This window comes from Gallinula chloropus (genome assembly GCF_964237585.1).
Source record: "Gallinula chloropus genome assembly, chromosome: Z".
NCBI lineage: Eukaryota > Metazoa > Chordata > Aves > Gruiformes > Rallidae > Gallinula > Gallinula chloropus.
Window position 1 is genome coordinate 64,125,179 of NC_140089.1, and position 256,294 is coordinate 64,381,472.

Consider the following 256,294-nt stretch of genomic DNA (forward strand, 5'->3'; position numbering starts at 1 on the left):
CGCGGCGACGGACACCCCGACGGCAACCGCGACCCCTCGGAGCTGCGAATGTGTGCGCGGGGTACCCCCTCCCCGGCGCTGGCTGCTCCGTGGCACCTCCGCCTTCAGGGGAAGGAGAGCGGGAAGGAGGCAGCCCAGCGGCTCCGGCCGTCCCGCCGCCCGCCGGGTCGCGCCCTAGTTCCACGCTGCTCCGGGGAGAAGGTGGGACCGGGTGCCCTCCCGCCTCGCCGTTTACCCAGCAGATACAGGGGGGCTCTCGCCGGCGCCACAGCCCCGTCCCCGCCGTTACCTCCGCGCCGTGCCCTGTCCCCCTGCGGCGGCTTCCCGGCCCGTCCTGCAGCTACAGCCCTGGCTAGAGGAGACGGCCAGCCCGGCTGTCGCACGGGCAATGAATGGAAACGCTCCCAGCGGTCCCGGGCCCGGTCCTCCCTCCCCCGCTCCCTCCCTCACATTCCCCTACAACTTCAGCGGCGCCGCCGCCTCACCTCTGCCGGGCAGTGAGCAGCTCCTCCGCGCCGGGTCCCCGCTCCGGCCCGTGCCCTACGGGGCTTGTCTTCCCCCGCTGGCGCCGCAACCATGCACCAAGGGAGCAAGAATGGGATCCCGACCCGGCCGCCCCCAGCCGGAGGGAGGGAGGGAGCGAAAGAGCCGCAGCAAGGGGCGGGGAGGGACGGAACGCAGCCGCCCTGCCCTGCCCAAGACCGGCCCCCTCACACTGACGTCCCCAGCTCGCACACCGCCAGCCGCGACAGGGTGCCCGTGCCCGGAGCGGGGCGCGCCCGGAGCAGGTCTGCGCGGGAGACGAGCGAGGGGAGGGAGGCCCCGTCCAGTCTGCCTGGGGCCCCGCCGGCAGCGGCGAGGCAGGCAGCCGGTACCTCGGGCACGGGCGGCCTGGTTTGCCCCCGCCCCGGTCGGTGTCACGGCTGTCCCAGTGGGCTGGCCGAAGGGGAGAGTCTCAGGAAACAGTCCAAATAAACGCTGACCCGCCGTCCTGGCGGTGTGAATAGCCAACGGTCCTTCCGCTGCCCCCAAGGGACCCGCTGGAGGCCGGCGCTGCCCTGCGCGCCGGGCTCGCTATTAACTGCGCGCTTCTCATCCCCCTGTCTGCCCCACCGAACCTCGCCCCGGAGACGCACCGAGCGCAAAGCGGGAATGGTAAACACCAGCTCTCCCCATTTCCAAGCATTCCTCTTAGTCTAGACCTGAAAAAATGCAGTTAATACTCGTGCAACTTACACTGCTAGGAAGTGTCTCAAAAATGGCCTGCAAAGCTTGTGTTTGCAAACGTTTCCAATGACTTCCCACCAGCCTCCTTGCACAATCCCCGATAACGCTCCCAGTTTCAAATCAGCACTCAGATGACCCAGGCTTTTCAAGAATTTTGTAATTTTTGAAGTGTCTTAAGAAGTCTAATGCTAAGCACGTTATGTCTCTACCAGCAGTGATACTCCTGCAAAGCATCTGCAGAGAAAATTATGGTTTAGGCTCAGACATGTCTCCACATGCCTCTGCTACTCCCTGCTGCTGTACCCTCATGTAATACGCTGATCGCTGCAATTGGATGACAGGTGTCTGACTTCATACAGCTCTTCTCAATGTCAGCTTCACTTGCTAGATTGGAACTGGCTGTTGCAATAGATAAAACCAGCCACTAAATGGGTAAATAGAATAAATCACTCTGGGTATCTCAGAGACATAAATGAACTGCTACACCAATGGAAAAACTGATTTGCTGCAGCTAAAGTTACCGTCCTCCTGGGAAAGGGTAAGGAGTTCTCTTTTCATGGCTATCGCAGCATTATCTTTCATGAGCACTGCATTTATTAAAGCTATGGTTTTGAGCTGAATTACTCTTTCACTCTGATGATACAGACTGATCAACAGGCTGGCCCTGCTACCTGCTTTGGACTCCAAAGTCTTCAATTGTGCAAGGGCAAACTCCATCTGCCTTGTTAACTTGTGTCTTCTGCCTTTCTCATTACAAACCTGAGCATCAGTTCATGTTTTCCTAAGTATATAGGTTAAGGAGGAAGAAACAAGCACACACACACACTCCCCAATAATTATGTTTCTGTGCTAGAAACATTAAATATGTCCAGAGATATCAACATTTACTGAAAACAAAGCATTTGATTTCATGCCTGATAGTTGTCCAAATTTAAATCCTTATATTACTTTTCCCCTTTCTTTCTGGACAAGTCAGCAAATGAAACATTCTAAAAAAATTATATTAGAGGCATTTCAGTTTATTCCCATTAAAACTCTGAAAACTCAGTTTCCTCAAAATAAGGGTGTCTTTGTAAAACTGAACTCTCCGTGACCTCTGAGAGCAGCTACTTTAACATACAATAGGAGACAACTCAATAGGCCTGTCCAAAAATAAACATCTCTTTAAAGAATATTTTAACCCTAGAGACTTCACACAAACAGAGCTGTTACATCACAGTGTTACTTGATAATACAAAATTAATGTAATAGACATTTTAATTTTCAAAAAACAGTAACATGTAAGTTTCTGAGGGCACATTGAGCCAGTCTCCATAATATATAGCTCTACTACTTTAGGATCAGAGTTTTCCTGAAACAGATATACTGTTTCAAAAGGGTGTGTTAGAACCATAATGTCCATCAATAACACGAAAGCAGAAAGTATAAAATATACATCACAAATATTCTTGTATCAAAGATCAGTTTTCTCATTGATCATCTATTAACTCCTAAAAAGATAAAGTGCCTTTTGATTCAATAAAGCTTACCCAGAAGGAAAGGAAATAATTATCACTAGCATCCCTGCTATATTAATTTAATTAATTAATTAATTTTTCTTTTCAAACACAGACACCTCTATGTGTCTATAATTGTGCATGTTGGGACTTACATGCAGGTTTAGCAACTGGATAAAATAATTACTAACAGAAATGATGACACTGGATGGTAGATAATTAACACAGAACACTATGATCAAGGTTTTAAGAAACTGATGACGGACTCACAGTATCACACATAAGCCAGCCATGGCTTAGAACATTTTAACTGGGGCTGTGGGGTAGCCCAACCCCATGGGGTGCTGCCTGGTCCTCAGCACAGGTTGTTGGTCACTTTTTAGCACTCTACCCCAGATGCAGAAAATGGTGTGGTGTGCTCAGTGCATCAGGTTGTGGGATGGAATGAGCCTGCAGGTTAGAAGAACAGACATGGGCATGCAGATTTGACTAGAAGGTAGGAAGCAGCATTCTGTAGTCCTCCAATTTGGCCCTGAAGACCAAGGATTGGGACCCAGACAAATCTAAGAATAGCATACAATTTTCTCAATTTGAAATGTTTATTTATTTGGAATTGGTGTGAGGGATTTGTTATTTCCATCTATTTAAGTAGCAAGGTTTTAATGCTAACCAATTACAATATTTGCTTTAATGTGCAACTCTAAACATTTGTATTTTGATTATCTGAAACACAACTGCACAAACAAGTAACTCATCATCAGAACTTAGCACATATGCACTATCCAAACAGGAAACAGAGACGTCAAACAAGCACACTTTGGATTAAGTAATATATGAGATGGAAAAGATTATTTTCCTCTTGCTCATAGATCTTCCCATGTATTAACTTCATAGGCATTCATTTGTTTAGACAGTTTTCCTCCCTAAACATTGGTTTACTTATAACCCCAGATAGTAATAACTGACATAATTTTGATTGATCTATTTAAATTCTCCATGGACTGTTAGAATGAAGGATTTTTTACCCTGAAATTTCCTGAAGTTCACCTGAACAAATACAGCCTTGGATGTGGCCCAAAAAGCATTCTCTGAAGATTAGAATAGAATATAGACAGGGCAGACAAAACAGGATAGCACAAAGTACAACCAAAGAGGCTACGACATCCAAATAACTAGCAAATAACATATAGGTTGGAAAGTGGAACAGACACTATTTGGCTCAAAACGAAGCTCTCAGTCTGTGAATAGTCACTGGAAACTATTAAAAATACTGGAGAAGATACAAAAATGTCTATATGGTGCCTACAAAAAGCTGCAAATGAACAAAGGGAGTATCATGTACACATACTGCAATTAGAAGAAGTAGTTAAAGAGTAAATCAATCATGACTTTGTTAGCTTCAGATATATTCAAATTAGATTTGTTCCCTGGTTGTTTGTTATGTTCTTGTTTTAGTTTTATTTATTTATGGGGGTTGCTGCTGTTCCAAACCCATCTCACTGTGAAACAAACAGGGAATAATTTTATTCGATAAAATAATGTTGAAAAAAAAATGTTAAAATCGGAACTTGTCCTAAGAACTCCAGTGAAAATGGAAAGAGAGGAGGTAAGGGGACACAAAATAGTGGGAAATACTCAAAAGAGAGCATGAGACTCTGGAAGAGTTGAGTGAGGGCATGGGTGTTACTTTCTTGTAGTTTGTTTGTTCTACCCCAAAGCAAAGCCAAGAGATAAAACATCAGCTGAGGTAGATCTCCAAGAAAATGTATCTTTCTCATGCTTGTTTTTGTTTACAGCCTTAGAAATGTCAGTTCCTGTAAGCATTTGGTTAGGGCATTTAGTTTTTCAGCAGTTCATTCTTCTAGTGTCATCCAGCACATGGTGTTACAGAGAAGAATCTGATCCCTTTACTCTATAACCAGTGACATTAGGGACAAGACACACATACACAAAAAAAGACATTTGAAGAATGGAGAAACTAATTTGCTACAATTTGTTTTACCATCACCTGTAGGAACCTTGATCATCGATCAGACTCACAGTGTGCTATAAACACAGAGTAAAATTAGGTCATCTTGGCCAGACACATCTTACACTGCAAGCAAATCAAAGACAAAACCCCCAGTGCCTAGATCCAAACAAGCAGGATGATGCTGAGAATGAAGTAACAGCTACCGATCAGCACTTTTGGCAAAAATATAATAAAAAAGACCCCAACTTGAACATAATGGTTTGTTTGATATACAACAGACATTTTGGTAGCAAATGAGAGATGAGAAAAGGCTGTGGTTGTGCTGAAAAGGACGTCCGCAGTTAGCACCTTAAGTTGTAGATAATAAAACAAGGGTGCAGGCGCATCCTGAGTGGCTAGGAGCAGTATCACACCGAACCCATCTAAAGCTCAGAGAAAAAGGACTTTATAGTTCAGACCCCAAATAAAGTTTATGTTAGAGTTTTAGCCATGGATAAGCAGAAAGTATACTTTTCCAAAATGATCACATCCAGAATGAATGTACAGTATCTAGACTATCTGCATATGAGGAGCTAGGAAGAGACCAGTGCTGAGTGGCAGAAAGCATGGAGGTGTTGCCTTGAGAGACAAAAGGAAATGGGAGGAAGGTTTTGAAGGAAAGGCTGGGAGCTGTCTTTAACCACACTGAATTGATGGTTTAATTCCAAAATACTCAGAGACATATCTTGAGATTTTCATCTTTACACTAGAAAGAAGTCTAGGGTGACTTAGGAAAGTTAGTTTAATAGCATACAAATTATTTTGATACTAGGAGCAAGTAAAGCAGACAAAGGCCAGAGCTGCTTAGAGCTTCCATGGGAAAGCGATGAAGAAAGCACTCTTCCAGACATTCAGACCAATGCAAGGCAGCAGTACACATTCATCAAAATAAAAAACAATTAAAAAAAAATAAGGTCAGCCAAAACAGTGTCTCATAGACTGAGACCTAAAAGAAGGCAACATGAGAAGAGATGAAGGTCATTGGTGGGTGTCAAGAGATCTCTATTGACCCTGGTTGAGTATCCTGAGGTCTCACATTCCAGCTCTGAACCAAGCTCAGTGTTTTGGGGACAGTAATTGTTAAACTAATTTGGGACTCAGCCAGTGTGGTGCAAGCAGAAATCCACCGCTGTATTTTAAGAAGATTGTAATTGAATGCAGACACTTAGACTCACTGAAGGGATCCAGATTTACCACTGTGTCTAATCTGTATTTTTAAAACACATATTATTGAAAGTAGTACAAAAAAGAGCTGTCTGGCCAAATAAATGTTGCCTGACACAACAGCAGTAACAGCTGTTTTATCTCCTTTCCCATAATTAGGGGCTCTAGGATAGAGATTATTTTTAAGTGCGTTTTGAGGCAGTAATTCATGGGAATTTAAACTAGCAGTATCCTTTCTACCGAACAAACTGAGACAACCATTAGGTATAAATAATTAAAGAGGCCGTGTTTAAATATGACATTCATCTACTGAAATTCCCATATTAATACCCAGTTATGCTAATCTATTTATCTCCTAATGTCTTGAAATCTCTTTTCATGTCCTAAGGACTGCTAAGAGAAAACATATACAGTCAAATGATTTAATGATCTTGAACGGGATACTATGCATATCATATTTGAAATTACTCTTATCAACTCATATATCCAGTCAAAAAAAAAAAAGCAACTCCTATACATTCTTAAACACTAGCTTATTTATCACAAATGAGGCATTTTCTTGGACCTTGTCCAAAATATCCTACAGTTCTACTGGCTGTGTTACAAATTGTAAAAGGAAATAGCCTAGTGCTATTTCCAGGAATTACATATCTCAAAGCTATTTAATATTTTTCATTCATCAGTGCTAAAATCATTAGATACAGGAAAAATCCCAAAGATTACAACACTGCCAAGTTTTTCAAAGCAATTTAAAACTTGAAGGAATTGCTTAAGAATTGGGAAGATTTCCCCAAAAATATTCAAAGAAATTAAGTGGAAGCAGGATTCTTAGTCCATAATCCCAGCTCTAAAATGACTGCTTTAAATTTCTTTCAGAATGAAAATGGTCATCCCAGCAAGCAATCCTGCCTAGGGAAGAGCTGCACTGTGATTACACTAAGCCTTTCTCAGCTCCACCTGAGTGCTAGTGAGACCCAGAGCAGCACAAGTGAGAGCAGTTAGACACCTACTGCTCCCACTGTCAGTTTGTGCTGCTTTTGAACTAATTTCCGCACTTTCCCCACAGTGGAGGATGGGAAGGGGATTCCAAGCATATGCCCATGGCATTGCCAGGATAGAAAAGAAGGGGAAAATAACGGTGTAGTTGGTTTTTGGTTGGATTCCCCTTCTTTGTTTTGTTTGTCATGTATACTCTCTCATTTCCATACCTTGCAGAATAAAACTGTTCTTGCAGAAGATACTATGATACCTTCCAGTCCAGAAGTCTGAATTTGCAGTCTATCCTCATTTTCTTTACCTGTCACACAGAATCACAGAACATTAGGAGTTGGAAGGAACCTTGAAAAATCATCATCTAGTCCAAACCCCCCTGCCAGAGCAGGATCTCCTAGATTAGGTCACACAGGAACACATCCAGGTAGGTTTTGAATGTCCCCAGAGAAGGAGACTCCAAAACCTCTCTGGGCAGCCTGTGCCAGTGCTCTGCCACCCTCACAGTGAAAAAGTTTCTCCTTACTTCCTGTCAGCCATCTGTAATACAGGGATTTAGGCTGTTTTTCAAATCTTTTCCCTTTCTTGTCTCATGGCTCCAGTTCCACTCTGTTTTCCTTTCTGGCTTCTGTCACAAATGTATTGGAATCCTCTCTACTTCTGAGTATGGGTATGAAATGATCACATCCGTCTTTAAAATGGAATCGCATAACGGGTTCAATCTATCTCCTTTTATTTCCAGACTATGCAAAAGAAGGATGGAATTCTCATTTACATGTATATGGTTAGCTACACTGTCTTGAATCACACTCGCACCTTGATCCTTGTTTTTCCCTCAGAAACATTTACTTTCTGTTTTGGAGCTTATTGACTGTACAGCCAAATTGGAAAGTACGCAGTCTAGTGCTTTTGCCAACACTATATATTTCAGTTAAACCAGAACTCTGAAAACAAAATGTATTTAAAAAAAAATGGCAGAAAGAGTTTTTCTGTGTTTAAATTTGAGTTTCCTGCAAATTGAATCTTTTTTCCATCTGCTTGGACCTTGCCACAAACTATTTCAATGTACTCGAGATTCAAAATGTTAACCTTTGGAGGACATATTGTACAAGCCATCTTTGTTAAGAGAATGTATTTCATTTTTCCAGGAGGCAGTTAGCACATAATACATAATTTTTAACCTTGAAACAGTTTCAGCTGTAAAATACCTTCAACACATCAGATATGATGGAAAATAAGAATATTACAGGTTAGAGCAACTCTGGCAGAAAAAAAGCCTGCAATGCCATTAATGCATTCTTCACATCCTGTGGGGCTACATCACGTTCATGTTTACAGCCTCACTAGAGCACTAATCTGACATGTGTCAGATTAAAGAGATTCAGATGTCCAAAACAGCCTGGGGGCACGCAACAGCATGTCTCTTCCAATGAACAAGAGATACACACAGTATATACTGACATTAATTTGAGGATGATCTTTTAACATGGAGGATCAAATACAGTGTATACTACTTGGAGGCACCTGTACCTTGCTAAAAGAAGAGATTTGTAAACTAATTGGGAAAAAGCCTTTTGAACTTGAATCCTTTGTTTTTGACATGGCCTGTTTACTGACTCCAGCACTCCAGTCACACCAGGAGGCTTTTTACTGTCAATCACTTTACCACAGTTAAATACTAATACTTTCAAGGATGTAGCAATTTCCTTGTAACTAGGCAAACTACAGAATACAACAGTATTAGCTACCTTGGGACACTGCCATGCCTTCTGAATATCAACAGAAAAAAGTCATGTAAGATGTACAAAGAGGTTTACACTCTATACCTTAAAAATACAAAAGCTTTCAAAATGACAAGATTTCAAAATACCACATACAATTTAAGCATACAACAATAAATTTAAGACAATTGGCTGAAACATTAGGCACTTTCAAGGAGCATGTACTGAATAAACTTCTAAGAGGAAGCAACCGTTAAACTAGCAAACAAATTTAATGTTATTTTGAAGAAAACATATAACCTCAGAAGTTGTTCAGAGACCTCAAACAGGAGTCTAGAAAAATAAAAAAAACCAACAAAATTTGTGTCAGTTTACAATTGTTCTAGTACCTGAAGCTATTGATGACAAAGTAATGGATTTTTTGTTGTTTGTGTGGTTTTTTGTTAATAACATAAAGCCAAGTGAACGCATTAAACTTGTATTTTTTTATAGAGCGTATTAAAGTGTTTATAATAGTTCTTTACATGGAACATAGTGCTGTATGATGGTCCCATGAAAATAATTGTGCCTTTTCATTTAAAAAATGGTATTTCTCTAAAGCAATACTCTAACTTTGTATTTCAACTTAATAATAGCTTGTCTTTATTATTAAGCCACGAAACATTCATAGAGTGTTTTGGTTTAAAATTCCATGTATTTAAGCTTACTATTTTTCATCAATAAAGTGTTGTGCTGACCAGAATGATGGCTAAAAGAAACTTCGAAAGCAAGTTTAGTGACAGAGAAAACCTTGCTGAAGGAGCCTGATAGTATTTATGGTATTTGCCCCTAGAGAGCATTGTCTTCTTCCAATTATTTAGTGGGAGCTGAATCCATCATTTTGTTTGATATAGTATCTCTTACATCAACTTTAAATGAATGTTAAAATTGCCCTCAATAAAAATAGGTGAGATCTAAAGAGGAGATTGTGCTGGTCTAGAGGTTGAGGATTCTGGACTACCGGCTGCTAAAACCTCTTAGGGATCTAGCCTTCTGTTAAAAAGTGCACTTCTCACCACCTTTGGCTTTCCTTTTAAAAAAAAAACCTGGCATTTTCATAACAGTTCCTTTCACCTTATTGCTTATTTATTAATCAGGTTTATATTTGTGTATTTCAGAATGGGAGATCTGTTACGATCTTTAGCTCAGACTTAACTGGTGAGGCTGCACCTCAAGTGCTGTGTCCAGTTTTGGCCCCCTCACCTTATTGCTCTCTACAACTACCTGTCAGGAGGTGGGAGTCAGGTGGGTGTTGGCCTCTTCTCTCCCAAGTAGCAAGTGATAGGACAAGAGGAAATGGCCTCAAGTTGTTCCAGGAGATGTTTGGACTGGGTATTATCAAAATTTAGGGTTATCAAGCACTGATTGGAGGCATTTAGAACATGTGTAGATGAGGTGTGGACTTCGTAGTGGTAGATTTATGATTGGAACTGATGATCTTAAAGGTCTTTTCCATCCTAAACGATTCTCTGATTCTATGACTATAAAAATTCAGTATTTTAATCCTTGTCTAAAAATAGGTTTATGGCTTTCATGCAAAAACATGGGGGTTTGTATAGCCCTTAAAATGATATACACTGTAAATACTGTGGTAGCACTGCACTAGAAAGGATTTAAATTTCTTTTCCAGACCATTCATTTGAATTTATGTTCAGTGGCACCCCTGACTTCTGAAGAGTCAATTGTGTTGTATCTGTGAAATAATCAAGTAATCTTATTCCCATTTTATGGTCCTTTCTGACTGCAGCGTGGAACTTATTTCCCCAACAATTATCTTGTTAAAGACAGTTAATTCAAGACCTTTCCTGTCACACACTTAAAGCACTAAGCCTTTTACTTCTCGAAGAGTCTCTCACATACTAAGTGAGTGTTGGCAAGTCACCCTGCATCTTTGACTATTTTGTGTGTGAGTAGAAAACTTTAAATAGCATTTTTATGTTTTTCATCTCTGTAAGAATTAAGTTAGCTGTTGAAGAAGTGATGAATGATTGTCATTAAAACATGAATGTAAATGCTTAGCTGGAGATAACATTAATGAAACACTACAGTGATTAGTCCTAGGAATTTGTGCCTTCATTATTTGAACAGACAAGATGGAATCAAAATAATGGCTTGGTATTTCCATTTAGCTGCAGATGGTACTGATATTGCGAGGACACTGAGAAAAAAAAAGTAAGGAAAAAAGAAGTAAGAAATGAGAATTAAAATACCACAACTGATTAAAAGTAAACGTTGTTAATGATGATAATTATGGGCTAATAAACTCAGGAGAAAAAGAAGAAACTAATTACAGAGAAAAATAAAGCATATAGTGACCAAGAGTTGGTTGTTGCATTGTCCTTAGTGCACACTTTTCCTGCAGTACCATAACGTTTGTAAAGAGCTGTAGTGAATAAAGAAAATTCTGACATGCACAGCTAAAGCAATAGAAATTGCAATTTCATTGTCTAGTGATCTTACTTAGCTATTACCTACACCTTAAGGCTTGTCATCATAGCCAAATTCAGTAACTTTGCTGAACATCAGCTGTAGTTCACAAAATAATACTGCTCTGGCCACCACACAGTAATAAACCTGGCTAACTATCCCACTGAAACCTCTAAAATACGTGGCTTTGTTAGGCCAGTTTTGGCAAAATAGCACATTTGAGCTAGCACTGTTTCTCTTAAAGGGGATTTTCCTAGCCTTTTCTTACTGGGGGACACAAGGAAGTGCCAGGCACATTTGAAAAGGGACTGGATGAAAAGTAATTCAGTTGATCTTTCCTGGGAGTCACATTTGGTTACGAAACCTCAAGGCAGCACTTGGAGAAATTTCTAAACAATAACATTTTAAGTATAATTTATTAAACTAAGAAGAATTGGCCCTCTTTGCTCTGATAAAGGGAAGCATGTTTTGTCTGGGTATTCACAGCATAGCAAGGACACGCTCATGGTCATTCTGAGCACTGAGGGAAGATAGCAGATGGTGGAAGGTCATTAAGAAATTATTCTACGCAGCAGTTTCAGACAAGTACTACATAGTGAAAATGACAATTAAAGGCACTGTTAATATACAGGATACATGTTCTGGCATTGGAACAGCAAAGAAAGAAAACCAGCCTCATATGGCAAAGTGCACATGCTTTCCCAGTGAAGTAACAGCAGCAAAATTAAGAAAACCCAAAACTAAGGGTACAGCAGAAGCTTCTATGAATATTCTCTACTTACTGTGTGTATGCCAGTCTTGTGGATTCCCATTTTTGGAACAGTCACGATTTCTAACAAGTTAGATTCTTGTGGTTTTGGCTATCTGATTTCAATTGAAACATCTGACTTGGAGCCAAATAATGGTCTTTCTGAAATTGATTGTAGGCCAAGTGGACTTCAGGGAGCTCAGATAGAATATATGCAGTAAAACAAATAGGGTTCCTTTTTTTCCCTCTCCTCTTTCATATTAATTAAAGAACTATAATTGCCCTGAACCACATATTAATGCTATTATAATAACAATAAATTAACTACTCCATCTTGGGGATAAAAAAGGGCCACAAAACAACTCCAAACAATCAATCAGCAAACAGGATTTATTTCTTCATGGCCTAGTCATAGAAAATAAAATCCAGTCAATATATATTTGCGATTCATAGGTCTACTAGATCATTTGAATGACACATATCTTTCATTTTTCATATGTCAACACTGAGAAAGAAGACCTGCAAAGTAACTCACAAGAACAAAAATCAAGATACAACCTGTACTTGGGGAAACCTTGTTAAGATTACCAGAGAAATGGATGGTCTGTGCTGGAGTTTGAACAAATTATAATCATGGCTTGAGGTGGAGATCCAAAAAATGAATAAGTAATAGAAGTTTACACATTTAGGCATTTAATGATTGCCTACAATATCCTTTGCCACAAAAAATACTTTACAAGGGAATTATTCTACACTTAGAAACTGTTAAAGAAAAAAAATAACATATTAAAGAATTCAGCTAAAATAATTTCAAAACAACTGGATAAGTAAATCAAAGACTTGGGGTAACACGATTATACAGTAAGTGGAACTACTATCATCCTTATATTGCTTTATTTCTCCTCTAATGTTCAAACTAATAAATATTTTTACTCCATTAAAATTCAGTTTCATTGATCATAATTAACCATCCAATTTTTTTCTCTAGTGATTTTATTTTATTTATATAATTAGGATTACTTCTTGCCTATCCTTTTAGGGTTGTTTATTATTATTATTATTTTTTATTGTTATTATTGTTACAGGGTTTTTTGTTTAAGATCAGCAAGCATTTGTATCTCTAACATCTTCCAGAACAGTACAAAAAAAACCCCCATACTAGAGACAGTGAAGAATGCATAAATGAGTGACCCTTAGACTCATGAATCAATAGAGCAAGTTGATATAATCTGCCCTCAACATCAACAGCACATTCTGTCAACTCAGCTGAAGTTGACAATATCATCACGTTTGTGATAGAGATACAATTATGGCTGGAAGATTCCCACAGCCCTGCCAGATTCCTCAAGGGGATTAGCACTTGTCTGATTGCAGTACACAACAAAGACATTGTTAAAATATCAGTGCATCAATCAGGAGGAATTTAGAGACTTTGAAGTTTAAAAAAATAAAACAACAGAGTGGAAAAAGCAGCGGTCACAACAGTTAAGTGCAGTGATCTTCATCTGATGCAGTTAAATGACATACTCTCTAACTAGAGTTTTATTGTTAATTTCCTAGGAACAAATTTAGAAATAACTTTACAAAATCACTAATTAGTATCAGTAGTTACTTGAATGTACTTCAACATGCGATCTTTTCCCACAGTGAAGAAAACAGCAAAACAAAAAGGCACATGAATGACTACTAATCATGAGAGCCAGGCTCCTAATTAGGAGAGTGCAGAGTCTAGGGCTGCACTTCCCTGTGCTATTGCCAGTGTTCCTTCCTCCTGGAAGCTGATTTCAGAATGTGGGGCATAAAGTCTCAGGTGGTAGACCTATTAAGAAATGGGTGTAGTGACTGCCAATGCCTTCTCTTCTAAATCCCTCTCTGCTATGTAGGCAATGCATGAATTTCAGTTGTATTTACATGAATAGTTTCTGTCACTGTTTGGGTAGGGATCCAAGCTAAATGTCATATACCAAATCAGCTATAGGGATGTACTCAAACAAAGGGTATAAGAATTCACCAAAACCTTGCTGTGATTTACCAGTAAGTTTGCACTAGCTGCAGGAATGGTCTTCTCAGACCTTCTTAGCCCTAAGTCCAGCAAGTGTCATAGGTCTAAGAAATGTTACAAAACAGTAACATTTAACAGTAACATTTAACATTAAAAGTTAAGTCAGTATCCTTTCAAAAGCAACTCTAATAGATTAGTCACAGAAGTGACCAAAGGTACATGAATTCAATATATGCAGAGAAAGTGTGGCACACACATTGAAAGCACAAAGAAGAGAAAGCAGGGATTTCCTTATGCTGCTTGCATTATTACAAGCAAGCCTTATGGAAGTGTACAGAGTTCCAACTGAGTCTGCAGCTCCTGTCATGCTTGGTAAGTCTTTCATCGCAGATAATCTGATTTTTTTTTTTTCCCCAAATAGCACGAAGGTCTTCCAATTAAGTCAGAGGGCATGCTGACACCAGCATGAACTCAAATCCTAAATGAGAACAAGCAGCCAAAGCAACTGGACAACTTCCTTGGTAAGGAGTCCACAGACTTTGCAACGACCCTTGTAAAATAAAAAAAATATACATGTCCATCATTTACAACATCACAGAAAGATGAATAAACAGAAATTACAGCAGCAAGCCAAACTGCATGGCAATGTGCTTGTTCTATTGAGTGTGTGACAATCGTGCTCTACAACTGATGCAGCCAGTGGTTGTCAGATGAGCAGGCTTATGTGCTGTTAGGGTAAAAGTGTGCTTGGATGGACATACAGTGCTCACACACACACACACACACACACACACACACAAATTGCCTGTTTTTAAATTGTATAGCTTGCCTTAACCATCACCATATTATCAGCAGAGAAATAACGAGCCTGTCAGAAAGAAATTACAGACTGACTAGAGTTGAGTTGCTCGCTTTGAGCATGAAAAGATCCAATTGTTACCACTACATAAATATGCAGAAGCATGCTGCTGCCACATGCTTGCTAGAGACCAGAAATTTTAAAAATACAAAAAAGGGACTATCATCTTTCTAATAACTGCATAGTACTTATTGGTATAAACTAACTTAGCTGGCCACAGTACAGCTGTATCAGCCTCATAACATGAAGATCATGGCTATTCTATGGCTGTGATTATTCCTCAAGAGTTTGGAACAATAGGGCTGAAATCAGAGAAATGCAAGAGCACGAATTCTCAGTGAGACGTGCATAAGTAGATGATGTGATGAGAGCAGGAGCTTACAAGGGAAAGGGCAGGTTGTGAAGCTTTCAGCTTGCACAAGCCAACAAATCATTAAAGGTGCATGAGGATTTGCAAATGCTACACGATTTTAAAATCTGTTCTGCCTTTAATTTTTTTGGTTTACTGCCTTTGAGAGGGGAGGAATGAAGGGTGTCAGATTACAAAGTGGAATTCCTACTGCTGACCAGAAAACATTGGATTTCCTTGTTCAGACCCTAAGGGAAAGAACAGTAGCCACTGTTACAGCTTTTGGAACTTGGTTTCTAAGCAGTAATGTTCAGCTAAATATGGGCCTATTTTAGAACTATAAAAGTGTACCAGATTTACTGGGCTGTCTATTTGGGCTTTATTATGGGTTCACCAAAAGAAAATTCTATCTTAGACACCCTTTTTTTCTTTCTAGGCTTTATAGCTATCATTCAGTCTTTTGAAAAAAAATTCTTTTGTTTCCAGATTTTTGAGCAGAAGGATGGGGAAATGGGGATTATAAAATTTTCAAGGTAACAACTTGTATTAATTATTGACACATCTGATCTGAAACTTAAGTTCTGCAAATAAATGTATGTTTGATATCTTCCTCTGGAGTCATACCTAGCTAAAATTTATTTTAAAGGTAAAGACACAATGCAAAAAATAAAACAACATTTAACAAGAATAGAAAGTTTGTAATAGTCATGGATTAAAAAAACCTGGGAGTTATTAACTGAGAGGGTCAGTTTCTCTTCTTCCAACAGACACAAAGGATAACAGTCAGCAGCCCATCATATCTTCAAATTACAGCTCAAAATAAGCCCATGATTACAGATCAAATACATTTTTATTAGTGAAGAATCAGCAGAGTTTTCTCTGAAACACAGTGATTCCAGTGTACATTATAAATGTGAACCTTTAATTCTGCTCTATAACTGGACCAGACTGGTTCATAAAACAAGCTGAAACAATGATTGCACTCAGGTTGAACAAGCAATATCCTGAAGAAATTTATTTTTCCTAAAGACACCATTTTTGGCACAGCCCTGTCTCTATTTTTCACAACAGCCTCTCCTCTCCCTCTTGCCATATAAGCAACTAAGACACAGAGATGCTAATTAATCAATAATTAATTCAGAATCTTCTGAGTGCAGCTCATGGGCAAAGACCTTTCATGAACATTTGAGTGGAATTACTTCAGCTTTCACTCTGACAATACAGAGAGACCTATGCAGTCATCAGCTCCTAAGACAGCAGTAGAAAGAAGCAACACTTTGAGGGTGCTGCCTTTCTGTGTGCAATTTGGAGTGAGAGTTATGGAGCTTAACAATGGCAGATCTCTGCTGTCTCTGGAGTTTTGATGATTACCATTGTATTACGTGGATAAGAGCAACTGATGTCATCTACCTGGACTCGTGTAAAGCATCTGACACTACCCTGCACAACCACCTTGTCTCTAAATTGGAGAGGCATGAATTTGATGGACAGACCACTTGATGGACAAGGAACTTGCTGGACAGTCATACACAGAGAGTTGTGGTCAACAGTTCAATGTCCAAATGGAGATCAGTGATGAGTGGTGTTTCTCAGGGGTAAGTACTGGGACGAGTTCTGTTTAATATCTCTGTCAGTGACATGGAGGGTGGGATTGAGTGCACCCTTAGCAAGTCTACTGAAGACACCAAGCTGTGTGGTGTGGAAGGCACACTGCATGGAATGGAGCCATCCAGAGGGACCTTGTCAGGCTTGAGGAGTGGGACCACGCAAACTGCATGAAGTTCAGCAAGGCCAAAGTCAGGGCAATCCCAAGCACAACTAAAGGCTTGGCAGAGAATGGATTGAGACCAGCCCTGAGGAGAAGAATTTGTGAATGTTGGTGGATATGAAGTTCAACAATGCACACTTGCAGCCCAGAAAGCCAACTGTGTCCTGGGCTGCATCAAAAACAGTATGACCAGCAGGTTGAGGGAGGGGATTCTGCCCCTCTACTTTGCTCTCCTGAGGTCTCATCCCTGAAGGTATTCAAACTCAGGCTTGATGGGGTTCTGGGCAACCTGATCTAGTGAAGATGTCCCTGCTTACTGCAGGGAACTTGGACTAGATGACCTTTAAAAGTCCCTTCCAGCCTAACACATTCTGTGAGTCTATGATTTTATGAAGATGTGAAATTTAGAAGTACAGCAAACATAGATAAAGTAGAAGCTTGCTTTGTTTGGATTTTGGTTTTGGATTGGTCTCATACATATTTTATGTCACAAGCTAAACACAAAATGCATAATTCATTGAAGAGTACAAAAATCCTCAACAGTATTTGTGGGCTAATTATTAGACTTGTCTTTTAACCCTACACTCAGTCTTGGCAGCCTGAAAGATTGCTTTTTGCAATTTTATTCATCACTATAGGCAGAATAAAAGTTTGCACAGAAAATCTTCCTTCTTGTATGGAAATGCTATCCATTTTATAAACACAGAATAATTAAAGGCAATTTTGCTTTTAGCCTTTTGAATATACCATGGCCTTTTCTTTATTGTAAAAGAAACACAGAAAAGGGTGATTTAAAAAAAAAAATCTCCACATAAAACAATGTGCACTAAATCCCTGAGTGCTGTGGGCAGAAATAATTACCAAAAAATCCCATTGTTAACAAGCAACTATAACTCAAAGGAACTTCAGACACCTTATACCTGCTGACTCTAAGAGACAATCTCTCAATCATTCACTTCTGTAAATGTTTCTTCAGAGTGGGCTATTTTGTAGGGTAAATATAAACAGAAATGCAATTGTTTCATTCTATTCCCTCCTACATTTTTCAAAATCCAACTGGGATAGTTTCATAAGTCATGTTTGATATTATAAAAGTGCCTATTTTCCACTCAGGCAAAGGCTGTGCCATTTCAGCTGTTCTGGATTTCTTTAGGCTGAATTTATGGCAAAAGAAAACTATCAGGAAATTCTTAGCCAGGCTTCTCTACTATATTTGTCTTGGAGCTTTTAGCTAGAAGCAGAATAATGGTAATGTATACGTTGCTCTTAACCAGTTGTTTAATATACCATGACCATGCTCTCTCATTATAGAGTAAAGCTAAAACATAACTGAAAAGGCAGGAGAATGACTTTGTTTCTACAACATGTCACTGGTGGGGCAGGGGGGTGTGACCAGACCAGACTAATAGCCACCTTGGGACTATTTCAGACAGTGCTTTATCAATCAGGTATGACTTGTAAAACAGGATATTTGAAAACAAAGCAAAGGGGACAAGAATTAAAGTGAAAATTCAGCACATCTATAAGGACCACCTACAGAGTAGCAGTGTTGTCATGGTTTTTGAGATGGCAGTTGTTATGATTTTCACAGCCTTTTAAAAAGGCTCCTCTTACCACCAAGACACAGGGCAGAGGGGAAGGAATTCATGATCCTCCAGAAATTGACTGTTTTCATGGGTAACCCTGCACTTGTGAAAAACACTGGGAGAAGAGTTTTGAGTCACAGAAGTGCCATGACTGTAATATATGGAGGAAAAAAAAAAAAGAAAAAAGAAAAAAAAAACTTGTTACAGCGAGTTAAGTAAGAGAAACTTGAACTAAGAGTATATCTGCTAGAAGCAAAGTCAAGACTCTGACTTAATGTTCTCAACATTCCTCTCATCATCCAGAGAGGTGTTAAACTTTTTTTCCCCAGAAAGGTAGGATAAATATAAGGGTAATTTAAAGGCTCAGATATCCTTGAGTAAGACATTTCTATCCAATAAAAATTGATGACTCCTACTTCGCAAGTGTACTGGGAAAATGTACAGTGAAGAAAGGCCCCAACACCCCTGTTAATAGGACCATCGAGAGATGCTCCCAGCAGAACAGTAGGTCCCATGAAATGATTTGGGCAGTCCATAGATGTCCAAATCAAAGTTTTCCATTCATTACTGTGGGCTTTATGCCCAAAACTACTTAATAAGCATTGCTGAATACCAAACACAGCTCACTTTGTTTGTACGTGTATTCACTGTGTTCTAACTCCCTGTTTGCTTGAAGAAATCATAAGAATGCATGGCACAAAGCAAGACAGAGCTCTTTTATTTTTATCACTGTTCTGAAGGCCAGAATCTGGAAGCCCAGAACTGTGGCTTTGGTGTAGTACCTTGTTGTGGCTTTTGAAGACTCGTCCAAATAAGCACTGCATTCCTTAGATCCAAATCTAGCGATTCTGACTGTACTATTTTCTAACTATAGTCCTGAAGACAAAATATAGCTGCCTTTGTTGCTATTGAGTTTAGCCAGAATTAGGGGATCAACATCCGGGAGCTGCTTTGATGATGGCAGCCGGTAGTGACTTTTTTGAAACTTGGCAACAGATACATCACAAACCTTTCCAGTGTATCTCCACTCCACCCTGCAAAAAAAAAACCAACCCAACAAACCACTCTCAGGAGGGAACACTAATGCACCAAGAACTTAATGCATCATCCTCTCTGCCTCTGCTAACCAAAGTATGCAATTATCACCAGAGACGTCACTGAACCCATCCATGGTTGGACAGTTGACTCTGCCTGCTCCGTGCCAAAATACTGTTACTGTTCCTTGCAGCAGTTCTGCTCAATGCAGATGAGCTCATACAAACATTGTACAGCACTGGAAAAAAACATGTGAGAGCACTGGAATCTGGCAAAGTGGGTTGGGACCCCAGGGAACTCACTATACTGTATATTTAACCAGGTTTTTCCCATATAGCAACCCAACCTGAAACCAAATCATGTCCACTGCCTGCAGCTGACAAGGAAAGTAAGCGGAGTTAAAACATTCAGCTGGAAACCTGCTGGCAAAAAGATGGCTTGAAAACCTTCTCAGACTTAGAGCTGGTGGGGTTTTTTTCCCATTCTCTTAGCAAAAGCACTACTTTCCCATTAGAAACCTCAGATTATTTATAGCTTGGGAGACATGAAACCTATGGGTACACTAAGGGTAGGTTTGCAAAGGCGCTGCTGAGAGAAGGGCGGGGCTGTAGAAAGGGTCTTCTGACCCCCTCCATCATGTCAGAGCTACGGTTAATGTTGTAAGAGATACACAGCCTCAGGGTCCAGCTGGAAGGGGGTGTGCAGTGGGCTGCTGAAGAAGCAGGTGGGCAGGAATTCTCCCTTGACAACTGCTATGTCTTGGACATGGTTTGGTGTTCCTATGCTAAACACAACCCATGCCTACAGTTAGAATGTGGATCACCATGTTTGGCTTGACATTATGTATCTGTTCTTTGTGAAGTTTTCTTTCATTTAGACTGACTTCTGTGTTTTGTGATTCACGTGCCTATTTCTCCTTTGGGTTTCCCTGGCCCTAGGATTACAAACATGGCTACACACAGACAGCATATCCTCGTGTCCCAGACTCCCTCACACATGCCATGTAAGACGCTTTGTCCCTATTGCCCCTTCCATCAGGACTCATCGGTAAGTCAGCAATAGACTAGCAGAGGTCTAATAGGGTTCTCTGTGCAACCTCAAGCTCATTTACTGCTTCTGAAACAGAACATGGGAGATCTTTGTGAACATCCTTAGTAGCACTACTACTATTAAACCATTCTGTCAGAAAGTAAGATAAGATGCAAATTCACAGGAGCCAACAGGGACTGCTAGTCAAGCTTCAAACCCACACAGAGCACAGGGGTTTAAACTATGGGTTCTTCTGTTCAGAGATTATTAAGAGGGTTAAACTTTCATCCAAGACCCATTGATCAATTTTAGGAAAGTTGGAAAAATTATTTTCAGACTGAGTATAGGGCTTTTGACTCAAGAACAGGTCCAGACCTTCCATTTTGCTTATAAAATAATCCCTTCCTTGTTTGTGTGCATCTTTTTGTGAATAAGCAAAATAATTAGCCAGCATAAGTGTTCTTCCTAAACTGGTTACTTTTCTGAAGCTTAAATAATTTCTACAATATAAAAGTAAAGATTTTTTAATTCAAAATTCTCAGATGTTTGCTAGATTAAGAATGAATCTTAACTTGGAAAGGGATGAAATGAAGTTTTATTTATAGAGTTCAAAATACTTGCATTTTTGAATCTTACTCAAGTAACCACAAAACATATAAAGAATTCTGTATTTCCCAATTTGAAACAACTGAACAGTATACAACTCTTTGTAACGTGTCAACCAGATGGGTTTTTTCCCTAATGCAGTTCAATTAAAATATTTTGTGAAGGACCACCCATGGGAAATAATTAGGAAATAAAATAATCGTGTATTTTGATTTAGGAAAATAATTAATTCTTGGATTTTAAAATACAGCAAGAGGAAATAGAGGCTGAATTTTACACTTAAAAAAGACAGAGACATCCAACAGTCTCTTCCTAGTAGATGACTTATGTGAACTATAATATCAACAAGATATTAAAATACAGATTGCAGGACACAGAGAAAATAGAACGTATTAAAGTTCTGCTTACCTCTGAAATTAAAATCAGATGTTCTTTAATCTTTTCTAACTTTAGCCAAGGAGCTGGATGATGGGAAACTCAAATACATTAATTACTTGAGCTTTTACAAGTTAGGTGATGTTTCCTTCTTCTCCATGAAATTGGGTATCAGCATAAAAAGAACAGTACCTGTAATAAAATTACCATTAACAGAAGTTCCCACTAGTGTGGGTAAGCCAACATCTTTCCTCATGTAACATGAGTGCCAAATGCTGAATGACACACAGGAATGCAGGGTAGAAACTCCCCCCACCCCAAGTCCAGCCCCTTGTTATTATGGTAACCACATCCTGTAATTGCCACTATAAACTAAAATGTTTTATGTGAGAGAGAACAGTTAGCTTGCTAGTCTTACACGTCTGCTTGTGTAGATAGAGTACAAAAAAAATACACACTAAGAAAAAAATGGCCCAACTCAAAATTCAAGGCTGAAAATAACGTAAATTCATGAGATCTACTTGCCTTATATAGCGGGGAATGGCTGTCAACTTCTCCATATGCATTTTGATTGCAAGAATAAATTAACCAACACATTCTGAATGAATGAGGAATGGAGTAGGAATTAGATGGAACCTCTGATATTTGGCTGACTTATTTCAACAAGGCATTTGAAAGCCAGCCAATACCCTTAATTTGTGATGTACAGAATTAGAACCTCTAAAAGTTGCACAAGGTGATCTGACACCCTATTCTGTCAGAATCCCGTATTCCAAACCATGTTACTAACTACATGCTACAGAAAATTAGGATATGAAAATTAAAGTTGCAGTACTAAACAGGTGATCTAAAAACTAGTATAAATCATTATACTGGTATAAAATAAATAAATTGCAATAGTTAGGAAAGGGAACTGCAACAAAGGTTTTCCAGAGCCACTGAAGGGAGATGCAAGCTTTGTCATAATGATGCAGTAACTTATAGAAAGGTTTTATTATGCTACATTTTCCATCCCCAAGATTGTCACAGTCCATCTAGATCTCTAAATGTACGGAACAATATACCCTGTAAATTACTTTATGAGCTCATTAGGATGAAAAATAAGCACGCACCTTAAACAAAGGCTCAATCCCCTCCACACAGACTAGACTAGCATGTGAACTCACTAATTGGTCCCTAAATTAATGAGGTTTCTAATTTACAACTAGTGACTCATGGACCTCTAAGGAAAATACTTACATAGCTGCTGATGAGAGTGCTCATCCTTCCTCCTCCATCACGGTTCAGGCCTTCCCTGTATCACACCAGGAAACACAAAAGCTTCAGCAGTCTGGCTGCTCTTGGATATGCTCCAAAAGCCTTTTAGATATGCTCACATATTTATATCTTCCAGCTCGGAAGTTTGATCTCTATTATTTCCATACGTTGGTGGATTCTGAAGACAATCAATAGCAAGCATTACAGCTGGAGACTGGAAGTGCCAGGTGACAGTGGCTGTAGAAAGACCCTCCTGTGGGCTAGCTCTCACTGTGGCTTAATAGTGTTGCTCCAAATACCTTTCAGACCTTTGCATGAGCTTTATGTCAGCTAAAATCTGAGCAGAAGTTGAGTGAACAGATACACATGATAGAAAGAAAAGCCTAAATGTGTTTTGTGAAATAGAAGGAGATATGATCAAGTAGCAGATTGTAGATTACCTTTATAGAACAAGAAATTTTTTATATGTATATTTTTGAAGGTATTGTTTAACATGAAAGTTGCTAAATGTGGAATAGTAAGATCTTCTGTCACAGCATATGTATTTTACTAGTGAAAATTCTAACTACTTCCCATAGTGTCTAGTTAAGACGTGGAAATGTGTAATTTTGTAAATACCAACAGTTTACAAGGCTGTGCACTATGTCCAAGGACCCCAATGGAAAGGCTGTGCAGCCTCACAGAGAAGAGAAAAAAATCTAAGTCAACTGAATACATAGAAGTTAAATCTCCAACATTTTGAGCAATCATTTAGAAGGGTGGGGGGACAATATGAATCACATACACTTGCCCTGATCATATCCTGCTGCATCCATCTGCTTTCAGCCACTGATAGATGACTGGAGAAGGATATTGAACTTTGGTCTGAAGCAGTGTTCCAAAACATAGCCAACCAAACCACAGAGAATGTACATTTGCCGACTACAGGAGAATTAGTTCCTCCAAATCTCTTTTTCTTCTTTACCTTTCTTCGAAACTGAAGAGAGGGAATGCAATAAAACAGAAAAAAAACCCTGAAATAAAGTACCAGAATTGATGAGAGAGAAAAATGTGAGCCTCTTTGGGGAAAAAGAAACAGCAGAACAGGCTTTTGGTGAGCTTTGGCTTCACTTCCACTTGTAGGGAAATACCAAAGGTGGAAAAGACGAGCTAGATTTAACAGCATAACTGAGAATCAGCTGTATTAGAAAGCAGGAATTTCTGATAATTTTTATAGGCATTTTCCATTTTCTTAAGTTTCACATTTTCCATGCTTTGTCTGCTTTAAAAGAAATGCACAAATTCTTTTAAGGCTGTTTTTTATGACTCTGTTTGCAGATTAGTGCAAGATTGCAGACTTAGTCCAAGTCTCCCAAAGGAAAATTGGGAAAAGGTGTGCAAAATTTTAGTGCAATTTATAGGAGTTGGTCCTGGAGCCAGAAAATAGGCAATTAGATCACTACTTTCTGCAGAGGATGACAGCTAGAGCTCTGCAGCCTGAGAACTTGGCCAAGGACACTGAGAAGCACTACCAGAACTCTGGCCAGACTCCAAAGGTTTGAGACATTAAGAGTTAGTGGGTTATCTTGCATCAGTTTGATGAGTAACTGAGAAATGTTGCTTGGCCTGGTTTCTTCATGGCTCAAAGCCCACTTCAGGATGAAAACAGTCTCTACTATGGTAATAAAGAAACAAAATCTGAGAAGAAAGGGTACGCATGAGGCAGGCAATAGCAGTAAGGTTTTGTTCATTGTAGAATCATCGAATAATTCATGCAGAAAGGGCCCTTTGAAGGACACCTGGTTGTTCCTCACTACTACCACCAAAACAGGGCCAACTTCAAATTTGATCGAACTTCAGGGGTAGATCACATTGCAACGGGTCTTCTCCAACCAAGGACCAAACATCTCCAAGGAGAAGGATGCCATAGCCTTGCAGTTCCCATATCTGACTGACCTCATGATATGATACTTATTTTTCGTATCTCACACTGAATTGGAACTCCAGTTGACCACCACTCTCTATGCCAGTTTGATATATTAACAGTGAACAAGAGTTAGGAATTGTGCAATATTGTTGGAGATAGGGTTTTTTTGTTGTTTATTTGTTTCTTTGTATTTTACTGGAAGAGATTTCTGACTGCTCCTAGTATAAGCTAAAGGCAAAAATTATTATTATTTGGGTTTTTTTTCCTATTCTTTACAGATCTTCTGGACAAACACAAACCCAAAAATCAGTTTATTTCACAAGATGGATGTGTACTGGATGTCCCTGCTGCCATGATTCACTGCAGCTATTTAAAAGAAGTAATCTCCTTCAAGGAGGGAAGGAGCATGTTGCCTTCTGCATTAAAAGCATATTCTGGACAAAGATTTTTCCCACAACAGGGTTATGATTTTGCCAACATTCATAGAAAATTTTTGAGAAGCAGAGAGTGGTAAAAGACTGATTTAGGACTTCAAACATATTTTAAGGGTAAGAAATACTGAATTACTCAAGGTATGAGCTCACACTTAGTAATAGTTTAATAAACAAATTAAGAAATGTGTGACTAGGACCCTGAGTCTACAAACCAGACTCTGTTACAGACTTGTTTTGTGGGATGCAGTGCTGTGCACTATGCCCAAGGACCCCAAGCCCCAGTTGCTTCTGGATCACAGTGGGGATCTTCATCAGGGTAGAACACAGGCACTGAACGCTTATAATAATATCGAAGCCGTGAGAGCAGTTTCTCCACCACGTGAGGGTATTTTTCAGACAAATCCTTTCTCTCTTCAGGATCATGAACAATATCAAATAGCCAAAGTCTCTTTGTTGGTGGATCAGTTGATTGAATCATTGATTCGTTGAACAAAGATGGTGGAGGAAACCAATGACTGCAGCCTGTAGAAACAAGAACATACCAAGTATTAATTCTCAGATATGGAGCAGCAGTGTGGAAATGCAGAGTTATACTGGAGTTGATGAATTCACTATGTTCATTGACAAGCCGCTGGCCAGAGACTGTATCTGCATTCCTTAACTCTAGCCCATCACCAGTGTCTCTCTAGCCCAATGCTACCTATACAGGAATCCTGTTTTTACAAAAAGGATGCACTATTGGGATCCAAATTTCCACGTCACTTAATTTCATATAAAATGCTTTCATGGACTTTCTGTTAATCATATCTTTATTAATAATATTGACAGTGGGATTGAGTGCACTCTCAGCAAGTTTGCTGATGACACCAAGCTGAGTGGTGAGGTTAACTGCCAGAGGGACAGGACGCCATCCTGAGGGACCTGGACAGGCTGGAGAAGTGGGCCCAGGGGAGCCTCACAAGGTTTAACAAAGCCAAGTGCAGGATCATGCACCTGGGTCAGGACAATCCCTATTATCCATACAGGTTATGAGAGGATGTGCTTGAAAGCAGCCCTGAGGAAAAGAACTTGGGGGTTGTCCTTCTTTCAGTCAGGATGGAGTTAACTTCTTTTGTAGCAGAGGATGGAATGCTGTGTTTGAGAGTTAAAATGAAAGCAGTGCTGATAACACCCTGATGTTTTGAGTTGTGGTCAAGCAGTCAAGGACTTTCTCAGTTCTTTGTATTTCTCTACTCATGAGAAAGGAGGGGACGAAGCCAGGACAGGTTACCCAAACAGGACAAAGAGGGTATTCCATGCCAATTATGTCATGCTCAGTATAAAGAGGGGCTGGTGGGAGGAGGAGAGGGACGGCTACAGGATGCGCAGTTTTTGAGGGACGGTCGGGTTCCGGGGTGGCTCTGGGCTGCACAGCCGGAGTTGTGGGTTCGGTGAGAAACTGCATTGTGTATCAACACTTTCATATATTTTTTGCTCTAAAGTCCTGTTAGCATTGTTATATTGTATCTTTCTGCTATTTTAGTAAACTATCCTTATCCCAACCCACTGGCTTTTGGTTTCTTGGTTTTAGGTTGTTATTTGCCCCTTCCTTTCCCCTTCCCTTCACCCTCCCCCCACACACACTTCTCCCCCTCCTCTTTTCCTTTAAAGAGCAGGCAGCTGCGTGGATCTCAGCTCTCAGCTGGGGTAAAACCATGACAGGGGTACTCATGGATGAGAAGCTGGACATGAGCCACCAATGTGCATCTGAATTAAATTGTGTTTGGGGTGGGTAGGAGATACAACACACTGTAAAAGACAAAAAAAAAAAAAAAAAGAAGAAAAGAGTTACTTTGTTACCTGGATATCCAGTTAGTAACTTCCATTTTCCATGTCGGATTGCTGCATGCAGGGATATATTGAAAAGCGTATCATCCCACGGAAGAGAATTGATCTGTGGTAAAGCCGTCCTGTTCTCAATGCCAAGACCTTAACGAAACAGGAAACTAACTGAGGAACATTGCATATGCATGAAGTATTTTTTAGAATTCTGTTGGAAAACAAAGCAGTACAATCCTTTTATGTATTGGATAGAGGATTTATTATATGTATGCGCAAAGATCTAGGCTATGATTCCCTGGATGTATTTAACTCGGAACTTCAAATGTACCCTGAAAAGTTACCAGTAGAAAATGTCACACCTGAGACCAGGTAACTGGGCTCATTTTATATACATATACGTGTATCTCATATACCTAAATTAAGAATGCTCGTGATTGGAATTACTAAATTTGCTCATACAAGTGCCTATATCATTTGCCTGTTAGAAATACAGGATTGAAAGATCTCCTGAATTGATGCTGCTATCGTTAGTTCTCTTAGATCACTCCGGGGACCAAGTCCCAGATCCTAACTTACATCTACAAGCAGAGAGCTGCCCCCCTGCACCAAGCTGGCTACATGCTGTCTTTGGTAGAGCTCATATGACCCATATCCATCTACTGCAGAAAACTCAAGTGTCAACTCTGCAAATTCCCTCACTAAAGGAAACCTGAAGACCCTATAGATGATTAAGAGACCACCTCTTTACTTAAATCAGGAGGGAATCAGACAGGCACTCCAGCAACACCCAAACCAGCTTGAATATCAGCTTTCATAAACAAGATAGGGGTTTAAGATATAAAATCTAAGAGTTTTACATTAACTCTATCAGTTGATGCCTGTTTACCAACAGACTACCAGAAGGCAAATGTAAAATTAGATAAGAAATAAGACATCAGGAAGTAGAGACAAACCAATGTTGATTTTCTAGCATATTTCAAGATATTATTTTCAATCAGTTTAGGTAATTTGAAGGACTCAGCTGATAGAGTTTTGCCACCGAAATGAAAAAGAGATGTATGATCATCATGTGATATCCAATATTAAAAACAGCACTAGAGGTTTCTATAAAGAGTAAATGACAGTGAGGCAAACATCTGATAAGTAAGTGCAACAGAAAAATTAGAAAATACTAGGCCACAATTTTTATAAAGGTCCTGGTAAGTTTCTATTTTATTACTGGGCTTCACACTTTGATTTAGTTTTTCCTACTAATAAGCTCTTTCTGCACAGTTCCCTGTTCACATCAGACTTCAATTACATTCCCAGATAAATAAGGCTATAAAAGGGGACTACTTGTTTAGACTATGGATACACAGATGAGGAGGACTCAGCTCATCTTAGATCATGAAGCACTGAAGCTGTGGTCAAAAACACCAAACCTCAGTAAAAACAAGAAAAACTTCATAAATACCCCCAGAAGAATCTCTCTGGAAGATAAATCCCCACATAGCCACATGATGTTCACAGCAGATACAAAGCAGTTTAAAGATTAATATTGCTTACTTTTCAACATCATTATGTTATGTATTATTCTGTCACACTATTTGCTACTGGGAATACTCATCTTTGCCATATACTTCCCTAAAGAGCACAATGACAGACATTCAGCAGACCTTAAGACACAACCACGTTTTTTAAACATTACATCGTAAAATTACAATATTAAGGCTTGGTCTAAAGGAAAAACTCAGTGAGTCTGCATTTCTGGTTTTAAGGTTTAGCATGGACAATATGCTTCTAATTGCTGAGATCCTAGTACATGAATGTACACAAAATAATTAAAATAATTCAAATGAAAGTATGAAAGGTTGTACTATTAGTTATACTTCTCAAAATACTCTTAGAATGCCATGCATGTGACTTAAAGTACAATTTAAGAAGAAAAAATAATTTTAAAACCTCTTATTTGGTCCAAGTAACAAAACCAAACTCCTAAACTAAGAAATGCTTTTACCAGAACTTGTAGTGGAAGTTGTGTGGTGGAATGTTATCTTTCAGAAGCATTCCATGAAGAGAAAAAGATGAATACTCTTATGTTGAGTTAGTATAAATGGAACTCTGTCTAGTCATGGTAACTCACCCATTGCAAGCGCTTGTCTTGAGCCTAAGAAATGCACTGTGTATTATTCAGACAAGTGAATTGCTTCCCAGACAGTACAGGTTGACTTTTATTAGACATATCAGCCATGGAAAACAGGCTGCTGTTTGTTTGAATGCCTTCTACATAGGATATTTATAGGCTTGTCAGTTTATTACATTATATAAGCAACAGATACAGAACTAAAGTAAATAAATTCATTGCTTCATGTGAGTTCTCTTCCTCCCATCATGTATCTTTCACCTTAAGCCTGGATTCCCCACCTGACCTCCTCTTCAGCCCAGCTGTTAAGTTTCCATCTCTGTCTCTATTTTTCAGCTTTTGCTAGTGCAGGTGAAATGGAAAATGCCCAGGCATGTCTTCTCTCTTGCTCCAAAGATTTTACAGGGATCCCTTTTCCAATCTGGCAGATTGAAGAAGTCATAATCTTTTGTTTCCTTTGCAAGACAAAGTTCATTCCCATAGCATCTAAGCAGTTTTTCTCTGCATCTATTCTGATTGTCATACTTTTTCTTCTATTTTTTTCCCCCACCATTATGGTTGAACAAGCATTTAACAACGGCCCCATGGTCTAATTCAGCAAAGGACAGAGGCCTTCTACTGATATGTGTAATCAAGTCTGCCTTCACATGTCCACATACTCTCCTGACAGACAAATATAAAAAAATGTGATACTTGTGCAAAGAGGCTAGACATTTTATTTTTCTGCTGTTTGACTGTCAGTGTATCAGTTGCTACTGAAATTCTAAAGCTTTGTTTTTACTTAGAAAAAACCAAACACAGCCTTTAACATGAATTATCTTACTTTCAAACAGAAACTACTTCAAGGCCAAATTCAGACCCTCACCAGCTGCTCTATTTCTTTTTAAATAGTCTCTAGGGAAATAATAAAACTTTCATTAGTTAAGAAAGCAGTGAAATTTCATTCAGATACTTATTCTCAAATATTTAATGCTCCAATGTATTGATTTAAATATTTTAGTGTTTTGTTTGGACTTGTAGATAACTAATAAATATTCAAATAGGTTTTATATCTCTGTAGAAAAAAAAAGTGTAAATGTTGCCCTTGGTGAGGGACTCTGGAGTTTATATCATATTTCAAGACCATCCTTAGTCTTAACAGCTTGAAAAACAATTACAGGGTCAGATTTTAAACGAATTGAGGTGGTTAACTCCTACTACTCACAAAAGCAGTTTATTATCTAACTGCTTTAAAAGCCTTTCCCTCTGCCCCTTATGAAAACTTCTGCTTGATTCTTTTATTTCAATTATCACGTGGTGTCTGTAAATGGTTATGTATTCCAAATTAGGATGTAAACCCATAAATAATCTTCAATAGCTATTTTTTACCTTCAAAAGGTAAAAGAATTTTTCAGAAGGATTTCAAAAGGATTTTTCAGAATACCTATATAATCAACTCTGAAAAATCTAGGCAAGACCCTCAGAATCAGTCAACAATGTTAGCTGCATTTGCAAAAATAATTGTCATATTGATAATTCAAATATTCCATAACATACTCTTCAGACAGGAGGTCAAAAAAGTTACTGCTTGGTAAATATATGAATAACATCCTGAACAATGACTGGATAATACTTGTGACTTTCTTCTAAAAGTCAAACATCTTCTGATGCATTAAACCATGCTAATGCAGAGACTTAAGTTCAACAAAAGGGAAAGTAATTAACATGGGGAAGAAACCACAAACCTCATTCTGCGTACGCAAAAGAATGTGCTCTGAACACGCCACTGCTCTTTAGGGAAGAGTTTTTGAAGTTGTAATGAACAGGTAATGTCTAGTGGCAGTCAAGAAAAGCAAAACAAGTATTAGAAGTGGCAAAGAGTAGGACATGATGCCATCATATATGTCTTTGTAGTGCTTCATGGGATACCGTGCAGTTTTGTTCCCCACAGACACAGAAAAAACATACAGGATACAGAAGTATGTGACAAGGAAAATTAAAACTATGGAACAGCTTCTCTGTGAAGAATGACTAAATAAACAGGAATCTTCATCCTCAGAATGGACAACTGATGAGGGACAGGACAAAGTCTTGGCCATGACAAGCTGAATAAGGAACAAATGGTCTTTCCTAATAGGGGCATAAAATAAATGATGAAGTTGCATACTAAAAATAAATGATATTATATGCTTCCCTGTCACAAACTCAACTGAAGTGTGGAATTCCTTTCCATGAGATGCTGTGGATGTCATTAGTATATGCAGGTTGAGTGAAGAGAAGGGCTGAGAAATAGAAGAAAAATTCATAAAGGATTCTTATATCCAAAAATATAACCTAAACATCAGGAGCTCTGTTAGCTGCAAGTTTGCTGGGGGGGAGATGACATGCAAGAGAAGTATGTTTCTATTCTTGCCTTCATGCACTCCTTCCTAAATAACTTCAACTCTTGGATACAGAATAATGATCTAGACAGGGTTTTGGCCTGATCATACACAAGATGTGTTACCAAATTACTTTAATTTCAGAACAAGCCAAATAGTTTGTTTACAGAAGAAAGCACAATGTCAAAGCAGATTTATGCAACCCCTTTTATTATATTAATCTCTGTATGTACTGAACTGAAAGGATCAAAACTTTCACAAAAGGTAAGTATAGAATCATAAAGTATCTCAAGTTGGAAGGGACCCATAAGAATCACTGAGTCCAACTCCCTGTTCCTTGCAGGATGACCTAAACCCAAACCATGTGACTAAGAGCATCTCCAGATGTTCCTTGAACTCTGTCAGGCTTGGTGACATGACCACTGCCCTGGAAAGCCATTGGTGACCAACCACTCTCTCAGTGAGGAACCTTTTCCCAGTGCCCAATCTGAATTTCCCCTCACTCAGCTTCATTTCATCTCCTTGTGTCCTGTTGTTGCTGGTCACCAGAGAGAGATCAGCACCTCCTCCTCCCCTGCCCCTCTTGAGGAAGCTGTAGACTGCGATGAGTTCAGCCTTCTCTTCTCCAAAATGAAAGTGCCAAGTGATCTCAGCCTCTCCTAAGTCTTGCCCTCGAGATATTTCACCACTTTGGTCACCCTCCTCTATAAGTTTATATGATTCAGATTCAGATTTAGCTGTATTTTTACAAATACATGAACACCATGAGTCACTTCTAGCATATCCTCTACTTTCAGTGCTATTGTTAAAGGGAGGGGTAATATTAAAAAATTAGAATATTAATTTGTATTAGCAATGGCTTTCAACGCACAGTTCAGTCCATATCAGCTCAGACAGGTTAGTTACTTGCTTAAACCTAGTTTTTCACTTTCAAGTAGTTGAAATAATGGATTCACACCAGATTTATACTACTGTGACTGAGATCAGAATCTGATAGCTACATTATTTCCTGGTTTAGTCATACAATTTTAAATTTAAAAAACACCCCTACAATTTACAAAAACAGTACAAGATGACAGGTTTTGTTAGGAGGAGCTATTTGGTACATTCAATCCATTAGTGTGTCCCAATAAGTAATTAATAACTGATTATTCAAAGTAAAAGAGAAAAGATAAATGAAAACTGCTTACTTTGCCCAGCAATCTGTTCTTTCACTTCACTTTCTAAGCATAGGGAAGATCATAAAAAATGATGCAATGTGCTTAGCCCTCATTTTTTCCTACTAGCTTTTTAAAAAAGCTTTTATGACCTCATTCGGTATCCCATGTGTACTCCTGATTTAATACATCATTAAGGGTAGGTGAGTAACTCTTCCAGAGGAAAAAGAAAACTGTCTTCCTATGTATTTTGCATACACTGAGAATAGCCTTCTGCTTTACTCATTAGTTCGCCTATCCAACAGGGCAATGATTTCTGGGAGTGGAAAATAGGAAGAAACATTTCTTCATATTTCTTCCCTGGTGATCAAGGCATGCTTGAGAATCAGTCATCTATTCTGTGGCTCGTACAGTCCTAGTTACCAATCAGAAATTTATCTAAAATAAAAAGAAATACACCATGAAAAAGACAAAAATGTCTGAAAATCCATTATGTTTACGTAACTCAAACATTTTGAATTCTTCTACTATTGCTGTACACCAAAATAACCTTATGACCCTTTGATGCCTGCAATGCTATGTGGTAATACGAAAAAGAAGGGTTGATCCAGTTGTACAACATTTTACAGCTTTAGATGTCTTATCAGAAGCTCTCTACTCTTTTTCCTGTATGGGGCCTATAAATCCCATTTGTTTATTTTTCTAAGTCTTATGGTGTTCCTGACAGGTTTCACTGATATTCTCTGAAATATTTAATATTCAATCAAGAGCAAATACTGGACGGGGGGGGGGGGGGAAAGTTTTCCTAATGCGAGCAAATGTTAAAAATAGCCAAGACAACAACAAAAAGTCACTGCAACACAGTACTTGGTAGGTAGGCTGGAAAATTCAGTCTGTCACCATCTTTGTAAATATTTCCTATGATTTATTTCAGTCTTTTGCTTTCTACTTTGCAAGACAAGTTAAGTACCATGTAACCATAATCTGTAAAAAAAAGGCTTAAGGATAGTTAACAGTCATATTGTGTAAATTTACAAGGTTAAAAAAAAGTACAATCTGAACTTTTTCAAAAAGACTCATTCTTTAGATCAGTCTACAAGATAAATTTGTGGAAACATTTTATGAACTGCAATAAATTTCTTAAGAGTATGTTCATTTAAACTTTGCTGTCTGATTTTCAACTGTAAGAAGGTAGAAGATAAACTGCAAATTTTCAGCTGAGATTTAAAAAAGGGAGTATTATATGGGAATACATATTCTATACTTATTTTTATATATAAATGATATTTGCATAGATCTAATAAGCATCACCCTCCTCATTCCTTTAACTCTCCTTCTTTCTTTCTATGAGAGTAACTCAGCAATTGGTGGAAAACTAAAATGTGAAGATATAAATAGACACTACATCTAAAAAGAAAATATCCTGTCTTCAGTCTATGATTAAGATGATTAAAATGATCCATGTTGAGAAGTTGGTTGGTAGGAAATCAAAGAGCATAGTTCTCTCTAACATGCCATTTAGTGAGGTCCCAACCACAAAACTTAAAGGCTCCAAAACGGTATTGCTTGAAGCATACTGTATTTCTGTACACTGTGGTCTACAATAGTAGTGTACAGGGAGGCAATGTTGGGTAATTGTTGGACAATTTTGGAAAAAAGAATGTCAATTTATTATTTATCTGGGAGACAGAGCCCTGCCCAACGACTTAATCTAAGAGCCTAAGTGTCAGACTGACTATGCCTCTACAGTTTTCCAATAGCCCACACAGTAACAAAAACATCCTTTATAAGCAGCTGCATAGAAACAGTACCCCTTATGGACAACAGAAGCAAATGAAGCTTTTACCTTTGCTGCTTCGTCTGCAAAACAAGGACATTAGAAAGAAAGCCATCTACCCTTTGCAGTGTATTTTACAAAGGAAAAAGTGAAAAATATCAGCAGCAGATTCAGCCATATGACAGGGAAATTGCAATCACAAAAAGCTCCAAGCTTAATTACAACCTGCTCAATGGAAAAGACTGAAAAGCAAACATTAAGAAAAGCCACAAACTCCGGGTTTTAGATAGCTCAAGTTCTTTCCAGTGTGAATTAGAAATGTATCTGAAACAAATAATAAACAGGTGGTACTGCTATGCAGGTTTAAAGTATGCCTAAGAGCTTTCAGCCAAAGCAGGAATATCATCATCATTTCCTGTACCAAAAGTGTGTGTACATTTTACACGACTTGGCTGTGCAAATAGTTTGATACCCTGGAGTTCCCAATGTATACTGCACAAAAGGATTCCCTAGGTATTCTCTTAAGTAACTAAAAACTGTCTCTGTAGTTCTGAAGACTTCTATTTCAGTATAAATCTTGTCTGGCTACAAAACACCCCCTATCGCATATTTGGTTAAATAGTACGTAATAGGATCTATGTAGAACAAAAGTTTACTTCTTGTACCACATGTCCATCCAGGCCAAGTTGCTTGCCCCAAGCAGCCACAAGACAAGAAGAAAGATCCTTGTATGGATAGAAAAGCATCTAATTAAATGGGAAACAAAACCAGTTTATGCTGCAGAGGCCATCATTTGATTCCTAAAGGAATTTGTGCTGGGACCTCTACTGTTGACCATATTCCAAGTAACCTGGAAAAGGGACCAAACAGTGAGATTACAAAGTCTGTGGATGATGAGTTACTTAAAACTGACTATTAAGAATGACAGAAAGCCCTTATAAGACAAGGTGAGTGGGGAAAGATATTTAACACAGAAAGAGCTAAAGTGATGCATGTGTGAAATAATGACACTGAAATTACATATAAAATGATGGCCTATGTGTCAAGCATAATTGTCCAAGAATGAAACCTGGCAATCCTGACAGATTGCACTGACACTTTTTCAGAATTTTGTCAGCACTGGTCAAAAAAGTAAACCAAGGGTGAGGAATTATTAGAAAAGGACTCATTAACAACACAAAAAGCTCTACACAACTGGAGAAATATACTTCTGGTTTTCTTATTGCAAAAAGAACACATTATGACCGAAAAGGTTCAAAACCCCCTCACAAATTTGGGTGACCTATAAAGACCCTCGCGAATGAAAATGTTCTGCTTCTGCTAGATGTACATTCTGCTTAATTAAATTTGTATGTTCTTGGGAACTCCAGGGACCACGCTGCCTCCATCCCCTGCATGACCGAAGGAAGGTTCTTCCCATCTTGCATGATCTTGAGCCAAAAGCAATCATATAATCAAACCCTTTTTGTTTTAATTGACAGGGGACTTCACAATGTAACACACAGGGCAAATAGTATTGGCTACTCACACCTCATGAAGTACTTTGAATGAAACCCCATCATCTTGGTAGTTGTTAGTATATTCAGTGCAACTACAGTCTCTACCTGACCTAAATAATCCTGCAATGTGGAATGGCACTACTACACAGCATGTACCCACAGGGAGAAAAACTTAAACATCTTGAAACATTGGATGACACATACATTCTCTACCCAGGAAATTCATCACCTGCTTTTGCCGGTAATGGTCACGTTCCAAGTGGACTAGACTACATTCTCTGAACAAATAAAATCTTGGCAACATCCTCAAATTCAATTACATGATCTCTTTTTAAATTTTTTTTCAATCACCAAAGATGTTCTGTGGAACAAAACATGTTATTCTACTGCTTTGTAAAATCTTCTTTTAATAGCATCTCAGCTTGTTGCTATCAGAACAGCTAGAACGTGTCTCTGAACTGCTGGTCCCCTGCTGTCCTCACCCTCCTGTGATAAAAGAGATTTCATTTTGTTAGTAGGCACCACATAAGCTACAATTGTCACTAAGACAGCACTGCAATGAAGTCCTGCTTGTTTGCAAAGACTCTTGAGAGGATCATTGGGAGCGCTTGTGCTTTCAGAGGCAACTCTGCTAATGGAGGCTGAAGAGGCACAGAGCTATAGGTGTGACAAGAGGAACCCATGGCAGCACTCTGTCAGTTTTGCCCTCAGAGCATGGAACACAGCCATAACAACTTTGCATCACATAGCCAGGAACTGGCGTTTGCAGTCAGGCAGCTTTAGGCAACAAAGTGGCACTTACACTTATGTCCAAAAAAAGACACTGCATTTAAAATAATTCAATCTTGTCATGCAGATTGTCAATTCTCTGAAGACTGTCAATCCAGGAAGACAGGCTTTCAAAAGGTTGTAACTCCTGACAATAACAAGTCTCAAGGGGATTAATTAGATTTCAATTTTTTTTTAATTCTTCTAAAAATATATTCTAGAACATTTTGAGTCATTAAAAGAATCTTCACTTTGTAAAAATGTTTTTATTAGAGAGGAGTTAACAGTTCTGTATGTTGCAAAGTAGAATTCTGCTTAGTAGTTGAACCAGATACTGGGGAAAAATCCCTACCTCTCAGGTTATATCCACTAAAACTTAAAAGCAACAAAATAACCAGCATTATTTTCATAGTAAGGCAAAGCATATGCCTCCCTGCTCCTTGTCATCTGATTAGTAGTCTATAAAAACCACAGAGGAGATCCCCAGACAGAAGTCTGGGACTGGCGAACCAAAAACCACTTACATATGAAACCCAAACAGAAAAAGAGTATTCTCTGGTATGTTTGCTATAATTTTAAAAATCAACATACTATTTTAATCATCCAAGATATCCCTTTTGTATGCACCAGCTTCTATATATTGTCAGAAAAATGGTAAAGGTACCATTCTCCTGCTGCTTCCATTGAAATAACATGTGTGCACATCGCAGCTTCTGTTCCAATGTAAGCCATTTCACTCTATCATCAGGATTTAAAGCATTTACTTACAAAATGTCCACTACATAGAAAAGAAAGAAGCTGCATAGCAGTTCCAAAATCACAGGTGATAACTTTTCTATCAACAGACACTGCAGACTGCTTGAATCACCTTAGCCTGTTTTTGTGCTTCAACAGCAGAAGCAGCAGGTAAAAAAAATCACAGACTCCAAAATATTATGGAACTCCATATAAAAACCCTCATGAGGGCTGGCTTCAACCTCCTAGAATTCTCACCACATGCATACACACAAGACCTGCATGATTGGCAGGCTCACTGTCCCTTACTAATATTCAACCGTGGAACTAGCAGGAGGTCTGTTACGGCTTGAAAAACCCCACACTGAAACTAATGGGAACCTTTCCACTAATTCCAGTGGGCCCTGGTTCAGACTGGTTAAGCATCAGTAGTAACAAACAAGGAATTTACACCCTACCAACTTCTCTTAATCAAAAAAATGCAGCTAAACTCCCCTTTATTAATACAGTTCAGTGGACACAGTGTGTTTTCAACAAAACCTTTATGTGAAAGGCTTCTTCCTTTGTATTCACAACAATCACTTGTGTCTACAACACATACATTTAAACTACCCTCTCCACCCTAAATGATCCTCAAATTAAAATTATTCTGAAATCAAAACAAAAGCACAGGATTTACCAAATCTCAGAAGAAAAAACTTAAGAAAATAATAACACAACTCAGTACACAATCCCAGAAATGTCACCAAAAATTGAGGCTTATGGATGAATGGAAAAAAAAAAGGTATTTCAGAGTCATTGTCCCTCCTGCAGAATCCAAGTCATCATGCTCGGAAAGGTCTAAGAACTGTTTACTGAAACATATCACTTGATCTCCCCTGAAGCACTGAAACAGCAGAATTACGGTAGACGTCACCTAACAGGCACCCAAACACTTGGTTCTTATAGGAACCTGCAGCCCGAAAGGGAAACTAACACAAAGTCGAGAAATGAATCACACCTCCACTGCAGTAAAACCCAGGGAGCCACCATATCACTTTTCTTTGTGGTCAGTGATGATTCCCACAATCACATCTTCTGAACTTTCCTCCGATGCATTTTTCCAACTGTCCATCCTCCCTACAGGAGGAAATTCCCAGGTCACACCAAAAGCCCTAGCCACCTGCATGCTATATAAATTCCTGTTTGTCCACTAAAGCAATTAGAAACAGATGCCAATTCGATGCTGAACTTAATTAATTTTCATTAAACTGAAAATAAAGAAAGGGCACATACCAATTAAATGTTTGACTTCCATACATGTTTAATAAAAAGAAAATTAATCAGAAATTTAAGGCATAAATTCACATGAGCATGTACCTGACAAAATGAAAGGTTTTCTTCCCTTTTCAAAAAATCTATCCCAACACTAGGGATATATTTCTGGGCTTTGGGGACCCAAATTTATGTCCTGAGTTACCCTGATTGAGTTACAAAGAGTTTTGAACTGTGATCTCTCATCTTGCATGAGAAGTTTCTCCCCAACAGACTATGAAACTCTAGAATGTTTTCTCCACATTTTTTATTTCACATCACAAGAATCACAAGAATCACAAGAATCACAAGGTTGGAAGAGACCTTTGAAGATCATCGAGTCCAACCATTCCCATCCTATGCTAAACCAAAATAGATACATATATTTTGAATATTATATATATATATTATGTATAATAGATACAAATACTTTGAATGACAACACAGAAAACAAGCCCTTCTGCACTGACACATTAGAAATTTTCTAGATGGTGCTATACTGGAAATTTATTTTTAGCATTTTATACAGCAGAAACTTCATGACAAAAGCTACCTTTTGCTAGACTTGATTCAGTGAAGCAGCCTGTTGCTTAGTTTTAGTTAAGGACAAAGCAAACTCCAGGAGAAGCTTTAAGAAATTCTCCCTACTGCTCTGGCAAAGTGCATGTTGTTATCTTGGTATGAATGCGACTCATGTTCCTCCTGCAGCTGGTTGCGCTCCAGGATCCAGTGCACAGTCAACTGGGGTATAATCAGTTCTGGCTGGAAGTTCCAATCTCACCAGGATCAGTTCGATCGCCTGAGAATTGCCTCAAGGTCTTTATTGACAGCTGGTGGACTGCAAAAAATGTCAGTCAATGAACTGGCTAAATGAAATTAGAGAGACCGTCCACAAAACGCAGAGGAATTTTAAAGCTTCCTGATTATAACAGATGGTGCTATAAATGTCTAGCCTATTCATATAACCCTATTGCTGAGTTATATGATCCGAGGCAACTTAATTGTATTTTCTCTAAATTAACTCCTACTTCCATGACTGAAATTTTGGGAAGAGATAGAGGAATGGGAAGAGATGGAGAAACAGGCGGAAGAAAATGTTACGGATACATATCTTAACACTCATAGCCACCATCATCCACGTTAAAGCCAAAATTTAGAGTCTGTTGCATGTCTCAGAAAATACATCTATTTATAAGTCTCAATTAATACTTGCTTTATTAGCTTTGAGCTGGTTAACATCCATTGCAAATTAAATCTTTCTCAGAGAAAATCAGAGAAATACAGGGAAATATATAAAAAAAGGCTATTATTTTACTATGGGAAAAGTTAACTATCAAAGATTCAGTGTCTGGTTTTAATCGAGGAACAAGATTGAGTCCAAGAAGACTGTTTATACTGTCTTAAGGGCAATATATAGAAGAGTATCTTGTTTGTTACATACTGCTTTTGCATAGACATTGCTTGCTGTGCATTAACACATGTAAGATCAGTAGGTTATTTAGTGCTTCTTAGCTTTCCTATGAAGCACCAAAGACAAAAAATCCCATAGAAATCAAAGCTAAAATTGACAAGGCAGTTTTGAATAGCACTGATGATGTAGCAATTCCCCTCTTCACAGTAAGAATCAATCACCATCACTATGAGTCAAACCAGCTCTTCACAGTTACTCCGAGGCCTACTGCAGTGCTATGGACTGCTGTGATTACCTATGTACTAGGGAAGACAGACTACTCGTCTCACTATCAGAGAGAAAACATTGCTTGTTTTTTAAAAAGCTCAAAACCACACCATACACCTTCTTTATCTCTACACAAAGTTAAGGTCAATTAATTTTTCCTTTTCTTATCCATCTTTTAAAGCCAACGGGTTTCCCTTCATGCTTATAATGAGTGAAATAAATAAAATATTCTATAGTGTTTCTAAATAATAGCTGAATAGTCAGCAGTGGCCCTTTGAAAGGGAAGATTTTTCCATTTCACTTACATCTGTATAACCTTTGTCAACCTAACTCATAAGATACACTTTTGAAGTTATACATGTGTCTGTAGGTGTGATCCCTTAATTAATGAGTCCATAAAAAAAGCGTCAGAAGGAAGGACAAACTTGCTATGAGTCACTTTGAAATGTGCATGACTGTGTGTGTCCCAGTTTCAGCCAACAGGGTCTTTGCATATATGTACTTTTAACTAATTTATCCCTTTTTTTTTAAACTGTGATGTATGGAGCAATTATTTCACCTAACAAGGAAACTCTGGAAATGTCAAGGGCTCTTCCAACATATACTGTGACAATGAATTACTGAAAAAATAAGAGGTTTTGCTATTTCACCAAGGAAAGACATTTTGTGACCTTTTGCCACTTTATGGCAATAATGAGTTTTCTACAAAACTCTGGTCTTTCTGTTACTTTATTAAAATAAAAATGTTTGAGATATAGCCATGACCTTAACCCTGGAAGAATGAACAGAATACTGATCTTGAAGAAATAGATTAGCCCTGAGACACTGTAACTTCCTAAAGTCATGTTGACAAGGGTTAGAGCTGTGCCATAGGCAAACTCACCCAAAAAAGCTCACCTATCTTAATTCATTTAGTTGAACACTGTGAACATATAGATGCACTACTATCCCTTCTAAGGTCAGTTTTCTCAAAGTAATGTTTGATTACAAAGTAAAGATTTATATGATACTACCATACTCAGTCTCTTAACTTTTCAAAATGCATACTCCTCCTAATTCAACAACAGTAAGCATGCAAAACTACACACATTATTGTTTCAAAGTATTCACCTTGATTTTTACAATAGATTGTATCTTTACAAAAAAAAAACATAGTAAACAACTGAGTAAAATCCAGAATTACTTATGGAAGCAAAAAATCCTTGTGAACATGGTGAAGAATTTATGCAGATTATTACATTCTTATACAATTACAGAATAAAAAAAAGTTATTCAAAAAATAAGAGCAAACTTATCAATGCAAGGTAAAATATCTCAAATTGAGGGACACTAAATGGAAATGGTCAACATTCACTTATAATGGGAAAATACCAAAAAAACCTAAAATATCTTATGTTTTTCCAGGAAACCGATTTGAACTGAATAGAATAGTATTTATGAATTATTGAAAACTCAAAGGTCATGTTGAGATGGCCTTATATGTGAAACACCCAAACCCCATTTGCATCACCGTACGGTAGCAGTGTTCAAGGTAAAGGGAACTGAGGAGCATGTAACCTGACTTTAACACCCTGTGCACAATTAAAACTTTTTACAGGTTTCCAGCTCAGAGATTTTTAATTTGAAAAACACAAGCTAACTATTACGTCAAGACCTGCATAAAAAAATAAAAAGTTTGTGTTATGTTCAAACAGGCATATGATATATTGAAGAAGAAAAAAAGGAAAAGAAGCAGGGATTTCTGAATTCTAGTCATGATACTGACATTGGACACTTTATCAAGTGACTTAACATTACTAAATTCTAAAAGATATTATCTACATCCCAAAGGAAACATGGGGATTAGTATTTATGAGGCTCACCAAACATGCAATCCCCTTACACTCAGTACTGGAATACTGCAGAGACGGATGGCTAACGCTGAGATGCAGGTGGGCTAAGGGCCAAGGCAATGTATAACCACAAGCAAAACTTCCCGACAGCAAGAGCTACACCCCAGAAACTTCATCTAGCCGACAGCCAAAAGAAAACCACCACGTACCTCTGATGTGAATGGCAGCAGAGCTGGCTGGAACGGCAGTCTCACTGTAGGGAGTGGAGCTGAGCTCTGCCCAGGACTGCCAGGCCAGCCTGAAAAGCACTGTGTGAAGTGGTTCAGGGCTACATACGGCTCAAGGGTCACATGTTGGCATCTCCTGCCTTATAAACTTACAGGCATCATTGCAATTCATGATTTTCTTGTCATGAAAAGATGAAAGAGTCCAGATGGACAGCACGTGTATGTATGATTTTGTAGAGAAACTGAAATTCAAAGAAGCAAAGAATGTATCTGCCTTTTCCCCCATTCTCGACCACTCTACCATTCCAGCTATCACTACATAAGCTCTGTCAGATAACCATACTGGTCACTTTCTTGCATGTTTTTGACTCCAAGAACAGATCCTGGGCCTTAGGACAGCACAGAGATGTGGTATAATTATACTATTTGAAGGCCACATAGCACTCATCCATGCATGCATGTATTTTCTGCTGCTACTGAATAACTCCAGTACCAGGGATTTCTTTATCTTCTTTTTTCTTTTTTTTTTTTTTTAAATAAATTTGAATGAGATAGATTATCAGTAGTAGAACTGGGGAAGAAATCACTTCTGGCCTGCAAAGTGTCAAGAATCATTCTTTACCTCGGCAAAATAAGTAATAAATGGGGCCTAAAGGAGCCTAGAGTATCTATTCCTTAATCAAGACAAATCATTTTGGTATATGTATGGATATAATATATAATGCTACAGCCATTATAATGCAGTTTTACTGCCCATGAATGATACATCAGTCTCAGAAGTGAGATTGTTTCTCTATTGTAATATATCATATGTTCCTTCTGTATATAGCAAATCTAGCCCCTTATAAGCTATCATTTATTTTGGCAATTAATAGAGCAATATATGAGGTAATGCCTTTTTTCAAATGTCAAGGAGAGCAATGTAAAGTTTGACTAATTTTGCTCAAGGCAACTAAAAGTTTGGAGAAAAATCACAAAATCTTTTACAAGTTCTCTGTCTTGGATGTCTGCCTCTATGAACAGGTATCTTCAAAATAAATTAACTACAATTAGTAACCTACTATTTTATTATGCCTTTGAAGTTTTAGCTTATGGTTAACTCTGGAATTTTAAATGAAGGTAAAAGTCTTTTCAACCTAAAAGGGCCCCACCCAAAACCACATTCATTCTGATTACATCTCTCTAATTTAAAGAAATAATTCTTTTTGAAGAGAAAGTGATGCTACATGTCTAGTCTACGAGATTCTATGAAATTCGCTAAAATCATTAATAAATTTAGAAAGTCAGATTAAAAAATAATACAGTGTGTACTGACAGATTCTGATTAACAACTCTGAATTAAAGGCTACATTTCCTTTCACCATGTCATTTAGTTCTGATTCTCGAAATAAAATTGCCTTCTGTGGGATATAAAGTTTCAATACAGTTTCACGAGAGACCATCTAGCAATGACTCTGTGGCCAGAAATATGTTTGATTTAGCAGTTAGGGGTATTTAACCTTAAATCCAGTTGGGTTTTTAATTCAGCTGAATCACCAAAAGTTGATGAAATGCCATACGGCTGTTTAAAAGAAAGCAGATCTTTCACAATGGAAGAGCTGACATCACCTGCACTGCTGCCAAACCAAAAACAGCTTGGCTTCTTTTTTTTTTTAAAAGACAAAGTCACAAAAACAAGGGAAAACAATTTCATTTTCTCCCTTCCAACACATGAAAATCAAATTTTTTAAAGTTACTTGATGCACTTTATTTGTACTTTCTTAATCCATGCATTACAGGGAAAATGATACAGAATTTTAGCTTTCTTTTTTTAATTTTCCTATTTTACTAGTGAAATCCTTAAATTAACAGACAATACAAATCTTTCAGACCCCAGCCTAGAAGACTGTACATCTTTCACACCCATGTCCTGCTTTTACTTAATTGCAAACTGCCTGATAAATCACAAATCTACACTGAGACCTACCATTTGAACGTAACATTCATCACTTTTGAAAATAATCAACAAGGCGATGAAGAAAGAACCAGAAGGACAAAAGTGATGGCTTTAGGAAGGAGGGAGAGGAGCAGCCACCTCTGAGGAGCCTGGGAACAGCTCCATCTGCAGAGCTCACCAGACTGGTTTAGCAATGCAAGGTCCAACCAGAAAGTGCAGTTCCCCACTCCTTTCCCTGAGGCACTGGCTCCAGGAACAGAAAGACAGTGCTAAGAGGGCTGGCTCTCTATCTGCCTCCCCACTTCCAACCACATCATGCTCCTCCTCCCACCCTGTGCTGCCTCTGGCATCCATCAGCCCCTTCAATAAGCAGATTCAACCAAACTGACAGAGGAAAACCAGGCCAGCAAGTTGAATCTGTCCACAGAGGTATCAAGGAGTGCCAGAATGGATGCAAAAACAATATCACAGGCGCACAGCTGGGAATGGGGAGGGGAGGAAATGAAGCACATCCCCAGCAGAAACCTGCCGGATCACTTCATCACATATGAAATGGAAACCTCAGGGTTTTACTTCAGAGCCAACAGAATCAGTCTCATCTGTCCCCTGAAATTCCTTCCAGTCCCATTCTCTGCGTCAAAATGAGTGCTTGGCTATATATCCAAGATATATCCAGGAAGAAAAAGGGGGGAACGACAATAACAACAAGGGATTATTAAAATCTGAACCAATATCCTGACCTGTTTTGTAGCCTGTTTTGGTGACCTGTCAGGGGAGCAGTGGTGAGGCACTGTGGGAGGCAGGATTTCCTCTTTGGTAGCAGCAGTGACCTACACTAGCTTAAACTGCATGGAACTACTGCCTCTAGCTGAGATTACTTGGTGGCCTGAGCTGATCTAGCTGTTGGGTCTTGTGGACAGCCCCTCAATCCACCACCAATCACACATTCCCCCCAAACCCAACCCACTCCCAGTCATACAGCTTTGGAGTAAGTTGATTCAGCTGGCTGATGTGGTAGAAACCTTTCCTCCTTTTCCCCTGCCACCCAGGATGTGGGAAGAAACTCATCACCATGTAATTTCCAAATCCAAGTCAAGAAGAAGGAAAGAATAGGAGAAAGTGAGAGGACAGGCTGATCATCTTGGCAATAGCTCATCACTAGTCTGGCTTCACTACAAAGACCAAAGCCCACCCACCTCACAATAGTTTTTGGAGATGTCATCCTCGTTTTTCACTCTACTGACTCCTGCTGTAGGCCTGCATTGCAAACCAGATCAGTTCACTGAGAAAAAAGATTGTTTTTAACCCTGACCACTCCACTGGGCTGCCACAAGTCAGAGGGAGCCTGTGGGCAAAGCCTACGGACAGAACAGAGAAGAGCACTGAAGATGACAAATGAGAAATTACAGCCTAAAACACTGCAATATGTTTCACACCACTGGAAAGGTTTGTATTTCAAGGAATTCAGTTTTGTGTGGCTGGGTTCTGGTGGAGGTGGGGGGCTGCAAGGGAGGCTTCTGCAAGAAGCAAATAGAAGCCTCTCCTAGGCCGGGCAGATTAAACACCAGCCTGCTCAAGGACAGACCTCCTGCTGACCAAGGCCAAGCACATCAGCGATGGTCACGACACCTCTGTCAGTCACATTTGAGAGATAAAAAAACCCTCAAGTGGCTGTTTTTCGCCACAAGAGAAGGGAGTGAGAAGACGTAGAAACTGTGCAGACACCAAGATCAGTGAAGGAGGGTTGCAGGGGGAGGCACCCCAGGTGCCAGAGAGAAAGATTCCCCTGCAGCCCATAGAGAAGACCATGGTGGAATGGGTTGTCCCCCTGCAGTCTATGGAAGATGACAGGGAGCAGAGATCCCCACCTGCAGCACACGGAGAGATCCTACACTGGAGTGGGTGGAGCGATATGGAAGATGCTGTGACCTGCATTGGAGCAAGTCTCTGGCAGGGCCTGCAGCCCATGGAGAGAGACCCACATCAGAGCAGTTTTGCTGGAGAGAGGGCTTGTGACTCTTTGTGGGACCAGGCTGAAGCAGTCTGAGCCCTGAAAGACTGAGAGATATTCTATGATTTATGACTGGTGGTGAAGAGCACCCACGGGGCTTCGGCTCCATGGAGGACTTTCTCCCATGGATGGACCGCATGCTGGAGCACGGGAAGAAGGAAAACAACTTGTGACAAGCTGACTGAAACCCCCATTCCCCTCCCTTTCCCCCATCCTGTGCCATCTTTGCGGTGAGAAGGGAGAGAAATCATGACTAAAGTGAAGCCTGCTAAAAAGGGAAGGGTGGGGGGAGACACTTTGAGATCTGGTCGTGCTTCTCATGACCCAGCTCTGGTTTCACTGTGTGCAGTGTAGTGTAATAAACTAGAGAGTTTTCTTTCCTTTGTTCTGTGTTGAGTCTGTTTTGCCCATGACACTGATTGCAGAGTGATCTTTCCTTGTCCTTATCTCGACTCCTAAGCCTCTCTCTTCTCCCCATCCAGCTGAAAACGGAAGTGATAGAGTGACTTTGGTGGGCTTCTGGCCTCCAGTGAGGGTCAAATCACCACAATTAAGAAAGTCCGCCCTCTGAGACAGAAGATTGATACTTGAAAGAGTCAATGAAAGAAGGCATGTCAGCATTTTAATGTAAAATGGAGCTGCAGACAAACTAGTTTGCAGTGTTCTCCCTCTTACCCTGTTTAGTATTAACTGGCCAGAAGTACGGTACTTCGTTACAAGACTAATGTAGGGCTACAGTACTTAGCACTGGACGTAACCTCCTGAAAACAGTTAACTAGATGCTGATCAGGTCCATCAGATTCATCAGATCTGCTAGAATAACTCTGGCTGGTGCCCAGGTGTTACAAACCAGCACTTGGTCTGAGAACTTCAAGAGCTGTGTGATGTTATCCCATGAGTGATAAATGTGCAGGTCCAGGTCAGTTCTAACAAAACACAGCAGCGAAGATGTAGTTATCTTTGTAACCAAGATAGCACTTTGAACCTTTAACTTAACATTCTGTTGAATACTTGGCTGTAACAGTTGAGTTGACACTAAATTAATATCATCTTTTGCACAAATTCTTCCCTGAAGGAAAGTTTACTTTGGTGTAAAAAAATTGACCAAAACAAAGCTCAGTTTTCCTATTTCAATTACCAAAAAAAAAATTAATTACACAAGACACCCCATCATTCATGCTACTAAAAATGTACAGTATCAGGTTATTCAGACAGAGATGAAGATAAATGCATCCATAAAATAAAAATATTATGTTGAAAGAATGTATAGATTACACGCAAAAGCACTCAAGAGTTCAGGAGCACTGAACCTGCACTGAGTGCAAGTACAACAATAACTTAATGCCCTATGTGTGCACAACTACAACAGTACAGTGTCTTCCTTAATAATATTATGGTAAGAACTTGCCTGATTATCTGCAACGCCCTGCAAGTTTTTTTGGTTATGTTTAACAGTAACTTGAGATTTAATTTCCTCTTTGCTCTTCCACAGTACTCTGCAAACCCAAAGATTTGGCTAATCCGCATCTTTCAGTCATTATTTTACTTTCTAATTAAATTTCTACAAAAAATAAAGTATTAGTATAATATGAATATTTCATTGGACAAAAGATGATTTAGGTGATACACGTTTTTAAGCTGACTAGGACAAGGGTAAGACAGGCATAAAGAAAGCCAAAAACTACACAGGAGGTGAGAAAGAACCCAGTAATACATACATATGTGTATTTTAGCACCATAAGCAAGAGTAGTCTGATCTTGAAACACTTAGGACAAGGAAAAAATAAGCAGTCAAGGAAAGAGCAAGACTCCAGACTGTCACACAGTTTACCACGTTGATGACAGGAAGATTGTATAGGCAGTTTATTTTAATATGTGTTTGGGTTTTTTTAAACACAAAGCCTTGATTGCTGAAAATGTGAAAGTACTCATATAGAATAAGTTTTGTATCTCTCTAATCTGTCCGTAATAAAGACATTTGTATAATTTATCGAGATCTTAACTCCAAATTTATTATTCAGTTTGCACAAAAAAGACCCAGACTCTAAGCAGAAATCCAAGTTGCACCAGAGTTACAGACATACACAGTTCCTCCTAATAACTCAGATTGCTAAAGAAAAATTTTATTCCTTGTATGAAAAAGCATAATTTCATGAGCTGGGTCAAAACCAGAATCATAAATGATAAAATGACTCAGTCTGTAAATCACAAAACTATTCCAACTTCCAGTTAACATTATGACAACAGATGGAAGTACAAAGAAAGCTGGATTTCTTGTCCCCAACTGTGGACTATAAATTAACTTGCTCTGTTGCATCAGAAATAGTATGTTAATTAAAAGAACAGTGATCTGAAAAAGACAGTTTAATGTATAGTTTTTCACATATAACACTAACACAGCTTGTCAAACCTATAAGAAATACAATTATTTACTCTCGAATCCTTTAAGGATGATACCACAAAATCAAAACTAGGAAAAAGGAAGGTATACTACCTTGGAGGTAAACTTCACCTATTCCTGACTAAAAGTGATATTAAAGGACAAAGCAAAACAGGTGGCACAAAGTAACTTGCCAAATTACAGGCCTTTGCTGAGAAGAGACAAGGAAACCCTACATGGCGCACAAGGGACATGTGGGTGAAGAGTTACATTTTTGTTTTTAATGACTCCAGTTTTGAAAGGTACATAAAACCACTGTGAATTTACAGGTACACACATCCCTACATCTGTTCATGATGTTTAAAATCTCATCCGGTACAAAAGTTCCACTTCCTACAGGTTCTGACCACTTGCCCTGCTCCCTTCCTGCACCTCACACAACGCACCCAAAAAGTAAAGACATGCTATATGTAGCAAACAGTGAAATATCATCAAACTATGGCATCATGGAAACAAACCAAGGAAATATTTCCAGAGATTAGGCTCCTAAAAGCCTCCTCCACTTGTCCCCCCTTCTATTTACACCAGAAATTGGTCTACCAAGACACCTTCATCAAGCTCAATCCTGGCAGTTCCTGCAAAGAAAAGATGGTCTCTGATGTACGCCTGAGAATACCACATCAGGGCATAAAATCACACAGGAACACTATGATTCACTGAGCACCCTTTGAAGGGAAATTGGAGTGGTTACACCTTAATTCCCTCAGTATGTTGGAATTATCTGCAGGCAGAACTGTCCAGGCAGCACCAGATAGGCACAATGTTGCTCCTTGGGAGAAAAGCATCACAAAAACAGATGTGCATTGCAGAAGGCCACTGTACACCTTTCCAAGCAGTTACTACAGCATAATGTGGATCTATCTTACAGGCAACAGATCACTGTCCCCACTACACTACTTTTCCTCTGCCTGGATTTACTTCTTTATTTAATGAAATACAGAAATGCTATAAAAACACTGGAAAGGACGTGTTCTAATGTTCTGCACGAAACAAATCTCTGCTTGAAAAGTCTGTAATCTTTAGCAAACTAGTACAGTTGAATCATAAAACAGATGGTGCTTAAAAAGCTACAGAATTGGCAAACTTCAGCTCCACATCATGTGATTATAGCATTAAAAATCCAACCCATGTGATTATGGAACAAAAGCAATCACAAGGCTTGGAACTTCGCAGCTTCTCACGAACTCCAGTTTTCCATTTGCAAGGTTGTGCTATCTGCATGTATCAATATGTGCTACAACAAGCCGTTCACTGGGTGCTACCTGCCAACCTGGCACACAGAAGACAGTGTTTAGTAGGGTTTTTTGGCAGCATGCCTCCCTGTGCACCTCAGGCAAATGGCTGCTTCTCAATGTTTCCGTATCCCAAAGTACTTAATTCGTTACTCAGCAGTGCTTCAGAGCTCTCTGAAATGGGAAGTGTATGTTTGTCATAATTCACTAAGTCCTTGCAGCACCTGGGGGATGCTGTCTCTGTACAGAAATTTACGTAAAAGCAGAAGGCATCCCACTGTATTTTGTTTTACCTAGCAGGAAATACTTCACTTAAGGAAAACAAAGAGTGTTCAGAAGATAAACTGTACGGTTAATAAGCATTAATCAATCAGTAGCATACTCACATGGGAAATCATCCACAAACAGGGGATCTATGTTATGCAGCAGTTCCACTCTGGGGGAAGGTTTTCCTTCACTAGGAAAGATTTCAAAATGAAATTTTAGTTTCCTTCTACAACCAATTAGGATTCTGCATGTTTTATTTTAAGGCTTTTTGTTATCCTAACACAGAACGAGCTTGTAATCATAAACTTTTAAGTTTAACCTGAACGTTCTTTTCCAGCCCAGTAGCAACAGCTTTTGCCCCCATCAGGTTTCCTTGAGTTCACCGGTGTTTACTGGGATTATTCAAAAATTTATAGAGGACAGAACTGGCTCTAGTAAAGTAGGGATTTTTAATAATCAACTTTAAAAAACAGAATTCACATTATAAACTGGCATGGCATTTGTTATTTTTCTCTGCATACCTGAACAACACTCATCATCTAGACTGCTGAAAGCATTCTGGTCGAGTGCCTCAAAAAACACTAGAGGCATTGGCTACCCCTCAAAAAACCAACTTTTTATTCAAATACTCTGAACCTTCTTGTAGGGAAAAAAAATTACCCTTCTTTTCCTAGCCTCTGACTACAGAGGGATGGTGTGGAATAAGCCTCCGGACTTACACATAAATTTTTTGAGTTAAATAAATCCCAGTCCTAAAAAAACTGAGTAAAAGAAATTTACTCCATAAAAAGGGCAACAAGAGTAGGAAGACATAATTAGAAAGACACGACAAAATCATATTTTGTTATTTGATAGAGAACTTATACATATCTTTTTAGAAACTTACAAATATTTTGAATTGTTTTCTTTTGGTTAAGAAGCTTCATTTTAAGACTGAAAAATTTAACTAGGGCCCCTAAACAACTTGATATCAAGAAAAAAAATCAGGTAATATAAAACTTAGTGGAAACCTCAAAAAATGCCTGTTATTTTAATATATAAAATAATAATTGAACAATGCATACCTGGAATGTAAAATTACTCTTGTCTATTCCATTTCTAAAACCTGATTTTCTAAAATTCTCAATGTTTCACATTTCGAATAAGTACAAAATTAACAAGGAGGCTCAGATGAAATATTAAATGCATTCACACAATACAGCTTTGCAATGAATACAACAAAACTACAGTAATTAACCTACTGCGTTATTAATTCATTACAGAAAAACTGCCACAAAAATGTTTTGCCCAAAATGCGTGTGAAAGGGTAACTCCCTCCCCACCCACACTCTAGCACCACAGAATCACAGAACCATTTAGGTTTGAAAAGACCTTTAATATCATCAAGTCCAACCCCCGACCTAACACTGCCAAGTCCACCATTGAAGCATGTCCCTAAGCACCACACCTACACATCTTTTAAATGCCTCCAGGGATGGTGACTCAGCCACTTCCTTGGGCAGTCTGTTCCCATGACTGATAACCATTCAGTGAAGAACTATTTTCTTAATATCCAATGTAAACCTCCCTTGGTGCAACCTGAGGCCACTTCCTGATGTCCTATAGCTTGTTACTAGGAAGAAGAGACCAGCATCCACCTAACTACAACCTCCTTTGAGGTAGAGAAAGCAATAAGATCTCCCCTCAGCCTCCTCCAAGCTAAACAATCCCCAGTTCCTTCAACCACTCCTCATGAGGCTTGTGCTCCAAACCCTTCTCCAGTGTTGTTGCCCTTCTTTGGACATGGTTCAGCCACTCAACGTCCTCCTTGAAGTGAGGGGTCCACAAATGAACATAGCACTTGAGGTGCAGCCTCACCAGTGCTGAGCTCCTATATGCTTCTCCTGTTTATATATTCAAGTTAGGCAGAAAGTCAGACGTGAGGATATTCATACTTTTTGAACAGACCAATATTACTATCATATCATTAAAGATAATTTCCTTTATGGCTTTTAAATTGGAGGGTGGATGCTGTACACTAAAATGGCTATGAATGTTATTGCACAACAGGTATGACATAAAATATAAAGATTACGCCTGGGTTTGTGTTTTTCATGCAGCAGTTGTCATTTTTATTGAATCATTTCATTTTTTTTCTGGGATAGGATATGGTATTAGAAACTTGGAAATGTGATTTGTATGTCATAATGAGATATACTGCCTGACGCTTCTGGCATTACTGCATTAAATTCTGTAGCACTATTAACTGGTGCTGAAGTGCTTCTTCAGTTTGGGTATTATTTCAGTAATTCTGTCGCACAGAACATGAAGGTTTATAACCAGCATATATTATTCACAAAACAACAGCCAGAGAGGGGGAAAAAAAAAACCAAAAAAGGCACTGAGGATTGAAGAAATCAGCTGACAGACAGAAAAGGACAGGAAGACAGGAACAATGTCCTGGGGACAAGAAGCAGAGAATTAACACTTGTAGCAGGGTTCCCTTTCCCTTTGTCTAAACTCTGTCCTTCCCACTTACTGAGCCTCATGCTGACCTCAGTCTCCGCAAAAGACATAACCTCAACAACTGATGCAGCTTGGCAAATGTCCTGCCAAGGCAATTTTTCATCAGGAATATAATGTAGCCAGTAGAGATTGAATAAGAAAGTGATAAAATTCTCTAGGGAACTCCACCTTTGTATTCTAGTAGCTTCCAGTGTAATCACATCATACAATGCTCTAATTTCATAATATTTAGACTCCAATATTCTAATATACATTTCTCCTCTCCGTAAATATAAGGAACTTTTTCTTTTGCTTCATTACTCTTCTACCATGTATGACTATTTAAGATGATAAAAGATATTGTTTTTTTAAAAAATCCTCTATATAGAAACGTTTCCATGTTGATGGGAACATACGGGCTAACTTCAGAGTTGGTATGAGAATCAGATTGCTAGGAATGTCACTCTGTCATCTGCTTTGCAAAGTTTTTAAAACATCATAAAGATCTATTATTCCTTAGTGAACATGAACAAACATCTACATGTGAACTTTCGTTTTTGTTGTTGTTAAAGAGGCAGAAAGTGTCCTTGGGAAGGAATCCAAGGATTTTCAGGGTAAATATGTTTACCTTGCAAAAAAAATCTTCAGTGTCACTCAACAAAAGCTGAGCCTTTATAACCTTGCCACATATTATTGTATTTCTCTGGGTCATATCAGTACACGGTTTCCTTAAAATAACAGTATTTCTGATAAGCTAGAAATAAACATTACTCTCACCTTTAGATTGCTCTTTCTTCAGCACTAATTTATACCACAACAATGAAAATATTTTTAAAGAGGTGTTTAATTCCTAAAATGAATGTAATCATTTGGTAAGCAAGAATTCAAGTTCAGCTTGTTTCATTTCATCAATTCTGTTATTTCCAAAAATACAGAAGTATAAAACTGAAACTTGCCCTGCAAAATGTATGAGTAAAACTTGAAATTCTAGGCTTGCTAACAAGCTTTGATGAAGTATTAGTCATTTTGAATGAATTTTATCCTGAATCTCTCAGTGCATATCATCCTGCTTCATGTGCTCTATCATTTCCTTTTTCCTGTTAATGCAAAATAAACCCCTTTTTCTGAGCACAGACATGCTAGATATTCAGTACTGAAAACAAAAATATGTCAAAGCAATGTATCAACCAGGGCAAATTTTTAGATAAGGAAAATTATTTTGCCTAGTGTCTCAATATCAATAGGGTATTGAGCATCTGGAGAACAGATGTTTCTTAGAAACCTAAGTGCCTTGTCAGATACTTGCTTGGAAACATGCTGTACAGTTTAGATTCCTTGAATAGATGCTTTTAGTATTGTTTTCCATTAATTGTTCTTGGTATTTTACATGGTATTTTCAGCGATAATTCACAATATGTACATGGTTTTAGAGGTTCCAGCTACCTTGTAGTGTTACTTATGGTAATTTAAGGTATTAGAAAGCACAGTCTACCATGATTTGTGTAGAAGCTTTATACCCAAGATTAGAATTGAGATGGAAATACAAAAATTGAGGTGGTACACTGATACTATGCAAAGTTAGTTTCAAAAAGAAGTTAGAGTCATTAAAGGGAGTTAAATCTAATTCCAAAGAAAGTTGGAGGAAAATAAAGTTTAAAAACTATTGGTTTAAAGGTATGCTACATTAAAATTTTCCACAGATAAGAGTTTTTTTTGGTGGCATACTATCTTTTACTGTAGAAAACTGTGACTGAAAGGCCAAGAATGGAGAAAGACAAGGAAGATTTGTGTGTGGAGACAACAGCTCAAATGTGCCACAGGGCAAGGAGGTCTCATAATGGCCTGCATTAACACCATCCAGATTAGCAGGTCAGCAGGACCCCAACACAACTAGGCCAGTTCCACAGGGCGGGAACATCTGGAGACAAAACACTGATGGCACCTGGTGACTCACAGAGTTGGTGACAGGACAGAAAAGCAGCCTGAAAAAGGTACCAAAGGGCATAGCCAGAACCTGTGCATGGTCACTAACTTAAGAACACAGAAGATGTTAGAAGGACTTCATAGCTGGTATCCCTCAACATTTTCACCATTGCAACAGATCCTGTGCCAAACATTTGGCCACAAGCATCATGGTGCCTGGCTGCCAGACAGATGGCTTGAAAACCCCTGCCCTAGTGCCTTGCTCCTGGGCAGGCTTCTTAGACACAGAGCTTTTGATGGCTGAGAGTGTCAGACTGTGAGAGCACAAGTAAAACCCGCTGAATTTCAGTTTCTATTTTGAATAAAATCACATTCCTCTTCTATATTTGGTCTCTCATTGATAACAGTTTTGCAACAGTATTTCCTACATGTCAGGGTCAGCAGATGTCACTCCCAAGAGCAGACAGCCTTTGGAGTTCTAAGTCCCTGTCAAAGAAACAAAGCATAGCTAGCTAAAAGAATGCAAAAGTTTGCATTTTTGCCTGCAAGAAACATGCTTCCGAAGTCCACATTTTCATGCTACCTGATCCTAACCACTAAGTTCCTTCTGGTTCTTAAAGTTAAAATTAAGTAGAGGAGGCATAAAACAAATAGTTGTATACATGTGTGGTTTTCAGGATTTCTATTTACTACAAGAACTGAATATTAATTGGTTTTGTGTTAACGCAATTCCTAAATCAGACTACCAATCAAGATCTTGACTGAAAGTTCATTTTGGTTTAGGACCTCAGAACATATATTTAAGATTTCAAAAATTATATCTAATTTATCTATTATTTATATCATTATCTACATTAAAATATATTTAGAAGTAGTTATATTCAGAATTATATTACTTGTATTTTTTATATAAACATTATATTAAGAACACATCCTTTGAAAACTGAGTATTTATAGACAGCTTTGACAGATACTGGAATGGATCAAATATTTTTGTGACTTCTGAGACTACCTATCTGCATTGTCTCAGACACACTTTTAAATATCTAAACAAGCATTTCAAATTTATTATATTTCCCCCTCTGATTGGACATGTATGAAATAGTGAAACAGTAGGCTTAGGATGTCCACAAACCAAAACACAACACCAAACGACAAGAAACATATGCAACACCTTGTATTGAACTGGGCTGAAAAAAACTACAGACATAACATGGGGATTGGCTATTAATTTACTTTTATCAAATGTGTACAGTCCTAGCAAAATTTCATTTTACTTATTATGAGCAACATATTTGAACTTTCCATCAGATGTCACCAGATGGGCACTCTGCTTTCATTGTTTGCTATCAAGTGACCTTTTGAGTTATGATCATGAAATTTAATACACTCATTTCTCCTGATTACACGGAAAAATCATGAGAAATTTGACATTTCAGCTGCAGGGTCGGCCAAAGAGGAACCTAACAATTCAAAAAAACTGACTTTTCTCCCACCTATGTACAGAGGTCCATCTGACTAGCACTACTTAAAATATCAGAGGTCACTTACTGCCTAGCAGGGCCATTCAGTCTCTCCATGGTAAGGTAAGATTCAAGTGCCAGGAGCATGTACAGCTGATTCTATCCTTCCCTTTTCCTGATGAAGTAACCTGATCTGAGAAGATCAGTCCATGACAATGAATACCTGGTTGAAACTGAACCTGAATTAGGAAGAGAAATCTATGGTTTAGGAGTATCCCAGGGTCTTGCTGATGTGAAGTTTTCCCACAGTAACCCTGGCACGTAAAACATGTTACTGTCTCTGGCTGGACAGTATTCCTTCACAGTAGTTAATGTTCCCTGGCCTCAATTATGGACATCCTTATCTTCTTCCCCTTGAAAGAGAGCCATACAGTACACCTGGGCATGCGGCCATGAGCTCTCTGCAAACTGCAGCTAGTGCAGAAAACTACTCCATGTCTCCTCAGAAACAGAGGCAGCACCAAGAAATAAATCAAGCTTAGGAGTTTCAAAACTGGTAATCCTACTAAAAGCATAAAAACAACTGGTAATCCTACTAAAAGCATAAACAAAATAATTACAGACTCAAGATATGATGGTGTTTTGGTTGTATCAGTTTCGGGGTTTTTTGTGGGGTTTTTTTTTACATCAAGGTCTATATAGGGCTAACCAGAGATGGGTAGATGGGTTCGATACTGCCTGCTCTATTTCTCACTTCCATCCTTAACCCAAATTTCCCTGCTCTCTCAACTAGGAACCAACTCCTGTAATTCAGAGCCTAGAATGATAAGGCACACAAAAATCTGTGTGTGTCATAATGGACTATGCAGAAAACAGCAATATATTCAGCAATCACTACATAAATAGCTACACTTCTCCTGCAAGTTGGGGCAGGAATTCTGAAAAGGGGACAAAAGGCTGTAAGACACATAATATAGTATTGTCTGACTACTATAGACCAACAAGACTAGCAAAAGAAACAAAACACTAATTCTCAGAAAAACAGCACATAGGAAATAGAATTGCTGGCCTTTTTATTCTGCTTTGGCAGTATTAAACTTTCCTAAATGATTCATATGTTAATTAGAACTATATTCAAAGACCAACTAAAATAAATACAACTTCTAAGAACATAAACAGTAGGATTTAGCCCCATTACATGCAGCACAGAAGAGGAAGAAACAAAGACATTTAAACCAGTGTCACCATGCAGTTTTTCCAAAACTAAGGGTTAGTCACAGAAGTTTAAGTTCCGCAGAAACATGGGTTTTAGGAACTTTACAATCCATTTCAGTGGACTAAAAGAACATTACAATAAAATAGAAACTTTGAAAGATGAAGGATGGATTTAATATAAATCTTGACAGAAGATATCACAAAGGGGTGTGATGGTTCCACTGAAAAAAAATCCTCTTTATGACTCAACAATGGTTTAATTTATTCTTTAACATTCTACACAAGTTACTTTGCTGAGCCTCATGCACCCCTAATAAGCACATATTCAGATGTTCCCAGAGACCACAGTATCCTGTATGCCATAGAGTTTTTATTATTCTTTTTCAGAGGAAGATGTAGGGGATTTAACTAATTTTATTCTTTTAAGGCACAGAAGGCTCCCCATTACCTGAACTAATGGGGTTTGGGAAATGCCAGTTAATCCAGACAGCATGAAAGGTGCACAGAGTCAGGGAGAGCCCACTAAAAGTCCTTAGCAGCTTGGTCTCAGGAGCAACCTAAGAGGAGCTAAGCTGCCTGTTTTCTCCAGCCATCTAAGCGCATCTGCACTGTGCTCCCAAGTGAAGTGTGCTCTCCAGCTCGCTTAAATCACACAGCATCACAAACTCTCAGCAACCTAGTCAGGTCTGCTTTTACTACTCAACCTCACAGGCTTCTTGAGACACTGGACAGCATGATACAGACCTGTTCAAATGGTGACACTCTAAGCCAACCTGGCAGGGCCTGTACTGAGCTAACAAGCCATGGGAGTGGTATCCATGCTCAGTGAGTTTAATGTCTGCACAGATTTCCCACGTATCCAATCCCAGACGCATGCCGCAGAGACACCCAAGTGGGCTCTGTAGAGACCAGGGCTGGGTTTGTCAAATGTGCTAACATGTCCTCCAGACTGTCCTCCAGACTGCATGGAATCAGTTAACACAGTTCTGGATCACAGAGCACTCTTGGAAAAATATACCATGTTTGTGCATGGTGGCATCCAGATGATGAATTCAACATACCCCAACTTACCTGGATAATTCTGTCATGGATAGGACAGTTAACTGCCCTTATACCTTCCCTTTATTCTGGGAAAGGAACATGCAGTGTTTCCCCCCCCAGTTCCAGCTCAGTTCTCTGGCATCATTAAATATTTCTCATACCAGTATGCTGACTCAGTGATCTGAAATGCAAGTTACCTTATAGCTTTCCAAACATTAAAGCCATCCAAAGGCTTAGTGCCATTGATATGTCCTCCAGCAAGGTGCACCAGTGTCGGCAGCCAGTCAGAGATATGGATGAGTTCATGACTTTCTACACCTTTTTGTTTCAGTAAAGGACTTGCAACAAAGCCTACTCCTCTCACTCCTCCTTCCCAGAGGGTCCATTTCCTTCCTCTCAGCGGCCAGTTATTCCCACCTGCCAAAGTCTGACCTCCATTATCTGAAAAATAAGTAATTAAAAGGAGATATTAGAAAGAAAGAAAGAAAAAAGAGAACAATATTCCCCACAACATTTATTCATCCATTTGAAAATAATATTTTCACTTGTTCGTACAACATGCAGCATGTTCACAGCATGTACAAAATGTTCATTAATTCAAGCCAGAGTCTTATAAATTACTAGAATGAAAAGTTATTTCTAGGCAGAAATTACACCAAATTACAAGACAATGATGTAGAAAGGCTTTGTTAAGAGCAACCTCTGGCATTTTAAATATCATTAAATTTCCAAAGCTTCCAGAATCAAAGACAAAAAATTTAGTTCCAACTACTTTACAGACCACAGAAAGAGTTACTATCAATGCCATCATCAGTACTCAGAATATACTGTTTTCCAAAGTGGTATGGTATATTTAAAATGGAGAACTGTTGTTGAAGTATCAGGGCAATACCCATACTCCTAGTTCAGAACCATTTCCCCCTTAAACTTTTATGCAGCCACATTGATTTGTAATGTCACACAAAACAGACAATGCTGCAGGCAGAGGGAGAAAGTCCTAACAAAATGAGTCAAATCTAGTTTAAATATTTGAAGCAATTCTGAAAATACACTAAATTTATTGTGTTTGGTGACACCAACATACACCATGGTTACAGAAAAAGTTGAACCTTGAATACAGTTAATACAGAAGTAGCTACACAAAATAGAGATAGCTGATGCAACTCTTTTGCAACTCTCTCTGACCAAGCTTCCACACTTATAATAAAATCCAGATCCCTGAAGTTTACAGAATGAATGATTCTTTGAAGTTATGCCCCGTACTGCTGAACAGTTGTTCAAACTTACTGCAACGATTGTGGAAAAGTCATGGCAATACTTTTAAGCATAATTTCCTCATATTTGAATAAGGTTAAAAGTATTTCAAATAGTAGTTGAACTGACATTCAGTGTCATTTTCCCTATTTATATTTTCTGATTAAACCCCATGAATCTGAGGAAAGAAAAAAGAAGTACATGTCCAACACCTTACAGAATTCCACCGTAACTACAACACAACAAAAAGATCTGCCTTCTGTTTCATCAATCAGGGATCAATGTGAACATCTTCCTACTGTATGATGAAGACTCTTTTTGTTCTGCTGAGAAATAAACTAGTACGTATCTCCATGAAGACTTCAAATCATAAGTGAAATGAAGCACTTGGAAACAATAGCAAGATTTGAAAAGTTAAAAGTATTCTGTGACCCAATAAGCTTGAAATAGAATTAAATCTGGTCAGGGACATCAAGGACAACAGGAAAAGTTTCTACTGGTACACCAGTGATAAAAGGAAGACAAGGGCAAATGTGGTCACTCTCGGTAAAGAAGCAGGGGACCTGGTTACTTGGGATGTGGAGAAATCTGAGGTACTGAAAAGCTCTTGTCTCTGCCCAAATGGCAGATGGCAAAGGCAGGTACTGGGAGAATGAAGGACTACCCACTATAGGAGAAGATCAGGTTTGAGACCATCTAAGGAACCCAAAGGTGCAAAAGTCCAGGGGACCTGAGGAGATGCAGGTCCTGAGGAAATAGAGGGAACAGGCAGATGAAGTTGTTAAGCCACCCTCCATCATATCTGAAAAGTTGTGGCAGACAAGTGAACTCCACACTGCCTGGAAAAGGGGAAATGTAAATCCCATTTTCGAAAAGGGAAAAAAGAAAGAACACAGGTGGGTCAGTCTTACCAAAAAAATCATGGAGCAGATCCTCCTGGAAATTAGGCCCAGGTAGATACAAAATAGGGAGGTAACTGATGACAGCCAGCACGACTTCACTAAGGTCAAATCGTGCCTAACAAATTTGGTGGCCTTCTCTGCTGGGGTTACAGCATTGGTGGATAAGAGCAACTGATGTCATCTACCTGAATCTGCGCAAAGCATTTGACACTGTCCTGTACAACATCCTTGTCTCTGAATTGGAGAGACATGAATCTGATGGATGGAACTCTCAGTGGATAAGGTATTGTATGAACAGTTATACTCAGAAAGTTGCAGTCAGCAGCTCAATGTCCAGGTAGAGATCGGCAATGAGTGACATCCCTCACAAGGTTGGTATGGGGAACAGTTCTGTTTAACACCTTTGTCAGAGATGTGGACAGTGGAATTGAGTGCAACCTCAGTATGTCTGCCACTTATACCAAGCTGTGTTCTGCGTTTGACACACTGTAGGGAAGTGATGCCATCCTGAGGGACCTTGACAGGCTTGAGAAGTGAGCTCATGCAAACACAAGCTGGGCAGAGAATTGAAAATATCCCCTAGGAGAAGGACTGGGGGTGTCAGTGGGCAAGCAGCTCGACATGAGCTGGCAATGTGCACCTGCAGTCCAGAAAGCCAACTATATCCTGGGCTACAGCAAAGGAAGCATGACCAGTGACTCTCTCCCTGTGCTCCACTCTCAGGAGACCTCACTGAAGTACCACATCCAGCTCTGGGATACCCACTATAAGACAAATGTGGAGCTGTAGAAGCAAGTCCAGAAAAGGGTCACAAAGATCATGTGAGGGCTGGGGCACCTGTCCTGTGAAGATAGGCTGAGAGAGTTGGGCTTGTTCAGCCTGGAGAAGGGAAGGCTCTAGGGAGACTGTTTCGCAGCCTTCCAGTACCAGAAGATACTAGAAAGCTGAGGAGGAATTTTTTACAAGGGCATGGAGTGATAGGACAGTGAGTAATGGCCTTAAGTTAAGAAACAAGATGGGTTTAGGTTAGATATTGAAGCCTCATTTGATCAATATTAGGAAGAAATTCTTCACTATGAGGGTTGTGAGGCATTGAACCAGGTTGTCCAGAGCAGCTGTGCCTGCCCCCCTCCCTGCCAGTGTTCAAGGCCAGGATGGATGGGGCTTTGGACAACCTGGTCTAGTGGAGGGTGTCCCTGCCCATTGCAGGGGGCTTGGAACTAGATAATCTTTGAGGGCCTTTCCAACCCAAACCATTCTGTTAATTTACAATACAGTGGGATCCAAGCCTGAGTATGTTAAATATCTTCTCTATGTCACAGGTTACTGTAGGTAGCACTTTAAATAGCAAGGAAATTACAGAAGCAGACTGTCTTTTTGAAGAATATGGAGAGAAAAGTCATAGAATAGAATCATAGAGTCTGTGTTTCCTGTGTTACAGTCAAATATTTACTTTTCTTTACTTTCTGTAGTTGAGGACATACACAGTGTGCCAGTTTTATTATACAAAAAAATCCCTGTCTATTTAATGTACAACCTGTAAAAACTTGTGTGTGTGATGCCAGCACTCAGTCATAGTACACGAGGTGTAAAAAAAGGGGAAAGAATCTTGTTTTGATAGTTTATGTGACAAGTAAAAGAAAAAAACCTGACACATGAAACAAGCTTCATCCCATTCATTTTGACTTCTCCTTTTCACATTGCTAGAGCATTAGTATTTCCTTCTCCCCCAGGAATTCATGTTCAAGAGACCCTATTCTCCTTAATTTCTTGACTGAGTTAGCAAGAATATGTTGAAAGAGAGAAAAGGATGGTTTCTATTTTGGTGACTGAAGTCTGCTTCCTTTCTGGGTAGGCAGAACAGAGCTCATATGTCACTGACAGTTTATACAAGTGACACCATTTTCCAAAGTTATAGTTAACTACTCCCATACAGTCTGAAATATTATCTAGCACTTCAAATGCCTGCCCATGGCAGTGGCTTGGAGCAGATGATATTTAAGGTCCCTTCCATCCCAAACCATTCTATCATTCTACAAAATATCAATGATTTGTCAAAGAGTAGCAAGTTAACTAATAATAACGATGTTTTGCAATGGAGTATGTATTGATGAAATATTAAGCTGATCACTAAGTAACAGAGCTGGGGGAAGGGAAAAAAAAAAACAAAAAGCCACCGACTGCATGTGGTAGAAAGAAAGGTTGAACAATGTCTACAGGACTGGAAATGGAATTCTAGTCAGTCTTACCTATAAGGGTATGTCTAGATAGCAGGAGACAAAAAGGGTACCCTGCTGTGTGTGTTCAGATACAGCTGTAGATGAATACAACTGTGTATACAGTTGATGCTAAAAGCTTGCACAGGTTTAGAAAGCCACTGGGCAAGTTAAAGATGAAAAAAAATTTGATGGGTTTTAAATAGTCAACACCTCTGTCTCAGGAAATTCTTCAGCCACAAACTGCTAAAGATTTGAAAGTTTTGAGAAAATTTTCTATGAAAGGCACAAATAATGAGTCCCAATTCTCTTTCCTAGGCGTGTGCTTCCCAGCACTGCTCTAGTAAGGGGATGTTTGGCTAGACAGATCCTTTGTCTGTGGAAGTACAGCCACTCTCATGTTCTCTCAAATAAGCTGATCCTTACTAACTCCTCATGCTATTTTAGTACAGTATCTTGAACATGGAGCAAACTCCACACAGAAACTTCAGGTAGTTTAAAACACACACTTAATATCCACTTAGGTAAGTCACAAATAGGATCATTGCTGCTTCTCATTCTACACCGGCTTCATATCCAATTCTAAATCCACTTCAAAACAGTATTTCCTGAATGATTTATCATCCATTTATGCAACGGTTTCTCCCCATGATTCTTAGCAGACAGTCTCCAGAGCAAAGCTTTTGTAATCAAGGTACCTACAACGAGAGGTCCTGATTTATAATATTTTTTATTATTAAAGCTTCAGCCTTTCTACTTCAGCTGAAAACACAAGCTTCCCCCAAGCATGATACTTCAATTATCTCTTTCCTGGAGACACACATCAAATACAATTTGCATTGAAAAATAATAGTGAAATAGTCTGGATAATGTAGTAAGCATATTTTTCCTATCTGTAAGAATAATTTTTGTAATTACATCTATATAATTTAGACTTCAGTAGTACCCACAACATACTATGTGCATTAGAAAAAATCATAAAACAAACTAGCTCTTGACCCCAAAGAAAGGATGAAAGGGAAAGAAAAAGGCTATAGTTAGAAATTATGGTACTTGGCATAGCATTACCTAGCTAATTTATTCAGTTTTGTTTATTTTCTTAAATGGAAGCATTATACATTTTTCAAGAGCTTTGTTGTTTGCTTTCTTTGGCTTGCTTTGATAGGTGTTTAGCTACCTTTATTTTCTCATAGTACTTTCATCACTCCCGTCATTCTGTGTTATTTTAAGAAGGGTGGTATTGAGACACTTTTATTTTCCATTCTGACAGAATTTTCTTCTACAAGCTGAAATTTGTAATAATGAAAGAGAAGACTGAGGAGAGATGTTCCTGCTGATACAAGAACAGGCCAAAACAGAGTTTGAGCAGGTATTACCACAACAAATGAAAGAATTCACAGAAGACGCATGCAGGGTCAATGGCAAAACAACAGAATAAAGGAAACAGAAGCATCCTGGGTACTTTAAGAGGTAGTTTCAATGAAAGCTGCACATTCTTGAATTAACATAAGCTTTGTTAACTATGGAGAAATCCATATAATGTAGTATATGTATCATAAACACCAATGATATGCTGCACTGATTTGGGAAGAAGTGTCATTCCTTCTATGGAAGAGAAATAAGCAATCCTAAAGAAAAAAGGAAGTTAATTGACAGTTGTAAGCATATAGAGAGGGGGGCTGCAACAGCCAGATCTGATGCAAACATGTAGTCACAGATACAACAGTTTCTTAAGGGTAATAAATATTTCTGAAGGTCAGGAACTGACCCTAAATACAAAAGCCAGGCATCACTAATATTACCATCCTCTACCAATTATATGACCACAGGATGTAGCACAATCGTCATCATAAGTCATAAGTAGCCAAGGAGTAGGAATCTGAAAGAATCCAAATGTATCTTAATAAAAAAATCGCCACACTGAATATTTTAATCAGAACTGACACTAACAAAATCATAGTGTGCGAATCCCACTCGAGTTCAATGCAGTGCTTCCAAACACAAATCACTACCACAATTTCTTAGCTTTTCCATATGAATGTATCTGTGACGTGTATCCTGATAAAATCATTAACACAAAGCTCTCCAGACTAAACTTTCATCTTCAAACTAGTGATGCACTCTAGCCCATAGAACACTTTTCAAAGTACTAGCAAAGCTGATCTTCAGTAAATACCATGCTTTACTACTGCAGAAATAAAATTTTGAAGTGAGAACTTCTGTCTTCTGTTTTGATTAAAATACCTGAAAACACCCCAACCAGATATCTTCCTACTAACTCTAGCAACTAACCAAATATGCCTTCAAGGAAAAAAAAATAATCTTACAGGACCATTTCTACATTCTTTCACATACCTACTTATATCTAGTCACTTTCTCACCCCTTTTAAAGTCTATAGAGTGCTGTTCACATTCACATTAAGGTACTTCAATAGAGCAAGTTGAAACAAAAAAACCTATACCTCCCTCCCAAAAGATGTTGGAAGACAACGGGACATGTTTCCAACACAGCAAATCAGATAATCTGTTTAAAAAAAAACCAAAACGTGACTGTCTTTCAAACAACTGTGGGTGACAAGTGGTAATTCTACGGGGTCTGCATTTACAAGAGTGCTAAAATCTTTGCCAGTGACATGCACAGTGGAATCTAGAGTGCCCTCAGCAAGTTTGCCAACAGCAAGCTGTGTGGTGTGGTTGACATGCTGGAAGGAAGGGATGCCATCCAGAGGGACAATGACAGACCTGAGAGGTGGGGCTGTGTAAACTGTATGACATTTGATGAGGCCAAGTGCAAGGTCCTGCAGCTGGGTTGGTGCAATCCTAGACACAGGTACAGATTGGATAGAGAATGGACTGTGAGCAGCTGTGAGAACTTGAGGGTGTCGGTGGATGCGAAGCTTAATATGATCCAGCATTGTGTACTCACAGCCTGGAAAGCCATCCTAGGCTGCTTCAAAAGAAGCATGACCAGCAGGTCAAGGGAAGCTACTCTGTCCCTCAGCTTTCATGAGATGCCACCTGGAGTACTGCATCCATCTCTTGGGTCCCCAGTACAAGAATGACCTGAAGCCACTGCAGCAAGTCCAGAGTATGGCTACAAAGATGATCAAAGGGCTGGAACACCCTCCCAGTACCTAAAAGATCCTACAGGAAAGCTGAGAAGGGACTTTTTACAAGGACAGGTAGTAATAGGACAAGGAGTAATGGCCTTAAACTGAAACAGGATGGGTTTAGATTAGATACCAGGCTAGATTTTCTTTAAGGTCCCTTCCAATCCAAACCATTCTATGATTCTATGATTTTGTCAAAGGTAATGAAGAGGAAGGGTGCTTTTAAAGTTTATTTAATTTCATAAAAACTCCTTCAACATAAGCAAAAGAAAAGCCCAGTAAGGCGTGTGCATCTTGAATATGCCTTTTAAAATGAGGGCCAGTGTTTTCTTTTCATCACAAACATCTGCTTTTGTAATTAATATTCACTGTCATATACATGAGAAAGTTTAATTTGTTAAATCTGTAATTTGTAAACTGTCAAAGATGTTTTGCAGGAGTTCTTAAAGGAATCAATAAACAAAACTAAACAGAAAAGGCCTTCTGTTTCTCTCAAACACTTCTCTGAAGAGTTGCCAGCTGCCAAACATTTTGACTAGTGCAGTATATATATGCAGTGATGTGGGATGTATGTAACAAGTAAACAGTTTAATGACTGAGACCTCTTTGAAGAGCAGTTGGACAATAAAAAACAGCAATGAAACAATTCTGAGAGTGATAACTAAAGAAGCATGGATGGATTCAAGTCTTCAGATGGACTCACTTTGTTACTGAATTACCCTGGAACTGAAGCAACAGTCTGCTTCCTATTGTCAAGATAACCCACATCTGCACAACTTTGGAAAAAGACTCATTTGGGATTTGTATCTCATTAGGCAATGGAACACCAAAAAAAGGCAAACATGTTGAACTTAAGAATCAACCTCATTCTGAGGATTGTAAGTATCTCCCATCCATGTGCATTCCTTGCTAAGACAAGTCCACCATGGTTACTGAGCTCAGGGTCAGTATTGATAGCATTAATAGACTGGTCAAGACTTCATGTGTCAGAGCTCACTCCTCTGACAAATTTAGTTTATATTGATTGACGGGCTCAAAAGTTATTATTGAGAGAAGAAATAAAATAGAAACAAGTCCTGTAATACTGTATAAAGCCAGTTTTCTAAGAAAGCAAGCTTAATCTCCCCAAGGTTTTCCACAAAAAAAAAAATCATTCTTGCTTAAGTAGTGGAATGAAAAACTTAATTTAAAAGCTATAAAGAGACCTTTGTGTTTTATTTTTTGGATGGTAGGAAAAACACTGTAAGAAGCATTTCCAAGGAGCACTTAAGTACAGTATGACGAACAAGTCCCCCAAGTGACCTCCTTCTGGTGAATTCTGCTACCTATCTAACACACTCATAGTAGCTTTTGCTCAGGATGTCACCTCACATTAATGCAGTAGAATAGTAATACTATTTTCACTGCAAATAGGCCAGAAACTGGTCTTCACTTTAAATATTTCCCTCAATACTTTTTCATGACCTCTTATGTAGGACTTGAGTGGGTAAATTAAAAACCATAAATAATACAGGAAATAATTTTGCAATTTTGGGGTATATTATTGAAAAGCAGCAATGTGACTTGTTGTATAGTTACTTATTTTCTTCTAACACACTAGATCTTGTTTGAACTATACTGTGGCAAATATTTTTGATTTAAACAGAACATCCTTCTCTTGCCTCTTGTGACCAATCAGGTTGCTGCTTTTTTCTTAAGACAATGATTGTGCTACATTCTGTGGTCCCACTGTCATGCCTGGTAAATTGTTCTACACAAACTCCTCTGAGAAGGCTTCCTTGAATTTCTCTACAAATTCATCCAAGATTGTGTTTGGTGCCATTATTAAGCAGTTTTAACTCTGGTCTTTTGCCAAAGAAAATACAGAGACTGAAAAGAAATAAGGAGCTACCCATAAATCTCCTTACAAAAAAAAAAACCCTGAAAAGAAAACAAACCCCCCCAAACATCCCTCCCACACACATTTAGTATGCAGATTGTCTTAAAACAACAAGAATGCCTCATACAAATATCACTAGTTTACATAAACTGTCCTTAACTTCTGTTTATCCTAGACCTTCCATTTTCTTAAGATGATAAACTTAGAGAGTGTAAATTTGTGATACAACCTTGGTTAGAAGGACAGAACTGTAATCCCACATGTTCCAGTAATCCTAATTATCACAGTAAGTTTAACAATTGGTATTGGCATTTGTAGAACGAAGAGTGATCCAAGAACATGGAAAATATTCACAACAATAACTCTGGAAAATACATTGGTAATTAATTATTTCCTATTTAAAAAAAAAGTCTTAAAATTAAAAAAAAAATACCCCCACCCCGCTTTCAGCACAGCAATCCAATATGATAAGCATTTCTGGACTGTTTTGCATTGTAGTCTCACAACACAACAAATTCTGCAAAGGCAAAATTTAACAATCAGTATCAAAATACCCAAACTGCCTGATACTCCAACTCAATTCACTAATCACCTGTCATTTAGTGGTGCTCAATATCTTTAATCAAAATTCAAACATCTAGCCTAACATTTCTGGCTCCTGACTTCAAACACTTCGGTTCTCCTTTTTTTCTTGAAAAACAGTTATAAAATGCTTCCCAAATACTGTGTCTACAGTACTTTTCAAATCCTACATTGGCATGCCCTGCTTGGTCGTTGTTTTTTTCTGTTTTCCACCTGTGATTAAGCTCATACTTTTTCGAATTGATGAATTTGTCTGAAGCTGCAAAAAGAAAACTCCCATTCCCCATAATTTCTCCTCATGGGCCCCTGCAGTAAGCTGATCTAGCACACATCTGTCTGATACGTAAACCATGCCAAGCTTTGTTTGAAAGGCTTGTCTGAAGCCACACAGTATTTTTAAAGTGAGTACAGAACAGAAAAAAACCCAACAACTGTGCTTTATTTTATAATGCAGAACTGGGTATTTCAATACACGATCAAATTAAAGCGCCTTCCAAATAATGAGTAAAAGGAACCTTCTACACTTCTGCTATTCCTAAAACCAAAGGCTGATGACATACTAAAGCCATCAACTACATGTAATCTAGCATGAAGTATGTGCACAAAATGTTTGAAAGGGAAACACAGTCAATAATAATTCTTGGTATTTGTTCCAGTTTCTTGCTTCTGATTAACAGATTAATTGCTTTGTGAAGATAAGAGTGGAAGTAAAATGGTTTCTCTTTGCTAAAAGGAACAGTGGAGTCCCTTCTATGTGCTCTGTCTTTCCATTTAAAATAAATAAGTCTTGTAAATGTAACTCAGAAGAATGCTTAGTTTTCAAGTGCATCGCCTCCCTGTCCCTGCCCAACAGAACAGGCCTGTCCATATGGAAGACAGACACTCAATAAAAGGAGGGCTGGATAGGCCTGACAAATGGCTGTGTGTATGCTGGGGAACACCAAATTTCAAGCATTGAATTTTTTAAGGGCAGACTGTCCAATAGCTGGCCACATCTAGGTATCTTTATTCAATAAAAGCATTCGGAAGTTTATTATTAATACATTTGGGTCTCTTCCTCTGCTTCTGGAAGCAGCATGACTCAGACAAATCTACTGCTGCTATCCCAGCAACATTATGGATCTAATTAGGAGGCATATTTATAGCAGCTTTTGGAGGAAAAAAAGCAGGAAGTGAGGCCACTGTTACTGTGCTTACCAGCACCCTGTATAGGCAGCAATCAGCCAAAACTAATGCATCCATACTTCCAGATGTATGGAAAATACCTGACCTCAGACATGCTGGGTTTGTACTGTAGGCTGCAGCTGCAAGGTTAAAAAAAAAAAAAAGGAGTGATTCCAACACACCAACAGATGAGGACAGCAGCCAGCAGCAAACTAGTTCTACATATATTGCTGATCACAAAAGATGTCCCTGACTTCACATGCAGCAGAGCAGAAGCTTCAGGTGTGCATGGCCTGCAGAGAAGGCTGCCAGCCTTTGGGAATCATTATTTCACTTCTCTCCTGGGCTGCCTTTTGCAGGGGAGGGAAGAAATGACTACTCTGACTTAACACCTTTTTCTTTTCTTTTAAAAATACTTTAAAAAAAACCAAACCAAAGAAAAAACACTTCCAGGGATATGAAGCTGCCAAAACTTAGAATTACATGCAAACAGCAGAGACAAATGAAGCATTAAAGCCTCAGGGCTGTTCCCAGAATCCACATTTTCCATCCTAATATCCCGTACCTCCTCTTCCTTGGTATTTACTTGAGGGGAGACTGCTCTGATTGCCTTCTGTCACTTCTCTGGCACACAATAAACAGGGCAATCTGGAACTAATTTAAGTGGTTTAGCACATCAGGATACAGCTGGGAAAGATCTCTGGAGAAAGGCCGGCGAGGAAGAAGAGGGCTATGCACAGTCCAATCGAGACTGTGCACAGGAAGGCTGATGCAGATGGGCACCTTCCAACAACACTGCCTGCAGCCAGGGAAATCTGCCCCACGTCGAAACTCTCCAACCAGCCCAGGAACAGCAGAAGCCTCAAAGCAGGGAATAAATCCGACCACTCCTATCAGCAGGAGTGGCAGGGCCACTGCTCTGCGGCAGGAGTTTTTTCTGCTGACACTTGCTCATCCAGCAGTAGCCCAACTCCTCCTGTGTCTCTATGACTTTCATATTTCATTTGCTATGAGCCAGATGTCTTTTTTTTTTTAGTTATTATTATTATTAAGTGTAGACATATGCACTGGCTTTACACAGTGCAAACTATAACTTGATTCCGGCAATTGGACAGATTTACATCTGGTTTTCACATCACTTTTGTTTGAGAGGAGTGACTTGAGTTTTTAATCACTTGGGGCCCTAGCTATATACCCAGAATATATTGGCTCGATTCACCAACAGAAAGAAACACATCTGTTGGCATGAAGACATAAAAATGAAACAAAACTCCTTAGTTATTACTTACCACACCAGACATTTGAAAAAAGTCTTACTACTCACCTTAGTAAAAAGCATCTGTCCCTAAGCTAAATCTCACACCAAGCACATAAACCACAAAAACTGAAATTCCACCCAACAAGTCTCTAAAACAAAAAACATCAACAAAAGACTAAAGAAAATTATATTCTTTACAACACTAGTCTTAAACTTTTGGGGGTAGGAGGGAAAAGGTTAATTACTTTGTGATCTATCGCAACTATTCCGTGTCCTGCAGGCTGTTTGATTCTCCAAGGGATGACAATGAAATGAAAGACGTGAGTTTATTGAGCATGCATGGATAAGGTGGAAAATACATCAGTCTTGTATAGGTACAATTCAGCAATGCCTAAGCCTCTCCTGAAAGCTACCTTAGCTTTTGCTAAACGCAATCAAGCTTACAGGGGAGGAAATAGATTATTTCATAAGGTAACATGGTGACACAGAAACGGAGTTAATGAAAAGAAATGGATTTTTACATTATTTTTCCCTTTTAATGATCTAAGTAACATTTTAAACCAGTTTTCTTAAATCTGTTTTTCAGCAATGGATTGTATTTTCATGATAGGGAAATGGCAGAGAACATACTTGATGAATTAATATTTCACAGTAATTTTTTTAGTTATTTATTTCTTTGCTATCTTTACTGGGTGACAGGTAATAATGACTGAATAATACATTGCTAAATCTGAGAAATAGGATGTTAAGATGGCTAAAACTGATCTCGTTTTCTCCAAATAAACAGAAAAAATACCCTAGTGCTTACAGTGTGCCTAATATTATTCTCCTCCTCCTGAACTTTGTCACGTCAGTGCTACATTCAAAGTGAGTGACAAGAAGGAGCACTTGAAACTCAAAATTTTTAATTTAATAGTCATTCTTTTATTCCAACTTTGTGATTATTTTTTCCCAGCTACATGCCAAAACATGCCCTCTTCTAATTGCTCCCGTGTTTGAACCTCTGCAGTACGCCTGCAAGGCACCATGATAGTTCAGCAAGGTCACCAGCAATTTCCTCTTGGCACAATCCAACCTTTCTCCAACATCATCATCATCCTTGAACTTTCTGCCACTTTTGATCACATTTCCTGAATCCTGAAGTCGTGAAATCTCTCCTCTTGGCAACTATCTAGCTCTACAGACCACATTCAGTCCTCAGATATACACATATAACTGCAGTTTCAAAGGGCAGCTGCTCGTATGCACAATGGAAACAACTGTGGAGTTCAAAGGAAGAGTCAAATTGTGTATTTTGCTCTTGGTGGGCATTTTAGTTGTAATGGTTTTGTGCCTAATGATCAGTCCTTAGAAAGTTTATCCTGGAAACTCTATTCCTTGCAGGTTAACTACTTTCCTGTTCCATTCCTGACACTGGGAAAGAACCAGAAACATCCATAATGCAGAGATTCCTCTGCTCATTACAGTGTTGCACTACAAAAATAGCTTTAGTCCTGGATGGCCAAGTGTTTCCCGGTACACCTATACTTTAGGAGTATGTTATTCCATTCATTTTCTGAAGAAGTCTTGCCTTCTTTTCCTGCAAATTCCTTATCTAGTGTAGTGATATTAAAGCCATAAAATGCATCCAGTTTAAGGCTCAGCCTGTGCTTGCAAAAGTACTCTGTCTGCTATTGCTTGACATCCCTGATGCTGCCAACAGTCGGAATTTATTGTCTTTCATATTGTTGACCAAACCACTCACATGATCCTTCCTCAGCCTGCTCAGTCCAAACACACATTAGCAAAGATCTACTATTAAATGGCCAGGGTGTGAGAAGAGGGGAAGGTGGCTGTGTGGTGGGCGTCCCCAGTCTCTGCAATTACAGCTGCAGTTTTATCTTTCTCATAAGGATTTCTGCTCTCCTGAGCAACCACTATCTGAACATGTGAGGCCAGAAGTCCCATCGTTCTCCCACTATCACTCTGGCAAAGGAGTTACTAATTCTTCAAAAATTCAACTTCAAGTATTGCTCAGGATTACGGAATAAGTGACCCATTAAATTACTCAAGGTCTTCAAGTTCATGTTTTCCCAAAGCCTCTCTCCTCATTTGCCTTAGGCTGCAGTGAGATGCGCTCTTCTGGCTCTGAGTAAACTAATTTAGAAAGTTAAGCTAATTAAAAGCCCTCAGATCACACAAGAGGTCAACAGACCCTACAAAGGCTGGTGTAATTGCACATGTGCTTACTCATAACCCAATTCCATTAAAATTATCTGGATTAATAAAGTAAAACTACTGTAATGGTTAAAAATGTTAAAGCTACCCAAGGTCACTTGGATAGAATCACAGGAAGCCACATGCAGTCCCTGAGCATAGCTGGGAAAACTTCGGGGGCAATCGCCTGTGAAGGGAGGCACCTGTGGGCAGCAAAACCCCTTAACCTTAGTCCCACTCATCACCGTCGCTGTCTGCACAGCTATTCTTCCTCCTGAGGCATGCATTTTTCCTTTTAATTTCTTTTGCACCTGCATTCTTTTTTTCTGTCTTTGACTTTCTGCTGAACTGTAACCGTTGGCTGGCAGCAGTTTCTGTCTCCTAGTCAATGGGAACCATCCGTGGTCAGTGTAAACGTAATTATTAAACTCTTTGAAAGAAAGGCTTTTCTTTTTCAATCCATTGAAATCACTGGAATACAGTTTGATGGCAGCGTAGTACGTGATACACTTGACCAGGCGGACATGGATTCACATTGTTTGCAGGCACGACTGCAACCATGTACAATTTTCATGAAGAAAGGCAATGGAAGACACTTTCATTTGTTGGCTGTTTTTTCACCCCCATGAGAACAGTAGTACAAGAATAGTATTGAAAAAACTCAGACCTGACAGAAAAGCACACATAGGATGTCATTCTTAAGATCACTCATGACAAATGCTTATTTGATTGCAAAATGCATCATTATGCTGCAGCACAAGCAGTAAGCACACTTAAGGAGATGTCACTAGACTGTCATTAAATTTGGAATATCAGGAGCAAACAAATTCTAACTATTTTATTGTTAAATTGACAAATATCTTCTTGCAAGACACCAGAATCAGTGCAGTGCTCCAATACATGTAGTTCTCTGTAGCAATCAGTGATAAACTTCTGCATAATCTAAACATGTAGATCATATATAATACAAGAAGTTAATAACAAAAAACATGCACTACAGTTGCTGCATTAATTAAGTGTAGACAGCTAAAGGCCTTTACTCAAACTATAAGTGAAATTACTGTTGCAGATTTCTGGCTCTTCCCAACCAATTCCAAGCAACTCTGGAATTCAGGGTCAGCTCACTTCAACATACACAGAGCTCTGGCTATATTTTAACTTGAGAAAATGCAATTAGAGGTCAAACCTAAGAGCAGGCACAGGCAGCATTCCACACCACAGCAGTGCTTAAAGCTCCGAAAAAAAGTGGCAGCGTTTCTTCCTGCTTAAAGAGAAATGTAAAGATAGATGCTATATAGAAGAAGACAGATACTCCAGTCAAAGGAGGCACATAGAGGTATCCAGAGAGGCAGAGATCTGCAAAGGGCATAGACAGTAGGAACATACAGAGAAAAAGAGGAAAGATTAAGACTGAGCTGTAAGGAACTGAAAAATACAAGAAGAGTTCTTTACAGAAGGAGGGGAAATTAACTTAATACTTCTAGTGTTAGGATGAAGAGTTAAAAAACCTGCAATGGACCATTAAGAGGTCTCCAAGCCAGTTTCACATCAGACATTCACATGATCACTCACCCATGGTCAAATTTTGATGTCCACAACTAATGCACATAGTTACTTTCAAACTCATGCTGCTCAATTTTAGTAGCTCTGAAGATGGACCCTTTACATCTTCTAGCCTTCTTTAGAATAATAAAACCTTCCATTATAGTTCCCAAGCCCATGTCCTGTTTTAAGCTGAGATAGGCTGAATTACATAATTTTCTAATATCAGGTACAGTGCTGTGTTTGGGATTTAGTATGAGAATAATGTCAAAAACACACAAATGTTTTAGCTGTTGCTACATAGTTTTAGCATCTATACTAAGACAAGGGCTTTTCATCTTCTCACACCCTGCCAGGTGCAGAAGAAGCTGGGAGATCACAGCCAGGACAGCTGACCCAAGCAGGAAAAAGGGATATGCTCTTTCATAGAATGACACGATCCACATATAACCAGGAAAGTGAGCTGGGAGATGGGATTGCTGCTAGGAAACAAACTAGGCATTGTGCTTCCTGCAGGTGGTGGGCATTTTTGCTTATTATTACTATCATCATCATCTCCTCCTCCTCCTTCTCTTTCTTTTTTATCCTATTAAAACTGTCTTTATTTCAACCTATGGGATTTTCTTTCCCATTCTTCTGCCTATCCCACTGGGGGCAGGGGAGGGGAAAGCAAGTGTCTGTCTGATGCTTTGTTACTGCCTGGAGCTAAATCATGACACCCTGTTTCATCAAAAGCGTCCTTCTTTTCTGCATGCCCAGGAGATGGGCAACACTAAGCCCATCTAAGCTTAAATCCCTCCTAAATCTCAGAGAAACAGATGATCAGGAAAAACTATGGGCAAGAGCACAAAAGAATATGAAGGACAGTGGTTCAGAGCTGTTATCTGGAAGACCTCCATTTCTTCTGAGGGTTTTCCTTTCTCTCATATTTACTTGAAGCATACTTTAGCTCTGGAATATTCATATATATATGAAACAGATGTACTATCTAAACCATAGTTTACATGAACATACAGGTATGAAAAAAAAAATCAAAAAGCAGAGAAGGAAAACATATCCAGAACATCTCAGGAGAGATCCAAATAATCTTTTTTAGATACTGCTTATTTAACTAAGGCTGTCTTACACCACCTGCAGCTTCTTCTAAATTCTTAACACAGACCAGACAATATGTTTCTTTCCAAAGTCAATCAATGATAGATTTTTCTCTGTGTTTCTATATTCCTTCATAGAAGCAGGACTGCCAAAATAATTCTCTTGGAGAAGCAGGATTTCTAAATATATATATTATATGAGAGCCTCGTGTGAGCTAGTTCTGTGTTGTTCCAAACATCAGCAACAAATGAAATCTAAAAATGTATATAAAATTTCAAACTTAATTTTATTTGCATTTGCTCTACTAAGCCATTATTTAAAGAAATACTGAAATAAAAAATTATTTTAAAAATAAGTATTCCCAGCAGACCATTTCTATGACCTTCTATAATATAATGTGCTGGTGAAGTTTGCAGTCCTGAGGGTCAAGGGACAGGTCAAGAATAAAGATGGGACTCTGAATTTTAGAAAAGAAAATGTCTAGCTGTTCAAGGAGTTACTCAATAAGACCCCCCTGGGAAACTATCAATGTCTTTTACAGAGTGCAAGAGGTCTCAATCCCCAGGTTTAAGAAATCTGGGAAGGAAGGCAAGGGACCAGCATAAATGGGTCAAAACCTGCTGAACAAACCAAATGGCAAAAAGAAAACGGGTGGGCAGTGGAAGCAGGGACAACTATCATGGGAAGAGTATAACGAAGCTGCCCAATTGTATAGGGATTGGGTCAAGAAGGCCAATGCATGGCTGGAGCTGAATTTGGCAAAGGATACAAAGAATAAGCAGAGCTTCTATAGGTATGTCAGCCAGAAAAGGATGGCCAAAGAAAGCACATATTGCCTGATAAGCAAGACTGGCAAGGTGGTCACAAAAGACAAGGTTAAAAGCTGAGGTACTCAAGAACTTTTTTGCTTCAGTCTTCAATGGCGACCTCTTCACACACTTCTTGAGTGGGTGGACCTTTGGCAGTGCCTGGGGAAACAAAATCCCTCCCTCCTGCAAGACCAGATCCATCATCATCTGAGGAACCTGAATGTCCACAAGTCTGTAGGACCTGATGTGATGCGTCCTAGACTCTGGAGGAAATTGGATAATGCAGTTGCCAAGCTGCTCTCCGTATCTGAAAAGTCATGGCAGCCAGGCAAAGTCCCTGGTGACTGGAAAACGGGAAACATTGCACCCATTTTTAAAAAGGGTAGGAAGGAGGACCCTGGGAACTACCAACCTGACAGCCTCACCTCTGTGCCTAGGAAGATCAGGGAACAGATCCTCCTGGAAGATACGCTAAGGCACGTGGAAGACAGGGAAGTGATGAGAGCGCCAGTCTAGCTCCACAAGGGATAAATCCTGTCTGACCAACCTAGTGGCCTTCTGTAACACAATGACTACATCAGTGGACAAGGAAACAGCTACTGATGGCATCTATCTGGACTTTTGTTATGCTTTTGACAAGACCTCAAAACGCTGTTCTCTCTAAATTGGAGAGATACAGATTTGATGGATGGTGGATGAGGAACTGGCCAGACTGCCTCATCCAGAGTAGTGTAGTAGCTGGAGATCAGCATTGATTCAGGTGACCCTCATGGGTCCATACTGGGACCAGTACTATTTGATATCTTCATCAATGACACAGACAGTGTATCCTCAGCAAATTTTCGAGTGGTATCAAGCTGAGTGGTGCAGTGGACATGCCTGAGGGACATGATGTCATCCAGAGGGACCTGGACAAGCTCAAGAAGTGGGCCTGTGTGAACCTCATCAGGTTCACTGAGGCAAGTTCAAGGTCCTGCACATGGCAATTCCTGGTATCGACCCAGGCTGGGGGGATGAAGATTCAGAGTAGCCACGAGAAGGAGGACTTAAGGGTACTGGTGGATAAGAAATGGGGTATAACCCAGCAATGTGCACTCTCAGCCTGGAAAGCCAACTGTACCCTGGGCTGTACCAAAACCAGCATAACCAGCAGGTCAAGGGAGGTGATTCTGTACCCTGCTCTTGTGAGACCTCACCTGGACTACTGCCTCCAGCTCTGGGGTTCTCAGTTCAAGATAGACATGGACCTGTTGGAGCAGGTCCAGAGGAGTGCCACAGAGATGACCGGAGGGCTGGAGGACCTCTTCTGTGAGGACATGCTGAGAGAGGTTGCAGAAGAAATTTAGATTCTAAAATAATAATGACATATCTAAAAGGGATGTTTTAGCTATGTCATTTGTTAATCTTGGTTAAGAAACTAGTTGAGCAGTAAATTTCACATATTTGCCTATATCATAGTATTTAGCACCTTTAATAGTATTTTCTAATTTAATACCACTCAAGTTATATGTAAATTCAGGGGGTAGTCTAAAACAATGTACAGGAGAAGGGAAAAAAAACCTAAAAGTCATGCAAGAAAGAACTGTGAGGAAAACCAGAAAAATTTATGTACTTAAAAGTTTTTCTAAGCTTTTTTGAAATTGCCTGTGATGTTATATTAGAAGACAGTCTCACAGAGACAGTGGAACGTGTTTCCCTATTTGGATACTTCAGATGAATACTTTAGATCAGAAAAACAGGGAAACATACAGGAAACCATACCCACCAGGTGCTAGTAAAACAAGGAAGAAGCACATTTATTCCTTCTCCTCAAGTTTCTGGTACAATTCCACTGTGTAACACCTGAGGTCAGAATGATAAAATCTTCAAAAGAAACTCAAACTCACACACTTTTGTGACTTTTCCCTCTCTTCTTCCTGTAAAATCTTCTGAAGTAGTAGCACAAGAAGTTGTACACAGCAGCAACAGAAACATACTTCTAATCCTGAACCTCACGGAAACTGAAGTGATTCCAGGGAGGTGGCTGAGTCACTGACTCTGGACATGTTTAAAAGATGGTGCTCAGGGATATCTGTTTAGTAGAGGATGGGTATGGTTGGACTCAAAGATCTCAAAGGTCTTTTGCAGCCTAGTGATCCTATGATACCACTCTGTGTATCAGTGACACCAAGCTGAGTGGTGTGGCAGACATGCCTGAGGGACTTGATGCCATCCAGAGGGAATGGACAAGCTCAAGAAGTGGGCCTGTGTGAACCTCCTGAGGTTCCAAGAGGCCAGGCAGCACAATTCCCTTAACAGAGGATGAATTACGGGGATGACGGATTGAGAACAGATTTTCAACCAGTTGTGTCACATCAATCCAAAACAGTATGAACTGCTAAACTGGATGACAGAAGACATTGGTTCTTTTTCTCCTTTGTGTAATTCTGATTTTGTTTTCTAGTAGTTTTTTTTAATGTTTCTGATACTGTAATACTGCATTTTAAAAATCAAATGCAATTCAACCTTGAATACTAGTGACCATATAGGTTCCTTTAATCCATAACAACTAAACAACGAGTGTAATGAGTATAGAGAAAGATGGCAGAAATAAGGTGGCACATCCAAGTCATGTGCAGTTTAATTCTGCAAACTTTTGTTAGATATCTAGTGTTCCTTTGAAGGGCTTGGGCTTTATGAACAGCCATGCTCTTATACTTAATCAGAATCATATGGAGGTCAGCATGAGGGTCCATTCACCTGAAGCAGAACTGGAAAGTTTATTAAAAGTTAACTTTATAAGTAACATATGAAATAATTTTAGAGTTTAAGAAACCAATTTAACAATGTTAGTATCAGCATTGCTGAAAACAGGGCACATCCATGAAGCGACTCACACTGTCTACAATACTTCTACAAAGCAGATTTCTGAAGTTTGCAACTAAAAATAAATAAAAGGAGTAACATGCAACATGCCAACAACCTCAAACAAAGACAGTCAAAAGATGTAAGATGGGAAAAACTCCATACCCCTGTATGTCTCTTGCTGTTGCCTATTTCAGAGAGAGAGACTATAGAAAAGCCAAACCCCAGCAGTTTTGTTTACGTGAAGTGCCGACATCCCAGTAACACAACACTGGGCTTTGTAAGATTTCAATATGACTATTGAAATTACAGAGGCACTCCACAGTAATAAATTAGTTCACAGTAATAAAAAGCAAAGAAGGGGAACTATGAGCAACAATGATACAAGTTTAAACCCCCCCTCCAGCCCCTAGTGATTTAGCAGACACAATACCACTAGGTACCATTTAGTAAGTACTTATTTAAAAATTAAATTATGAAAACAAGAAGAAAACAAGTCTACATGTGTAATTCTCAGACACAGATGTTTGCATATAACACTACAATCAGCTGTTGATATTAACAAAATAACCAGGCAGTTAGCTGTTGCCTCTTTTTTAAAAAAAAACCCACAACCTTTGTTCATTTTCTGGGTGAATTTCATATATATGAAAGGGGATTAAATATCACTTACTAGTGCCAGACACAATACGAACAAGCACCAGACAGCTTCAATGCACAGCTCTGTAAATGCATCTCATTTTTGACCTCCGACATTCTTGCTGAAAGTCTAGGTCACAGAACAGGGCTTCAGAGCCCTTCCTTTGTGTGATTTAAGCTCATGGCTGTGACTCACATTTAAACAGAGACCGCTGTCGATAATAGCCGGTAAAGGATCACATTTGGGGAAAATTTCTCCCCTCTGATCTTCACAGCATGAAAAATGCTTATTCTGTACGTGTTCCAAGCACAGAACTCCCACTGAGGTTTCATTAGGAAAAAAAAAATTAAAAAAATAGACTACAGAATACACAGCAGAGCTCTACACTGCGGATACGAGATTCACAGCGTGAATTAGAGAAAAACTTTGCCCTTAAATTGAACTCAAGTTCTTCCCCATTTCCCCATACTGCATCTGAAAGATCCATTTGTTGCCGCGTTTTTCAATCACGCTGCAAGTGTGACAGAAGTGCAAGCACGCTCCCTCTGACGGCCAGCAGGAAACATACATCTCCAAAGAAACGAACCAAAATCATTTGGTTAAGATCACTTGATGAAAAAACATCTGTTGTGTACTTCAGCCTGACGCTGTGTACTCTCAGTGGAAAGACTAACCTTGAAGGCTCAATATAAGCAACAGAAAAGCCACTCAAAAAAAGTGTTTTCAGAGTGCTGACGCATTATTATATTTTCAGTACTTAATACAGGGGAGGGGGCGAGGGGGTGGGAGGTGCGGGGTGTGTGTGTCTGTGATGGAAGAACTACTGAAAGCCTTTCCATTAGAGAGACAATAGAAACAGAAAACTACATCTTCTACTATAAAATTCTGCTAATGTAAGTCTTGTTGTGCTTTAAATACACCCACAGGGCTTTTATTTCCCATCAAGGGAATATAATACCTCTCCCGCTTCAGAGCGCCATTTGCTGAGCAACTTCACTGAGCATTTACAGAACTTTTACTGAGTTGCACCCAGATAAATCAACCCCTCTGGGTTTTTGTAACTCTACAGGACTGCCTCCTAATTCTCCTGGACTTTTCTGAAGGGCAGGGGCTGCGTGGGAGGGGAGAGGGGGGAAGGAAAAAATTGATCTAATGGAGAAAAAATGCATTGATGTACACAAGACTGCAATAGCAACAATTTGAGCCCTACAAAAGCTGCACAAAAAATGTCCTTTCTCATCCTATTGATTTTTTTCTTTTTTTTTTTCTCTCTTTTTTCTTTTTTTTCCTCCAGCACAGCTTTCATGACCAGAGCAATCCTAGTGCAGACAGTTTCAGGCGACTGCTTTCATTGTGAGCGGTCTCAGTGGTTAACAGACCCTGCTGTGTCAGGTCTACACTAGCATTCACCATCACTAAGCACAAGAGAAACACAGAGGGAAATTTTAACCTAAAAACAATGGGAATAACCTGAGAAACTGTTCATATGTCCGCATTAAGCACTGAGACACAGTCAGGAAAACTTTGGACTTGTCCCAGGGACAGAGCACTGAACCTGATCACTGATTTGGGTGTACAAGGTTCTGATGTACAGAGTAATAGCTTCGTAATACTACCACAGAAAACAAACCTGCACAGGTTAATAGTAATCACAGCTTAAGGCAACCTTTCGAGAGCTGCAGGAAGTTATTTATAATATCTATATCGATGTATAATATAATTTATGTATACATGTTAATGTCCATATTAGTTGCTTTCAGCATTCACCTCAGTCTGAGAAAAATATTTGCTAGGATAGCTATTAGCATGCTTAATTCCAAGCTTCACACAAAAATGGCCAGCTTGCAACTCCAGGCAAAATTGAATTATGAATTTCATTTACAAGCAAACTTCACTTTAAGCACTGGCATTTGCTACAAACAGGGGAAAAAATTCAAAATTCCACTTATGTTGGAATTGTTAAACACGAAGCAAAAAATATGTGAGTGTATATGCTACAAGGTCACCCTCCATTCAGGAACTTGGGTTTGGAGTGCTAAGTTTTACATGGAAAAACAGGGTGGGTGGGGAGGGGTTAATGCTAGAAGGAAGGGAAGGTAAGTAAACATTTCCTACAAAACATTTTTGGCTTTCACAGGATTTTAAAACAGGGCACTGTGACCATCAACACCTGCTCAGTTTAAATATTTTAACTAATTTTCATCCTAAGATAACATTTCCACCTTTGATAATACATTCCTACAGAACTATCCAGATGTCTCATTACTATTATCTACATCACATGGTGGAGAAGATACTCCTTTATTCCTAGAAAAATGTGTTTTCACCACCCACACTTTAATGTAGAAAAAGCCTGAAAATAGAATAAAAGCCAACACTGGAGTATATAACACCTTCGGCCACACATACCCTCACTATTTATCACTGACACACAAAAACTCTGACTAATGCAAGTACAGTGATCAGCTGCAACTTTTGCCTGCATAACAACAAGCTTTAGTAATCAAGAAACAGAAAGTAATCTTTGACAATATACGAACTCAAATAACTAGTTTAATGGAAGATGCTGTGCTTATTTCTTCTTAGAAAGCAGCAGATGCCCTGGTAATGGGGGAAATGCACTGAACCTCTCAGAATCTCCTGACAAGACCGATTAAAGCAGGTCTCCAGATCTGTAATTGAAGAGGTTTACTAAAAAGAAATGTGACAACACCACCTCCAAAATTAGCACCTCTGACACTGCAGCCAGAGGAGAGTAACTGCTCTAACCAATCTGTCCTTCGGTTGGCTTGGTTCATCAGTAATTACAATTCTCTCTGAAGTGCCTTACCAGCCAAAGAGAAGGAACAGGAGTTCATTTGGGAACAAAACATCAGGGAGAAGATAACAAAACCTGTCCTCGGGGAACCAGTGAAAGTCAGATCCCTGGTTTCTACCAAAGTAGGAGCTGGAAATAAGCAAAAAAAAAAAACCAAAAAAAAAAAGCAAGCAACATTTTATTACACAAAAGCCACAACACACTGGCTGAAATGAAGAGAAGGGAAGGAAAGAAAAAGAAAAAACAAAATAAAGAGTGAGAAGAAGTCTTTAGTAGGGTAATATGAAATTCTGGGAGAAAAAAAAATCCAGGGATGGGAAAGAGACTGTATAAACAACAGTAAGTATGCCCAAAACAATTTGTGCTCTTACTAATCATAATTCTAAAATGGTAAAAAGACCCTCTTTTGGACTGAAAACAGTCACCACTGTCACATGTTCCATTATGGAAAGGATTTATGTGGTTTCCTCTCGGCAATGTAAACCCAAGGCTTGAAAAGTCTCCCATATTTTATTGTTCAAAGCCCTCTTACGGCCACTACCAGGCACTGCAGTGCTAATCCACATTTCAGAAAAGGATAGTAGCTTTAATACAGAACTGAAATTAGAGGTGAGATTCCTTGGCTCTAATATTCTAATATTGGCAAGTTTCCACTAGAATTACTCATAACGTGTTGCAGAAACTATACAACCCCCCACCTCTTACCTCAAATTACAGGTCTATATCTGAAGGAAGATTTGGACTCTAAGACAGTGTTAATAGTGCTGAGCTAAATTTGTACCACTTGAATTTTTCTATGACCTTTATTTATTTTAAATCAAGGGAAGTTGGTAGCTAGTCTCTTAAGCTTCCCAAAAAGAAAAGTAAACCTACAGCTCATTGTCTTCTATTTCAAGTGGATGCAATGGCCATGGGTACTCACAACAGTGCTGCGTCCTTTTTTTATCTTTTTATTATATATATTATAATAATATATATATACATTATATATATATATGTTTTGCTTGAACAGGCAGTGACTTCATTTTTACAAGTAAGTCTGTGCTAATGAGATCAGTTGTATCTACAGTACATAAAAGCAGTTCCATATTGCACCAGAAAAGACTTTTCGAGCTACTAATCCATACACAAATGTAAGACCACATACCACTGAACTAGCTCATCTTTTTCTAAGTCACCTGTAGAAACAGCTAGCGTATACGTTCAAAAAGACACCAGATACACTTACTGGTATGATACACTGATGGAGTCAGACTTTGCTAATGACCAGATTACTGCATTTGTGGCCCAGTGTCTCCCTCAGGCTGCTTTAAAGAGGAACTGCACTTCTTGCACACATTTTAAAAGGCCCTTTTAAAACGTGCAGTATTTCCATTTGCCAGTTGGCATGTTTTCAAGGCAAATCCTGGTTGAGCCATAACATATAACAATAGGAAGACACACAAAAGAGTTTAATAAAAATACATCTACCATGAGAGCAAAGACTATATCATGTTCTAGAGTATTTCAATGAGCACCCACTTAAAAGACATCTCTCCTTTTGGGGTCAAGACAGTGAAGGAATCAGGCAGAAGACTGTATGTTCATTGCAACGCTATTTGCTATAGCACGCAATAGCAAATGATCACTTCTAAATTACTTGGGGTAGGAGGAAATTTTGAAACAGTGAGAGATTCAAAGATCCAAGTGTGATCTTTGGCCACAACTAAACAGGGAATAGTAATGAGTCTTGTAGAATCTACTGTAAACGTAGGGTGTTCACTTCTTTTTCCTCTACAGGTTTCCCAAACTGTGGCTATTGAACCACTCAGGTTTCCAGCAAAGCAGAGAATGCTTTCACAATCCTGAGTCTTTAACTACTATGGTGATAGTACAGAAGACACTACATAGATACTGCTCATTAAAATTAGATACATTTTACGCTTCCCTAGATTCTCCCCTGCAGTCTTTATTTAAATACTTGGATTGATTCTTAACCCTACAACGTGGGGAGAACTTTCTTGGAGAATTCCTGATTGCAGAGGAAAATGTGTCTCTCTTGCTGTACTCAGCAAGAGGAGGGTCTCCCAGTCCCAGGAGAGCTCTTGGGCCAGGCAAAGCGGAGGGATGACAGCTTCCTCAAGCATGTCCTCAAAAGCTGAAGGTAACATCGTAAGTATATACCCATATTATAGCTACCAGTGCATGATAAGACTCCCAGTTACGAAGGACTTGAAAGTTGTGCAGAGATATCTCACAGAGCATCAACCTCTGCACAAAATGCTCAACTGCAGACCTTCTTGTGTTTCTTTTCAACCACCTTCTAATGCCCATTTTAAAACATGCCATCTGCAAAAGCGATAAACATAATATAGAAAAGCTGAACAGATTTCATGCTTCTTTTCTTTTTCCTTTTTTTTTTTTTTTGATACTTAATGGTTTCAACATTTGTTTTTTGGAAACTGGGTCTTTAGTGCATGCAGTATTTGATGCCTGTGAAGAATAGTTGTTTACAGTGGAGAACACTGAAAAATCCCAAATCACTCCCCTTCTGGCCTGCTTGATCTAGGACCTATTTCCCTGCATTTCAATCGCATTAAATTCCACTGCTGCCAGTTTAAAATGTCAATTAACTCAAGATAAGTCCCATTAGATAGAGCAGACACTGTGTTCTCTGGACTGTTTGGCTCTTGTTGAAATGTATTGATAAATGACTGCAAGATAACTACTTCTAAAAACAGGGTGCAGTGTCATCGTTTGGAAAAAAATGTTTTATAAACAAAAAAGTATGTTTTTTTATTTCAGTCATACCCTGTAATTCCAACTCATACGCCTTTAGCTTTATTCCACAACACACTGAACAAACATTACTCAAATAACTCTACTAGAACCCCATCAGCAAAGACTGGATTTTTTTCCATATGGAATAAATATTGGTATCATTTTCCATATGGCTTTGCTTACTTTAAGTTCTGAATATGAAAACATCGCAAACAGAAACAGGCATAGAAGACTTATCAAATCCTTTTAGAGCCAAAGCCCTGTACACAAGCACAACACCGTAAGGCAAACAGGTTGGACTCAAAATGAAATTCCAGGATTCCAAGTACTATAGAAAGCAGCTGCTAAACTCAAAACATCACTGCATTTTCCACCCAAAACTTGGGGTTTGGGTTTTTGGTGGTGGTGGTGTTTGGGGTTTTTTAAAGTGTTCAGAGAAAATGAATTTGCCATTTTGACATCCCTAGTATGCAAAGCCTTAGCAAAAGAGCAACAGTAAGTACCAACAGGCTACTTCCCGCTCCAATCCAAGAGAGAGCAACCATATTCCTGAAACCCAGCCAAGTAGCTGTATTTCAAAAAGGTTCTGCTTCATTCCTAATTTGGAAACAAGGGAGACTGCTTTGTAACATATTACTTGCATTATCCTGGTAATCTAGAAACCAGATCATATCTAGAAACTTAGCCTGCAATTTGGCAACCCAGACTGTATCATCACACATGAGGGTTTTTTATTAACAGACCTTTGCTTCCCGGAGTAGGGTTCCAGTAAAATATTTCAAGCAAGATGAAAATTACATGTCACATTAAAGTAAGGGTAAAAGAGTTCTGGCTTCAAACAGCTCACTGTCTGGCTGTTTGCGCTTCACGCAACTCATCACAATTTACAGACTGATCAGACCACTACCAGGTGGTAGTGGTCAGGACAAATGCATCTGGCAGACCACTCTCAGTACAGACTCAATTCTGACAGACACTCAGTAACAGCAGTGGCAAGTAAGATGCCTCCAATAGCAGTTTTTACAATGCTGGTTTTTACTTCAGTAAGAGCATCCCCTGTTTGCACAGACACATCTTCTGAGTTGTTTTCTGCCACGCTTGAGAAAGCCATTAAGAGAAACAGCTCCTTCTGCTGTAAAGTCCTGTTTCACTTTCATCACTCCTCTGCCGTTAGAAAACAGATGAAGAACAGACAGAGGGGCCAGATGTCTCTCAGCAGTCAGCTTAGTAGACACCGTATCAAAATAACTACTAAAAGAACATTTAAATTAACTTACCAGTAGAGAACACCAAAACTGTGTTGTCCCAAAGACCGTATCTTTTCAGAGCATCAGTAACATTTCCTACAGCTTCATCCATAAGAGTCACCATCCCCGCGTAGTGGCGCCTCTTTACATCTTTAATGTAAGCATACGGTTTCGTGTATTCTTCAGGGACCTCAAGAGGTTCATGGACAGCCTGAAAAGCAAGGTAGAGAAAGAGGGGCTGGGGTAGAAGGGATAAAATGGATATTAGTTTAACACAGAGTGCTAAATGCAAGTTATGATTAAGTTTATAATTATCTTAAGCAGGGGATGCAAGGGGAAATGTCCAGCCCCTTTTCAGTGGTCTGTGGGGATAGGACAAGGGGCAATGGCTGCAAGTTGGAGCACAGGAAGTTCCGCACCAACATGCAGAAGAACTTTTTCCCAGTGAGGGTGACAGAGCCCTGGGACAGGCTGCCCAGGGAGGTGGTGGAGTCTCCTTCTCTGGAGATATTCAAGACCCGTCTGGATGCCTATCTGAGTGATATGTCCTAGGGAGCTGCTTTGGCAGGGGGGTTGGACCCGATGATCTCTTGAGGTCCCTTCCAACCCCTATGATTCTACAATTCTATGATTCTATGATGACAGGAAAAGCAGCCTTGACTCATCAACAGCTGTAGGCATCATGTTTATATTTTTTCTATACTTCTGTCTTCTAATCCCTAAGCATAATCTAATAAAACTTTGATAAAGAACTTTTTCAAAGCTGTGGAAAGTCATCAGGTATACCTCCCCTTCATAACACAGCTGTTAACATTTTCCTTCTACGGAACTTCTCCTCTTAAACTTCCCGTTCTTTTCAGAAGAGCAAACTACATGCTAAATCATTTCTATGAATTCATTATTTCCATTACTAAAAATAAATGGAGACAGGTGGCAGGCCAGGGTTGCGCACCCAAAGCTGATTCTGACACCTGACAAGGCAAGTTTTACCGCTGCTACTTCTCACATCCAGCTCTACGGATGCTGATGAATAGCTATAAATTACACCTCGAGTGCAGGTGCCTCCATTAGTATTGCATTCATATTTTCTTAAACATTCTATAGTGCTACAGTTATCAAAGTAAGAGCTGCTGCCTGTACCTTCTCCGCTGTATGACTGGCTATAAGATCTATAGCTCGTTCTGTGAACAGATTAGTGGAGTACATGTTTTTAAATCTAGTTGCAACTTCTTCTCCGTCTCGCAAGTCCAGAGCGCAGCGTGTTATGTTTTTTGCCCGTATGAGGACGCAACGTTCATGAGAATAATAATCCTCACTCCCCAGAAGGTAGCCTATAACAAGAAAAGAGGACAAATAAGTGGGCCAATATAACGTTATAAAAAGAGATACACTGGGGGAGAGGGGGCGAAAGGTAAAAAGAAAAAGTCAAAATTTTAGTGCTTTTGAGCTGAAACACTCACCCAATGTTTGACCATCTGTATATCTGACATCCCTTGACAGGTCTAATAGCTCAACATTAATACTTTCTAGACTTTTTATTGCTACTGCAAGTAGTAATTTCAAAACACAAAACACTGTGAAAGCAGTTCAATGACTTTATATTCATGACTCAGTATCAAACACATTAGATTGCACCTATAGCAAAGGCAGTAGCCTACCATGTCCTACTCTAATTCTGAGCTGGTATCATTTTGTATACTTGCCTTTTCCCCTATGACTTCTCTCTCTACTAGGAAGTTTGGTGTTTGGGGTTTTTTTTAATGTATTCAAAACATCCAAATATGAAGCATTTTTTTGTCAGCTGTAAAGCAACTTCTGATTCACTGCTGACACCAACTGGTGAAAAAAAGGCAGTATTACTGAAAGACACCTAAAAGAAGCTATGCAAAAATTCTAGAGGTACAGATTTCTTCCTGTCAAGGGCTATCCTGTTAAGCATCGAGTGTCTTTGGGTTTTTATCAAACAGAAACAAGTATCTTCAACATTTTTTTAATCTCACTAATTATTACTTTGGAAATTAATTCCAGATTTATTCCCCAATACCCTGAAGAGAGAGACAAACCTGCAAAAATACATTCTTAAGTTTTACAAAAGCAGACGAAAATTGGGGACAAAAGCCAGAAAGGTGGAACCTCACTTGAGTTTTTATTCAGCAGCTTCATGTCCAGTTAGTTGTGAAAAAAAGTATGTACAGAAAGAATGAGGTTCTGTTTTATATACAATATACATTTCTCATTTATTTTTTTTTTAGGAAAAAAATGGCTTTTGCTCCAAAGCATAAGGAGAGATTTTGTGGGCAGATTGCCTGTGTCAACATACTCAGAGCTGCAAGTTGCATTTTTCCATTCTGAGTGCCCAGTGGGGTAGATGCTGCATCAAATTCACCAAAGAACTAAACGGCCCTCAGTTGCAATCAACACCTGCTGAAATGACATCAGCATTATGGGATATAAAACTGCTACATTCTCTGAAAATGATGTCATGCTGGGTACCCAACGACCATGCCCATAGCCAGCCAGCAATAAGGAAGGCCCCTGCGAGAAGAGCCTGCTTGGTCTCAGTGTGAGATTTCATGAGGAGCAGCTGCGTGTCTACATCCACACAGCTCCCAAGCAGTACTATCAACAGGTTGCAAAGTTATTCTGAACATGGACAAACTGCTTTGATATTCTCCATTCAGCGGAAGTGTCTTAAAAAGAACCAAGTGGAGACAGACAACCCTGCGTTCCACACCACAGGGGGAATGAGATGCACAGCCTGATTCACCCAACATCTGGGGCACTTGTGCAAAACTAATAAACATCCAGTCAGTATTGGGACATATTGAGGGAGAATACACAACGCGTAGCTACAAGTTGCTTTGAAACACATGCACACTTGGGCAATCTAATTCTGGCATTACTAGCTTAATCTGAGGGTTTGATCCCGTAATGCGTGCCTTTCTGCCACAGGCCACTCAGACACTGATTTACAGAGGCTCCCCCACCATCTTCCTTGCTGAGGCCCTGGAAAACCAACACTACTACACAAAGCATGAACACAGTGTGGTATTACAGCTGTTTCTCTCTTTAAAAAATGTCAGATTTCACAGGTGCAGCATTATTTGCAGAGCCACTGATGTCTACTGTCTGATCTAACACAAAACGTTCGGATTAAAGACAAAATCAAACCAATCACTACACCTTAAATCCCCTAACCATTATGGCACCAAATTAAATGCAGGTCATAAGAGACAAATACTTTCTCTGGAGCCGCTCCATAATTATGGCACTCTCTTCAACAAGTTGTAAGGCTTCTTATTTTAAGCAGTAATACTTTGGAAACATACATGCCCAGGTATTGACCTACTAATTCATGCACTAACAGTAAACCTGCCATTCTTAGAAGAATCGGGCAGTCTGTCATCATGTTTAACACCACATCTATTGCATGAGTTAAATCTAACCATTACCAAAGTAAGTATCAAATCCTCTGTGGGTTGGAAGGCATTCTTTTCTGTACATCCCTAAATGCCACTTCCCCACCATGTGGGTGACATATCCCGCCTCTTGAAGCAGCTCTGGGAGGAGTTTCTCATCCAGTGGCACACAGCTGGGCTGGCATGGCCAAATTATCTGATGTTGTAAACCTGTGTGGATCTACCAGAGGAAATAAGGATGTAAGTATGTAAGGAAGTAAGGATGTAAGAGTCATTACAACACAGCAACGCAGTCCCATAGGCTATGCGATAAGCAGGTGCAAAAGGAAACAAAGCCACACCAGAGGCTAGCATGGGTTTTACAGCCTCCTGTCATCACCTCAGTAGCACCAAGGAAGATTACGAAGCTGCAAGGGGAGAGCAGGGGGAAGAATGGTATGGAGGAAGACAAGGAAGTAGCACCATAAGGGTTTACAGGATCTTCCCAGGCACAGAGAGAGCACAATAAAAACAAACAAACAGACAAAAAACCCAATCCCAAAGTCTTTTGCATTTTCATTTAAAAATCTAACAGGTAACAATTACCATTACAGTCTGCTTGAAGGCTAGGGACTACATCTCAACACTGAGTGAAAGATTTTAAATGGGACGGAGATGGGCAAAAAGGCACATAGCAGGTGCTGCTGCTGAGCTGCTGCCTGTGCTTGAGAACAGCCACGGGAGGAAAGGGTCATAAAGACTGAGAGAGCACTTCTTGCATTGGTTTTCTAAATGTGCATTACATAAACACATTTATGCATTCATTTACATACCTAAATTGAGTGTGAGCATTTCTACAAAAAAAATCCTACATCTGACCTCTAAGAGTTGATCATCTTTCCAATCTTAAGAAGTGGCCAATTTTGTATCTCTTTACAAAAGCTCTACTGATAACAATATTCTCAGCACTACACTTCACTTGATGCAAGAAACCTCTTCAGTTACTGAGTACGATAAGCTGACCTGTCAACTCCCCCATCTCCTCCTGAAAAAAACCCCACACCGCCCTAAACACAGGCCATCAGACATATAGAAGTATAAATATCCTGTTTGTTACTAAATGCTTCTAGGAGTTGGCCTGTCAAAGCAGAAAACACCCAAGACCCTCTAGAGCACAAACCACCAGATTTTGTAACTCCAGTAAGTAATCCAGGGTAGCAAGTTGCATGATTAATTGTTAGAGCATCATTTTAGCAGCACTATGAACTCACTTTTAAACCAAATAAGCACTCATTTTAAGCAAGTGGGTAAGTAGACCCCCACAAAGGGGCCTACTAGCCACTAAATTTCTTTGCAATGGGAGCTGGATTTTTTTTTTAATTAAAATAGCGAAAGACAAATTCTAGCAAAGCACTGTATTAAAAAAGCACTGAACTGTGAGCATAGCTCAAAACTATAAGCATAGTTTAAAGATCAGATGAAGCACTGTCCAACTAACCCCAAGCCATTTCTAGACAAGCACTTTCAGAGTATGAACTGTATTTCAGAAATAGTGAAAATGAAAAAAAATTGTTTGGGCTCTTAACACAACACAATTTAAACAGCTGGTTAATTAAAAAAAAAAAATTGAGTACATCTTCCTATTCTTGATTATTAATTTTTGGCGTGTGTAGGAACAGAATAAACGTTGCTTGGAAAGAGTAAGATTCGCCTAGCACAACATTCCTGAGACAAGACGATGCAGCATCCACTAATGCAGGATGCCACTTAAGTTCATTTTGAAGAGTTTCTTTGACAAATTACCGTGGTTAACATGCACGCATAGGACTTTTTGAAACAGAGGAGAAACTTCTCAAATACACTTAATCCTATCCGAGCTTCCCCTTTCTGCCTGTGCTGTGTCCTTCTCCCTCTTTTTTGCCAAAGCTGCAACAAACAGAAGGGGAGAGCACAGCAGTACAATAATGCCCCATTCCTGCCCAGTGGGCAATATTACGACTACTCAAGCAGCCAGACAGCTTCACTAGGGATCAGTCTGCGCACACTCCACGCAGGGGAGCATAAATGCCGCCTACACCTGTGTCACCACGTGAAGGTTTGGACGCACTTACTGCTCTGGGGAAGAAGTTGCATGAACAGAGTACGTACCACCTTATCCACCTCTGGGTGCCCCTCGCCTGCGCAGCTGAGGAGCAGGTAACAGGCGATGGCTACGGCAGGGTCGCTTCCCAGGCCGTGCTGCCGTGCCTGTTCGCACAGCTGCAGCATCGCGGGCACCTCTGCTTTACACAAGCGGAACAACTTGCACTAAACCCCCACTTAGCTTATTGCGGAGCCAGCAAGCCAGAAGTAAGCGAATTAGGTTTCTCTGCGTACAAACGCGACTGGTTTTCGTACAGCAGCGTGGTCACAAGAAGGCCAAGCTGCACAGAGTTGCTCGGAACATGGAAGCAGCGAAGCAGCGCCGCACCGGCTACCTGCTGGGACGCAGGGGAGGGCGGCGGGATGGGGCCGGGACCCCGCCGCCGCCGGGGAAGGGTGGGATGGAGGGACGGTGGGGGGGGTCCGGGTTGCCCCGGCGGGCAGCGCCGCGCTGGTGCAGCAACTCCGGACCTGAGTTTCCCCGCGTGCCCCGCCGGACCCGCGCCCTACCTGGTAGCGGCCGCTGAGGAGCTGGCTGCGGGACGGGGTGCAAAGCGGCTGGGTGTAGTACCGCTCCAGCCGCACGCCGCCCGCCCCAAGCGCGTCCAGCCGCGGCGTGCGGATGGCCGAGCCATGCCAGCCCACATCGCCCCAGCCCAGGTCGTCGGCCAGCACAAGCACCAGGTGCGGGGCGGGCGGCCGCGCCGCCGCCAGCCGCAGCAGGCAGAGCAGCAGGCAGAGCGGCCGCGGCATGCGCGCCCGCCGCCCCATCCCCGCCACCAGGAACTGGGCCGCGGGCGCCGCCCCGGGGACGGGCCATGGCGGCGGCAGCGCCCGGCTCCTCCCGCCGGGCGGGCCGGGGCGGAGGGAGCGGCGGCGAGGGGCGCGGCCGGGCTCGGGCTTGTTGACGGGCTGCGCCGGGCGGGAGACGCGCTCCTGCGCACCTGTGTGGTGTACGCGGGTCCGAGCTGTGCCGCAGTGAGACTGGTGAGGTCCCGGAGTACCCGCGGGGTGCGAAAGCTGTGGCCGGTTCGCTTGTGAAAGGAGTGAAAAAGACCGTAAAGCTGTCAGCGTTAGCGGGGCACCCAGCTCGGCCGTGCGGGAGTTCACCCCCCCGCGATTCCTACACGGCAGGGAGCCTTTCCTAGGGGGAAGCGGGGAACTCTCTGCATGGTGGTGTTCCGAGTTGTTAGCTGTGTTTCCACGAAGTCAGTACAACAGTTCGAGGGGAGGACGCGGTGGTACGAGTAACCCGACTGTTACTTCTGTCGTTCACACACACACGATGCCGCGGCAGCTCATCCAGCTCTAACGCTGCCAGCCCAGCTACCTCCCGCGTGTAGGCGAAGCGAGGCTGCTGCAAGGCAGCCCCGGCCCCGCTGCCGCCGGCCTGTGCTGCAGCCCGGGGAAGGCAAAGGGCCGGAGCCCGCGTGCGCGCGGTCATTCCCGCCGGAGAAAGGCGCGTGGCACACCGTCATCAGCTGCTGCGCCCACCCCCTCCCCTTCCCGCCTCTTCTGCCGGACCATGAGCCGCCCCGTGCTCTTTGTCTCTTCCTTTTGTTCACGCAGAGGAGGAGAAGTCTCTGCCTAGGCCTGGCTGTATACGATGATGCTTCTGACTGTTACTGAGCAGGAAGGAAGTGAAGCAACCCCGCAGCAGCAATAACAGCTATGGCAACCGGGCTGTTTCTCCACACCGTGTAATCTCCTCAAGCAATAATGTAAATGACCACTACCTCAGTTATAGCCTTGATGAAATTCTGCCCTGTGGAAGGGCAGAAGTAGCTGGCAACTCTGAGATACTGTGTTCGCCCATGGAATACACAAAAATTTCAGTGTCCAGTTGAAAATCGAATAACCATGTGTTTCACATTTAGCTGGAATTGTACACACTGCGCTTCCAAACCCATACAGCCACTCAGTAACAGGTGAAAGAACAGGCAACATTAAAAAATCTCATGTAAGAAAGGCAAAATACTGAGTATGACAGACTCTTTTCTACTTTATGTATGGTTGGCAAGCCTCTGTAGAAAGTTCCTGCTCCTATGAATGGAGTCTGATGGGTAAATCTATGAATTTACCTGATTTCTTTTTCTTTTTAAAAATAAATTCCAAAGTATTCCCTGCTGCTTTTAAGACAACGGCAATGATGTGATGCCACATCTTTTTCTGCAATGAGAATGTGTGTGTCCACAGCGGGTATTGGAACAGCAAGCAACAATATTGTCCTAAAGTCAGTTTTCTCTTAAGTAAATTTCAGGCCTGCTGGCAAGCTGGCATGTGACTATGAGTTGTATTTTCTTTGTTGAGATGTGATTCATACTGTTCAAAAGGCTGGGAAGTTCTGGTTTACTTTGGTTTTAGTTCAGATCCCATCACTAGTCACAGTTGTCTCACTGCATTGTATACTTGATTAACTTCTTCCATGTCCTTATTATAGGTGAAGTCCCATTAAAATGTTTCCATTCCAGTGGAAATTGTTCATTCAAAATAATTGCTTTGAAAATCTACACAGGGCTGGTCAAATGGGAAATGTCAGATACAAATTTTTTTTGGAAAAAAAATCGTAATAGCTATCCACCTGGCATGTTTCCAAAGTGATCACCGTGTTCAAGTACTCATGTTCTCTTGTAGAGGAGTGTCAAGTGTTACTTGCTGGTTACCTTTCTCCACCAGAACTGGATAACCTGGTTGCCTAAGCTGCCAGAGTTAGTACATTAAGTTGTACCACATAAAACATACACTACTGCATAGCTGAAGTTTGGATCTTGATGCCTGTCATGTTTTCTTAGTGGTGGGTTTTGTTGGGGTTTTTTAATTGCTGCTGATCTAGAATCCAAATAATTGGAATAATCCAAATAATTGGAATAATCCAAATTTAATTGCTGCTGATCTAGAATCCAAATAAAAATATACTATTTACATCAGAGAGTACTCTCTTGAAACAAATGAATAAATCCTGGAAATGGTCTATGTTTCAGTTTACCTTTTCTGAATTTGGGATTGCATAATGTGGATACTGTTTTGAGGTCAGTGATCAATGAAGTCGTTAGACTGTCACAGAAGATTATGGTATCTATGCCAATTCATCATTCTACACCAAGTACAAACATAGCACATCTTTCCATAGCATGTGGGTGCTTGGAACAATTAAAATGTTATTAGTAGTAACTACTCTACCAAAAATCTCCAGAGGTGGTAAAAGAATAAAGGAAAATGACCAAAAAAAGTGCCTGAGAAATTGCCTTTTGACAGAAAAATGTCTTTGATCTCTCCACACACAGAAATGTAAGTATTTCAGATTTTCTAGATGACTGCTGTCTTTTTGCCTTATTACAGAGGTGTCTCTTCTGTTAGTTAATGGGATTGCAGAAGAGTTGGAAGATGTCCCTGCCAGGCTTTCAACCCTGGTATTTCTGTTTGATTGGTTAGAAGTCCTCTTAAAACAACTTATTGGCTTCCTCTTGCTGTATCCTGACACCACAAGTTTATGCAACACCATATCACAATATATGATGAAAAGAAGCAGTGGCAAGAAACCAAGAAAGCTGCTGAACACTTTCCTCCCTCCTTCCCCCCCTTCCTTTTCTTTAGGTTTGGTGTTTTCATTGTATAACTAAGAAAGATTGACTTACATGTGTGAAACTCTCTGTGGGCATCATTTGTAAAGCTTCATCTCACAGTTTAGTTTATCTATGCTGTGTGAAGTGCTGCAATGGTGAGGTATCCTAATAAACACACAGTAAGATGATTTGGGTATCTGAACAGTAAAAAAGAAGCTACATCAACTAGGAACCCCTGTTACACATGCAGCTGTCATAGCTACAGCGCCTCTAACAACCCAGCCATGCTTGTCACCTGACTTCACCTGACTCTGCTGTTGAATACAATGTTAAACAGCTGTTCTGAAGATGCAACAGAGTGCAACAAGGTCTCAGATACTCCATTTGTGTTACATAGGGTCACTGATGAGAAAGAAGTTGTTGTGGTCTCCACAGGGTAGGTGCAGGAAAGAAACTTCGGTTTGCATTGTCTTATCCCAGAAGGGGAAAGCTGTGGTCTTGCTTCCCTAAATCTAGAAACTAAATGAAAATTAACTGGCTGAGGCTTGACCTTGGTGAGACTTGGGTGGCAAAAGATGTTGATGAGAAGCCCACAAGGAAATCAGTGCTTGGGCCACTGTAATACTATGCTGTAATCAAAAATACAACTGCTTGTATCAAAAAGAGTGTGGCCAGTAGGTCTGGGGAGGTGATTGTGCCCCTGTCCTGGGCACTGGTGAGGCCACACCTCGAGTACTGTGTCCAGTTCTGGGCTCCTCACCATGGACATGGAGGTCCTTGAGCGAGTCCAGAGAAGAGTAACCAGGCTGGTGAAGGGGCTGGAGGGCAAATCCTATGAGGAGCATCTGAGGGAGATGGGGATGTTTAGCCTGGAGAAGAGGAGGCTGAGGGGAGACCTTATCACCACCTACAATTACCTGAAGGGAGGTTGCAGAGAGGTGGGCGATGGTCTCTTCAGCCAGGTGATAGGACAAGGGGAAGTGGCTTAGATTAGATGTTAGGAAAAAATGTGTTACTGAAAGAGTTGTCAGGGCCTGGAACAGGCTGCCCAGGGAGGGGGTTGAGTCAGCATCCCTGGATGTGTTTAAAAAAAGGGAAGATGAGGTACTTAGGGATATGGTTTAGCATAGGACAGGAATGGTTGGACTTGATGATCTTAAAGGTCTTTTCCAACCCTGTGATTCTGTGATTCTGTAAAATAGACAGGCGGTTGGCTGTAGCTGTGAGGTTACAGCTGGAAAGGCAGTACAAGCCCATGGAGGGTGCAGTTCCTGAGCTTATTTGACTGAAGGAATTACATCTGTGATGTGTTACCTTTCCCTCAGGTTGCAGAACGCCTGCCCTCTCTGCACAGTCAGAGCAGTCTGGCTGACATATTAATGAACAGAACTTCTTTCTTCCAAGCTGGAACAGGAGTTACAAGCCTGACTCTAATTTCTGGATTGGGATGTGGAAGGTACTGTTTGTTGAAACAGAATTTTGGCATAGTGAAGCTGGTTAGCAAAGTTGTGAGAGTCAGTCTCAGGACAACTGTCACTGTACGCTCCGGGACGCGGTTCATAGTGAATTTGCATGTCCTTGGGAAATACTGAAATTCAAAACCGAGTTCCTAAACATAAATAAATAGGTACTTTAAAATTGCTCTGTGCTGCATTTTATATGTCTTAAATTCTCAAGGAGACATAGTGTCTAGCTGCCTCATTGTAAATAATGTCACCTTTAGGAAAAGTAGCATCTCTGGTTGGTTCAGCTCAGTAGAAGTAAATCACTTATGGAAGCATTGCAGAGAACAACGATGGATTTCTCACTCAAGATAATACTACAGGCAAACCTGCCAACACTTGTATATTTTATTTTGACACACTTCACAAAAGTTATTCAGAACAGCACTGTGCAATGTCAGTTTATTTTTGCAAGAGTTCATTATTTAAATTGTGTTTCTCCAGGTATATTCTGTTTATATGTTTGCTTCTTTGCTGAAGGTTTAGGGGCACCAGCTCTTTTGTAGAAAGTAAATTTTGTACATCTTTCGTGATCACATGTACTTCAAAAAGGTTCATCTGTAGCCTAAAGGAGAGCGTTACTCTTTGCAAGTTGGAAATTGTGACATTGTTCTTATTCAAAATAATTTTTGAGCATATTATAGAATTCAAAAGAGTGTTTCAATATTTCGGTGTGTTCCCATCATTTGTATTATCCCCATTCCTCCTTATTTGGTTATTGACTATTTAACACTATAAATACAGCTCCTGTGCTATGGATTCAATTACATTTTTTTCACTGTTAATTTTTCTGTGTGAAAACATACGGCTGCTGTTCAATGTACAATCAAAAGGAAGCAGAATAACTGAAGTTCTCTGGTGGCAGTCTAGCTCTTCAGATTTAGAACAGTAAATCCATTTTAAGTTTTGTTCAAAACTGAGCAATAACATCTTGTGTGTTGTAGAATATTACATGCAATCTACCAGACAATTCATATAAAATAAAATCATCTTCCTATAACTGTTTCATTTAGAAGAACCAGATCTTGATCTTCTGTAGGAATTTCCACCAGGCCGACACATTGGTAAAAAATATTAACAGCTCAGTTTGCCTTTAATATCCCCTTTAATATCTTCAATCATTGCTGGGATATGTTTCAATCCCTTAGGAAGTGTTTCCGTGCAGAATCTGTGATATTATTTTAATTATAAGTCTTTAATGTCATGTTGTAAGGAGTTAGGATAAGCAACTTTACCCTGAGGACAGACAAAGGAGGAACTGTGAGTGTCAAGGAGGAGGAAGTATTCTCTGTTGTCCAATACCAAAAGCAACTTTCTCCTCTGCATTTATCCAGACCTGCCAGCCAATGTAAGAGCAAGCTGAGTCAAGGATCTACTCATTGCCTGCAACTTTCTACTCACAAGTGCTAATGAGAAGGGGGAACGCAGACTTTTTCATGACCTGTGCTCAGATCGCTAATGCTAATAGCACACGGAAGCCAGAGGGTAACACTATAGAATTTCTCACTGATGTATGGCAACAAGGATCCTGTGTTTAGTAATTAGCCCATCTGAGTAGTTTGTTTCTCTTAATTTCATGCATATCAATGGCAGTATTTCCTACTGCAAAATTTGCAGTATCCTCACATGCATTTATATTTTGGGACTTTCACCCTTTCTCTGAAGGCGCGTTCTCGTTGGTTCAGTCAGCACCAGTGGCTCCTGTATAATGGTTGCTGGATAATTTTTTCCCAGAAGTTCAACTTCCAATTTCTGCCCAACTTTGCTGAGTTCTGTTGGAACATATGCAAAAGCCAAACTCTGCTGAGCACTGTAGCTGAAACATCCAGATGTGGTGTTGCCAACAACCTGAAAAAAAACCCCCACGTTTATCTTTATTTTCAAGATGATGTGAGGTTTTCTTAACAATAAAAAAAAAACCCCAACCAGCCAAAAAAACAAAAAACCAAAGTATTCTACCAATAAACAAAACAAACAACTAGTATATACATCTCATATACTAGTTTTGGTGTCTACACTTCAGGCATCAAGCAAGCTTAAGTGTGTCATGTGGTTTGTGTAATATTCTCTATTGTGGATAACATAATCTTAAACTGAGAAGATTTTGCTTCTTGTAAAAACAATCTGTTCCTAATGTGCTCAATTAAGTTTTCACCGAAACAAACACCATATGCATGCATATGTTTGTTACAGACAATAATTCAACTGCTAGCAAGCTTTTCAATGTGTAATCTGTGCCTAAACTTTGCTATTCCTCTGCTTCTTTTAAGTGAATAGCAAAAATGTTCTTAGGACAATAGTGAACTTGCAGGAAATCATAATAGATGAGTTAATACTTTAATCTGTCCCAACTCTGGTTTCTGTGACCTGGTAGTATTTCACATTTTCTTTGTAGGTACGTAGTTAATCTGCTTCCTGCTTGAATATTATAGAATGGATTTTCATGGCTCCAAAATGTGCTGTGCCCATATAACAAAAATAATCCATTTAAAGTTGAAACACAAGGCTAGATTATATTCATGGGGAATTAACATTAGTTTCTTGTAAAATGATCTCTACACTTTACCTTGCCGTTATGCCACACACTTTCATTTCCCTCTGGATCAACGTTATCTGTTTCTAGGGTGAGATACACCAGTCGTCGTCTGAGCCCCTTTTCTTTAATCTCTTTCAGTGCTTGCTTTCCTGTAAAGTCTGCTGGCTGAAAAAAAAAAAAATGAAGATAATGATGATATACGGTTATTCAGATTCTGCAAAAGGTTTAGAGATACTTGAGTTTAAATTTGTCTTCATTTTTTTTCCTATCACTTAAGTATTCTGTATGAAATACAGATGAAATCAAATCTTTGACAGGTATAACTTGTATCTTGGTGGCTTTGTATTATTACATTATATCTTGGTAACTTTATTGACTATATTAGTTTTTCTGGATCTCAGTCCCTTAATATCCATAATTCCAAGTGTAGTAGAAATAAGTATGTGTTACAGGATTGTCTGCCCAGTTAATGTTGTGAGCCAGAAGGCTGTGTTTTGTTTTGGTTTACATAAAAACCTGGAATACCAACACCCAAATCCTAAAGCCCTGGCTTCCATATCTAGACACACATCCTTTTTGATGCCATTAGCTACCATGATATTAACTTGTTACTGTTCCACTTTTGCGCCTCTGCCAAGCTGCAGAGATGGCTATTTGCTCCATATTCCTGTTTTGTGGTGTGTATGGGTTTTTTCCCCTATCCACCATTTTATGGGATAATGCAGTATGTTAGTTAAATAATAGTATCATAATTTCGAGTTCCCTTTTTCAGCTTGCCTAAGAAGGTACAAGCAGATTCTGATATTTCTAGAAGCAGACTTCATAAATGTTTGGTAAGTACAGGGGAAGCCACCAGTAATTCACTGAATCCTGAAGAGTATATAAGAGAGTTTGTACTGCACCTGATAATGCTGGGTTGATTCCACAGCTAGGTTCATGTATATGAGCTTATTTTGCCTGCCAGTCACTGTGACACTGATTTGCCTCACACTGCTGTCTCCTAACTCTTAAATCTAACTTGGAAAACTTCCTTATTTAGTTGGCTGGGTAGAGAATAAATTGGAAAAAGAAACCATAGGAGGAAGAGTTGTTTCAAATTTTGTGGTCCTGGACAGAATGCCTCAAGAACCAAGAGAAAGCCTCTTTCAAAGGTGCTGACAGTTTGGACAAGAAGATAAAATATTATAGTAATGGCTGTATGTCATTACTGCTAATAACTGTGTAGTAAATATTAGGAATGGTGGCTTACACTTTTGTTAGAAAAGAAATGAATATGCAGTCTAGTTCAGGCAGAACAAAAGATTTGCATTCAAGGAATTTGCCAGATCCACAGCTGCCTGTCCCCTGGGCAGCAAACAGAACAGCAATCCTCTAGCTTTCCAGCCTTTGCTGAGAAAGGTCAGTAGCAGTGAAAGGCATTTTAAGACACTTGAGCTTAGGGCACTGTGACAACTCTTGTAGGTCTGAAGCAGGAACTATATTTATTTGATCAGTGTTTAAGAGAAGAGGGAAATGTCATTGAAGATGAAAAATACTATTTCTGGTAGTGATTTTTAATTTCTGTAGAGAATTATAACACTGCCAGAATTACAGGCAACACACATTGTACTTGTACTTGGCATAGCTTATGAATTACTGTGCAGTCAGTTCCTGAGTTCTTATTTCTGTAATTATTGTCCAGGTTCATGTACGTGTAGTTTCAAAAGAAATTACTGAAGTGATGAGCAGTTTTTGAAGTATGAAGGATTAGACTCAGTAAGCAGTTGTGGAAGAAAGCCTATGAACCAGTTATGGAGCAGTTAGTCTGAAAATCAAGGCAGGCCAACGGAAATTAAGGTAGATACTGCACATGAAGATCACAGATGTCCCCCCTTGGAAAAGACAGGATCAAATACAGCCCAGTTCAGAAGAAGAAGGGACTGTGAGGATTACTTTTGGAATGTAACTTTCAATATACTGCTGGAAAAGATAGAGCAAAGGCTTCAGACAATAACCAGTTACCGGTAGTTCTCTCTCACTTTTCATAGAATTGCATTTCTACTACACAGGAACATTTATGGAAGGAAACACAACTAGAAATACTAATCACAGAATCATAGTATAGTTTGGGTTGGAAGAGACCTTAAAGATCTTCTAGTCTGACCCCCCTGCAGTGAGTAGGAATGGATCTTCAACTAAAATTCGGTTGCTCAGAGCCCTGTCCACTCCAGCTTTGAAAGTTTCCAGGGATGGGAAACTCTCTGGGCCACTTCTTCAAGTGTTTCACCACCCTCATCATAAACAAAATTCTTCTAGTCTGAATTTACCCTTCTTCAGTTTAAAACTACTGCCCCTTGTCCTACTGCTGCAGGTCTTACAAAAAACTCTGTCCCCATCTTTCTCGTAAACTCCCTTTAAATATTGGAAAACTGCCATAAAATCTCCCCAGAGGCTTCTCTTCTCCAAGCTGAACAATCCCCACTCTCTCAGTCTCTCTTCAGAGGAGAGATCCTTCAGCCCTCTGGTCATTTCTGTGGCCCTCCTCTGGAGCTGCTCCAACAGGTCTACATCTGCCTTGTGCTTAGAACCTGAGCTGGACGCAGTACTCCAGGTGGACTCTCATGAGAGCAGAGTAGAGATGCAGAGATACAGAATCACAAGGCTGGAAAAGACCTTTAAGATCATCAAGTCCAACCATTCCTGTCCTAAGCTAAACCATATCCCTAAGTACCTCATCTTCCCCTTTTTTAAACACATCCAGGGATGCTGACTCAACCCCCTCCCTGGGCAGCCTGTTCCAGGCCCTGACAACTCTTTCAGTAACACATTTTTTCCTAACATCTAATCTGAACCTGCCCTGGTGCAGCTTTGTGCCATTTCCCCTTGTCCTATCTCCTGTCACCTGACTGAGGAGACCATCGCCCACCTCTCTACAACCTCCCTTCAGGCAGTTGTAGGTGGTGATAAGGTCTCCCCTCAGCCTCCTCTTCTCCAGGCTAAACAGCCCCAGCTCCCTCAGCCATTCCTCATAGGATTTGCCCTCCAGCCCCTTCACCAGCCTGGTTACTCTTCTCTGGACTCGCTCAAGGACCTCCATGTCCTTCTTATGGTGAGGAGCCCAGAACTGGACACAGTACTCGAGGTGTGGCCTCACCAGTGCCAAGTACAGGGGCACAATCACCTCCCTAGTCCTACTGGCCACACTGTTTTTGATACAAGCCAAGATACCATTGGCTTTCCTGGCCACCTGGGCACACTGCTGGCTCATATTCAGACAACAGTCAACCAACACCACCAGGTCCTTCTCTGCCTGACAGCTCTCCAGCCAGTCTCCCCCAAGCCTGTAGTGCTGCCTGGGGTTGTTATGTCCCATGTGCAGCACTCTACATTTGGCCATGTTAAACTTCATCATGTTGGTCTCAGCCCATCGATTCAGTCTGTTCAGATCCCTCTGAAGAGCCTAGGTCCCTTTGAAAAGACTTTGAAGAGCCTTTGAATCACCTCCCTTGACCTGCTGGTCTTGCTGATTTTGACGCAGCCCAGCATACGGTTGGCTTTCTGGGTTGCGCGTGCACATTGCTGGGTCATAGTCAATTTCTCATCCCTCAAGTTCTTCTCTGCAGGGCTACTCTCATCGCCCAGCCTATATTGATGCCAGGGGTTGCCCCATCCCATATGCCACATTGAATGTCATGAGGTTCACACAGGCCCACTTCTTGAGCTTGCCCAGGTCCCTCTGGATGGCAGCATGTCCCTCAGGCATGTCCACTGCACCACTCAGCTTGGTGTCACTTGAATATTTGCTGAGGGTATGCTCAATCCCACTATGTTGTGATGAAGATGTTAAATAGTTTTGGTCCCATGAGGAACACCACTCGTCACTTATGTCCAGCTGAACATCCAGTCAATTCCATATTCACCAAGTAGTCCATCTATCAAATCTGTATCTCTCCAATCTAGAAAACAGCATACTGTGGAGGACTCTGTCAAAGGCCTGACACGAGTCCAGATAGACGACATCGGTAGTTCTTCCCTTGTCCACTGATGGACAAATAAGGTTGTGTACCACAGCAGACACACAGATTAGAATGCTTTGCATGAGACACAGAAATACCAAGAAAGTAAAGAGGCTACAAGTAGGCTTAGAGCTGAATCAACTCTTTCCTATACGTGGTAATGTAGCATCTGGTGTTTAGTCTCAAAGAGTGTAACTGTGGAACTACACAGAAGTATTCAAATACAGGTCAGATACCCAGGGACCTTCTGTCTTCCAGCTGTTGCTCTGGAAGATGTTATGTCTCCCTTCAGTCCTGTGTCATATTTGCCAACATAAAGTGGATGTTACTGATACCCTAAGGCATCTAAAAGAGCAGCATGAATGCCTACAAGTTCCCATTTTTAGGTGTCATATTACTAAGAGTAGTAACAGACAGAACTCACAACCAGCTTCTGACAGTGTTTTTCTACTGTGCCCTTTTCCTCAGCCGAGTCACCATCAAGTTTTCTAAAGGAAACAGTTGTAACTGGTGACTTTGGGAATGCCATATCACACTGCACGGATGTAGCTACTGGTATACTGAGACCATGGCTCGTTTGTTGCTTGGGATTTTCTTCTGGAATATTCTAATCTTGCAAATGCATAGATGTAGAGAGAGATTAAAACCTTATAAAACAGTTCTCATTTTCATGTTTGGGGTTGTTAGGGGGTTTTTTTGTAAATTAAGTATTTCTGGTTAATTTATTCCTCTATGAATTCCTCATTTAGAAATGGAAAATCAGTTGCCCTAAAGCTTAATGCAGCAATCATAATCAGAGTCTTGAGTACAATCTGGTAACAAATGTGTACTGCTTTTATGGGTCACTTCCAGATTAACTGTATAGATGACAGTGGACTCCTGTTAATATACTAATTACTAGTATCTTGGTGTTGACAGCAAAAATAATTTAGACTTCCACTTCTAATTACCTCTTAGATATGGAAACCATTAGAGCAAGCAGCTACCAGGCTTTTTCCTCTATCTGTCTCTGGATCATTCTTTGCCTGTTGGTTACAGACACAAAATTAAATTCTTACCCAATTAATTTTTAACTGGGCCAGGCTTCTGGCCACCTGGAATAAATCACTACTTAGATCTTATGCTAACTGGAGATAGATGTGGTGGATTTCATGTAATGGTTATTTAATGTTCCCTTTAGGTTAAGAATATTTTTGCCTTTTTAGAATCATGGCCTAGACAAATAATCAAAAGGTAGCTTAGAATTTAAACTCTGCAAAATATAGACAAATAACAAATATATATAAACACACTGCAAAAATGTGTGTGTATATTGTATGAAAATACAGGTGTAGCTATGATGTACAACTGCAAAAAATACATGCATATATACATTTTTTAAACATTTAAAGCAACTTAAGAAATTCTAACCATATAAATCTACCTATTCTTATTTTACAGTTCATGGGTATCCATGTCAGTTGTACACTAAGCACATTTCCACCACTATTCATTTTTGATTTATGAGTGTGTGTGCGCATGAGGTAGCGCGTTCCAACTGGAACAGCATTTTGGAAACTGACTCATTCAAAGTAATTTTGGCTATTCTTGGTAACAACTGCTTCCTGTTTCTAGGAGAAAATAGTCAGTTTGGGCATTGCTTCTATTTGCTTTAGCTTGTCACAGTAAATATAAGGCAAGAAAGAAATCCCATTCAGAACAATAAAAGAATATTAAAAACCTCCAAACACCAGAAGAAAATGAACAGAAACAAAGGAAAACCCTAAACAATTCCAACCTCAAACAGGTATAAAATTTAAAGCTGCTCTTGCTGTCTCTGTTTTAAGAAAAGAATACTTGACATTGAGTAAAAAAGGTAAAACTGTCACTACTAAGAGTAAGGAGAATCCTAACAAACTAAGCCTAAAATACAGATTTTCCATTATCTTGGCACATTAAGCTTTGGCAGGTGTAATGGTTTTCAAATGTAAAAACACTTCTTAGAAACAAGATAAGGACAGTATCCACTGCTGACCTTTATATTCTTTGAGTGCAGTTCACCAGATTAAAAAAAAAAAGATGGGCTGTGCTTTTTACTCGTGTTACGTAACATTCAGATTACCATGGACAATCATATCACTAAGGTAAACCAATTAAGATTTTGAAATAGCATCCAGCTAAAGGAACCCCACTGATTATCTCATCTATTAACATATCAGAGACACATATTGGCTTTGCACTTGTCCTCATCAGGCTTTTTCCTTGTGTAAGTTACCATATCTTTGCTAGGACAAGAGAAAAAAACTTTAAAAAAAAAAAAAGAGAATTCATTAACCAATTAAGTGATTTTTTTAGGCACTGTGGTGTACCCTGAAAAGATTTACTATGTTTCAAGTGTGCTTGGCTTTCAATGGCATACAGTTTCTAATTCTAATCCTCTGTAAAAATCTCTTGTGTTTTAAGGACAGCAAAAGAATAAAACTTATCAACAATTATCTACACAGAGCCACCTGACTAAGCAAGGCAGCCCCAACAGCTGCTGCAATCTGCTATAACCATCACATTACAACACATTGGAGGCAACATCAATGCAGCATTTTGAAATCTTGAAATTAAGTATTCTTAGTTGGATGGTCCTGGATAATTTCACGGTAAACACTTCAAATGAGACCCTCATCCTCATCAGTACATTAACTAAAGATCATTTTCCTCCACAAGCAGCAAGTATTTGACAAGTTTCTTTTTCTGCAGCAAACAAAATAATTTTCTAATGGAGAAGTGGCCAGTCAGTCAGCATGGCACCTGCACCTTTCATTCCATCTGCCTAAGTCCTTCCTGCATGCAAACAGCCAGCTCTAAGAAACTGATATGATACAAACAACTGACATCATTGAATTATTTTAGCTCAAAATTTTGCCGCCAGAGAAGGGAGTGAGAAGATGTAAGGAGCTGTGCAGGCACTGAGGCCGGTGAGGCGGGGATGAGGTGCCCCAGGTGCCACAGAGAAAGATGGCCCTGCAGCCCATGGAGAAACCCATGCTGGAGCGGGTGTCCCCCTGCAGCCCACAGAAAAAGCCGAGACCCCACCTGCAGCACGTGGAGAGGCCCCACGCTGGATCAGGGGGAGATATACAGCAGATGCTGTGACCCACATTGGAGCAAGCCCAGTGGAGAGAGACAGAGACATAGAGATGAGTGAGAGAGAGATCTGCACCGGAGCAGGTTTGCTGGGGGTACTTGTGACTCTCTGGAGGACCAGGATGGAGCAGTCTGGACCTGAGAGACTGAGAGACATTCTATGATTCTGTGACTGTATTCCATAGAAGTGACCCACGCTGGGGCAGCTGGTGAAGAGCTGAAGCTCGTGGGAAGGGACTAACATTAGAGAAGTTTGTAAAGGACTGTCTCCTGTGGGTGGGACCCCACCGTGAAGCAGGGGAAGGGTGTGAGGAATGCCCCTTGGCACCAGCTGAGAAGGAAAACAACTTTTGAGGAACTGACTGAAACCTCCATTCCCTGCCCCTTCCCATGCCACAATGTGGAGGAAGAAGGGAGTGAAATCATGACTAAAGTTAAGTCTGCTGAGAAGGGAGGGGGTGGGGGAAGGTGCTTTAAGATCTGGCCAGACTTCTCATTATCTGACTCTGGTTTCACTGGGTGTGCAGTGCAGTGTAATAAATTAACTGCTTTCTTTCCTTTATTCTGTGTTGAGTCTGTTTTGCCTGTGGCACTAATTGCAGAATGATCTCTCCCTGTCCTTATCTCGACTCCTAAGCCTCTCAATATATATTTTCTCCCCTATCCAGCTTAAAAGGGGAGTGAAAGAGTGACTTTGGTGGGTATCTGGCCTCCAGCCAGGGTCAAACCACAGCTGGAAAGAGGAAGACGTGAATCTATGAGATTGAACTTCTAACAAAGGATGGAGGCACACTCTAACAGCTGCTCATCCTAGTGTCCCACAAGATAACTTACATGTAGTTATGGTGGATGTCGGGTCAGTACACAGGGACTGTATCTTTGATTTACAGTCATACGACCATCTGGTTGAAATTGCAGGGCATGACACAACTTATATTCATAATGAATTAAATGCTTACACGTCTAATAGGTGCACTAGGAAAAGTCATCTCAGAAATCCAATGCCAAGGTCAGAAGATGAGGTAGGACTTGTATTCTGATATTAAAATGCAGACAGACATTTAGCAGGGTGGAGGTAAGACATAAATAGGAAGAAACAGACTGGGAAAGGATCAGAAAGAAAAAGAAAGTAAAAGTGCAGGTAGAGTTGATCTAAGGACAAGTGAAGGGAGAGGGAGAGTCTGGGAGTTGTATAAAACAGAAAAATGCTTGGAATGAAGAACAAAGGAACTGCCCCAGTAAATAAATCAGGGCTGCAACACAGAAACACTCTCTGATAAGGGTATTTTCTCCTAAAGGAAACCAGCACCAAAACTTAGCTAAGCACTCGGTGCCCGGCCTGGAAGAGCGCGATACAGCCGAGTCCCAAAGCGCTTCCACCATCTACCGCCTTCTCTTCCCCAGCCGCCGCCGAGAGCTGCTGTTGCACAGCGAGTGCCCGGGAGATGGCAGCCTTGGACACGGCAAAGCCCAGCACCAGCCTGGGGCAGCCGCCTGGCTCTGCGGGCACGGCGGCGTGCCCATGGGAAGGAGACCCTTCGGGAGCTCAGCTCTGCGACCCACCCAAACCGACACTCGGGTTCGCTCAAGTTCACGTCACGGTTGATTGGGACTCGCGGTCCGTGGAGCTCAGGAGAAACATAAACACTGTTTGAGGGTTATTGAATCAGCGAAAAATCATCAGTCACTTCTCAGCGCTGGAAGGGTTGGTGCTAGCAGGCTTTGAGGAGGCAAGCAGCTTCTGAAGTGAGGAAATGTGTATACAGGGTTTTTGTGCATGTCAGTAGTGAGCATAGAAGTTAATGATAAGTCTGAAGTGCAGCAAGAAAATATTTCCTAACAAAAGGACAGCGAATCATTAGAACGGGCTGCCCTGGCTCAGACGTGTTTGTCATTCCACACATGAAGTTTTTATACCTGTGGCAAAGTAAACTCAGATGTGGTTGATTCTGTCTTGGAACAAAGGTCTAAGTAAATTAATACCTAGTGATTGCTTATCTTTTTCTGTGATAATGATTTAATAAGGCATAAATTTAAACCAGGGTTTTAAAAACCAGAAAGCATTCAGAGGGGATATGTCTTTGACCACTTGAACCTGGGAAGTCCAAACGTGACACGCAGAACTAAAACAATATTCTGGGATGTGGCAAAAAAAAAAATTACAACTTTTTCTTCTTGAGAGGTATTCTGTACTTTTCCTACCACACAGACCATTAGGACTCTGTTGAATATTTAGCAGCAGAGTGCTTATTCATGACATGAAAGTATCAGAGATTGAGGCTATCTAACACTTCATCTAATTTACGAAATGTGGGAACAATTAAAAAAAAAAAAGAAAGACAACGTGTACTAAAAAAAATCCCACCCCTAAACCAGACAGATTTTGTTGGGAAATTATTATGACAATGTATATTCGAAATTAGAAATTAATTCAGTTTCTGTCCTTCCACTTTGGTTTAATTGCAGACGAGCCTTCTCATCTGTGCAAGGAAGCAACTAACACCAAAATTAGAGAAAAAAATGAGCATCAAGCAGAGTCTAGAGGAAATCACCTAGAACAATACCATCTCTTCAGCCTTAATGATAAAATGAAAGTTGCCACAGAAATCCTGAGGAACCATTTCCTTTTTTTCATGCTATAATTTAACGGACTTGTGGGGAAAAAAATAATTGTCAAGTTAAGCTTTTCAGAGTTTTTCCTGTTATTCACCACTAGAAAAATCAGTGTGACTGAAGATGATGCATACAATAAGCTTTGTAAACAGAAATATCAGAATTTTATTGTGACTTTACAAATTTATTCTATAGATATTTGAATGCCCTCTCATGGAAATTAGAAAATGTTTCAATTGTGTTCCACTCACTGGCATTCGGTTATTCATTCCCTCTAATCTGTTTAGAAACTGTTTGCGTTTTCCATGACTTACCACTCAGAATTTAATTATGCTGAAAATCTTTCTGCCTGGGTTTTCCTTTTTTTTGGTTGTTTTGTCTGTTTGTTGTGGGGGGTGGTTTCGGGGGCGTGTTGTTTGGTTTGGTTTGTTGGGATTTTTTCTTTTTGGTAGCTATTTCAGTTGCTTGTTGCACAGGCCATTGGGCTTTTAATTTACACCGAAATCAGCACACTGCCCACTTAAGAGGTACATGCTCAAAGAAACAATCTCTGTCAGTAACCCTGCAGACCTAGATAGGTCAAAGAGATTTAAGTATCAGTTGCTTCTACTTTGTGTCCTGTTTTACCCTTTTTTAATGGAAAGTTTCCTTAACCACAGAAGTAGATTATAATAGAGTATTTTTCTTGTCTTCCATTACAGTGGCCTCTTAGGAGTGTGGAGGCCTGTGCCAAGCCAAACGGACACCAAAACTAGAGGCATGGAATTGGGACTCTCAGCCCCAAGCTGCCAAGAAGCAGAGTAAATAATCTCACATTGTGCTACATGCTACAGGGTTTAGACCACTTCCATTATCTGATTTAGCTCAGGCACCTCTGCAGTGTCAACACACAGTCACAACTGCCCTCATTTGAGTCAATAAATAAACACTGATTACTTCCTTTTTCACATTAATTCAGCAACACTGGTGAATGTTTAAGGCTGCACCTGTTCTGGAGATTCACTCCATGCCCATTCATCTACAATGTGAATATCTGCTCCAGAGAGCTGTTCCAATCATGCTTTTGAACCATGCAGAGAAGTATGCAGAACAATAAAGAATTAAATGCTTCATTCACATTAGTGGCTTCACATATTCTGCATGGGCATCTTCACAAGCAACAACTTTCCCCATTTTAGCTGTTTTCCTGCTTGTATTTAAGAAAAACAAGCCAAACCAAAACCTCATGCAAAAAAAAAAAAACAAAACCAAAAAAACCCACCAAACAAAACCCAAACCAAAACAGACCACAAAACCCCACAACACAAAAAACCAAACCAAACCAGATGTATCAAATGGGAGTTAAAAAAACCCCTAGTAGCACTGACAACTTTCATTGCATTCTCCCTGCCAGAGGTCCCTTCCAACCCCTACCATTCTGTGAACCTGTGATAATCCTACTAATCATAAAAACATTTAGGTTGGAAAGGACCTTTAAAATCATCAGCTCCAACTGTTAACCTAGCACTGCCCCAGACACCACTAATAACGAAGCTGGTGAAAGGGTCTAGAGCACCAGTCTTATGAGGAACAGCTGAGAGAACTGGAGATGTTTTTCCTGGAGGAGACTGAGGAGACACCTTATCACTCTACAATTACCTGAAAGAAGGTTGTAGCCAGATGGGGATTGGGTCTTATCTCCCAAGTAACAAGAGACAGGACAAGAGAAAAGGCCTCAGGTTGTGTCAGAGGAGGTTTAGATTGGATATCAATAAAATGTCTTCACTGAAAGGGTTGCTGACCAGTGGAACAGACTGCTCAGGGAAGTGGTTAAGCCTGGAGGTGCTTAAAGGATCCACAGATGCGGTGTTTAGGGGCATGGTTTAGTGGTGGATGTGGCAGTGCAATGCTCTCTTCAAGGTGGAAAAGTCCTTTATGAGTAAATACAACACAATTCTATTCCATAAAATTCTGTATTTCCCTTGTACATGTCATTTTCTCTGATTATGGCAAAATTACAGTACCCAATGGAGATGACTGTAACTCTACTACATGTAGTAATGGCCATTGATATCCCTGGGAGTGCCTTGCCTTCCAGTGGATGAGCTTCATACATGAGCAAGAACAAGTTTAGAACTTGTATTTCATGCTAGCCTGATGTTAGATTAGGACAAAAATGAATGCTTTATCAATCCTGCACAGGTTGAAAAACTTTAACATCTGTAGGGAGGTTCAACAGCTGGAGAGGAAAAGCATTTTCCTGCATTCATCCCCGTAACTGTTGGTGAAATTGTCTCATAAAGACAAAAATACAGTTTTAGGTTTAACATTCCTCCACAATTCCTACCTACCCAAAGTTCAAGATCTGTAACTTAAGGTTTGGGGTTCTCTTGGTCAGTTCTACAGTGCCACTACATAACATGGCAAAAAATATCAAGGGTCATTTACTATTTGGTTTATTACTCTTTCAGGTATAAAGGAAAAATAAAGAAGATGATAATTCATCTAAATCATCTAAGGGTAGGTAAAGATGAAATTTCTCACAAACATTGGTTTTCCCTCTGATTTCCCTTTTGTAAAGAAAAGATGTGACTTTCTCAATTTTACAGTTGAAAATCTAAGGCAAAAGCGTATGTCAGAAATATCAGCTCATTAAAGGCACCTAACTTGAAATGTATAGGACCAACTTTTTTACATTCAAAAACTTCACATGCACTGTACAGGCAACTGCTGTTTTAGTTGACGGGCTAGTGACAGCAACAGATTATATTAGAGCTGCACAGGGAATGATTTCACATTTCATGGAGAGGTCCTCTATTTGACTGAGCTAGGACACTTAGTTTGGATTTCATTTAGACCAGAAAAGGGAATCACAAGGAATTTCTCTATCTTTAGAATATAACAGAGGTTTATTTGCTAAAATATGAATATAAGAAAATGGAGGTGGTGATAAAAGGAAATAGAATATATTCTCATCTTTACTGCATATTTAAATTCAACTAGTCCCATTCTCTAAACTTCAAATCAGGCAGGAACAAGTTATGAGCAGAAGACGTTTTCAGAAATGCTATGAATAAGTAATTGTTATTATTTTTTAAACCAAGATATTAATTTAACTTATATTTGACTCTTATTCAAGTTGTCAGACACCAGGTCTTCTGAAAAATCCATTGTTTTTCCAATAATTGCTGTACCAGAATGGTAGCAAGGGAAAATGATCCTACAGACAGCTCCTTTAACAAGAACAATCAGGTAAAAAGCTTTCACAACACGAAGAGGCTTGTTCAGCTTGTATACACATGCTTAGAAAAGCATAAGACTAAAATTTCTCTACAAAAAGAAATCACAAAGAGATCTCATGTAGACAACATTGAGTATTTGCAAATTCCCGACCTAATGTGTAATTTTGTTAGGAAGAAACAGAAGAATAGGAAACTTTTAAAATACATTGGTACTTAATAAAGTAATTAATCTTATATAGAGTGAAAAAAGGTGCTCAGTTCCTTTTCTAAACCTATTTTATTTTACAGATTATGGTTTTCTTTTCAAACACTTACCCTTGAGCATAACAGAACACTTTGACAATAATAAAGCATACCTTGTTTAGCTTTACAAAGTATTCCAGTCCAGCTTCCAAGGGATTAGTGTCGCAGTTCATCTGTTAAAGAAAAAATGAGTTCATCATCAGTACACAATGGACTATCACAGTTTTAGGGTTGGTGGGTTTTGTTGTAGTTCCTCTGTGCAGCCTACTCTTGGGGCAGTGTATGCCACACTGTGTATGTGCAGCTTCCATTTGTGGTCCCTACATGCAATTTCAAAATAATATCTACTATTATGCCTAATAGAATGTATAGATATGTAAATCCTTAATCTAATTTTCAGTATGCAAAGTATACACACATTTTGGTAAGAAACAAGACTTTTCATCAAAGCAGAGTGAAATTTGCAGAAGACTGAATAATGGAGGTATGCAGATTAACTGGAACACAGCAGAATGCCTTAGCTGGAGAGGAAGGCAACACACAAAGTCAATCCTATTTGCCACCTTTCCATTAGCTGTAAGGGGAATGATTTGTCAGGCAGCATCTGAGGAAAGAATGAAAATAACTATCACTGGGCAAAAGACCTCTAAATGCCCACTACTTCAACTCCATGAGTTCTTTCCTTTCCAAAGGAAAGAGGAAAAAATCAGCTAAGGAGAAATGGTACTGATTTTCCCCAAATTCTCTGGGCCCCCTGAGTAGTTCTGTATTGTGAGTAAATTTGGCAGAAACAAGCTAATGGGAAATGGAAAGTTCCAAATGTATTACAAAGCAAGACTAAATGGCCTCTCATGACATAGTTAATGCAGAAATAAAACATTTTCAGAATCTACCAGCCAGACCTTTGTTTTCAAAACACTAGAGCTCAGCAAAACCCCATAATTTTGTTATACACAAGAGGGAAAAACATCAGTGAATAAGTGTCTCTCTGCCAGAAGTGCAATGGAATATACTAGTTATTTTTATTTAGAAAAGACACTGTTCAGAATTATTGCAGCTTTCCCTGCACAAGGTAAATTTCCTTTTCAGGCTAAATTGAGAAAATGGAAGAAATACTCTCTGATCTAGCCCTAACTAAAAGCTGTACATTCACAAAGAAATAACAAAAATAAAGAGAAAGAATAATAAAGAAGTTATATTTCCTGACCTCTGCTCCCCAGGCTCGAAACCCCTTTTCCAGCCTTAAAGCATTTAGAGCGTATGTTCCAAAATTGTCGATTCCCTCTTTTTGCCCAGCTTCCATGATTGCACTGTAAAGAGCTACAGAATCTTCTTTTCTATGATAGAGCTCCCAGCCCAATTCACCTGTTACACAAACAAGATTAATGGCATCAGCAGCTCAACAATGAAACAATCCTAATGAATACAGTCCATACTATATTTGCTGTATTACAAAGGCTATAATAAACATAGTCTTTGGAAAAAGTGGTGGTCAATGCTGTGTTAATTCACATTCTAGGGTCAGTTCTGCTATCATGTACCAAGCCTAATTCCCTGCAAGAAGCACCAGATAATTTAAGCCCTAGATTTTGAACAGCGGTACTATTATTCTAATTTAAACTGTTAACTGAAATCCAGGATGGGGGTGAGGGCTAATCAGAATAACTGATAAGAAAAGGTCATGTAACAAAGTCACAATGGCAGATGAAGCTTAAGGGCCTTATAAACAGATAATGACTTGGCAAGTGAGCAGCGAGTGTAACTGAGTGCAAGTAAGCATAAAACGAGCATATTGTATCATATTTAGTACAACAGAAAGAGGATTTGAGCTGCTTCATAATGGTCTGAGTTCAGCCCCTCACAGTAGCGACAGACATAAAAATAAAACCTGAGAAAAACAAATACTCAGCATTACAGTGTTACATTTTCAAGGCACTTGACAAACACTAATATATGGTAATCAAAAAACAATTCTTGACGTTGGTTTTGCAGCAAATACCACAGAGGTTATCAGAACTGGCCTTTTGTTCTGTAAAATAAATATTTACACTATAGGGTATTCCAGAGAAAAAGGTCTTGGAAAACTCAGCACAGACCCTGACCAGATCACATTTGGAATATTGATGCTCACGCATTTGTATATAAAACAGGATGAACTTCATAGGATCATAGAATCAGAGAAAGGTTAGGGTTGGAAAGGACCTTAAAGACCATCAAGTTCCAACCCCTCTGCCATGGGCAGGGACACATCTGACTAGACCAGGCTGCTCAAGGCCCCATCCAACCTGGCCTTGAGCACTGCCAGGGAGGGGGCATTCACCACCTCCCTGGGCATCCTGTTACAGTGTCTCACAACCCTTGTAGTGAAGAATTTCTTCCTAATATCCAATCTAAATCTACATCCTTACAATTTAAAACCATTCCCTCTCTTACTAACTCATTGCTTATGAATACATGATGAGATTTATTTTTCAGCTTCAATTTAGTTACACTTATTTATTGCCTGTTTCCTTAAGAGGCTGTTTTCTCCATTGCTTACCTGTGTATGATATCCTAATGGCAGTAACAGAAATATCAGAAAATTTCAAATGTCTAGACTGGAGAAACTTAAATGAACCATCACTGAGATCCTCACTTGTCAACTTCTGAAGAATCTGTCGGGCATATGGGCCTGCTACACCAAGTACTCCCATCTCATCTGTCATGTTTTCTATTTCAACTTTATATCCACCTCTCGTTACTTCTTCTTCTATCCATCTGCATTTAAAACATAACAGTTTTGCTTAATTTTTTATGAAAAATAATTGATTTAGATAAAGATTAGAAAGGCATATTTTTTTGTTGGTGTTCACTTTCCCAGCAGCTCCCATTACCACACTTTCTCAAAAACAATGGTAGTATCTTAAACCAATTTTTTTGTAACACTATCATGTAGTATCATGGCCTGACTATAGTTGACTCCTGATACTTAATTGGGTGGACGAGTACTTCTGTTCCACAGGTCACTAGGTATCACAGAGAACTTGCCTTTTATCAGTGGTCAGAGTACTCTGCATTAACCTTAAAATAATTTAGAAATTATTTAAAATTATTTTATGTTGGTCTTGAGGAAGAATTTCCATATTCACACTTCAAGACCTATGTTTTTTTCTGAATTTTGTTCCCTTCTGAGATTTCTCAGACAGCAGCAGTGATGAAGTAAAATGAATGTTTGAACTACAAAGCAGTCAGGATTCACATGTGGTATATTGAAAGATGATGTGATATTCCAGTTGAACAGTAACAGATTAATAGAAGGCTAGATAGTAGAAAATGTAATAATAGCTATTAATATGCATTGCTAGGGAAAAGTAATATAAATTCTTGCTGTGAACTGCATCTTAATTACTTTTTAAATGACAGCAGATGAGTGACCATGATCTTATGACCTGGTAGCAACATGATTGAGCTACCAGTGCTACGAGGTGTTAGAGCAGCAGTCTGTCAAGACAGGTTTTTCCAACAAAGGGAGAAGAGTCAGTGTTGCTGCACAGGGATTTGTGAGATTTCTTCTACACCTTTCTTCTACGTGTTTCCGACCACCCAAGAAAGATCAGTTCTAACTGGAGCAGTTACTGGGAGGGCTACTGCAGAGTCACAGAATATCCTGAGTTGGAAGGGACCTATAAGGATCATCAAGGCCAGCTCCTGGCTCCACACAGGGGCAGCCATATCTGTGCATTGGACTGAGGGTATCGTCCCAACACTTCTTGAACTCAGTCAAGCTGGGTGCTGTCACCCCTTCCCTGGGGAGCCTGTTCCAGTGCCCAGACACACTCTCAGTAAAGAATCTCCTCCTAATATCCAGCCTAAACCTCCTCTGTCACAGCTTCATGCCGTTCCCTCAGGTTCTATCACTGGTCACCAAAGAGAGGAGATCGGCGCCTGCCACTTTGCTCCCCCTCATCAGGAAGACACAGACCGTGATGAGGTCTCCCCTCAGCCTCCTCTTCTCCAGGCTAAACAAACCAAGGGACTTCGGTTTCTCCTCATAGGACCTCCCCTCAAGACCCTTCACCATCCTTGTTGTCCTCCTCTGGACATTCTCCAATATTTCTGTGTCTCTCTTGTACTGTGGTGCCCAAAACTGCACATAGCACTCAAGGTGAGGCTGCACCAGCACAGTGTAGAGCAGGACAATCGCCTCTCTGAACTGGCTGGCCACGCCATGCTTGATGCACCCCTGGACATGGTTGGCCCTCCTGGCTGCCTGGGCACACTGCTGGCTCATGTTTAACTTGCTGGAGACCAAGACCCTCAAATCCCTCTGAGCATGGCTGGCCTCCCAGTGTCTGATCCCCCAGTATGTATGTGTAGCCAGGGTTGCCCCTTCCAAGGTGCGGAATCTGGCACTTGCCCTTGCTGAACTTCATGCTGTTGGTGATTGCCCAGCTCTCCAATCTGTCCAGGTCTCTCTGCAAGGGTTCTGTACTCACAAGAGAGTCAATGGCTCCTCCCAATTTGGTGTCATCTGCAAGTTTACTTAAGACATCCTCTAGTCCTATGTCCAGGCCATTTCTGAAAATATTAAAAAGAACTGGCCCTAAAATGATACCCTGGGGAAGCCCACTAGTGACTGGCCACCAGCCAGATGGAATCTCATTCACTATCACCCCCTGGGCCCAACCCTTCAGCCAATTGCCCAGCCAGTGCATTGTGGCTTTGTGTAGTTTTATGCTGGACATTTTATCTATCAAGATACTGTGAGACACAGTATCGAAGCCTTGCTGAAACCCAAAAAAATAACATCAGCTGGTTTTCCTTGGTCAACCAGCTACCATGATGATGCAAGGAGTGGTGAGTCTGTTTTACAAGAGGAGTTGAAGTTGTTTTGATAAATGAAGACAGATGTTCCTGCTCATTGCAGGGGGGTTACACTATATGACCTTTAAAGGTCCCTTCTAACCCCAACTATAATTGTTCTATGTAGTGCACTAAATAGTCAAATCTGTCACTGGTGGCATTGATGGTGTTTTCTGCTGAGATTCTGACATGATGACGGACACAGGAATCTGGGACAGAGCCAGGGAAAGAGATAATTTAAATGTATGGGAGAGTTTTTTCAAGATAAGATAAATAAGTTATCTCATAGAACTGAGCACAGATTTGCCTTTGGATGCAGAAAGTATTTATAAAAGCATACAAAAAGAGTAAACAATAAAAACAATGAATGTAAGAAATCTCAAAATAAATTCTTCTGTCAACAGAAATGTGCAACGAGGCTTGTTCCTTCCTGAATAGAGAATTTAAGTATTGGCAGGAAGTTCAGCTTTGAGTTTTGATTTAATAAAAAATATCTGCTGGGTCTTTTCTTTCAGGGACCTCACAAAATAAATGGAGTATATTTTAAAATCTTATAAATTACTACTTTGTTAAGCAGTGTTAAAATATCTCAGGCACAGGGGAGTACCAACCACTACTGATGAAATTCTGTAGAAGTAAATTCATTAGATCTGTTTCTGCCATTTGGTTCCTGAATGTGACCATGGTCCTACTGATTCCCATGGGACTGTTACAAAACAGTACTGTATTCATCATCTGTTGGAATAGCAAATGTCAATCTTTTATGTGCTGATTAATTTCAAATAGCTGATTTGTCAGCAATCTCCTGCAAGAAAAGTTTTCTTTGTATGTATGTATGTACAGCTACTTATTGCACTCAGTATGTCCCTTCCGAAGCTCATCTATGAAAAACACTGTAATGTGGCCACCCTGTAACTGATTCTACCTCCCTTTTTTCTGCTGTTTTGAATAGTGATCTAAGGCCAAATCAGAAGACGTTATCACAGTATCAGGAAGACTGAGCTCCCCATCTGTATTGGCCAGGTCAGTGCCTGTGGGGTCATCCATGTTTAAAGCCAATTTTCTTATTTGCGTAAGAGAAAACACTAGAAAGGAACAACTGTGCTGTGTTCCATCACACAATGCCAAACAACAAAACAAGAGCTACCTCTGCTAAACCATATTACATAACTATCAGTATATTCTCCATCTTTTTACAGCAACAGTGACCCAATATGCAACTGCTCATGCTTCAGGATTCAGCTCAAACAAGTTTCTAAGAAACCAAAATCAATAAATAAGTAGAATTCACCTGAACCTAGTTTGTTGAGTAACAATTAAGAATTTGGCCCTTAGTAAAAAAAGTTTCTATATTAATGTGACTGTATAGTACTGTGTACTTACTGTGTCAAAAATAAACTAACCTCAGATCATGGAGTTCTGACCCTGAGCCAGTGACAAGCATAAATTCTCCAGGATACAGTTGAGAGACTGTTAGCTCAGCATAAACTTTTCCTCTTGGTGTTAACATATGGCTTATATTTGTGGAGCCCACCTACAGAGTAAAATTTGCAATTATTAAGAATACAAAACAAAACCTTTGAACTCTTAAGCATTATGAAATATATGGAAATATGTCATTACTTGAGAGAACAACATTTTTTTTATTTGTTCTGTTATGCTATAATAAGAGTGGACAGATACACGATTGGCCAAGCTTCAGTTTTACACTGGAAACATCACTTTTTTCATTGAAAAAATGGAACTTTTTGAAATGAGATAAATCAAGACCTTTATAAACTTTGTTAATTATGTATTACACAAAGTTTTCTTAAGCTACATTTAAGAATGCATTTTCAGTGCAAATTCAATCGATTTTAGTTTGTTCTTTTATCATCAGAAAAAAAAATCATGTGTTATTTGCATATTTTTTTCAATCATGTGAATAAGGCTTTCAACTCATGTTAATAAGGATAACATTACTTTGTCCCTTAATTTAAAGAGAGAGATATTGAGCTGGTTTATGCTTCTGTGGCCCTGATTCATGCACACTCCTATGTTTTATGTAGTTGCTGACTATCAATCCACATCTCTGTATATTTGAATTGGGTTCTGTGTAGAAATCTGATTCTTTACAGGCAAAAAATCAAATAAGAGTTACTTAGCTGTGACCATGAAACATATACATGTTCATACAGGTATCATCCATAGAAACAGAAATATAAATGTGACACAGATGGTGTGCTGTCTGGCTCCAATGGCAGAAATTAGTCTCTCTTATCTCATTCTGCTTTCATAAGAACCTTGTCAATCACCCAGTCAATGCCCAGATCCCAGACAATGAATGGAAAAAGGAACTGAATTGCAGATATTAAACATTCTTTTCCGAGGTCATATCACATTAATATAGTTACTGACATATTATGGGCACAAAACTGAGTTCTCAGGGTCTTTTGGTAGTCACTCACAACCTGGTTCTGATATAAATACATGTCAAGCAACTTCACTCAGTTATTTTATGATGTGGACAACCTTGAACAGTACTAAAAATCAGCTAGCTTAAATAATCAACTCTTGTGAATACTGGATTTTTTTTAATTGGACTCATAAACTGTTCATACTAATTTGCTGCCTATCTTTCTTTTTCTCCTTAGCAACTCTTATAAAACTCCATAGAAAGCACTTGCTTTTTCTCATAATTTCCTGTTTGATTCTGCTTTTCCCCAGCCACATAAATGTATTCAGGTAGTGTCATCTAACTGATGACAGTTATCCCAAGCTAGAAAGAAGAAAAACTTTTAATCTGTATTGCTATCACAAAATCAACACAGTAAAAAATAGGACCACATAGTAATTCAGGGTCTTCTTTCTCCTAAAGCTTTAGGATGCCATTCTTGTGTACAGCCTTCCCATTCAGCTGAATCTGACCTCTGCTTTCATAACCACAATCTCAGTCTACCTACTCTCTTCCTACCCTTCTTCCCTCTGGTGTCTGAAGCAGCTAAAACACCACCTACAGCAAAAACTTACGAACTTTTGTGCTGAAATGAGCAAACCCCATGGCTACAGCACTTGGAAGGGAACATCTGCCTGCTGGAAGTGTATCTCTGAAGATGAGATACTAGATGAGAATGGGTGACAAAGCAGGAAGACAAAGAGACTCATGGAGTACTAACATAAACTGAGGACCAAGAATAGGAAACCTGGGGTAGTTTGTCACAGTGTGCTGTTTTTGAAAACAGGATAATACTCAGAGGATCTGTGAGCAGCCACACTTGGGCAGAAAGGACAGGTGTGAGCTGAAAGCTGAATATCCTGAATATCCTATTTCAGGCAGCCCACTGTAGAACAGTCAGTATGAATGGGGTGGCAGATAAGCATGGGTCATATTTTTAAAAAAAATACAAAACAAAACACAACAAAACTGTTCCCTTGGGCAGCCAGGAAGAACAACATCCAGCTAAGGTCAGCCAAGAGGACCTTCCACTGTTTTCCTCTGCTGCCTAAAGTAGCCACAGTATATCACAGCGTTAGGTAGGCAGCTGTCAAGATAGTCTAATACTATGGTAAAAGAATTTCAGGTGATATTCCCTTGGACTTCTTTAGACAAAAAATTGAAACACAGAAGGTTCCGTGGTTCCAGGAAGCAATACTCTACTGTAAATCCAACTGTGCACAGGAACAGGTTTCCCAGAGAGCTCCAGTGGAGTCTGCATTTTTGGAGATACTTAAAAGCCATCTGAACATAGTCCTGAGCAATGAGCTCCAAGTAACCTGCTTGAACAAGGGGTTGGACAAGTTGATCTCCAGAGGTCCCTTCCAATTTCAACCATTCTACGATTCAATTATTTGTGTCAAAGGTTCTTCTATGTGAAGCTACTCTAAAATAAACCCCACTGTCCATACCCTTAACTGAGGGAAATACATCTCCTGACACAGCAATTTCTTCAAAGGATTTGAGTGCTCAGTATCTGAAAGATATGGCAATAATATTATGCCTCATTTTCCATTTCTGAAACAGATCTTGTTTGTTTAAATTCTATATTCAAAATAATTAGCACTGTCCCGTTTACCTTTGGAACAACATTTGCAAATAGATGATCCAGCAGCTTAAGAGAATCTGTGCCTTTTACTTTAAACTTGCCAAATGGTGACAGGTCAATCACACCGACTTTTTCCATAACCTGTTTATACTCACGGCCCACAGGTTCAAACCAATTGGTGCGCCGAAAACTGGGTCTGAAACAGAGCATTTACACACATAAAACAAAAACCCAACTTGGAAATTTTGTGCTTTTTTGCAGCAAAGCATAGTCTTCAGTTTCTTCAGCTCAATTATCATTCAAAAGAGATAGACTTTCCTAATACTAGGTAGCTTACCCAATATTTTCCTTGGTCTAACATAGCTTAATTATTAAAATCCTTTAACAACAGAGAAAGATATGGGTTGGTATTTTATCAACTATTCTGCACAATAAACTGTGTACTATTCAAATGTTAGAAGAAGTAGTAGTCTGTTGTGCAAATTTACAGCATACTTGGTTGCCGAATCATTTATTTGAGTTTAAGGTGTTAAAGGCTTTATTTCTGAACAGCAGCGTATGTCTCCTTATTCCTTTATGAGTCTCATTTAGATTGGGACTCCACTATCCCAATGGAAAACATTTATTTGCTGGATATTCCGTGATACAAGCAGGTAACTAGGCAGGCCAGTACAGAAAAAAAAAAAGAAAAAAGAGAAGAAGGAAATAAAAGGAGGACAGAACTTCACCTTTCCTGAGAATTATACAGAGAGGAAGCAGCTTTTTCATGAAAACTCTATACTGATCAAATAATCAGTGCTGCTGATCAAATTATAAGGGGGAAAAATACAAACACATAACAAATTGTTCTCTAATATTTTTCTTGAACTAGGATGTTCCCTAGATGTGTGTTTCAAAATAGCTGCATTATCAGAATGAGAAATGGATTATAAACTACAGAAAAATCAATAATGGAAGATCAACCTAATAGATACTTGGATCTTAAATAAAGTATAAATATATGCTGCTTATTAAATTTAACTCATCTGGCCCTTAATATCATGACAATTTATCAGATTGGGGGGAAGCTAAACTTTTATATACTTGTATCCAGTCTCATCTCCAGGTTTGTAGAACCAATGAGGTTGCTCCCATCCTGCATGAAAGCCCATTGAACATTCTGATTTCAGCAAATCATACAGCCCACTGGTTCTTTCTGTAGGTCTCCCAGCAAATCTTTCTTCTTTAGGGTAGCCAACTAGAGGGAAAAGATAAACAAACCAAAAATCATGGCATACTCAATACTGTACATCATTTAATACATATATATATATATATATATATGTATTACATCTAGAGGCAGGCTTTCTTGGAATTAATTTTCAGGATATAAATGTATTTTAAAAAATACCTTACCAATGTTATTAAAACCATAAGATTCTCTTGCTTTGGCTGCTGTGTATTCTGTAGTGGTCCACTTTCCATATCGGTTGGGATCTAATTCTATCAGGTCAAATGGAGGTTCTCCCTCAAGGATCCAGTCACTGAGGTACTTCCCTATGCCACCAGCATGTATAATTCCATACCTGAAAAACAGGGAAAAGTCTTGTAGTGCTAAGTCTTTTATTGTGTGTTTTTAAAATTTAGTACTAGCATATATATGACTAGTAATTTAGTATGCTAAATTGTTCCTTATTTTGGTTTGTTGTTCTATTTTGTCTTGTTTTCCAAGACTACATACTTTATTGACAGATACTTCTACTGACTCACTGTCAGCAGCAAAACTCCATTGCCAATGTATGGCATTTGTAGTGCTTGAGATTACATCAAACTCTTTCTCTGAAGTTCAGAATTAAACAATCTTTTCTGGAGACATCAGAACTCTTCAAAAATTAATACTAAAGAAAGTTCTCAAGCTTCTGATATCAATTAAATACACTTTCTAGTCATAGAATACCTCATCTTTTTCAATGATTTGATGAAAACAGACACAGGTTTGAAAAGCAGACTGGGACTTCCCAGCAGCTACAATGAATATTTACTTTACAGTGAAAAGAGCAACAGCAGCAAAAGCCAGGAGACAGCAGTACGAAGACAACTTTACAGAAACAGGGAATGTAGCAGAACTGCAGATAAAACTAGAAGACTTGTTTGCAGTGGTGCCAGAATTGAATGCTGTTTTTTCTCACCTGATTTACCTTCTCTGTTCTCCACTACAACTAAAAAAGAAATGGTTCCAGAAAGCTTGTGCTAACAAAATAAACAGGTAGAAATTTTAACAGAAAATACTACCAGAAAGCCTATTCTGTTCCTACATAAAGAGTGTGTGAAGGATCAGACTGTAGAGATCTCTTATTAGAAACCTTTATTTAACGAATGACAACAGATAGCAAGGTAGCTGCTCAGAAGTTATGAAGTGACAGGTGTAAGGATTCCTTCCTTAAACATTTTGTACATAATTCTATACTGTCAGAATGCGTGACATTTGGCCATCCATACAGAAAAAAGCAGTGTGTGAAATGTGCTCCTGTGAGGTACCTGAAGTGGGCAACTGGGTACAAGGATCTTCATTGTGCTGCAGTACGTGCATGTCACTTTATCAACCTACTTGTGGTCAACCAGTATTATGTAATGTGGAACGGCAGGCACCTCAGATTTGACACCACAACATTTAACTACCAGTAATTACTAATGACTGAATTACAATGTTTTTCTTTTAATACCTCTTTGAATGTTTGCCATGCCTAAAAAAAAAAGAAGTGTCAAAACAGCATCCTGTCCTGGAAAGTTCTGAAAATAAATTATTAGTTACTTGTGAAATGCTTCAGTGAGCACAGCAAAAAAAAAATTCTCAAGAAAAAGTAAGTCTGTCCAAAACCAAATTTAGGTTAGCATGCAGTAATTAAATCACAGACATTCATACTGAATAGGGAAGCTAAACCAAAATTTAATTGCTGTTCATCAACTTTGCATTTTGAATGCTATGCCCTCAACTAAATTGGCAAGAATACGTGGGGGAAATAAGGATGTAATCATTTTCAGTTCTAACGCATATGTCTAATAATACATTCAGATTACACAGCCAACTTAGTTCTAGCACTAACTGTAGAATGCCTGGCTTCATAATCTTGATGAAATCAAAGTGATATAGTGGGGGTTCATCTGTAATTATTTATTTAAATAAAACAGAAATAGGAAACCTTTGAGTACTTGAAGTAATTCTGCCAAATGCACTTTAGACTGTTCAGCATAAATACTTAGATTCCCATACCAAACTTTTATCACTGCACTTGATGGAGTAAAGGTGAGTGACCATGGCTTCAATGCCTTCAAGAATGTCTCCAGAAGACATTTTAGGCAGTTTAACTCTCCCTGCACCATTCCCTGCAGCCAAAAGCATAGAGGAACACAGCACAGACACCACCGCGGGACTGCATATGGGAACAAACAACAAATGCAATTCAGCTTTTTAGCTTCAGCTGAAGATGATGTCAGGGGTACCTTGGGGGCAAGACCACCCTGCAATGTGGAGCTGCTACTGCAAGCACAGCACGGCACGTTGGCTGACAGGTCTCCACATTCTGCAGAGCTTTGCCATGACGACTCTGTGCAATCAGTTGATTTTTGTGCTCCTATCTGGGCCCACATTATCACAGACTTTAAATCACGCAGGGTGCCCAAATCCCACATTACCTCAGGCAATGGGCAGCTGATTGTATCAACTGCAGTCCTGCTACAGAAGAATAAAATACATGCTTTGCAGGGATGTGATGTTACAAGTAGCTGTAAAGAACAGTACACTCTATGAATCTCAATCTTCAGATGAGGATTTAGAGAAAATTTCCTTAATGAACACAAAATGCCCTTCTCTGTTCTGCTTCTCTCCTTGCAGTCCCTGAGAGATTATCTTCTCCATTGTCCCTGTGCTACTCTTGTGCCTTACTTATTTACAAGGCCTTGCTTCTCTTGATTTTCAACTAATTCCACTCCTCTTCCCTAAGAAATCTGAGTCCTTACACACCGTGGTCCCTTTCCTAGTGTCTCTGTCCCACATTTAGCTGTTTTTCTATACCATTTCTGCAGGAAAACTCCTGTTCCATCTCTGGCTGTTGAATACTACTACAAATAGAATTCCTGAATCTTAATGCAAGATTTAGTGACTGTCTATTAAGTGTTTATAAGCTGTAATATTTATAAAGCCTTGTGAACATGCCTTGTGGATGGAGAGGCAGAAATGCATTATCTTTGGAGAAAGATCATTTCTGCTAACTGTGAAGTTAATTTTCAGAACACAGGGAGATTAGAGCTTTTCAAAAGAGAGACTTCACCTCAAAAACCTTAATGCAGCAAAATAACATATCTTCCAAAAATCTTGTTATCTGGAATGGTTACACTATTTTGACTTAATTTTTTTCTGAATAAAATTCTACCCTACTCTTGTTGGCATTTTCAAAGCCGTAACTGAAAACAGTCTTAAATGGGAAGTGTTGAGCAACCTCAATAATAAACAGTGCTACGAGCAGTTAGCTGTGGGCTAACTATACCCCTAACTACTTTGCACATTAAAATGCCTAGCAAGCTGCTAATTTTAGATAATAAAAATCCTCTAAACTAACAGCACTAAGTCCTCTGTCACAATGTCCCTGCTAGTTGACTGTGAGATAAGGATTTGCTAATGCACACAAAAAATTACAACACTGGTAGAAACACTGCAGTGACCCAGAAGAGAGTGAACAGAGAGTCAAAAGTCCCTGAAAAGCAGACGTAGCAATCCAATACAGTAACATAATTGCGACCTGTTTCTAAACATTTAGACATTAATCAAATTACTCAAATAAGTTGTTTAAAGAAACTTAAGCATTAGAACACTGGTCTTCAGCTATTCCTATATGGAAATTCGATTCTGCTCCTGTTGACACCAATGAAGGAAAACAGGCTCCAAAGTCTGGCAGCACAGTGATGAACTTAAACAGTCTTTCTAGTGGACAGCGACTAGGCAAACCACTTTTGTAACTCTAAGTTCTGCAAATGTTACTAAAAGATAACAAATTTTTTTTCTTTAAATCCAAGCAGCAAAGGTGAATACCTTTCACAATGAATCATTGCAAAATTACCAAACCTTTTTATTTTGAGGGTCTCAGAAAGCGCATTAGTGGTACTGCCTTATCTTACAATCTGAGGGTTTGTTTGATTTGGACTGAAAGAAAACTGGAAAAAGCTGGATTTTGAACAGCAAGTTAGGCAATTGGAAAAACAATGTAAACAGAATGTGTTCAATAACATGTGCCTGGAAGTGTATTCAGTTCATTCTATCCATCTTGAATCAATGGTCAAATGGACAAATAAAGAGAAGGCAATAGGAGTTTTACCACTGACTTCAGCGGGGCCTGAGTATATAAGCTGTAAGTCACATTCAAAGACAACGTTGTAATGAGCAGGAGAGAATAAATGACGCAAGTAAAACACCCATTCCTGTTGTCACATTTGCATTTCTCCAACTGTCAGCAACATCATTTCTCAGCACAGCCTTCAAAAGTCAGCACCGTTACTGCATTCACATCCCTAGAGCAGTCAGTAACCCAGTACTGTGTTCCCAGACGGTGTTTAGATTGGATATTAGGAAAAATTTCTCCATCAAAAAGGGCTGTCAAGCACTGGAACAGGCTGTCTAGGGAAGTGTTTGAGTCACCATTCCTGGAGGTATTTAAAAGAAGTGTAGATGTGGCATGTAGGGACGTGGTTTAGTGGTGGACTTGGCAGTGCTAGGCTAACAGTCGGACTCGATGATCTTAAAGGTCTTTTCCAGCCTAAAAGATTCTACAATTTTATGCTGGCAGTGCCTTCTGCTTAGTATGCCTTCCACTCTTCAATCCAAAGTTGATACCATAGTAAAAGTTCTCCCTGGACCAATCATTCTTGCCACAGCATCAGTGACACTGGTTTCTGCATATGCCAAACAATGGTTGAATACAACCTAATTCAAAGCAATACATAAGCTAAACTGGAAAGTTTATTATAAAGCCCAGCACTCTTATGACTGTAACTTTCTGCACAGATAGTACCAAGTGCTACCCATTACTTGCTGCTTTGTTAAGTATCACAGAAATTTGCTTCCAGAATAAAAGGAAGAAACAAACTGAAAAAACAGTGAGAGTTGTGAAGAAGTATTGTATATATAATTGTGTATATATATTGGATATATAGTACAAGAGAGCTTGTATTATATAGGTAGTGGTAATTAAGCCTGTTTTGAATGATATTTTACATAAAACGTGTAAAATGACTCCCAATCCCACAAAAATTTGCAAAGCTTGAGCTGACTGCTATTTTAACAGTATTACTGATGAAAGTTGTCATAAAGAATTTACTCACCCAAACCCAATAGCTACCCAGTAATTTCTGACACCCTGATGTGGTCCGACCATTGGAAGAATGTCTGGAGAATAGGTGATAGGACCCGCAATGGTGTTTATGATGTCTGCATTTCTCAGAACTGGGACCATTTCCATAGCAGCTTCAATATGCTCTGTTATTCTGTCTAAGTCAGACTCAAAAAGTTCTTTCCCAAAACCTGCACAGATATTTGACTCTTATTATATACTTAATTACACTGAAAATACATTTAAAATACAGTTATGCAATCTACATACGTAAAGTTATACAGAATTAATCGCCAAGTATGTTCAAGCCTTTGCCACCCTATGTGAGAAGAATGGTGTGCAGAAACCCCTGGCTACGGGCATGATGGAGTTTATCGTCATTGCAGTTACACTGTCCTTTAACCCTAAGGTCACACAAATTCAACAGTCCAGTAGTAAGGCAGCAGAGGCACACAGAAACTTCCTTCCTTTTCTTCCACTTATTTTTCTCAGTAGGCCAAAGTCTGGGGAAGGGAGGAAAGATACTGCCTGTGTCAGCCTGTGATTTCCATGGTGTTTGTGGAGTTCCTGGATGTACTTCAGCCTTACGTCTCAGCTCTAAGCACTGCTGAAGATCAGTCTGTAGAGCGTCCTGACACAACTGTAGCCATTAAGTTCAGAAAGTTGTGACAGAGCAATCCACAGCCAAGCAATGCTGACAGCTCTTCCTTAGGAAACATTGTGCTTTTTTAAAACAGCAACAGGGTTGACAATATAACTTTCTGCCTGGAAGTGAATGACAAGCTGGATCCTAGATGTAATGCAGCAGTATGACATGACTGGCATTTTTTTGCACAAAAATTCTCTGTAAATCTATAGCTTTCTTGTACTTATATCTTAGCACAGCAATTTAAGACATTCCCTTGCTACAACTGTGCTAATGCTTGACAACCACATTATCTCTGTGGGAAGAGCAAAAACCCAAATGCCCTGTCAGTATGCTGGAGAGACCTGCAGCTTAAAAAAAAAAAATCTTTTCAGTTGCAAAAGGCTCCATAATGCAGATTTGGTGATTACATCCAATCATAAAGCACAGACACCTGTTCAGAGCAGGGCAAGACTATGTTGTAGATCAGTTTTTTGTGCCTGTTCAAATAGGCCTTTTTATTTCTATTGACTCTTATTATTGGAGTTCTATTCTCTGAATAAATGTTTTTGCATTGTAATCATGCACTGCAAATATTTATTTTCCATCACAGAAGGCAGCATGACAGACTGGGTTTTATACATCTTAAAACATGTGCTAATTGTTCTCAAGTTTAAAGTTGTAATGTTCTTAATTACCTGGTGGGACTCCATTTGTTACCCATGAGTCCTGCAGCTTCATCTTCTCCTCACTTTCATATGGGCCAAATAAAAGACCATCTCTTTCTTGCCTTAAATAATATGATCCTTCTAAGTCACGAATCACAGGCAATTCTGTTTTTAGGGCTTTCACTTCAGGGATAGTAGATGTCACAACATATTGATGATGAACAGGTATGAGTGGGTGCTGCAAGCCAATCATTTTGCCTATTTCACGGGCCCAGAAGCCTAGAGAAGACAAAAACCAAAATGGAATTATTCAAGGAGTAATTTCAGTGAATGGAAAATAACAGCAAAACATTTGCAGGTGGCACTATGCTTTGTGGAATTTTTTTCCCCATGCTTTTAACTTTCAAATGATTTGTTTTATTACCCAGAAAAATTTTGCCTCCATAATTCCATGACCTTGTTCCTAATTATACTACCAGGTATTCTAGTATACAGATATTAAAAAAAGAAAAAATTGGAAAAATACATATATGGCCTGCAAAAGTTCAGAAGATAATTTAATTAACAGTCCCACAAACCCCATAGTTTTTCAGTAAAGATGGTCTGCAACACAGTCCTAGCAAAGTCAGGGACACTTAAAAATCAGAATAAATGATCTCACATCATAGGTTTTAATCTGACCTCTTACTCTCAACCAGATGAGAATATGTCTTCACAAGAGAGTAATCAAGCCCTAACACCCCAATAGAGCAGTTCCAGCCAGCTAATCTCAAGAAGTTTCTCTCCTCTTTCATATGCATCATGTTACTCATATTCTTTGTCTCATGTAGCAATCAATCCATTATGATGTTCTTATTGGTGAGTAGCCAGTGTGCTCTCCCATAGATGTCCAATTAAAAGTTCTCATTGTCCTGGTTTTGGTCAGGACGGAGTTAACTTCTTTTGTAGCAGCGGATGGAATGCTGTGTTTGAGAGTTAAAATGAAAGCAGTGCTGATAACACCCTGATGTTTTTAGTTGTTGTCAGACAGTCAAGGACTTTTTCAGCTCCTCATATTTCTCTATTCATGAGAAAGGAGGGGATGAAACTAGGACAGGTGACCCAGACTGGCCAAAGAGGATATTCCATGCCAATTACGTCATGCTCAGTACAACGGGGGGGCTGATGGGAGGAAGAGAGGGGCGGCTCCAGGACGCGCAGTTTTGGGGGACGATCGGGTTCCGGGACGGTTCTGGGTGGCACAGCCTGAGTTGTGGGTTTGGTGAGAAACTGCATTGTGTATCAACAGCTTCATATATTTTTTGCTCTAAATTCTTGTTAGCATTGTTATATTTTATCTTTCTGTTATCTTAGTAAACTATCCTTATCCCAACCCACGGGCCTTTTAGTTTCTTGGTTTTGGGGTTATTTGCCCCTTCCTTTTCCCTTCCCTTGCCTCTCACCCCCCCTTACCCCTTCCCCTGCTCTTTTGTATCTCGGCTCTTAGCTGGCGTAAAACCACGACACTCAAAGAATGTGACCAGAAAAAAACCAAGCAACTATTTCCCTGTCCCAGAAGCCATTCAGGCCCTTCATGTATGTTAGTAGGTATAACTTAAAGACAACTGAATTTTAACTCTGTTTAGAACCCTCCAGACTAGCTGTTTCCAGCTGGTAAGATACATTCACATAGTGAGGTATCTGCGTCAAAGTGAAGGAGTGGAAGCCACTTAACTGCCAAGCGTCGTAGTTTGGTCTCCGCATCACTGCTGACGTGCTGTGGGGCTGGAACACATGGACCACTCGTAATCAGACCAATACAACTGACTGGGGTGGCGGCTGCTTTAAGCAGCTTGCAATATTCCCCGGACCCTCTCCCTGTTCTTTGGATCAAGGGGTCCAGGTCTCAGAAGTGTGAATGAAGAGGGAGAATCTAATGAAGCAGGAACACCAGCGAAATCCAGAAGTGATGGTTGGGGGAAAGTGATATAGAAGAGGAGGAAGAGCTATCAGGGCCTTCCAAATCAAAGGCTATGTGCTATGTGGCACCCAGAAGAAGGAGGCAGGTTAGCCTGGATCCTGTGCAACAAGGTGACTCAAAACTGTTTATGAAAAACTACCCACAGCAAGATTTCCTACTTAACACAGCTGCCCATTCTCCTGGAACTTAGACATGTGATAGCCATCTTAACAAACATACAACTTTTCTCCCTTTTTGCTGCTTACTTGTTGTACTCAAATGTTCCTACCTCTCTCTTCAATTCCATGCCGTCTAAGCTGTGGGGAAAATATAGCTCTCATATTGGTGCCCTAAGGGCACTAATATTCATTCACAACACTGAGTGGCTTCACCTGGGACATCCACCCATGAGCCTAGGAGTCTCATTTCAGGTCAGCTCAAGGCCTTCAGAACCTGTCTGAGCTGGATTGATTATAAGTGTGCCTGTTTACAGCTCTGTCACAACCATGCCCGTGCCTGGCCATGGACCTCATTGATCCAGACCCTGATCTGTGGACTACTTCCCAGCTTGACCTCAGCCCAGTCTCATCTCCGTGCTCCTGTTGATCACCAGGCAGCGTCTGACCCTGATTATCACCACCAGACCTGTTTCTGACCTGCGGATTGACCGCCAGGCTTGCTCTCAGACTGATTCATCACTGTGGATCTGCCTGTGCTTCATCCCCACAAACTTGTCTGGGTATCTGGCCTGTGGACTAACCACAGCTGCTAGTCCCCAGCCTGCCATGCTCCCTCCTTTGTGTGTTGAAGAATGGAGCCCTTGCTGTCTTGGCTCCTACCCTACCATTCTCACTACCATGTTTGGTTCCCTGTCCCGCGTGGAGCAGCTGGACTGAACTGGTTGCTGACGTTACCTTGGGACTACATCCTCTCATCTCTGGCATGGCTGAAAGCCAAGGCAATCAGGAAGGCTGAGTTGCCCTGTGCTGGCCTTGTGCCATTCCCCTACGCCAGGATGGCTGTCAGTCTCTCATTTAATTTCACAGACCAGCCTCAGATATAACACCCACAGTTTTTAAAATTTCTGAGTTTCTGAGGAAAATATTTTCTGTGGGGAGTTACTCAAGAATTGCTGACAACCAGGTAAAGCAAGGGAGCAGGAAATCCAGGATAATGATAGAGAGATCTCTTCAACTAAAAGCCCCTGCCCAGTATGCATTGTTTTGCGTTTATCATATGTAAAAGTTTTGCTCCTTAATGTCATCCTCACCAGTCGAAGATAAATCACTGACAGAACACTTGCTAGATCAGTTAAATTAGCTCAGAGAATATCATGGTGTAGTCATACAGTGATTCAAAACATCCTTTAAAGCTACTGAAATCTGACTTATGCTTCCGTATTTAAAAACTCCTAAGAAGTTTGAATTTCTAGCACATCTGCAAGGGTATCCTCCATTACACATGACAAATACAAATGTGGATTTCAGCAGAGGCTAACCATCTCTAGGGAACTTGTTTTGATTTGGGCATTTTCCCATCACCTACAAAGAAATCTATTTTAACCTAAGTTCAGTTAATGCTCCATAAGTGAAGTACCAGAAAATTCAGAGATTCACATAATTTAGGAGTTGGAAGGGACCTCGAGAGATCATCGGGTCCAATCCCCCTGCCAAAGCAGCTCCCTAGCTCATATTGCACAGATGGGCGTCCAGACGGGTCTTGAGTATCTCCAGAGAAGGAGACTCCACCACCTCCCTGGGCAGCCTCTCCCAGGGCTCTGTCACCCTCACTGGGAAAAAGTTCTTCCGCATGTTGGTGCGGAACTTCCTGTGCTCCAACTTGCAGCCACTGCCCCTTGTCCTCTCTCCACAGACCACTGAAAAGGGGCTGAACATTTCCCTCTGTCTCCCACACTTCAGATATTTATAAACACTAATAAGATCCCCTCTCAGTCTTCTATTCTCAAGGGTGAACAGCCCCAGTTCATTCAGCCTTTCCTCATAGGGGAGATGCTCCAGGCCTTTGATCATCTTTGTGGCCCTCCACTGGACTCTCTCCAGGAGATCCCTGTCTTTTTTATACCAGGGATCCCAGAACTGGATACAGTACTCCAGGTGGGGCCTGACCACGGCAGAGTAGAGGGTGAGGATCAAGTAGTTTTCCTGTCAAAATTGCTTGGACTTAAAGTGGTATCTGAAAAAGAAACAATACACTGGGAATATGCTTCTAAATAAATTCACTCTTTTGCTTACTCATTAAACCAGAATGAGTGGGAAAATATAAAGAGAAAGCATATTCAAGCTCCTCAAAGAAAATAAAAATTGTAAACTTCGTATTAAACCTTTGAAAAATAACTTTGTTTCTTTCAAAACAACATTAACATTTCTTAGCCATTAAGTTTGCAGAAGTACAATACAAACACAGTTGATCTTAAATTGCTTTTGAATTAAAGGCAAATAGTTTAGGTTTGTTCAAAATCAATTTTTAAATATTGTACTTCTAAAAAAAATCACTTCTAAGTGCTTATTTAATTACTTAGAATAACAACAGCTGACATTTACTGAATGAAAAAATTACAGTTCCTTTGTTTATAGTTTTTGAACCATGTGCAACAGCTATTACAAACACAAAAATGGCAAAAGGAAGAATACATTCCCTGAAACAAAACTCCAATTGGAAGCAGATGTCACGTTCTCTCACACACAGAGCTAAACGAAGGCATAAATTATATCTCTAGGACATTTGCAAAGATTAAACTGTAGAGATTGCAAACATCTGATGCTGAAATATTTAGTGGGGGTAGTACTCAGCTTATCTGTTGAACTATATAAACTGACTATCTCTTGTTTACAAGAAAGAAAGTCTTCCATCCCCAAGTATGTAATTACAGGTGTATGTACAGTGTATACATGTGCAAACGTGTGCTTACCTACACATACTGTATATATAAACTAAATTCACTGGTTTTGCAGTCTTTAATCAAATTTTCCATTATAAATAGGCTGCAAATCACTTCAACAGGCTCAATAACAGTTACTTCATGTCAGGGATTATTTATTAGGCATCTGCTTTCTTCCTAAATGGAAATCTCACATAAGGAACAGCTAAAGATTGGTTGAAACTAGTTTGTTCCAGTTCCACAGCAGATGTCAGTTGAGAATGTAGAGAGCCTTCTGATAGATTTTTTTTCTCTGCTGATATTGCAACATGAGACTAAAGTATGAGCTCTGAATTACACCAGTCATGATCTGTAGTGGAATGAGGCAAGGCAGAGAAGAATGAATGTTAGCTGAGAGAACATTTATAATATGTATGTGTTATACAGTATTGATTTCACATCCTTAGCCAGAATGCTAAGCAATGTGTGTTTCAAATGTTCATTCTGACTGAATAGTTAATTACACAAGAGAATTAACTAAATATATCTTTGATTTAATAACTTTGGAAAAAAAGCCAAACAACTGTGAAAGTTTCACAAGGGTGCATTCTATTTTTTCAAATAAACATTGAGAAGAATTTACTAGAAAACTTTGCCTGTCAACTCGATACATAAACCATAGAAAGATCACTACACTACAAAACTCTAAGGAAATTTCTACGTCTGTGATACTTCATCCATATGATGCAGAGCCAATCATTAGGAGTAATGACTGCCTAGAAGTCTGTGGCCTAAATAAGAAGTCTGATTGCCAAAAGAGCTGTGTGTAAGTCAATCTCCCTTGTTTGTCATAACCTGTTCCCTCTGCCTTCTCTTCCTTTCAATCTGTTCCCATCTATGTCTCCCCTGCAACTCTACCAGTCTTTCATGCTCAGACAGCTGAGGCAACCTCAATTTTCCAGTCTCAGTTTCTCACACACACACCCATCCTCAAGTATCTTTCCTAATACTTTTGTCCAAAAAGCTTCAGCTCCAGTTCCCTTAATGAATCATGTCAGATCCCTTTCTGCTATCCCTCTCTGTGGTATTATCCTTACTAACACCATCCCTGCTGTCCTTCTCAGTCTGAACTTCCTTATTCGGCAAGTCCTCTAGCACGTAAGCATCCCACCTGCTGCTGGAGCTCCCAACTACCACTGGGAACATTTCCCAAGCATTTCAGTCTCCCAAGTCTATTTCCCTGCCACTAAAACTCACCCGTAATTCCAATGTCAGCCACAGTTATTCTACCCACCAACAAGAAGAGTCCCGGTTTCACCATTTCATCTGCTTTGCATTAGAAATATGGATGGTTTTGTATGGATTTTGGAGGGTACAGATGTAAAAAGAAATTATAAAGACATATCCTTGCTCTCACTTGCTCTGAGCAAGAAGTTTCCTTCTCAAGTCTGATTATTCACTAAGATGGGATGTATGAAAGACTCAAGCCCTTAAAAATGCAGATATGATTTAGTTTGAGACAGACTAGAGTTTGCAAAAATTTCAAACAAATGATAAATATTCAGCACGTTTTCAAACAACTGAAAACAGAAAGTTGTCAACTCAGAAATAGATGGCACACTTCACATAGGATATGCCAACAGTTTCACCAACACTATATTCTTCTGTAAGTTGTATAAGGCAGCAAATCACAGAATCACAGAATCACAAGGTTGGAAGAGACCTTTGAAGATCATCAAGTCCAACCATTCCTTCCATCCTATGCTAAACCATATCCCTAAGTACCTCATCAACCCTTTTTTTGAACACATCCAGCGATGGTGACTCAACCCCCTCCTACAACCTCCTACCTCTACAACCTCCCTTCATGTAGTTGTAGCTGGTGACGTTTTTCAGCTCAAACACAGGTTTTCAGACCTAAAAACGGTTTTAGGAAAACCTAAATCCAAAGGACATTTGCCCAAAAGCTCTTTGAAGCAGAAACATCAACTTGGCTTCTTTAACACAATGAAGAATAAAAATTGCATATGTAAATACAAGCTCCTTTGTGTTAGGAGATTTTTATTACATGAAAAAATGTATTGTTAATCCAAGCGCATATTTAAAATACTACTCAAAGGGCATCAGAAATCTTCTGTCTCAAGGATACATAGATAGAGTTCAGTCTTACAGAGATAATACTGAAATAGGCAGAGTTATCTTATTTGCTGCAAATCCTCAGTCTCTGAAAAAACAGTGATGACATTTCTACTTCATTTGTACATTCCTTTACCCTTTCTAAATAGCTCTCAGAAGATTTTAGAGGACAATATGCATAGACAGAGACTTGTCTCTTCTATATAACTTAATGTAGACCAGTAAAGGTCTCTTCTGCTCCTAAAAATCTATCTAGACAGTAACTGCTGGAGACAAACCAGAAAGAAATATTATTAATGCCTTGTCAAGGACAATTAAAGAGCTAAATTATCACAGCACTGTAAAGTAATATGTGCAAACTACATTTTGCACAAACCAAGTGAAGAGTTTAAAACATCTATTACTTATCCCTGATATGGTACAGATGCTCCATGCCATCCACTTTGTGAGTATACAAATACTTGTGTTACCTGCAGCATTCACAATTCGCTTTGCTCGAATTATTCCATGTGGGGTTTCAACTTCCCATGTCCCATCTGAGCAGGAGTTCAGGTTAGTCACTTGGACAGGGTAATTTAATTGGGCACCATATTTTCTGGCTCCTGCAGCCAAGGCCATAGTGAGAGAATAAGGATCAATATGACCATCTCCAGGGTTATACAGGCCAGCTAACACCTAAGTGGAGGTAAAATCCCCAAAAATGAAAGAAATTAAAATTTATCAAAATTAACTGTTTAAAAAAAAAAACAAACACTTTATTTTTTGAATGCAGTAAACATCAAGAAGTCAAAGCAAATCAAATTTTCAAACCATATAACATCAGGCCTTCAATTAGCCAACTTAACAATGGTGCAAGGGTGCAAAATGGCCCAGTTTTCCCATGCAATTAAAAGTTGCAATATTTTAGTATTATAATACTACATGTATTATAATTACTAGCATGCATGCTGACATACATTATGATGTATATTTTTTCATTGAAAACTAAGAACTTACTGTACAATTTATGTAAACAGACCTTATGTTTTGAAGGCTAATAAACCAACATTTAATGGCAATGGAAGTTATTTTTCATAAAATTAGGTTCATTACCATATCCATATTCAGTAAGGGAAATAGCTCTTGTACTTTCTCAGGTGTGATTAGGTACTGCTCTGTTGCGTGCCAACCAGCACGAGTCATTTGGTATTTAAATTCATCCACCCTTGTGGGGGTTGAAGCAATTCTGATGCTGCCAGGCTGATGAAATCCCACAGCCTAAAACAAAGAGTGAAAGAGAATCACTGAAAGAACCTTTATTTATCACCATAAAGCCATGTTCCCATGCTATGGGAAGTCTACGGGATTTTTGCCACTAACATCACTGAAATGAGATTCAAATAAATCATGTGCCCTTGAAGGAACAGGACTTAGATGTAAAGTCCTAGTGAAAATAATTTCTTTAAAAAATTTATCAAACTAACTTCCTAAGTTAGTACATATGATTGTCAACAGAGTTGTGAAAAATCTTTCTTGAATGTCATACCATTATTTGTGTACAGACTTGATAAATATACACAGAATCAGATACATCTGAAGAATAAAGGTATTATAGTTTATATTAAAGTCTATCCCCTGCATAGCCTTCTGTTGAGATGCTGCAAAATAAACTGATTATGCACCTTTACTGACACAGTTAGTAACCACCTGCCTTTATTTTTGTCTTTGTAATGAAGCAGAAATCCTTATATGGCAGTACAATAAATTCTCACTTATTGGTATACAGTATTTACAGAATCACAGAATCACAAGGTTGGAAAAGACCTTTGAAGATCATCAGGTCCACCCATTCCTGTCCTAGGCTAAACCATATCCCTAAGTACCTCATCAACCCTTTTTTTGAACACATCCAGGGATTGTGACTCAACCCCCTCCCTGGGCAGCCTGTTCCAGGCCCTGACAACTCTTTCAGTAAAGAATTTTTTTCTAATATCCAATCTAAACCTGCCCTGGCACAGCTTCATGCCATTTCCCCTTGTTCTATCTCCTGTCACCTGACTGAGGAGACCATTGCCCACCTCTCTACAACCTCCCTTCAGGTAGCTGTAGGTGGTGATAAGGTCTCCCCTCAGCCTCCTCTTCTCCAGGCTAAACAGCCCCAGCTCCCTACGCCGCTCCTCATAGCATTTGCCCTCCAGCCCCTTCACCAGCCTGGTTGCCCTTCTCTGGACTCGCTCAAGGACCTCAATGTCCTTTTTATGTTGGAGAGCCCAGAACTGGACACAGTACTCGAGGTGTGGCCTCACCAAGGCATAGTACAGGGGCACAATCACCTCCCTAGACCTACTGGCCACACTGTTTTTTATACAAGCCAAGATGCCATTGGCTTTCCTGTCCGCCTGGGCACACTGCTGGCTCATATTCAGCCTGCAGTCAACCAACACCCCCAGGTCCTTCTCTGCCTGACAGCTCTCCAGCCAGTCTCCCCCGAGCCTGTAGTGCTGCCTGGGGTTGTTATGTCCCATGTGCAGCACTCTACACTTGGCCACATTAAACTTCACCTTTTCTGTATTCTTCACAGGACACTAGTATGTCTGAATAAATTTTTAGTAGAACTCAAATGAAAATATGCTGTAGTATCTTATCTAGATGAGCAGCAGAATGATGAAAAAAAGCATTTTAGTACAATCATCGTGTTTGTAGGTTAGTACAGTGAGGTTCATGGAATTTCTGCTTCTGTTTGAAGCAAGCATGGGTTCAGTGAATGGCATCTATATGGCCGAGTGATGCCAGATAAAAGACACGACCACTGTTTCTCTGCATACTCATTCCTTAAGTCACTAAATAAAACCACATCTCTTAAAGGGATGTGAAGAATTGCAGCAATCTTCTCTTGTACAGACAGCATTGTATCAGATGAATGTTTAAGTGGACATGTTTAAAGCAGGAATGTAATATCAATCTGTTCATTCCAGTTCCTTATTGCTATTTTAACTCCTACACCAAGCTGAATTTGCAGACCCTCATTTTGCTGAGCTTCTGAGGTGTCTGATGAAAAACATTTTCTTAAACTTTAGAGGGTCTGGGAAATCATCTAAAATATATAGCAACTAAGCACCAGGCGATGTGCAGGCAGAAGGATATATTTTAATCAAATGGGAGGTTAATGATAGCCATGAACACACATAATCAACTTGCCACCTCCAAACTTTTTGTAAGACTATTTTTGAGGTTAACATTGATCTGAACTAATAATTTAAGGTTTAAGGAGACTACCTGTCCAGTCTCTTCTTCCAGCTTTTCATAGAGCTTGATGCTGTAAGAATGGATTTTCTTCAGGTTTATTCCAGGATGAAAATAAGTAGTTAAACCAGCCTCAAATAAGAAATAGGGACAACAACATAGATATGTGATTAGAAATGCAGTGTTTTCTTTCCCTTCTTCCAACAGTCATTCAAAATGAAATTGTCAAGGTACTGTAAAGAAAAGCAACACATAGATAGAGACAACCGCCACAAAAATAAAATCCTTTCCCTACTTACATATTCTTGTTCTCAGCACCTGTCTTTTCTAATCAGATTTGTCAACCCATGACACTGTTGCAGTTGTTCCCTCATATAGTTTCCTTTCTTCCTTAAATTATTCAGTAGTCAGTTTCAAATCTTTTATGAGACACACAAACCTGTTACTGATCAATTAAATCAACTGATCGTCCTACTTAATGTCCTGCAGTTGGATCTCTTCATTCTTGCAAATGGAAACAGGAGTGAAACCAAACCTTCACAAAGACCAGATTTAAACAAAAGTTATTACTTTCCTGGGGTACAAACAGCAGGGCTGTGGAAATAAATACTCTTCTGTTCTCAACAGTTGTCTCACATGCCAGTTGATGAGCAATTGCTGCATTTCAGAAGTAGCTTAAGAAATTGCTGTATGTATTTTGCACATAATCTTACGAGGTCTGACTTTAGAAAGCTGTCAAGTCCTTTTGGGGTCATGAAAAGGTAAAATCAAGAAGTCATTGCACCCTCTTTAAGGAAACCGTTCACCTGCCTACAGGAGACAGCTGCATCAGTCTAATGACATTCGTACCTACAGACATTTAGCACTTAAAATACAGCAGAGTTAAAATATTACTGAAGTTAAGGTTAAGTCTCACTAAAACTCTTCTTCCCAATGAGACAACTAAATGTAAACTTAGCTTAGGTTTTCAAGCTAAGGAACTACATTGATTTAAATATTATGTACATATATATATAGTTATAGTGCATATTCTGCTAACTAAAATAGATGCATAGATGAAGGTTGCTTCAGTTAAGAGAGCTAGACAGCAAAGTCAATCTTCCAGTTCACTGCCATCCTGAGAAAAAAAAAAACAGGAAATCTAAAGGTGAAAAGTAACATATTTTAAAGGTAGATATTTAAAAGTACAGTTTTGTTAGTTTCCTTCTAAGTTGCCTACTATGCACATGCATTAACTAAAGTCTTAATTTTATCTTGTCAACTTTGTTCTGTGCTAAATACAAGACTTTAACTTCTAAAGCTAGTGGAATAACTGTATACAAATGGATAACAAAAGGTCTTTAAAGATATATTTTAATTCAAAATAATTTAATTATATTAAGAACCTATTAAATGTCACACTTCTCTACAATTAACATAAACATATATTGCATGAGTTAAATCAAACATTATAATTTTTGAAACCATGGGTTCTTCTGACCCATCTTTCTTAGTTTAACTTCACATTTAAGACCTGGTATTTTCCGTCAGTAACAATTAGCTTTAAATTGCTCTTAGGAAATTATACCATGTTCCTCAAAAACATAAATCACGCTCACTGCCTGAGATGAGAGGTACTCACTAGCTTCAAAGCAAGAGTGTGACAAGTGTCTGGCATTACTGAATGTATGTCTTAATGCTAGACACTGTATGTTTTCCTGCCTTTCTTGGTGAGGATTTTTAGTTTGACATCTTAAAGTTTATATATACCTGGTGCTCCACATGAGTGAAATGCCGAAATAAACCAATGGAAAAATGTGCAAAATTAATCTGCTACCAGTATTATATTCTTTTGTTTGTGTTACATTAGTAAATTTGGCTCTTGCTTGCTCAGTATGCTCAGTATTGTTCACTACCTCAACAATCTGAGTGTAAAAAGTGATCACGGGTATCTGTAGGAGGAAGAAAAATCTACTAAGGGACTCATTTAGCACCAAGTAGGCACAATGAATTCAGTAAGGTTCCAGAATAATGGCCTGGAAAAATCTTACTTGTCCTTTTCTTATTATCATATTGGATCACCATCATACTGGACACAGCTGGAGACCAGGTATTTGGCCAAATGGGTTTCTGATCTCATTTGATACACGAGGGTTTATGTTGTTGTCAACACATTTATTTTAATTACCGCAGAATAAAGCCCAGGGCTGTTTCACTATGGAATTTGTAATTAAAACTTGCTTGTTTCTTTAAAAAAAAAAAAAAAAGTCCTAAGGGCCTTTTTTCTGTGTATACAGAATAAAGAAATATATTAGGCATTGAAATGTTTACATTTCTTTGGCCATTTACAGTAACCTATAAGTAATTAATTTACTTGTACCTGCAAATTCTGTCATTTCATTTTATTGTCTTCTTTTATTTATGTAAATTTTTTCTCATCTGTTTTTCTTCTTCAAAATGTAGAAATCTCTTTTGCAGATGTAGGGAAATTCTATTTTAGGGGTCACACTTGATAAAGTCATTTTGAACCAGATGAACAAAAAATTGCTTAAATGTTATCTATAGAGCAATTTACATTCAAGGGCATTTAATTGCAGGTATGAAATCAAAACTTATCTCTGACATTTTTAAGGGAATAAAACAATTGTAAACACATTTGATGCATTTTGGCTTCTGATAATGAAAGCTTCTGGTTTCAGGACAGCAGCTGGGAGGCAACTACAACCTGTCTGGACTATATGAAAATTAGTATAATAAAATAATTAGATAAAATAAGAAGATTGAATGGTACCTCAGGGCACCTCTATTCAATCTCATACTCAAAGCAGGGTCATCTAGAAGATCAGATCAGATTGCTCAAGATTTTCTCCAGCCTAGTGTTGAAAATCCACAAGGACAGAGACTGCATTGCTTCCCTGGACAAGTACAGGACTTTGCATATGCCCTTGTTATATTTCATAAAATCCCTGTCTTTTCATCCCTCTAGCCTATCCACATCCCTCAGCATGACAGCTGTACCCTCGGATGCATTGACTGGTCCCCCCAGTTTGGTGTCAACTGCAGTCTTGACAAGCATGTACTTTGTCACCTACTCCAGATCATTGACAAAGATATTAAACAGGATGGCTCCTGAGACAAACCCTGTGACACTCCACTGTTTTGTGGCCTATGGGTAGAATGTGACCAATTAATCATTGCCCTCTGAGCCTGACCATCCAAACAGTCTTGTAACTATCAAAGTTGTCCTGCCATACGGTTGAATACATGAATATTACGGGAAGCAGTTCCCCAAGTCTTGCTAAAATCTATCAAAGGAGGCAATCAGGTTTGGTCATACATGATTTATGCTTCACAAGTCTATGCTGGCTGTTCCCAATCACTTTTTTTTTCCCCTTATGGGCCCAGAAATATGATCTGAGACTTGCTCCATGTTATTCACAAGAAATCAAAGTATGGGTGCTCTTTAGCTTCCTTGCTTGTACCTTTGGCTTTTTTGTAAAGATGCATACATATGCCCTTCTCAAAACCTTGGGCACCTCCAGCACCTCCAGAGTCTTTCCAAAGTGACACATGACCAGCCTTGTTGTAATCAACAGCATTCTTGCATCCAGCCCACTTGGTCCTATATATGTCTACAAGCAAAGTTTTCCCAGTAATGCTTGTTTTGATCCTCACCCACCGCTGGTAGTTCCTCTTCTCCTTGAACCCTGCCTAGGGCACAGAGGCCTAAGAAACCTTGTCAGTGGAAGCTTGGGCAAAGGCAGCATTGACTACTTCAACCTTACCAGTGTACACTGAGACTGAATTACCCACCTCATTCAGAACAGTCCTGCATTTCCCTTGTTCAGCTTTTTACTACTAATAAAGCAGTAGAAGCTCTTCTTGATGACTTTAATGTTCCTTACTAATCCTAACTCTAGCTGCACTTTGGTTTTCCTAGCATCCCCCTTACATGTCCAGGCATTTTTTTTTCCTAAATTAGACCTTTCATAGCCTCTTCCTGCTTCCACCTGCTGTATAGTATACTTTTGCTCCAGAACTCAGTCATGAACTCTCTGGTCCAGCTGGCCTCCCAATATGTGTTTCCAGGTGGATCGTTCTTGTATTTGAAAGAGATTTGCCCTAGGTTTTGCTCAATTTCTGTAAAACAGAGATTTTATGGTAGGTGACCATGACCTGGGAAATGAAGTTTAAGAATGGACGCTTTATTATGAGAATTGGCACAGCAATTTTAGGTGTTTTTATGATTTAAATTTTAATCTGCTGAAATGTTCATGTATCAGTTTTGTTCTATTCAATCTGTTTCAGATTTTATACAACTTCATCTAGTAAGTCAGCATTCTGGAGGAAAATAGCATTAACACTTTTACCACTTGTATTCTCTCTCCTTGCAAGTTTGAACAAGTCACAGTAAGTTTTTGTCTTGTGCTGTGCTTTATTAACTATCATCAGCAAAATCAATTGCACTTTGTAAAAAATGTATCAGTTAACACACTGATAAGTTACACATTTTGTCAGAAAATGCCTTTCAAATAAGCAACAATACGAAAAATGTATTTGGCAAGTGAGTTGTACCCCTTGTTTAGTCTCTGTGGCTTCAGGCAAGTCATCTGACTCACCTGCAGAACGGTACAACTTTAAGAGTTTTTAAAGCCTAAGTCCTGACCTACTTTATACACGTATAATAATGATTACTTTGTCATGGTTACATAGGTATAAAAATGAGGAACACTTGGTCTGTTATTTAGATCTTCTTATTACTGATAATATAAGCACGTGCATTCGTTCTCTGCTGGTTTAATGTAAATAAAATGAAAGTGAGACAAATTTATCTCAGACCCAAGAAGTGGAAGAAAGTTTTGGCAGCCACACTAGCAAGAATATGATCTGTATGAAACATAACCCTGAGCTCTGGCAGTACCTACTGGTGAAAGAGGGAAAGTGTGGTATAGTACTGCAACATCCAAACCAGACTTTCAACATTTGCTGCTGGAGGCACGAACTGTGGGACATTTCACGTGCTAACTCTTATGGGTAACTTTCATCTGCACTTAGTATTGTATCACGGTGAGGAAGCCACTGATAGATGTAGAACAGAGAACTGAAGAGTTTTGATCCTTTTCATTATCTGAAACAACATTAATGTTTTCATCTTCAGATGCAGCGCTCTGAGTTCAATGAAAACAGGCAGTACACATGTACTTTACCTAACAGATAGCAATTTTTAACCTGTCACATAACTAGCTGTATTGCTGTGTTAGTCACATCAAATTCTGCTGCACCAGGTACCACCAAGCAGCCCTCTCAATAGCCCAGTGCAGGCATTTTCTCTGCTGGCCCCAGGTCTCTCCCTACTGTTGAAAAAGCGTTTCTCTTCCAATGGCAGCATTCGCTTAAAAAAATGGGGGCAAAGAAATGGAGAGGTTGCTTTTACACAGTTATGAGCAATAAGCTAGAGGAAGTGAGTACAACGAGTACAAAGGAAACATTTACTAACAACCCCAAACTTGTGATTTCGATGTCTTCTTCGGTGAGAGGTTTTTTATTGCTTTTTACACAGTTACTGTTCTGTGCATGCACTGGGTAAATAAAATTTAGTCTGCCTCACCCAGATGCTTCTCAGATTAATACAATGACTCTTTCATTGTTATGATTCAGTACACAAAGATGCAGGTTTTGACCGTACACAGGGTGTTGCTGTGTTCACTGAACTACATCACCTGTGGCATCATTCCTTCTAAAAGACACATAATAGCTGAATTTTGGTTTTCCTAACTCCATACAGTATGTTTTCGTTTGCTTTGTTTGCGGAAGTATAAACCTACACATAGATTTCAGGCAGTGATTTTTCTATTTGCATCTGTTACCATTATTTGTTACTATTTGATGTGGGAATACAAATCAAATGTAATTCGAGCTACCGTCCTCAATTCATTCCTGACAGGCACTGAGATACTAGAGCTATTAAGTATTGCATAAATGCTGTATTCTGCTAATAGAGTAGTTCTAGCAAACTGCTGGATTTTCACTCTTTTGCATTGCTATACATGGATGACATTCTCCCAAGTTGACCTGAGTGTAGCTGGAAATGAACGGAAAAAGCATCTATAGTGGTGGCAAGCTTTATTTAATTTCATTACACTACCTACTCCAGGCATTGACATATGTTATTACATACAAACACATGTACTCACCAGTATGTCATTGTGATTAGCATTATTATAGGAAGTGTCCCCAACTTGCCATGTATGGCTTTTGAATTCCTTAGAGTACAGACAAACGTAAAGCCTAAAAAACCCCCACATTGTACAATTATTGGCTTCTCTCCTCCAAAATTTTGTGTAATGTCAGCGGTGGCGGGAAAGAAAGTGCTTTTCTCTGTAAGAATCAGTTTCTGAGACAGTGACACTCTTTGAGAACTGGACACTGGTGCTTGATCACTTCTCTTTCAGGATGGCACATACATGAAAATATAATGGCACATACATAAACATAATTATAATTATACATAATTCCAAATTTTGCATTTCTGTTTTATGCAAAACAGTGAAACACCTCAGTGAAAGACTCTGGAATATAAATTAGATTACCTTCTAAATAAAACCTTAAGCTTAAAAAAACAAATTTAAGATAAAGTCTAAATCCAGTTGACTGGCAAAAATTTGTAATAACAACTACCTTCCAGTAATTTCAAAATACAGTTTACCCCAGTTTTTACAAATGGGAAAAGTGCACTTACGATAGATGAACCAACTTCTCAAACTTACACAGCAAATCTAGAAATAACTCAGTGGTGAAGTCTGTAAAATAGCCAGACAGTTAATTTCTGGAAAGCCAGGGAATTAAAAAGCCAATGAAACTTCCACCACTTTTGTGATACACAAACTGCTGTTAATCTGAGAGATTAACAAAACATTTCTTACTGCATGCCACGTAGATCCTGCAGTGAGCTCAGATTTTTCTAGCAGAACAACATCCTTCAAGCCGGCCTTAGCCAAGTGATAGGCTAGACTCACACCAACGCAACCACCTCCAATGATCAGTGTATCTGCGGTATCTTTCCCCAAGGAAGGAGACTGAGCTTCTTTCCTGGGGAAAAAAAAAATAAAAATCACTGACAGTTACAAAAAGTCCATCCCTTGTTTACAGCTCCCATCATAATATAACTGGTATCTGCTTGGGAGTCTAAAACCTAACCTGTCCATGATTACCTTCCCTCAAAGTAAGTCATAAACAGTAGTAATAAAAAAAGCAAAGGAACTTTACTTCCACTCACAATTTTAAATCTTTATTTGTCCAATACACCTTTATATGCAGACCCTATTTTCCAAGTAAAAGAAATGTACTCACAGAATGACAGTGTATAGGCAATACAAAGTCTTTAAAAATTGTCAACTTAGTAAAGCTCCTTCATAAATGTCTAAAGCCAGTGTCTGCAGATTACATGAGTGTTTGCATTCATGAACAATGAAACTTAACATTTACTGTAATTTTGACACCTTCTGACTTTGCTGAACTCAAAACATTATAGAAACGGGTTTCTGTCAGTGGCCACCATCTGCTATGACATCATGCTACATTTTCACAACTAGTTTAAGCCATCACAAACCAGAACAGCTGCCATAGGCAACATCAGATCCTCTTCCTCTACTGCCCCATCCACAGACAGCCAAGCAGCAAACTGGATCAGGACATTTATTCAAAGCAAAAAGAACCCTTTCTTTTTGGATATGAGACAAGCTAGGATTCCTTAGTACAGTAGCAGCCACAGTACTCTCCCTCCAGGACAGTTAATCAATACTCAATTTTATCTACCTCCCCTCCTTGTACATTTGCTTTTGCAACTTCTCTGGCAAAAGGCTTTCTAATATGTAACTAGTCTTCCTCCCAGCCCCCGCTCAGAAATCAAAGCTATTAGTTTTATGCCTTAGAAATTGAGATCTTATAAAACAATACAACATTTTAAATGCAAATGCAGGAGGAGGACACACCACGCTTATTCATTGTGTGTCAATGAATGAAAAGTGAAATAAGTGGGAGAACTGGACACCACAGGTTTTCCGTATTCAGAGCACCACACACTTGAATGTGTTGTGTTCTGAGATTACATATTAATTTCCTGCAAGTTAACAGTCAGCCGTTCAACAGAGACACTGAATGCTGGGGCACACGGTAAGCAAACTCAGGCATGAAGGATTTTCTCAAGCGGCTTTCATGCTGGGAATTTAAGTCTTCCTCACCTTACTTCCAGCTCTTTTCAAACCTTTTAGTTTCACCCTGAGCCCCAGAGCCCGGTAAGAACCTGATGGGGACCTTCCCTGTGGCACCCACACACTTCACCCTGGCACTTCCTCGTGCCGCTTACAGCCGGTGGTCACTTCCCGCTCATTTCGATACGTCGTGGCCCAGCAGGCTCCGTGGGTCGGCCACTCACCCCGGGCCGGGTCTGCTCTTCACGCAGAAACGCGTTGGGCGCAGGGGGAAGTCCTGCCCACAGGGCGAGACCTTCGCGCCCCGCCGGCCCCGCGGGAGCCCCGCCGGCCGGCAGAAGGGGCCCAATTCCCCGCACAGCCCCCACCAGGCAGCTTCGCCCTCGGGGGCCGCGCCTTGAAGCGGCGGGGCCGCCACCCTCCGCCAGCCGCGGCTCCTCTGCCCGCGCCCACCCGTCACACAGCCCGGCCCGCGGGCCCGCACTCACCGCCCCTGGGCGCCCGCGCTGCCGCCGAGGGACCGCAGGGCAGCCGCGGCGAGGGGGTCAGGCCCGCCGCCGCGGCGGGGGGGCCGCAGCCGCCACAGGGCTCCTCGCAGCATCGCGCTCATCCCTCACGCAGCCCAACCGGCACCAGGGGTGCAGAGCGCTGGCCCTGCGCCCCTCCCGACGGCATCCCTCCCCGTCCCTGCCCCCGCCGAGGACAGCCCCTGCGGGGAGGGCGCCGGCCCGCCCCTTGGCAGAGGGGAGCCCCGTGGAGCCACCGGCCACCTCCCGACCTCGGCGGCGGCGGGAGGGCGCGGGGCAGCCACGCGCCGTGCCAGGGTGCCCCGCGGGGTCAGGGGCCAGGCTGTCCGGGGGTGTCTCCCGCAGCGCTGCCCACCGCGGCCCGCCTCCTCCCAGGGCTATAAAAGCGCGGGCTGAGGCGGCGGGGCACGCTGCGCTTCGTTCCGAAGTGAGGGGTCGGGGCTCGGGCAACCGGCGTCACCAGGCGAGGACGATGCTGCCGATCGGGAAGACCACGAAACAAGGCAAAAGGGTAATGTTCCCCCCCGCGCCCCTGCTCTCCCCGTGAGCCCGCCCCGCTGCACTGCCCGGCGTGGGGGCAGCGGCGGGCGCTCCGCTAGGCGCTCCACTTGCGCTCCCCTCCGCCGCCTGCTGCCGTGCAGGGGCTGCCCCGGCGGGACCGGGCGGCAGGGCAGAGGCAGCTCCGCGCCGGTGCCATGGGGGGCGCCGGGAGCCTCTCGGCGGCACGGGGCAGAGCTCGGCCGCCTTTCCTGCCTCCTCGGTGTCCGGCCCGGGGACCCTCCCGGGGAGCTGCTGCTGACCTGGCACAGCCCGCGGACCGCGCTGCTTAGCCGCCCGGTAAGGTACTCGGTATCTGCAGGTAAGGTCACGCTGTGGGAAGTTAACGCCACAGCAGTAACTGTGCCGGTGCAGCACTCAGCCATTAAAGAGGTTTGTTCACTGCTAAGAGACACATAGATCAGATTGAATTTAATGCTGTAGCAGCTCATGGAATGTTGATTTCTTGGCACACACAGACTGGAGCCACCGAAGTCCAAAACCATTTTGCTTTTGATACTCAAACTAGGCAGTGGGTGCAATACGTTAAAATTGTAAATATGATAGGCATAAACTGTCACTGGGTGGGATTTCTGCCTCCAGCATTGTGCCCACTCTATGTTAAAGCCCCAAATTACGCTTACTTGTTCACTGTGAGGGTGACGGACTGCTGGCCTGGGCTCTCCAGAGAGGTTGTGGAGGCTTCTCTGGAGACATTCAAAACCCGCTTGGACGCGTTCCTGTGTGACCTAATCTAGGAGATCCTGCTCTGGCAGGGGGGTTGGACTCGATGATCTTTCGAGGTCCCATCCAACTCCTAACGTTCTGTGATTCCCATGATTTATATGACTGAATACCAACGGTGTTTGTAATATGAGTATAATCTCCAATATATACGTGGCCTTTTCACTCTCATTTAGCTAAAGAAAAAAGCAGGTATAAAAAGTTACCCAGGCATCAGCTGTTTTGGTCATTAAGGCAAACATGAACAATGTAGAAATCTGGCTCTGACATAATACCAGTACTGCTACCCTGCACTGCTGCTTGGTGGAATCACTTACTCTGTCTTCCATTCAGAAGAACACCATTATCATTAATAGGACACTTGTTATTCTGAGCTGCTTTTACTTGTTTGTGTAGCACATAAACCTAGAGTAGAAGAACAGAAAAGTATGGGAAGAACTCTAGGTCTTTCAAGTAGATATGTTATTAAGGATGAAGGTGGGGAGGTATTTTTTCTGCTAATTTTTTTATGGGCATGTAGTCATAATACCTAAGAAAGCTTGCAGAAGGCAATTGCCCCAAGGTCCCTCTACAGGCAGAGGACAGAGAGAAGCTTCTCCTGAGGGCTTGCTCAAGATTTTAATAGTTGTTTTATCTCTCTAATGATGGAAAGGTAGGATACAGGTAGAACAAGTAGACTTTTCACTTACATGGTCCAGCTACATTTTTATCTGGTTTGGGCATGAGTACACAGTTGTAGTTCTCCAGAGCAGAACAAAACAATGTTGATGCTGAACTTAAACTAGCTATATACTGTTTAAACCAATAGTACTTCACCCAGCATAAAGTAAAAATAGTGTGCAGAGCCTGTATCAGACAAGTAATAAAGTTTACAAAAATTACTTCCATTCTACATTTTAAGCCAATCTGAACTAACAAAGTAAGTTTGTATTGAGTACTTTGTGCTTTATAGTTTTGTCACCTGCTGTAAGATACCCCACTGCTAGGTTTAATATATCACAATATATTATGTATTAAGATTACATGGTCTATTAAATCATGGAATATGTTGCTTCCATGTGTCAAAAGTGAAGATTATTTTAAAGTACAGTTTAAAAAAAGCTAGAACTGTGAAGGAAAATTGCTGTTAAATCCTAGAACTGCCTTGTTAAATGTAAAAAAAAAGGTTATAGTGTATTTAAATGTGATATCCATATATCATGTCAACATACACTTATTACTTAATGTTCAGCTAACAAGTGATGACTGAGGCTCCTTGTACGTTAAAAGATTTTTTTTTTTCCTCTGCACTCCTATCCTCTGCATATTAAGCTTCTGAACCAGGGTCCATCTATAAAAGATTCCTTGGCAGGCAGAGGAAGAAGGGACTCAAACAGTGATCCCTTGTGTGCCTTTCTCAGGCCCCATTTGAGGCATTGTGTTACGACTGCAAATTAGTTAATTGCAAACACAACCTCTACAAAGCTTCCTGACATTTACACTCAGAACAGACTTGCCCTAGTAATCAGGCAATGCGTGGACTCATTGAAAACTATTAAATTTTGGAGATTGAGTACTGCAGATTGAGGTTTTGCTCTGGTCCAGCTAAAATAAAGATAAAAGCTTGCACACCATATTAATCAGGTTAGTATTTTGGAAAGTCCACACTGTGCAATAGAATGTAAAGCAGAGATTTGCAAGCCAGCACTCTGCAAGCCAAGCTCAAGTATCTGCACAGCAGCACCGTACTGAGAAGTCCTGTCACCTTCCTGCCATGTCAGTGCCTGATCCAAAAATGCCAAGCCTCTGCCATGGTTTAACTGCATCCAGTAATGGAGCACCATGCAGCCCTTGTTCAACGCCCATGCCCCTCCCCACCCCAGCCCTCTGCCCCCATGGGATAGGGAGGAGAATGGAAAAAAATTATAGGTTGAAATAAAAATGGTTTAATAGGATAACAAAGGAAGAGGAGAATAATAGTAGTAGTAACAATACTATTAATAACAACAATAAAATATTAATAAATTAATTATATATAGTGATATATGCACACTTATTAACCACAAGTGATGCACAAGTGTAATTGCTCACCTGCTGCAGTGAAAAAGATCCCAATGCCCAGGCTGTTTCTGAGCAGCCATCCCACCTCTCAGCTGGCTTCCCCCATTATATGTGAATCATATTGTTCCATGTCAGGAAATACACTTTTTCCAGCCTGGGCCAGCTGCCCTGGCTGTGCTCTCCCAGCTTCTTCTGCAGCTGGCAGGGTGTGGGAAGCTGAAAAGCGCTTGACTTAGTGTAGGCACTACAACTACCTAGCAACAACTAAACCATCAGTGTGTTATTGACATTATTCTCTTAGTAAATCCCAAACACAGCACTGTACCAGCTACTAGAAAGAAAATTATCTCAGATGAGATATCTCTGTATCCCTGACTCCAGAATCCCAGGGGTCAACCTCAAGTCTTCCACCATCAGTGCCTATTCGTGTTTCCAGTCCATTGCTGTCAATGAGTTTGCGTACACTAGCGGTGTGCTCTGTACAAGCTTCTGCTACATCATGTGCTTCAGACTTCATGTGGATCTGTGCATTTTCTGGATAGTAATGAACTACTTCCCACACAGCTGATTCCCTCAGGTACTGGATACCTCTTTCCATCATTGTCCACTTAACATAAAACATCATCTTTGATCAGATACCTTTCCTTGATGCCTGACAAGAGTCACCTCCAGAGACTTGAGGGCTTGTGCTTTTTTTCCATTTGCCTTGTAAATGCCCCCTTCCCTGGTTGGCATCCCTACCCTTTAATTCCAGGTTACTAGTTCCACTATCCCAGCATTGGAGCAGCCAGGTGACAAACAGCTTGCCTAATCAACAGCTGGAACCTTTTTGCATATTTTGTTCCTCACTCAGGGACAGGGATTGGGTGGTTATCTCCGGTTTTGCCTCTTAGTCCTGTTCTTGTGATGGCCCCGCTTCATCATCCTTTACTAAATGAGTTGACTTTCATGTCCATTTCTTCCTATCTATAAGAGCAACTCATACAGATATGGGTTGGTTTTCTGGTTCAGCTGCAAAGCTTATAGCTGGAGTTTGAGTAACCACAGTGTATGTTGCTGGGGTTTGAGTAGCTGCAGTGCCTACCACTGGGTTTTGAGAAGCCACAAGTGTTTCTCACAGGGGCTGGAGTAACCACAGTGCCTGTTGAAGGGATTGATTTCTGGGTGATGTTCTTAAGTAATTGTTTAACCTTAAACAAGACCTGAACCATATTAAGGAGAGATTGCAATAGAAATATGGTGGTCTGAGCATCCCAAGGATACAACACTCTCAGGAGCTATTTTAATTAGCCTGGAGGAGAAGGGAAAGGAAGGTGTGTGCCCCACATACAGGCTCTCCAAGGAGAAAAAAATACTAAGCATAATTTTTTATAGCTTCTACCAGGTGGCCCCCCAAGTATGGAGCTGAAGCCATCACTGTCAATCTGTGTGCCATCTGCCCCTGCTGAGTATGGATATTAGATTGGCCTGACGATCAATGATTTCATCACACGATGAGGCAGTGGTACACAGTACAGCAGAGCGATAACCTTAATCCAACACCCAGAGGTGATAAAGCACACATAAACACTGATAACCAGCATATACGCCAACCAACATATTACATAACGCAACTCTCAGAACAAGTAAACAGCATTGTGACCAGCGATCACTAAACTTAATATAATGAATGGTTATAACAATATTTTTAGCATGCTCTCAGCAGATCTGCTATGATGTCCTTCATTTCCTTTGACACCCATGTTGGGTGCCAAAAAAGGCCTGTTGTGGTTTAACCACAGCCAGTAACTGAGAACCATACAGCTGCTCACTCATCCTTTCCCCCCACCCCCCAGTGGAATGTAGAAGAATGGAAAATAGCTCATGGGTTGAGACGAGATAAAACCATTTTATTAGGATAACAAAGGATGAAGAATCTAATAATTTTATGTATACACAGATATATGAAACACAAGTGATGCATAAATGCAATTGCTCACCACCCATGGAAACCTCTTACCTCCAGGCCTGGGCTGTTTCTGAGCAGCAGTCCCACCTCTCAGCTCACTTCCCTGGTTATGTGGAGCATGTCGTTCTGTGTCAGGGAATATCCCTTTTTCCAGCCTGGGCCAGCTGTCCTGGCTGTGCTCTCCCAGCTTTTTCTGCAGCTGGCAGGGTGTGAGAAAAGCTCTTGACTTGGTGTAGGCACTACAGCTACCTAGCAACAACTAAAACATCAGTGTGTTATCAACATTATTCTCATAGTAAATTCAAACCCACACAGCTTTCCTTTTTTCCACTCCCTCGGATTTCATCTCACAAAATGCTGGTGTGCCATTAAGAAAATGTTTCCCTGTACCCACTACCTTTGTTAAAGTAAAGGGTCTGTATTCATCCTTATTAAATTACATAGAATTATGGTTGTAATCCAGCTGCATGAATTAGCTGTGTTTAGTGCAGTATCAAGATACTTTTTTGAAAATTTTAACAAGCCAATGAAGTAATGAAAAGAAAAAATATATACTGGGTGCAACCAATATATGTTGTTCTCATGCTTTTAAATGAAGAACAAATTACTACTTTCCTTGCATTAGCATGGAGTTTAAGGCAGAAACCATGTTAATCACAGGGTGCAGTAAGATTTATAATTTGGCATCTTAAAACATTTCAGAGCAGTGCAAAGCCAGCAGGATTTTCCTTAACTTTGTAAGTCTAGATAGGTAAATCCAGGCCAGTAAAAAGTCTGTCAGAAAATGGAGGCCAACATTTTGAGATGTTTCTTATGTGGTAGGAAAATGTCACGTGCTTACTTTTCTATGATGCTTGCTGTGACATTTTGTGTCACAAGCTACTTGTGCTCTGTGCAGATGGCATTGTAGCTAAAGAGCAAAGGAGCTAATAAAGAGGCCAGTGACACTCATGTTTCATTTTAAGAAGCTTCTCATGTATTTCACAGGATAATTTAAGATCATGTTTTATTTTCATAAGAATGGAATTGGACCATTGACTTCTAGTTCTGGGGGCTATGTATCTGGAATAAAATAAAACTGATTAATGAAAAAGTTCATGTAATATTTATGCATGTATTAAGACCTTATGTTAGAAACAGAAGATCTACATTTCTTTAAAGAGAAATTAAATAAGGAAATTGAGTACTTTTTATTATTATGGTGAAGATGTTTCTGGTAGCCCACAAACATTACTTTGCAAATAAAGGTAATGGCAAGAAAGACAGAGGAAACCCACAAAACTGAAGAACTGTAATGGTTAACTTTTCCTCCTGCTTTTTTCAGGGTATTCTAGAGCGCTTAGATGCTGGAGAAATTGTGATTGGAGATGGAGGATTTGTCTTTGCTCTTGAAAAGAGGGGATATGTCAAAGCCGGTCCTTGGACTCCTGAAGCAACAGTAGAACACCCAGAAGCAGGTCAGTTTAACTAGGAAATGGTAATCCTGTAATGAATGTGAACATGGTTGGCTGAATAATAAATATATAAGAACTCACAGTAGACTTTTAAATAGAATTGTCCCTTGACACTGTAGAGTTACCATTAAGAATAACCTAAGAAGGTGTAGACCAAATGTTCATGTTACCCCTTTTACTTACTCTTAACACTGGCCAAAGGCAATTGCCTGAGTAAGAATATGAATAGGGGAAACATACAGTGATATATGTCTCCAGAATGCTCTCCAAGTCTTGAATAATTTGTAGCCCAGATATTTTTTGACTTCGATTATTTTTGCTTTGAATAACATTCAGTGATTTCTCTCATTAATTTGTCCAGTCTGTCCTGGAGCTAATATAAAGCTTATAATTTAAAACATCTTGTGAAAAATAATTCTGCAGTTAACCTTGTTTTGTTGTGCTTTAGCCATTGTAAAACTTCTTAATTATTATGAATTAATACAGTTTGTTTATGAATTCTTTCAGAAAAATGGCAGCTTTTAGTAAACAGTGGAATGGGAGTATTTTATGTATGGGGAATGATAAATGTCGTAAGAACCTAAGCTTTGCAATAAACATTTGATGGAATAAATATCAAAGTGTGGGGAAGCAAAATGAGCAATTATTCTGTGCCCTGCAGCATAAAGATTATAATGTTTAGTGTAAATGCTGCAAAAGCAGGTGCTACTATCTATTTATGTATGCTTCATTACAAGAAAGCATTTACCCAATTAGTATGATGTGCAGTTAATCCCAGAACCCAATTCATCTTATCCTGTGGAAAAAGGATTGTTCTGAGTGTTCTCCCTTCCAAATAAGTATTTTTCCTCTATAAAGGGGGAGGAAGGAAGAGGATAGAAAGAAGGAACAGGATCTTGGCCGCTTCTATTCCATTGCTTTATACACTTTACCCGCATTTTTTCCCTAATCCTCCTCAGTCTTCAAGGGTCACTGTGTAATATGTCTAACTTAGAATCACAGATAGCCTTAGATAATGCAGAGCTTCAACAAAGGTCTAAAGGGTGATGGTATAATTTGCTGACTCTCATCTCCCTAGAAGACATCCCATCACCTCTCTGTTTCTCTCCACCTCTACCTTTGCCTGCCCCTGCACAGTACATCTTACAAATCATAGCACTTGTTCAGCACTTTTTATTTCCCCTTAGCTTACTTATTTTGCACCTCAAAGACCCTTGACCCTCCACATTGTAGTCCTTCCAGGGAAGTGCAGGTCTCAGTTGACCGGGAATGCAAGACATTGCTTTACATAGATGCAGCTGCAGATGGCTTAAATTGGCTAAAATGGCACACAGATTTGCTCCAAGTAAATGATCGGTTATCACAGGTTAGAATCTATCCTTCTAAGATTTGCTGAAACATCTTTTTATGTCTGTAACTTAGTTACAGAATTTTTATAAGCCCTTAATAGGCTATTAGAAGCACACCCTTCACCGGAAACGTGTTCCTTTCTTTCAGTGCAGCGCGCAGCCTCCCCCCGTTACTGCTTCTTGCTCTTGCATGCTCAAGGGTCATGTTACTGTGAAAGCAGGTGTGAGGAGCAGAAGGAGCAACTGGCTGCGCCAGCTGCTGTAAAGCCCAAATAACTACCAGGCCTTCTTGTCTTTCTAAGGAAGAAGGGAAAATGAGGGAGGTTCTGAGAATGCAGCAAGGAATGGAGAAAAAAACCCACACACGCGCACAAAAAATACCCAAAAACAGGGAGTTCAAGGCTGCCAGCTCCATTACAAAATGAGAGAAGTTTTGCCAGACTGACAAATTTAGAAATGAGATCTCATTATTTCTTCTGAGCCAGGTCAGGTATTGCTCTGTAGTAAGCAACATGCATAGATAGGTATGTACTCCCCATTTCTGTTAGCTTAAGTCTGCGTCTTTTGTGAAAGGTCCAACTTACGGAGGATTGAAAAGAAAACTCTGTGTCATATGTCTGACTCCTTAAGTGCATCAGATTGTTGTTGATTATTTAGCCTGATATGTAGCTGTTATCCACATTTCTTAAATGGTGAACGGTACAAAGCATCTTTCTTTGTCTCTTTTAATTCTTTGCAGTTCGTCAGCTTCACCGGGAATTCCTCAGAGCTGGATCCAATGTTCTGCAGACATTCACTTTTTATGCCAGCGAGGACAAACTAGAGAACAGGGGCAATTATGTAGCTGAGAAATTAAGTGTGAGTAAACCTCTGTTTTGATGAAGATATGAAACAAATGGATTCATTTCAAAAGGTTTAGTACTGAGATCATCAAGTACTTTCACACTTTGTGATATGAGTTCTGGTTGTATTTGAGGAACAAAGAGTGAGATGATGCAATTTCAGAGTTTGGAATAGCAGGAAAGGTAAGGTTAAAGGACAAAAAAAATAACAAAATGGGGCAAAGATGAAGAGAGAAAAGAGGATGCCCACATAATCTTTTTCCCATCTGAGGAGTTTAGTTTACTGGAGTATCGGGAGGATTAAATGCACAGAGAGCAAAATCAGCTGAAAAAACCCCTTTAATATCCAGAGAAACTTATTGGCTGCAAAAATACTGAAGAATCCTATAGAATATTGAGTGGCTAATGAGAAAGTTTTTTTAGAACCATGTCTCCAGTAAAGTAAGAATAAAAAATCTGAAGTATAGACTGTGATCAATATTCCATCCCTTGCATAAGGGTAATTTGTTATAGCAACAGAAGTACCATGTTGGCATTTTTTTACATAAAGCAGTTGTAGGGTGTTGTGTGTGTTCACTAGACGAAGGCCCCAGCTCTGCTGGGACTTCTGGCACAAACATTTCTGGATATTTATTTCCTTTGAGACTAGAAGATTTGCCACTGAATGTTTTCTCTGATACCTTCCCCTTTAATCCTATTGTAAATTTCAACCTCTGCAAAATAAAGTCTCCAGGGAGCAGGGCAGAAGAAACGTCTTTGTATTGGTGAAGATATCCCAAGTCAGAAATTAGAACAATCTGGACACTAGGGAAATTAAAAACTCATGCCAAAATGTCACAACCAAACTTATCTGAAATGTTGTGCCTCTACATTTAATAGATGCAACATGGAAATGTCTGAAGGGATTGTCCCAGAAACACAGTTTCTCTGCAACAAGCCATGCTGCAACTCTTGCTTCCGTGCAAAACTATAAGAAGGGCTGGGAGAGCACATGGTCTTGGGAATGCATTGCAGCAAAGCTTTCAAGATTGATTTGCTGCCAGTTCTAGGAGCAGGATCCCACAGGCTTTCACTGGTTTGTGGCTCCACCTCCTGGAGTTACCAAACATGTACCTGAGCACAAGCGCAAATGGAAAACGAACTGTCAGCAACAGCCTTAAAAATCACCTGGGTCTTTTGAGTCAGCCACAGAAAACTTCAGCTAAAAGAAACCTATGTAGATTCAGTACTCCATGGGTTGCAGAGAAATGTGCTCTAATCAGTACTTGCTATCTACCCCAAATATTGATTCTTTTCCCCAGATCTTTTTTCCCAGCTTAACTTCTTTTTTACAAGCTGTTCTAGTCATCTTGATTTTGGAATAGAGGGAATATCTCTTTCAGTCTAGGTGATTAATTAATACAGTCATAAGTTTCACTTTACTATTCTTAAATTGGTAACTTTAACATTAGGTAATTAATAACACATTTTTAAATGCTTTCAATAAGTATTAATATCTTACATTTTGAAAATTATCAAATACATTCAAAAATTTTACAAATCAACAGAAATTACAACATACTGTGGTTTCCACTGACCAAATGGATGTACTGAAGTATAACCAACTCATTTGCTTTTAATAGACTGTTAAAGACATATTAAAGGGAATAATGTTTTTGTAGTATTTGATAATAAGATATCTTAGATGTGGCAAGAATTTTTTTTCATAAAGGTTTTGTTGTATTTTTAAAACATGTTGATCTTTCTAACCAATATTATTTAAAAAAAAAAACACATAAAAAAAAGAAGAAAACAACCAACCCATTATGGCTTTTTACCTTTTCATGCTCTGAAATGACATGCATATCTCTGACCAGGTAAAACTGACATAATCTATATTCATACAGTGCCAGAAAGTGAATGAAGCTGCTTGTGACATTGCAAGAGAAGTGGCTAATGAAGGTGATGCTTTAGTGGCTGGAGGAGTCAGTCAAACACCATCATACTTAAGCTGCAAGGATAAAGCAGAGGTTAAAGCAGTCTTTCGAAAGCAACTGGATGTCTTCATGAAGAAGAATGTGGACTTCCTAATTGCAGAGGTAAATTTGTAAAATCTGAAAGGAAGTACATGCATTCAGCAGGCACTTGTCTGCTTTAGAGACCACAAGTATATATTGCTTCCTCCTTTAAAATTCTCTGTTACACTTCTGCTCCAGTAATATCAGATATTTTTCTAGATGCACAGCAGCATCTGGAGGCATCCTGGAACAGGCCCTTGAAACCTAAATTTCTACCTCAGTCAAGTCAAATTTTGTACTGGTACAAAGAAGATAGATTAATGTGATCCTGACTAGTTCCTGTTTCCTCCCATACACCATAAATGATCAATCTAAGTTGATTTTTTAGATAAAAATAATTCTTCTGGGATAAATCCCTAACTTCCTGTATGGGCATTTTTATTCCCAATCAAGAGTATAACTTCTTACTTAGTTTTACTCATTAACTTTTAAAAAATCCTCTTTCAGCTGGGTGGCCAGTGAACGAAATTGATTCTGTGTAAATCAGAAGAGAATCAAGTCACTGTATTGCTGGTGAATTTGGGGTCTGGATTGTGTTTACACTTCTTCTCCAAGAAACAGAAATAGTCAGGTTTTAATTTCTTTCAGTATTTTGAACATGTTGAAGAGGCTGTCTGGGCAGTTGAAGTTCTAAAAGAATCTGGAAAGCCAGTTGCAGCTACGATGTGCATTGGTCCAGAAGGAGACATGCATGGTGTGACCCCTGGACAATGTGCTGTCCAACTGGTAAAGGCTGGTAAGAATCTGTTTTAATACCCCCTTTGAAAGTTTGGAACAAAGTCCTTCAATACCAAGATAAATGAGTGTTCATCTCAAGTAGGGAGCTTTCCAATTATATCTGAAGAGGTTTTGAGACTGTAGAGAAGTTTTTCACGTGTACTTTACTAGAGAATTCTAGTATATGAAAATGGAGCTATGAAATTCTTCTTAACCAGAACAGCTACATGCAGGTGACGCTGAATAGAGCAAAATCCTAGACCTGCTCTAATTTGGTTACAGAGCTAACCCCAAATTCTGGGGTCACAATTATGAGACAAAGCCACTTTTGGTTCTCTGCTTGTGCTTTTAGAAATGCCTGAAGCACCATTCAAATCCAGGATGAGAGAAAAAGAGGATGAGAAAAAATAATCTTTTTTTCTATTGAAGGCTGTGCTTTTGCAGGACAAGGGGAAGGGCAGAAGGAATTAATCAAGGGTGTGATGAATGATGGTGGAGGTGTTTATTATATCTGTTCTCAACTAGGCTTTTCCTTTGGAGTTACAGTTTAAATCCAAAGGCAGAACTTGTGCTATGAAAACAGCTAGCAGGTTCCTATGTGGCCGTGCAAACCCAGTCTTCACTGATTAAGCACTAATAAGAAACAAACTATATGAGAGTGGGAGATGTGACTCCTCATCAGGAAGAGGAGTGTGATGGGGACATAAATGGAACAATCAGCCTCAGGAGAGCTGAGTCTGGCTCTGACCCAACTGTTGTTTTCATAATGCTGGTGTGAAAGTGAACAACTCCGCTCCGGGAGAGTTGTGTCTAACAACTTTAACCTGCCACTTCCAGAGGAGATGTGACTTGGAGTTATGTTCCTTCTCCTAGGTGCTTCTATTGTTGGAGTCAACTGCCATTTTGATCCAGATACCTGCCTGGAAACCGTGAGACTGATGAAAGAAGGCTTGCAGGCTGCTAAACTGAAAGCCCACCTGATGTCCCAGCCACTTGCTTTCCATACACCTGATTGTGGAAAGCAGGGTTTTATTGATCTTCCAGAGTTTCCTTTTGGTAAGACAAGCATGCTAATTTTTTTCATTCTTTCTTTTTTTTTTTTTTAACTTGTCAGTTGTTCTTTTTCCCCACAGCTTTTAGTACAGCTGAAGATGCTGCAAGGTGTCCTTCTATAAATAGGATCAGTCCCAATTATCCTATCTGGCATTTTGCATAGAAGGATTGCAGTGTAATACGGGATTAAAGGTCATCCCCGTAGTGAGAGTATTTCAGTAGTATTGCAGCATGTGACTGAAAGTGAAATTGTGATGAAAACAGTTAAAAGTGCCACAACCTAAACTCTGTTTAAAAACATAGTTCTTTCTTGTGCTAAAAAGCCTTGTTCAGGACAGCTGTAAGCAGTCGAAAGAAATGAACAAGAGCAAATACACTAATAAAAATTCCAAGGCTTACATGCTTTTGCATTAGAGCTCCCCAGCAGTCTGGGTTGTGACATCTGACCCACAAGCCTTAAAATGTTTATCTACATAGGGATTTAATGTACTATACGTATGCAGAACTGGGAATAGGCACATTACTTTGCACTTGCAATGGTTCAGTATTGCAAGTGTAACTGCTATAAGTGAGATTAGAGACAAATCAGAAGATAGAATATGTCCTTTGATGTTACTAACAAATGGATGAGCAGTTTGGAGGTGGATTATACAATGACTGAAAGATTTAGCCACTTTATGTGTATATAAGGCTTGTATAGAGCTTGTTTCTTGCTGGGATGTAGAAGATGACACGTAGAAGATTACATTGCCTTAAAACAAGATGGCAAAATCAGCCTAAACATTTACAAATTGATAGAAAAAATCTTTCATTTTCAGGTAACATATACTTCTCAAGATCAGGCTGTAAAATAAGGTATTAAACGATTCATAACTTGAATTTGTAGCAAAAAATTTGAGAGATGCGATTTTAAGGAACATTTTTTTTTCAATTCCTCTGCATAAACGAAGGAAAGAGAATAAAGCATGAGCTGGAGGCATTCATTAAATGATAATAACATGTCTCAAGTTCTGAAAATATTCTGCGGTGTCTAAAATGGTTAGGAACTCATTTATTCTATTCATTCCTTCATATAAATCCTCTGATTGCAAGCAAAAAAAAGATGAACAGATGCAGTAAGTAATCAAGTGCATTGAAGGATTCACTCTTTGGTTTGTTATGGTTCTTGGCTTGTTATGTTTTAAGCAATCTGTGTGAGATCTCAGCTTTCAGAAATTTCATGGAGCAATTGGAGAAGGCTCACTTTGTGCATGTTTTCAATATCCAGAAGGAGCCACTGTTCATTTGACAGCAGATAAACTGGTAAATCATTGTTAAACTGACCTAGTTAACTCTGTTTTCTGTGGAAGGCAATATGCAGGAAGAGGTGTACAGATATCTGAAGTGTACATAACCTCTGTACAGGCCAACAGGATCTCAGTTTCTAGAAAATTGTTGGCTATGTTGTATTGGCAGACTGCAGCATCTAGCAGTATTTATTTATCTGTAGAACTTTTTTCCCAGTTTTCTGTGTTTCCCGTTCTGTGGTACTGCAATGGCTCTGAAATATCACCAGTTAAGTAAAGACAATGTTTTAGAAAATAAATGTTGTGGTCATTATAATTGGTGTTCCCAATTATCTCAAGAGTAGATATATCAAGGAGCTAAATCTAGGAGCAGGTTACAATCTTATCACCAAACATTGATGACAATTTTAATCTCTTTACTATAAAAGTTATCATAAACTGTAAAGCTATTGATAATTAATTATGAATAAATACAAGAAAAGGAATGTATTGACATGAATGGAAAGTAGAATGTTAGTCTTGGGAAGGGGAAAACACCACAAAACATGATCTGTGTGGCAACTTCTTTCCATAGAACACTGCTTGTTTTCAGTCACTGTATTTCACCACATGTGTGGCCAGTTCCTGTGGTGGGGTCTAGCCTTGCTTCTTCAGAGAGGTTAGGTTGCTGTTGCCCTTATGCTACTGATGCACAAGGAGTAATTTGTACACTCACAGAACAGTTTGGGTTGGAAAGGATCTTAAAAGACCATCTCGTTCCAACCCCCCTGTCATGGACAGGGACACCTTCCTACATCACATTGCCCAAAGCCCCATCCCACCTGGCCTTGAACACTGCCAGGGAAGGGGCAGCCACAGATGCTCTAGGCAGCCTGTGCCAGGGCCTCACCACCCTCACAGGGAAGAATTTCTCCAAATGTCTAATCTAAATCTACCCTCTTTCATTTTAAGCCCATTACCCCTTGCCCTATCACTACACTTCCTGATAATCTTTCCTGTAGGCTCCTTTAGCTACTGGAAGGCTGCTGTCAGGTCTCCCTGGAGCCTTCCCTTCTCCAGGCTGAACAAGCCCATCTCTCTCAGGCTCTCCAGCCCTCTGAATATCCTCAACTTTCTGGAAATGCAAGCGTAACACTAAAACTCCTCCAATACTCCAGCTAAGAACTCTGGCAGAATGACAAGCATATGACTTCGGGCTTGATCAGTCTCAGAAGATACTAGGTGCTGTTTTGCAAGGCCAAAAAAGCTTACAAGAATAGCTCAGGATAGCATAGCAAAATCCAAAAGCTAGACTTCTGAAAGTTTGCATCGCTAATCCTAGCTCTGACAGTGCAAACATGTACATCTACAACCAGTTCTGCAAACAATATGCAACAACATGATTTCTTACCAAAACTGTGCTGCAAGGGAACATGGTGGAAACTTAAGATACAAATGTCTTTGCAGGTCTGGAGCCAAGAATTGTAACCAGATGGGATGTTCAGAAATACGCAAGAAAGGCCTATGACTTAGGAATTCGATACATTGGAGGTTGCTGTGGATTTGAGCCATATCACATCCGAGCAATAGCTGAGGAGCTGGCTCCTCACAGAGGATTTTTGCCAGAAGGTTCTGAGAAACATGGTAGCTGGGGCGAGAGCCTGAGCATGCATACCAAACCCTGGGTTAGAGCAAGGTACGTATATCCAAACTGGAAAGCACACCAACACACTCCTTGAAAAGGATTATACTGGTCCATGCAGCAGGCTTGCTTAACTGATACTGATAGCTAAGTATCACTAAACATTCTCCGTGTTAATAGATTTTAAGAATTAAATCTGATCTGGGAGCAGGGAAAGGGGTGAAGAGGCAGTAGGAAAGCTTCAGAAATTCTTATCCCTCTTGAAGATTTGCTCTGAATTAATGTGAAAGTAATTCATGAAACTTAAGATCAAAACTGACAGACTGCTCCTAATGGTGAGTGGCTTACAGTGTTCCTGTCAAGGCCAGAAACATACTTGTTAAGCATGTGGCATTCCATTGCATGGCTTCATTGGTACTCCAATGACTAGAAAGAGACATCTGTGCAAGTTAGATGACCCTTTGCAATGGTGATTTAAGTCACGTGTCCTTTAGTGTTTTGAGGTGCCAGATCCTCCCCCCTAAACTTCCTTTTCTTTTCTTTAGGGCAAGAAAGGAATACTGGGAGAATCTGAAGCCTGCTTCGGGCAGGCCCTATTGTCCTTCAATGTCAAAGCCAGATGGCTGGGGAGTGACCAAAGGAGCCAGGGAGCTGATGCAACAGAAAGAAGCAACAACTGAACAACAGCTGAAGGAGCTCTTCCAGAAGCAGAAGTTCTAACCCACTGCAGTTATATAAATGTTAGAGTGATTTATCTACAGACCATCTCATGCTTCATGAGAAAATCTGTGAAGATGAGTACCCTGTTGATTTATCAGTTAACATGTAATGCAAGAGACAAAATGCAGAAAGAAAGAATATGATTATGGATAAAATATGTCAAACTTTGATAATAAAATCTTTTTATGGACAAACTAATTTAGAGAATACACAGTCAGAAGGAGGTTTCGATTCTTATACTAACAGAGCTCCTGTTAGCTAGGTGCTGTTAATTAGGTAGTCAGAGAAATACATGAAAAGTACTAATTGGCTCACCTCACCTGTGAAAAGACAAAAAGTCATCCCTAAATATGTTATCAATGGACTTCCACTCCTGAGTCCATTTCAGTTTGGGATTATGTAGGAGCTTCCTTGGGTCTCAGGACTCATTGAGGATACACAGCTGCCAGTGCTTCAGAGACACATTTATCTATAGTCACTTTCTTGACTTCAGGAGAATAAAAGTAAACTGCAAAATAAATCTTACAGACACGAAGACTGAGTTCTGGCAAGAATTTCTTTTATGCAGGAAGAAGGTTCAGAGAACTTTTAGGAAAGAAAAACGATGGGTAAATGACTACTGGTTTTGTCTTAAGGTACCATGTACACAAGATTTACTCCTCTGGGGATTAAAAGGCTTAAGAAATTATTTCAAAATTTTCAAAAAATCAAATAAAAGTAATGTGATGGAATAGCACTGTGTTATCTTCACTCCTGAAATTTTAAGACCTCAAACAGAGTAACATGCCTTCAACAACTAATTTTCAAATGATCCAGCTGATTTCTGAGTATTTCACTGGAAACGCCTGGTTATCTCAAATTACCACTTAAAAACTGAAGATTCCTTAAAAATTTAACTCCTCTTTATAAAAGCAGTAGAGTGTTCTATGATTGTTTTTTAAGCTGGTTGATTCCCTCTAGAGCCTTAGCTGAAGACATAAAAAACCCTACTAGGAAGTAGATCAATCCACTTCAGAAAACACGTGGACATTTGTACGCTGAATTTGTTGAGAAAGGTTTTCTTAGGAAGGGTATCACTACACTTGGAACCCATAAATGACACAGTCCCACAGTTTATTTTTGTGAAATACCACAGAATTTAGCTTTCTCTCTAGGATTTCATTCCCACCCGTTCTACATTAAAGTCACTACCTTTATGAAAATACCATTCTCAAAGTGACTGTTTGAAAGCTTTTCTTGGACTACTTTTTATAAAGCAGCTTACTTCGTTATTTCTATCCATGCTGATATTCTGCAGTTCAGGAAGCATGTGAATATGCAACACTGTAGCAGGAAACTTCAGGTATCCTTTTCAGACTTACTGGCACACAGATTTTAGAGAAAGCCATCTGCCTCCACCAAACTTACAACAGATTGAAATAGTTACTACTTGGAAATTTTGCCTGAAAGCCAGAAGCACACACATCAAGAAAGTGGGTAGGGTATTTTAAAATGTAGATTATTTGGAAGATGTCCATATAAGTATATATGCACTACATGAAACTCCCTTCTCTCCTAACCCATTCTAAACATTTCCCCTGCAGAAAAGTGGAATAATGCAAAACGGCTGTATCTTTGATCACCACCAAAATGCACATAGCATTAAAAATGTATGAATGATAAAGTGGCTTTGATAAAGCAATGTTTTGAACAGTCATTACCATTTAGGGACCTGCTGTGGCAAAGGATGTGGTCTGACCTTCATACTCTATGGTATATTATATTATACTACATTATACTCTATCAGCTGGACTGATTATTTTTTTAAACTGTTCAAATGTGTAAAAATCTGTATTGAAGTGAATGAGTTTACAGCACAGCATACTGGAGAACCATGGTACTTAGCAAGATGATCCAGTACGATTCTAAACATTTAATTGTAGATACACAGCCTTGAGAAGACTAAGGGGGGACCTAGTTAAAGTCTATAATTATCTGAAGCAGGGGATGCAGGGGAAATCAGCCAGCCCCTTTTCAGTGGTCTGTGGAGAGAGGACTAGGGGCAATGGCTGTAAGTTGGAGCACAGGAAGTTCTGCACCAACATGCGGAAGAACTTTTTCCCAGTGAGGGTGACAGAGCCCTGGGACAGGCTGCCCAGGGAGGTGGTGGAGTCTCCATCTCTGGAGAGAATCAAGACCCATCTGGATGCCCATCTGTGCTATATGAGCTAGGGAACTGCTTTGGCAGGGGGTTTGGACCCGATGATCTCTCGAGGTCCCTTCCAACCCCGACAATTCTATGACTCTATGATATTAACAGACACTAACATAGACAAGAAATATTTGAAAGGTTATTTGAAGCCATTCAAAATGAAAGCTAATACAAGAAGAAAGCTATACAATCCCTGTTCAATTGCTGTGATGGGCTGGGCATAGGTCTTGACAGTGGGATGAAAAGAAGGAGTCAGAGTGACTATTGATCGCTACAAAACCCTGAACTATCAAAAAACCCCACTAACACCTCCTCTCCCCCACCCCTACCCCAATATCCTGAGCAGCAAAGCCAACAGAGCTTTATTCCCATTTCATTCTGTATAGCATCTTAGTGAGGGGTAAGGGAACAGGTGGATTTGTTGAAGCATTCTGTGGACTTACTGCAAGACTTGTTAAGGACAAGTAAGACTGGCTGACAGCACAATCGTAAGAAATTGCTTTTATTTAGAAACCCTGTTTGAAAACTTAGATAGGAAGTAAAAGGGGCTTTAAAAGGTCACCCCCCCATATTTAGTACCCTAAGGCAGGGTCACCTATTCATAGGAGAAAACATTTTAACCTTGGAAGCACACCTAGTGATGCACCTTCTGTGCCAACCCCAGGCGGTCTCATTAACTCATTCTTCTTAACAAAGTTTTCCTAATTTTAATATTCCTTGATGGAACTGAAACCCATTATTTCTTTCCAGATCATTACAGACATGAAGAATTTATTCTGTTTTTGTTGAAGTCTTTCATACTTAGATAGGAAGTAAAAGGGGCTTTAAAAGGTCACCCCCCCATATTTAGTACCCTAAGGCAGGGTCACCTATTCATAGGAGAAAACATTTTAACCTTGGAAGCACACCTAGTGATGGACCTTCTGTGCCAACCCCAGGCGGTCTCATTAATTCATTCTTCTTAACAAAGTTTTCCTAATTTTAATATTCCTTGATGGAACTGAAACCCATTATTTCTTTCCAGATCATTACAGACATGAAGAATTTATTCTGTTTTTGTTGAAGTCTTTCATACATTTGAAGATCTACATAAATTGCTTGTTTCTCTCTCAGTTGAACTGGCCCGGTTCTTGTCCTGAGGTCACTAATTCTGTGATTCACCACAGGCCCAGAGATCACCTCCACCAGATATTTTCCCAGAACTTCCTACCTCTACAGTTCTGGCTTTTTTATGTTTGTTTTGTTTTTTTTTTTAACCTGGAAGCAGAAGTGAAACGACCTGAAGTTCAAATCCAGAAGAGAAAATCTAGTCTTTGCTATCTAAAGAATAAACATTTACTCATGAGGCTGAATATCAGGACAAGGGAGATCTGAACCAACAAAAACTGCAGAAACTACAGGCTCTCTGTGATGCACATGAGGAGATGGCTACATTTTTGGTCAGCTCCAAAGTTTTCCAGAACCCCTTGAAAAAAAAAAAAAAAAGAGGGGCCTGAAAACATGTTGTTTAATGGTCAAGTGTAACCTGCTGGAAAGCCAGGAGGGTATTTCTGTAAAGAAGGAAAATTTGGAGTGAGGTCCAGGAAAAATCACAGAAAATGCAGGGGGTTTTTCCCCTGTTTTTCTGAAAAGAGATTCTTCTAGGTATCCTATCAAATTTCTTCCTAAAGTGGTTTGCAGCTCAAGCCTTCTCTTTCAACTCTATGCACAAATGCAGTGGCAGGTCCAGTGGCATCTTCTAACCTAAGCATTAAAAGAAGTGGAGTCATCTCTCTGTCTTGTTCTACTCCACTGACTTTATAAAATACTTAACATAAACTAATCTCATGTCACCCTGCAATGCATTAAATTCAGTACAGACACCATTAAAATAGAATATTATCATAAAATGTATTATTTCAGCATCTTGCTTTATTATGAAAATCCTTTGTTACCTTTTCTTTATGTTACACTATATTGAGAGAGGTAGTATCTGATCCAAGCCTTTCATGAGATGTGAACCTCCACTACATACAATTCCATGGAATTAAAATACTTCGTTAAGTCCATGGTGTATCTTTCTGTATCTACACCACTCCTGAGCGGCAGCAATCAGTTACAACTTCAGGAATCTGAAGCTGGACTTTCCATATATTTTGGTCACCTTCACCTCAGAGCTTGTGTGTGTGGTAAAACTGTAAATCTGAAAAGAAAAGCAAATTTGGGGAACGGGATTTGATGCAATCAGAACGGAGGGTGCTTGCTAAGAAATGAATTTCAAAGTAGATGGAAGAAACTTAAGTTTGGAATAGGGAGAAGCAGCCTGTTTCTATCTCTCCACCAACAAAGCAACAGGAAAGAGGTATGGATCTAGAAATGCTTTACAAGCATTGCCAGTTATTCATGGGTGGTTCAAGAGTGTTTTGTAACACTCATTTGCAAACATTTGCATGTCATCGTTTTGGTGCAATTGAAGAAAGAGATTAAGTGACAACTGAAACACAAGGGGGAAGTAGTCAAAAGCAAATGAGCCCTACTTTACAATTTACCAATTTGCAAATCAAAAAAGTGCTACAGAGAGAGACCAAACTTGTTCAGCCCAGTAGGCTAGTCTGCCTTCTGGCAGGCAGGACTGCAACCTTTAGAGTAGGTGTTATGCAAAATCCCTTGATCAGCTTTATTTCTAATCAATCAAACAAACAAAACATACTGAAGTAGGGCAGTTCCACCCACGAAAAAACAAGAATAAAAAGACTGCGCTATTCTTTGGGTCAACAGCAGTGTCATTCTGCCACATTTCTTTCCTGTGAAAGGAAAGGAAGGTTTGTATGCAGGCAAGTTTGCATGCTCTTTTCAGTTATGTCAGTAGGTCTGCTGGAAGATCCTGCGGGCTCTTCCTATAAGCCTTTCCGTGAAAAAGCATATCTCGGCAGTACTGTAGCACTACAGCTTCATGGAAAAACAAAGACGCCCTCTATTAAGGCAAAAGCCTTTTCAAAATCTCGTTTCTCACTAGGTAATTTCCGCTCGGGCTTTTTCCGCGCGATGAAGTCTCACCAGGCCGCACTCCCAGCACAGAGGCTGGCAGCAACCCGTGCAAGTGCTGCCTCCTGGCGACTCCCTGCCCGGCTGCAGGCCCGGGGAACGGGGAGTCCCAAATGGCTTCTCACGTCTGCACAGACGGAAATCAACTAATTTCTGTTTATTTTCAGAACAGAATGCAATCTTTTCACTTTTCAAGGAGGTGCTTTCTTTACAAGAACTTTCAAAACAAATTAAATCCCCCAATTGTGGAACATTTCATTTTTACTTTACTGCCAGAACACAAGGGCTGGACTGAAGTTTTTCTTGGAATATGGCCAGGGCAGCGCTTATGTAAAAAATGGTATGGCATGCAATGCAGACAAACACATTTTAATTTTTTTATTTACATATTTTTCTTCACAGGACAGTGGAGAAAAAAGTTGCAAGGTAGTTAACAAATGTAAAAACATACTACCTCGATCTTGAAGGTCTTTTCCAACCTTGATGATCCTATGATTCTCCTTGCCCCTCTAACACTACTCAAAAGTCCTGACATTATTAGAATAGAGTTTTTAATCATTAGAAAGCTCAGGTCTTAGTAGTTAAGAAATAAAACCAGATGCCCTTAAACCTGCCTATTTCTCTGCCTGTCCTACACAGTGCGTAATAGAGGCAATGAGACACTGTGTACTGTTAAATGCTGTAGGTACAACACTGCATCCACCACACAATAGAGCAGAATTTAGCTGAATGACAGGCACACAGTGCTGCATCCACTGTAGCCACTGCTTTCTGCAGGGCTAGACCCTGGCATGTTTCCAAGTGAGATCCTGGCAAGACTGCCCCATAACTGAGCAGGAAATTAAGGCTATGCGCTTTAAACCTTCCACTGCCTTTCCTGATGCCTTTATTCATCTGACTATACTTGCCTCAGACAAATCATTGTTTTTCCACCTATGTTTAATGTGACTGGTTTTGCTGGTTCTGCTAGGTAGACAGGACTCTTAATTACTATTTGCACCATTGACCTGCAAGACAATACGCATTGTTTTTCGGATCCAAAGCCATATGTGCTCCATGTTATTCATGATACAGCAGCATAAAGGAACAGAAACTGGATTAGCTGTGTTTGCCTGGAAATAAAGCAATCCTTGGGTGGCATAAAGATGATACGCCTGACTCTTACCCACTCTTCCCACATGTGGAAATATGGAACAGTGCAAAGGTGTGAGAGCATGGCCAGGACAGCTGATACTCCAGTTGCTTTTGGCTGGAAAAATAAAATAGTTCATCAGTTTTGACATGTAAGCTTGTGGAAAGAAGACTGCACAGGATTAAGAAAGTGAAGAAGTATTGTTTTCATGCTTCACATTTATGCTGGACAGAATTGTTACTGGTGGCTCAAGCTGTAGCAGTGTAGCAACTAAGAACTTTGATTTTTACCTGTAATTTTTACCAGAATACTTAGCTTAGAGTACCCTGAGTTGCTTACTTAAAAGCTGTGTCAGGAAGTTCTCCTCAGCTGAGGATAGAAAGAAGATAGGAGTCTGTCCCAGTGGTAACTGACAGCACTTCTCAAATTGTATGCAGAAAATTGTTTGGCCAAACAAGGATTTGGTCCTTGGTTCAAAGTTTTATGTGTAAATCATGCAAAAAATCCCCTGCAAATCTGATTAGTTATTCTGTTCTCACAAATATATGCAGAAAACTGTGGGTCTAAATCAGTATTCCCCCAGGTTATTAACAGTCAGGCATACTGCACAGGTGAACATTCAATGCTGACAGACCAAAGCGCTTCACTCCAGACCTCTGGGCTGGTGTGCTTCCATGCAGCATAGCTCAGTATCCAGGAGCAAGGCAAATAAACCATCACACCAGGCAGCCATACACAGCAGAGGCACTGTAAGGACAGACTGCATTCAATATTAGGTATATCTTTACTCTTCATGGCTCAGTTTAATAGTCTGGCCAGAAAACGATCTATCTGTTATAACAGGGTGTCTGGTTAACAGTTATTTATCGGGAGCATAAACAGATTTCTGAGTAGCATACCCTATTCCATTACTCTGCTAGCACATTGTAGCTAATAAATCAAAGTTCTTTTCATTCTTTTGTCCTAATATCCTGGCCTCATTTCTAAAAGTAGTGTCTAAATGTGTGCTGTGCATGTGACAGAGTTACTCATCAATCCAGTCCTGCGGGCACTCTTCACCTGTAAGAGGTAGTTTGTGGGCACATCTGGTAGGACATTCTTCAGGTTTTTTCCTACCTACAGACAATATACACATCAAGCTTCCGTAAACCAGCAAAAATTACATTCATTTACAGGAACACAGTGACATTTTTGATATACTCTTCAGTGACCTGATGCATGGAATTAATTAAAATAATAAAATGTGGGATACTCGCAGCTCAAGATTTCTTTACACAACAGGTATTTTCCATGTGAAAACCTGCTGCCCTTCAATGGTTTCTAAAGGAAACAACAGAACAATGTCATAGATCACCTAGAACAATAAGGACCTGCTTAGAATCCAGCCCTTTTGGTTACTAACTAAATTACCAGTGAACTGCTACAGTTAATTATTTGGTTAATAACTAAAGAGTAGCATGATGCCAAGGAATAGTTTGCAAACAGTGAACTGATGATTATGCCAAGTTAGTCTACTTATTTCCTGACCCTACTACACGTACTTTCTTCTGTCCAGTGTCTGTTGTCATTTTCCATAGGGTCACACTGATTGTTAAGTTAGATAGTCGCTATAGGTCATAGTGGATCCTGTAAATGCCAAGAAATGAGATGCTTTAGTAAAGAAATTCTGAAATTATTCGGAAAACAGGCCCTGATAGTTAGAAGCATTCAGAGTTTGCAACTACAGATGGAGCCAATGTGACCTGCAAGCAGTTTGCTTGACGATAACAAAATTCTTTACTGAGTAAAAAAAATATGACTGGGATTCCTCATGTGAAATAACATCTAGTCTCTGCAACCACTAATACTATGAATAAACAACAAGGATGTAGCAGAAGGTTATGGTAATGAAAGTGCAATTCATTTGAAGAAGCTTATATAATTGGATTACATTTATATAACTTCCCCTCTTGCAATATATCAGGGCCTCACAGTCTTTTAAAGTGTTTAATTTTACAGTAACCCGGTGAGATAAATAACTACCCGCCATCTATTTTACAGCTGGGAAGCCAAAGCAAAATGACAAACATGGGCTACATTCAGACCAGTTCAAGCTAGCTTCACTGTCACATCTACCTCCTACACCTAGCCTTTCAGTCTTATACAAACAGTGCCCTTGGATGCTGAGTGGCACACTCGTAAACCCAGGTGCCACAGAAGTTGTGAAACCAAGGGTTTGCACTGATAGCAAGTGGCCTGAATATGGCCCTAAAGAGCTTGTCCAAGGTCATGCTGAGTTTGAAGTAGAACAGAAAGTTGATGTTGGATGTTTCCCAAGTCCCACAGGTCAGGCAGGAAAAGTCTGGGGAAAGGAGGATTTCTGAAAGTAATCCTTTAATGTAATGGCAGTTTTAGGTAAGACAGAGGAAACACACAGTCCCCCTTACCTAGCTTCATACAGTCTTGTAGGAGCTTCTGGCAGAAGCTCACAAACCCACTCTGTCCTGGGATTCCTTTCTTCCCAATAGTCAGTTCACTGCCTCTGCTCTCCGTGACATTTTTTTCCATTTAAGAGACCAAGAGCCTCATTTTCAATTCAACTGAAGATGATTATAATTGATGTGAATTATGCAAAGCCTTTTGTCGCATTTTCCATTCTGGTTCATTCGAAGCCCTGGATCTGAAACCTCATTCTTTACTGCTGTTCCAGGTCTGAGTCTGCAGAGCAATCCCCCTTCTAGTTTCAGAAATATTTGTCTGGTTGATCATATTAGTAATTACGATTTGTATGAACATAAGTCACTACATTTAAATTTGAGTTAGTGGATGAATACCATCAGATGAAACTGTCCTTTAGTAAGTCCTTTGCAATCCATAAATAACTCTGTTGAGAGCATAACAAAGGCCCTTTGTGTCATTGCACAGTGGAGCCAAAAATGTTCTCGCAGCAAAGTTTGTTTTCAATATAATTACATACAGTTCATACATAAAACAGCTTGTCGTGCTGCAGCCAAAAATTTAGGACTTTAGATTCCACAAACTTCTTCATCTATCCATATCAACAATAGAAGCAAATGTATGGTAAGACCATCTATATTGCTGTGGTTCCTTTATTTTTTTTCTATTTTTTCTATTACTTCTTGTCAAAGGACACAGCCGTGCAAGAATCTTACTGCTGGCACAGATGTCTGCCTGTACAAATGGCCTTGCAGCATTGGGAGTTCAGTCAGTGAATTCAGCACTGTTTTGATATCTTTTGGGATAGTGCCTGTTCCTGATCCTAACTGGAGACTTAAAAATCTGCAGAAAATGTTGCAGTATCTTTTCAAATACTGCAGAAAATGGAAAATAAAGACTTAGATTTTTTTTTTTTATATTGGATGTGCTAAGAACAGGACAATGTATTTAAATTTTCCAGTGAAAGCTTAGATGCCTATGGTTTTATTTTAGGAAAATGAATAGATCCTCAGCCATCTCTATCAGCTGCAGTATCCTGTCAGGATGATCCATTTGGACACTTCTTAACCAGTAAGTAATTATTCTGCACTTGAAAGGATGGAAACAATTTTGGATCCCCCCAGTGTTGGTTGGAGAACCAGACAGTAGTCCCTACAAGGAAGTACCATAATTCAGCTAGGAAATTTTGTTCCTTAGTCATTTGTCCTCACATCCCGGCATCCTTCCATTCCACAGTATGATTGTTGGCCCAGATGCCAATAATACTGTAATTCTCCATTGTCTTCTCTCTTGTGTTTTAGTGTTTAATATCTTTCTTTTTGAGAGCACTAGTGGGAAAGCAAATGATGACGAATCCACGGTCCCATCACTTTCCTCAGTAGCATATGCTTCTCTGCCACTACAACATCTGCGTTTGTATGGTTCCAGGAAGAATCATCTTTTACAGGAATAATTTTCCCTGTATAGAAATCCATAGTCACTAAAGGGCTGCTACAGTGACCCATCTCATCCTCATCCTTACTCCCAGTGAAAGGACAGGCGGGATGCAATGGCTCTTTCCCAGTGAGAGGTGGAATAGACCAAAGGACAGCTGGTAGCTGAAATATTTCAGAAATATATAACTGTTGCCCTTCTCTGTTGGGGACGGGTCAAACCACTGAAAGCCTCAGATCAAAGTAACCAAGATTTGTGCAGAGTACTGTTTACTTTGCAAAGAAAGCATGAAGCAGATGCCACCATTGCAAGGTTCCTCTTACTGATGGGAAAAGTCTGTTTTCATCTCAGTGTCTGATTTTTTTTTTTTTTTTTCCCAAGAACCAAAGACAGTTCTGACCCTGACACAACATACACAATTGGAGCAGTATGTAGCTATTATTCCCACCAATAGCCTGGGAATCACAAGAACATAGATCTATAGTCCTCCGATTCTTCCCTTACACTTTCTTGTACTACTCAGAGGAAGAAAAAGTATTGTAAGCATGCCACTTTACTACTGCATCACCTGACACCAATGTAATGCTAGTGTTCAAGTACTGCCTTGGCCCACCTCTGTCAGGAGAAAAGCAGCTTGTAAAAGAAAGTGGTAACCATACAGGAGCTCTGCAGTAGGTTATAGTAGCAGCTCTGTGCACCCTACTACCACCTGCATTTGCTTATGTTCCATGGTCCACTCATTCTACCATTAGCAACAACTAGGAGCAAGGAAGGCATCCAAAACCTTTTTGCATTTCACACACACACAAGTAGGCCAGACCAGTCTTGTCCTAAATCACCATCTACATATAAACACAGCCTGGAAATCACAGAATCATTTAGGTTGGAAAAGACCCTTAAGATCATGAAGTTCAACTGTTACTTAACCTAGCACTGCTAAGTCCACCACTAAACCATGCCCTCAAGAAACACATCAACATGACTTATGAACACCTCCAGGGATGGTGGTGTTCCCATACGTTCCTTGGGCAGCCTCTTCCAGTGCTTCACAATCCTTTTGGTGAAGAAATTTTTCCTAATATCCAATCTAAACCTCATATTGTCATATCCTATTAACAATGACAACATAAAATTGTGACACATAGCATGAAACAAATCCCTCACTAGCCAGAGGAGTACCTTTTTCAGTGGCTTTCAAAGACAGAATATAGAACGAAACAAGATAAAATAGCATATATTATGAAGGCATATCCAACCTAAAATCTAAATGCTGCCTGTTTATTACTTTGCAGGAAGCTAAGATGTAAATTATATAAAAATAAGTGAATAAATACATAACATACAAGGTCCCTAATTGTGACAGATAATACCATTGGCGGGAAAGTATAACTCTGCTTCTTTCATGGTAAGGGACATCATAAGTGAATGGATTATTTTGCAGGTAGAAATTGACTAGAGCTCTTCATCAAAAAGAAGGAAGACTTGCTCCAAGGATCAAGATGAATTTCATATCTAGTGCTAAATCTCTGGAAATAAAATTATTTAAATGACAGCTTATCTAAGCAGTTTCAAGCCAGCTGGTAAGTTGTACTGACAAAAATACTTCTTCATCTGAGAGCCAGAAGAAAAGGTAAATTCAGCCATGATGAGTGTTCAGTGCTAGGGAAGGAAAACTCTGCATATAAATTTCAAGTATTTGTTAAAAATAAAGGCTGTCATATAGGTGATGCAGCTAAAAAGAACTTACAAGATACTCCTTTTAAACCTAAAATTGCAGCTGAAAACAAAATTTGAAAATTAACAAAAGAATTTTGGACTCTTGATATTTTAAAAAATGGTAAGAATCTTCCAAAGAAGCACTACCTGTAGCAAACTTCAAGGTAATTTTGCCTTTCAGTCTTAGCATGCCATAAACACCCATGTGAATTTGGAAACACAATGGCAGTCGGGGCCCTAAATCTTTAGGCCCTATCTGCCTGCACTTCAATAAACAATTCAGATCGAAATTATACATGTAATAATCAAATTCACCAGACACCCAATGGGAAGAGAAGAACTAGAAAAGTTGATGTGACATTTTTACTAAAAAAAGGCCACTAAAATATGTGGCATTTAGACAATCCAGTGCTCACTGCAGAGCAATTCCAGCAGTAGAACAACCCCTGTGTTTTACTCAATTTTCTATGATAGACCTATAACAATATTCTGTAGTTCTCCATCAGCTAAGTTCCCAGGCAATGAGTCTTTGATCTGTGGGCTATTGCAGCACTTTGCTGAAGTTGCTGGCGTGATAATTATCTTCCACTCAGCCTATTTCAGGAAACAATTTAGAGGGACCCGTTTGTTCAGCAATGGCTAAAATGGCAGCAAATCAGTCACACAAGGACTAAGCCACACTGAGGGTGGGGCAACTGCTGAGCTTTAAGGTCCCATGGGCTCTTCTCAAGTGTGGGAACTAGTGCAAACGTATGGGACTGATTTGAATGGAGAAGGCTGCGGGGTGTGTGTGTGTGCATTCATATGTGTACATGTTTTTAACAAACAGAAAAGCAAAGAGAAGCTCTGCAGATGCACACAGACAAGTTGGCAAAAAAAGCAAGCCACAACCAGCAAAACAACAGCAGAAACATGACTGTACACAGAACTAAAGCAGCTTTTGGGCTGTCTGTACTTAGAAAGGCTTGCAACTGAGAACAGAAAAACCGGTTTCTGTTGAGTTCAAATATACTCAAAGAAATATGCTCAGCCTCTCTAAAAGCCCTGGACTACATTATAAAATACCTAGCTGCATCTTTATTTTCTTCTTTTACTGGAAATACCCTGCAATTCTTTCCAAACTGATGAATTATTCATGCCAAAATGGAGAAACAATATTAAGGTAGAAAATTTTGGGAGGCGTACAGGAACTGGAACTAAAATCTATAATCAGAAAATTATTTGGAATGTATCTGCAAATAGTTTAATTTCTGGGGTTTCACTGCATACTTTTGAAATGGAAATAATGTATTCAACAACTTGATTTATGGAAGTTGCACAATGCTATGCCTGTACTTTATATCTATATAAAACACTTGACACAAAAAAACCAAAACGAACTGGCTTGGGGTTCAGTTTTGATGCAAACAGGCCTCCTCAGGGCATCCCCCAGCAGCTAGATGCTACCTTCAGTGTGAAGACTGCTGTCTTAGTCTCACCTGCTCCTTGATGATCAGGAAGCAAACTGAATGAACATAGCAACAGTGCCAGTGACAAAAACAGTTGTTGTTACTGACCAAAATCACTATCTTGGAAAATATACCACATATATATTAAAAATTAATTACACAATGTGCTTTATTTCCTCTAATAACCACAAAAAATAAAAAAGAAAAAAAAGAAGAGCCGTGATTTAACCAAACTCATTTATTAGATTGTACTTCGGGATATCTGTGCTGTACCAGAACTCCAGACAACCCTTTGGTGAGGTATAAACCTATGTACTTGCTGAACACTAAATTTACGCAGAATATCATTTTCTTCCCAGTTATTACTGCATGAGCTTTAAAAAGGCTGTAAATTATGTCCCTTTCAGAGAGATGACCCACGTGGTAATCAAAAGGCTACAAAATGTCTCATAGGAACTGTAAGTTGTAGCTAGAAGTAAGAAACAACATCTGCACATGGCCGTGCCAATTGGAAAATGAAAGAAATTGAAAGTAAAACATATGCAGACAAGAGCTGGCCACAGATGAAGTCACAAAGACTATTGCTTTAAATTTCAGTGATTTTTGAAAGAAGGAAGAAGGTAAGAAAATGTTTCTGTAGTGTATATACTCATAAATAAGGGAGAAAACAATTTGGAACTTTAAAAAATATCATAGGATCGAAATTTCAATTAAATTTTGTCATACACAGAACATGTTTTAAGCCAAATTACATTGCTGAAGGAAAACGTAGTAGAGAAAAATCTCTTTTTTAATCTAAAAGTGTAATCAGATTTTAATTGGGGCATCCAAAATCAGCCAAGCAACAAGAATACAAGTGATGGAATTAGAGAGTAAAGAGGCAATCTAAAACCAAATTAGGAAGAAAACAAAAGCAGGAAAAGTGGAATAAAAAGAAAGAGTGAAATAAACTGTTTACCTCTTGCTGCAGTGCTCTGAAAGCCTTTCTGTTCACTTCTTTTCACATTCACCATGTCCTCCCCAAGTATCTCAATGTTTGACAACCACAGATGCACCATCATGAAAATACATTTGTATCACAGCATATCCTACAGTTTTTTAACCTTCTTTTTTCTTTACTTGCTTCAAACATCCATCACTGACTACAGTCCAATGAAATTACTTAGAGTGCACTTCTGAGCCATCGGCTGTCTCCAACAAACTCATCAGTGCAGATTCACACCCAACAGTTTCCTGTCCCTCCACGGCCGCGCCTTCCATTTCCTTCTCACTTACAGAGCTCATGGTTGGAAAAATGTATCCATGTGGCTAAATTGGAGAAATTGCTTATTTCAGGGCAGTGGGGGATCTAATTAGAAAAAAACCCTTAGCCCTTATTCAGGCACCAGTTAATTCCTCCCAGACCCCAAACCTCTTTTGTTCTACAGTAGGAAGGCACAAGAGCTCCTGTTGCCTCTTTGTCCTTTACAAGACACAGTATTCCAGAAAAAAAAAAATCTGAAACTGCTCAGTATTTCACAAGGAAAATGCTTATATTATCTAAGAGATTCCCAAAATTTAATTTTCATAATGAAATAAAAATATTTTCCTCTGACCTTCAAGAAGGAAAACAAAACTTATAAGAGAATTTCCTTTGCATTTCTGTCTAATGCAATCAAACCAGTTTCCATTTCCAGTCAAAGTGAAGAAGAAATTTGAACAAAATTCACAGCAGTCTTGAGTTTTCTTCAAAACTTTTCAGACAAAATAAGCTGTTTTTTTTCTACAAGGCCAAGGGGGTGAAGAGGCTTGGCTTATCACCAAGTCCCTGGCCTGAGGGGCAGAAACTCATGTCCCAGGTTGCCCAAAGTATGAAAGTCCCTCTCAGTCGGTATGAAGATACACAGTTAATCTGAAATTGTGCCATAAAGATGGGAAGGACTAAGTAGACTGCAGGATGGAAAATATCATTAAATATAGGTTAAGAGAACATTTGCTGTTGGCTGAAGAGAAACATGGGACTTGAGCTACTATGTGGAAGCCCAGCCAGACCATCTGGGAAGTAGAGAGATTATTCAGTCCTAAAAGAGATGCAGCAAATTTCAAACATGAAATATATTTTTTTACAATGAGGGTAGTGACACACTGGACCAGGCTGCCCAGAGAGGTTGTAGATGTCCCATCCCTGGTAATGCTCAATGCCAGGTTGGATGGGGCTTTGGGCAACCTGCTCTGATGGAAGGTTTCCCTGCCTGTGGCAGGGGGGTTGGAACTAAGTGATCTCTGAGGTACATTCCAACTGAAACTGTTCTACCATTGTTTATATAACCAGGGTTTCCTCCCAAGCTAATTAAAAAAGGGTTAATGAGGGCTAGTCGATGTTTAGCATGTATCCATTCCAGCTAAAGTCAAGGTGTAATGGTTCTTTAAAAAAACAGAGTCAGTTGCATAGTAAATCTTGGTATTAGAAGATTTATGCATGGCTCTCAAGCTATAATAGCAGCCCAGATTATCTGATTATCTGATACGCAGTGGCACATATCCTGAAAGAAGCTCAAATAAGGAAAGGAAAGCCAGAAAACATCAATGTTGAGCAGAGGTAGCAGGCTGTAAAACAGTGTTGCCTACAGAAGTCAGAGAAGATTAAAGCTATCGAGTGTCCAGGTACTCATCCCAGGACCATGAAAAGATTGTGTGGCGAACAAGTTGATCCACTGTGACCCCTCTGGTTCTCCCTTCCTCAGTCCCACGGAACACCCTGACTAGAGCAGTGCCTTACAGGGCTACGTGCATGACACTGCCCCTTTCTCCATCTTAAGCAAATGCAGCTGCTGGAAGACAACTTGCATTCCCATTGTCAGACCTTGTCACTTGTGCGCCTTTTCTTCCCCAACAAGCCTTCAGTTTATGTCTTAGACAGCCAGGTCACTCTTTTTGGCAGAACCAATGCAAGTCTAAAACAGGGAGGCAGAGTGAAGAAATGCCTTTAAAGAGTTCAGTGCTCGTAAAAGCCAAACCTTAGAGTCACCATGTGCTATGCTCAGTCTCCGCTAGCAATAATTCTGTACATTAAAATCAGGAGCAAAACCAGAAGGTGCATTTTCTAACTTCCCCCCCAACCTTTCCCCTTCTGTGCATGCTTGTCTTAATTTATCAGTTAGGAGCCAGATTCAGGTTTTTACTACAAGAGTAATAACAGCAGCTCTGGCTCATCACCTTAACTTCTTCTTCATCCAAAAGGAACACTTATTAACATCTTTAATACCCCATAAAAGGCTGCCAGATACAACAGGTTCCCATATTATGAGATTCAAAACAAAACCAATGACTACTGCAGCTACAGAGAAAGGAAAGTACGAGATGTAGTTAAAATCTCCCTCAACCACTTTCCTTGCTTTTTTCTTTGCAGTTAATAAAGGTTTGAATGTCTGGGTTGCTGGCTTGGGTTTTTTTTTAGATGTGGGTGTTTGTTGAAGGACATTTGGGTGTCTCTGAAGGGCCAGACTTTTAACTGTTCAGTATTGCACAGTGGGTTTTATGAAGAAATACCTCTCACCCTCCTGACCCATTTGTTCCAGTAAAACAGGCTGAAAGCATCTAATTAATACAGGATGCCACTATCATCTTTCCACGCCACCCCTCCCCCCAGGATGACTATATGAACACTGTTCTATTGTTTCTTCATTATTGTTCTTCCCATTGCTCTTCCTCTCACTGCTTGGCTGTCATTCATGGGGTTACCTCTCCATCCTTACTAACTTAGGAGCCCAAACCATTTCTGCTCTCCCTAGGAAAGATCTGCTCTTACCTTGATATTCTTTACTGAAGTGAAAGCCCGACCTTTATGCTAAAACTCAAGAGTCTTTACTTTTGGTTACATAAATATGAGAAAACAGGTCTTCTGATGATGATGAGACGAGGTCTGAGTGCCTTTTTATAGTTCAGAGCATTCACATTCTTGCCTTCAAGATTCTGGGCCACAGCTATAGTATAATTTGTTACCTCATTGCAGCTTATTCCTCCTGTCTGGCCTCAGCAGCCACTGCAGCATCTCCATTTCTTTCCACAACATCATTCTGCACTGTCTTCTGTGTGGCCACTTTCCTTGGAAAGTCTCTGTATGCATTCCAGGCTCTTAGGCATCCACCCTTTCCCAATTTTTATTGCCTGCTTCTAGCCAATAGAGAGCCAAAGGACTTCACACAATACTGAAACTGCAGAAGACACAAGAAAACATCCTCATGTTGCAAAGAAAACCTAGTGTTATAATAGTTTGCTCAACAAGACTGAGGAATTTCTGTTGTTGGGCACATAAGAAAATACACCTGCAGTGCGTTATGTTCTGGGAGAATGGATGCTCTGCATAACTTGTTGATGTCCTTCCCAGGCACAGTTCCTGATTCTGTAATACAAATAGAAATAGCTGACTCCATGTAGCCCAGGTAAGCCTGCCTTGAGCCAGTTGGCACCACCTATGGCCCCACTGCATGTTGCCCTTTTTATACCAGCCTTTCTCCTTATCCCTTCCCCCGCTTCTTCGTGCCTGGTCTTTTGTCAAGAGAAATAGCTTATGCTCTGTAGGAGAAGATCGGGTTCAAGACCATTTAAGGAACAGGAAGGTGCTCAAGTCCATGGGACCTGATGAGATGCAGGTCCTGAGGAAACTGAGGCAAGTGGTGGATGAACTGGCTAAGCTACTTTCCACCATATATGAGAAGTCACGGCAGTACAGTGAAGTTCCCACTGACTGGAAAAGGGGAAACATAACCCTCATTTTCAAAAAGGGAAAAAAGGAAGACCCAGTCTCACCTCCATTCCTGATGAGATCACAGAGCAGATCCTGGAAATTATGCTCAGACACATAAAAAATAAGGATGCAACTGGTGACAGCCAGCGTGGTTTCACTAAGGGCAAATCATGCCTGACAGATTCAGTGGCATTCTGTGATGGAGTTACAGAGGTGGTAAATAAAGGAACAGATGTGATAGACATCATCTACCCAGACTGGTGGAAAGTATTTGCCGATGACACCAAGTTGTGTGGTGCAGTCAGCACACTATAGGAAAGGAATGCCATCCAGAGGAATCTTAGCAGGCTTGAGAGGTGTGTCCATGTAAACCACATGAAGTTCAACAAGGCCAAGTATAAGGTATGGGCATCAGCACAAATTCAAACACAGTTATAGGCTGGGCAGAGAATGGATAGAGAGCAGCCCTGAGGAGAAGGCCTTGGGGGTGCTGACTGATGACAAGCTCAACATGGCAGTTGCTCAACTGGCAGTGTATGCCTGCTGCTCAGAAGGCCAACTGTGTCCTGGGCTACATCAAGAACAGTGTTGCCAGCAGGTCGAGGGATGGGATTCTGCCCCTCTACTCCACTCATGAGACCCAACCTGGAGTGCTACAGCCAGCTCTGAGGGCCCCAGTACAGGAAAGACATGGAGCTGTTGGACTGAGTCCAGAGTAGGGCCACAAAGATGATGAGAGGGCTCAAGCATCTCTCCCATGAAGACAAGTTGAGAGAGTTGGGCTTGTTCAGCCTGGAGAAGAGAAGGCTCCCTAAAACAGACATAGAGGAAAACTGGAGAGGGACTGTTTATCAGGGAGTCTAGTGATAGGACAAGCGGTAATGGCTGTGAACTAAAAGCGTGTAGATTTACATTAGATATAATGAATAAATTCTTCCTTGTGAGGAAGACATGAGGCACTGGACCCGGTTGCCCAGAAAAGCTGTGACTGTTGTCCCCCCCCCCAAGTCAGTGTTCAAGGCCAGGTTGGATGGGGCTTTGGGCAGCCTGGTCTAGCAGAGGGTGTCCCTGCCCATGGCAGAGAGTTTGGAACTAGATGGTATTTGAGGTCACTTCTAATCCAAACATTCTGTGATTCTATGAAATATTTGCTCTACTACTGGGCATAGAAGATGCTCCTTTCAAGTCAGTGAGACAATTCAGGGTAGTAAAGTTAAGTACATATAGGTCTGTAAAATATTAGTGTAATGACAATGTGGATTTCAGGGACTGTGGAGACTCATATTCACATAGCTGTAATAAGGAATTACAAATCAACTACATCGAAGTTATACTTTTGATGGCTCAAATGGCATTTAAGCTTTTGCTGCTTTATAAATTAAAAACAGGTTCCTGCAGTAAAAAATAATTTTCATTGTCACAAAAAATACATTTGGTACCACTCAGAATCCTCAGGAAAATTCCAAATGCAATCTGTGAACTTAAAATGAGGGAAGGCTAAACAAAGAAACCAGATAAAGTGTCTCCTGTTAATAAGGAGGTCACAAGTGAAACAAACATTCCCAGAAGGAAATGATCAGTATCTCACCAGAGAAAAGGTAAACAAGAGATGAGGCGATAGACATTTTTGATTGAAGATGTTGAACTCCTCTGACATAACCAATAAAATACATTGCAGCTGACTTGAATCAGTTGCAACAGGTGAAGATCTTCAGTAAATCTGTTTCTGCCAGCAGACATATTCAAAACATTGGCTGAAAATGTTCAAAAGACAGAATAGGCTAAAGTCTGTCAAGCCTGATAGAAAACAGGAAACTACTAAAAGAATGTAGTTGTTAATTACAGTGATATTTTAAGTAAGTAGAAACAGAGTGATTAATGCATAAATGAGTTTTCTGTGTTGGTAAACAAATAAGGAATTATTAGGCAAAAAAATGCTGAAAACTGGAGCCATTTTTCAGTGTTCAACAAACAGAAAATAACAAAACTTACACTACCAAAAAGGATCCTTTAAACAGTGAAAGGAAAAAAGGGTAGAATTTAACACCTAGTGATGGTATCAATTAGTGACATTTAAAGAAGATGACATTTTTTTGCTCAACTATATTTGTCTAATAAAAGACATCTCTTCCTTATTTTAAACATTGTTAATCTTATATTTTTAAAAGTATAGTTATGACAATCTGAATATCTCAAAAAGGAATAATATACAGAATATAGCTTTGATACAATTAAATAGCAAAGACTTGCCACAGTATGATGACAAGAAGTAACCAACAGGAACTTGAATAACAACTGAGAATTCTTTGGGTCTTGCATCAACAGCAAAGGATGTTAAGATGTGTTTGTCATATGATGCAATTCTAGGAATAAATACTGGCTGGAAAAGGTGTCAGCTGGTAATTAATGACAAGCACATGAGAAATCACTAATAAAAACCATTCCTACAGATGACCAGCTTCTCTCCAAAAGAAAACAAGACCACAGCCTTAAAGCAAATATACAATACCATAATAAAAATTGGTTTGTCTTGTGTATGCTATATTATGCTAAAACAAAATAGGTGACTGTTAAAAATATATTATCATTTAGTGTCATTATGTTTCATTTCAGTAATGTCAGGTATGGAGCAAATTTGCTGAACAGAGGCCAAAAGTAAAACTTGGTATTATGACAGAATCTGAGCTAGCAATACTCAAGTGCCAGTCTCAGATCCCATGGATGAGTATGCTACATTAACCCAATCTTCTGAGAAAACAAGGCTTGCACAATCGCCACCCATCAGTCGGCATCCTTGCCACTCCACTCCTAATAATATTTGAACGTGCTGGCCAATTTTTGTACTGAATTGCAAAATAATTCAGGTTGGATGAGTCCAACTGCTGGAGTATCCAAAGGTAAATTACTTTAACAATGTTGAATCACAAAATGATTCAGATTGAATAGGAACTCAAGAAGTCATCTGGTTCACCTGGTGAAGTGTCAATGTGAAATGCATTTTTTACAAATTTCGTAAAGATCAACTACACCTATACACACAACTTATGCTTTGTATCAGCTGACCAACCAACTAAGACACACATACCCATATTAACATAGCTTTAGATGAGTCAGAGCACATAGTGATGCTTACCCAGATGGGGTGGTGCCTTGAGGGGGTGCAGGGTGAGTTAGGACATTGAATTGAGGATATAGAACATAAACCTGTAAGAAAATAGTGTTGAATGTTCTATTGCTCATGGAATATATATATATATATATATATATTTTTTTTTTTTTTTTTTCCTGAGGCATAAATGTAAGAACTCAAAACAGTATGACTCATTAAATGGGCTATAAAAAAATAGCATAAAATCTGACATGGGTAACCTAGCTTCAGTTGAAAGGGGCATATTTCTGCCTACGAACAACTTTACAGTGTGATGATGTGGGCATTGTTTCTGTTCTGAAGGCCCCAGAATCAGAAGGTGAATTTTTGAGCAAAGAGTTTGACATACTGATTGAGAGGCAAAATATTTATTTCTAAAAATAAAAGCTGTTCTTTTTTACGAGCCTGCTTTTCTTTCAGCCCAGCTATTAACCAGAAGTTACATTATAGTAATAAAAAAATCAAAGAAACAACCACTGTCTACAAATGCTGAACATTATTTGGATACTGAAATGTGTACTATTTCTAACACTACGCCCTCTCTCATCCCACATCATTGAACTTTGCCTCTTCACTTCAGAATGCATACTTAGAGGCTTGCCAAACAGTAATGCCCAGTGATACTACAAAAAGAAACAAAACTCACCACCTCCCCCCCTCCAAATCATTCTTCTTTAAACTACAAATTATAGCTCCATATGATCTCATGGACTTCAATACTTTTCAAAATCTGACTATCCAGATTTAAAGAGGGATTTTATCTATCTGTTGGGACACATGGAGGCTCCTCAACAGAAGATCTGGACTTCTTTTTATCAGGACTGTTACCCTTCCTTGGTGCTGGCAGTGGGATCACATAGCAATTCAGCTGAAGATGGAACCAGATGAAGATACCATCTGTTTCTCCTGTACTGAGTAACTGGATCAGACTCAAGTATGTAGCAGCTTCGGGTGTAGCTATGTCTACAGACAGCAGCTGATGCTATCCGGTATTTCTCCAGAACAGTTTAATCAGGATAAGAACTTCTTTCGTAAGTGAAGCTAAATGTCAGGCCTTCTACTGATGTGCAGAGGAGAACACCTTGGATCTTCTAGATGCCGGGGACTCATCCTGACATGATTTGATTTGAATGCTCAGGAGGAAGGCTAGCTTGTGCTATCTGCAGCATTATTGTGACCTTTCACTGCATAAGCTGAGTTTGTGCCGTTGTGTGGAGTGTTCCCATAGCGCTCTGGAGAATTTTGTTGCAAGACTTTCTCGCTAGTGTGCATTTCTTTAATGAGCAGGCTGTCGTCTGTCTTGTACTGTCTCCAATCTCATTGGATCCCAAAATGCCAGAACATGTAACTGCCAAGCTACTGCTGCTATCAGTAGTTATTTCTGCTCAAAAGCTGGTAAGACTTTAAATTTCACTGTAACCTGCTGACGTGCTCTTTATTACCAGAAAGAATTTCAAAATGCTGAGGAAAATATTCTTTGCTTGATCACCATCATACAAGTCTAATATTTTTTTATGTTCCAAAGTCTGTTAATACTGGTATTATTCCGCCTTGTATTTTAGCTCCTGCCTCAACTCTCTCTCTGTCTCAGCACACTCTGTTGCTGTTGTGCCAACCAAAAATGGATTTTCTAAGACTCTGTTCTTCAAAGACTTCTAGTATGTCTACACTACTGTCAGAGCTGTGACTGAATCCTGCACACATGTGTATATGGCAGCTTTAATATGAGCAGGTTGGGTATTTATAAGAGTATAGTTGAAATAGAAGGGAGCTGACATACAGGCTGGAGACCCACTTGTTTCTGTCATGAGGCTATTGAGTGACTCAAAACACGCTGGGCATCCTTGAGACACTGAGTAAATAATAAAGGAAATCAGTTAAGTATTCCTGGGCTTCCCTAATCTGTATGAATGAGGTGCAGAATGATACACATCAGAAAATTTTGGTGGAAAAAAACCCCAATAAACAAAAGCCACTGTATGTGTGGCTTTACAAATCACAGATATTTAATTTGATAACTGATCATGCTTAGAATGCTTGAAGGATTAATTGGACAACAAAAGACACATCTCCTCTCACTCCCTGAAGGTGTTGTCCTGGTTAGAAGTCAAATTCCTTGTCTGCTAACATAGCTTTGAAAGTCACAAACAATGCAAACCAATCCCAATGCTTTTTTTTTTTTTTTTTGCTAAGTGCAGATTTTTAGCATCTTAACAGATTAGATGTATCAGATTCAAGCTAAGACCTCTTGAGTATGGGCTAGAAATGGCACGCTTACCCCTTAATCATGTAATTTAGTAATTTAGGTCTATTACTTAAATCTAGTCTTAGCCTTTTAGAGAATGTATTTAGAAATACTACCATCCAAATTGTGACCCAAGGACAGCATTGGCTGTGCTTACAATAGTCTGTTATGCTCCTCTCAGCCAGCATATAATGTGACATACGCCCTGCAGAATCTTGCAGGGGTCAGATGGCTTGGAAACACACTGGAAATATAAATGACTCATCAACTGTTCGAAGTTTTCTTTCCTTAGACCAAAAGAAATTAATTTACTGCTAATCAAATCAGAGTAGGTTAATAAGAAATTAAAGTTAAATCTAAAGGCGTTTTTCCCTCACCACTTCCTTCTTCCTAGGGTTGCCTGTACTCCTGATTTTCTCTATCTCCCCTCCTTCAAGCAGTGCAGGGGGACAGAGAATGGGGGTTGGAGTCAGCTCATAACATATCTGCCCCTTCTTCCTCCTCACACTCTTCCCCTGCTCCATCTTGGGGTACGACCTGTGGGAAGCAGTCCTCCATGAACCTCTCCGATGTGAGTCCTATCTGCAGGCTGAAGTTCAAGCATCCAGTCCTTCTGTGGGGTCCAGACCTTCAGGAACATACTGCTCCAGCAAATAAGTCACAAGTCCTGCCAGCAAGCCTGCTCCAGTGCGGGCTCCTCTCTCCATATGGCCACAGAACCTGACAGGAGCCCACTCCAGCACAGGCATCACATGGGGTCACAGCCTCCTTCAGGCGCATTGACTGTCTCCAGCATGGGGTCCTTCATGGACTACAAGTGGATATCTGCTCCAGCTTTACACTTCCATGGGCTGCAGGATGACAAGCCTGCCTTACCATGGTCTTCTCCATGGGCTGCAGGGGAATTTCTACGCCAGCATGTGGAGCACCTCCTGACCCTCCTTGTCCATGGACCTGGATGTCTGCAGTTGTTCCTCTCATCTATCTTACTCCCCTCTATGGCTGTAATTACTGTTTGTGGGTTTTTTTATCCCCCTTTTGAACTATGTTCTCCCAGAGACACTACTACTGTCACTGATGGTCTTGGCCTTGGCCAGGCCTTGGCTGGCAGTAGGTTTATCTTGGATCCAGCTGGCATGGACTCTTTTGAACATGGGGGAAGTGTCCTCACAGAAGCCACTCCTTAAGCCTGCTACCAAAACCCACAGAAATCCAATACAATGGTCAAAAGCAAAGTGGTATTCAACCCACCCTTTTCACCTAAAAGGCAATCCAGATTTCTTCAGATTAATCTTCTTCCACACGTTCAAATTATTTCAGTATATGCTTGCTGAGATCTTGCAGAGAGATCAGAATTGCCAAGCTATTGATGTCTCCATCAGTATATCAGGGAGAGGATGGACCTCTAAGACCTAAAAACATCTAACCTGTTTTCTTGTTCCACTGATTAATCAGAAGGCAGACTGTGTTCACTACCACAGGAACCATAATTTCCTTTTTTTAGATTCATGTAGGTATTTCATCTGTTATAACTCAATGCTTGTTCTGTGGTTTGTGGCTTCCCTGCCTAGTTACAAATCTTCTTGATTGAGCTGAACTGTGGATGTGGCTAAACATACTGTTTCCTCTTTCCCTGAATAATAGCTTCCAGTGCTCTACTACAGTCTTTGTGTTGCTGCAGAGCTCAGTCCTCTAAGAAAATAGGACCGTTGGGAAACTATTTGATAAAATTATCTTTCTTTAATTCTAAGATATTAAGTATGACAATTAAGTATTAAGTATATTTTATGCTAGAAATATATTAAGTATTTTTTATGCTAGAAATATTTCTTGCATTTTTGCCCTTAAGACAAAAATCAAGTACTTTTGAAAAACTTTTTATTTCTCAAAGCTACAAATTGTTGTCATCAGGATAATTTTCCTTATCCCCAAGTATCTGGGTGGAGCATGTAAGAACATCTTTTTTTGTAAACAAACAAGTTGGCGAATTGCTTTGTAAACCACTAAAGAGATCTGCAAGTACTATCACTCCCAACTCATCCAGCCTGCAAGACTACTCCAATTGCTTCTGTTGTTGCAAACTTTTTCAAGTGCAGAGACTACTGATAACTTCCATGCAATTCTGTAAAAATCTTATTAGTTAAAGTAACAATTGTCCCACTGCAGTGGCGTCTTTAAATTGGAAATTTAGGGTTTTGTTTTTTTAGTCCATTAAGTTCATTCTGCCTTTCATTTTACAGACAAACTAACTTTGCTAGTTTACTTGTTTTGCTAAAGGATAGATTACTTTTTATGATTGATTCATTTCAAGGAAAGATTGATTCATGTTTAAATTACTCTCAGTAGTAATTTAGAAATTATATTACATGTTCAGTTTATCACACATTTGTAAAGCTTACCACACAGTAATAACTTCACATATTCTACAACTGCAATAATATTTAGTTGCAGAAATGTTTTCAGTTTAGAGCCAGCATAAATACCCAAAGCAGAATGGTTTCCTCTATAAAATGGGTGGGCTGTCACATGCTCTGCAGCTACAGTGGTTCTGCTGCACAATGCAACTTCTTGTCCTTGGGAACTACCTCAAATCTCTTATATCAAATCTTTTAAGGGTAGGCATTTCCAGAATTTCAAGTCCAGATGCAACTATTACTAGAAAGTATGTGTGTGGATGGATGATTCATTGCTACTAAGCCATCAATAGTGCTTTCATGCAGCCAGCTTCTTGTCTCACTTCACGCAGATGTACTCTCAAAAACACTCTTGAAACTTTTGCCAGAAAGAAGACTCACACTAACGACAAACAGACACTGGTATCTGGCTTGCCCACACTAAATTTGAATCATACTATCAACAGAAATCTATTAAAAATGCTTGTCCAACACAGCCGTGTTAAGCATGACAACAGCAACTTCAGGACACCTGAAAATGTTGCTGATGCAACGATAGGGTGAAGTGTGCTATTGAATATTCTCTCTCCTTCATCCGGACTACCATGAGGAACTGCACAGCTGGTTAACTGAGAATACAAGAGCCTTGTATTTGGACAGAAATCATCTTGCAACAGCAACAGTTTGGAATTGATCAAACTTTAAATTGAGCTTCCCAGATGAGACCTGTTTTTCTCAGAAATTCTTTGTACTAAAGCTAGTTTATGCAAGGTGTTCAAAGACTAAGATCCAGAAGGGTATAATTTCAGTTCAGCCTGCAGCACACTGTGGGAGTCACATACTAGGTGCTGGAATGTTTGTATAAACACTTAGAGGAGTATTTCTGTTCTTGTTCACAACATCAGCATGCAGAAGATAATTTAGGCAGCATGTGATGAGATCACTTTGCAGTGGATCAGGTTATTCAATCCACAGCAGATCCAACCTTTTATGCCTGGCAATTACTAATCCATACCACGCATGAGCAAGGAACCACATGTGTGCTGTTCAACTGGGTTTCATCCCATTGTTACAGTCACCCTAATAAAATAGGTTAACTTCTAGGTTATTTTGTTTTTTTCTTCGAGATTGTGACTGCTAACACCAGCACCGGCCTGGTTCTGAATTTATTATGCATGCATCTGCCTAGGCAAACTACCTTTTTGTGCTGAATTTGGATTGTGTATTTTTGTTGTTCTCCCAACACTGACCTGCACCGAGGTAATGACTGAGAACCAGTAGATACAGGCTAGGCAAAATGATACAGCAAGGCAGAAAAAACACAGAGTAACTCCTAGAAGTTTGCAAACCGACTCTTCATTGGCTTACTAATTAAAGATTTTATTAAGTATCATTGCTTGGAGACTGCCCAGGCATAGCAATGACTCAAAATACTACTCCTGGCTTAACAGTTCTGGTGCTTGACCCAGATTTTACCAAAAAACCCCCGACATCAATAGAATTCTTAACCTTACTCTTCAGCTCACCAGTGACAGGACGGACGCTTGTGACTCTCTCGAAAAGTGGCTTGTGACTCTATAAAATTTAATAATCCAGCTTGTCAGCTGAGTAATTGTTACTGCCAACAGCCCTGTTGGTAAGGCTAACTAGACCTCTTGTGTGCAGGTTCCACTGTGGCAATATGATCCGCTTGTGCCAAAGTGCCATGTCCTTTGCAGCTGCATGTATATGCTGGCATAATGTACCCTGGCTAATGATCCTATTTTGGGTATAACAGTATGGCAGTAGCTCCTTTCCCTCCAGAAAGCTCAGATTTCCTTCAGACACTCCCAAGTAGTTCTTTCAGTTGCTGCAAACTTGGGACCTTTTTAAGTGTGGGAATCAACTGCAGGTCAGGCTGACGGGGAGCTATACCTAATCCACTTGAGCTTAATGAGTCAGAATACACTACAAGCCCTGTTCAGAAGGCAATTTAGGCCTTTGAGAATGGTGGTTTATTTATTTTTTTTTTTTGCTAGTTTATTCATTAGAAATCAGGGATGTATTTCCTTTATCCATCCTTCTGAACAATTTACTGCATGAAAAGCCTACCCTTTAAATTTTTACGACTGCGAACATTATGTATGTCCCCCAATACAGAAGTTACCTTTTCTTACACAAAGCTACTGAACGCTCACTGATAATGTGAACTTGAAAATTTCTATTGTAAGGCTACAATTTTGGCAAAATGTAATAGCTCCTGAATGCTGATGGCACAACTTCCCTGCTGCATGAGAAGAGGCCTATCAGAAACTTGATTGCAGGTGAGTGATTTTCAGCCTAGTTTCCAGCCAGGTCTCAAATGTCACATTTACCCAGTATCTGCTTTAAATCACACTGACTTGCCCCTCTGCTATCTGAGAACAGACAGGCTAATACTACTTCAAAGACCTCAGCCTCTACAGGAACGTACCTGAAAAGCTAAGACTCTGGTTCTTGGGCCAATGACAAATTTTGAATCCATGTTTAGTTCTCTTAAACCTGGAGATACATGTACATCGTTGCATCTTCTTCTTCGTTTTTTCTTTGACGCATTAACTACAGACAAAATTGTATTGCTGCTAACATTCATGTACTGAAAATTCGTTCCTGAGTACTTGACAGAAAGAGACTCTGTTTCCTCCATGAATGTATTCTTTGCTTGCTTGCTTGCCCACTTCACATGGGGTATTAATAAAATCTTCCAGATCGTTTCACAGGTGCTTTGATCTCATGCCTAAATTTACAGTAACAGAAAAGAATGCTGTTCTCCAAGATGTACGGCACACATCACTCTCAGCTTTAGAACAGAGATATTATCCTTCATCTGCCTGCTGAGCCATAATTTCCTCCCTTTTTCTAACTTGAGAAGTTAACTTGATTCTCCTCTATATATATAGGAGGCTGCTTTGTTAACAACCAGAGAATGTTTGGCTTGCTAGAGGCACTCCTTAAATACTTTAGCCTCCAAGGACAGGATAATAATCAATACATTAACTTTAGAAAAAAGCTGTGACTCACTCTTGCTTCGCTTTGCTGGCAAACTCAGTTGAAAATGTTTTATTTCCCCAGTGCTTCCCCTAATTTGGAGCTGGACAGCAGTATCACAGATGGGCCAAAGCATGTTGTCTACTGATGTTATTTTTGATGTACGTAACTTCAAGATTGCTTTAGTAAAAAAAAATCTGTACGGAAGGAAAAATGGGAATGTCCTGGAAGGTATCAGGAAACCATCCCTTGGCCTTGGAATCACAGGTGGCCAATCATTCCTTTCAGATACAGTTTCAAGAGTTGTCTGTCAGTCTCACTGTAACCTAGGTGCTCTGCAGTACACTTGGAAACCTTGTAGAGCAATGCAGTCACCACCAATTTTTAAGTAGGACTAGCCAATTTGAGCATAAAACGCCATGTACATTGAAGTACACAACTGCCCACTACAGCAGCCTCGGAGGATTCCCTTGTCTCCATGTCTCAGCACAGATGCTGCACTCTTTCGCAGTCTAACCACAAGTACAAACTTCCGCTGCAAGATCTGCTGTCAGACGCTCTTGGTCGTGGATCTTTGAAGTATTTTAGGTCAATCTCTAGTCAGACTTAAGTCATGCAACTCAAAGAGGCTGCTGAGGCATCACATCCTCTCCTGTAAGCGTGCAGAAAGCCACCTCACAGGAAAGGCAGAAACAAATACCAGTTCCCTGCAAGAGCACCTGTTGCCTGGCTGTACGTCCGTACATGGAAACCTTCTGCCAGCCTGGGGGCACTGACCCTGGAAAAAAGGCCCCCTGCATGCCAGTGGGGCGCGGGCAGGAGAAGGACCGCTGAGGCCCACGCGAGGCTGACAGCAAGGCCAGGGCCGTGGCAGGCAACGTAAGCGCTGCCTCAGAAGCAGCCCAGAGCTGCGGTCGCTGCAACCTCAGCCTGTCGCCGGAAGCCACGGTTCAGACACAGCAGAGGTAGCGGGTGTCACCTAGAGAGACCCGCTTCGCCCGGCCCGGCCCCGCTCCCCGGCCCTCCTTCGCTACCGCCCGGCCCGGCCCAGCCCGGCCCGCCCCTCTCTATCGCCCGCCGCCCGGCACGAGCCCTTCCCAGCACGCCGCGCGCGGTGCCCGAGCGGCCTCGTCGTGCGTCCGAGGGAAGGGGCGTGACATCGCCCTCCCCCGCCCACCACAGGAGCGCGGAGGGCGAGCGGGAGACCGCGAGCGTGGCCGGCGGAGAACGGGCGGGGCGGGGCGCGTGGCTCCGCCCACGTTCCTTAGACGGGGAAACCGGGGCGACAGCCAATGGGGAAGGCGCACGGTGGGTCGGGGGTGGGGCCTCGGGAGGACGCGGGGCGGGGCCGGCGCTGAGTTGCCGCAGCGCCACCGTCGCTTGTAAACAGATCTCGCCCCACGTGACGAGCGTGAAGTACCTGTGCGGGGGCACCCGGCATTGTCCGCGGTCGGCGAGGGAAGGCGGCAGCGGCATTCTTCGGCCGGCGGGCTCCGAGCACAGAGGAGGTGACTCCTCTGTGTCCTCCATCCCCGCCTCCCTCGCCGCTCCGGTGGGGACCCGACGCATCCTCCCCGCTCGGCGCCTTCCCCGTCCCCCACGCCGCTAAGATGGCTGATGGTGGGCAGTGAGGCGGCGCGCGGGGCTGAGCGGAGCCGTTGCCGGCCGGCGCGCGGCGGGGCGGGCGGGCGGCGGGACGGGAGCCGGGAGGGTGGGGGGTGTGTGCGTGTGTGGGAAGCCGCGCAGCGCCATGTCCGCCTTCGCCCTGGAGGAAACGCTGGAGGCCGACTGGGTGGCCGTCAGGCCTCATGCCTTCCAGGAGCGGGAGAAGCACAAGTTCGTCTTCATCGTGGCCTGGAACGAGATCGAGGGCAAATTCGCCATCACCTGCCACAACCGCACGGCGCAGCGCCAGCGCAGCGGCTCCCGCGAGCTGCGCCGGGGCGGCCCCCCCGGCCCCGAGGCCCGAGCCGCTCCCAAGGCCGGCAGCCCCACGGTGCGTAGGAGCCCGGCCTGGGGCACGGACTCCGGCCAGTCGCGGGGCTCCTCGCATCCCCGCGCCGACGCGGGGCTGCGGGGCCCTGAGCGGGGCGCGGCGGCCGAGGCGCTGCCGAGGGGCCCGCTGCGCGCCAAGAGCAGCCCGGCCCGGAGGCCGCAGCAGAGCCCGGAGTCTGCAGGTGCCGCCGAAGACATAGAAGTGCTAGAGCTGGGGAAGGAGGAGGAGGCCGCTGCTCTGTCTCTGCCGCCCTCGCCGCTGCAGGCTGGCGAGCCGGCCGTTCCCGACGCGGAGCCCGCGGGGGACGAGTGCAGCTGGGCCGGCCTCTTCTCCTTCCAAGACTTGCGGGCTGTTCACCAGCAGCTGTGCTCGGTGAACTCGGAGCTGGAGCCCTACCTGCCAGCCTTCCCCGAGGAGCCGTCGGGCATGTGGACGGTGCTGTTCGGAGCCCCGGAGCTATCTGAGCAGGAGATGGACAGTCTCTGCTACAAACTGCAAGTCTACTTGGTCCACAGCTTGGATACCTGCGGCTGGAAGATCCTTTCGCAGGTACTCTTCACTGAGACTGACGACCCCGAAGAGTATTACGAGAGCCTGAGTGAGCTGCGACAGAAGGGGTACGAGGAGGTGCTGCAGCGGGCCCGCAGGCGAATCCAGGAGGTGAGGCTACCACATGGTCCAGATATCTCCACCTTAGTGTTACCTGTAAATTACTCTGTGACATCTGTAGTTGTCTTTAGCTGCTGCCCTCTACCTTTGCAGAGTTTATCGAACCGTGGGATACAAAAAAAGTACAGGAAAACAAAAAAGTTTTGAATATCTAAGTGAGAAAATGAGGCTTAACCTTTCCAAGGTCTCTAAGGCCAGGATTTAAGAAGGCGCAGGTTTTCCTGGTCATCTGAGTGTGGCTCGGTACTTTTTTTCTGTGCGGTCAAGTGTAGGTTTTTGTGAACAGGGCTCTGATGGATTTGGCAAGGTTTTGCTTCCAGATTTTTGTTCTTGCTTTGCTTTGCACCAGGATGTGTTGGGAGTCTGGATTTTTCTGTTTAATGGGAGCAGCAACATGTGGTGTTTATTTTGAGAATACATTTTAGGTACTTGAGGCCAAAAAGTTTTAGGTTCCTATAGACTCACAGTGCTGAATCTGGTATTTCAAGTGAGGTGATGTTTTCCAGTGGAATTAGAGTAACTACAACTTCTGTTCAGCTGGTAAATTCTTAAGAGCTGGGATTTTAAAAAGTGGGCTGCCTTGTCCTAGTGAGTGTTTAGTGCATAGTTGTTGATAGCGGCTGAGAGAACCTTGGATGTTTCAAGAATGTTTTTCTCCCATCATACTATTTATACAAAAATAGTTGAGGTTCTACAAACTTCTACTATCAGTGAGTGAGAATTTCTTTGTATCTTTGGGGACTGAGGTATATGAGGACCCAGATTTTTCCAGTGAAAAAGGAAAATTTTACTGGTCCTCATGGAGAATGTGTCAGGATCTATACAGGTGCAACTATGTGTATGAATCATGCTAACAGAATTTTACATTTTTGCAAACACCATCTAAATTCTATTCTGTGGACATAGGTCAAGTTTGGCTTCTTCAGCTGCTTGCATGTATCTTACCAAAAGTGTTGTGTTCAAAAATGTGTGGTTGTGAGTATGAGTGTATCTGCATGCTGCATGGTTTGATAGCGTACTTTTGAGTCTTTGTAGGATTTGGCCTGATCTTGTGAGTAGAGTTGCAGTATGTGATAAATTATTTTATCAATGATGAAATCATGATAAGGGCATCTGAGTATAGGATTGTCTGGAAAGAGCTTATTTCTGAGCTCTTGTTAGGATTTATCATTGTGGAGTTTTTTCTTTTTTTTTTTCCCATGGACTTTTAAAGAACTGAATTTGTCCTTGTTAATTTTAGTATACAACTGGTAATTAGTCTAATAGTCTTCTGTAGTAATTTTAATCCAGAATATATGATAGCATGCTGTCTTCTGCTTTTCTCTGTTTGATAGCATGAATGCTTAGGAGTGTGTGCTTAGATTCTCTTAGCCTTCAGCTCAGCTGGACAAGAGAACTTCCTGTTAGACTTGTGTAGTTTGGGAACTGGGTGCCTAACTCAAAGTGAATGGTCTTTTTGAGGAAAATCTAATTCAGAATTACTGTACAAGAACTATCTGGCTTTTGGAGAGTCTGTTTTGTTAGCAGCAGTACTGTCAGCAAAAAAGAAATTGGTTACTAATAGGCAATGCAAGCTTTATGCATCCAGATCTCTAAACCACAACATCTTTTTCTCTGTTAATGCTCAGAATGTGGTGCAGATAAAATGGCAGGGCCTCTTTGTGTATTTGACTACAATACAACCGTCCTTTCTCACGGTAACCAATCCAGTAGTGTACCTGAAGTCTGTGCAGCTGTACTTCTGTCACTGTCAGTTGTGTAAATTGATCCATCTTTCGTTAACAGTACTTCATGTTTAAGAAAAGACTCCAATAGAATGACTTGCTCTTTTCCCTTTTGGCTCTTGGGTTTCTCTTTTCCTTACTTGTTCACGGCTTACTTGGTCCACAGGAAATGTATTTCTTTTAGGCAAATACTGGTATTGTTTGTCATTGTAATTCCAAGCAAATGAAGCAATGGATGATGGGTAGCGTTCGGTATTTTTGAAGTAAAAGTTTTTTGTACTTTCAAGAGAACCTGCTGAATCAATGTTTCATCTCTGACTTCAATTTACTTTTCCATCTGTGCTTGAAGTTTGCCTGTTAGTTGATTCTGCCTTTTAGCAGGGATGTTGGATTCCTGCAATTTCAAATAATTTTACCTCTAACAAGAACTTTCAGGGGAATGATAGAGCAAAATGGTATTAAAGAGCATAATGTATGTGGAAGGTCTTCATTAATGCAGAATTGTGCAAAAAACCAGTTTAGGAATCCAAGACTTTGGCTTAATGTTTTAAAATATGTCTCTGTGGTATATAATTATTTTATCTCTTTTTTTTTTTCCAGAACAAATTTTTTTGTGCAGTTACATATTATTTGAGAAATGCTTGCAGTTTTTGTTGATTTATATTCTTTCTTTAGGGTGCAGAAGCAAAGTGAGCAACAAAACCTCTCATGCTCATTGTTTCAGCATCCCCTACTTAGCCATCTGCTGCTTTCCATAAGTACACACAAACCAGTTTATTTTCACAGTAGCTAATAATTGTTGCTCTTTGTAATGGGCATTTTTATCTCTGTCTCAATTATAAACCTTTAATAAGCCAGAAGAATGTTGCAAGTAGAAACAGATCCAAGACAAAGAAGAAAAGTAGTTGTAGAGAAACTCTATGACCTAGAATTACTTTCTTCTGCGTGAATTCCTGTTTTGAAATAGCACATCTTTTTATTTTTTCACTAAAACTTTCTGGAATAGCTCAGCAATTCATGTTAAGTTATGTTAAAGTAAAAACTCCTATCCAAAGGAGTAAATAGTGTTCTACCTTATTGTGGAAAACAAACGTTTGTTTAAAGCCTTGCTTTTTAGGTTTATGCCACCTCAAATAATTCTTTGGGTGCTCAGTTAGAGGTCTGAGTTTCCAAATAGAGATATGATGCAGAATCAGTCAGTAACCAGATAAAAAAATATTATTTCAGGAGAGAGGATGACACTGAATCCTTATTTGGGATTCAAGCTTCTTAACCAATAATTCTTAACCATTAGTAAAAATCTTGAACTTTACATCTAGAAGGCAGAAAAAGTTCTCTCCTCTGTACTCTGTTCCTGCCAGTTTCCTGCTATGTTCCTCCCAATATAACATGGGAGGAGCCTTTCTCCTAAGGCTAAGTGCACATGCTTGTAAATTCTTGTGTGTATAGTAATATCAAAGATGGTGTTATACCTCTGTCAAAGCTGTGTTGGCAAAAGGTTGAGCGTAGTCACAGTTTTGCTGAATAAAACGTGGTGCTAGTATAAACTATGATTAAAAGGGTTTGGTGGCTTAGTCACACCAACAAACATGTTCCATTGTATGCTTACCCTTTTACTTGCTCTTGCATAGCAAGTTGTCAAATTGGGAAGCCTGTCTCTGCATTGCATGCCTACTTCAGCATCTTTGAATTAGTGATACCTGTGAATCTCTCTATTCCTTATAGCTCTCAATTGCCATGGCAATCTGAAATTTGGCAGATGATAGCCTTACAGGATCTTGAATGCTAGTTACAAAACTAATCAGACTTGCTTTAATTTTGTGGCTACTCTGTGAATTCTAGTGTCTGGCAGGCAGACTGGTAAAGACCATTTTGCATCTCTGTTCTGTGCGTGTTCTTTTGATTTGCTCTAATAGAAAAGTTCAGAAAAGCTTTTTAGTGAGGATTAAATTCCGAAGAAATTCTGAGATCATCTTATTTTCGGTGGCTAACCGAAGACCGCCTTGGGAGTGAGACTGGCTGATATTTTTAATCTCCTTCCCTTGTATAGTGGAATATTTTGCTGAGACCCAGAATAGCCCTGAGAACTTTTGTTGCTTGGTTTAATTTTCTTTTGATTCAAAGGACTAGAAAGGTTTAAAAAAAAAAAAAAGTAAAATGATTTGATCTATTTTGTTGCAGAAGCAAGTTGCATGAGCAGAAAATACAGGGATTTTTTACAGAAATCTGTATTGTCATTTTCTTCTCAAATCAGTATGTATAGATTTTTTTGCAAAAAAAGTCACAGCTTTAGTAGTATTTTTTGTTTTCAGTGAGTGAAACATGATTGTCAAATCACACAAATCAGTAAGGAAATGATTTGGTTATAAATCGTGGAATTTCACATTTGTTACTTTCCAAGGCTGCTGACACAGACTTCAGTTTATATGTAAAAAAAGCTAAATAATATCCATAAGTTGTTCCAGGTTTTCTTACGAAAAAAAAACCTGGGAGGATTTTATTTCCGTGCTTTTGACTAAGTGCATTCAGTTCTAAAGTAAATATGTATATGGTACATAGTGCGACACTGTACCAAAAATGCAAGTTTTCCAGAGGTAAGGTGACCTGTTTCTATTCAATGATCTCCTAGGCACAGAGTGATTTAAAGAGAGATTTCAATGTCACACTCATAAATAATGGAAAAGTAAATAATATTAAACACTACAAAAAAGTACTTGGTATTTCAGTAGTACACTAAAATAAATGCCACCAGTAGATACTATTAAAGCATATGTAATATCTTTCTACACAGAAAACTGGACCCTGTAAATAGCTAGATTAAGAAGATACTTATGGTGTCTCAGGAAAGGAAGGAACACAGGTTCCTTCAGATTTTACTTTGTGAGTGGAGAGATGAAAATAAGATATACTGTGGTTTTATGGTGGTGTTTTTTTCCTATTGACATGAATAGAGCAGAGTTAAGATTAATGCTGAGCATTCTGGGCATCCCACCTATTTTTGTCTGAAATCTTTTTATGTACTCATTATTGGTAGTGTTAACACTTGTTCCCAGTAAAACTGTTTCGATTCACTTCTAAATACTTTGTAAATAGGTTATTTAAATACTGTACCAGTACTACAAGTTAGTGCTAACCAAAACAGTCTGTAAGCAGCTGCCAGGCATGCTCAGTGGAACAGCTAAGTGGACTCTTTTGGGAAGCAGGATAGAAGCATTGTGGTTAGTACTTGTGTTGCTGTCCAGTGAAACATTTTCTTCCTTGTCAGGTGTCTCTTTTTACTATTTAATTTGCAGCTGGAGTCATTATTGGTTATGTGTGCCTGTAACAAACTCTTTTAAAGTGTCACTGTTTAGATGATGGCAGTTCTCACCTGGCTCATTGTGCAAGCATCAAACCCAATAGCCAGGATACTGCAATGCCGTTTCAGACCTGGAGCGGTTCCCCCCTTCCCTTTTTCCGCAAGTAGTAAAGATCTGTGTCATGTGGGTATTTCGTTTTCAGAGTTTCAGTGAGTTTCTGGTATGTGTTCCCTATGTGTAAATCCATATTACTGGTATAACAGTTGATGATGACATCCCATAGTACTGGAACCTGTGGAAGTAAGGTAGGAAGGCCTGTATCACTTGAGATTTGTGTATACTTACAGTAGCAAGTATAATTAAATATGCAACAGCTTAATCATATGGTAGACTCACAATTGCTGCAGGCCTAAGATGTAATTGTATGCCATTTTAAAGTACATGCTTTAAAATGGCTTCTAGGAATCCTGTATTTAAAGGACATTAGACCATATTAGCATAGCATTTGCTTCTCTCTCTTTAGTCTTTTAGTATTAAAACCTTTGAAGAGCTTATCTTCTATCCTTCTTCCTTTTGATATCTTCTTGAGTAAATGCTGATTTTTTTCATGGCCATTCTGTTTTACTTCTGTTTTATAGGTAGCAGCAAATAGTTTCAGAGACTTACAGGTTTGTGATCAGAGGTTAATTAGGTTTTTCTTTACATTTTTATCAATCTTCTTGTATTATATCTTTTCCAGTCATAGTAGGATACTTGTTTTGGGTTTGAAGGCTTGGTGGTTTGGTTGGTTTTTTAGTTTGGTTTTTTTTAATTTTAGTTTTTCCCACCTTCTCCAGTGCAGTTATGGCATATATGTGTAGATAGACTTCATGCATTGTTTTATTAATGCCTGAAGTTTGACAAAATCTAGGTGAAGATAATTAACACTACTGAAGTATCTGAAAACAGCAGAATGCTTAAAATAATGTACATGCCTTCAAAGCATGTACAAGTGATATGTACACAGAGGACATCTGCTTGAAAAATTGGGTCTACCTTGACAGAACTCAACTCTTACTAAAAATGAGTGCATTCTGCAGAATATAGCAATTCTGTTCTGTATGACCCTTAGTCTGTAAGCTTAAGTTTTTGGAAACTGAAGATGGCAGCTTGCCAGTCTCATACTTCATTTCCTTTTCGAAGTACCTGTGAGAGGAAAAAGGGCTGCAAAATCCAATATATGCTCTGTTTAGCTGTCTGAACTGGTATTGGTGAACCAGTTATGTCTTGTAGTTGGGGGAGTATTCTCCTGATGAGATTATTTTACTTCATATTCCCTTTCAAAATGCAAATGGTTTTGGTTTCCTAGATGTAGAGGTAGACTTTCCTCTATTGTTTAAAGTTGTAGTTGATGTGCAGTTGCAGTGTCTTTATAGGCCAGAATATTTTGTAGAGGTGTGTACCAGTTATGTAATAAACACTCTGTTCCATTATGCTGCTTGGTTTTCACCACTCACTTGATTTCTCAGTTTTTAGTGGTGGCTTAATAATTACCTTTCACTTCTTGCATACTTCTGATACATTTTCCAGCATTACTTTCTTTTCCCTTCAATTGAATAACTTATATTCAATTCGATGCCTTTTAAAACTGCTTTCTTATTCCAGTAATTTTTTTGTTCCCCTCTGTTTCTGGCTGAGATAGTATGACACAGGCAGGTTTAGAATTTGAAAGCAGATTCTTTCAAATAATCTATTCATACATGTTTTTTTCCTGTAGTATGGTACGACACTGCTTACAGATGACCTGCAAGGTTTATGTTGGTTTTTATATATGTAAATATGGCTGCTGCAGAGATGAAGAAGGCACTGAAAAGCTGATTTTTTTTCAGAAGTGGCTGCACCTACCATTTTTCCTCTTTGGGGAGGTGATTTTAAGGATCTCCTTTTTTATATTATTAGAAACCTACATTTCCAGTCCACTAAAAAAATGCTATTATTAACAGCTGACAAAGTGTTGGCTCAGTCCAACTAAAGATACATTGCAAAACTATCTTTTCAAGACATGAAGAAGGAATAAAGAATGTGTTAGGGAAGACATAAGGAATACGCTAGGGAAGGTGAGAAGACAGGATAGGAATGGAAGGAAGGAGAATGAGGATACTCTTAAGATATACGTATAATCATTGAGTTAGTATGTATATCTTTGAGCTGTTGATCAGACTGCTATCTGCTAAATAGGGGCTGGCAATGGAATAAGGTGGGATTGTTGGATGTTGAGCCTGTTACTTTAGCAGTTGAGAGTATCTTCAAAATAGGCTCAGTCATCTTCCTCCTTTTTTGCATCCAAAGAAGAATCAACTATAAACATTTGGTGATACTGTAATTCTACTGTGGTTGAGTCTGTAATGCCACAATGCATTTTTATGTGTTATTTTAGTACTGCAGCAAAGAGAAGTGTGTGAATGTGAATTGAACCCCACAGAGAAACCTGCACTTAAAACGTGTTTTGTGATTTTTGGGCAACTGGAGTGCTCAGGAGTTGCCAGTAATGTAGCAGTTACATTGTTTATTCTCTTTTTTTTTTTCCAGAGAACAAACAAAGAAACCAACCTTAGTCAAAACAAATTCACTTTATTTTTAAGATATGCCACAAATAATTGTTAATTTACTATGTAGTAAAAGCTTGTAAATAAGATATCCTGCTGTTGTGAACATTTTCCCGTGTTAAAAATGCCATGTCCAGAAGTTTTGTTCTGCTGCTGGCATTCAGCATGATCGTGTTCTGGGGAAGGGGCATCTGAGGCTGACTGCGACTGTAGGTTTAACCATTTAATGTATACTGGTCAATGGTCAAATATTGAGAGGTTTTGAGGAAGGAAGTCAGAGTTAATGTACATTAAAACAATTTATTAGAATTACTTGAACATCCTGCATAGTCCTAATAACATCACTCTAGCCACTCGGAACAAAGATCTTCACTGAAAATCCATCCTTTAAGTGCAGTGCTATTTAATAGCCACATGGAAGAATGTTTTAAGAATGGCAAAAAAAGAATTTTGTCCTTTTACAGGAAGTAATAGTATGATCTCATCAGAAATCTGGTGGTGCTGTTTGCTAGAATACAGGTTAGTCTTTAATTATTGAAGCACTTGCGTAACTTGAAACAGGATTATAAAGACAAAATGGTCCAGATTTGTTGGGCTGGGGAGTGGATGATCTCATAGTATCTTCCAGTCATAAGCTGTATAAATTAATAAAGGAAATGTGTTTTTGTTTTAATTAGTCACTGAACCTTGCCCAGTTCCCAGTTTCTGAAGAATTTGGGCCAGAAATATAAACCAAACCATTATTAGTTTGTCTGAAAAGTTCATTAAAAATTACAACACACAGTGGTAGATGTTAGCTGGAAACTCCTCCCCAAATGTCTCCTTGTTTACTTGCTCTTGCTTGTCAACTATGTCAATCATTAATAACCTTATAAGAAGTTCATTTGTGCAGTTTGTATTTTACTTTGGGATTAACTCTTCTGCTAGGCAGAAAGGTGTTTTGTATGTGCAGAGCTTCCCTGAAAAATCATCTTTGAAAAATCTTCAAGTGAAGCCTTTCAGAGTTGATGTAAATAGGATGCTAGTGATGTACCTACCTGTGACTGCTCACCAGTTGCTAACATTTTGGCAGAGGTTGTTTTCAATATACAACTTTTACTGAAAAAACCCTATCTCTGGGTTTCCTTTCTGTTCTTTTGTGGTATTTATACAGTAAAAGTTATTCAATGTATGGATTTGTTGTTTTTGTTACATATGGTGTGAACAGACTTCACCTTTTCAGAACAGTTTGAATGCTAGTGGACTTTTTTGTGAACAAGCTGCTCCTGGAAAAGTACAACAAAAGCAACCTTTTTTAAATTTTATCTGAGAGTAAGTTGAGTATCTCTGTTTTCTGAAGTGGCAATGGAAACTTTTGTTAGTTTCATGCTACTGTTACAGTACTTTCCAAAACACGTTTGTAGACAGATGTTTATATGGCCTTCTTTTGGAAGAAATGCTAGGATATTGGTGTGAGGATGGTTTGTTTTTCTTTTTTTTTAATTTGAAAAATGTTGTTTAAATAATCAATTAGCATTTGTTTGTGATGACTTGCAGACAATTTATGTGGGTCATCTAAAATTAGTAGTAGCACAACTTTTCACATAATAGCATTGCATCTTGAGTTGTTTTGAGCTACTTTGGGGAGAGGCTATTGTAACAGACTTTTCAATTACTTAGAATTATAGATTATTTTATTAAAAGGAACCTCTGGGATTTCTAGTTGAACCCCATGCTTAAAATAGAACAAGTTTTGATTAGGCGTTTTTTTTTCCTAAAAAATCCTCAACACCCTAAACTTTAAATAATTCTGGTTTTAGGTAGTTAAAAAAAAAAGGAAACAAAATCAAACTACTGTATTCATTCAGTTGCTAAGCTTCAGAGGGAGAAAATCTGTATATCAGTTTTTGAAAAATTGCAAACTTTCAGAAACATCTACAAATAGCACAGTGTCTTCAGAGCCCAAATTCTTTATCCTTCAGTAATGTGATACTTGTTTATAATTGTAAGATGTAAGAATTTCAGATTGGATCATTTTGTAACTTGAGAGTAGTATAATTCAGAAAAAAATCTGTGTGGGAGGAGTTTACTGGAGCTCTTGTAAAAGAGTTTGCCCAGGTGGTCAAGAAGGGTAATGGCATCTGGGCATGTGTCATAAACAGCGTGACCTGCAGGTCCAGGGAAGTGATTGTGCCCCTGTACTCAGCACTGGTGAGGCCACACCTCGAATACCGTGTTCAGTTCTGGGCCCCTCACTATATGAAGGACATTGGGGTCATGGAGCAAGTCCAGAGAAGGGCAACCAGGCTGGTGAAGGGGCTGGAGAGCAAATCTTGCAAGGAGTTTAGGGAACTGGGGTTGTTAAGCCTGGAGGAGACTGAGGGGACACCTTATCACTGCCTACAGCTACTTGATAGGAGGTTGTAGAGAGGGGGGTGTTCATCTCTTCACCCAAGTGACAGGTGATAGGATGAGGGGGAATGGGCTCAAGCTGTGCCAGTGCAGGTTTAGATTAGGCATCAGGCAAAAATCCTTCACCAAAAGGGATGTCAGGCATTAGAACAGGCTGCCCAGGGAGGTGGTTTCATCACTGACCCTGGATGTGTTTAAAAGATGGGTAGATGAGGTGCTCAGGCATATGGTTTAGTAGAAGACAGGTATGGTTGGACTTGATCTCAAAGGTCGTTTCCAACCTGGTGTGCATGATACAGGGTTTCAGGAGTTTCTTGATTTGTTTAGCCTACTGTTAGTTAATGGTCTGTAAAAGTGTTCTTTCTGTTGGGCTTTTTTGGATATTATATTGAACTTTTAAATAAACTCCCCCATTATTTTAGCTGGGAAAATGTAAAAATTGCATTTAGTCATGCATAACACTGTTTCCTCCTTAGACCTGCCTTTCCATGATTTCACCAGTGCAGTAGAGGTTGAAACAGTGTTGAACTATGCCATCCTTGAGAAATCACACAGCGGGCCGTTTGAGTTCACTGCCAGCTGTCATCCGGGGTTTAAAGGTGTTTCGTCAGCTACTTTGTTGGAGGGAGCTGAAGAACTGGATCATCAGCTTGCTACTACTGAAAGGGGGGAAATCCTCTTGCTCTCTGTCCTTCCCCCTCCAGCTTTGTGTTCCTTCCAGTTGTGCTTTGTCCTTGCAGTGTGCTGATTCATCTCAGTAAATTAATCTGAGAGAAACTACAGAAATAGCTTTCAGCCAGATGCTCACTTTGTTTGTTGAAGGTTCTGAGAAATGCAAAGCAAGTGCAGTGGAGGAAGGACACCTGACAAGGAACTGGGGTGGAATTAGAAGAGCGAAGAAAGAGGGAAGCTTGGTTGGAGCAAGCTGTTAGCTCAGCTCATCCTTAAAAAGTAAATTCATGTGTATCAGTGCTTTCAGTCTTATATTAGCACCATGCTTTACCTGTTTTGAGTTAGATTTTGTAAGTCTTAACACTAGATTCATTAGCCATTTGTGATTATCTATGACCATGTAAAATGCATTGCAAAACTGGTAAGAGTACTAATTCAGTGCTGCTGATACGATTCCCATTAACTGACTTCAGAATTAAATTTATTACATACTTCTTAATTTTTTTTTCTCCCCATCAAATTTTCACTCCTGTTTTCATAAAAAGAACACTTGGCTTTTATCAGGGTGGGTATTTGGCTGGGCCTGTGTCCTGACATTGAAACTTTACACAAAGAAGGGTTTTAAAAGTAGCATTGTAATACCTGCTGAGTAAATGTATTCATTGTATGCAAATACTGTTTTGTTTAGACAGCAGTCAGTATTGAAGCTCTGTTTTCCTAACTAATAGCATTGTTCAGAAGCACCGAAGGAGAGTCTGTGGACCAAAAGTTGGTGTGTTTTGAGGCACAGTGTGAACTGTATGTTCTCAGTCATCTGGCTTTAGGTTTTTGTTGGGTTGTTGTTTTTTGGTTTTTTTTTTTCAGTTGGACTCCTGCAGAAAAAAAAATTACCTAGAACCCATTAGGACACGTGTAAAATAAGCTCTTTGCCAAGCCTTCAGGGTGAGGTGTTGCCTACAAGTCTCTTTGTTCAGAGTTACCATGTTCCAACTGATCGGTGATTCATTAGTGACTTTATCTTTTAGTTATTTTGCCCCTTTCCAAAGGGAAGGAGTCCCAGAGCGCCATAATAACATTGAAATACAGTAAACAGATTTATTGTGTTCATCAAACTACATTACAATGTAAATACTTATTTCTGTATTACTAACAGCAGAAAAAAAGCCTACTACTCCTATATAATGGGCCTCCTATGCACTTAGGCCTTGTTTGCAATAATTTATGTAGATTATTCGTGGCTGTGCTATTCTTAGCAATGTATTAAATTCAAGCAAATAACCTGCTTTTTATAGGCACTCATTTGCCATTGTACCTCAGGAGTGGCCCAGCCACATTACACAATAAGTTGAGGGGAGACAAGTACTGTCTTAACCTAAAAGGAACTTCACCATGGTGTTAAACATATTTTTGTCTTGTTTACAGAAAAGGAGATGCATAGTTTTTAATTGATGACATCTCCCTCGTGAGCTTTCAGAAGAGATCTGATGTGCCATACATTGTTGTCAGAGTTGGCAGCTCTAAGCCTGAGTCTTGTGATATTCCAACAAGTTATATATATACACACATACAGTTCTGCTGAGATTTCTATTTAGAATTCTGGGTGGGAGGAGAGAAGTTGCATTGCTCAGTAATGATGCATACATGGAAATTATGTTTTTGCTTACTTGGCTATGTTAAAATACTACTTCAGTTTTTCTTACCCAGTTTATTTCTTTTCTGTGGACTTGTATTACAGGTAGTGTATTGAAATCAGGTGGATTTTTGTAGGCAGTGTGAATGAACTTGTCAAAAGTAATTGTCCTAAGAGCTGTTAACCAAAGCGTAAGTGAAGATAACTGGTAGGAGTCTCTTTTGGATCTGGCTGGCATTGTTTCTGCCAGGCAGGGGGAAGCTTCTGGTGTATTCTCACAAAAGCCGCTCCTGTAGCCCCCCTCACCCCAGAATGATGCTACCTACACCCATTACATCTTTGCACACCGAGGTAACCAAGCTGTCTGTACCCTGGTAACAGACTGTCCTAAACAGGCTTTAAAGAGGAACAACATGGCTTGCTTGATATGAGCAGCTCTTCAGAAGTCTAGAAAACATCTTGTGGGAGCGTTCATAATTATTTTTTGTTCCTTAAACGTGCTGTGTTTTACTTCCAAATATATTTTTCGGGTTTTACTTTGTGTGCATGTGTGTTTTCTGTTTGAACCTATGCATGTGCTGCGTGTGTATTTGCTTTGATTATTTTAATTACTCTGTAATTAATTTAATCTTCTGTAAACAGCCCTTCAGAATCTCTCCAAAATCTGGACAATAACCTTTGCAGTGTATTGGCATACACTTCCAATTCCCTATCTTCAGAAGCCTGGTTGAAAAACTTGGACTTCTTTTTGTCCACTAATAATAGGAATTACAAAGTGTGTGCTTTCCAAATAAGTTTAATATGGAACTCACTAGTTTGTATCTTTTTGATCTCAAGGGGATGAACAGATGTAGTAGTGTTGGTTCCAGTACTTCGTACATGGGCAGGGTTACTGTATTTGCTTATTCTGCCCCAACGCTCTATCTATCTTCTGTGTTCTCTTAAGTGATTTCTGCCCCAATAGTAAAACTTACTGTGGATGTGTATTGGAGAGTCAGGCTTTGGTCAGTTAGTCAGGCATTCACCTGCTACAAAAATGCAAATAGTCTTTCTATAGCATGAAGGTAAGCATGCTATGGCTGTTGGTGGCAATGCAATTATGCAAGTAGAAGCTAAATGTCCTGGCAAGGCTTGATTATTTGTTTATTTACTTACTTTTTTAACCATAGTAGGTGATGTTTGAATACTGGACCATGCATGTGAGAGAGAAAAAAGCAGTTTGGCTTTACTAGAGATTCATGTACTTCAGACTCCTGCTGATTGCCAGCATACGTGAGAGTGTGTTTGCTTCTAACAAGATTTTTTGTTTGCTTTTTAAAAAGATTTCTTAGAGAGAGAAAAGAAACACTTTTAAGCAAGATCTGTTACAAGAAATTGCATTTTAAGTTCAGTTGCTAAAATTTAGCATTCAAATTTTATATACTTTGGAGCTGTATTTCCTTGGAACTCAATGTCCAGAGCTCATTGCAGACTGTTGCCAAGTGTTTTAAGCTATTTTACTTTTAGGGCTACTGTTCAGTGTAAAGGATTGAATATTTGAAACCTACTTTATCTGCAGTACTGTACTTTTCTCTGAAAATAACTCTCTGTAGTTTTACCTGTAACTTTTACTATGCTAAAAATCTCTATGAAAAGTCTCTACAATTTTTCCTGGAGGTGGAAGGCTTACAAGAATCTGAAATTCTTAGGAAATAAGAATATTCTGTAATTACTATTAAAAAAACTTGGAGAATCTGAGGAAGAGATTGAAAAGTATCTTTGTGGCTCTTTTAGCTAAAAATTGAGATATTTCATAAAAACATTACAATATGACATACAGAACACAGAGTAGGAATGACAGGGAAAGATTTGGAAATAATAGCAAAGGAAATGTAAGACTCAGACTCTTCAAGGTTTGGATTATGCTCCCAACTGAGGTCAGCCCAGACATAATTTTACTGTCTGCTGTAATGCTTTTAAAGCTTTATTGACAAAATAATTTTTTAAAAACTACTGAAGACAGAAATAATCTTTGTTATATAGTTCAAATGTATGTGCTGTTAAATTGAAAAAAACACGTTTCCTGTTGGTTAGGTTTTATCTGAATAATAGTTGCCTAAAATATATAGATTCATTTAGTTATGAACAATGTAACATCTGTGAAACACGATTCTTAAAATAAATGCAGTATTCAATGGGTATAGCACTAGTCAGGCCTCTACAGGATATTACTCTACTCTCCTCCACCCACTTCTTTAAATAATATAATTTAAAAATGGCGAAAGTAAAAAATTTGTGCCGAAGACTGTTGAAGTAAATGAACAGGAGCACTGTATGTGCTGAGAATTAATCACGAATGGGACATAAAACATGTCACAAGAATTCTGCATGTATTTTGTGCTTATACCTTGAAAACTGCGTGGCGTGAGCTACCAGGTTGGTTTACGCATTCAGCCAGCTGAACCAATGTCTCCCTCTCACAAAAAGTTACTGGCTGAATTTTCCTGCTCCTGGTATAGTGTATTGACTAGGTACTGCCTGTGTGAAACTGGGGCATACACAGTTAAACGACCCATGAGTATAAAGTGTGCCTGGTGTGCCTTATGACATTATTAATTCAGTGAATTCTGCACTGGACCCAGCGTTATTGTTATCTGATAGTCTGAAAACTGCCTGGATGGCAGCCAGCTAAAAAAATGCTTCAGCTGACTTTGATCCTGAGCAGGAAAGGCTCTGTCAGACTGCTTATAGAGTGGAGTGGGAGAGGTCCTTCATGCAGTCAGCACCATCTGTCTCCTATGGCAGTGGACCTGTAGGACTGGTCACAGTAAAGGAGCCTGGACTCTCTTCATTGGGCTTACGAGGTTCTTTCTAGAAGTAGAATTAAAGCTATCAGTCTTCTGTTCATATCACACTGTATTGGTGAAGACTTGGTGGTCGGTAATCACGTCAGTCCCCAAAAGTGGGAGAGAATAGCCTGACTCTTCTGTAGTCCTTTAAAACATACGTATAGAGTCACTAAGGTTAGAGAAGAACTTTCAGATCTTGGAGTACTACTGTTCACCTAACACTGCCAAGTCCACTGCTAAGCCATGTCCCCAGGCACCACGTTTACACTGCTTTTAAATACCTCCAGGGATGGTGAGTCAAGTACTTCCCTAGGCAGCCTGTTCCAGTGCTTGACAACCCTTTCAGTGAAGAAATTCTTCCTAATATCCAATCTAAACCTCCCCTGGCACAACTCGGGGCTGTTTCTTCTTGTCTTACTGCTTGTTACCTGGGAGGAGACCAACACAAACCTGGATATGACTTCCTGTCCTGTAGCTGCAGAGATAGAGGTCTCCCCTCAGACTTCTTCAGTTGAAATGGACCCTTCATTCCGTAGCACTTTCACTGCAATTTCTGCAAAGTTGTGACTGTCTTCTAGAATATCATAACTATTAAATAGGCCTTAAGAATGGCCTATAAAGGGGAGAAAAAGCCTTGTTGCTGAAAGAGAGCATAAGGGTGTAGGAAATGACCTTGCATTAGAAATAATTTCCTAGGTGAGATTGCTTAGGTAGTGCAACAAATTGCCTGATGCTGCTGAGTGTGATATCTTTTCTACACCATCTCTCCTAAACCTTTCATCTCTGCTAAGCCTTGCTGAGGGAGGGCTCTTACTGGCTTATCATCTGACCAGCATTTTAGTGCTCAAGATGTAAATAAAGTTACTCTGACTGTCTGCATTCTGCTCTTGGTCCTTTCTGTAATCTTGGCCAATCTTCAGTGCTTCAGAGGAAGCCCAGGTGGTGTTCAGTTTATCTTCTGAAACAAACTGTACATTATGAAGAAAGAGAAATGTGGGTTTTTTTCTACCTGATCAAGTATTTGAAACATAGCAATTTAAATGCAAATGAGCATATTAAGTAAACAGTATGGTAATCAAGACGTTTCTTGACTGTCTGGGGATCCAAATGAACCAGACACCAAAGGACTGTTCACCAAAGCTTTGATTTCTAATCCACAGTTCCCTTTATTTTATCTTCCAGTTGTAATATTTGATGTAGTTGAGTACACTGAGAATACTTCATGTAGGCCTGGCATCCAACTTGAATAAACAGGTAGTAGATCGAATGTGCTTGTTCCACAGTGTTATTAATCTATATAGAATTTATTTAAACTTGCACTGTGAATTTATGCTTTTTGAGATGATAGTATAAAGGACAAGAGACTTTGACTTTGAAAATTACATAAGAGAGGAATTAATTTCAGATAATCTTGTCTTTGTAAATACATTAAGTACTCCACATGTTTGTATGAGATTAATTTTTGTTAAACAGTTGAATTTTTTTTTTCTAAATGGTAAAAGATTTCCAGCAGCATGTGAGGTCTGCTCAGGCAAATGCCCAAAGTAGACACAAAACAAACATAAATTAAAAACATGCACTGCAGAAATTTTTACAAACAGAAACTTTTTGACTTCATAAGAACTAAAGGAAGGTATTGACAGTTTTTTATAATGTTGGGGTTTTTTTGTATGAACTTAGTCACAAATTATTTAAGTGTTTTCTTTAAGCTTATAGTACTGAGAATTTCATTTTTTAAAAAAATCTAATGGAAAGTTCATGCATTTGAAATTTCATGCCTGAACTGTCTGGGCTAAAATAAACTGGTAAGCAAAATTACCAGAAATACAGATCACTGTTTTGTTTCATATAGATTGCTGTCTGGAGTTGCACTGATATAATGGAGCTCTGTGGGTCCAAAGTACAGACAGGCAACACACACACACACACAGGCAAACACTGAATAAACTAGAGTGACCAAAATCTCCTCTTTTGTCTCCTTTCCTTGCCAGTCCTTCTCTCCTGACATCTGAAAGTGGGAAATGTGGGAATTAGTACATCTGATTACTCTGTAATACATTCTTGTGCTAAGTTGCTTTTCATGCTTTGTCCTCATATTCATTATCTTCCATAGATTTTTTGGAAAAAAGCCAACATTAGTAGGAGTGCTGAAATACTTTGAGTTAGGGTTGTCAGATGTGCTCATATTTCACTGGCTATATTCAAGATGAGGATGGGGATTAAGTTTTCTTGTTGTTTGTCTGAGTGATGGTTTTGTGGGACGGGGAAGAGAACACAAGCAGATAAATTAAAAATACTTTTTTAATTACTGTCACTTTTAGCAGGAATGTTTGGGCATGTTCACTAAAACTGGCACTTTTTCTACAGCTTCTGGAAAAACATAAGAACACAGAAAGCATGGTAGAGTTGCTTGAGCTGTACCAAATGGAAGATGAAGCCTACAGTAGTCTTGCAGAAGCTACCACCGAGCTCTATCAGTACTTACTGCAGCCATTCCGAGATATGAGGGAACTTGCGATGCTGCGAAGACAGCAGATAAAGGTATGGTACATGTAACTGCACTTCTTCTTAATGGGGAAGTCGTGCTTTTTAGTTACTGTCTACTATTTATTACTTTTATTATACAGTGATGTTTTCTCCACTAGAGGTTGACCATTTTTTTTCTGGTTCAGTAATCAGAAGAAGGCTTTTGAAGAGTGAGAAAGTCTCTGACACAACCATCACCTGTTTTAACTTAACGTGACTGTTCAAATTCATGGCTGTGTTTAGTAGGTGATGACTGGGAATGCTGACTAATATATGAAGTAGAGACATACGTGCAGTATGTTAATTCTTTTAAAAGATTATACAGGAAGTTACTATTCATTTTAGTTTTCTGAGATAATCTGATAAACCTTGAGAAGTCAGTAGCTGCCTATCTAACGTTGTGAAAAACTTACAACATGGGGAGTATTCTATCTAATTGTTGTAATGTAATTTGTTGTAAAACTTCTAACAGTGCGTTTTCCTAAAAGATAAAATATGGCCAGCTGAACAACACTACATCTGGCAAAACTGTTTTAGAATGTGTATTTGTTTATAAATATATGTTTATTTATAAATAATTCTGATGTTAAGTACTGTAACACATAGCAAATGTCATCTTTATTGCATCTCAGAAGTACTTTAGGTAACATTTTTAGGACCTATGCAAATTAGACTATGCATATAGTCTTATAATATTTTTTTGGTAACATAGAAGCAAAATTTTGTTTATTCTGTATTGTAAATGTCAATTTATTTCAACTTTTCACCCTGTTGAAGTAGCCAACGTTATTTTTACTGGGTTTAGTTTAAAAATACAGTGTTTTTCTCAGCTTTTGAGCAAAGGCAGGCCAGAGTGTTTGCAATTCCAAAATTAGTTGAAATTTGAGCTGTTGCTGTGTCCACGAAGTTCAGCAATTTGAAACTAACTCAGTGGATAATGTGATTATATGTGAAGTAAAAGTGCTTTATTCTTCTGAAAGGTAGAGGTTGCTACATAGAGGATTGGGATGAATTTTTTTTTTCAGATGTGTTGTGCAGTTTAAGATTGTGAACACTACAATTAATAGAAGGTCTTCTGCAAAGCATGATTAAATAGTTCCCATTTTATTTTTGTTGCATTGGAAAAAAAATTTTTTTTTGGTACTCTTGTCAAAAGAAGACAAATGAGTTTGGAATATGAGTTAAGACTTGTGGTTTGATTGTTTTTTCCTTTTTTTCTTTTTTTTTTTTAAATCTCAACAATCTCTTGAACTTAAAATACCTCATTTTCTATTCTTCCTGAAAGAATAATCTTCGTAAACTTCAGAAGCATGTTCTGCAGTTGATTATTTTAGTTGTACATAGTTACATCTAATGTACATTAAGTTCTCTTCCTAACTTGGCAATTTTTGAGTTATAAAACTTGGTCATCTGTATTATGTGGCAGAGAAAGATGCCATCTCTTGTTTTTCATTTCATTGTTTGAGAGAAAGCAGTGCTTGTATCTATGATGACAAAATATATATTACACTGGGTAGCTAGGGTAGAAGAATTGCTTTATAAATAGAACTTGTGCATGAAGTGGTTTGTGTTAACTTGCTACATACGTTTTTCTGCCAGTCTTAATAACGGAACAAAGATCCTTAGGTTTCAATAAACCCTTATAGCTGGGGTTAGCTCCATTTTCATGCATAGTAAGTATTTCTGATGCTCACTACCTCAGTGAAGTAGGAGCTGTGAACATATAATAGTGTTTACATGTAATGAGTTACAAGGAAAAAGAGAAAGGGTTGGATGTAGGGCATGGGAAGGAAGGAAGAACCTGCAGAATGTTTTATAAAAATGAAAAAACAAGTTACAATTAAGCTTGAAAATAAATACCAGTATTTAGTGAAGATTGGATATGCCTTCCATAGGTGCTTTATTTAATGTTTCTAGACCTTTTGTCTGTTAGATTTCTGTTTTGATTTGTGGGGAGGTTCTTTTTGTTTGTTTATTAAGAATTTGGGGGTTTTAATAAGGATTTTAATCAGTTCCATTTTGTCAGCTTTCAGAATTAGTTTAGGAGTAAGTTAATTACTTTAGGTACAGTTTTTGAGAAGAGTGTTGTGTCTTCTTTTGGAGCAAGACATAAAACCAGGAAGGTATATCATGGGTGGTAAATTGCTGCTGTTGCTGTGAAAATTCCAGCAGGAGACAAGCCTACAGGAGGCACGGGATAAACAGGAATGAATTTCAGTCCACTGAGTGGAGGCTTATTAGATTAGGACATTTTATTCTCTGCAGGTTTTTTTTTTTCTCTCTCTGTGTCTGTGCCTGTGTGTCTGAACGTGTGTGTGTAAAAAGAAAAAAAAACCAAAACAACCTCCCAACCAAACTAAATAATCCAGTATAAAAGTTCATAACAAAGTTAAAACATTTAGAATCTCAAAATGTAGATTAGTGTTTTCCATAATAGAAGTGGGGTTTTTTGTGGTTTTTTTTCCTTTTTTTTCTTTTTTAAAAATATTTTAACCTGATTGTATGGTAGTTTTGCAAGTATAGTTTGCTTCATTTATTGTAAAGGATAGATAGTTTAGTATGAGTGAGGAATTGAAGCTTTATTGTGAAACATTTAAATATTGCTGATCTTGGAAGACATAATGAAAAACATAGAAGATTGTGGAAGTAGAAAAGCATGGCTTATTATTAAATCAAATATCTGTCCAGAAAATTTACTTCTGCAAAATGTTTGCCAGATAGCATGCATTCTTGAAAAAAATTGGACACTGCAGGCACAGTAATGTTTGGAACTTAGATTTCTTCATCTATATGATACGGGAATAATCTGGTTTGCCCCAAGGGGACACAAATAAAAGCCAATTCATAATGAATAGAATTTTTAAATTGAGAAATACTCATCAAACAAGCAAGTCTGTACTCATCTCAAGATTAAAATATGAGATATGCTTACTAGACATATTCTGTGTGACTAGTATGACCGTGTTCTGTAAGGTTAAGTGTGGAAAATTTCTTTGATAAGTGTTGCTGTTTTGTGAGGCTGTGCTGCTGAGATGGTTTTTGTAAGCAGCAGTTAGAGTTTTCTGCTAGCCTCAGTGTAAACATGAGGAGGTGCCCCAGGTGCCGGAGAGAAAGATGCCCCTGGAGAAACCCATGGAAAAGGCTGAGACCCCACCTGTAGTCTGTGGAGGAGCTCCATGCTGGATGGAGCAGGTGGAGGCATAGAGGAGATGCTGTGACCCTACGTTGGGATAAGCCCCTGCCAGCACTTGCAGCCATGAGGAGAATCAGAGACACAGAGATGAGTGAGAGAGATTTGTGCTGGAACAGGTTTGCTGGGGGGAGGCTTGGAATCCTGTGGAGGACTGGGACTGAGAGACACTGTGATAAAGAGATAAAGCCCTGTGGGAAAGGACTCATGTTGGAGAAGTTCATGGAGGACTGGCTTCCATGGGTGAGACCCCACAGTGCAGCAGGAGGAGGGTGTGGAATGAATGTCTTCCCCCCCCCTGGCCGAGAGGGAAACCAGCTTGCAAGGGACTGACCGAAGCCCCCATCTCCCAGTCCCTGTCCCCCTGTGCTGTGATCGGGGGAAGAAGGGAGTGAAATCATGACTAGAGTGAAGTCTGCTAAGAAGGGAGCAGGGAGGGAGGTTAGAGGTGTTTTCAGATCTGGAAAAGGAACACAGCTCATGAAGTAACAGAGAACCCTGTTTTTTCCCAGTCCCTGCCCCCTGTACTGCGAGTGGGGGGAAGAAGGGAGCAAGGGAAGCTTGCTTAGAATGGAGGGGTGGGGGGAAGGTGCTACTGGGAACCCAATTTTTCCCAGTCCCTGTCCCCCCCATACTGAGAACAGGAGGGAAGAAGGGAGCAAAATTCTGACTAAAGTCTGCTAAGAAGGGAATGGTGGGGGGGAAGTGTTTTAAGATCTGGTCACACTTTTGACTCCGTTTTCATTGTTCTTTGTAGTGGAGTGTAATAAGTCAGGTAGTTCTCTTTCCTTCACTCTGTGTTGAGTCTGTTTTGCCCACGTTGTTGATGACAGAATGGTCTCTCCCTGTCCTTATTTTGACTCCTGAGCCTCTTAATATATATTTTCTCCCCTGTCCAAGTAAGAAGGGGAATAATAGACTGACTTTGGTGGGCGTCTGGCCTCCAGCCAGGGCTAAACCACCACAATAAGCCAGCCAGCCAGAACTATAATTCTGTTCACAGAATATTGGAGCAGATATTACAAAGGAAATGAAGACGGTATTGTAACTTAAGTGCACATAAAATATGTGCTGGATTTGTATAGACATTTTAAAAATTTGCTTTTTCTTGACTGTTGCTGGTTTCTGTGTAATATGTAAAGACAGTCAACCACTGAGTTGTAGCATGCTAATTTCACTGTTTGGGTTACTGGACGATTCCTTCTGATTTCACGCTCTCAGATGTGATTTAGGTGTTAGGCAAGTGAAGCTTGATATTCAAATGCTGTATTATGTGCTTTGGGGTATCTGCATGTTTTTCCAAAAATCTGGACAAGAAGTATGAACATAAAACCGCAGTAGTTTTGTCTAGCATTAATTTTTAATTCTAAATTAATGTGTTCTTTTTGCTAGAAAACAGATATCTAATGATCTAAAAATAATTGTAATACTTCTTATCCTAAACATGTTTCACATTCATACACAAAGAAGAAATTCATTTATGAAAATAGGTCATTTCCCTGTGAAAATTCAGAAAATTTGTACATGTTAAGAATACATATTGCTGCAGTAGAAAGGTGGGAGGTAGTAGGCATCGGTAGCTGGAAACTTGAAGGTGAAATACTTCTCCTGAAATCTGGGAGAAGCAGAGTAGATACCTGTGTTCTGATTTTCGGTAGTTACATCTTAATTTTGTCAGAAACTCCACAGAGAGTCTTCTGCACTCATCTTCTGAAGGAGAAAGGAACCAGTTGGTGGTTGATACTTGGCTATAAAACCTATTGACAGGTTAATAAACCTGTAGCCCTTTTGGACAAAGAGTTCTTTGATACTAGACACCAAATGTAGTTATTAAAAAAAAAAACCCAAATCTTTCAGAGAATAACTTCATAAGCAAAATCCCAAAGCTTTTTCTGTGTGTACAGTTGTGTTCACTGACCTTCATACAGAGAAAGAAAGTACCTTGCTATTTTAAATTTTTGTACTGTTACAACCATGGACAGAATGAGATGTTGAGTAGGCACGTCCTGGAGCCGCCCACTCCTCCTCCCACCAACCCCCCTTTATACTGAGCAGGACGTAATTGGCATGGAATACTCTCTTTGTCCAGTTTGGGTCACCTGTCCTGGCTTTGTCCCCTCCTTTCTCATTAATAGAGAAATACGAAGAACTGAGAAAGTCCTTGACTGCTTGACCACAACTAAAACCATCAGGGTGTTATCAGCACTGCTTTCATTTTAACTCTCAAACACAGCATTCCATCCGCTGCTACAAAAGAAGTTAACTCCATCCTTACCAAAACCAGGACACCTACGTGTAGGTGCCAGCAAAACTTTGATACAAGCATTCTATACTCTTACTTGCTTAACTGAAAACTGGTAATACTGTGATACAGGTGAGAACCTACAGTCATCATTACCTTTCAATTCGTCTTCAGGAAACGAGAATATTAAAATGTAATTATATTTTAAATAGGTTTAAAAGCAGTTCTAGTTTCATTGCATACATATTCATGATTTTCACTGACAGGTTAATTCACTTGAATATAAAGTGGTTTTTAAGTCCTTTAAATACATTAGTGCTGAGGTCCAGCACTGGAAATAAGAGATTAGAGCAACATGTAGTTTCATAATTCATCAAATGGTTTTGTTTTTTTTTTTAATTGTAGACAGCTTTCTAGTCTATGTTGTGCTTCCCTTGCAAGTTCCTTCAAGCAGATACTGGTATAAATATATTAAATGATTAGAAATAAATTCTGTTGCATTGAACATTTTAGCTTGTAGTTTAAAAAAAAAAGGTTTCACAAAGGATGAAACCATTTCAAAGGAGAAGATACGTTTAATGGTGAGAATAACTAGCAAATTAGAATGACTTAAAAATAGAATTACTTCTTTCTTTTTTTAGCCTCATATAATATTTTTGAGGACTTGGCAGCCTTGTGAGCCACACCCTCTGCTAGTAATAGACGAGTGACTTACTGTCAAGAAGTGCACATGAAAAATGGTAAATAATAAGCCTAAGGTAGTCCTCAGCAGAGTGATTGAAAAACTCCAAGTAATTCTTTAGTCTCTTTTAGTATATCTGTAATTGAAAATTTGTCCTCACATGATCAGAAACCATAATTATTTAAAAAAAACCCCAAACAACCTGTAGAGTAAGGAAGAAATGGTAATCGATGTTGATGCAAAACATCTGGATTGCAAATGAAGGTGATAAACTTTGTTGAACATACTGCTTTTTCATTTGAGAAACTGGTGTAGTATGCTGCATAATGCTGATAGTCCTTCTAATCTCAAAGTCTGTTTCAGAAGGTTTATATGCCGGCTTCTTAGTTACATTCTGAACTATAAATCAGAGAATCAGAATCAGATAATATCCTGGGTTGGAAGGGACCCTTAAGGATCAAGCCCAACTTCTGGATCCCCACAGGACCAGCCAAGTCAGGGCATGTGACTGAGGGCATCGTCCAGGCACTTCTTGAACTCAGTCAAGCTGGGTGCTGTGACCACTTCCCTGGGGAGCCTGTTCCAGTGCCTGGCCACGCTCTCAGTAAAGAACCTCTTCCTAATGTCACACCTAAACCTCCTCTGTCACAGCTTCATGCCGTTCCCTTGGGTTCTATCACTGATCACCAATGGGAGAAGATCAGTGCTTGCCACTTCACTCCCCCTCATCAGGAAGCCACAGACCATGATGAAGTCTCTCCTCAGCCTCCTCTTCTCCAGGCTAAACCGACCAAGGGACTTCAGCCTCTCCTCATCCCTTAGATTTATTATATGAAATCGCAGCAAAACATTTTGCTGACTTAGAATCGTGCTTATGGTCTTTCTGATAAATAATGCCCTGAACAGGTGATTTGATGGAAGTCAGGCTGGTAGTCTGAATCAGTGAGGAAACTTAATTCTTGGTGTGAGATTGCTGAGTACAAAACTGTGGAATGTATCTGATCACTTAAATCACCTGTGTGCAGCGTGAATAGGGTACAAACTTCTCTGGATATTCAACTGTGAAAGAGTTTACTAAGACCCATTGAAAAATCTCGTTATGTTTGAATGCAAAAAGAGTTTGGTTTGTGGTTTGGTGGTCTCTTTATTTTTTTTAAAAAAAGTTTCCTTTCCTGGATCATAAAATAGGTGAAACTGTCAATAAACGAAAAGTACAGAAAGGTCGTGACAACCTCCAAAAGTATGCATGCACATTTGTATGTATTCAATCAACTATTACTCCGGAGGAGAAAGGTATAAAAATTATCTTGAGGACTTCTCTAGAGATAGTTTCCCATTTTTGAATAGTTAGGGGAGAAAAGCCAAACCAAAAGAAAACAGAAGATTACCTTAGTTTACAAAACATGTGATTCATGTAAGAAAAGAAAGAGGTACAAATGATAAGGAAATACTGAATTATTTTTTAGTCTTTCTGATAATAAAAAAACAAACAAAAGCCCCTCAGTGAACTCATGGTTCTTTAGAACAGCCTGCAGATAAAGGAAAAACAATTGAACTCTAACTAAACATGCCTTACCTGCTCCATAACAGTGATTTTCACAGTTTTGACTATGGATAACTAAGTATGTGTGTGTTCCAGAAAGAGACAGCGACTCATCAGTGTCTCTTAACAATGACTCAGATCAGCTCAGGAAGCCTGTAAGCTGTTTAGTAGGAGAAATTGAGAATTATTACTGTGTCTGTGCCTCATGGTTGCTTTTTCTCTCTCTCTTTCTTCTCCAAGTTCTAGTAGTAAATTGCAGTTGAAAGCAAGGGCCATAACAGCCTTGGATCTGACCAAAGATTAGGGTATGGAGGAAATGATGTGGAAAGATGCAGAATCAAAGTGTCCATTCAAAAAGGCATCATGATGAAACTCTGAAATGATGTTAAAAATGCAGAAAGATAATAGATTGCGTGTCCCTGCACAGTGTAGAGTAAAGGAGGGTGAAAACTGAAGATGTGTGATTTTTTTTCTTTTGCAATGTTGGAACTTGGGAAGGAGAAAGAAAGAAGAGATTTTGGTGTAATGCTATGCAGGCTGTGAAGGGCAAGGAAAGGGGCTTCAAAGACAGGAAAATTTTATCATGTGAGAGTGAAATTTTCTAGTCCTTTTTTTACCTAAATGTATAAATAGACAGAAATCTAGTACTTTTTTTTTTTTAGTAGTGCTTTGAAAAAAATGCTGTTGTAAGCTTTCATATTTGCTAACTATACTGGATCTTGTAGGGATTTATTTGCAGTTGTTACAGTTATTTTCAGTATCCCTATTCATGGGTACTTGTGTGTGCTTAATCTGATTCTAACACTTGTTTCCTTATTGTTTATCTTTATTCAGTATATCTTTATATATTTTGGGCAGTTCTCAATGGATGTGCTTAACGGTGTGTCTATTGTATACATTAAGGTTTTTTACCATGAAGATTTAAAAGTTTGTCCAGTCCTTTTTGTCCACAAACGGAATCTAGAACATTTGGAAACACTGAAGCCCACTTGCTTTAGCACTCACGCTCACTTAAAGTTTTCAAATAATTAGAAGAATATGTCTTAAGAACTAAATACTTCTTTAAAATAAAACCTGTAAGACTAACTTCAAGAAGTCTCTTGAATGGACAATGAAGCTGAATTGCAGGTGATATTACTAATATATCAGTTAGGCTGCAGCTGGTTGGTTGGCCTCCTGTAATGTGTTGAAGGAAAGAAGTTGCGTGTTTGAGCCAAAGTGCTCCCTTTATGTATGAAGCTGTTTCCTTTTCATATATTGCTGCTGTCATCTGTAGTGTTCCCTCAACTTACTTTTTTTCATTCTTAAAATTAACCAACCTGCTGTTGTTACATCTTGTATTTTTCTCCCTTTTGCCTATTACAAGTCCACCTAGGAGAACAGCAACAAAGGCAGCTGGAGAGATGTGGCAGATCCCTGCCTAAGCTATAATGTGACCCGGTCTAGATCTGTTACTGTCAGTCTTGTCCATTCTTGTCCCAACTGTCTTCAGAAAGAATTTGGGAAATATTAAATATCCTTGAGGACTATTACTTTAGGAGTTGTATACTATATAAAATTCACTAAATCCTATAGTTACAGCATGTTCCTCTCATCTTCTTACAATAAACGTACTTTACTCCCTTCAAAACTGAACATAGCAACCATTGGTGTACTTTTCCAGAGAAGAATGTTTCCAGTAGAAGAGTGTTGCCCCTCATTCATTCTTGTTCACAGGCTAGATTAGGGACCTCCTTTCATTTCAGTTTGTTTCCTCTGAGGAACTAATTTGTTTTACTTCAGAAACATATCTGTATAATTTAGAAATGTGTTCTTTTATGTTCTGTTACTCTGAAGCAATTTCTGATGGAAATAGATGTTTACCTGATGCATTGAATTTAATAGCTTCTGCTGTTTCTTCCTTCTCTTGTCTGCTTTCCAACAACCACTTTTCTAAGAGCTGTCATAATTTTCTTAGTTTCAAAGCGTTATCTGAAGTAAAGCTTGCAAAACACAAAAGTCTTCAAAACCAAGTTTCATTCTCAGGAGGAAAAAAAGGAAAAAAATAGCCAATTTTACCATGAGGTTTGGATTCTTCTCAAAGAGAATATAGGGGTGGTAGGTAGAATAGCTTGATTTTTTTTTTTTTCTTTTGAGAAAGTGATTACTAGAAAATAAGCTGTTGATTGACAGTGTGATCTAGTTCTGAGATGAGAGGTTTCTCTGTTAGATCATACTTTCATCAGAACTATGAGTCCAAATGAGGAACTTCCAAACCAAAAAGTGAGTTTGAAAAAAATGTTAAAATACAATCTGTGGTGAATTTCCTATTTGTTTTGTCTCCTTTTTGTTTTTCTTTCTCAGCCACCCTGAAACTGGTTGCTGTTGCAAAATAGCAGCAATGAATTGTGGTGTTAATTGTGGACTGATTTATTTTCAGATCTCTATAGAGAATGACTACCTAGGCCCCAGAAGAATTGAGAGCCTGCAAAAAGAAGATGCTGATTGGCAGAGAAAAGCCCACATGGCCGTGCTTTCTATTCAAGATCTTACAGTTAAATACTTTGAAATAACAGCTAAAACACAGAAAGGTAGTTACCAATTTAATGTAAATGATTGGTTTGTTAAGGCAAACATACCTAAGGATGTGGTTTCATGTCACCTATTTTAGTTTGACTGTGGCCTACCACTGACAGAGTTCATGTCGCACTGTCTTCCGTGCCAGACTCCAGGTTCCTGTTTCTTCCTTTGCTGTGTAATAGTGATTGTACAACCAGATAAATGACCTGTACCCCTGGGAGAAAATCTTTTGTGATGGGTCCCTGCATGACTAGCTAGATCTGCTTTGAGAAGCCGTCACTGCAAAATGATTCCTTATGGTGGCAACCCAAGTTAGACATCTCATGAAACTCCACCTTTTTTTTGAGAAAGTGACTAAACCACTTCAAGCATGTTGTCATCAATTTAATTAGAGCAAATGCTACATGTGTTTAATACTTTCCTAGTATGTCAAAGGTAGCAAATAAAATGCCCCATTAGTTGATGAAGAACATGTACTTAATCATTTAATTACAATTATTTTGGTTTGTTCATATGCTTTTTTATGTATAGCAGTTAGGATTGTGGGAAAAAACACTGGGAAGTTTTACAACTGCAGACCTTTGGTGTGCAGGTTGCTTGCCTGTTTTGTGTGTTTTAGGGTTTTTTTCTCCTCCTCCTGATCACTGGCTTGTCCTACAGGGCAAAATGCTAACAGATGGCAGAGGAGACACAGGACTACATAAGGGCATTTTTTTATTACTTAAAAATACCATGTAATATCTTCCAGCAGCAGCAGAATGAATGCTGTCCCTTTGATTTTGTGGCTAAATATATATTATCCATACAAGTGTTCTACATATTAAAAATTATGAAAATACCATGTTTGTCAGCCTAGATGTGGTCTGGGGCGCAAGAATAGAAAATCTGAATCAGGCAAGGGATTCCTGCTACACTGAAGTCTTCCCAAAAAGATTCTCATTCATCCCTTCATATTAAGATCAGAACAATCTATTTATTTATTGAACTATTTATTTATGTTAATTTGAATTTTATTAAGCACATTGAATTAAGAGATACATGTTATTTCAATTTAATTTAGTAATCCTACAGACTTGTATTGAAGTCAAGCTGAAATTTTTGTTTGAAATTGTAATTTGTTTTCACTCTGCATATTTGTTTCAACTTATGATTGTTATCAAGGGAAACTGAAGACTTTAGTAGCTGATAATTGGGTCTTTCAGAAGAGGACATAAATTTGGATGCTGTTTAAGACCACATGGTAGCATTAATGAGATACCTTCAGTCTAGTATTCTGAACCAGTGGTTCAAGTGTTCAGGTACTGCGTATTCAGAATGGTCCCTCAATGGATAACAAAAACTGGAATTGTCAGCAAATAGCTAATTACATATTACATGGATCCTAGGAGTACTTACATCCTAAATTTGAAGGCTAGTGCTCTGACTGTTCTTTGCTAGGAGAACTTTGTGTGCTTTTGGATACAGATGTCTGCAGTGTCTCTGCAGCAGAATCACGGAGGAGTAGACTGGTAAACTGTCTGCTCTTTGTTCCTTTCTGTAGCTGTGTATGACCGAATGCGAGCAGACCAGAAAAAGTTCGGTAAGGCAGCATGGGCAGCAGCAGTGGAACGTATGGAGAAGCTCCAGTATGCGGTTTCTAAGGAGACACTGCAGTTGATGCGTGCTAAAGAGATCTGTTTGGAGCAGAAGAAACATGCGCTGAAAGAGGAGGTAACTTTTCATACCAATAGATAGAAAAATAAAACACACAGAGAAATGCACCTTAAAGAATGCCAGTGTAGTCTAACAACCCCCCAACTAAACAAAAACCCCCAAACCAACCCAGGCTGGAAGACTGGAAAGTCATTATTTTTCTGCCTTTAACAGTAAAAGTTTGTATTTAAAGTTTTGCTACAGTCTGCCATGTTAGACAAATGTAGTTACACTGCAATAGTACTGGGTTTTGTGCCACATATGTTTTCTGTTCACCTTTTCCTGGTTAGTGAACCAGGAAGACAGTTTTTACTGTTAATGTTAACAGCTATCCACTGAGATCAATAAAATGAAGAGAAGAGATAGGACAGAAATCTGCTGCTATGTAATCTTTGCACTAGAGCTCTCAGAGGCATGACCACCTTTTTGGAATAGTTCTGACATTCCAGATGGAAGGCGTTTGATCAGTAGCAAATATACCAGTGACTACCCTGTTGTACTGCGCTCTCTGCTTACCCTAATTGTTAAGGCAGCCTTCCAGACGTTGCGTGCTAGCTACAGCTTTCCTGAGGAAGGAGTGCAGGCATTACTCTGTGTTTAAATGTCTTGGCAGAAAAAAACCACATGTATTGGGTTTTACGATACTTCCGCAAAAGCAAAACCTCTACAAATCCTCTTTTAAAGTTCGTTGTCATATGGATATTAAGTACTAGGAATATTCTGTCATTTTCTTTTATTAATTTACATTCTGTCAATCACTTCTTTTAGAGCACTTTTCAAACATTTAAGCAAAATTTGATTAAACTGGTGGCTCTGTTATGAAGAAGTTACCCAGAGAACTCATGACTTTGCACTGTATAGATTGGTAGGTTTATAAGCCTGACAGTCTATGTGCCTATTTTAGGAGCTTCTGTAGAAGACAGCTTGTTGTGCAAGGAGAGAGAGTACATGCAAGACCCAGAGCACGAAAAGAAAAAGTTTGCTGTGTTTCAACACTCTTTATATTTAGAAAGCCAAGAGTTGTCTGGAGACCTTAGTTTATCAGACTGCTGCCATCCTGAGCTAAGAGTTGATGAGAGAATCCAGCAGTACTAATTGAAAATATTCTATTTAACATTTTCACATATATAGGGCATTCTTTTCAACAGCACATCTTTCTTTTCTCCCAGTGGAGACCTTTCATGAAGTTTTGTTGAATGAGATCTCATTCCGTTGAACGAGTTATTGATTGATTTGATGTACCAAAGCTGGAAAGGTGGGCCCGGGTGAACCTAGTGAGGTTCAACACTGCAAAGTGTAAGGTGTTGCACTTGGGCCGGAAGAATCCCAGACACAGATACAGACTGGCAGCAGAGGTCTTTGAGAGTAGCCCTGCTGAGAAGGACTTGGGGGATTCTGGTGGATGAGAAACTTAACCTGAGCCAGCAGTGTGCTCTTGCAGCTCACAAGGTGTCCTGGGCTCCATCAGAAGAGGGGTGTCCAGCAGGGACAGGGAAGTGATTATCCCTCTCTACTCTGCCCCATCTGGAGTCCTGTGTCCAGGTCTGGGGCCCACAATACAAGAAAGATATAGAACTGTTGGAGAGGGTTCAGAGGAGGGCCACAAGGATGATTAGAGGGCTGGAGCACCGCCCCTATGATGAAGGCTGAAGGAGATGGGCTTGTTCAGCCTGGAGAAGAGAAGGCTGCGGGGGGACCTCATTGCAGCCTTCCAGTACCTGAAGGGAACCTGTGAACAGGAGGGGAATCAACTTTTTAAAAGGGCAGACAATGGCAGGACAAGGGGGAATGGGTTGAAGCTAAGGAAGGGAAGGTTTAGATTAGACATTAGGGGGAAGTTTTTTACAGAGAGAGTACTGGAACAGGCTTCCCAGAGAGGTGGTGGATGCCTGGTCCCTCGAGGTGTTCACGGCCAGGTTGGCTGGAGCCCTGGGCAACGTTGTGTAGCTCCAGGCCTGGAGGTTGGTGTCCCTGCCTGTGTCAGGGGGGTTGGAGCTCTATGATCCTTGGGGTCCCTTCCAACCCGTGCCTTTCTATGATTCTGTGATTAGGGGCTGCATAGGAAAAATGAGAATTTTATTGTGATATACTGTAGAGGTGTAGAAGTGCTCTGAACTGAGATGAGAGGTTGGGGCTTTTGGGAACAGAGAAAAGAGGAGCATCTCATGGGCATGCAGGGGCATGGTGCTTTAGGGTGGTCTGTTTCAAGTTATAGTGAGCTCTGTCAAAACATGGGGAGATTGGAAGACCAGGTTCTGTTATGAAACTTCTGTTTTCAGCTTTGAGAATTTCATAGCCCTAGGTATGCAAAGTTGGATGTGCAAGCATGACTTGGAGTCCCACATTGGAGAAGAAGGGTTGTACTCTTACAAAGAAAATACTTGGTGATTATGTTAGCTTGTAAATTTGGAAAAGATGACAGTAAAAGAAGAAAACAACAGTAAATGAAAATGTGTTCCATTTTCTCCTTTGGGCTTAGGAAATTAAGACATTCATGCTGTGCATAGATACACAAATTTGCTTTCAGTGAGTAGGAAGGGGAGACACATAGGAAACAATATACTTGTTTCTCATGGGACTAAATTTCCTCCTCTTGCAACCTAAATTAACTGTGTTGATTGATTTTGAAGAGGGATAGTAAAAATGTCCCTGTTTGTAGTTTTCAATTAGTATTAATTGAGCACTTGTTTGTTTCCTAAAATGTGTTGAAGCTGTAAATATCTGGAAAGCTACTATGTCTTTCCAAGTTAACATTATTTCAGAATCATCTGCCTGGGTGATCAGGTTAGATATAATTTTTTTTAATCATTATTTGTTAGCTGAAAAATTTTGCATTATTTAAAAAAAATGACTGCACAAATTTCATAATGTGCTTTCTTACTGTCCTGATTTGTTCCTCTTAAGTTCCATCTGTTGTTCTGAATTTTGTTTGAATGGAATGATGAAAACTTTCCTTTTGAGGTAAACCAGACCCTGCTTTTATGGACTGGTTGCCAAGTCTTGTCCTCATGACAGTAAACAGAAACATTAAATCAGAGTGAGAATCCTTTCTAATTCTCTAAGTATGTAAAATAGCTTGGACAAATGGAAGCAAGTGACTGGAGACTAAAATTCAAACAAGTGTGGTGTTGCTTACATATAGGATTCAGTAACCAGTCTTCTCTTTTTTTTCTTTTTAGATGTGCACAGTTCAGTTCTAAAGATACTAAAAACAAATTTTAGTTTACATTATAAATGTTCTGTGAAATTTAAATTTAAAAAATCATATGTCAACAAAGTACTACTTGTTTTAAAAAAGTTTTTCGTATTTTTGTAGCTCTGAGAGTAATTTCCTTTCCTGTACATTGAGCCTGAATCAAAGATATATTTGCTTCCAGTGACCTTGAGTATTTAAGCATATCTTGCATTTCAAGACTGTCATTTTACTTTGGCCTGAGTTGGATACATTAGCAAATCCAAGAATTTTCTTAAGGATATTCAAGAAGGCATGAATAGATATTTCTTCCTGTAAGAAACGGTCAGGGATTTTTGTTACAGATGGAACATAATATTGTTTCAGAAAAATATGTTTCGCCTTAGACTAAAAACTGGTTTAAGTGGTCATTATGTTTAAAGAAAATAGCAGAAAGCTCTAAGCAACCAGGTAAAGCAATGGGGTGCATTCTGTAGACAGAACTTGGAGTCAGGATTAGGCTTTTAATCATGCAGTGGGACATTATTAGACAATTACTCATTAATGATGATAACCTACTTTGGACTTTAAAAGTTATTAAAACCCACATAAGTTCTTTTGAAGTAACATTATTAGAACATATTTGGTTTTACACATTTTTTTTGATTCCCAGAGAATGACTGGGTAATCTATTTTAAAGAGTATTAAAGAGAGCAAACCTCAGCATTTGAAGAGACTTTGTTTGAAGGATTTTGTGCATCACTAATATTAAGTCTCATTTGATGTGAGGAAGAAAAAAGATCAGGTGTTCATGGTCATTTAAAACAAACTCCCTGAACTGTTGGAAAATCGGAACTAAAATACCTTGTATGGCAAACCATGTAGCTACTGTTTCTATGCATGGAATATAGAAGGAAGATACTTCTTCAAAAAGTGAAATGATAGAGAAACAAATTTAGTGAGTTGAGGGTTAAGATAAAAAACGTATTGCCATTGATTGCAAAGACCAGACTTGACTGTCTTTGAGGACACTGTGTTCAGCAGGTTGTGTATAGATTTTTGAACACTTAGTCTTGCAAAAGAAACAGGTTTATAAAACCAGTAGTGTACCCTTTTCACGGGGAGAAGATATTTATTTTAGTGTGCAATATTTCTCTGATTACTCAGGATAGTAACTGTGATCTTCTTAACCTTAGTTTTTAATAATACTGTATCCTGTAGTGTCATGGCCTGACTATAGTTGACCCATGATACTTAATTGGGTGGACGAGTACTTCTGTTCCACAAGTCACTAGGTATCACAGAGAACTTGCCTTTTATCAGTGGTCAGAGTACTCTGAGTTTCCCTTAAAATAATTTAGAAATTATTTTAAATTATTTTCTGTTGGTCCATAGGAAGAGTGTCCATATTCACACTTCAAGACCTGAGTTTTTTTCTGAATTTTCTGAATCTTCTCAAGACAGCAGTGCTGAAGTAAAATGAATTTTTGAACTAGACAGCAGACAGGATTCACATGTGGTATACTGAAAGATGACTTGGTCTTCTAGTTGAACAGTAACAGATTATTGAAAAGACTCACACTAAAGTTTTTTGTGTTTCTATCACTCTGCTGATCAGCCTGAGACCTACCAAGGATGCAGCAAGTTAATAGTATAGTTTATAAAGTAACTTGTAATATAAGAATTGAACCACTCTAAAATTTTTAGCAAATAATGCTGAATTTTTCCCAAGAATCATATTGTTAGGTATATCACACGTATATCTCAAAGTTTTTACATGAATGTTCAAAATTTAAGGTGCCTGTTTGTGGGCTATTATGTGGCTATGATATCAGTCTGAGAACCATTTGACAGTTATAATTTCCCATTGCTGTTGCACCTGAAAACTGAATATGGTGGTGGTGTAACCCTAAAACAGACCAGGTAGCTGGCACAGCAGTGTCTGTGACTTATGCTTGTAGGGCCCAGATTGATTTGCCAGGTCCTTTATCAGGCATACACTACTGCAGCTGGATGAAACACTGAGCTGCTCTAACTTCTGCTGATACTTTTGAAGATGGCCCATCTGTGTCTCTATGCAGTTTTTGTACAAAGTTTCTGGACATAGATTTGGGAACAACTCTTTTAAAGGGGTAAAAAAAGTGTAAGTTTGAATGAATTTCAGAGTTTGCTGACAAAGCAAGAGTTCTTTGTTGTGGTAGAAGCTTGAATGGCATCACCAGGAGCTTGAATAGTATTGGTTTAATTTGCCAAAAAAATCCAAAACAAAACTCAAAAAAACCCCACCCTCGACCACATTTTTTTGCTATGTTTTTGTGGTTTCTTTTTGTTTGCTTGGTTGGTTGTTTTTTGTGGGTTTCTTACAATGAGAAAATCCTTTGGAAATGCCAAAACCCAGGACATCCTGCCCCAACCAATGAACATTATATCCTTCTCATACAGAAGAACTGAAAGGTTCAAGGAATCAGGCCTTTTGTCTTGAAAACTAGCCTCTAATTAACTCCAAATACACCGCTATTGTGTCATTTACTGTTCTGATCACAATTACTTACTTAATGTGGAAGCAGGGTTAGTAGAATAGCCTAGCAAGACATTTTGGCGTGACACTGGACTGAAAAGTATAAATGGTACATCACTGATTGTAAGATTTATGATACTCACTTAAGGATTTTGTGAGACTTTCATGCTGATAGTTGATATAAAAAAAAATCATCCAGTAAATACATGGTATATTAGGAGAAATTTTTTAAATGTTAGAAGAATTGATTCACAGGCGTTTTATCAGTCTTCTATGGAAGGAAATGTAGTGTGAAGAATTTTCCTTGGTGTTTAATTGACCTGTAAAATCCCTGTCCGTGGGTAGTGATGTAGATGCTAAAAGCATACATTATTATTTAAAAAAGGGACAGGACAAATGTATGGAGGAACATCCAGTAGTAAGTCTGTTCTGTGTGAACACTGTCACTGCTGCAAAGTTCTTCTAGAGGCTGGTGATACATTTAGGGAAGTAGCACTGTGCTACCTACAATGTTTCATCTTCCTGGATACTTGTGATTAATCTTTGTCCAAAACAGGATATTGAGGAAGAGGGATCTTTGATTTAATCCAGTATAGATAGCTTTCTGGTTTAGTATAGTTGTACTTAAACATGTGTGATAGATAAAACCGATAACCCCTTTCTAGCTTTTAATTACAGGTAGTGTTTTACATCTTGAAAAAAACACCATAATGTAAAAACATACTAGCAAAATATTTTTTTTAAAATATATAGTTTGCTATGTCCTGTATTTTTTGCTTGGTAGACATCCTTTTTTTTAATGATTGAATGTAATACAGAATCTGGACCATGTTTCATCAGAACGGTAAGACAGATCACGAATTTCAATAGAATTTAGAATTACTTTCATCCATTACCTGAGCTATCAGAGACATTTTTTTGAGCAGATGGAGAACTTGGATGTCGTGCTAACTCTTGTGCATGCAGTTGTACAGTTGTATGGCTTTGACTTTCCTCCAAAATGAGACAGCACATAAGATCCTTTGTCTGTCAGTATTTCTTAAATATGGTCTGTATTGAGCAGTTAAAATTTGTCTGAATGAAAGAGGATGATTTGAGTCCACTTCTGTTGTGTTTTGTGTCACTTTTCCATGTCAAACATATGACACAAGCACTAAAATATTTAGGCATAATAGGTATTTTTTTCTCCTGTGAAGGACTCCAGGAAAAAGGAAACTCATCAGTTAAGTTGTCATTACAAGATCAGTGCATGTAATTATCCCTGTGTTCACAACCTTTCACTTTTTTCCCTCACTTCAGCTTTAATGACAGTTCTAACTGTAGTTTTCTAGATACCATTAGCAAATGAATTTTTAGACTTAGTGGATTTGAAGATAAGAAAATGCTATTTTCATTTTGTATGATAGACATAAAAAGAAGAGCAGACACTTTTTCATTGCCATATAGAAACAATGTCTTGATACTATAGATTTCTGAAAGGGTGTGGCTGTTCAAAACCGATCTTCTCCACTTGATGTGCTCAATTTTAGTATATGTAGTGCACCAGACTGTATCTGTAATTGTAAAGTCTGTGGTTTTGTTCTTCTTATCCTGTAGTTGTGTGAGTTTTTGGTGTTGTTTTTTTCTCTTTCCATTTAGATGCAGAGTCTGAAAGGTGGTACAGAAGCCATAGCCCATTTGGACCAGTTAGAAGCTGATTATTATGATCTACAGCTTCAATTATATGAAGTGCAGTTTGAGATCTTGAAATACGAAGAGCTGCTGCTGACAGCACAACTTGAAAGCATCAGAAGATTGATGTCAGGTGCTTTATGCATTTTAATTAAGATGTAATCTGCAAAAGATAATTCTCTTCCTAAGAGTCTAGTAAAGCCTGTGGGAATGAAATGAGAGCAGATTCTTTTCCATTTGAAAAGCTGGATCTTCTAACATGACTACTGTTAAATTAAAATTTGCATCTGTTTGTAAGGCATATACTTACACACATAGAAGTTTTTTGGTCTGCTTCTGATTGCCTGTGTTGTAAGTAAGCATATAAGATGCTGTGTAACTTTTGAAAACTAAATTCAGAGAAGAGGAAATGTTTTGATTAATGGACTTGCCTTATTAACAATTTGCATTGGTATTATTCATTTCTATAAAGTGATTAGTTTTCAGATGGTATTAGTGAAAATCATTGAGCTAAACTTTGAAACTTATTGTATTGCTATCTCACTGATTTAGAGTAGTGATGCAAACCTTGCATTTCCAGAACCTGCTGTACCATGTGTACTTAGGAGCTATGGAAATGGTTCAGATAAATCATACGGTGTTTTTGAATCCAGTTCTGTCCTTTGGATCTTTCTATAGTTAATGCTTTTATTCACACAAGCTCCATTTTATTGTTTAGTGCATAGGACTTGACTATCAAAGTTGATTATAGAAAAGCCACTTATGAAAAGACATTTGAATCTGGATTGCATTGTGAGTTGCCTCTGGAAAAAGAGAAAACATAGATATCATTGAATGTTCTCACTGCTAAGTGAATCTGCTTTTAGGCTTGTGATGGCAACAATTGTTAGCTCCATGTATAGAAGGTGTGGATTCAAAACTCTGTAGATGACTTAAAAAAACATGGCAACTTTGACCAGGTGCATCTGTGGAGAGAAGGTAGTGCTTTAGAGATAGGCAGTTTCTGTACTTGGGAAGTCAGACATTTAGTTTTGGTACTGAAGACATGGTACCGTTTGCTTACCTGTGTTCAAGGAAATCTCTTGAACAGGAAGCTGAGAAGAAATGTATATCAAAATTCTTCTTCTTTGATGTAGTAATAATAAAACCTCAGGATTAAGTCTGCCATAAAAACAACATAGGTCATTACAACTTTTCACTAATGTTTTATCCAGAAATCTCAAACGCCAACAACCTAACCCCACAACCAGATCCAAAACAAAAGCCCTAGTCAATAAATAACCAACCCTCTCCTTCACCCAGGGCAACAAAATAGTTCACTGTTCTCACTTTTAATTTTTCTGCTTTAAATTTGTGAAGTACTCTTAAATATTTGATCCAGAAGTTGGGGTTTTATTGTTGGGTTTTTTTGGTTGGTTGGTTGGTTGGTTTTTTTGTTTAAAGTAGTCTGTGTTAGAAGGAATTACTGTTTTTAACAGTTCTCAGTTAATATCCCATAGGACAGAAAATTAAAGATACAGTTCTTAAATGTGTGAGGGGGATTTTTGTCAAAGGATGGAATTACCTCTTCAGAGTTGGATAGGGTGATAGAATAAGTAATGTGAAGGTTACGCTGAAGTGGCTAGATCTCTTCAAAACAGTTTGGCACCTAATCTGAATAGAACCATTGAAAGCATATAGTGGGCTTTTAATATCTGTTGTTCTTATGCAACCAAAGATAAAAGAAAGATCTGTTGCATCTGCTGTTATGCTTCCTTTTTAAAGTGTATTTATAGTCAGTAAAGTAATAGGCTTTTAATTGTGCACATCTGTATGATTTGAAAGATGTTTGTCTTAGTGAATTGTAGAGGCTGTTGCTATTCTTTACTCCCTGACTAAATTGGCTCTACAAAGGAAAAGTTTGGGATTCTGTTTTGAGTTGAGGGACATCAGCAATACTGCTAACAAAGTCCCAACAGAACTTTTCAAGTTTTGTGATTTGATTTGACTGCCAGTTGGTTCTAAGCTGGCAGTAAAATATTTTGTCTTGCAAATTCACCACGTTGGATCTGAAAAGTATCACATGGTAACGGACTGTTCTGTTATAAACAGTAGTACTTTTTTACTGTCATTTACAAAATAGCTACACTGAAATTTACAAAATGTGACTATTAGGTTAGGATAAAACCTTTCAGAAATCTATCTATACAAACTCTTTGTACATCCTTATAAAATGGTTTTGTGATGGATATGTTACTGTCAGGGTAAAATGGTAGTAGGTTCCTGCTTTGGTGGATTGTATGGAAAAGGGAGCAGTTCTAACTGTTTTATTGGCAGTGGTCAGGTCATTGGAAGCTTATGCATGTATCAGTTTATATGTCAAAAGCTCATAAGCTGTTTCTAGAAAACTCTAGGAATATTTGATGGAGATTGCAGTAGAATTGTGAAGGGGTTTTTTTCCCAGCAAAGCAGATAAATACTATGTTTTAAAAATGGTAGATTTGACTGGTTTGCAGCTGTGCTTTTGGAGTTTCAGCCGTAAATTCCTGTATTTAACTCTGCATTAAAATGTTCTAAAACAAAATTTACTTGAAAATTCTTGCATTTTATATGTTGATGGCAAAGTAAAGAACTATTAGCCTTGAGTCTAATTTTTACACACAGAAATTGGGTTGCATTGACCTGGTAGCTTTACATATGGATGAAACTTTAATTTCTGGTCTTCTGCTGAGCTGAAATTAGCATGAAAATCAGAATTTTGGTAGCAGCAGAGAGTGTAAACGCAAATAATGTGAAATCACAACAGGTTTTTAAACTGAGCATTGTACTGAAGAAACCCTGCCTTTCTCTCCAAATAATGTAGTAGCAGAACTAGGAGGAAGTTATGGTCTTGCTGCAAGTAGTTGAGGAAGTTGAAATGAGGAGGCTTGGTTTGGTGGTGCTGCAGAGTAGATACTTGCCAGTCATGCCAGCTGTATATGCCTGTTTCAGCCAGCAGTTCTGTATATCCTGCTTGGTGAATTACAAAATACCCTACTTGGTATGTCAGTGAAATAAAGAATAGAGGCCTTTGCTGCTGCTTCATCCCAGCATTCTGCAAGGATTTATAATCATCACTCTTTCCTTCTTGGCAAGAGATGAGAAGGCAGCATTCAGAGATGAGCTCAATGTTATACTGAATGCTTCACTCAGGAGGCCTAAATCTGTGATTGTTGATAAAACTATTAGTAATGACCTCCTTTTCAAGCCTGTAATGCTTTGAACAGTTGCCTTGGAAGTTACCCTCCCTCTGCTGCCTCAGAAACAGTGACTGGGAGGTCAAAAACCTCCCAAGAGAAGATTTTTGGTGTTTTGCAGTCTGATTCTCCTTTCATGAAATTATATCAGTAGGTTGTGGCAGAAGGCTCTCCTACCAAAAACTTCAGTAAGAGTCTGTGTGTCCTGAACTTTATAGTGATGCATGTTTGTTCAGAGACCTGAAGATATTTATGGACATTGTGTGATTAAGTTAGGCTACATGCACAAGCATACATTTACAGTTGCATTTGTATTTTAATGCTCTGAGCTTACCTGAATACCTTGCTGTACTTCATTGGTATTGATCTCTGTTCTTTATATAAACTTTAAAGCCCTACAGTGATTTGCTGTTCAGTACTTTTCCTGTGACCCTTGGATTTGTTTGATAGTCTGCTGAAGGGATTGTAGCGTTCTGCATTAAATCTTGAACTCAGTAGGGGCATTGTTGTTGATCAAAACAAAACGTTAATCAAATACAAACTACTGATTTGACTTTTTTGTTGCTGACATTTTTAAAACAGAGAAGAGAGATGAAGTGGTATATTATGACACTTACGAAAGTATGGAAGCCATGCTGGAAAAAGAGGATATGGCAACATCTATACGCTTGCAAAAAGAGGAGCTGCAGAAGTTACAACAAAAAATCCGCCAGCTGGAAGCAAGGCGTGGACGTATCTCAGCCAAGAAAGCCTACCTCAGAAATAAGAAGGTACTACTAAACTGCAAATTTCTAGCATAATTAGCAAGTTTAATAAAACTTCAAAGGTTTAATTTCAGATAAAACAACTTCCAAGTCTCCCAGAATTTTCTTGGATTGTATTTACTACTTACAAAAGTTGTTTTGCAGACTACCAAATAAAATAGCTTGTATTATTGAATTGATATATTTAAGATTCAGTTTACCTTTTAGCTTTAAAGGAACCTTTAATACTTTGAAGTCAACAAATAAATTTGTTTCTATTAACATAATACCTTCATGTGGAGAGCACATGCTAGAATGCATATTTTTACAGAGTAGTTTTATGTGTATTTGAGAAGAGAATTTTCAAGGGTATTTTCATTTGCTTACCTCATCCATTTGAACTTGTGTCACTTGTCATCGATACTCTGTATTCAGCAGATAGCTATGAAATCCAGTGTATGTTATTAATTTGCTAAAATAGATGTGCTCTTCAGAACCATTTTCCATTTGCATGCATTACATGATTGGGATGTTGTGCAGAAAATTGCTTTAATATAGCTAATGTTTTGAAATTGTGTATCAAGTGTATGTAAATATGTTCAGTTCTTCTTTCCAAAATTACTTGTCAGAATGACTTGTTTATTGTTTCCTAGCAGTTTGCAGTTACATGTATATATTTTATTAATGAGCAAGATAGCTTAATGAGTAGAAGAGATCAAAGATCTGAGAGAGCATTGTAATACTCTTATAAAATAGGTTTCCATCCCACACTATATACTATAAGGCAAGAAGTCTTAGTTGAGAGAAAAAGTATTAAGAAGCTGCGATTTTTAGTACTTTAAGGCATAGATCCTATCATGTTATGCTAATTAATATAGGCTGCATTGTATGAGTTACCCTATTTTCTCCCAAATGGGGAAAGACACTGCTGGCGTCTGACAGAGTACACAAACGTGTTTAAAAGGAACAGCCTGGTTGCTGATCCTTACTTAACTTAGGTAAGTCAACAAGTTGAGAAGCAACCCTGAAGCAGGAATAGGTATTGGTTTTTTTGCATGCCTCCTTATCTGTATAATGAACTTGTCGCCTTCAGTGGGCTCATTTGTTTCAAGTTTATGCTATGATAAAATAGCGTGTTTAAGATGGAGGAATTACTTCTAGGCTGTAACAATAGTTGCAGCATGCCTGCTTGTGCACCAAGGCATGATGCAGGGTTGTACAGGGTAGTATTGCTCATCTGGGTCTGTGTGCAGTAGTAATACAGTCATGTCTGCTCTACGCTGTGCTGGAAGAACGTGGCTGTACTGCTTTTACAACCTGAGGTAATGTCTCCCTGTGGAACTTCGCTGCTGGACATCACAGCACAGCCATCACAGCACTCAGAACTAATTCCAGCTCTCTGAATGCTGCAGTGAGATACTTTGCTTTCAATGTCTAAAGAAATCACAGTTTATAACAACATATATTCCTGCTTGCAGGGGGTAATCAAAGATTTTTATTTGAGCTAAAGGAACAGACAGAATCAGTTGTGTGACATTTTGCAGCACTTGTTGGGCAGAAAAGAACAGAGCCATTTTAATGGGTATTATTTTATGTTAGAGGTATTTACTGTGTAAGCTATATATATTACAAGGTATAAGCTGCTCTTATTTCTGCTGAATAATGCAGAGCCCTGCTAAGCTTCTAGTAATTACCAGAAAATCAAGACTCTTGTGGCTTTGATTCAAATGTAAACAAGCTTTGCATCTGGTGTGACCATTCTAGTGTTATTGCAAAACATCATTCATGGATGCTATTAATAGTGCCTGGTGTGGGCAGGCAAAACTTAACTTTACAAAAGTGGGAGGAAGAAAGGATTGTGGCTCTGAAGAGTTTGCAGCTTAATTTAAGCATGCAGCACATAGATACAGATGGACTGCCAAAGCAGACTAGGTAGTGCGAATGAGCACAGTGATTACTGAATAACTGGAGAAAAAGAAAAAAGATGCTTTGAGAGCGCATTTGGAAAGTACATATTATGTAGTAAATCTTTCTCAAAGTCTCTCTCAATTAAGAAACCTTTGTTGTTGAACGGAGATGAGAATGTACTTAATGCTTATCAGATTGTGTTCCTGACAATGCTTGTTTCAGCAAAGTGTCTTAAAACAGAACTGTAAACAAGTGTTCTGTTTTGGATTGGGTTGGGGAGGTTTTGGCAGGTTTTTTCCTTTTTTTTTTTTTTAAACTTACTAGTTGTGTAGTTGAAAACAAAAAGCAAGCTTTGCATTAAAGTGGTGTATATCATAGTCTTGTGATATATTTAGAAATTACAGCCCTTGTTCATTATTATGTTTTTGGCATCTGAAAATACCCATAGGAGAATGCCTCCTTTCTAGCAGCAAATATCGTGTTTAAGAAAACAATAGGAAATTATAATGAGTTTTTATTTTTTGGAGGAGTTTATTTCATTATCCAGGTGTTCGAAAGTATTTTCTGTTGAGGAGATAACAGTGAAAAGGAATAAATTACTCTGTAGAACAAGGCTATATATATAGTATAATTAGAAACTTCTGTAACTGGAATCTGTATCCATTTTGGTTTTCAGAAATTCCTTCCCTGTTTTTGCAGTTGATACTTTTATTTTTTAATGATGCTGTCACATAGTTGTACCAAACCTTTACTTTTGCTACAGGTTTGTTAGAAACCTTATTTCAGTTCTGATTCTGTACAACTGAGCAAGCATTCTCTAAATTAATGGTTTTGCAGGCATTCACGGTTCTTTCACTGTGTTACCATGAGTATAAGCTCTTTATTCTCACATTTTTTTACACACATCTTTTTGCATTAGTTAAGAAATCATTTACTGATGTTTCTTTGTGTTGATGGCCGTGAGTTAGTCATTCAAAGTAAGATTTTAATAGGGGTTTCATTTTTCTTGTTCCTCCAAAGCTAGTTATGGAGGATGCTGATATTGCTATCCCAGTCTACCCCCTGCTGGCTGCACCCTAGTATTAATTAGGTTATCATGTGGAATCAGCAGCTGTTTTATTAGGGAGCCTGATTTATAGCAAAGAGGGTGAAAAAGATGGTGTAGTAGGTGTCTAGAAAAATAGTTTGGAAAAATAGAGTTGTGGAGAAATAGGATTGGTTTGCGTCCGGGAATAGTATCCCTTATCATGAGCACACTGCTAGAAGCAACCGGTTGGTGAAGCTATCTGAGGTATGTTCATATTGTGTGCACTTTGCCTGGGAAGCTTCCTCACATGTTCTTGAGCCTGTTGAGTAGCACAACTTTACTACTTTGCAAGCCCACTGTTTAAAGCATAGCCCTTGCCAAAACAACTGTTATATAGGTGAAATGACAGCTAACATACGGTTACTAGGTTTGCTTTCATCATCATCATCATCATCATCATATCATCATCATGTCATTACTATTGTTATTGTTACTGCTAACACTAATAATACAGCATAAGGGCATTACTAAACAGAATGCATACATTAAAGTACAGCTTCTGTATGTACCAAGCTTACTATATGAGAAGTTATCCTTTTAATTTGGGTTACTTTCCATTCTGAATATGAGGCTCACTGGAAGTATTGAAGTATAATATACAGATTTCTTAACGGTATATTACAAGCTACTGCTCTTAAACATGGTAGTTTGACTAGTGAAGAGGGTTGAAATGGTTCCTCAGCTCTCCATTTTTGCCTTTTTAGTAGAAGTGCAATTTGATACTATGGAATCGGGTGATTAAAAGAGAAATAAAGATTTCATCTTGATGATCCCTCAGTTCCATGCAGTTGCGGAACAACTTTCTTGAAGTGTGGCTGTCACTGTCTGCTTCCCAGTGCTGAGAAGAAAGCACACTATTTATGTGTGCAGCAGGCTTTATTCCTGATCATACACCCAATTATGATGGGTTTTCTTTCTGCCAGAGCTTGTTGGTTTAAGTTAAACTTGTCATCTACCATAACAGTCCAGGTCATTTTCATTAATGTCCTTTATTTTTCACCAGCCTTTTTTTTTTTTATCCTTTGTGTACAGCCAATCTTGTCTACAAATAGAACACTCTGTTTGAACCTATGAAACTGCAGCTTAAAGACCATTTCTATAATTACTTAAGGTGGTTTGTGTCTCTAATCTGTGCTGCAACATTTTCAGCCCCTCCTAGTCTTTTTTATTATTTAAAGTCATGATCTCATTACATTAAAGTAGGCTGTTTATTAGTACAAAGACAGCACCAAATTTTCTTGGTCTTGTTTGTCCTCGTTACATGTTTAAAATGTCTTTCATTATTGCTCTTAATCAAAAAAAATTAAATACTGAATGCTAAAGAGAAAATGTTTTATAAGAGTGCCGCCAAAATACTGGAGACACATCAAAAAACCCAAACTGAACCTAACATACCTTTTTCCATTATTTTAATGAGAAATTCCTATATCTGGGAACATACATTTTTTATCTTGTAAGATACATTCCTCGTTATTTTAGAATACACTTAATCAAATTTAAAACATAAGAACATACTGTTAAATTGGTAGTAGTATTAAAAAAGGTCTCAGATTTTTTAGTAATATTTGAAGCTATTACTGTGTCTTTGAAATGTAGAAGTGAAGTAATTTGTTCTTTTCAAGTTATAAATTGAATGGATTAACTGTTACAGCTGTATTAATTAAATTATTTTCATCAGGGAAAACTCCACAGACATAAAACCCAGCAGTGTTTACATTATCTATCTATCTATCTATCTATCTATCTATCTATCTATCTATCTATCTATCTATCTATCTCTGTATATAGATCTCTGATGAAACTGGGACAATACTTGCACAGAAACACAGGCTCTTGTCAGGTATATACAGTAGCAACACTGTTGAGAAACATCAAAGAGAGCAAGGTATTTCTGTCCTATACAGGAACACTGACTACCTTTTTACAAAGGCATAGTGTGTCCATAGTCTGCTTATAGGAGAACATAGCCTCTTTTGCATTTCCAGGTGTCCAGAATTGTTGGGTTTTGTGTCTTTCTGCCACTACTGTAGTATCTTGTTTGATGGCTGATCAGTCCACTGGCTGCCCCAAGCAATGCTTTCAGTGACAAAGCTCCTCTCTGACCCTAGCCAGTAAGTCAAGTTGACTGACGCCTGGGAAGCCCATCGCTTCTGGGTTCTTCTAGTTGCAGTCATACTCCAGTAGCACTGCCCCCTCTGACACAGCCATTAGATCTGTTGCTACACGTCCAACTTTGTTCTGGTTCTGTGTGGTGCTTGTACCAGGACTAATTTCATTGCCTACACTGTTGGATTTCCTGGCCCACAGTATTGCCCAATGAACTTGTCTATCTTGTCCACTGTAAATTGCTGCACATAACTTTTCTTTGTAAATAATCCTTACTTTGGCTTTTTGTATGTGACCTCCCTCAAGTTTGAGTCGTCATCTATTGTAATAGACTCAGAATGGACTGAGGGGTTTTTTTTAGCTGCTACTTAGTTTTAGGGAATGTAAGAAATATTTTTTTTTTAAAGAGGTGTTACAGATGTGAACTTGGTAACATAATTTTGTCTGCTTGTGCATGTATAAAATTGTAACAACTTTATTAATGTTTGTGCTTACAGATTGTACATGCGAAAAGATGAATTAATGCTTGTAAATGGAAAGCTGCCTAGTTACATAAACAGAAACATGAAGTATTATTTGAGAACCAGTTATTATCCATGTATATAAATACATGGAGTTACATAAGGGCTTTATGAAGTATTTGACAAATTGGTTGCCACTTTTGTAGTGGTATTGTAGAACAGGCTTTTCAAGCAGCTGTTCCTTGTGTATATTCTTTCGACAGTTAAAAGTAATGGGTTTGGGTTTGTCTCTTGGTTTTGTTTCCATTTTATGGTTTTCTTGTAGGTTAAATTATCTTGGTTAAATTAGCTTGTCTAAGATAGACTTTATTAATTCTTAGTGCTGTTTACTAAAGACGATATTACACCCTGTAAATCGACACTTGAAATTCATATTTTATAGATTACATTTTATCTCTCTACAGGAGATCTGTATTGCAAAACATAATGAAAAGATCCAGCAACGTCACCAGAGCGAAGAGGAATACAAAACGCACCATACTGTTCAGCTAGTAAGTTTGAATTTTCAGCTGTTGAGTTTAGCCTTTAGTTAACAGCTTGCATTCCTCGTTATACATTAATTGGGAGAGTATTCAGAGTTATAGGTGTTGCAAAAAGATGGCATCTATCCCTGACCTTTGTACCATGAACTTTGGTATGGTATTGTGCTGGTGAAGGAGAGTATATAGCTGTTGTAGGATGACAGTGAACACAAGCAAATAAAACAGTTCTTTAATGCTAGGTTCACAGTCAAAGTCATTACTTCTAGAGTTAGACTGCATGTAGTTTGTTATTGTGTGCACACTGATCATTCCAGACATCTTTGAGTACGGCATCAGCTACGCTGAAATAAGGAAACCATATACTTCTATTTTTGAACCTTAGTGAGCTTATTCGGTGGTTTTCCTTATTTTTACAAAAGAAATCACTTGAATTGTGTGGTATAAAGATGTAGTTGCAGCGGTATGCTTCTGCACAGCCTCATTGCTGAGAGTAGGCTAGCTAGTCCAACTCCTGTGTTGAACACAATAGACTTTATGTTAAAGAATATTCAAATTCTCATCTAGGTCTTGGGAGCTGATATAGTATCAATATTTAATAAAGATCACTGACAAAGATGCATTGAAATCCAAGTCTCTTCAATTCAGCCTTCAATTAGATTAGTGAAAGTGATTCTATTTCATCCTTATACATTTTTAACATTGATACATTTGTCCAGGAAGTCAGCTGCATAATTTATTTTATGAAAAGGCTACTCGTGAAAGATGGTACGTATTGGCATAGTCTTTATTAACTTAGAAAAATATTTTTTTCAGTTCTTACAATAAGGCAAAGGAATTTGCTGTGTGGATTGTAGTCCATTTATCACTCCTAAAAATAAGATGTAGCAAAGTTGAAAGACTTCATTTTACTTTCTTTTTTCAAACATCAAAGGGCTTCTTCATTTTTTATTTCATAAATTTGCCCATTTGGATTATTTAAAGGTCTTTATGCTACATTTGTTTTGTTTTGGTTTTTTTTCCTGTTAATAATGTGACTGAAAATTCCTACTGTTAATGTAAAATAGGTTTTCAGCTACTGGTTTTCATGAAGAATTTTGAAAAGATAACCTCAGGGGTGTCCAAACCTGAAACCAAATAAGAATTGCAGTTTCACTAGTTATTTAAAAACAAACTCATACAACCAAAACCCAGATCAAAGCAAATAGAAAAACCCTTGAGTTTGAGACTGCTTCAGGAAAAATTTGACCTGTTTGCATATGTATGATGCAGGCATGGTGGTAGAACTATGCTTTCTTCTTGCTATAATCTTTGTGCTTCCATCTTAACTCCTTTGCTTTATTTCTTTTCACTACATGATTCTATTCCTTGTCACCTTTTCCTGTTTCACATCCTTACTATTTTTCAGACACGTTCTCTTCCTCTCCCTAAAGTGTCTATAGCCACCTCTTTCCAAATCACAGGAGTTGGCTCCTTATGAAGGCCACCAGGCCACCAGCTGATTTCTGACAGGCAGGCAGATGCTGCTTTTGTTTTAACTGAATGACCATAAAAGTTCATAAAAGTGATCACATTATTTTAGTTATGATGAGGAAGATGGGCTTTTAAAAGCAATACTTAATGCTGTGAATCTTTTAAGAATTAAAGCTGCAGGTTTTGCTGAGGGTTTTTTCTTCACAGTCACCTGTTTTATCACTTTCCCTGCTAGCTTCTGAACTTGCATACAATGACTGTTGTTAGCTAATAGCTAGGCACCCACTTTCAATAAAATTGACTGGAGAGTAGTGTTTTGTTTCAAAGATGTAGTAACTTTGCCAAACTTCTGTGAAAATGGATGGCTAGTTAAAAGAGGTGATTCCAAATGTGTATTTTCACTAAGGTAAGATTCCTCAAAGAACTAAAAATAACCGTCTTACAGAATGATGGGGGTTGTAAGGGACCTAGCCCCAAGGAAAGGCTTCAGACCTTTATTGATTTTCTGTTAATGTTCAATTACATTATAGAATCACAGTTTAAGTTCATTAAATATAAAACTTTCACTTACTATTGTAAATTATTATGAAAATGTTTACATAACTTGTTCAGTATTGGGTTCAAAACCTCTTGTCACTGAATTTGGGGCTTTTTTTGCTCTATTAATATGACTTCTTTTAAATGGGCAAGCTTGCAATTTGGAGTATCATTTTGTTCTTGTAATGGGAGAACATGGTTGCTGGTTATCCATCTGACTAATTTACACCATTTTTAATTTAAGGGGGCTTTTTTTCAGTATAGTATTCTGTTGTGTCTCTAATTCTTCAAGGTAACAAGTCTTCGAGTGTTTCAATTCCAGATTGAAATCTTTGTTTACAGAGATGTGCATTTCTTTGAGATTATAAAATAGAAAGCGCCTCATTTTTTTTCAGGAAAAGACAAAGTCCAAGTTTTGAACTTCAGAAATGTGCCTACTTGTTAAGTAATTCCTAGCAATTACTAGAAGAACTATTTTACGTTTTTTCAGTGATGCTAAACATAGCCTTGGATGAAACATTTACATCTTTTTCATGTGTTTTCTCAGAAGCGCGATCGATTGCAAGATGAAGAGGAAAGAAAGAGCTCCTGGGTTAGTCAGGAGCGACAGAAAACACTGGACAGACTTCGCACGTTTAAACAGGTAATGGAAGTCGAGTTGCTCTTTTCCACCAGTTTCTTTTGCAAAATAAATTTTCACTCCTTCCAAGACTGTTTTATGCTGTTAGCTATTTCCTTTCATTGTATAGTGTACTGTTCCTTGGAAAAGGTAGAACAAAACATGGCCTTTGTTGTAATAACTGTTTGCCATTGGCTGTTACATTGACAGTGCTGTAATAAGCTTCCATTTGGTCTTATATCTACACCTTGTGACAAGACACTTAGCAAACGTTCTTAAAAGAAGTGTAATCTAAATGGTATTTCTTACAAAGAGCATTGCTATCTGACATTTCCTGGCTACCACTGATTGCTGGAACACCTGCCAATATCTGCCCCTTGCCATTACAGTGTAAGTATCTGAAAATGGATAGAAGTTGAAATGAAGGTGAGATAATAAGGAAAGAGGTGAAAGTGCAAACAAGAAGAGAATGTACTAATTGGTGAAGACATTTTCTGGTTATGCTGAATGTGTTAAAAATATAGATATGTGAAGCTTGCTTTATTGGAAAGCTCTCTTGCTTAGCAGTACACTCTTCAGGTCCTTATTGTTTGGAAGGCTTCTGAAGTGCATAGCTTCTGTAAACTAGAGCAACTACTTCTTTTAACCAGCTACTGTTAATGAACTGAGTTAATGTATGAGCATATTTATGTTGTTAGGAACTCTATTGCTTTACATCTTATTTACATAAAATATATTAGACCTGTCTTCCAGAAGCAGTTTTAATTTTTGCATTAAAATAACTATGGATGGAACTAATATGAAAAGACAAATACTGAGGCAGCAAATTTAAAAACTGAATTAAAAATACCATGGGAAGTCTTCAAGTGTTTCATGTTTTCTAGAGGTACCTTTTTAAGGACAGTGATTCACATCTAAGGTCTGTGTATTAAATCATAGAGGACTTTGTTGCAGAGGGAGCCACTGACCAGTTTTAGAGAAGGAAGCCCAAGAAGGAATTTCGAATTTTAGTTACAGAAAAAAAGAGTTTTAAATGTACAGTCTGGTTCTTGGTGAAATCCTAATTATGTCCCATGTATATACTTAACTGGTCTGATCACATGCAAATTGTGGCTTAACCAAGAATTAAAATTGGGAAATTGGATCGATTTGGCATAACAGTGAGGATATGTGTCCTTTGGTTTTACATCTAGAGCAAAATGAATGAAGGTAGCAGATGAATTCTACTTGTCAGAAGGTCAGACCCTAACAGCAGGTACTTAGTATCTAGAATATTGCATTGCACATACTTATCTAATTGTCAATAACTTCCTCACTTTAGCGGTACCCTGGGCAAGTAATACTTAAGTCAACCAGACTACGGCTGGCTCATGCAAGAAGAAAATGTGCAGCCAGCTCAGAGTCCTGTGTTGATCAGCCTCAGTCTTTGCCAGCAACCATAGAAATCCAAGAGAAAAGTGAAGAGGTGGAATTGGAAAATCCAGCTCAGCCTTTGCAAGTGCAGGAATCCAAAAGCTTAGAACAACTTCAAGATATCTCGTTACCTTCCAGTGGTGTTACCTCTGGACTGCCTCATGTTAGTACTTCTCCACTCAGCAGCAGTGAGCTTCAACCAGAGATTGTTACAGTAGTACCACTTCCACCCCCTTTGCCTCCACCACCTCCACCTCCACCTCCACCTTTGCCCTCCAAGGAAGATTCTACCAAATCCATAGAGAAGAGTGATGGCTTTGTTAAACGTCAGAGTGAGGAGAAGGGAGTTCAGCACTCTTCTGGTGTCCCACCAGCACACCTGTTTGACAGCAGTCAGCTGGTCAGTGCCAAGAAGAAGCTTAAGAAGACGGGTGAGCTAGAGGGTTTACAGAGGAGGAGAGGTAATGTTTTCACTTCTGTTTAATTGTAATGCATGTCAGTTCCTCTTCTGAATTGCTCTATAGAAAGGAGTATGCTGTGATTTATTTATAATTATTGTTGGAAAAGTTGTTAAATCCTTTTCAGATGATAAACATCAGCAACTCAAATTTTTAGGATCTTTACAACAGCTTGCACTGTACTTGTTTAGCTAAGCAGAAAACTTTGGTGAAACTGTTTCTGTGATGCACCATGTTAGATTAGGAAATGGAGCTAAACGTTGCCTAAAAGAATCTTGTCCTATATAGTTTACAACCAGCACTGTAAATATTATATGCTTCACCTGAAGGTACAGTGGCTTTTTAATAACTGAATTTTATATAATGTATGACCTAGCAAAACAAATACTTGTGGGACAGAAGAAACCTTGAGAATACCATCTTCAGGGTTTCTTCAGATTTTCATATGAAAATCCACAAACCCTCAGGTACCCTTGAGAGCTGAGTAAAAATATATACATTTAACTACAATTGGAAATTAAACCTGTAGTCATTTGACAGAGTACATTTATAAAAGTTAAAAGATTAAAATCTTACGGGGAAACTAAAGGGAATGAATGGAGCACAAGGCTGGACTGGGAGGTATGTTACAACTTCTTGTTTCCATGCTCCTTGCTTTTAATTGTTTATCATTAGTCCATATACAAAGTGCAGAGAATGGCAGCCATATTTGAACAAAATAATCCTGGTATTTCAGTAAAAAAATCTATATTGGAGCAAAGTTTTTATTTGAAAATCAGAGAAGGGATTTTGAAAAGCACTCAGTTGAAATATTTTGCTGGAAGTCACTGAGAAAAAGTACCTTGAGGGGACCCTGATCACACTGTTGTATTATGGCAGTAATAGATGTTCTGTGAGTGTATTAAAAATTCTGTCTGGCTCAGGAAGCATCCCTGCATTGACATGCTTCCTCATCCAGTTGAAAATCAAAGTTAGAATTGTCATCAATTAAACAAAAACCTCCAGAATTGTTCTTAAATAATTGAAAACCTTCGATGCTGTGAAGAAACTCATAGAATTCTTAAGCTCATATGAGTCTTGCAAGTCACAGTTACGGTGTCAGAAGTTCACTATCAATTTTGATGCTGCTGTGCGCAGTTTTTCTTTTTTTGTAGTCTTGTTTACTTTTCTGATGCCCATTTTATCTTGCAGGTTTATGTAACACATGTATTGTGTGTGCAGTTTGATACACACCATGAAGTAGAAAATCATACAGAAAAATCATACAGAAAATCGTTCTACTTTATAATAGAAAATCAAATTATATCCTCCCTCATACATGTAAAACAGGGTTTGAAAATGTGCTCTAAAATATACAGAAGAGATCTGGAGATGGATATTCATCTGCTGATTGATATGTACTGCACATTGTACATGGTAGCATATGCAAGCTGTTTCAAGCTGGTGTACTTCCTAAGGCACTCGCTTGGGGTAGAGATCTTACCTACTTGTAGCTTTTTCAAAAGCCTGTTTTTTGTTTCCAAGTGTCGATGAAGGAAGGATTAACTGTTAATTCTCTTTTTTCATTTATTACAAAGGAAGGGGATGTATACAGGCATACTTTGACTAGGTTCTAGTGCATTCCTGAATTAAGCAGGAAAATGCATTGCAGTTGACTACACTGCTGCTTCCTTCACTGCATGTAGTAATAGTTACAGAGTAGGTAAAATGCATGTGCTGAGGATGGACTGCACAGTCCATGTACTCATTACCTGAGTTTCAAAGTCAGGAAAGGTGAGGTAGTAAAGACCTTGTTTATTATGTTCAAATCATTGCAGCTATTTTGATTTTCCTGCCTGCAAGCTGGAAAGCAATCTTGTTCAGAAAGTTTTACTACCTGCCTGATAGAAGGTTAAGTGGTTTCAGAAATTGTAATTGTCTGTTTAAGCCAGTTTTGATGTGACAATAGGGAAGTTAAATTTGGAGGCTAAAACAGTAGTGCAGCTGCCATTATACTTACAGTATGGGACTGTCACATTAATAGTGTGCGGCTACTTCTTGGTCTGTATTAAATATAAATGAAGACTTGTAAAATTTAGTAAAAGTAATATTGGAGTTCTTTTGATTCACTGCAGTGAGTTCCCCGATGGATGAAGTGCTGGCTTCCTTAAAACGTGGCAGCTTTCACTTAAGAAAAGTTGAGCAGAGAAGTCTCCCTCCTTTTCCTGATGAAGATGATAGCAACAACATCTTGGCACAAATTAGGAAAGGGGTGAAACTGAAGAAAGTGCAGAAAGATGTTTTAAGAGAATCCTTTACAATTCTGCCTGATACTGACCCTCTGACAAGGAGCATCCATGAAGCATTGCGACGAATTAAGGAAGCATCCCCTGAATCTGAGGATGAAGAGGAGAGTTTGCCTTGCACAGACTGGGAAAATTAACCTGTAAGTAACTTAAATGTAAGAAAAAATACTTCTTCAACAGTTTCTGACATATAACAATAGCAGCTAAGCCTCGGGTTGTGTGTTCTAGGAGATTAGTATGAATGTGGCTATACTGATGTCCAGTGTGGTAAAACATGCGTATATGAATTAGATATTGCTGACTTTTCTAAGAATTTAAGGTTTATAGCAGGGAAAATCTTTTTAGACAACATTCTAGCCTTTTATTATTTGAATACTTTTGCTGAATATTGACAGGACTGCTCCTATAAAAAACTACTTTGTTTAGTAAATTTAGAGGGACTGTTTGCAGCTCACCAAAAAGCTTTAAAAAGCTTTTAAGTAACAAAGCAGCACAACTACTCTTGTAATACACCTTGTACTTTTTTCTAATTACTTTTGGCCTTGTAAAAATGTACCATGTTTATCACTTCAAGCTAAATACTTCCAAGTGATGGACGATTAGATTTGACTGCTGAACACATTGAAATGTCACTAGTTAACAGGTGTGATTGACTCTATGAAAGTTTGGGTTCGGTCTGCAAACTCTCTGACTGAATTGCATTTCCAGACTATAAATAGTAAATATACAAATAAAATTTATACTTCTGCTACTCATACGAATGCCATGAACTTGCATTATGTTAAGCTACAGTGCCTGAAAGTACTGGTACTAGACTTGAGCAGATGAAGTTAATGATTTTGGAGCAAACCAAATATTGTCAAGAGATTAGTTTCTTGATGAAACTCAAAGTGAAAATAATTTTGCTTGTATGTAACTTTTTTTCTATTACTTGCATACTGAAAACTCCCACTACTACAGCCCCTTCAGAAATCAAATGGCAGCTATAAGAAAAGGCAGGCCGTGGAACTGGCTTTACTTTCTCAGTCCAATTTTTCTTTTTTAATTTCCTAGATAGCTGCGCAAATTTAAACTTTGTGGTTTCACTGTATGATTTTAGTAAATCATAACTTACTCTGTTTAGCAATAGTACTCTTTAATACTGTGGGTCATTTAAAAAAAGGAAAAAAAAAAAAAAAACCAGAGGAATTTATCCAAGAGTGACTGTGAAATTTTGTTACTCTAGTTGGTGGACCTTCTAAACATTGGAAGTGTGTCCTCTTAGAAGTCTTAATGTGTACATTACCATACAGTATAAATACATGTTTTCCTCTGACATCCTTTACAGCCTGGTAGAACCAGTTTTGAGTGCAAGTTGAAAATGACTGCCATGCAGTGCATTGCAGTGCACTGGTTGGTGCCTCCGTGCTACCAGCTACAGTTAGAGCATCTCTCCCTTCTAAGGCTGCGCGCTGGTCCAGTGCTGATGTCCTTTGAAGTCGCCAGGGTCCAAAGCAGTATGCAGTGTCAGAATTCTGAGTGTGTGCTCCTGGGAGCTCTTCAATCATCTGTGACTTGTGCTCTCTTACTAGTATCATATTTTACTTAGAAAGTAAAGCTGTTCTCATAAGATGAGACTGTACAGGTAGTACAGATCTGATTGAGAAATGGTTGTGCGAAATACAAAATAGCTAACAGCTCAGAAAGGAAAAAGCTGGCCTCTACCTTTGTGAAATCTACATAAATACAAATACTTCCCACATAGATGAGTTTGCTTGGTTACCCAAAACTTATTATGAAAGTAAAATCTAATGAAAGTCTCTCGCAGAAATTGCAGAGTAGATTTTTTACTGTAAAGTTACCCATTTAAATATCATACTTTAAGATTTACCTAGGAAATTTTTAACTGTAAGTTGCATGGAGATTTTAGGTTGAAAACAGTTTAATGAAAGTACGTTGGCTCACACCTTGCAAAATATCATTGATACACACACATCCCTGTAGACTAAATGTAATGCAATTATTTACCTTAGGAATGAAGGCTAAATCGGATGATGTATGTTTATCACATGCCAAGAAGTGTCTTAATTTATGTGTGAGAAGTATTAACAATGCCCTCTGAAGTGGTTTCAGTAGTTACTGAAGTATGAAGACAAACTAATGGTAACTAATTACTCCATGAGATCTAGCCACCTCTTGTATTGCCTATTTTATTAGTTCTACACATGTAGAAAGTTAAAGCTAACTTTTAAAAAAAGTTATGGCTAACTTTTTAAAGAGCAGTTCCTTCCTTATGGACATATATACAAAATGTTGAGGCATTCTGTGTATTGGAAGAACAGTGGAACAAGCAGTATAAAGATAGAGTAGCTTCTGTTTAAAAAAATCAGATTACTGGTTATCAGGAGTAGCTCAAGTCTATGTTTGTGTGTGTGTACGTACATGATGGTGCACATAAATCACTATAGTGATTTATATATATTAGGAGTACAAAAAGTAACACAAAACCTAGGTTCTCAAGAGTGATTTACAAAGTAATGGATGAGAAGCAAGCTCTTCTCCATAGCATTCTAATCCACTATTTCGGGCCTCTTCAAACTGTAATCTGTGTTTACTTCCAGTAGTATCAGAAGGCAAAAAAAGAGCTTGTCATACTCTGTATGTCCTGGTTCCAGAGTTAATGTGTCATTACCCTGGAAGCAAAGAGAATCAAGGCTTTTGAAGATGATGCTCGGTACTGCATGTTGAAATGCCTAGTATGTTGATCAGAGAGTACTTCAACAGCTGTTTAGCTCATGTGTTCCCTTTTTTTTTTGTTCCCCACACAGGTGATTCACAATCACTGACCTGAGAAAAGAAACTCCAATTGAAGATTACTTTTCCTCTTCATTTCTGAAAACTCAGAGCCAGCAGTTATGACCATCAATTCCACAGGAGACTTTCTTTGGCAAAGACTCTTTCTTTGGCAAATCGTTCAGTATATGGAAAAAATGGCCTGAAATTTAATCTTCAGGTCACAATTTTTTTTTCCTTAATTTGTTCCAAAAATTCTAGTTTGGGCAGAGAGCTACACAGTTTAGATCTACATTTTATATAATCAAGAACGCCCAATTCTTAAGCACTTTTTTTGTATTTGCATTAGTATTGTGTGGCCAGTTAATTAAGGGGATAATTTTGAGTTGAGAGAGTACTTGCTTTTAGAGTAACTTTGGGATTTGGCTGAGACATCAAACGAGCTATAAAACCTCCCCTTCACTGCATTGAATATATCATCTGCTTGAAAATCCAATTAAATAGCTCCTTGCAGAGAGGCTTGCTATGTAGCAGCATGATGTTCCAGAATGAGAGAATTCCCAGTTGCACTACAGTAGCTGAAATTCAGTAACGTGCAACTAAGACTTTTTTCTTCGTAGCCTGAAGAAGCGTATGTCAGTATGAAAAGTGACAAGTGACCGTGGCACAAAGAAAGAGAAAAGTTGAATTCAGTACATACTCAAGAAAGTGTTTGTTTCCAACATGGTACATTTAGCAAGACATACTGCAGCACCTTTTTAGGAGGTCATTTGTAGTCTTACACCTTTCTAAAGAAGACACTTTCACGCTTTTTTAAAATACTAATTAGCTTTGCTGAACCAAGTAGTTGTACTTCTATCATTTGTTATAAGAAGCAATATTTTGTAATTTCATACTTAGAATTACTTTTCTCTTTCGGTTTAAATGGCTTTTGATTAAGCAGCCTTCTTTAAAGAACATCAGCATATACTGATAATTCAGTTGTGAAATATCATGCTTCTCTTGCTGGTTTTTATTATTCCCTTCAGTGGCTGCAAAAAATGTTGTTCATACCAAAAGCCTACTGGCTGAAAAAAAGTTCCCTTTTGGTTCTGACTGCTTTTTTCAAAGGAGAGTTACAACTTCCTCTGCATTAAATACTTGTAAGTAATCCTAAGCCTCATGACCAATGGCTGCAGGTAGCTACTCTTGCGGTACCGCAGTACTAACAGGTATGTTGGTACAGAGATTCAAGTAGCCTTTTACCATCTAGAAACTCCATGTGGTGTGAAAGTCAGCCCACTACAATTCTAAAAGAAAAACAAATTTTCACTAGCATTGTATTTTTACTAGCAGGGCATACACTGTGTTTGATAAATACACAGTCCCTGTTCTCTGTGTAGCGTGTTCCTTTCACTGTTCCTCTCGTGACAGAGGAGCACAGCTACATGGATTTGTGGGGGTTTTTTTATATGGAGATATGCATTGCTGCTGTCATGTCATGTAACACGTACTGTGTTAACGCTTAAAACAGGAGATTTCATGTCTCGCCATTTACTTATATAGAGGGATAGAAGAACTTACCTTAGCAATAGGCAATGTAACCTAAAGGAACCTCAGCTGTCGGACCCTTCAGTTGCTTTGCTGTGGCTGTCCTGAAGTTGTCAAACATCTTGAAAGGATGTCACTTTACCCTTGCTGTCAACAGGCATTTTCTTAACCTGGTTGCCTTATGTATAATAAGTTCATGAACATTCATTTTCAAAGCACCCATGAGAAACATTACTGTAGAGTTGTATTGATTTTGTTGTGTTAGTCGTCAGGTCTGTATTCTTCGGTCCTGAGATCAGCTCTGTGAACAAACGCCTGACAGGGGCTTTCCAAGGACCTAAAACTACACATAGTTTGGGGTTTTTTCTTAAAATGCTTCTGTGAACCCTTGACTTACATGGTGTAGTTATAAGATGTCTAATACTGTGTTCATGCAGCAGTAACAGCAGTTTCATAGTGATCATGACATTGCCTGTACTGTAAGCCATGTGTATTTCTGCACAACATTTGTCTGTGCTTCCAGTCACATCACATGTTATAAATTGAGGTAATCAAATTTTTGGCTGTAGCACGAAGCAGAAATATCATGTAGAATGATAATTCAGATTATGTGGTTCATCTGAAACTTAGTGCTAAATTTATAGTGGAGACTGAGTAATTTTTATGTTCATCTTTTCCTGTTTTCCAGCCTGCAGTTTTATTCCTTAGATTATGCATATGGGACACAAGCAAAATTCCAAGCCAAGGAAAAAATAGTGTAACTTTGAAGTATAGGTGCAACAGTCCCTTGCACAGCCTTTGTGTCTCCAGTTTACCACTGTGTTGTGATTTATCTAAGTAGCTCTATGCTGTACTGTACTACAGTTTTCAGATTTGTTTGCCACGCAATCTGTCATCTTTGCCTTGAAAAGTATGTGCATGATTGAGAAAAATTACTGTCCTTAATCTGTTCTATATTTAGCTGAAATCTTAAATTCCTGTAATAGCTTAGTTTATAGAAATGGAGTTCTCATACAAACATCTATTTTATGCGCACACAAAAATTCGTTGTTATGCTGAGCGTAGCAACTTAGATGAATTCAAAACCGCCATCTTCAGTGTGGAAACTAAATGGAATTTTTCCCACATACTGCTAGGGAAAAAAAAAAAAATCCTGGATTTTAGTCCTTCATGAGTCACTAGATGTCACAATTTCACACAGTTGTCCATCTTCATTTAAAAAATTGCGCAAATGTAGTGTATAGGCTAATGTATAGAACTTCCTATCCTCTATAATGTGAAATTTTGCACTGGGATGGCTGGAGCATCAAATGGGGAAAATTCTAAATGTATTTACAAGAAACTTAGGGAAATTTTGACAGTCCTGCATTGAGATCGGTTCCTCAATAGCTGAGGAAAGCTGTAGTAATTGTGCTGGTCCTTGAGAAACCTTAACAAGCATCACTACAGAAAGAACACATAAACGTGAGGAAGGAAGGAGTCTTCATATAAAGACCTTTCTACCAATAGGTTTGGTTTGGTTTATTTTCTCATTTGTGGCTGGACTTCATTGTTATGGCTGCCTTGTTCTGTTGCTAGTTATTTTTCTTAAGCAGTTTTTCAGCCTTCAAGCTTTTTTCATCCTTAGAAAACTCCGTTCAACTGTTATAGTATAGTGTAACCGATCCAGCGAGGTAAAGAGTTGGAATGCATACTCTTTATTGTACAAATGCTTATTGATAAATCTTTTGTGAGTGAGAAATAGAATACTCGATTTCTACTGAAATAACCAAAATGTAAGGTAAATAGCAATAGTAGTTTGAACAGAAAGGGGATTTGCATTAATATGAACTTCATGCTGTCGTTCACAGAGGTTCCATATCCTTCACAAATTACCAATATTCTTAGTCTATTCACTTTGCTGTGTTTTCAGGTGTTAGTTAAGTTACC

The 256,294-nt window shown here is 39.5% G+C and overlaps 4 protein-coding genes across 4 annotated transcripts; 2 read left to right on the top strand and 2 right to left on the bottom strand.

Moving 5' to 3' along the window:
* Window positions 1-25,174: 25,174 nt before the first annotated feature.
* ARSB (arylsulfatase B) lies at window positions 25,175-92,937 on the bottom strand (the record flags this gene model as incomplete). Its single annotated transcript, XM_084278322.1, has 8 exons — window positions 25,175-25,551; window positions 26,869-26,997; window positions 50,304-50,374; window positions 58,508-58,751; window positions 86,657-86,864; window positions 87,767-87,957; window positions 90,079-90,265; window positions 92,677-92,937. The coding sequence occupies 8 exons, from the start codon at window positions 92,935-92,937 to the stop codon at window positions 25,286-25,288; spliced, it is 1,557 nt and encodes a 518-aa protein (XP_084134448.1). The 3' UTR covers window positions 25,175-25,285.
* A 4,624-nt stretch (window positions 92,938-97,561) lies between these two features.
* DMGDH (dimethylglycine dehydrogenase) lies at window positions 97,562-148,447 on the bottom strand. The gene is made up of 16 exons (XM_084278595.1): window positions 148,325-148,447; window positions 146,550-146,715; window positions 139,681-139,779; window positions 137,518-137,682; window positions 136,896-137,100; window positions 129,503-129,751; window positions 128,172-128,370; window positions 123,216-123,385; window positions 122,904-123,057; window positions 121,851-122,016; window positions 119,202-119,332; window positions 115,496-115,713; window positions 114,164-114,321; window positions 113,070-113,129; window positions 99,798-99,932; window positions 97,562-99,079 (listed from the first exon to the last, which is right to left on the bottom strand). The coding sequence occupies exons 1-16, from the start codon at window positions 148,444-148,446 to the stop codon at window positions 98,864-98,866; spliced, it is 2,613 nt and encodes an 870-aa protein (XP_084134721.1). The 5' UTR covers window position 148,447; the 3' UTR covers window positions 97,562-98,863.
* A 214-nt stretch (window positions 148,448-148,661) lies between these two features.
* Window positions 148,662-165,462, top strand: LOC311203961 (betaine--homocysteine S-methyltransferase 1). The gene is made up of 8 exons (XM_084278769.1): window positions 148,662-148,874; window positions 154,957-155,089; window positions 157,175-157,293; window positions 159,164-159,355; window positions 159,923-160,070; window positions 160,925-161,107; window positions 163,837-164,065; window positions 164,557-165,462. Exons 1-8 carry the CDS (start codon window positions 148,836-148,838, stop codon window positions 164,729-164,731), a joined length of 1,218 nt encoding a protein of 405 aa, XP_084134895.1. The 5' UTR covers window positions 148,662-148,835; the 3' UTR covers window positions 164,732-165,462.
* A 29,918-nt stretch (window positions 165,463-195,380) lies between these two features.
* Window positions 195,381-250,200, top strand: JMY (junction mediating and regulatory protein, p53 cofactor; the record flags this gene model as incomplete). Its single annotated transcript, XM_084278682.1, has 10 exons — window positions 195,381-196,286; window positions 213,792-213,965; window positions 224,027-224,177; window positions 225,707-225,876; window positions 233,187-233,352; window positions 237,017-237,204; window positions 243,204-243,290; window positions 245,836-245,931; window positions 247,229-247,781; window positions 249,893-250,200. The coding sequence occupies 10 exons, from the start codon at window positions 195,381-195,383 to the stop codon at window positions 250,198-250,200; spliced, it is 2,799 nt and encodes a 932-aa protein (XP_084134808.1).
* Between the last annotated feature and the right edge of the window lie 6,094 nt (window positions 250,201-256,294).

What these genes read in the sequence shown, in the direction of transcription:
- DMGDH (XM_084278595.1), bottom strand. Translation starts at nt 148,446, where the DNA reads ATGAGCGCGATGCTGCGAGGAGCCCTGTGGCGGCTGCGGCCCCCCCGC. An exon ending in TCAGAACTCCATGATCTGAG is followed by an intron (nt 115,714 to 119,201) that starts GTTAGTTTATTT and finishes TTTTAAATGCAG; the next exon opens with ATGGATAGAAGAAGAAGTAA. An exon ending in GTGTGTGGCATAACGGCAAG is followed by an intron (nt 99,080 to 99,797) that starts GTAAAGTGTAGA and finishes GTTTTTTTTCAG; the next exon opens with GTTGTTGGCAACACCACATC.
- LOC311203961 (XM_084278769.1), top strand. Translation starts at nt 148,836, where the DNA reads ATGCTGCCGATCGGGAAGACCACGAAACAAGGCAAAAGG. An exon ending in TGTCCAACTGGTAAAGGCTG is followed by an intron (nt 160,071 to 160,924) that starts GTAAGAATCTGT and finishes TCCTTCTCCTAG; the next exon opens with GTGCTTCTATTGTTGGAGTC. An exon ending in TCTTCCAGAGTTTCCTTTTG is followed by an intron (nt 161,108 to 163,836) that starts GTAAGACAAGCA and finishes ATGTCTTTGCAG; the next exon opens with GTCTGGAGCCAAGAATTGTA.